The 262,500-nt window shown below is 40.5% G+C and overlaps 6 protein-coding genes and 1 long non-coding RNA gene across 22 annotated transcripts; 3 read left to right on the forward strand and 4 right to left on the reverse strand.

Annotated features, from left to right (window-relative positions):
- The first annotated feature begins 8,479 nt into the window (after positions 1-8,479).
- On the forward strand, positions 8,480-32,471 carry tmem161a (transmembrane protein 161A). 2 transcript variants are annotated; one of them, XM_061977828.1, is made up of 11 exons: positions 8,480-8,596; positions 18,321-18,424; positions 18,499-18,582; positions 21,754-21,845; positions 21,932-22,088; positions 24,329-24,544; positions 26,031-26,174; positions 26,244-26,357; positions 26,429-26,603; positions 26,676-26,772; positions 30,634-32,471. In XM_061977828.1, exons 2-11 carry the CDS (start codon positions 18,327-18,329, stop codon positions 30,933-30,935), a joined length of 1,479 nt encoding a protein of 492 aa, XP_061833812.1. In that variant the 5' UTR covers positions 8,480-8,596; positions 18,321-18,326; the 3' UTR covers positions 30,936-32,471. The 2 variants fall into 2 exon arrangements, with proteins under 2 accessions (XP_061833812.1, XP_061833811.1); XM_061977827.1 differs by lacking the exon at positions 8,480-8,596 and adding an exon at positions 15,369-15,524.
- On the reverse strand, positions 21,536-27,731 carry LOC133617691 (uncharacterized). Its single transcript, XR_009817055.1, has 3 exons — positions 26,416-27,731; positions 26,134-26,334; positions 21,536-22,093 (listed from the first exon to the last, which is right to left on the reverse strand). It is a non-coding gene; the product is annotated as an uncharacterized lncRNA (long non-coding RNA).
- Positions 31,456-70,468, reverse strand: mef2b (myocyte enhancer factor 2b). Of its 7 annotated transcripts, XM_061977822.1 has the most exons (11): positions 70,270-70,468; positions 67,260-67,332; positions 60,291-60,499; positions 46,683-46,755; positions 45,796-45,811; positions 45,608-45,716; positions 45,421-45,540; positions 39,571-39,733; positions 35,510-35,767; positions 35,334-35,445; positions 31,456-33,073 (listed from the first exon to the last, which is right to left on the reverse strand). In XM_061977822.1, the coding sequence occupies exons 1-11, from the start codon at positions 70,336-70,338 to the stop codon at positions 32,812-32,814; spliced, it is 1,464 nt and encodes a 487-aa protein (XP_061833806.1). In that variant the 5' UTR covers positions 70,339-70,468; the 3' UTR covers positions 31,456-32,811. The 7 variants fall into 7 exon arrangements, with proteins under 7 accessions (XP_061833806.1, XP_061833809.1, XP_061833810.1 ...); XM_061977825.1 differs by having other exon boundaries at positions 45,608-45,811; positions 60,274-60,499; positions 67,260-67,304; XM_061977826.1 differs by having other exon boundaries at positions 45,608-45,811; positions 60,291-60,531; positions 67,260-67,304.
- A 70-nt stretch (positions 70,469-70,538) lies between these two features.
- Positions 70,539-82,296, forward strand: tmem221 (transmembrane protein 221). Its single transcript, XM_061977829.1, has 3 exons — positions 70,539-70,831; positions 73,808-73,893; positions 81,553-82,296. Exons 1-3 carry the CDS (start codon positions 70,539-70,541, stop codon positions 82,092-82,094), a joined length of 921 nt encoding a protein of 306 aa, XP_061833813.1. The 3' UTR covers positions 82,095-82,296.
- Positions 73,268-97,746, reverse strand: borcs8 (BLOC-1 related complex subunit 8). 4 transcript variants are annotated; one of them, XM_061977836.1, is made up of 6 exons: positions 97,637-97,746; positions 91,406-91,518; positions 91,245-91,309; positions 91,064-91,171; positions 90,825-90,912; positions 73,268-74,254 (listed from the first exon to the last, which is right to left on the reverse strand). In XM_061977836.1, the coding sequence occupies exons 2-5, from the start codon at positions 91,493-91,495 to the stop codon at positions 90,843-90,845; spliced, it is 333 nt and encodes a 110-aa protein (XP_061833820.1). In that variant the 5' UTR covers positions 91,496-91,518; positions 97,637-97,746; the 3' UTR covers positions 73,268-74,254; positions 90,825-90,842. The 4 variants fall into 4 exon arrangements, with proteins under 4 accessions (XP_061833820.1, XP_061833818.1, XP_061833821.1 ...); XM_061977834.1 differs by having other exon boundaries at positions 97,553-97,746; XM_061977837.2 differs by lacking the exon at positions 97,637-97,746 and adding an exon at positions 95,964-96,102.
- A 9-nt stretch (positions 97,747-97,755) lies between these two features.
- rfxank (regulatory factor X-associated ankyrin-containing protein) lies at positions 97,756-113,645 on the forward strand. 4 transcript variants are annotated; one of them, XM_061977833.1, is made up of 9 exons: positions 97,775-97,941; positions 98,045-98,086; positions 104,276-104,371; positions 104,444-104,509; positions 108,247-108,347; positions 108,416-108,541; positions 113,129-113,195; positions 113,274-113,354; positions 113,428-113,645. In XM_061977833.1, the coding sequence occupies exons 2-9, from the start codon at positions 98,050-98,052 to the stop codon at positions 113,481-113,483; spliced, it is 630 nt and encodes a 209-aa protein (XP_061833817.1). In that variant the 5' UTR covers positions 97,775-97,941; positions 98,045-98,049; the 3' UTR covers positions 113,484-113,645. The 4 variants fall into 4 exon arrangements, with proteins under 4 accessions (XP_061833814.1, XP_061833816.1, XP_061833815.1 ...); XM_061977832.1 differs by having other exon boundaries at positions 97,764-97,941; positions 113,129-113,354; XM_061977831.1 differs by having other exon boundaries at positions 97,767-97,941; positions 113,274-113,645.
- On the reverse strand, positions 113,368-151,743 carry nr2c2ap (nuclear receptor 2C2-associated protein). Of its 3 annotated transcripts, XM_072915079.1 has the most exons (6): positions 151,638-151,743; positions 147,513-147,729; positions 119,156-119,246; positions 118,972-119,077; positions 117,502-117,606; positions 113,368-113,966 (listed from the first exon to the last, which is right to left on the reverse strand). In XM_072915079.1, the coding sequence occupies exons 1-6, from the start codon at positions 151,654-151,656 to the stop codon at positions 113,929-113,931; spliced, it is 576 nt and encodes a 191-aa protein (XP_072771180.1). In that variant the 5' UTR covers positions 151,657-151,743; the 3' UTR covers positions 113,368-113,928. The 3 variants fall into 3 exon arrangements, with proteins under 3 accessions (XP_072771180.1, XP_072771181.1, XP_072771182.1); XM_072915080.1 differs by lacking the exon at positions 117,502-117,606; XM_072915081.1 differs by lacking the exons at positions 147,513-147,729; positions 151,638-151,743 and adding an exon at positions 119,517-119,638.
- Positions 151,744-262,500: the final 110,757 nt, after the last annotated feature.

The following is a 262,500-nucleotide window of genomic DNA, read 5'->3' on the forward strand; positions in this document are numbered from 1 at the left end:
CTCTGCAGAATAAAAGGTATTTTTCTGCAGAACTGTTTGCATCGCCACTTTATTAAAGGTGGTTGATTTTAATAATTTAGTCAAAATCTGTAAAATTACGATATTTTTCCGCAAAACATTTCATGAAAATTTCTGTAAATATAACGTTTTTGATCATTATTTGGTTTACAATGTTTACTTTCATTTTATGGTTTTCGTTTGGCAGCCGTAGCTGCCAGTAGATGACCGTTTTTTTACAGAATTTTTTTTTTTACAGTGTAGCATATTGTAATAAGAGGGAAAAGTTTAAAGTAATATACAGTACAGGCCAAAAGTTTGGACACACCTTCTCATTCTCTCCGCATTTATCCATGTTTGGCGCATTTTAGCTGCTTGATATTTCTGATTAATTACAAAACTTTCAGGAGGTCGTCAAGCAAGTGAACAAGGTGCGAGTCGAACTTTAACACACTCCTAATATCCAATTATATTCATTATTAATTATACATCCATTATATAAAAATAATATGTACACATACAGTACAGGCCAAAAGTTTGGACACACCTTCTCATTCAATGCGTTTTCTTTATTTTCATGACTATTTACATTGTAGATTGTCACTGAAGGCATCAAAACTATGAATGAACACATGTGGAGTTATGTACTTAACAAAAAAAATGGTGAAATAACTGAAAACATGTTTTATATTCTAGTTTCTTCAAAATAGCCACCCTTTGCTCTGATTACTTTTTTGCGCACTCTTGGCATTCTCTCGATGAGCTTCAAGAGGTAGTCACCTGAAATGGTTTTCACTTCACAGGTGTGCTTGAAGCTCATCCAGAGAAAAAAAAATAGCAACTACTAACACTTTTATTCACTTCCTGTTCTCAATTTGAACACAATTTACTGCATCATTAACACAAATCTAAAAAAAAAATTAAATAACAAAAATTAAAAAATTGCATTTACTAGCACTTGTATTCACTTCCTGTTTTCAATTGGGACACACCTTCTCATTCAATGCATTTTCTTTAGTTTCATGACTATTTACCCTTGTCACTAAACTTAACTAAAAAAGTACTTAACTGAAAACATGTTCTATATTCTAGTTTCTTCAAAATAGCCACCCTTAGCTCTGATTACTTTTTTGCGCACTCTTGGCATTCTCTCGATGAGCTTCAAGAGGTAGTCACCTGAAATGGTTTTCACTTCACAGGTGTGCTTGAAGCTCATCCATAGAATGCCAAGAGTGTGCAAAGCAGTAATCAGAGCAAAGGGGTGGTTATTTTGAAGAAACTAGAATATGAAATATGTTTTCAGTTATTTCACCTTTTTATGTTAAGTACATAACTCCACATGTGTTCATTCGTAGTTTTGATGCCTTCAGTGACAATCTACAATCTACAAAATAAAGAAAACACATTGAATGAGAAGTAGTGTCCAAACTTTTGTCCTGTACTGTACATATTTGTTGAAGACACACAAGGTAAACAGAGAGTTGTTTGCAGCATGATGATAGTATGGGCAAAATTTAGTTTCACTTTCAAGGCCACATTTTGCAAAATAAATGTGCTTTAATTTTTTCACTTTCTGAGAAGTTTAGGTTAATATAACTACATTTAAGTTAAACTACTGACTTTGTAAGATTCTGTCGCTGTTTGTGCATACAGTCATACTGCATAATAGCGTTGTATAAGAAATGTTGTAATGAATATGTGGGGTGTGTGTAATACACTTGTATGCACGTTACACTTTTATATTTGCATTTTGTATGTCAACATTTAATTACTGAGCACGCAGACAGGTTGTAAGCTCCATTTGTTGTTCTGTGGTTGTCATAACACGTTACTACTTTTTTACCATAGTACATTTCTGTGGTATTACACAAAAAAAAAAACTCCACAATAAAGCCAAAGAACAATTAAAACACTTGGGGAGTTAATACTTTGGTTATCAACAGGTGAGGCTGCAGGAACCAGAATCCCCCCTTAATGACAAATTGGTTTCTATACACAGACATTTCAAAAATATATTTTTTAATAATGTTGGTGATAATAGTTCAAATCACATAAAATGCCCGAATCCTCATAAAGTTTGAAAAATTGCGATTTAAATTTATTTCAAACATGTGTACGGTTACAGCATGATACATCACGATTTCCAGGAGCTTATTTAATCCTACCCCTTTTCTATTTCATAGCAATTACTAGCACTTGTATTCACTTCCTGTTCTCAATTTGGACACAAATTACTCCATAAATAACACAAAACTAAAACGTCCTGTTCTCAATTTGGACACAATTACACAAATGGAAATTTTTTATTTATTTTTTATTAAAAAAAAAAAAAGCAATTACCAACACTTGTATTCACTTCCTGTTCTCAATTTGGACACAATTTACTCCATAAATAACACAAAACTAAAAAAATAAATAAAAATAAAAAAGCAATTACCAACACTTGTATTCACTTCTTGTTCTCAATTTGGACACAATTACACAAATCTAAAAAAAAATTTTTTTAAATAAAAAAAAAAAAATAGCAATTACCAACACTTGTATTCACTTCCTGTTCTCAATTTGGACACAATTTACTCCATAAATAACACAAAACTAAAAAAAAATAAAAGAATAAAAATAAAATAGCAATTACCAACACTTGTATTCACTTCCTGTTCTCAATTTGGACACAATTTACTCCATAAATAACACAAAACTAAAAAAAAAAAAAAAACTAAAAAAATAAATTAAAAAAAAGCAATTACCAACACTTGTATTCACTTCCTGTTCTCAATTTGGACACAATTTACTCCATAAATAACACAAAACTAAAAAAAATTAAAAAAAAAAAAAAAAAAAAATATATATATATATATATATAAAAAAAAATAGCAATTACCAACACTTATATTCACTTCTTGTTCTCAATTTGGACACAATTTACTCCATAAATAACACAAAACTAAAAATCCTGTTCTCAAGTTGGACACAATTTACTCCATAAATAACACAAAACTAAAACGTCCTGTTCTCAATTTGGACACAATTACACGTATCTAAAAAATTTTTTTCTTAAATAAAAATAAAAAATAGCAATTACCAACACTTGTATTCACTTCCTGTTCTCAATTTGGACACAATTTACTCCATAAATAACACAAAACTAAAAAAAAATAAAAGAATAAAAATAATATAGCAATTACCAACACTTGTATTCACTTCTTGTTCTCAATTTGGACACAATTTACTCCATAAATAACACAAAACTAAAACGTCCTGTTCTCAAGTTGGACACAATTTACTCCATAAATAACACAAAACTAAAACGTCCTGTTCTCAATTTGGACACAATTTACTCCATAAATAACACAAAACTAAAACGTCCTGTTCTCAATTTGGACACAATTACACAAATCTAAAAAAAAAATTTTTTTAAATAAAAAAAAAAATTAGCAATTACCAACACTTGTATTCACTTCCTGTTCTCAATTTGGACACAATTTACTCCATAAATAACACAAAACTAAAAAAAAATAAAAGAATAAAAATAAAATAGCAATTACCAACACTTGTATTCACTTCCTGTTCTCAATTTGGACACAATTTACTCCATAAATAACACAAAACTAAAAAAAAATAAAAGAATAAAAATAAAATAGCAATTACCAACACTTGTATTCACTTCCTGTTCTCAATTTGGACACAATTTACTCCATAAATAACACAAAACTAAAAAAAAAAAAAAAACTAAAAAAATAAATTAAAAAAAAGCAATTACCAACACTTGTATTCACTTCCTGTTCTCAATTTGGACACAATTTACTCCATAAATAACACAAAACTAAAAAAATAAAAAAAAAAATAAAAAAAAATATATATATATATATAAAAAAAAATAGCAATTACCAACACTTATATTCACTTCTTGTTCTCAATTTGGACACAATTTACTCCATAAATAACACAAAACTAAAAATCCTGTTCTCAAGTTGGACACAATTTACTCCATAAATAACACAAAACTAAAACGTCCTGTTCTCAATTTGGACACAATTACACGTATCTAAAAATTTTTTTTCTTAAATAAAAAAAAAAAATAGCAATTACCAACACTTGTATTCACTTCCTGTTCTCAATTTGGACACAATTTACTCCATAAATAACACAAAACTAAAAAAAAATAAAAGAATAAAAATAAAATAGCAATTACCAACACTTGTATTCACTTCTTGTTCTCAATTTGGACACAATTTACTCCATAAATAACACAAAACTAAAACGTCCTGTTCTCAAGTTGGACACAATTTACTCCATAAATAACACAAAACTAAAACGTCCTGTTCTCAATTTGGACACAATTTACTCCATAAATAACACAAAACTAAAACGTCCTGTTCTCAATTTGGACACAATTACACAAATCTAAAAAAAAAAATTTTTTAAATAATAAAAAAAAAAAAGCAATTACCAACACTTGTATTCACTTCCTGTTCTCAATTTGGACACAATTTACTCCATAAATAACACAAAACTAAAACGTCCTGTTCTCAATTTAGACACAATTTACTTCATAAATTACACAAATCTAAAAAAAAAAAGAAGTAAAAATAAAACAATAGCAATTACTAACACTTGTATTCACCTCCTGTTCTCAATTTGGACACAATTTACTCCATAAATAACACAAAACTAAAAAATAAGAAATAAAATAGCAATGACCAACACTTGTATTCACTTCTTGTTCTCAATTTGGACACAATTTACTCCATAAATAACACAAAACTAAAACTTCCTGTTCTCAATTTGGACACAATTTACTTCATAAATTACAAAAATCTACAAAAAATAAATAAAAAAATAAAAATAGCAATTACTAACACTTTCATTCACTTCCTGTTCTCAATTTGGACACAATTTACTCCATAAATAACACAAATCTAAAACACATTTATAAAAAAAATGGTAAGTTGTAATTTGCATAGTAAGATGAATAAGATCATCTCATTTTTACTACGTTCGAAATGCTTATCATGATTCTTTGTAAACATTTTTGGCCTGATTTACTAAGATGCAAATAAACAGCATGTGCAAAAAACTAAATAGCGTGTCGTATGAGTGGGCGTGTTTCGTGTGATCTACCAACACTGCGTGTGCAATAGAAAAATGGCGCAAAATAACGATTTTGCGTGCATACAGGGCTTTTACTGCAGAGACACTTAATCATGTTATCATGCTGTGTGTGATGTGTTGAACTGGGAGTACACATCTATATTCTTACACCTTTTCTGAATCGTAATCTACACAACAGAAACGTATGCTCGCTGACACTTCATTCTCTGCACACGGCTGTGGATGGCATCACCAGTGCATTCTTGCGTCTGGTGGAATGACTAAAACGCAAGAAAATCACAATGAAAGACGTAATTTCATGTTGGAGATACGATATAGTAACCCGCCTCCCTCGGGAGGGGGCACGTCCGACCGGTAGGAGGCCACGGGGAAGACCCAGGACACGTTGGGAAGACTATGTCTCCCGGCTGGCCTGGGAACGCCTTGGGATCCCCCGGGAGGAGCTGGACGAAGTGGCTGGGGAGAAGGAAGTCTGGGCTTCCCTGCTTAGGCTGCTGCCCCCGCGACCCGACCTCGGATAAGCGGAAGAAGATGGATGGATGGATGGATGGATGGACGGATGGACTTATTCACTATACACAAGGGTGTAAAAACATTTTCCACCCACAGCGCATAGAGAAAAATTGAAGGGCCACTTTGATACATTTTGGACCGTTAAGATCAGTAATAATCTACAAACCCCGTTTCCATATGAGTTGGGAAATTGTGTTAGATGTAAATATAAACGGAATACAATGATTTGCAAATCATTTTCAACCCATATTCAGTTGAATGCACTACAAAGACAACATATTTGATGTTCAAACTCATAAACTTTATTTTTTTTGCAAATAATAATTAACTTAGAATTTCATGGCTGCAACACGTGCCAAAGTAGTTGGGAAAGGGCATGTTCACCACTGTGTTACATGGCCTTTCCTTTTAACAACACTCAGTAAACGTTTGGGAACTGAGGAGACACATTTTTTAAGCTTCTCAGGTGGAATTCTTTCCCATTCTTGCTTGATGTACAGCTTAAGTTGTTCAACAGTCCGGGGGTCTCTGTTGTGGTATTTTAGGCTTCATAATGCGCCACACATTTTCAATGGGAGACAGGTCTCGACTACAGGCAGGCCAGTCTAGTACCCGCACTCTTTTACTATGAAGCCACGTTGATGTAACACGTGGCTTGGCATTGTCTTCCTGAAATAAGCAGGGGTGTCCATGGTAACGTTGCTTGGATGGCAACATATGTTGCTCCAAAACCTATATGTACCTTTCAGCATTAATGGCGCCTTCACAGATGTGTAAGTTACCCATGTCTTGGGCACTAATACACCCCCATACCATCACAGATGCTGGCTTTTCAACTTTGCGCCTATATTAGTCCGGATGGTTCTTTTCCTCTTTGGTCCGGAGGATACGACGTCCACAACTTCCAAAAACAATTTGAAATGTGGACTCGTCAGACCACAGAACACTTTTCCACTTTGTATCAGTCCATCTTAGATGAGCTCAGGCCCAGCGAAGCCGACGGCGTTTCTGGGTGTTGTTGATAAACGGTTTTCGCCTTGCATAGTAGAGTTTTAACTTGCACTTACAGATGTAGCGACCAACTGTAGTTACTGACAGTGGGTTTCTGAAGTGTTCCTGAGCCCATGTGGTGATATCCTTTACACACTGATGTCGCTTGTTGATGCAGTACAGCCTGAGGGATCGAAGGTCACGGGCTTAGCTGCTTACGTGCAGTGATTTCTCCAGATTCTCTGAACCCTTTGATGATATTACAAACCGTAGATGGTGAAATCCCTAAATTCTTTGCAATAGCTGGTTGAGAAAGGTTTTTTCTTAAACTGTTCAACAATTTGCTCACACATTTGTTGACAAAGTGGTGACCCTCGCCCCATCCTTGTTTGTGAATGACTGAGCATTTCATGGAATCTACTTTTATACCCAATCATGGCACCCACCTGTTCCCAATTTGCCTGTTCACCTGTGGGATGTTCCAAATAAGTGTTTGATGAGCATTCCTCAACTTTATCAGTATTTATTGCCACCTTTCCCAACTTCTTTGGCACGTGTTGCTGGCATCAAATTCTAAAGTTAATGATTATTTGCAAAAAAAATAAATATGTTTATCAGTTTGAACATCAAATATGTTGTCTTTGTAGCATATTCAACTGAATATGGGTTGAAAATGATTTGCAAATCATTGTATTCCGTTTATATTTACATCTAACACAATTTCCCAACTCATATGGAAACGGGGTTTGTATACCATTACCAATAAAGTTGTAGACAAAAACAAGCTACGGGCAGAAAACGCCACTGTGTCACATTTAGGACTATGTGCATCGTTACAAAGAATTGTAAAAAAAAATAAAAAATATGCCACCATATTTGACACTTTCCACATTTCAAGAAACATTTTCTCTGTCACTTTCACATGCTCTAATCTCATCATGTGTGTTAAATCCAACTCGGTGTGACGGTGAAGGCCCTTCATGGCTGGTTCCCACAGCTACCCTTGCATGCAGTTAAGTCTCGTCACAAAAAGGAGGCAGCAAAATGAAGGGAGGGTGTAAAACAACCGTGGTGGGAGTCGCCTTTGATGGCAAATATTTGCATATATTCAAATCAGCCATTAAAGAAAAAAAAGAAAAAAAAGAGAAGCATGAGGGCCAGACAAAGGAGAGCCAATGACAGCACCGCATCCCCGCCCGGGGCTTGATGGCGGGCGGCAGTATCCGAGCAGCACCCTGGGGGAGACGCAGGGAAGTGGTGTGGGAACCGAGGGGCCCTCCCAGCCGAAAAGAGGGTGTTGGGGGGCGGAGGAGGGCACTTGTAGCCCTGTGTAAATTTGCATTTTATTTGTGTCCATTCTTTATCCAGTAATTTGCGGCTGGCCGCTTCCTTGCCACAGATGGCTAGCACAGTGACAGGATTAGCATTTGTGTCTGCGTGATGAGAATGGAAGACGCTCCGCAGTGTGTGTGTGTGTGTGTGTGTGTGTGTGTGTCTTCTGCAGTATTGGGTTAGTTACTGAAAACCAGTAACTCGTTAGTTACTTTATTTCAAAAGTAACTCAGTTACTAACTCAGCTACTTACAGCAAAAAGTAATGCGTTACTGTGAAAAGTAACTATTTAGTTACTTCTTCTTTTTTTTAAAGCTCCCATTAATTGTCATGTCTGTGTGATCATGTTTTGGTTATGTTCGGTTTGGTTTTTGGACCCTTTGTGCACTCTTGTTTGTTTTGTTTCCATGACGACCCATTCGTTTTCGCCTGTGCTCATGTCACGCACCTGTCTCCCGTTTTGCACTCGCACACCTGTCACTAATCATGTCACTGTTATTTAAGCCTGTCTTTTTCTGTTGATCGTCCTGGTCCATGTCAGAAAACCAACACATTTAGCTGAACTTTCACCAGTTTTGTCATAAGGAGTGGTCAAAAATTCAAGCAGAAGCTTGTGGATGGCTACCAAAAGCGCCTTATTGCAGTGAGATCGGTAGGCTCTGCATTTGACTCATCCCCTTGTTCACCCCCTGGGAGGTGAGGGGAGCAGTGGGCAGCAGCGGTGGCCGCGCTCGGGAATCATTTTTGGTGATTTAACCCCCAATTCCAACCCTTGATGCTGAGTGCCAAGCAGGGAGGTAATGGGTCCCATTTTTATAGTCTTTGGTATGACTCGGCCGGGGTTTGACAATCATTGTGTCATGACTTGGTCCTGGGTGTTTGCTTTTCCGGAATGCAACGGAAAGTTGGCTCGGGCAAGACGGGAATGTGAGTACATGATTTATTTAATATACAAACGAAAAGCGCGCACAGTGGCGGAGAACAAACTATGAAACCAAAAGACTATAGCAAAAAAAAATACAAACGAAAAGCGCGCACAGTGGCGGAGAACAAACTATGAAACCAAAAGACTATAGCATTAATAAACAAAAACTTACTTGGCTTGGACAAAAGTAGCAGCATGTATGATGGACATGAAAACAAGTGTCAGGAATGTACAGAGCATAAATGTGAGATGTCACCAGAAAGACAAACTGAAAACAATGAACTTAAATACTACAGACATGATTAACGAAAACAGGTGCGTGACTCAAAACGTGAAACAGGTGCGTGACGTGACAGGTGAAAACTAATGGGTTGCTATGGTGACAAACAAGAGTGCACAATGAGTCCAAACGTGGAACAGGTGAAACTAATGGGTAATCATGGAAACAAGACAAGGGAGTGAAAAGCCAGAAACTAAAGAGTCCAATAACTAAACAAAACATGACTAAAACAAAACATGATTACACAGACATGACACATTGGTACTTTAACTTAAACTTAACTTGCCAAGGACATGTAACCAAATATTAACATTGCTGTATGTATACTTTTGGTCACATTTTCAGTAGACCCATAATAAATTCATAAAAGAACCAAACTTCATGAATGTTTTTTGTGACCAACAAGTATGTGCTCCAATCACTCTATCACAAATAAATAAGAGTTGTAGAAATTATTGGAAACTCAAGACAGCCATGACATTATGTCCTTTACAACAGTGTTTTTCAACCACTGTGCCGCGGGACACTAGTGTGCCGTGAGATATAGTCTGGTGTGCCGTAGGAGATTATCTAATTTCACCTATTTGGGTTAAAAATATTTTTTGCAAACCAGTAATTATAGTCTGCAAATTATGTGTTGTTGTTGAGTGTCGGTGCTGTCTAGAGCTCGGCAGAGTAACCGTGTAATACTCTTCCATATCAGTAGGTGGCAGCCGGTAGCTAATTGCTTTGTAGATGTCGGAAACAGCGGGAGGCAGTGTGCAGGTAAAAAGGTGTCTGATGCTTAAACCAAAAATAAACAAAAGGTGAGTGCCGCTAAGAAAAGGCATTGAAGCTTAGGGAAGGCTATGCAGAACGAAACTAAAACTGAACTGGCTACAAAGTAAACAAAAACAGAATGCTGGGCGACAGCAAAGACTTACTGTGGAGCAAAGACGGCGTCTACAATGTACATCCGAACATGACCCCACAAAGAAGGATAAAAACAACTGAAATATTCTTGATTGCTAAAACAAAGTAGATGCTGGAAACATAGCTCAAAGGAAGACATGAAACTGCTACAGGAAAATACCAAAAAAAGACAAAAAGCCACCAAAATAGGAGCGCAAGACAAGAACTAAAACACTACACACAGGAAAACAGCATAAAAGTCCAAATAAGTCACGGTGTGATGTGACAGGTGGTGACAGTACGGACTCGGGTGGGACGCGGCGGGACTTGTGGGACTCGAACCTGGGTGTGATTTTTGATCATTTTCGGGACTTTTGCCCACTTTTACAACTTTTCTTCCCCACTCACAGTGCGACTTTGCTGGGTGCGTTGTGGATATGTCAGGCACTCCCGGACTCTGGTGGAACGCGGCGGGACTTGTGGGACTCGAACCCACCTACTTTGAGACAAGAGCTATATTGATACATGCTTGGTTATGCTTTAAATTCGTATCCAACAATTGCGACAACGACTTTTTACTGTCAACTGAGATTCGTTTTTTAATGATTTCTGCTGGTGGTGTGCCTCCGCATTTTTTAAACGCAAAAAATGTGCCTTGGCTCCAAAAAGGTTGAAAAACACTGCTTTACAAGTGTATGTCAACTTTTGACCACGACTGTATTTTGATTGATGTTTCGGTTGATTATCAAATTATTATACTCCGTATTTTTCGGAGTATAAGTCGCTCCGGAGTATAAGTCGCACCTGCCGAAAATGCATAATAAAGAAGGGAAAAAACATATAAGTCGCATTTTTTGGGGAAATTTATTTGATAAAACCCAACACCAAGAATAGTCATTTGAAAGGCAATTCAAAAATTTAAGAATAGTGAACAGGCTGAATAAGTGTACGTTATATGAGGCATAAATAACCAACTGAGAACGTGCCTGGTATGTTAACGTAACATATTATGGTAAGAGTCATTCAAATAACTATAACATATAGAACATGCTATACGTTTACCAAACAATCTGTCACTCCTAATCGCTAAATCCCATGAAATCTTATACGTCTAGTCTCTTACGTGAATGAGCTAAATAATATTATTTGATATTTTACGGTAATGTGTTAATAATTTCACATATAATCATAAGTCGCACCCCCGGCCAGACTTATAGTCTGAAAAATACGGTATATAATGTGTTAAAAACGTTTACATTTAAATCAAATATTTAAAATACAGCCCAAGGCTAAATAAGCCCCAAGCTACTTAAAAGTTAAAAGTTGCATTTCTAATTAAAGCATACTTGCCAACCCTCCCGGATTTTCCGTGAGACTCCCGAAATTCAGCGCCTCTCCCGAAAACCTCCCGGGACACATTTTCTCCCAAAAATCTCCCGAAATTCAGGCGGACTCAGGTCCGCATGGACCTGAGTCCGCTTTCCCACAATATAAACAGCGTACCTGCCCAATCACGTTATAACTGTAGAATGATCGAGGGCGAGTTCTTGGTTTCTTATGTGGGTTTATTGTTAGACAGTTTCATTAACGTCCTCCCAGCGCGGCAACAACACACAACAACAGCAGTCACGTTTTCGTCTACCCTAAAGCAGTTCGTCTGCCGTAAACAGCAATGTTGTGACACTCTTAAACAGGACAATACTGCCATCTAGTGCATTTGATGAAAGTACTTTTGTGCGTGCCACACAGCAATGCATCATCAGAGAGGGTGTCCAGCATGGTTAGAAAAATAGTGACAGAGAATAGAACAAGGATGGACAATTCAACCCTTAACTCAACAATGAGTAGATGAGTGTTATGTGTGTGTATATGTGTAAATAAATGAAAACACTGAAATTCAAGTATTTATTCTATATATATATATATATATATATATATATAAAATAAAAATATATTTATAGCTAGAATTCACTAAAAGTCAAGTATTTCTTGTATATATATATATATATATATATATGTATATATATGAAATACTTGACTTAGTATTTCTTATATATATATATATATATATATATATATATATATATAAAATACTTGACTTGGTGAATTGTAGCTGTAAATATACTCCTCCCCTCTTAACCACACCCCCAATCACGCCCCCCAACCACGCCCCCGCCCCCTCCCGAAATTGGAGGTCTCAAGGTTGGCAAGTATGAATTAAAGCGTAAAGCGCTCCATTTCCCCCTCCTTGCTCTATAATTTGTCTTAGGGCCTTGCCTGCAGAAGCATCAACCAGGCACTTTATACCGCGTGGAAGTGTTCATTTCATGTAATTTATGTTTACAGACGCCTGCCCGCTGGTGCGTGGAAAGCCACCAGAGATGGTGCTGACGACGCTGCTACTGCTCTCATCAGCAAAGTCATGCTTAGGTGCTCAAATACATGGTGTGGGGAGCGGGGGGGCTGAAGGATCAGGCACAAGTAAGAGGAACGCCACCAATTAGTAGGAAAGTGGGGATTTAACATTAAATTGGGTAGACCACCCAGTTTAAAAAAAAAAAAAAAAAAAAGGAATGCGCGCGCTCGAACGCATATTTGAATAAGGTGAAAGGATTTGAGGAGAAGGTCCTCGGAGGCCACGCTGGTCCAAAGACTCTGCACTGTTGGACGCCTTCTTCGCATTAGTAGAGGCTGAGCTGACATTAAGATGCATGCACAGGCAGGTTTGTGTTTATGGCTGCACGGAACAATAACTACCAACAGTGGCAAAACTCCTATAAAGAGAAACACACCCTCATAACTTGGTAAATAGAGACATCGGCCTTGACTACAAGTATGACTATATTTGTTTTAAAACAGAAGACCGTGCGTGTTTTCATGACAAAATACAGCGCGGTGGAATGTATCCGAGCCTTTAAGCCTAACAATTTGCATAATGCGGTGTTTTTTTATGCGATGAAATTGGAAAACTACATGATGGAGGAAGAATGATATCAGGAGATTATCATCTGGACGACAAACAAAAGGAAATAAGACAAATCATTTTAGATTCAAATTAGAGGTGTGCCGCAATTTCCTTTTTTAAAAACACACATAATTAGCCCAGCAGGTACTAAGCAAAGTGCGGTCTGAAAACCAGTATTTGGATAGTAAACCTAGCAGTGGCGGGCCGTGCGTTTCCCACCTTGGCCTAATAAATAAATCAACTCAAGTTATGGAAAAAAAGTGTCAACATGGCACTGCCATATTTATTATTGAAGTCACAAAGTGCATTTTTTTTAAACATGCCTCAAAACAGCAGCTTGGAATTTGGGACATGCTCTCCCAGAGAGGGGGTTGTATATTGTAGCGTCCAGGAAGAGTTAGTGCTGCAAGGGATTCTGGGTATTTGTTCTGTTGCGTTTAATGTTGTGTTACGGTGCGGATGTTCTCCTGAAATGTGTTTGTCATTCTTGTTTGGTGTGGGTTCACAGTGTGGCGCATATTTGGGACAGTGTTAAAGTTGTTTATACGGCCACCCTCAGTGTGACCTGTATGGCTGTTGACCAAGTATGCGTGGCATTCACTCGTGTGTGTGAAAAGCCGTAGATATTATGTGATTGGACCGGCACGCAAAGGCAGTGCCTTTAAGGTTTATTGGCGCTCCTTACTTCTCCCTACGTCCGTGTACACAGCGGCGTTTTAAAAAGTCATAAATTTTACTTTTTGAAACCGATACCGATAATTTCCGATATTACATTTTAAAGCATTTATCGGCCGATAACATCGGCAGTCTGATGTTATCGGACATCTCTACAAAATACCATAATTGATGTCACCACTTAACCATTGCGGATCATCGTTGATTCTGAAGGCTTCTGGCAGATTTGGTACCGCATGGCAACATAAGCTAGCTGAATTCTGATTGGATACAAACTAAAAACTAAAGCACTGGACCAAGCATAATATGACATGAAAAGAATATGAATATTTTTTGATATTTAGGGAAAGTCAATTAAAAAAATACCTTTATCTTCACTTATCATCATGATTTCTGGTTATGTCAGGCCAGCAGAGATGGACCACCACTGAAACCTAGGAACATAGAAACTGTCACGATATTTAAATACGTGAGATTACTTGAATCTCGTAAAATAGACTACGAATCTCGTAAAATAGAGTACGAATCTCGTAAAATAGAGTACAAATCTAATCTACAGTACTGGCAAACCAGTGGCGGGCCGTGCGTGTCCCACCTAGGCCTTCAGTGATCTCCGACTTCAATGATTACCTCTCAAAATACCATCATTGATGTCACCACATGACCATTGCTGGAGAAATACTATACAGGAACACATTTACACACTACTGTGCATTGAATCACATCAACAGTGTACAAAACGGGTTATTTTCTGGCGCATTTAAAAATCAACTAAAACGCATCAGCAAATAGCACATATACCGTAAATTTCTCTGCTTGGCTTATGCAACTTCCGGTCAATAAAGTTTGATTCAAAGTACACACTTCTCAAATATATATGAACTGCCCTGACCACATGATGGCGACAAATACACATGTAACAATGTTAATTAAATGACAAGTATGTCACTTTAACAACAAGAGTTTACAACTTTTAGTTGTAACAGAACAGCGGCTGTCAACAACTTGCGATCTGATTGGCTATCGCAAATGTCTATCAACTGTATGTCCCCCGTTCACTTACAGTGCACAGACGCCCGCATTGTTGATTCTGAAGGCGTCTGGCAGATTTGGTACAGCATGGCAACAAAAGCTAGCTGAATTCTGATTGGATACAAACTAAAAACTAAAGGAAGGAGCATTATATGACTCTTTTTTTTTTTTTAGATATTTAGGGAAAATAAATTTAAAAAAAATAATTGTATCTTTAATTATGATAATGATTTCTAGTTATGTTAGGCCAGCAGAGACGGCCCACGTACCACTGAAACCTAGGAACATAGAAACTGTCACGACATTTAAATACCTGTAAAAAGTAAGATTACTTGAATCTCGTAAAACAGAGTACAAATCTAATCTACGGCACAGGCAAACTAACATTATTAAATTCCACATAATAAAACAGGCATTTGTAAATACCATCAATTTGAATGTAAAGTCACACACACATAAGAAAAACACTCAAAATAAGGCTGTCAGACTATTTTTTTTTTTACATCCACCAGCTACCAGTGTAGCAATAACGCAGGGCTCCTATCAGTACCAGAAATGACAAATCTTTCACAGAGCACTTGAACGCAACGATTGACCTCCCTCTTGCTGCATCCAAGGTGGGTCTGCGATTTCCCCGCCGTACGCTAGGAGGCAGCATCATGCAGCATCAATTAGGACGAGGCTGTCGCTTACGTCACCGGCGAAGACGAAGACGCCTCACATGTCCCGACAGCTGTTGTCAAGACTTCGCTGCTTGTAAAAGAAGCGGCGGCTCTTTGCCTGTACAAGCAAGCTATCCAGAAGAATAAATGGTAACCGGGTTTAATTTTCCACGCGTTTAAATTACACAGCAGTTGTCAAGTTTGTTCGCTAGTTCGCTTCGCCGCGGGAGCTAGCTTGCTAATGCTAAAGTGCTAGCGTCTCAATAAGGCATCACTGACAGGTGCTTGGCTAAATTTAGCACTTTGCCTCCTTCTTATATTCTCTCTCGGCGTTCTGTTGCACATTTAAAGGCAATATAACTGAATGACACATAAAATGGTGTACGACTTAATAATGCGGTGTGTTTGCGTGAAATAATTTACCAGTGGTTAGTTGGTGTTGCTCAAATTGTCTTCCCCTGAAACACTCACTTCAACGATTTGGTGCCGCCTTTCTCCTTTTATTGGTGAACCAGCGGAAGCGCTCTCATCTAATGCAGTGTTTTTCAACCTTTTTTGAGCCAAGGCACATTTTTTTCATTGAAAAAAATCCGTAGGCACACACCAGCAGAAATCATTAAAACATGAAACTCAGTAGACAATAAAAAAGTCGTCGTCGCAATTGTTGGATATGACTTTAAACCATAACCAACCATGCATCAATATAGCTCTTGTCTGAAAGTCTGTGTACTGTTTTTGTTTACTTATTAGCAAGTTCAGTTTTAGTTTTGTTTTGCATAGCTATCCCTAAGCTTTAATGCCTTTTCTTAGCGGCACTCGCCTTCTGTTATTTTTGGTTTAAGCATTAGATATCTTTTTACCTGCACCCTGCCTCCCGCTGTCGTCTTCATATTGTGATCATGACAAACCATGTTCCCGACATCTACAAAGCAATTAGCTACCTGCTGCCACCTGCTGATATAAAAGAGTATTACACGGTTACTCTGCCGATCTCTAGACAGCACAGACACTCAACAGCGGCACATTATTTGCAGATTATAATTACTGGTTTGCAAAAACATTTTTTAACCCAATTAGGTGAAATTACATAATCTCCCACGGCCATACTTGCCGACCTTGAGACCTCCGAATTCGGGAGATAGGGGAGGGGTTGGTGTTAGCGAGGTGTGTATATTGTAGCGTCCCGGAAAAGTTAGTGCTGCAGGGGTTCTGGGTATTTGTTCTGTTGTGTTACGGTGCGGATGTTCTCCCGAAATGTGTTTGTCATTCTTGTTTGGTGTGGGTTCACAGTGTGGCGCATATTTGTAACAGTGTTAAAGTTGTTTATACGGCCACCCTCAGTGTGACCTGTATGGCTGTTGATCAAGTATGTCTTGCATTCGCTTGTGTGTGTGTTTAAGCCGCATGTATTATGTGACAGGGCCGGCACGCTGGTTGTATGGAGGAAAAGCGGGCGTGACGACAGGTTGTAGAGGACGCTAAAGGCAGTGGCCTAGTGGTTAGAGTGTCCGCCCTGAGATCGGTAGGTTGTGAGTGCAAACCCCGGCCGAGTCATACCAAAGACTATAAAAATGGGACCCATTACGTCCCTGCTTGGCACTCAGCATCAAGGGTTGGAATTGGGGGTTAAATCACCAAAAATGATTCCCGGGCGCAGCACCGCTGCTGCCCACTGCTCCCCTCACCTCCCAGGGGGTGATCAAGGGGATGGGTCAAATGCAGAGGACAAATTTCACCACACCTAGTGTGTGTGTGACAATCATTGGGACTTTAACTTTAACTTTAACTTTGAGGCACGCCCCCAATATTGTTGTCCGGCTGGAAATCGGGAGAATGGGTGCCCCGGGAGATTTTCGGGAGGGGCACTAAAATTCGGGAGTCTCCCGGGAAAATCGTGAGGGTTGGCAAGCATGTCCACGGCACACCAGACTGTATCTCACGGCACAGTAGTGGTTGAAAAACACTGATCTAATACATTGTTTTTCAACCTTTTTGTGAGCCAAGGCACATTTTTTTAATTGAAAAAATCCAGAGGCACACCACCAGCAGAAATCATTAAAAAATGAAACTCAGTAGACAATAAAAAGTTGTCGCAATTGTTGCATATGAATACAAACCATAACCAGGCATGCACCACTATAGCTCTTGTCTCAAAGTAGGTGTACTGTCACGACCTGTCACATCACGCCGTGACTTATTTTGAGTTTTTTAGCGTTTTCCCCTGCATGGTGTTTTAGTTCTTGTCTTGCGCTCCTGTTCTGGTGGTATTTTCCCTGTTGCAGTTTCATGTCTTCCTTTTGAGCGCTATTCCCCGCACCTGCTTTGTTTTAGCAATCAAGAATATTTAAGTTGTTGCTATCTTTTTTTGTGGGGACATTGTTGATTTTCATGTCATGTACGGATGTACTTTGTGGACGCCGTCTCCGCTCCACACGCTGTAAGTCTCTGCTGTTGTCCAGCATTCTGTTTTTGTGTACTTTGTAGCCAGTTCAGTTTTAGTTTCGTTCTGCATAGCCATCCCTAAGCTTCAATGCCTTTTCTTAGCGGCACTCACCTTTTGTTTATTTTTGGTTTAAGCATTAGACACCTTTTTACCTGCACACTGCCTCCCGCTGTCGTCTGCATATTGTGATCACGACAAACCGCTGTCGTCTCACAAGACGTGTTCCCGACATCTACAAAGCAATTAGCTACCGGTTGCCACCTACTGATATGGAGTATTACACGGTTACTCTGCCGAGCTCTAGACAGCACCGACACTCAACAACGGCACATTATTTGCAGACTATAATTACTGGTTTGCAAAAAATATTTTTAACCCAAATAGGTGAAACTGCATAATCTCCCACGGCACACCAGACTGCACAGTGGTTGAAAAACACTGATATGTTTTTTTTTTTTAAATGTAGGTTTACTTTTAAGATGGCTTGTGTATTTTCCTGACAGGCGCTGATGGGGATTCAGCTTGTGGTCAGTTTGCTGACTGCTAGCATCATGCAGAGGATGGCGCCCCATTGCTCGTTTGCACGTTGGCTACTCTGCAATGGCAGGTTAGTCGCCATCAACCGCTACAATACACCGCCAGCAGTGTTGACCCACCTTTTTTTTTTTTTTTTTGTTGCAGTCTGTTCCGGTTCAAGCACCCATCCGAAGGAGAGCTGTGTGCCTTGGCTGGGAAACAGATGCCCAAAACCAACAGGAGAGACAGGTGGGAGACAGGGAGTGTCCCAACACATGCAGGCAGGAATTTGTTTGCCTTAATGTGGAACTGAACTTTATTGGGAATTTTTCCTATCGTTAACAATCATTATGAGAGATAAGAACACTTGTCTTTAAAAAAAAAATTTTTTTTTAAAGCTGATAAAAACAGCTTGAAAGATATACACGTTCATAACAATATGTAATATGTTCAATATTTACCGTATCTTTTAAAATTGTAACCATTTCCGGGACTGATTTCTTTCGCGTATTGATTTCTGTTTTCTGTAGCAGCGCTAGGGCTGGGCAATATATAGAGTTTGTAAGATATATCAATATATTTTTAAACAAGATATGAATTAAGAAAATATCGCAATATCGATATAATTTATTTCATGTTAAAATTACCATCTATCCATTTTCTACCGCTTATTCCCTTTGGGGCCGTGGGGGCGCTGGAGCCTATCTTAGCTACAATCGGGCGGAAGGCGGGGTACACCCTGGACAAGTCGCCACCTCATCGCAGGGCCAACACAGATAGGCAGACAACATTCACACTCACATTCACACACTAGGGCCAATTTAGTGTTGCCAATCAACCTATCCCCAGGTGCATGTCTTTGGAAGTGGGAGGAAGATTACCAAACGGCACTTATTTGTTGTGTTCCTTGTTCTACCCCGCTCGCCCTCCATGGGCTACTAAACCCCTCCCCTTCCTCCTTCCAAGACGTGCTTGCACTATAAGAACATCCATGATTGGTTGGTTGTTTACTATCATGAGTCACGATTGGTTAGGGACAGGCCAATCAGAGGCAAGATGGGGTGGGTCATCGAACCAGGAAGGGAAATCACAAAGTGCCTGCCTGCAAATGTATTTTTTTATCTGAGTTTGATACATTTTGTAATATTTGCACAGCTATGTTATTTATTTTTATTTAGAAATAATATTTGTCAATTTTATTTATGTTATGTAATTAAACAGTTTCTTTTCTGTGCTATTAATACCCGTCTTGACTAACTGGGTTAATAAAAGTGCCACTGACTGTTTACAGTACAGTTGTCATTCACTGAATCTCGCTCAAAAACGAACATTTTTATATGTATACTTTCACTGAAAAATATATCGAGATATATATCGAATATCGAGCTTAAATGAAAATATATGGAGATATACTTTTCCGTCCATATTGCCCATCCCTAAACAGCGCACGTCTGACTTCTGGCAACATGTGTGCTCTTACTTCCGAAGTCTGTGTTCTAATCATGGTAGATTTGGTAACAGACAACAAAGACGTCTATTTTTGGACAAATGAGGATTTACAACCTTATACTTTTGAAGCGAAATATGTGAGAGAGACGTTGGAGCAGACGGAAGCCGCGAGAGGGGGATGAAAACGATTTTGACGCTATAAATATGCAACTTGGAGCCAGGCTATTTCGACATAAATGGATTGCTTATCCAAAATCAACAGGAAACGTCCCCGGCCAGCTGTAGCAGACGAACAACTGTTCATCGAGTGAGTCACTTTAATATCGATCATGATAGACGCAGCACGTCATGCGTGTTGGTGCTGTCTGGCTCGCTCAACTGTGTACAAACAAAACATGAAATGTGGGCTAATACTTTACAGATACTGTAATATGATTGTTCATGTTTTTCAATCAGTACAGATTGATGTCATTTCGCAGTGTTGTGCATTACAAACTCAAAAAACTCAATTAGCTTTTACAGCTAATACTGTAGCACGCAGATGTGTTACTACGGTAGAAAAATAGTTCCTCAGTGTTCGCTCTTACAACAATGTCGCTACAGTTTGGTTATTATTTGGGTTACGGAATGTAAATTAAGTATTGTTGACGTTTTTTTTAATGCATGTTTTAAGTGATTTAAAGGTAGAATTGATTGCTCCCAGTAGCTGCATTGCTAGCCACCTAGAATGAGCCGATTTTTATATGTTAGAAAGCAAAAAAAAACTTTTGTCTTCTTGTCTCTCATAATGATTGTAAACGATAGGTAAATTGAAAGAAAAGTGCGGTTCCCCTTTAAAGTATCTGTAGAGTGGAAAAACAAGTTGACTTTATAAGGTTATTTGTTAATTGTATCCATTAAACCATATCCAATTGTATTTACAATTCTCAAAGTATGTGAAAATACCGTCTCAACATCACAAAATGCCAGCCATTTTGAATATTTCGCTCGAAATATCTTTGGGAGTTTCCGTAGATTCTACATCACGATATTAACGCTTCTGCACTCTGACCATATTATCAGATCAGTCATACTGGAAATGTGCAAACATTGGATGGAGATGTGCTGTTTATCATTCACAGTCTTTATGTAAGACAAGAACACGTATGCTTTGCTTTTTTTAGACATTCGAAATCGTAAATACAGTAAATAGCCAACAATTGAGTCAACAGATCAAGGGTTCTCTATTGTGCCTATTATACCCTTTCTAAAAGCATCCAGAAACCACCACCAACACTCCATTTAAATGTCGTGACCTGAAAATTAGCCAAATATGAGTGATATTGTTATTGTAAGCTCCAACACAGACAGCCTATTTTAGCGGCACATTGATAGAAGTGAGCTAATGCAAGCTTACACTGCTATTGTTGACACACTAACGCCCGCGTAGGCAACACCATCTTGTCCCCTACCCCTGCGTACCTTCCCGCAAGGCTTACATACACCTCCCAAAAATCCTATGTCGCAGAGTTGTGATTAGTCAGTTTTTGCCATGGAGGGTCCCTGAACACAGGCGAGCAGATTTTGTGCTTGAAATGCACAAATTATTGTTGAAAAAAACAAAACAAAAAACAGTAATTAAACATTTGCATGAAAACGGTATTACTGAAATACTAGTTTGATCATATCTATTTATTTGCAAACTTTGGAGCTCTTTTGGTGTCATAAATCAGATATTTATTATAATAGCTTCAAACTTGTTTTTCCACTCTACTGGTACTTTAGGAAAATTCCTAAATGTGCTTCCAATGTCAGGCCTATGTTCAGGAAAACCAGTATTTCTTTAAGTGGTAGGCTCATCTAGTTAGGTGGGTCAGAGGCTCTAAAGACATTACTGTTCAAAGAACATTATTAAAAAGTCACTTTTGCATAATATGGGACCTTTTTTTAAAAGCATATGGATCTTTTAAAAAGTCATGTTTTTTTCACCAGGAGACAAAATGGAGAAAACAAACCTCTCACTGTGCCAAAAGACATCGACCTCCACTTGGAAAAAGCACCAGTCAACGCCATCGATGCCCTCGGTTGGAATAACACTTGTTATTTACACCGTAGCCTATAATGTCACTTCAACAACACAAGTAAAATGTTTTCTTCTTATTTTCCTTAGTGTTGCGTTTCTTCCTGGAGTACCAGTGGCTGGTGGACTTTTCTGTTTACGCCATCGGCGTCTTCCTTTTCACAGAGTGTTACTGCAGTGTGGTGGACGCCAGCAAGGAGGTCAACATCGGCGCCATCTGGTGTGTCCTCACCGTTATCTTCGCACTGTATCCTTTCAAAGAAAAAATAACAATCAAATGACCACTGTCTCTGACTTGGTGTCAGTTAGGGTCGGGCGATATAGACGATGTACGTACGATATGAATTATTTCGATTTGGCCGACAATAAGAGTTTTTAAGACTATTGTTATATCGTGATAATGCATGTTGACACATTCTAGCCGTCTCTGCAAATTTGACAGCGATAAGCGAATAGACGCGTCCTCAACGCAATGTAGCAATTTTTGCTCGCGGCTAATATCCTTCCACAGTGCGAAACCACTTCTAAGGCAGTAATCCTCGCCTCCATGTTGGCAAACGAAGTAATTTTCTTACAAGTGTAATCCTCGGAGGAGGAGGAGATGTTAACTGCAAGCTACAGCACTGGGATGTAAGCAAAGGTGGGCGGATCGATACAAATACCGACATTAACAATAACAAATAAATGGTCAGTATTTGATCAATATTTTTTGTGTATTGTGAAGCTTTTTCTCTATAGACTTAAAGTGCTTTACATGGTGAAACCCATTATATATAATAAAAATAATAATGGATTAGATTTATATAGTGCTTTTTTTCAAACACTCAAGGTGGGGGAAATAATCGATTTTTGGATTAATCGCAATTCGGACATGGCCGATTATAAAACCAATTAGTAAATGTCAATATTCAATGTATTTATTGTAAATAATGTAACGCAGACCGTTTCTAAAATTTGGCTGACTGCAGCAAGCCACCTCACTAAGCGATCCGACCAGCTCCTTCATTCCGTTCCAGTTTTGCACATATTTAATATAATAAATGTAATAATAACTGTTTCTTATTACAAATGCACTGTTTTTAAATGTTGCAAGTGATAAACGCTTATTTTGTGAAACGAAAAGAAATGTCCATCCATCCATTTTCTACCGCTTGTCCCTTTTGGAGTCGCGGGGGGTGCTGGAGCCTATCTCAGCTGCATTCGGGCGGAAGGCTGGGTACACCCTGGACAACTCGCCACCTAATCGTCAATATATCCATATAGATAGATAAATTAATAATGATGCATTAATCGTTTTTTAATAGAATTGTAGCTCCTGAATCGAAATCGGAATCAAATCGTGAGTCGCCCAAAGATTCCCACCGCTTCACACAGAAGTGAGAACACATCATTCAGTTACTCAAGATTTCACACTTGATGGTGGTAAGCTACATTTGTAGCCACAGCTGCCCTGGGGTAGGCTGATGGAAGCATGGCTGCCAATTTGCGACTACGGCGCCTCCGACCACCACCAATCATTCATTCACTTTCTTACACCAGTGTGAGCAGCACTAGGAGCAAGGGTGAAGTGTCTTGTCCAAGGACACAATGGCACTGACTTGGATGGCAGAAGCAGGAATCAAATGTGGAGCCCTCAAGTTGCTGACACGGCTGCTTTACCCTCCGCGTCACGCCGTTCCCATTTACATTTAAAGCGGTAGAAAATGGATGGATGGCCCAGCTTAAGAACTTTCAGTTTTGGTTGATTTTGGCGGTGCCAGTGGAAGACCACTTTTCCCACGAGGACTTAAGAGTACAGTGTCAAACTGACACGATAATACCACAATGATTCAGTATTATGGATCTTTCCACAGTGGAAACCTACATATTTTACTCAAACTTTATACGTGCGGTTTGCAGTCATCAAATTGTTTTTCTTAATACAGTACTTTTGAGTTTGTTGCTTGGCTCCGCCATACTAGACTTAGACTTCCTTTTTATTGTCATTCAAATTTGAACTTTACAGCACAGATAAGAACGAAATTTCGTTACATAAGCTCATGGTAGTGCAGGATAAAAAAGCAATAAGGTGCATATATAAATAAATAAATATATATAAATATAAATAATATATAAATATATATATAAAATAAATATATATAAATAAATAAATAGATTACTCTAAAGATAAATATATTGCACTTTTTCCACATGCGTCCACGTTTATGGATGTATGTTATATTGTCTTTTTTATTCCAGCAAGTTAATCTATTTTGTTGGGAGTTGAGGGGATAATTTAATTATGATGCGGTCAAGTACTAGTCACTGCGGTTGTGTCTTTGGGCAAGACACTTCACCTAACTTGCTCCCATTGCTTCCCACACTGCTGTATCAATGTTTGTGTTTAAAAATAGATTCTTAATCTCAGTGAGACTTTCCTGGATAAATAAAGGTTGAAAACACTCATTCATGAAAAAGCAGCAGTTTCTTTAAACTTGCAACCTTCAGGAAAGCCCTCCACACGCTGATGAGACACTACTTTCGCTCCGAGGAGGGCGGAGAGCGTTCGGTGTGCCTTGCGTTCGGTTTCCTCTCCCTGCTTGTGGCCATGCTCGTGCTGGTGGTCCGAGAGGACTACCTGGAGTTCGGCTTGGAGTCGGGATTTGCCAGCCTCTTCGACAACATGGAGGTGTTTGCCAAACAGCAGGGCTATGCCGACTGGTCGTAAGTAACAAACACTTTGAAATTCAACATAGGGCTGGGCGATATGGCCTTTTTTTAATATCGCGATATTTTAAGGCCATATCGCGATACACGATATATATCTCGATATTTTGCCTTAGCCTTGAATGAACACTTGATGCATATAATCACAGCAGTATGAGGATTCTATGTGTCTACATTAAAACATTCTTCTTCATACTGCATTAATATATGCTACTTTAAGACTTTCATTCAGAGAAGAAAATCACAACTAAAAAAAATCACTATTTTTTTCATACGGTGTTGATCTGGAAATGTTTGCCTCGGCATTTTGATGGTGTGGGCGTGTTGCACCAAACAGAGATGTTGACATGCGGAGTAAGCACTCTTCATTCTCTAGCAGGTGACTTTTCAAATGATGCTACATATTAGCAGTAATGCTACTTTTTATAGCAACGCTTTTGACCCACACTTGACAAATTACGGTTGTCTGTTCGACATATTCCCACTTGAAGCCAAACCACCGCCAGACGATGGACCCCCCGCTGTTTTTTGGGGGAATTAATTATTCCTTCATTTGTTACCAGATTGGCACCTTCTCTCTCTCGTATTACCGCTAGCATCCCAGCTAATGTTACCCATGCTGCTACCTCTCTACTCAGCGAGGGCGTATACGTATGTGACGTATGACGTGACAGTATGTGACGTGTGTAAGAAGGTGCACTTGCTGTCTGTGAGAAGGAGACACAGGAAAGTTAGGAGAGCCTGTAGTGTAATGCCAGCAGCTAAAAGCAACTGCGTGAGAATGTATACTCGAATATCACGATATAGTCATTTTCTATATCGCACAGAGACAAACCCGCGATATATCGAGTATATCGATATATCGCCCAGCCCTAGTTGGTTGTTTACTATGATGAGTCACAGTTGGTTGAGATTAGGGCAAAACATTAGGGACAGGCCAATCAGAGGCAAGATATGACGGGTCATCGAACCAGGAAGGGAAATCACAACAGACATCCCAAATGACGACGAGAGAGTCGGAGAAGTGAAGATTTATATATTTAAAGTGGAAGATGACAGAGGGATTCTCTTTCTTCTTTTAGCGATGTAGACGACATCCAGGAAACCCACAATGGCACAACTTGGCCGCATTTGGACAAATGTATGCGTCTGAATAAAGTTGTTTACCATGTAAGCCCAAATCAAAACTGTTCTCGAGTTCATATTTCGCACGAGAAATGCTGCCAAAAATTAAGTTAAGTTAAAGTTAGAGTCCAATGATTGATGAATGACAAACCTGCGATATATCGCCCAGCCCTAATTAAACATGTGTAATAGTGGTAAAAAGCAAACTGCTCAGTCAGCATTAAAACTGCTTTTGACATTTTAAAGCGCATGCAAAGGAAGATAAAGCTGTTGGATTGTAACCACTCATGCTCCCACTGCCATTTTGTGGCATTTACTTCATAATGGTGTTAAAATTCTTCACTCTACATGTGTCAAGGGTGCCTGTGACCAAGCTAACCGTCAAGCTCGGCCTGGCCGCCATCTGCGCGTACATCGGCTCTTTAATGGCGTTCCCCGGGCTGCGTTTGGCTCAGACTCACCTGGATGCAGTGCAGATGAACTCGGAACGACCCCTCATCCAGTGCGTGGTTTAAAGCATTCCACAGCAGTAAGTCGAAAACCAGAGCATTAACTTGAACGCCTCCTGCAGGATTCTGCTGCACATGAGCTTCCTATCTCCGGTGGTGGTGGTGATCCTGTGGATCAAACCCATCGCCAGGGACTTCCTCGCTAACGCGCCGCTGGGGAAAACATCCATCACGCTGTGAGTGCTCACATCTCTGCTCTCAGCCGATCAAGGCTGAAGACTTGATATACATCACCTCACGCTCGCAGGGTATCCAGCGACGTCTTCGACAGCATGCGCTTGTGGATCATTGTGATGTTGTGCGTCCTGCGGCTCGCGCTCACACGCTACCACCTGCAGGCCTACCTCAACATTGCCCAAAAGTGGGTGGAGCAGATGAAGAAGGAGGCCGGTCGTATCGCCGCCATTGATATTCAGAGGAAGGTCAGATAATAGATTGATAGAATATACAGAAAAACAAATAATAAATATGTGTGTGTGTGTGTGTGTGTCCAGGTTACACGTGTGTTTTGCTACCTGACTGTAGTGACTCTCCAGTATTTGGTTCCGGTTCTGCTGATCCTCTTTTCCACGCTTGCTCTCAAAGCATTAGGTCAGTATTTGAACCACCAACACTCTCCCGCATCATGTGTTAAACCATCTTTTTTTGTTGGATAATAATATAATATAAAATAGTACAGTGGAACCTCTTTCAACCACAGGAATGAATGGACATAGAAATGATCTGTTCAATGGTCAAACTGTCACCATTATAAAGCCTCTAACAACTGCACAGGAAGTAACATTTTAACATTCCAAACTGTCACACAGGTCTAAAAATACTACAGAAAATACTAAAAATGACTTGACGCAATTTAAGGTACAAATGCCAACCACTGTAAAAAAAACAACTCCATCTTAACTTTGATAAGTTATCACAATCATTAAGTATACCGTATTTTTCGGACTATAAGTCACAGTTTTTTTCATAGTTTGGCCGTGGGTGCGACTTATACTCAGGAGGGACTTATGTGTGAAATTATTAACACATTACCGTAAAATATCCAATAATATTATTTAGCTCATTCACGTAAGAGACTAGACGTATAAGATTTCATGGGATTTAGCGATTTAGGAGTGACAGATTGTTTGGTAAACGTATAGCATGTTCTATATGTTATAGTTATTTGAATGACTCTTACCATAATATGTTACGTTAACATACCAGGCACGTTCTCAGTTGGTTATTTATGCCTCATATAACGTACACTTATTCAGCCTCTTGTTCACTATTCTTTATTTATTTTAAATTGCCTTTCAAATGTCTATTCTTGGTGTTGGGTTTTATCAAATACATTTCCCCAAAAAATGCGACTTATACTCCAGTGCGACTTATATGTTTTTTTCCTTCTTTATTATGCATTTTCGGCCGGTGCGACTTATACTCCGAAAAATACGGTACATTTAAAAAACCATCCATTTTCTACCGCTTGTCCCTTTTTTTGGGGTCGCGGAGGGTGCTGGAGCCTATCTCAGCTGCGTTCGGGCGGAAGGCGGGGTACACCCTGGACAAGTCGCCACCTCATCACAGGGCCAACACAGATAGACAGACAACATTCACATTCACACACTAGGGCCAATTTTAGTGTTGCCAATCAACCTATCCCCAGGTGCATGTTTTTGGAAAAACCAAGTAGAATAAATTAAAACGGCAGCTCTTAGAAACTACTTTTACTATTAAAACATTTGGAGGGTGGGCGTGGTTTTATACCGCCATAAACAAACATCATGCAGATATATACAGTACAGGCCAAGAGTTTGGACACACCTTCTCATTCAATGCGTTTTCTTTATTTTCATGACTATTTACATTGTAGATTGTCACTGAAGGCATCAAAACTCTGAATGAACATGTGGAGTTATGTACTTAACAAAAAAGGTGAAATAACTGAAAACATGTTTTATATTGTATTTTTTCAAAATAGCCACCCTTTGCTCTGATTACTGCTTTGCACACTCTTGGCATTCTCTCGATTTCAAGAGGTAGTCACCTAAAATGGTTTTCACTTCACAGGTGAGCTTAAAGTGAAGTAGGGCTGCATCTAACGATTATTTTGATAGTTGATTAGTCAATGACTATCTTAACGATTAGTCAACTAATCAGATAATAAAGCGAACGTATGTTTAATGGCTCTAATTTTTCCATCAACTTTTAAATGCAGCTTAAGTTATTTTAGGCAAGTGTTTACGCGCGACAAAGATAACTTTTATAAATATTTATTTATACTGTGCTGCTCATTTAGCTGTTACAAAAAATTTAATTATTAAAATGTTAACATTAAAAAGAAAGGAAAGGCAAAGTGCTAAAAAAAAAAAAAAAAAAAAAGCATTTTGGGTTGCCGACTCCTGCACTAGTTAAGAGGCCGAATGGTACCACAGTTTGAAAAACACTGCTTCAAATTGTTCCGCCTCTGAGTGGCCACCAGCAGAGTTTACCTCACTAATGAGAGACATAATAGAGCAGGGGTGTCAAACTCATTTTAGCTCAGGGGCCGCTTGGAGGAAAATCTGTGCACACGCGGGCAGGACTATTAAAATCATGGCATTAAAACTAAAAAAATAAAGACAATTTCAAATTGTTTTTTTTTTTTGTCTTACTTTGGCCAAAAATAGAACAAACACATTCTGAAAATATTACAATAAAAATATAGAAAAAAAAATACCGTCAGTGTTAAAGTTTAGATCCATGAAGGAAAGAAGAAAGTGAATGAATGTTTATAACTGAATACATATGCATAAAAATGGGTTTTCTTTTGTATTATTATTTTTTTTTAAATGAATTAACGTTTATGACAACGTTTTTCCAAAACGCAATATAGAATGTGAGACATAACAGGATAATGCATACATTTATCATTTGTTTTCAAAACGGTTACAAAAAGTGGGACCCCAAAAATTTACCGTGGGACCCAATTTTTATGATTTGATGGGGTCCCTGGAATCCCATTTTGAAAATTCTTATCACCAACACTGATGGAGTATTGGCGCGTGCAAAACAGCAGCAGGCGGCTGTGGCCTGCGGGCCGGTTCTAATACTAATCAAATATCATCCCGGTGGCAAAAGATAATTCATTCGCAGGCGTTGACTTTGACACATAGGTAATAGAGGTTAGGGTTAAAAAGTGAACTAAAAAGAACAAAAGCGACATTTGTCCTTTCTCAATGAAGCGACTACACATTACCGAGTATTGGAATTGTTGGGCCCACGTATCCTTCCGCCATGCACATGTAATCAATGTTCCCTCTAATTTTTCCTGTGTGTGAGCAAACGCACAAAGACCCTGAGCATTCAGTGAAATACAGACGTGCACACTGGTCATACCAGCAGCACATTTGTCTCAAACCTGACATAACAATTTAAATGTCTTATTATTATAATCAAGTGACTAGTCAATTTCAAGAGATTATTTTCTAATATATGTGATTTGGCCCACTTAGATATTGTTTTTTTTAATCAGCTATGCACTATAGTATTTTATGCCTGGGTGGGGGTCCTGCTTTGGAAAGATTGTGTACCCCTTTCAGAGATCACATTTAGTTCCCCTTAAAACATTCACATGTTGCATGAGATGAAGTGTTTATTAACTTTCTGTCTGTAACATAAATATTTTTATTAACAATTATGTAGTCCTGTAACATCATTTCATGATTAATATCCAAAAAATAACATTCTTAACAAATGACAGTAGAATAAGCACACTGATTGAGGAGTCATAGTAAAACGACCTGAAATGTACACTTTACGTGTAGTGTTGGAGTTGTCCAACTTTTTGTGTGGCCATAAACGCACCAGTGGCTAATTGCCATAGTGTATGTGTTGGTGCAGGTGAGAGAGAGAGAGCAAGCGGCTGCTGTTGATATAACAGATGACAAAGAGTTGCTTTTGGCTTGGTTTGTACGGTAGACAACGACCAGTTTTGCTAGATAAAAGTATTTTACACATTGTTTTGGTGTGGTTATAGCCAACAAACAATTTCGCTAAATAAAAGGGACCGATGGAATTCCTGTCCTCCTTTAAGTGTCTCCACAGACGTTACAATAATTTAAATGTTGACAAACATTGTTTTTATCTGTTGTGGCCGCCTTTCGTCACCTGTTACTCACAGTTGCATTGCAAAATCATACAAAACAAACGATTTGTTTATTTTGTTTAGAGTGGGATTTGATTTTTTGCGCGGCATAGATTTGCTGTGCGCAGAGGACGCGTGAGCAGTGCGCAATTGCGCATCTTAGAGGGAACGTTGCATGTAACCAGTTCTTTGTGTAGTATTTATTCATAGGAGTGTTTTTGGTACCATGAACATGTTATAATACGACAACCACCTGTACTCTGCTGTTTTCAAGAATCGTCTCTTGCATTTGATTTATTTTGTGTTGGTGCATATTTGTATTCGACTGACCTCTGACCTTCCAGGTGGATTCTCCTGGAGCGGTGCGGCCACATCCGACACCCTGGGAGTGACACCCGCCTTGCTGATGCCCACGGCAGCGCCCGCAATCAGTCTGGACGAGGACGAGGAGCCTTTAGAGGACATGGAGGAGGACATCCAGGCCACGGTGGCGCGACTGACTGAGATGTTGAGCACGCTGCGCACGGTCCTCACACCGCTCTTCTTCAGGGGCTTCTTTGCCTTTCTCACCTGGTGGGTGGCGGCCTGTCAGGTGATCAGCTCGCTTTTCGGCATCTATTTCCACCAGTACCTCATGCACAACTAGGACAGAAGCGCAGTGGACGTTGTCAACAAACCACCAGAGCAGGCTTCTGGTATGGAAACACAACACCTCATCTTCCACATGTTCATGCAACTTTTCTCACTTCTGTCCGCTGCTTTTAACGCATAGAAGACGACTCAGTCGCGCCCCCTTATGACACTGATGCTGCAGTCCAGAAAAGTGGACAAAGAGTATTGGAACACTGCTTATCATTTGTGTGCTAAAACTTAACATATAAGGTTTGTGACATAGTTGAAGTTAGCTTTGGTGTCAGCCATTTTTGTTTTGTTTTGTTTACATTTGATGGTCCCACTCTGAGATCAGATCTACTCAGTTCCAAATATATTCTGACTTCCAAGCAGTCAGGGATGAAACAAGCAATTTGAAGGTTGAATTACTTCACTTTTTAATGCTTTAGCGCTCCACCAATCATTTTCCTCCAGGACTCGTCAATCAAAGCTGGCTGGATGCTAAAGCGAGTGAGTGTTAAAGATTTGATGCATTTATCTCTTTCTTAGTAGTGTAAAAGCAATCCCATAAAGCAGGGGTGTCCAAAGTGTTGCTGACCCCGACCGAGTTCATATCTTAATTCCAAAAAAAGAGCAAAAATTTGAAATTTAATGACAAAATAATACTAATAATCATACCACAAAAGACGTGAAACATTTTTTAAGTGTAGTCTATATCTACATGGGTTTTAGTCTGTTTATGAAATTAAATGTTTAAGGATGGCTCCTGACTATTTCAGATGTTCAGTATGTTGGTGCCCCTGCCTTAAAGCGATGATTTTCAAACTTCTTTACAACCTAAAAAAAAAAAAAAAAGTGGTTCCTGAGTACTACTAGATGGAGCCTGTGTACCATCGGTGGTGCTTGGACCACAATTTGAGAATTATTTCCTGAGATGATGTCAATGCATGTGCTGCTCAGTCTGCATGGCAAGAGTTTTCTCTGTAAGGCAACATAGTTGTCTAACTTTCTATTTAGATACTTTTGGTAGCCATGAGGAGGTCAAAGGTCATATGCATGCGTGTTTTCTGTCACAACCTCACAGTTTCAAGCCATGGGGACTTTTTAGAGAGTGTGGTCCCTGTTAGTAAAGAACCGATTCAAGAGTGCTATTTATAAAGTTGTTTTTTTTAAGTTGTGGTTTTAACACTTTTAAATGTTCCTGCTCGAATTCCCAAGTGCCTGCAAACTCAGGGATTTTCAGTCAATGAAAGAAAGTGATTTACTCCATTTTTGGCAGTATTTTACATATTGAAGGCGATTAAGTCACGACTCCATGGCAACATTTTTACCTGGAGCACCTTAAATGTGTGTTTTTAATTTAGTGCTGACACTTGGACTTTTTTCATCCGACAGGGAACTTAAATTGAAAGTTGCTTGTTTGTATCTCGCTTGTGTTTTCTGAATGGAAATGCTCTGATCATCTTCAATGCTGTGAATTGCAATGTTTGCATGGTGTGTATTTTATTGTATAGATTTGGCTTTTATTTGTACTTTTGTCTGACTTAATAAACAAAAATATTTTCATTTATTTTCCTGTCACATGGGTTGTGCCACAAATAGAGATCCCTTTAATTGGTAATAAAATCATACTTTTTTTTTTTTAACTAGTCAAGTGCCAAACAAAACCAACTAAAACTAGATAAATACAAGAAAAAGGTGTGCATGTGAACAAACTAGTGGTGAGGTGTGTCCCATCACGCAGGAAGAGACCAGCTCTCACTTGAGACACTTGCCTGTGGGATGATGGGGACTGGACACTTCATTAGGTACACATGCACAATCTAAACTATTGTCAAAAATGCTGCATTTGTACTGGATGTATCAGACTGACCAGATGTACCTAATGAAGTGTCCACCCGTGTATGGAGCTATCTCTGCCACGCCTCGCACATCTCCTGCCTCAGCGACATCCCGCCTCCCTCTTCCTTTTGCAAGTAAGCGGCCTTGGCCTGGGGGTCTTCTGTGGGGGTGCGGCAAACCGGGATGGGCCCACTCATGGGAGAGGAAGCGGGCGAGGTCATGTGTTCAGGAGAGCTACGCTCTGATTTGATGTGGATGCTGAGGCTGGGATTGTGTGTCAAGGTGGAGGAGCAAGACTGAGAGGGGAAAGAGCAGCCTCCAGTGGACATCCTGGGAACAACAAGAAACAAAAAAGTATTATTCATCAGCATTCAGGGCAGATGTCAACTTTCAGCAACCCCAGTCCCCAATATTGGCTAAACGGAAGGTGGGCTGTGAGAACAGGGGGTTTCAAGCCAGGTGGGAGGCAAAGTACATGTTCATGCAATGCAAACCTGTGTGGAGAAAGTGTGGCTGTAATGAAAGAATATAATCTAAGAAGGCACTATGAAGCATCTTAAGAAACACAAAGACAAGAATATGGACACGGAACAAAGGCTACAGAAGGTGGAAGAATGATGATACATTTGAATGATGATGAATGAATGTGTTGTGGCAGTATGAGGATTTCACCAATGCGGCGGTTTGCGGAAACAGTCGGTTGCTTTTCCAAACATTTTTAATAAATTGCCAATGTTGGAATGCTCAACAGGATGTGCTTAAAGTTTAATGGCTTTGTAAAAACACTGAGACAAAGTCTAAGTTCATTGTGTTCTTCATGGCGTTTTTGAAACTGCACCAATTTTTTGGTGCAGGTGTTTTGCTAAGAGGATTATTTGTAGGGGTGTAACGGTACGTGTATTTGTATTGAACCGTTTCGGTACGGGGGTTTCGAATCGGTTCGGAGGTATACCGAACGAGTTTCCACACGAACATATTAAGTAGCCGCCTCCGCTTCCTTCTGCCTCTGTCTTTGTCAGTCCTCCACCCAGCATTGTCCCACCCACACAACCATCTGATTGGTTACAAACAGAGCGGTAACAGCCAATCAGCAGTGCGTATTCAGAGTGGTAACAGCCAAATTATAATAAACACCTCCCAGTCAACTACTAGTAACATCACTATGAGCCCGTTGACCTTCTAGAAATATAAAAGGCAGCTCAACTCGCTTGCAGTCCTGGCTTGAGGTGAAGACTAAGTTGCTTTTAGCGTAACGTTAGCTCATTTTGCGGTGTGTGTGTGTGTTACAGACAGCAAAGCCCTGTCTGTCTGTTATTTCACTTTACCTTTTTCTGTGTTGAAGCAGCAAAAAAGGACATTATGTTAAATGAAGAGTTACTGTCTCTGATAGTTGATATAATAATGTAACTGCATCATTAAGTCTACATGAACTCCATGGTGTTCAGGGATTAATAGTCTCTCCTATTGCTATTGTACTATTTTTTCAGCTATAGTTACATTAATCATTAGTAATGCAGCAGCCTAGTTTTGAATTGCAGAGTCCCTGCTATCACATGTTGATAAAAATTTAACATTTACATAATAAAAATCAACAACAGGCTTCCCAAATGCTGTAATAAATTAAGCATGATGAGTTGACTTGAAACTGTTTAATGTTGCACGTTTTATATGTAGAAGAAAAGTTTTGTCATATTTTTTAATCTGAGCAACAATTTGAGGCAGTTTAATGTTGATTAACGTGGGCAGAATTATTATAGTGTTCCCAATGTTAAAATGATTACGCCATTGTTTACAAATTTGGTAAATAAATCACCAAAAAATGTGTATTTTGTTGTTTTCTTACTGTACCGAAAATGAACCGAACCGTGACCTCTAAACCGAAGTACGTACCGAATCGAAATTTTTGTGTACTGTTACACCCCTAATTATTTGTAATATGTACATTTTCAGAATGTACTTGTTCTATTGTTGGCCAAAGTGAGACAAAGAAACGAATTTGACGTCTTTATTTTTAAATTATTATGCCATGATTTTACCAGTCCGGTCCACGTGGGAATAGATTTTCCTTCACGCGGCCCTTGAGCTAAAATGAGTTTGACACCCCTGATGTAATACATTTCATTATGGATTATAAATATATAAAAACGCAATAGTTCTACTTTTTACTGCTATAACTAAAGGCTGTTTCAATTATTAGCTGATAAACTGATATTAGGCATCAGAGTATAAAATGTACTGAAATGCACATTTAATATCTAATTTATAAACAAAATATAAAACAAGGTGTTTTTGTTCTTTTTATAAACAGTTCTCAATATTCTCAAAATATTAATATCAAACTAATAAATAAAATAATAAAATATATTCTAAAAAATAAAATTTAAATAAAATAAAATACAAAATGTTTTCTTTTAATATATTGTTAAAATCTAAATATAAGATATTACTGACTTAATAGCTCTCTTGACAGTGTCGATTACAAATTAGTATTATCTTTGTACATTTTTGATACAGTTCTTGTCATTAGATTGTGCATGTGTGCCTAATGTTGTGGCCAATAGGTGCACATGTAATGCATGGATATTCTCACCCTTGACTAACATGAGGTCCCTGGAGCTCGTGCGCAGGCTGTGATGCTTGCCAGGAGTTTACTGCTCCTCTTTGCAGACTAACAGAGCGATAAAAACTTGGTTGGCTGTAATCTGGAAAAGAAAAATACACAATTCTAAGAATAGGGGAAAAGCCAGAGAGTATGAATACTCCTACCAGAAACTCCAGGGGAGGCGAGGCCATAGCCTGCCAAGGCGTGGCCCAGCAGCCCAGCTTTGCCCATGGCCACCACTGAGCTGGCACCATGTAGGCCATGGTACAAGACCCCCCTGCTCATAGAGGGGGTTTGGGCCGCACGGGAACCCTGATAGGCAGCATCACCACCTGGCAGGGTCAAAGTGGGAGGGGGAGGAGGAAGAGGACTCTTCAGGTCCAGTCCTCGGCTCACGTGGGAGAAGACGGAGTAGCCGATACCTGCGGCAGGAAGTGAAAAGCAGATGTGAGCAAACTTTTCTTCTCAGTGAAACCATCTTGTTATACCTTCACACTTCTTCTTTCGCCTTTCTAACAGTGTGGGCTTTCATGCAAAAAAAAAGCTTGTTATCCGTTTAGTGCAAAAATTATTCCTGGACACATAAATGTTAAAGTAAACTTGAATTGGTGAATGAACACTTAAGTATCTTTTACGTATACAGTAAAAGAAACAAGCGGTAGAAAACGGATGGATTGATGGAGTAAATAGCACAAGAAAGTGGCAAATTACTGAGATACAAACTGTACATATACTTAAATATGATTACCGTATTTTTCGGACTATAAGTCACAGTTTTGCAACTTATATATGTTTTTTTCCTTCTTTATTATACATTTTCGGCAGGTGCGACTTATACTCCGGTGCGACTTATAATCCGAAAAATACGGTATTTATTTTTTATACAACTAAAAAAGAATGTCTACATTTTTAGAAAGTACATATTTTTAATAGATATTACCACTATAAATGTATACCGTATTTTTCGGACTATAAGTCGCAGTTTTTTTAATAGTTTGGGTGCGACTTATACGTGAAATTATTAACACATTACCGTAAAATATCAAATAATATTATTTAGCTCATTCACGTAAGAGACTAGACGTATAAGATTTCATGGGATTTAGCGATTAGGAGTGACAGATTGTTTGGTAAACGTATAGCATGTTCTATATGTTATAGTTATTTGAATGACTCTTACCATAATATGTTACGTTAACATACCAGGCACGTTCTCAGTTGGTTATTTATGCCTCATATAACGTACACTTAGTCAGCCTGTTGTTCACTATTCTTTATTTATTTTAAATTGCCTTTCAAATGTCTATTCTCGGTGTTGGGTTTTATCAAATAAATTTCCTCCAAAAAATGCGACTTATTGTTTTTTTCCTTCTTTATTATGCATTTTCGGCAGGTGCGACTTATACTCCGGTGCGATTTATACTCTGAAAAATACGGTACTTCTTTTAGCTGAAAATAACAGAAAGTGACACTAAGACATTATGTCAAGATATATTCAGGTAAAATTTTGAAAAAAACACTATTCATTTTGAAAACAATTTCCTTAAATTGTGACAAAAAGTTTTGTCTAAATTATTCATAAAGATTTTTAACACATATAAACTAAATAGATGTTTTGTAAACATGATAGAAATCGGCATATTTGGGCACCTCTTGATTCGATTCGAGACCCATTCTTGGAGTGACGATTCGATTTGGAATCGTACAATTCAACAATTTTCGCAAATATACTATTTGGTAAAAAAAATCATAACAAAACCTTTCCAAAACAGGTTATAAGTTACAAAAGCTCCTCTTGGCTGCTGACGTATGGCTTGTACATGCAGTGTTGGTATAAAAAAAAAATGTTTAAAAAAAAAAAAAATAATTGTTTAAAAAAAATAAATAAATTTTATAACAAAGAAAAATCACAATGTTAATCAATTTTGATAAAAAAATAAATAAAGCAACTCCAACTCCAACCCCAGCTTTACAATACTTAGCATACAAAGCAATTAAGACATACAAATACAACACATACTAGTAACAAGGGTAAACTAAAATGAATACAAGCAACAGCATCAATAATAATAATACTAATATCAATAATAGTCAAAAATAGATTCTTACATTTTTTTTTGTAAAAAATCTTGAACATTCTGAATAAAAAATGCGATTTAGCACACCTATAATATATATTTATCAGAAATATGAATGTATAAACATATATTAAGTATAAATGAATAAATAAATATAGATATTTTACATTTTTACAAAAATGTCCTTGTTTAATGCATACATTTTATGAATAAAGGCATAGCCATTATTTTCTCACAATGTTGTAGATTGTGATAGAAAAGATTGTTTAAAAAAAAAAAAAAAATTATGTTTTTTTTTTTTAATGTTAAAAAAACCAAACTGGGTTACTCAAATGGACCAGGGCTGGACTGTGAAAATTCTTACTCTTGTACAACTTAACAATTTTGCGGCACTTTCTTGAACTGCAAATTGACTTCCACACAAGATGTGACCAGAGTATGAATATGTTTACTCTTCATATCATATCACAGTAATGACAGATCATCAGTGTCACATGACTTGACGAGCAGGCAATGGCTGCAGTGTTTTACAAAAAGAGTACGTGAGGCGGGGTTTCCCTGAGTCTGCCAAAATACCCGTGGGGGCGGGGGGAGTGGTGGTTATGGGCATAATCACCGTGACATCATCCAGCAATTTGCTGTGATATTTTTTTCTTTAAAAAAAGCTCAAAAATGTATACACACATTTAAAAACAAATCTGTTAATATTAATTAGTACAAACATATTTTTTATCGTTTTGCCATATTTTCAATTGTTGCTGCTTTTTATACAATGTACTTTGTGGAGATTCTTTTTGTGGTGTAGAGACTTTTAATGAGTTGTTTAATTAAAACCAACTAGCAACAAATCTAGCATCTTCTGCTGGTGTTATTATAGAATGTACTCGTGTTTAGAGACCATTCGCAGGTATATCTGCAATATATATAAAATAGTGTCCACATCACAGACATGCTGACAACGCCCCAGACAATGGCGTGCGTTTTGTTTACCGTATTTTTCGGATTATAAGTCGCAGTCTTTTTCATAGTTTGGCCGGGGGTGCGATTTATACTCTGTAGCGACTTATGTGTGAAATTATTAACACATTACCGTAAAATATAGAAGAGAAAGCGGCGCATTGTCTACCTTTTAGAGTTGGCAGAGTTGTTTAGAAGTGACACCGAGGAAGAAGATTTCATGGGATTTAGCGATTAGGAGTGACAGATTGTTTGGTAAACGTATAGCATGTTCTATATGTTATAGTTATTTGAATGACTCTTACCATAATATGTTACGTTAACATACCAGGCACGTTCTTAGTTGGTTATTTATGCCTCATTGAACGTACACTTATTCAGCCTGTTGTTCACTATTCTTTATTTATTTTAAATTGCCTTTCAAATTTCTATTCTTGGTGTTGGATTTTGTCAAATAAATTTCCCCCAAAAAATGCGACTTATACTCCAGTGCGACTTATATATGTTTTTTCCCTTCTTTATTATGCATTTTCGGCCGGTGCGATTTATACTCCGGAGTGATTTATAATCCGAAAAATACGGTACATCCAGTTTCGATAGCGCGGTTTTCAGTCATCAAAGTCTTTTTTCGATGGTCAAGTTTTCGGGTACATCACTTGTCAATAGAGCGCAAATAATAGGCTATATATATCAATTCATACTGTAACGACCAGCTAATGTTAATGTTTTTCCCACGTTTGCAAACACACCACCCGCGCCTGTAAGGTGATTGGCAGTGTTGTTGTGTGTCCGGGAGAAGCGCAGACTCACCGAAACAAAAGTTTTCACGAGAGGTAAAACCTGTTGGGAGTGGTGGCGTTTGTTTTCATAAGATTGGTAATAAAAATGTAAAATAGCGTCGGACTTTGTGTGATTTATTTCGGGGGCTACTTACTTTAATTTGTTTTCAAGGTGTAGAAGTAATGAAAAACTGTGGAGACGCGCCACATTCAATCACATTAAGGGGAAACCCTGTGAGGACTTGTTCACACTTCCTGTGAGGTGACAGCCAGCTGCACACAGCAGGTTATTTTTTTACCAACACACCCTTATACTGCATTTCTGTCATTTTTGGCAGAGACAATATGGAAGTGCACCATCAGTGTCACAACATGGTCGTCAAATGATTCTGTCCGGAGGATACACTATACCTGAGTGGGGCTGCATGAAGGAGGTGTGAGGTGCTGCTGAACCTGGGCTGACACATTTAAAGCCTGCAGGGGGTCTGTGGGGGGCCATGCTGGGTCCGGAAGAGATGGGGAAGCTGGTTTCGGAAACCAGGAACTGAGCTTCTGGTGACCGTAGGGATGGAGCCTGGAAAGTCAAATATAAAATATACTGGTCACTCTATTAGGTACACCTGCACAATCTAATGAGAGCCAATACAACAGCTGGAAAAAAACGTTCTTCTTTACAAACTTTGTGTGAACTTTTCAAGGACCTTGTTACAATCCTTTGCTGTAAAAACGTGCTATTCGGACTCAATGCCATAAGATATATTTGCAATAACAACAGCGGTCTGAAGGCTGGACACTACTGGGCGAGGCCACAGGGGGCTGGTTGATGTCATATGGGCCGTCCAGGTCACCAGACGGCACCAGACCCTGGCCGGTGGACACGCATACTTAATTAGTTCAATTTTAACATTACGATAATAATATCATTACATACTGCCTATTGATACAATTACTTGCAGAAAAGAGAACATTCATATATATATATATATATATACTGTATATGTACACACATATACATATGTATACACAATATACTCATATATATATACACATATAAAAACATTAACACACACATATATATATATATATATATATATATATATATATATATATATATATATATATATATATATATATATATATATATATAATACACACACACGCACACCTACACATACATATATATACACACATGTATACATACATACAAACCCCGTTTCCATATGAGTTGGGAAATTGTGTTAGATGTAAATATAAACGGAATACAATGATTTGCAAATCATTTTCAACACATATTCAGTTGAATATGCTACAAAGACAACATATTTGATGTTCAAACTGATAAACATTTTTTTTTTTGCAAATAATCATTAACTTTAGAATTTGATACCAGCAACACGTGACAAAGAAATTGGGAAAGGTGGCAATAAATACTGATTAAGTTGAGGAATGCTCATCAAACACTTATTTGGAACATCCCACAGGTGAACAGGCAAAATGGGGACAGGTGGGTGCAATGATTGGGTATAAAAGCAGCTTCCATGAAATGCTCAGTCATTCACAAACAAGGATGGGCGAGGGTCACCACTTTGTCAACAAATGCGTGAGAAAATTGTTGAACAGTTTAAGAAAAACCTTTCTCAACCAGCTATTGCAAGGTATTTAGGGATTTCACCATCTACGGTCCGTAATATCATCAAAGGGTTCAGAGAATCTGGAGAAATCACTGCATGTAAGCAGCTAAGCCCGTGACCTTCGATCCCTCAGGCTGTACTGCATCAACAAGCGACATCAGTGTGTAACGGATATCACCACATGGGCTCAGGAACACTTCAGAAAACCACTGTCAGTAACTACAGTTCGTTGCTACATCTGTAAGGGCAAGTTAAAACTCTACTATGCAAAGCGAAAGCCATTTATCAACAACACCCAGAAACGCCACCAGATACGCTGGGCCCGAGCTCATCTAAGATGGACAAATGCAAAGTGGAAAAGTGTTTTGTGGTCTGATGAGTCCCCATTTCAAATTGTTTTTGGAAACTGTGGACGAAGAGGAAAAGAACCATCCGGATTGTTATAGGCGTAAAGTTGAAAAGCCAGCATCTGTGATGGTATGGGGGTGTATTAGTGCCCAAGGCATGAGTAACTTACACATCTGTGAAGGCACCATTAATGCTGAAAGGTACATACAGGTTTTGGAGCAACATATGTTGCCAACATCTTTTTCATGGACGCCCCTGCTTATTTCAGCAAGACAATGGCACATTCTGCACTTGTTACAACAGCGTGGCTTCATAGTAAAAGATTGCGGGTACTAGACTGGCCTGCAGTCCAGACCTGTCTCCCATTGAAAATGTGTGGCACATTACGAAGCGTAAAATACCACAAGGGAGACCCCGGACTGTTGAACAACTTAAGCTGTACATCAAGCAAGAATGGGAAATAATTCCACCTGAAAAGCTTCAAAAATTGGTCTCCTCAGTTCCCAAACGTTTACTGAGTGTTGTTAAAAGGAAAAGCCATGTAACACAGTGGTGAACATGCCCCTGAGCCAACTTTTTTGCAATCTATTTGCAAAAAAAACCCGAAGTTTCTCAGTTCGAACCTTAAATATCTTATCTTTGCAGTCTATTCAATTGAATATAAGTTGAAAAGGATTTGCAAATTATTGTTTTCTGTTTTTATTTACCATTTACACAACGTGCCAACTTCACTGGTTTTGGGTTTTGTAGTAAATAAACTTAAATAAGTCTGCTTACAGCGGGGCCAACAGGAGGTCCTCTATTCCGCCCATGAAACCCAATAAATAACCATCCAAAAAGCGCCAAGAATACTCCATTTACATTTTGTGACTTAAATATTAACCAAGTATTAGTGATATTGTTAATAAATGCTCTAATGCAGACAAACTATTTATAACATCACCGTGATCATGGATCAACTTATGAGCTGCTTCCTTGCTCGTCAATCTTTATTGTAGATCATTAAACATGCCTCTCACCTGGCTAGTAGAAAAGCAAGGACGTATTCCGACATGTTGGTACACCTTGGCGAGAACGACACGAAAAAACGCTTGGTACCACCCCCCTTTTCTTCATGAAGATTATGAGTCAAAAAGCGAAAGTCGAGATGAGTTTTTGAAATTAATGCGCCGTGTATGCTTAAAACGATCAAAATGGGTAAATATTAAATGTTATTATTATATACCAGTTACTACATTACATATATATATATATATACACCGTATTTTTCGGACTATAAGTCGCTCCGGAGTATAAGTCGCACCGGCCGAAAATGCATAATAAAAAAGGAAAAAAACATATATAAACCGCACTGGAGTATAAGTCGCATTTTTGGGGAAAATGTATTTGATAAAAGCCAACACCAAGAATAGACATTTGAAAGGCAATTTAAAATGAATAAAGAATAGTGAACAACAGGCTGAATAAGTATACGTTATATGAGGCATAAATAACCAACTGAGAACGTGCCTGGTATGTTAACGTAACATATTATGGTAAGAATCATTCAAATAACTATAACATATAGAACATGCTATACGTTTACCAAACAATCTGTCACTCCTAATCGCTAAATCCCATGAAATCTTCCTCCCCGGTGTCGCCTCTGGTATGTCCTTTCTTTCCGCTGCTCGATTGCCGTTCTCTGCTGCATATTTCACTACGTCCAGCTTGTAATCTGCAGTATATGATTTCCTTTTCGGTGCCATTTTAGTTCAGCCCTTCTCAGTTTTTATAAGTTACCGCCAATGTTGATGTGATCCACTTTAATAGCCACGGCAGTAGCATATAGCATATAGCAGTTAGCATCCCAGGACCCACAATGCACTTCTGCCATGACCCTCCCCAGCCGAATTCTTATTGGTTGACGTGTGTGTGACGATTGCTGACGTGTGTGTGTGTGATGATTGCTGACATTTGCTTCGCGAATGAGCTAAATAATATTATTTGATATTTTACGGTAATGTGTTAATAATTTCACACATAAGTCGCTCCTCAGTATAAGTCGCACCCACGGCCAAACTATGAAAAAAACTGCAATTTATAATCCGAAAAATACGGTACTTACGTATGTAAAACATTAATGGAGGTGTTTGGATGTTTTTTTTAAGGGCTTTTTTAGGCAGAATAGAGCAGCTCCCATAGGCTCTATTGTAAGCTGACTTTTGATCGCATTTATTTACTGCTTAGAATACATAAAAAAGAAAAACATATGTGTGCTTGTCTTACATAAGGATTGTGAATGATAGGCAAACTTCCACAAACTGTGCAGTTTCTCTTTGAAGGCCTACTGAAACCCACTACTACCAACCACGCAGTCTGATAGTTTATATATCAATGATGAAATCTTAACATTGCAACACATGCCAATACGGCCGGGTTAGCTTACTAAAGTGCAATTTAAAATTTTGCTCGAAATATCCTGCTGAAAACGTCTCGATATGATGACGCCTGCGCGTGACGTCACGGATTGTAGAGGACATTTTGGGACAGCATGGTGGCCAGCTATTAAGTCATCTGTTTTCATCGCAAAATTCCACAGTATTCTGGACATCTGTGTTGGTGAATCTTTTGCAATTTGTTCAATGAACAATGGAGACAGCAAAGAAGAAAGCTGCAGGTGGGAAGCGGTGTATTGCGGGCGGCTGAAGCAACACAAACACAGCCGGTGTTTCATTGTTTACACTCCCAAAAGATGACAGTCAAGCTTTACCATTGGCCTGTGGAGAACTGGGACAACAGAGACTCTTACCAGGAGGACTTTGAGTTGGATGCGCAGACACGGTACCGTGAGTACGCATGCAGCTGCGGCTTCCAAACATTTGAACGCTTACCCGTACGTGCGTGCCGCTATGTGCATGTCACGTACGTAACTTTGGGGACTTTGGGGAAATATATGTGCTTTATGAACTTTGGGGAGGTGAACGGTACTTTGGGCTGTGGGATTGAGTGTGTTGTGCAGGTGTTTGAGTTGTATTGGCGGGTTATATGGACGGGAGGGGTGAGGTGTTTCTTATGCGGGATTAATTTGTGGCATATTAAATATAAGCCTGGTTGTGTTGTGGCTATTGTGTTTATTTACTGTTTTAGTCATTCCCAGCTGAATATCAGGTCTCACCCGCCTCTCACAGCATCTTCCCTATCGGAATCGCTCCCACTGCCCTCTAGTCCTTCACTCTCACTTTTCTCATCCACGAATCTTTCATCCTCGCTCAAATTAATGGGGAAATCGCTGCTTTCTCGGTCCGAATCGCTCTCGCTGCTGGTGGCCATGATTGTAAACAATGTGCAGATGTGAAGAGCTCCACAACCTGTGACGTCACGCTACTCGTCTGCTACTTCCGGTACAGGCAAGGCTTTTTTATCAGCGACCAAAAGTTGCAAACTTTATCGTCGATGTTCTCTACTAAATCCTTTCAGCAAAAATATGGCAATATCGCGAAATGATCAAGTATGACACATAGAATGGACCTGCTATCCACGTTTAAATAAGAAAATCGCATTTCAGTAGGCCTTTAAGTTGAGGTACCACTGTATTTTCTAAATGTAGCTGTTTTGACCTTTGTAGCCATTAATAAAGTGGATGGAGTTCTGCTTTTGTCAATTGTGTTATTACCTACCAAGTGGGTCACACTAATGTATAATTGTTTTAATTCACTAAACCTAATACAAGTGACAGTTATTGGCTCAGAATGTTTGTTTTATTGACCTTCTGGTTTCTATTTAAAGTTATAAAGTTTTCAACCATACACTGTATTGACGTGAAAAATCAATCATGCACGTTCACATAGTTAGCCACCTACTCAGTGGCCAAGTGGTTAGAGTGTCCGCCCTGAGATCGGTAGGTTGTGAGTTCAAACCCCGGCCGAGTCATACCAAAGACTATAAAAATGGGACCCATTACCTCCTTGCTTGGCACTCAGCATCAAGGGTTGGAATTGGGGGTTAAATCACCAAAAATGATTCCCGGGTGCGGCACCGCTGCTGCTCACTGCTCCCTTCACCTCCCAGGGGGTGAACAAGGGGATGGGTCAAATGCAGAGGACACATTTCACTACACCTAGTGTTTGTGTGTGTGTGACAATCATTGGTACTTTAACTGAACTTTAACTTTAGTTTTGATATATGTGTGCCGAGCGAGAGTTGGTCAGGTGACCTAGTGAGTCATCTGTGAACTGGAAGCACACTGGATCTTTTTTGTAAAAAAAAAAAAAGTAATTCCTTAGTGTGTGTGTTTACTGACAGAGATGCGCTGGCGACCCACAGACAAGTCCATGCCGTCACCATTATGGGTGGTCACCTGCATGCTCTCCTCGCAGTCCACCTCAGAGCCGTCCAGATCCAGTCCTTTCCTCCTCAGTGTCTGACCCAAAGCACAGAAAGTAAGAATCCAAGGAAAGCGATATTTCACCTTTCAAGTGTTTTAATACCTCCAGTATGTCAGTGTTGGTGCGGCTCTCGTGCGGCTCGCTGTACTCCGTGTACTTGAGCAGCACCTTGTCCATGTCGGTGCTGGCGTACTGGAACAGACGATTGGTGCTGTTGAAGATGATCAGGGCAATCTCACAGTCACATAGCACGCTCAGCTCGTAGGCCTTCTTCATCAGGCCAAACTTACGCTTGGTGAATGTCACCTGCGATGCAAACAAGACGACATTAGAATTCTTGTGTATTAAATGTGTTAAATGTGGTATGCAAAGTTCAAAATAATAATAATAATAATCATACATTTTATTTCTAGGCGCCTTTCTAGACACTCAAGGACACCATACATTTGTTAAAAGCAGTGCAACACAAACAATAATAATAAAGTGGGAAATGGACAAATAAACAGATCAGGCTAAAATACAACAACAACAACAGTGCAAATGAGGTCAGAGGGAAAAAGCAGTCCTAAACAGATGGGTGTTCAGTTGGGATTTGAAGTGAGAGAGTGAGGTAGTGTTTCTGAGATCTAGTGGCAGGCTGTTCCAGAGACGGGGAACAGAGCGGCTGAATGCTCTGCTCCCCATGGTGGTGAGACGGGCAGGTGGAACAGTCAGGTGGATGGAGGAGGAGGATCTGAGAGTGCGGGAGGGTGTGGCAACGTGAAGGAGGTCAGACAGGTAGGGAGGGGCATAGTTGGGAATTGACTTAAATGTTAGGAGGAGGATTTTTAAGTCAATTTGAAATTGTATTGGGAGCCAGTGGAGCTGTTGTAGGACAGGGGTGATGTGGTGGATGAATGGGGTCCTTGTTCTGGACTAACTGGAGTTTATGGAGGGATTTGTCAGTGACACCGGAGAGAAGAGAATTGCAGTAATCGAGGCGAGAAGTGACGAGGCTATAAACAAGAATAGAAGTGGTATGGGGGTAAGGGAGGGGAGGAGGTGGTTGAAAGGCTCCATACAGCTAAAAATGTTCCAAATCACAACTCAGTTGTAACGGAGATCTGCACATTACCGTACATTAAATAGGAAAAAAACACATCTCTGGTTTAATTTAAATAATTTGTAGTTGTCTCACCTGTCGGTTTCGCTGGTCCAGAATGCGGGAAATCTGTATTTTCTTTCTTCCCATTTTGACTGTAGTCTGACACCTGGAATAAAAAATATAAATACTTTTGTCAGAGGAGGAAGTTTGCATTACAACATATTAGTGTTGTCCCGATACCAATATTTGGTACCGGTACCAAAATCATTTCAATACTTTTCGATACAGAAAATCTTAAGGTACATTAAACATACGTTTCTTATTGCAAGTTTGTCCTTAAATAAAAAAGTGAACATACAAGACAACTTGTCTTTTATTAGTAAGTAAGCAAACAAAGGCTCCTAATTTAGCTGCTGACATATGCAGTAACATAGTGTAATTTTCCCTTCTATTATTTAGTCAAAATTATTAAGGACAAGCGGTAGAAAATGAATTATTAATCTACTTGTTCATTTACTGTTAATATCTGCTTACTTTCTCTTTTAACATGTTCTATCTACACTTCTGTTAAAATGTAATAATCACTTATTCTTCTGTTGTTTGATACTTTACATTAGTTTTGGATGATACCACACATTTAGGTATCAATCCGATACCAAGTCGATACAGGATCATACATTGGTCATATTCAAAGTCCACATGTGTCCAGGGACATATTTCCTGAGTTTATAAACATGATATAAATTAAAAAAAAACGAAAGAAGATGTTGTGATGCCAACAAATTTAGACGGAATCATAGTAGTATCGACTAGATACGCTACTGTACTTGGTATCATTATAGTGGATGTTAGGTGTAGATCACCAATGGCGTTTGTTTACATTTTGACGCCGGTGAACTCCGGTGTGTAGTGAAACATGTTTAGCTATTCCTCGTCCTGCAGGGATGATACTTGAAACGTACTTTCCGAAGAACCGGTACTTTTCAGAGGCGGTATAGTACCGAATATGATTCATTAGTATCGCTGTACTATACTAATACCGGTATACCATACAACCCTACAACATGGGTGATAAAAATGATGTCCTGTTACAGGTATTGCACATCTGAGGATTCCATATTGACCCAAATATAAGACGTTAATAGGGGCCACGTGGCTGGGGGTTGGCGTTCCTGTCCGTCAACCCCAAAGCAGAGCGGTCTATAGAGAGAGCTCAGTCAACTCAGTTCCAGATCATCTCCTAAATGATTGGTCAAAAGCCCTCACGTGACTTTATGCCGCCATGTTGAGTACCAACTTTGAGCTAGTTGGGAAGCAATAAACGTCTTACATCAAGACTCGTCAAGCAAGCAGAAGATCTCCCAAAGTAACCTTCCCTCATGCCATGGACTTAAACACATGCTCCTGAGAACATTTTTCACAGCATGACTGCATTTCTTAACAAAAAAGCACAGAAAGATACTCAAGGACTGGTGAACTTGGCAGCAAAAGCATGGCTATGTGTGCAGCTTTGAAAAAGCTGAAATAGTGCAAATACACTGTATGGGTATAATCAATGGGTGAGATTAAAAAGGTACGAGATTACGAGCATCAATTGTTTGCCTGGTATTGTGAAGCAATACTTTTTTTAAGATGTCACAAAAAAAAAAATCACAATATTTTGTATTTGTGGAGGTTTTTCAAAATCCATGCATCAATTTTCTACCGCTGCGCTCGTGTGGAAGGCAGGGTATACCCTGGACAAGTCACCACCTCATCACAGGGCCAACACAGACAGACAACATTCACACTCACATTCACACACTGGGGACAATTTAGTGTTGCCAATCAACCTATCCCCAGGTGCATGTCTTTGGAGGTGGGGGGAAGCCGGGGTACCTGGAGAGAACCCACATAGTCGTGGGGAGAACATGCAAACTCTACACAGAAAGAGTCTGAGCCCGGAAATCAAACACATGACCTTCTCGCTTTGAGGCACGAGCAATAACCAATGCACCACAGGGTGCTGCCCGTTGTTCTAAATGGCTTTAGAAAATACTGAAATCTAATGATCTAAACTTTTCAGTACTGCACATACTCACATTTGGATCCCAATGATACAACTACCGTTTTTTTGGACTATAAGTCACAGTTTTTTTCATAGTTTGGCCGGGGGTGCGACTTATACTCAGGAGCGACTTATGTGTGAAATTATTAACACATTACCGTAAAATATCAAATAATATTATTTAGCTCATTCACGTAAGAGACTAGACGTATAAGATTTCATGGGATTTAGCGATTAGGAGTGACAGATTGTTTGGTAAACGTATAGCATGTTCTATATGTTATAGTTATTTGAATGACTCTTACCATAATATGTTACGTTAACATACCAGGCACGTTCTCAGTTGGTTATTTATGCCTCATATAACGTACTTATTCAGCCTGTTGTTCACTATTCTTTATTTATTTTAAATTGCCTTTCAAATGTCTGTTTTTGTTGTTGGGTTTTGTCAAATAAATTTCCCCAAAAAATGCGACTTATACTCCAGTGCGACTTATATATGTTTTTTTCTTTCTTTATTACGCATTTTCGACCGGTGCGACTTATACTCCGGAGCGACTTATACTCCGAAAAATACGGTACTACTACTACTACTACTAATAATGTTTATGATAATACAAATGCTATATTTGGTCAAAATTGATGACTGCATTACACCATCTTTTGACCTGTATGTGAGGATGTAAAATGATAGAGAGTATATTGTTTATAGTATTTTGTTCCTCCAAAACAAGACAGAAAATGTTTATTAAACTTTTACCTTAATTCATCCGGTTATACAAATTGTTGATTTATGACCTTCGAACATCTTCTTGACTCTAAACATGAGTGACATATGCTCTAGGCCAGGGGTCTGAAACCTTCAATATCAAAAGAGACGTTTTTCCGCCTCTTTTATTGAAGAAAAATAGTATAGAGCGGCAAAACATAACGCAGCTTATAAACTTTTAAGAGTTTTCAGCTTTTTTATTTGACAGGCAAAGCAATCGGTCCATGTAAAATTAAACTCTTTTTCCTTTTCTCTTTTGGAAAGTATTCATGGGTAAGCACACTTGAAAAGCTGAAGTGAACACAGAGGCTAAACTGAACGTACTTGCCCTCCTTGCGTCTCAGAACTCAGCCTGTACGCATTTACGGCCTCACAGACAGTCGGAAATTATAGAACTCTTTTTAAAAATGCAAACTTTTCTCACTTCAGGCATAAAAACTAATCTGGGGGAGCCACAAGAAGGAGGTAGAAGAGCTGTTCTCCAGAGCTGAGAGTTGCAGACCCCTGTTCTAGGCAGAAAAATAAACAATTTTCAAATACATTTTGGCATGAATGTAGGCCCAAAATTGCCCCAAAATTATACTTTGACGAAATAAAAGCATGTTTTATTGTTAAGTTTATGAGCTGGAGTATGTTTATAACTATATTTAGACTTAATATTTTGGTTTATTTCGTCAAGAAAACTAAAGTCAGAAAGACCGCAATTTCTATATCGCATTAAAACACTGCATGCTTCTGGGCACAGCCGCACACATCCTTGGTACAGTGGGTACCCAACATAGCACCTGTTGTTTAGCTCACCAAACTCTCTCTGTATACGGCGCTGCCCCAGGGTAGCTGTGGCTGCAAATGCAGCTTACCACCATCATAGTGTAAATGTGGAGTAAATTAATTATGGGTTCTCAGTGTCGTGCACTTTGAGTCACTAGAAAAAAAACCTGCTATGTAAATAGAATCCATTAAAGGCCTACTGAAACCCACTACTACCGACCACGTAGTCTGATAGTTTATACATCAATGATGAAATCTTAACATTGCAACACATGCCAATACGGCCGGGTTAGTTTACTAAAGCGCAATTTTAAATTTCGCGCAAAATATCCTGCTGAAAACGTCTTGGTATGATGACGTCAGCGCGTGACGTCACGGATTGTAGAGGACATTTTGGGACAGCATGGTGGCCGGCTATTAAGTCGTCTTTTTAATCGCAAAATTCCACATTATTCTGGACATCTGTGTTGGTGAATCTTTTGCAATTTGTTCAATGAACAATGGAGACAGCAAAGAAGAAAGCTGCAGGTGGGAAGCGGTGTATTGCGGCCGACTTCAGCAACACAAACACGGCCGGTGTTTCATTGTTTACATTCCCGAAAGATGACAGTCAATCTTTACCATTGGCCTGTGGAGAACTGGGACAACAGAGATTCTTACCAGGAGGACTTTGAGTTGGATACGCAGACACGGTACCGTGAGTACGCTTCCAAATATTTGATCACTTGCCCGTACGTGCGTGCCGCTTTGTGCATGTCACGTACGTCACTTTGGGGACTTTGGGGAAATATATGTGCTGTATGAACTTTGGGGAGGTGAATGGTGCTTTGCTCTGTGGGATTGAGTGTGTTGTGAAGGTGTTTGAGTTGTATTGGCGGGTTATATGGACGGGAAGGGGGAGGTGTTTGTTATGCGGGATTCATTTGTGGCATATTAAATATAAGCCTGGTTGTGTTGTGGCTAATAGAGTATATATATGACTTGTGTTTATTTACTGTTTTAGTCATTCCCAGCTGAATATCAGGTCCCACCCGCCTCTCACAGCATCTTCCCTATCTGAATCGCTCCCACTGCCCTCTAGTCCTTCACTCTCACTTTCCTCATCCACGAATCTTTCATCCTCGCTCAAATTAATGGGGAAATCATCGCTTTCTCGGTCCGAATCGCTCTCGCTGCTGGTGGGCATGATTGTAAACAATGTGCGAATGTGAGGAGCTCCACAACCTGTGACGTCACACTACTCATCTGCTACTTCCGGTACAGGTAAGGCTTTTTTATCAGCGACCAAAAGTTTCAAACTTTATCGTCGATGTTCTCTACTAAATCCTTTCAGCAAAAATATGGCAATATCGCGAAATGATCAAGTATGACACATAGAATGGACCTGCTATCCCCGTTTAAATAAGAAAATCGCATTTCAGTAGGCCTTTAATCAATTAATAGAGAAGGAAAAAATTCAGGTTGTCTTAGGTTTTGGTGTCAATGGGGCAGCACGGTGGAAGAGGGGTTAGTGCATCTGCCTCACAATACGAAGGTCCTGAGTAGTCCTGAGTTCAATCCCGGGCTCGGGATCTTTCTGTGTGGAGTTTGCATGTTCTCCCTGTGACTGCGTGGGTTCCCTCCGGGTACTCCGGCTTCCTCCCACCTCCAAAGACATGCACCTGGGGATAGGTTGATTGGCAACACTAAACTGGCCCTAGTGTGTGAATGTGAGTGTGAATGTTGTCTGTCTATTTGTGTTGGCCCTGCGATGAGGTGGCGACTTGTCCAGGGTGTACCCCGCCTTCCGCCCAATTGTAGCTGAGATAGGCTCCAGCGACCCCCCGCGACTCCAAAAGGGACAAGCGGTAGAAAATGGATGGATGGATTTATACATGAAAATCGACAAACGATTATAACCCACCAAAAAAAGTGTGGTTTTCAGCGAGTTGTCAAGCAACAGAGGGGGAGTTATGATGCTAATTTTTGGATAATGATGATCAATGAAGCAGCCAAGTAATATGATACACCAGCAACTTATTTTTTTCTAATTTACTAGTTGTTATTTAATTGACAATGAAATTGTCTCTTTAAACTTTTTTTTCTTCCAAAAACGGTTCTTTAGGCCTGGGAATCTCAGTGTACCTTATGATCTTTGGTTAACGATAATGATAACATCGCAATATGCAGTGATGGGCAGTAATGAGCTACATGTCACAAAGTTATGTAGCTTAACTACATTTCCCAGCTTCACTACTTTTTGAACGAGCAGCGATTCCTGTAGCTTAGCTATTTTAAAATCCATGCAGCGAGGTAGCTTCCATCAAAGCTCCAAGTTACAAAGACAGGAAATGGTCTGCGAATCCAGGCCAAAAAAATTACGGAAAAAATACAATGACCTGGATGAGTGAGAAGGTAGAGAACAATAAAACAACATTATAGGGGTGGGGTGCAGGTAGTTGTAGGGTGTCCCCAGCTAAATGACAGATAGTTAATATTAATGGACCCATTTTGGTTAAATGCATGTCATACTGGGGGTCATATATTGTATGTATGTGTATATATGTATATGTGTACAGCTCTGGTAATGGGTACATTCGCACCCACCTGCACAAATGTTCTTCAAAATGTAACAATCAAAATAAATATGACTTTTGTTTTTGTTTACTAGGGCATGCGTATATAATATGCATTAGTTTGACCATTTAAAATCAGCGATAATAAAAAGGAGATGCTTGGAAATAGCATAAAAATGCCCCAAAAACATGGAAAAACGCGATTCATAGCGTTACTTTTTGGTGTAACCATCATGAGCGTTCTGTTCAGGTATATTTATTTTATATTTTTGATAAATCATCATATTTATGTATTACTAAATTTAAATAGGTATTGATCAATCTTTAAGCTGTGTGTATTTGATTTCACTTTGCTTTTGACATTTAGAATTGTAGTTGAAACTTTTACATCCTTGTGTTGCGCTCATGATGGCGTAACCAAACTAGATTTCATTTAATGATCTTATCTTGAATATTTATTCCCTTTTGTACATTTAGTATATTTAAATATTCATTTATAAACATTGAATACATTTCAAATATCAATAAAATGCAATTGCCTTCATCTTATAGGGTAATGTTTAGTTACACCAAGTCATGAGCGTAACACTAAGCTTCATCACTTTGACTTGTAATATCTCTAATTCTGGTAATGTTTTATGCTTTTTTCTTTTTGGAACATGTATTATACATATAATACAATAAAGTCCCATATAAAAATATGTTTCTAGCAATACTTTAATTTTGCCTTTGAAAGTAACACTCCAATGTCCATTAGTGGAGCTGTACACATATATAAGTAGCTTTGATGTAGCAAGCTACCTTTGCCGTGTAGCTTGTTACAATTTTCTGGGGATGGCTTTCCCTGCAGCTTTGCTACATTTAATCGAAAGTAACTTGTAGCTTAGCTTACTACATTTTCCAAGTAGCTTGCCCTTCACATACGTCGGTGCTGCAAAACAAAACAATCTATTTCAAATCTTATATTTTGCAGGGCAAAAAATGACATCTCTTTCTTTAATTGTCATTTATTGAACTAAATTAAACCATTGGAATACTAACGCTCCCATGCATTTCTAGTTAACTAGAGCATGTAAGGCTGACAGTACACATTAATACACGTTGACTTGACTTTATATATTACTGATTGGAAAATATTGTGTATTTACCGAAAGTGTCTCATAAAGCCCCCATGGTAATAACATGGTGTATTTTTACCCCAATGAAACGATGTGGTCTAAAGTTAGCGTGGCCTCTAACTGCCTGCAGTCACTCCGCACACGGTCTGACACCCACGCCGTCTGGGTTACCGGGCCGGGCCGGCAACAGTGGCTGACTGCACCGTTTGTCCCCAAGAGACGGGGTTAAAAATATACCGGATGGCAGATTGTTTGGCCATTAGCTAGAAGCTGTAGGGATGGAAGGAAAACAGTGTTTGAGAGGGATGTTGTGAGCGTAAAAAGCCACCCACTCATCTCTCATGCGTGGCCTAAGTTGAGAACCTAGATGACCTAGGCATAATGACATGGATGGATGATGGTGTGCATGATGATGGCCATTAGTCCAAGCTACCATAACAGATTTGTTTTTTTTTGGGGGGGGGGGGGGGGGGGGGGGGTACAGAGTCTCAGGCTGACACTGTACAGACCTGCACTAAAATGCTACATTCCAGAAACATTGCAGTGCAGTAAATGGTAAATAAATGGTAAATGGGTTACACTTGTATAGCACTTTTCTACCTTCAAGGTACTCAAAGCGCTTTGACACTTATTTCCACATTCACACACACATTCACACACTGATGGCGGGAGCTGCCATGCAAGGCCCTAACCACGACCCATCAGGAGCAAGGGTGAAGTGTCTTGCTTAAGGACACAACGGACATGACGAGGTTGGTAGTAGGTGGGGATGGAACCAGAAAACCCTCAGGTTGCTGGCACGGCCACTCTCCCAACCGCGCCACGCCGTCCCCGTAATTTCTGTTATACTTATCTGATGTGCTTTTTTAAAAATCACTGCACACAATAAGAACAATACTTAATTTATTATAACAATTCACCACCTAAAAAAGAAATACTAGCTCAATAGGAATTTAAACCAATTGATTGCATTCTTTTTTCTGGTAACTTGTTGATAGGCAGAATTCATAAGCGTTACTGTTGCATGTGCCATTAAAATAAGAAATTAGGTTTATAGATCAGTTTATGCATAGGAGATTATTTTGCAATTCAATCTCTGCTCTGTATTAAATGCTTAGTAGGAGAATAATATAGTACAGATTGAGCGCATGGCTCATGGGCAGCGTTATTCTGCTCAATACCAATCTAGTATGGAAACAGGAGTTCAGAACATTTAGAAAGAGATTCCGTAATCAATAATTATTGGATACAATGAGGAAGTTCTTCATAGTAGATCAACAAATATAGTTTACTGGCAATTCCTAATCAAAATTAGATTGATTTACAAAGGTGAGTTAATATTTATTCTTCGGTAACAGTTACGAATGTTGGCAGGCGTATTGAATAGTGGTGAACAAATTGGAATATATCACTTTTGTCAATATTTAAATGTGTTTTAATGACAATGTTGGCGCTATTCCAAATCCATATTGCTGGACTTTGGTGGAGTTCTGCATTCTGCTGAGTACCACTCTGCTATCGACCTCTGGCCTATCTGTCTGGCCCAGTCCATAGAGAGTTTCAGTTGGTTTTCCCCCTCAATATTACACATGTATCAGATCTTTCTATTTATAGGACCCCTGTCCCTCCCGATGATGCCTTGGCGGATGCGGCGCAAGCGTTCTCACGACCCCTGAAGTGTGCTTGGTGCGCAGGCATCTTGGGCATTTAAGGAGGAAATGCCCCTAGTATTACCTTATAAAGTGTTTAGATCATCCAGTGTGCTGAAAGGAAACGACACCTCCGCACAGACCGTGGGCAAAAAGTCTACAAGGCGTGGACGCAGAGGAGAATCACTGAAGTTCTGGAGTTTTATGTGGACTAGAAACGACACAAAAGCCTGCTGATTCTTCATCGGATTTTTAGTGGGTACTAGTGAAGGTGAAAAGAAAGTCTGATGGTAATCATTGAACAGGAAATCGAAACATACTACGATCTAAAAAAAAAAAAAAGATTCTGGTTGCTCAGTACAGTATGAGCAATTCAATTGATTAATTATTGCTGATGCACACAAATAACAATTTATCAAGCAGGTGCTACTAGCATGTAGCTAGTATGGAGCTGAAAACACAATGCCAAGCAGGGAAATGAGGAGAGATGCGAACCAACAAACTACCGTATTTTTCGGAGTATAAGTCGCTCCGGAGTATAAGTCGCACCGGCCAAAAATGCATAATAAAGAAGGAAAAAAACATATATAAGTCACATTTTTGGGGGAAATTTATTTGATAAAACCCAACACCAAGAATAGACATTTGAAAGGCAATTTAAAATACATAAAGAATAGTGAACAACAGGCTGAATAAGTGTACATTATATGAGGCATAAATAACCAACTGAGAACGTGCCTGGTATGTAAACGTTACATATTATGGTAAGAGTCATTCAAATAACTATAACATATAGAACATGCTATACGTTTACCAAACAATCTGCCACTCCCAATCGCTAAATCCCATGAAATCTTATACGTCTAGTCTCTTATGTGAATGAGCTAAATAATATTATTTGATATTTTACGGTAATGTGTTAATAATTTCACACACAAGTCGGTCCTGAGTATAAGTCGCACCCCCGGCCAAACTATGAAGAAACCTGCGACTTATAGTCCAAAAAATACGGTATTTCCTGTTCCTTCTCCAACACGTGTTTTCATCGTCAAACGGTGAGGTTTAAAATTTATAGTGGCTAACTTTTATTTATACAGTAGTACCTCAACTTAAGAGTGTCACAGCTTAAAGGGGAACTCCACTTTTTTGGGGAAGTTTGCCTATAGTTCACAATCATTACGAAAGACATGACTATGAATGTTGTTTTTTTGCATTCTAAATATTAAATATATGCGATCAAAAGTTCGCTTACAATGGAGCCAACGGGAGCTGCGCAATCAAAAAGTTAAACTTAAAGTTAAAGTACCAATGATTGTCACACACACACTAAGTGTGGGGAAATGTGTCCTCTGCATTTGACCCATCCCCTTGTTCACCCCCTGGGAGGTGAGGGGAGCAGTGGGCAGCAGAGGTGGCCGCGCCCAGGAATCATTTTTGGTGATTCAACCCCCAATTCCAACCCTTGATACTGAGTGCCAAGCAGGGAGGTAATGGGTCCCATTTTTATAGTCTTTGGTATAAAGCCCTTTAAAAAACACCCAAACACCCCATTTGAGGTTTTCTCTGCATGATGTAAGTATATATGTAATGTAGTAACGGGCACATTTATAAAAACATAAATTTTGGCGCATTAATTTAAAAAATACATCAAAAAGTTTTAGTTTTTTTTCTTCATCACTGATTATCACCTACTGTACAAAGTCTTCTGGGATGTTCACATATTCCCATTTAGGTGAAGAATGACCCATAATAAGGGGGATAGCGGGGGGTAACACGCGTCTTTTCGTGTCATCTTCGTCAGTATATTATTCTGTACACACATTATGTATATATTCGTATATATGTTAGATTTTTTGTCGCTATTTTAGTCTATTTATACTTGCATTGTCCTTTCTATCCTTACACTTTCCATCATTGTAACTGAGCTACTGTGTTGAACAATTTCCCTTGTGGATCATTAAAGTTTTTCTAAGTCTAAGTCTAAGTTTCGGGTCTTATAATGGCTGTCAAAGTGTCCCAACTTGTCGGAATACCTACTCAGAGATCTCATGTCCAGGTGAGATGCATGATTTATGATCTAGAATAAACTTACAGGGAACAAGGAAGCGAGAAAGCAGTAGACCACTCAATGATGTAAACATAGGCAGACATGGGAGTGATCAAGGCGCCGCTATAAAAAGTTTGTCTGCGTTAGCGCTTATAATAAAAATATCATTAATACTTGGTTAATATTCCAATCATGAAATGTAAATGGAGTATTGTTGGCGGTTTTTGAATGGTTATTTATTGGATTTTATGGCCGATTTTATGGGCACCCATTGGCTCGGCTGAAAGCAACCTTTTATTTACAAGTTAGAATGCATTTTTTTTTAAATCCACCCATTGTCACATCTATCATAATGATTGTGAACTATAGGCAAAATTCCAGAAAAAGTGCAGTTCCTCTTTAAGGGTGTTTTGAGATAAGAACGGTCTCTCAGCAAATTGTTATACTTTAAGTTGCAAACACAAATTAGTTACGAGCAACTCCGCCATTGATTGGTGTAACTGTAGCGAATGCCACAGTGAACTCCGTAAGATCTACCGAAAACATCCAGTCTTACTCACCAGCTATAGCTTATAGCTATAGATAGACAAGAATTTGTTTTCCAACCATTGGAAGGAAGAATGTGAAGGACAGTACTGAGAAGAAGAACAGCCGTTGATTGGAGATACAATTGTTTTGATTTAACCAATTTTCCTCGAAAGTTGCGGTACTACTGTATTTAAAAAACAAAACAATAAATGAAGAGGCGCATTTAAGTAGGGGTTGCAAAGGGGCAAAGAATGTTAGGTTAATTTTCTAGAGCAGTGGTGTGCATTTGTTGGCCCACAGCATATTGTCAAAATAAAATCAAACTAAAACACAGTAAAGCTGTAAACACATGTCTTCATAGCAATAGCTACTAATAATATGCTTTGCAACCTCCAACACAAACTTGACACAACAAACAGCATCGCTCTGTCATATAAATAATCTTTGACTAGCTTTTTTGCTGTAGGTCATCAAAAACAGCCAATTCTCAGAAATGCCGAGTGAAGAAAGAAGTGCGGCCCTCAGTCCTTAACTCTGAAAATGTGGCCCCCAAAACAATTTAGTTGAATAAGCCTGATCTAGGGACTACAAATAGAGAGAATTCAAGGGTTTTAACAAGAGTTCATATTCGTTTTTGTGATAGCAAATTCTCATATGTTTTTGTCGTGAGCATGCAATCATATAAATTGTTTTTTCCAATATATGACAATTTTTTGCCTGTTCATTCTTTTCCACATATGACACTTAAATATAATTTAAATTGACTTTGCTGCAAAGATGTTTTCGTATAACTTCCCTTTGAAGACAAACCTGACATTTTTCCGACTGTTTTGTTTATTCCTCTCAATTTTGATGTGTTCCAGTAAATTCATCGCCATGTAAATGTGTCTCAATTTGCAATAAATGCTTTTACATTCACTTGACCAAAATCTATCATGGCATTTACGTACACATCACAAACCTAAAAACATCCAATACAAAAGATTTATAAAAAAACAACATAATTTACGTGAAAAATACTAATATGTTTGTTATTGTGGTTGCAGTAGTTTGCAGTGTGACATAGTGAAATTACACACCTCTGCACATTACAAGCATAATATAAACACAAACTCAAATTCTCACCGGCATTGAAAGTAAACAGGTTTTTAAAAAGAGAGTAATATTTTATCTGAGTCTTTACATTAGTTTGCTCGTTGATGATTTGTTTGGTTTTATATTGTGTAGTTATATTTATATGGTACCGCATTGTTCGAGGTATAAGTCGCACCGGAGTATAACTCGCACCTGCCGAAAATGCATAATAAAGAAGGAAAAAAACATATATAAGTCGCACTGGAGCCCGGCCAAACTATGAAAAAAACTGCGACTTATAGTCCGAAAAATACGGTAATTATTATTCTGTGACTGTAAATTGCTTGCTTGTTTTCTTATTGATGCTTTTATTTTATTTTTTTTCTGTATTGTGTAGTTATAATTATATGCTTTTACTTGTAATTGTATTGAATTGTGGACCCCAGGAAGACTAGTGGGTTGTTGAGGCAACCAGCTAATGGGGATCCTTAATAAAAATCAAATCAAATCAAACTGTGCATTATCGTCATAGCAAGTCTTGCATGGGATCTCATTGATGTGTAGGTCTACTGAAAGAAGTGCCCAGCGATTGATATATCTGTCAGTGTTATGGTCAAAAATATAATAGTTCTCTGCCAAGGTGGTAACAGGTGAATTTAAAGTATCTGTTTTGGTTCAAAGTTAAGTTTAGATAGAATAAACACCCATATGAACATACCGCACCATCTTAACATAGAAACGTTTGGTTGATGACTTCATTAAACGTGGGAGTGGGGGTTCAAGGCAGTTCACGTTGGGGCCATTGCCAAGAAATGTGCAGGAAATATTTTGTCTAATTTTAACAGGAGATAATTGAATTGCCTCGATATTTCTGATAGAGAAGACGTAGCAACAACACTATCTATAACATGATGCAATTTGAACAACTAAAAAAAGTGTAAACAAAAAGAGTGTTAATTACAAACTGCTGACAATGCTCACAAATGTGAGAATAGCTTGCCAGTCCACGCCTTAGTTGCCAAGCTATTTAAAAAAAATGAATTATATTCATGCATTTAATGACACAGCAACGGCATGCATAGCAACAATTCATTTGAATGGAAAAGTACATATAAAGCTCACCTACTTTGCCCGTCGGCTCACCTTTGAGATGCACCTTATTGTTGGCGGGAAGAGTTGCACATCAATGACGCACAGATAGAGACGTCTGATCCAGTGGAGAAGTGTGTGCGCTGATGTCATCAAGCTGATGAAGAAGGAGAGCGCTGCCCTCCAACAGCTGGCTGAGTCAACCCGCCCTCCTCCTCCTCCTCCTCCTGTCACCATGTATGCAGCGCCAATGCTCCTGTGCGCTTTAACACACATTTGAGCATCAATGGTTGACCTAATAGATAAACATACAGTTCACAAGATGAGTCGCATTAATGGCTGATCTAATAAAGAAACATACAATTTACAAGATGAGCATGAATTACTTGCAGTTTTTTCTACACAACAAAACAGGAGGTCGACAATTGTAAGAAAACAAGTTGACCCTTGTGTGTGAATGTGAGTGTGAATGTTGTCTATCTGTGTTGGCCCTGCGATGAGGTGGCGACGTGTACAGGGTGCACCCTGCCTTCCGCCCGAGTACAGCTGGGATTGGCTCCAGCTCCTGCGACCCGGCGGTAGAAAATGGATGGATGGAAGGGCACAGAAGCACCTCTAAACTAAAACAATGTTCATTTATATACAACTGTAACTATCAAAAAGCTTACTAACTTAATGTCTGTCATGCAAATTTAAAAATAAATGAACCTCTATTTGACCATTTTAACTAACTAAAATAAAGCAATACTCTGAAGACACCTGACAAACACATAATAGAGAATTGCAGACCAATTACCATCCTAATGACTGCGGACATTGCACAGTAAGTGATGTTTTATTATGTTTGTTGGCTCTCATGAAGTCTGCAGTGAGCAGTAATCAGTGATGTTAAAAAAAGCGAACGGTGTGATGCGTATTTTAAATTAATGTGAAGCATATGCTAAAATTTTGCTAAATACGTGAATATTAAATGTTATTATAATTGTGTCAAATACTACATATATGTACTTACAGCATGTACCGTATTTTTCGGAGTATAAGTCGCACCGGAGTATAAGTCGCACCTGCCTAAAATGCATAATAAAGAAGGAAAAAAACATATATAAATTGCACTGGAGCCCGGCCAAACTATGAAAAAAACTGCGACTTATAGTCCGAAAAATACGGTATATACAACCTTAATGGAGGTGTTTGGATGTTTTTAGGGGCTTTGTTGGTAAAATAGAGCGACTCCCGTAGGCTAAGGTGGTCACGGTATGATTTTTTTTTATTACGGTTATTGTGACCAAAATGATCATGGTTATCATTATTATCTGAGTATTTTTAAATGTGTTCAAAAATTTCACAAATATTTTAACCAAGTTGTATTTAAAAAAAAATCAACACAATCTAAATGTATGTATGTACCTCAAGTAGAAAATTCAATGTGCATATGACAGCAATACCAGTATAATAAAGTGACAGTTTTTGGTACTTTTGTGTGTGTTTTGGGTAAAAAACATTGTAATTGTTGAACATAAAAATCTCATTTTATTTTACAAATAACTAACTGTGCTGATCAGTTGTTATACATTGTTTTCTTACACTTCTGAGTCTCATTTGCAAGTATTGTATAGTAAACTTTACACGCAGTTGCAATTCCAAGATGATAGTTGACAGTAGTGTATAGACTATGGTGTGTTGCTGTAGCAAGGAAGTAGTCTTTGCCTGTAAGCTGAATGTGCCAGTCTTTTCCTTAGTTAAGATTTAAAAAGTGTTTATACTGTAAGTATTGCATTCATTGCACACCAGCAGTTTGATTCTACCGTGCATCTTTAGTTGTAGTTTTGATTACAAAATTTGGAGGTGTTGAATCCACATGTAACATCGCTAATGCTACCCAGTAGCATGTCTGTCATATCCAATGTAAATTAGCGACTGGTACGCTTCTACAGTGGCTTTACAAAAAAGTTAAAAGAAAAAAAAAAAAACACACTCAGAGAGAGCCTGAGTCATATCCAGACAATTGTTTGGGCATTTGACTTGATGTCTGAACTAAAAAAGTGATACTGACATCAGACAGTGGCATAAATAATTAAACATCCCCACAAAACCCAATACATGGGTGATATAACGCAAAAGTGCACTAATATACGGCCTGGGTGTAGCCAAGAAATTTGCATTTTGGGGCAGTCACCACAGCTTGCGATGCATTTACATTACAGTTCAATCATAGCACTGACATTTGAGAAAGAAATACAAAACAAAAGAGTAAAGGAAAGTACCGCTCATCTCACGGCTCATTTTTGGGAACATGTGTCCAGCCATATTATTGACTATTCTGGGAACGTGACACAATGCAACATGCTAAAAATATGAAAATTATTAAGACAGATAGCGCACATGCAGGACGAAAAAAATACACATGCATCATCCCTGGAGGTGTCTCAAAGAGTACACAGCTCTGATGCAATAGTTGGCAACAAACCTCCAGAGAATACTGCACTGTAACTCTCATTGCAGCAAGCTAATCACCAATAGCCAGGGGACATCATTGTTTCTCATTCAAGTGTTTGTGTGGCCTGCACGTGCGTCATTAGTGGTCTAAACACTGCAAGCTTCAATAACAATAAGGGCCTGATTTACTAAGATCTAAATACCACACGCTAAACAGCGTGTGTCATCTATAAAATAGCATGTGGGCGCGGGCTGGGCGATATGGCCTTTTTTTAATATCTCGATATTTTTAGGCCATATCGCGATACACGATATATATCTCGATATTTTGCCTAAGCCTTGAATGAACACTTGATGCATTTAATCACAGCAGTATGATGATTCTATGTGTCTACATTAAAACATTCTTCTTCATAATGCATTAATATATGCTCATTTTAAACTTTCAGGCAGAGAAGGAAATCATAACTAAGTCAATTGACCAAAACTGTATTTATTAAGCTGTTATTAAGCAGTGGCACAAACATTCATGTCATTTCCAAAACAGAAAGTGCAAGATTGTCAGAGACATTTTAAAACAAGCTATTAGTGCACTTTTTTGTGCATGATGTCACTAAGATGACTTATCAAAACAACACTAAATTAAAGTGCACTTTTTGTACAGAACGCCACTACAATAGTGTAAAAACATGATGTCACACAAGATATTTCAATAAGTGTTAAATAAAAATGAGCTGAATAATAGGAAATCAAATAGTGTTCGTCCTTCGCTATGTGGTAGGTTCCTGCGGACGTTATCTCCTTTTGTCGTGGACTCTTTTTTTCATACGGTGTTGATGTGGAAATGTTTGCCCCAGCATTTTGATGGTGTGGCACCGAACAGAGATGTTGACATGCGGAGTAAGCACCCTTCATTCTCGAGCGGGTGACTTTTCAAATGATGCTACGTATTATCGTGTATGCTACCTGTTTGCGTTTTAACATGTTAATGTTTTTTGCTAGCATTTAGCTAATTTTCTTGATATAGATCTATAAATCCTGGATTTTGTCGGTTTGCGCCATCTTGCAAGTATGCTAATGTTGGCATGCTAACAATACAGTTCAATGTAGTGCATTTTGTACCTTTAATCCTAAAAATAATGGATTTTAATCGGTATGCTACTTGTTCGCGTTTTGACATGTTAATGTTGTACGCGAGCATTTAGCTAATTTTCTTGATATAAATCGTGGCTTTTGTCGGTTGGCGCCATCTTGCAAGTATGCTAATGTTTGCCATTTTGGCATGTTAACAATATAGTTCAATGTAGCGCATTTTGTACGTTTAATCCTAAAAATAATGGATTTTGATCGGTATGCTACCTGTTCGCCACCTGCTGTTTTTCTTGGGAATTAATTCTTCCTTCATTTGTTACCAGATTCGCACCTTCTTTCTCTCGTATTACCACTCGCACCACAGCTAAATTTAGCCATGCTGCTACGTCTCTGCGCCGCGAGGGCCTATACATATGTGACGTACGTATGTCGTGACAGTATGTGACGTGTGTAAGAAGGTGCGCTTGCTGTCTGTGAGAAGGAGACACAAGAAAGAGTGAGAAGAGCCTGTCGTGTAATGCCAGCAGCTAAAAGCAACTGCGTGAGAACGTATACTCCGATATCACGATATAGTAATTTTCTATATCGCAGAGACAAACCCGCGATATATCGCGTGTATCAATATATCGCCCAGCCCTATGTGGGCGTGTTGTGTGCGATTTACAAACATTGGTTGTACAATTCTAAGGGGGTGCTGACTGCCTTATTTAAATGAGGGCATCACCACCGAGACACTTTTATTTACCAAAAATCCATGTTATCAATCTACATGTGGCATTTTGCTATGTTTTCAAACATGTAGGATGTAGAGTCGTGGTCATAATGTCATGGCTGTCTTGAGTTTTCAATCATTTCTACAACTCTTATTTTTTTTTGTGATAGAGTGATTGGAGCACATACTTGTTGGTCACAAAAAACATTCATGAAGTTTGGTTCTTTTATGAATTTATTATGGGTCTACTGAAAATGTGAGCAAATCTGCTGGGTCAAAAGTATACATACAGCAATGTTCATATATGGTTACATGTCCCTTGGCAAGTTTCACTGCAATAAGGCGCTTTTGGTAGCCATCCACAAGCTTCTGGGTGAATTTTTGATCACTCCTCTTGACAAAATTGGTGCAGTTCAGCTAAATTTGTTGGCTTCCTGACATGGGCTTGTTTCTTCAGCATTGTCCACACATTTAGGTCAAGACTTTGGGAAGGCCATTCTAAAACCTTAATTCTAGCCTGATTTAGCCATTCCTTTACCACTTTTGACGTGTGTTTGGGGTCATTGTCCTGTTGGAACACCCAACTGCACCCAAGACCCAACCTCCGTGCTGATGATTTTAGGTTGTCCTGAAGAATTTGGAGGTAATCCTCCTTTTTCATTGTCCCATTTACTCTCTGTAAAGCACCAGTTCCATTGGCATCTGACATCACATGGACAAAGATGAGACCTTCTGGAGGAAAGTTCTGTGGTCAGATGAAACAAAAATATGTTTGGAGGAGAAAAGGTGAGGCCTTTAATCCCAGGAACACCATTCCTACCGTCAAGCATGGTGGTGGTAGTATTGTGCTCTGGACCTGTTTTGTTGCCAATGGAACTGGTGCTTTACAGAGAGTAAATGGGACGATAATAATATATCTTCTATGTGAAAAAAATGAACGCCATTAAAGAACACTAGCAAAACGCATCAATTCAATTTGTTTTATTCAGCCCTTTAGCTCCTCAAGGAGCTATACAATTTAACACACACGTACAGGACAGAGGATTTTTGTCTGTCCATCGTCTGATCCTGCAGCCATGGGTGGAACTGTGTCAGTTTGCACATATTTCTCTTAGGTGCTAAATAAAAAGCAAAAAAGTGCTCGCAAAACGGTGAGGAGTGTGCTCATAATTATACCTGCATCTTCTCTTCCAATTATTTTCGCCTATTTGATGATCAGCATTAGAGATGCCCGATATTATCGGGCATCTCTAATGCTTTAAAATGTAATATCGGAAATTATCGGTATCGGTTTCAACCTCCCGATTTTCCCGGGAGACTCCCGAATTTCAGTGCCCCTCCCGAAAATCTCCCGGGGCAACCATTCTCCCGATTTCTACCCGGACAACATTATTGGGGGCGTGCCTTAAAGTCACTGCCTTTAGCGTCTTCTACAACCTGTCGTCACGTCCGCTTTTTCTCCATACAAACAGCGTGCCGGCCCAGTCACATAATATATGCGGCTTTTACACACACACAAGTGAATGCAAGGCAAACTTGATCAACAGCCGTACAGGTCACACTGAGGGTGGCCGTATAAACAACTTTAACACTGTTACAAATATGCACCACACTGTGAACCCACACCAAACAAGAATGACAAACACATTTCGGGAGAACATCCGCACCGCAACACAACATAATCACAACAGAACAAATACCCAGAACCCATTGCAGCACTAACTCTTCCGGGACGCTACAATATACCCCCCCGCCCCCCCACCACCACCAAACCCCGCACCCCCTCCCCCCATCTCCCGAATTCGGAGGTCTCAAGGTTGGCAAGTATGCTCTAGTATACTCTGGACTGAAGCTGTGTGTCTTCATTGTTTTTGTAGCTGTTGTTTTAAGGCATGTTTAAAAAAAAATTAAATAATGCACTTTGTGAAAGTCAAAGTATAGTATTTCCCATAGTTGTAGTGGGAATTAGGATTATCTCAGGGAGAGCATGTCCCAAATTCCAAGCTGCTGTTTTGAGGCATGTTAAAAAAAATAATGCACTTTGTGACTTCAAGAATAAATATGGCAGTGCCATGTTGGCACTTTTTTCCATAACTTGAGTTGAAGTTGTTCTCTTATTTCGGAAAACCTAGTTTTTGATTGATTGATTGAAACTTGTATTAGTAGATTGCACAGTGAAGTACATATTCCGTACAACTTACCACTAAATGGTAACACCCGAATAAGTTTTTCAACTTGTTTAAGTCGGGGTCCACGTTAATCAATTCATGGTAAAGTTACATTGTTTAATGCATCCAGTGGGGCATCACAACAAAATTAGGCATAATAATGTGTTAATTCCACGACTGTATATATCGGTATCGGTTGATATCGGAATCGGTAATCAAGAGTTGGACAATATCGGAATATCGGATATCGGTAAAAAAGCCATTATCGGACATCTCTAATCAGCATATATTTTGCATATTGTTGAAGACAGACGCAAAATGAACTGCACGCCTTATTCTGCTCACTTAAGAGACACATTACACTTAGCATACACAAAGCTGATCTACTAAACGTGTGCAATCAAGTTTGCGTGTGTTTTAGTGTACGCAAACCTTTAGTAAATCAGGCCCTAAAAGGGCATTAGACACCATGTAGAAATAATAGCGTATTTCTTTAAATAGTGACTGCAAAAGTGAAATAGATGACGTGCTCCAAAATAATTATGACAACCAATTGAATGAATACATTACACAGCTTAAATGATGTCACCCTAGAAAAAAAAAGTGGTGTCTTACCTTTAGACTTGGCATTATGGATATATTTCCCACAGCACACATCACCTGCATAGATAACAAGGCACCTGTAAAGCTGAAGATTATGGTGGAGGTTAAAGAAGAAGACCATTATCTATTGCATACAGGACAAACAACTAGTGATCTAGCCAACAATATGGAATAATATATAGTTTACTATATTACCCTTTCTAAAACGCATTATTCCCTGCAATTGAGTAAATGAATGCCATCCTCCACAGTGGGAATTAGTATGTCAATAAAATGCTTTAAAACACGTCAAAAAAAGCTGTAATTGTCATGATCCCGTAGTCTAGATCACGTTTTGTTTAGTTATGTTCTGTTTGTTTAAAACTCCATTAGTCCCTGTTTTTACGCTCCCTTGTTTGGTCACCATGACAACTGATTAGTTTCACCTGTCCTAATGTGACTCACGCACCTGTTTCAATCACGACATTATTATTTAAGCCTGTTTTGCCAGTGAGTTGTCCTGGCGACATTACTCTGTTCTTGCTCTTTTCAGGATAGTTCCATGCTAGTATTCTTGTTCACAGTTCATGCTGCTCTGCTCATGTCACAGTAAGTGTTGTTTGTTTTTCATAGTTTACGTCAAAGTGATAGTTTTGTTTCCTTAGCCAAGTTGTGCCTCCGCTGTGAGCGCTTTTTGTTTGTACCCTTTATAGAAAGATTAAATCATGTTTTTACCTGCAAGCCTTGTCCGGTCAAGTCTGTTTGCGTCTCGGGAAAACAATCCTCGCAGTAATTTGCGAAAAAGTCCACATCATGACAGTAATGTGCAATATAAATAAACTTAAGGTGCCTGATAGCCTTCTTAAAGAATTTCCTGTCACTTTTCTGAAAGTTTTCACTTCTGTTTTGAACAAGTTTAAAGGAGGGGTGTAAAACTTGTTTTAGCTCAGGTGCCGCATGGAGGAAAATCAAATGGTAAAATCATGGCATGATAACTTAAAAATAAAGACAACTCCAGGTTGTTTTCTTTGTTTTACTTTGGCCAAAAATAGAAAAAGCACATTATGAATTCCTACAAATCACAACTAATCCTCTGGACAAAACACTTCAAGTTTGTTGAAAATTCAGAGGAAATTGGTGCAGCTTCAAAAACACAATGAGCTTAGACTTCTTCAGTGTATCTACAAAGCCAGGATTAAACTTTAAGTCACAGTCTTTCTGGGATTGAACTAAAACACAACATGTAAACTCTTGGAGGTATCAAATACCTCCTTTGTCATGTCCACATATCAATCCAGTGCTAACTCAACAAACCGTAAGAAATGGAGGTAAAAACTATTCAAAAGGGTTAAGTTCACTTTTCTTGTGTTTGACAGAGACATTTTGGGGCAACAGGGGGTGCCAAAATGGTAAATGGGTTATACTTGTATAGCGCTTTTCTACCTTCAAGGCACTCAAAGCGCTTTGACACTATTTCCACATTCACACACACACACATTCACACACTGATGGCCGGAGCTGCCATGCAAGGTGCTAACCACGACCCATCAGGAGCAAGGGTGAAGTGTCTTGCTCAAGGACACAACGGAACGTGACTAGGTTGGCAGAAGCTGGGGATTGAACCAGGAACCCTCAGGTTGTTGGCACGGCCACAGTCCCAACCGCGCCACGTCGTCCCCAATCCTCCAAATGACGATGTGCAGAAGACATTAAACGGCAGGTCTTAAGTTTCATGTGGGTCGAGGAGGAGGAGCCACAGTCACCCTTTACTGTGTACCTCTTGCTTTGCCCCGGTATAAACCGTTTGCTTGCCTAACAGAATTGCTATTGTGACATCCAGTGGACACATTTAGAACAGCAGTTTCTTTCGTTAAAAAAAGCAGCTAATTTTTATACAAACTCATCACGCGGCCCTGAAGAAAACTGTTTGCCGTACGTTTGACACCCCTGAGTTAGAGCACGTTGTGAGGAAGTTGTCACATTCACAAATAGCCGGTAGGGTCCGTGCACTTGAGTAGTACCACAAAATGAACAACAACAGCAATGGACCATGTATTTACATTATGACAGTGTTTTTCAACCTTTTTTGAGCCAAGGCACAATTTTTGCGTTGACAAAAATCCGGAGGTACACCACCAGCAGAAATCATTAAAAAAGGAAACTCAGTTGACAGTAAAAAGTCATAAATTGTTGTATATGACTTTAAACTATAACCAAGCATGCATCAATATAGCTATTGTCTCAAAGTAGGTGTACTGTCACCACCTGTCACATCACCCCCTGACTTATTTGGACTTTTTTGCTGTTTTCCTGTGTGTAGTGTTTTAGTTCTTGTCTTGCGCTCCTATTTTGGTGGCTTTTTCTCTTTTTTTTTGTATTTTCCTGTAGCAGTTTCATGTCTTCCTTTGAGCAATATTCCCCGCATCTACTTTGTTTTAGCAATCAAGAATATTTCAGTTGTTTTCACCCTTCTTCGTGGGGACATTGTAGATTGTCATGTTCGGGTGTACATTGTGGACACCGTCTCTGCTCCGCAGTAAGTCTTTGCTGTCGTCCAGCATTCTGTTTTTGTTTACTTTGTAGCCAGTTCAGTTGAAGTTTCGTTCTGCATAGCCTTCCCTAACCTTCAATGCCTTTTCTTAGAGGCACTCACCTTTTGTTTAATTTTGGTTTAAGCATTAGACACCTTTTTACCTGCACGCAGCCTCCCGCTGTTTGCAACATCTACAAAGCAATTAGCTACCGGCTGCCACCTACTGGTATGGAAGAGTATTACACGGTTACTCTGCCGAGCTCAACAACAACACATCATTTGCAGACTATAATTACTGGTTTGCAAAAAAATATTTTTAACCCAAATAGGTGAAATTACATAATCTCCCACGGCACACCAGACCGTATCTCACGGCACACTATGCCGCGGCACAGTGGTTGAAAAACACTGCATTATGATGACTGTATTTCTGTGCAGGCAGTTTTAGATCTGTAACATAACAACAAATACTGTACAATCTATGTTTAAGCATCATTAAGCTATAATTACCATCTTTCTTTTATTGTGTTCCGTTGGAGCTACGCCTCTCCCTGAGGGTCCAAAGGAAGAAAAGTCCATTGTTGTTGTGAGGAAGTTTGTAATCTGGGGATTGTTAAAATCACATGGGCGAAAATAGGATGTTGAAGGGGGCGCCACAGTGACGTTCACGCACCCTGGGAAACGCCACACTTGTCATGCAGGCGCACTTTTTAATGAACACTTTAGGACTTCTGGGGAAGACTTTTTACTTTTAAAGCCGGACTAGGATTTTGGAGAGCATGGCGAGCTCCTACAGCCAGCGGTCTCTCATTGTTCTGTCTCTACTTGGAATTCTATCGGCCATTATGTCCGTTTTGTCGGTCATTCTAATCTTCCAGCTGCAGCCTCACCACGCCGCCGTAAAGGAGACCACCTCCTCGGTTATACCCGACGACGTCCGCGCCGTCCTGCCGCCGGTGTCCACGGTTCTGTCGGCTCTGTCTCTCACCCTTAACCTGAGCTCCGTGGTGGTTTGTCTCCTACACAGCTACTTTTCCACCGAAGTGTGCCGAGGAGAGCTTGACACAGAGAGGTATTTTAGCCTAAGTTTCACACAAACACCTGTTTGTAGTCCCAAGTATATATATGTATATGTATCATCATCCGCCATCTTGGACTTTCAACATTGTACACAAAAGTAGTTCCGGTCAGTTTTCACGAGCTGTGTCGAGATTGATGGTCAATTCCAAAACCCATGCGCAGCTGAATAAAGTAGAACAAGAAATCACGTCAACTATATTTAACATTAACATCATTTAAAAATAATAAGTCGTTTGTATACATATATACGTATGTACATATATATTTGTATGTATATATATATATATGTGTGTGTATATATATATACACACAAAGGTAAAAGCCAGTAAATTAGAATATTTTGAAAAACTTGATTTATTTCAGTAATTGCATTCAAAAGGTGTAACTTGTACATTATATTTATTCATTGCACACAGACTGATGCATTCAAATGTTTATTTCATTTAATTTTGATGATTTGAAGTGGCAACAAATGAAAATCCAAAATTCCGTGTGTCACAAAATTAGAATATTACTTAAGGCTAATACAAAAAAGGGATTTTTAGAAATGTTGGCCAACTGAAAAGTATGAAAATGAAAAATATGAGCATGTACAATACTCAATACTTGGTTGGAGCTCCTTTTGCCTCAATTACTGCGTTAATGCGGCGTGGCATGGAGTCGATGAGTTTCTGGCACTGCTCAGGTGTTATGAGAGCCCAGGTTGCTCTGATAGTGGCCTTCAACTCTTCTGCATTTTTGGGTCTGGCATTCTGCATCTTCCTTTTCACAATACCCCACAGATTTTCTATGGGGCTAAGGTCAGGGGAGTTGGCGGGCCAATTTAGAACAGAAATACCATGGTCCGTAAACCAGGCACGGGTAGATTTTGCGCTGTGTGCAGGCGCCAAGTCCTGTTGGAACTTGAAATCTCCATCTCCATAGAGCAGGTCAGCAGCAGGAAGCATGAAGTGCTCTAAAACTTGCTGGTAGACGGCTGCGTTGACCCTGGATCTCAGGAAACAGAGTGGACCGACACCAGCAGATGACATGGCACCCCAAACCATCACTGATGGTGGAAACTTTACACTAGACTTCAGGCAACGTGGATCCTGTGCCTCTCCTGTCTTCCTCCAGACTCTGGGACCTCGATTTCCAAAGGAAATGCAAAATTTGCATGGTTGGGTGATGGTTTGGGGTGCCATGTCATCTGCTGGTGTCGGTCCACTCTGTTTCCTGAGATCCAGGGTCAACGCAGCCGTCTACCAGCAAGTTTTAGAGCACTTCATGCTTCCTGCTGCTGACCTGCTCTATGGAGATGGAGATTTCAAGTTCCAACAGGACTTGGCGCCTGCACACAGCGCAAAATCAACCCGTGCCTGGTTTACGGACCATGGTATTTCTGTTCTAAATTGGCCCGCCAACTCCCCTGACCTTAGCCCCATAGAAAATCTGTGGGGTATTGTGAAAAGGAAGATGCAGAATGCCAGACCCAAAAACGCAGAAGAGTTGAAGGCCACTATCAGAGCAACCTGGGCTCTCATAACACCTGAGCAGTGCCAGAAACTCATCGACTCCATGCCACGCCGCATTAACGCAGTAATTGAGGCAAAAGGAGCTCCAACCAAGTATTGAGTATTGTACATGCTCATATTTTTCATTTTCATACTTTTCAGTTGGCCAACATTTCTAAAAATCCCTTTTTTGTATTAGCCTTAAGTAATATTCTAATTTTGTGACACACGGAATTTTGGATTTTCATTTGTTGCCACTTCAAATCATCAAAATTAAATGAAATAAACATTTGAATGCATCAGTCTGTGTGCAATGAATAAATATAATGTACAAGTTACACCTTTTGAATGCAATTACTGAAATAAATCAAGTTTTTCAAAATATTCTAATTTACTGGCTTTTACCTGTGTGTGTGTGTATATATATATATATATATATATATATATATATATATATATACACACACACATATATATATATATATATATATATATATATATATATATATATATATATACACACATATATATATATACACACATATATATATATATATATATATATATACACACACACATATATATACATATATATATATATATATATATATACACACATATATATATGTATATACATATATATATATATATATATATATATATATATAAATAAAACACACACACGTTATATACATTAGGTCAGGAAAAAACACACGAGGCTATATCATCCCTACAAGCCTGTTTCGCAGGTTTCCCTGCTCGTTAGGGGATTTTATTGCAAAATTATTATTATTATGAAATCCCCTGACGAGCAGGGAATCCTGCGAAACAGGCTTGTAGGGATTATATAGCCTCTTGTGTTTTTTCCTGACCTAATGTATATAACAGCAATCTAATACTAGAAGTATTTAAGAAAGGGAAACGTACAAAGATAGTTTCAGTTTTGTTTGAAGGAAACATTTATTGATTTTTAGTTACTATAATGACAAAAACAGAGTAGGTTGAGTGGAAAACACCACGACATTTGTTGGGGTGTAAGGGAGGCCCTAACTATTATAGTGTCCCGTGAGACTCCCTGTGCCACACTTTGATAATTTAGGTCCCTCTACCATTGGCCACATAGTTGCACAATCATGTGTTGGTAAACACACCCAATGCAATGTATTAAAAATGGGCTAACGTGGAATTTAAAAAATAAATAAAGTTGTGTGGTTGTGCAGTGGCTAACACTGAAATAATGCCACCTGATCCAATAAGCCTGTCTAAACAATAACCTTTTCATTACGTAGTCAGCACACAGCTTGTCGCTAGCTCTTTCCCACGTCGGCTTACAAATTCAACGGTTTGCCCCCCCGACCTCAGAACCTCTCTCCCCTGGAACAATGTGAATAGTAATGAGCTTTAGAATGCAAGTCTAACAAATGTAGGTGCAATGAAGCTCGTTTGTACAGTAAAGGCAATGTTTGTGTCCACAGAGCAGATTGGTTTCTTTTGGACAGCAGAGCCCTGCGACATGTGGCAGTCGGACTGTTCTGCCTCGGAGTGTGTGTCTACTTGGCAGGTATGGACCAAGACAGATACCTTTCAACTAAACATGGTGCATGCATTGCAACTGAATGTCCGGCGGAGAGAAAACAAGCAGTTCTGTTCTTGTCCAACAAGCCCCAAGAAAACAATGCGTCCTTTGAGTGGCGTCCATGACTTAAGTGTTTTTAATTCCGAACCTGGCAGCGCTGGGGCTTGCTGTTCCATTGGTAGCTTGTGCTTGAGGGGGTTGTAGGAGTTGTGATCTTTATGACCTTGTTTCAGCTGAAATCAAAAGGTAGCGGAGCCAAGGAGAAAAGCCCGGGAAGTGTTGTCACATTCCAGGGTTGAGCCTGTCTCCTGTGTCCCTTGGAATGGCTGGATCCACGGTCCTTTTTCTGCATATGAAACAAGACACTAGATGTATGACACTTTGATTTGACCTTTTTGTAAAGCATCTAAAAGCCCAACATAGGGCAGCGTTATGCACATGCAGACCGACAGGCCCGCCAAAGTGTGACATTAGAGTGTAACATATTCATACTGGACTTTTTTTTAAAGGGGAACTGCACTTTATTTGGAATGTTGCCTCTCGTTCACAATGGTTATGAAAGACATGATGTTTTAATAGTAAACAAAAATGCGATGAAAAGTCTACTTAAAACGGAGTCTATGAAAGCAGCTCTATTCTGCCTATACAGTTCTTAAAAAACATTTAAACACTTCCATTAAGGTTTTATATACAGAACATGCTGCAAGTATATATTGTGCGTAATGTGGCAACGGCCGTATTTATAATAGCATTTAATATTTACATATTTTGCTCATTTTAAGCATACACAACTTTTCCCCCCACTACATTACTGATTTCTACTCACTGCAGACTTTAAGAGCCAACATACATAATAAAACATCACTTACTGTACAATGTCTGCTGCCATTAGGATGCCAACTGTTAGGATGTTCATATATTCCTATTTAGATGAAGAATGACTAATAATCCTTGCGAAGAAAAGGGGGGTGGAACCAAGCGTTTTTTTGTGTCGTTCTTGCTATGCTAGGGTCTAAATTGGCTGTCTAAGTGCACCAACTTTTCGGATTATGTCCTCATCTTTCTACTTTCCAGGTGAGAGGAATTATTTATGATCTACACTAAAGTTTGACGAGCAAGGAAACGAGAAAGCAGCTGATCAGTCGATCATGTCAACATTGGCCCGCAAGCTCGTGATCATGGTGCTGCTATAAATAGTTTGTCTGCGTTAGCGCTTATAATAACAATATCACAAGTACTTGGTTAATATTCAAGTCACAAAATGTAAATGGAGTATTTTTGGCGGGTTTTGGATGTTTTTTTTAAAATTTATTACGTTTTATGGGGGGGAATATAGGACCTTCATTGGCTCCAATGTAAGCAGACTTTTATTTACGTTTATTTATGAGTTAGAATGCATTAAAAAATTACATCCGTCGTCATGTCTTTCATAAAGATTGTGAAGGATAGGCAAAATTACAAAAAAAAAGTGCAGTTCTCCTTTAAGCTCGCACAATTATTGGTTGCATGTATACAAGGCTAACTAGCTGCCATGTATTGAACGTGACAATAATCTCCACTAGAGATCGACCGATTATCTGTGCCACTATTTGGCATTTTGACGTATATCGGCCTCAAACTACATTAGCAGATACAAAGTATACATACTGTATATAATACCATCTTGAAATTAACCAGGTTTTACAACACTTATTTTTATCTAAAATGTAGCATCAATTAGATAATCTCAAAATGTGATCCGACCACTTTTTTAAAGTTCTGCCACAGTGCGCAGTGGCACTCATGCTGTTCACAACATGCTGCCATTACATCATCGTTCTCTCTTTGTTTGTATCCTCCAAATAAGATGTTTTTTCAGGCCTCCACCTCTTCGCTATGTGAAATTTCCTCTTTCATCGTCTCCTCACCAGCCATGATTTAGATTAAGAACAGTGAAAAAAAATAAAATAAAGTGTCCTTTGATATGGATGCCACAAATTAAGTCACTTTGCATTGTACTTCTATTGTGAAGTCAAGGCGTGAAAGGGAATTGCGTGAGGTAGGCCTATCCTGATAACAAATGTTGCTGGACGATAAATTGTCCCATAAATTATTTAAAAAAAACCAATATTATTGTCAATAATATTTTAAAACCAAATTAAGCACTAATGTAATCATAATATGTCAATCAATGCAATCAATCAATGTTTACTTATATAGCCCTAAATCACGAGTGTCTCAAAGGGCTGCACAAGCCACAACAACATCCTCAGCTCAGATCCCAAATCAGGGCAAGAAAAAACTCAACCCAATGGGATAACAATGTAATAATAATAATAATAATAATAAGGCAAGTAACCCTTTCAAATACAATAAACCTTTATCATTAGTTTAGTTCAGTTTTTTAAGGATCCACATTAGTCTACACTGCAGTGGAAACTATTCTTTCTGGGGTCCAGGCAAAAAACATAACAATCACAAAACAAAAGATTACAAAGCAGTACAACATGATCAATAATAAAATGTTGTAATACAAAAATAGCAACAACAAGAAACAAAAAAACAATAACTTGGAGTTTACATAATAATGTTCATACCAAAGATAAAAAAGAGCAATGTAAAAATAGATATATATTTTTTGCAAAAAAAAAACAAAGAACCAATGGCCTACAATATACACAGTGTACCAAAGACAAACAATATTCTAAGTGACGAAAAAGTACCATAATGAATAAAATATGACATAGAGCAGTGGTTCTCAACCTTTTTTCAGTGATGTACCCCCTGTGAATTTTTTTTAATTCAAGTACCCCCTAAAAGAGCAAAGCATTTTTTGTTGAAAAAAAGAGATAAAGAAGTAAAATACAGCACTAGGTCATCAGTTTCTGATTTATTAAATTGTATAACAGTACAACATATTGCTCATTTGTAGTGGTCTTTCTTGAACTATTTGGAAAAAAAGATAGGTTTTTAATTTATATTTATAAAGAATTTTTGAATTGTTGCTATTTTTAGAATATTTAAAAAAAAAAATCTCACATACCCCTTGGCATACCTTCAAGTACCCCCAGGGGTACGCGTACCCCCATTTGAGAACCACTGACATAGAGTACATACAAAATCACGATAATATCAATATAAAAACGATAACCAGAAACAAGAATTAATTTAAGCAAAAAATAAGATAAATGAACCAGTCATGACATTAGGTACGATCTAGAATCTCTTTACGCTATACTTCTCCTCTCAGTCTATTCTTAAAACCCACTATACTTGTGATTGATAAGTGATTGCCCTATACATACCGGTAAGTCTTTTTCAAAACATCAGTTTTGGGTTTAAGGTGGGTGAGAGCACCTCTCAGGGCGAGCCTGGTAACATAGTTGTGAATAGAGAAACTGGAAATTGTGATGTATCATGTTGTATGCATGCATGTTCGAAATAAACTCAAACTCAACTCAACTCAACTGTCACTAGCAAGCAACAGCTGAGAATACAGATAAGCAGGTTTGTGGTATGTATAGATCTTTTAAAAAAAATAGAATCAAACTACAAGCTAGTCTTTCACCAGCTCTACTCCATGACAATTCATTATGCATTATCTCAATGCCGGTCCTAAATGAGCAATGGAGAGCTAGTCTCACAGCTCTGTTTTGGTTAAGCTGGATTTTATTTAGTTCTTCTTTAGATGCATTAGACCAGTGTTTTTCAACCACTGTGTTTTCACCTAATTGGGTTAAAAATATTATTTGCAAACCAGTAATTATTTGTGATGTCAAGAGATCGGCAGAGTAACCGTGCAATACTCTTCCATATCAGTAGGTGGCAGCAGGTAGCTAATTGCTTTGTAGACGTCAGGAACATGATGTGTCGTGATCACAATATGCAGGCGACAGTGGGAGGCAGCGTGCAGGTAAAAAGGTGTCTAATGCTTAAACCAAAAATAAACAAAAGGCATTGAACCTTAGGGGTGGCTACGCAAAACGAAAATAAAACTGAACTGGCTGCAAAGTAAACAAAAACAGAATGCTGGACGACAGCAAAGACTTACAGCGTGTGGCGCAGCAGACGGCGTCCACAAATTACATCTCTACATGACATGACAATCAACAACAAAATAGGAGCGCCAGACAAGAACTAAAACACTACACACAGGAAAACACCAAAATACTCCAAATAAGTCACAGCGTGATGTGACAGGTGGTGACAGTACACCTACTTTGAGACAAGAGCTTCAGTGCATGGTTGGTTATGGTTAGAATTTTTATCCAACAATTGCGAGAACAACTTTTCACTGTCAATATCGGGTGCTGAGTTTAATTTTTTTATGTTTTTTGCTGGTGGTGTGCCTTGGGATTTTTTCAATGAAAAAAATGTGCCTCGGCTCAGAAAAGGTTGAAAAACACTGCATTAGACTATTTAGTAAGTAAACAAACTTAAAATAAAATTGTTTCTTAATCTCTGTTAAAAAAACCATTGCATTTAATAAGTGCAGTTTTTTACCCAGTTCGAAAAACTGGGTTGGGTGTGTTTTTCCCCTGTCAGCCACCATAAATTTGGTATACTGGCTAGTTTTTCCGTGTTGATAGCTTAATCTTGCTCTTTCAGTTAGAAACCGAAATATTTCTACTGTTTTGCAATCATCTTTAGTCTTCCTAATTTTTTGTTACTTTGTGGTGCCTCTCACTATAGCAACAAGTGAGGCTCTGCGAGCAGTCCCGCCTCCACTCACAGAGACAAAGATTATGGGTGACTGACAAGAGTGTTCAATCCCTTCATTTAATTCTGCAACTGAATAGACAGACTCAGGTGCCAAGCGATGCACAGAGTGAAACCTCTCGCAACCTGTTTGAAACCGAGATATGAAGAAAACAAACCCCCACATTAACATGGCAATTCATCACTGCTGGCTAATTTATAGAGTTAATTTTCATTTATCGTTTAACTCAGGGGTGTCAAACGTACGGCGCCCGCGAACAGGTTTTATCCGGCACGTGGGATGAGCCGAAATTTTTGAATGAAAGAAACAGCTGTTCTAAATGTGTCCACTAGATGTCGCAATAGCAATTATTTGTATCTTTGTAGATGCTACATATGTAAAAAAAATAAAAATAAATAATCCACATGATGTTAGTGCACCAGTCGAGGAAAATTAGCAAACTACATAAATAACATCCTGTAATTTGATTTTTATATAATTTTTTTTATCTTGATAGATTGAAAATGAACACCAATGAGTTGATTGATGAACATTATCACATAGTTTATTCAGAAAGTATGAATAATGACGAATAAAGATATAATACTGCAACATGTACCCTGCTCCCCTCACCTCCCAGGGGGTGATCAAGGGTGATGGGTCAAATGCAGAGAATAATTTCGCCACACCTCATGTGTGTGTGACAATCATTGGTACTTTAACTTTAAGTGTAAAAATTGAGACTTTTATTAGTAGGTTGCACAGTGAAGTACATATTCCGTACAATTGACCACTAAATGGTAACACCCGAATAAGTTTTTCAACTTGTTTAAGTCGGGGTCCACTTAAATTGATTCATGATACAGATGTATACTATCAGATATATACTATCATCATAATACAGTCATCACACAAGATAATCACATTGAACTATTTACAATCCGGGGTGTGGAGGGGGGCGGGTTAGGTTTGGTTGTTATCATCATCAGTCATCAACAATTGAGAACAGAGAAATGGATATTGGAACAGTGTAGGTCTGACTTGGTAGGATATGTACAGCAAGTAGTGGGGAGGGAGGGACAGAGAGAGAGAGAGAGAGAGAGAGAGAGAGAGAGAGAGAGAGAGAGAGAGAGAGAGAGAGAGAGAGAGAGATCAGAAGGCATAAGAAAAAGTATCTGCATTTGATTGTTTACATTTGATTATTAACAATCCGGGGAGGGTGTTAGTTTAGGGTTGTAGCTGCCTGGAGGTGAACTTTTATTGCGGTTATGATTTGTACATTTTCAGAACGTGCTTGTTCTATTTCTAAACAGAGAAAAGAAAACAATCTGAAGTTGTTTTTAACTTTAAGTTATCGTGCCGTGATTTTACCAGTCCGGCCCACTTTGTAGTAGATTTTTCTCCATGATCTAAAGTGAGTTTGACACCCTTGGTTCAACTAATTGGCTTATCGACCAATGCCTAACGTGAGGTGGGTTTACCTCCAACTGAGAACTATAAAACACAAAATTGTGTGAAAGTGTGCGTCCGCCAGGTTTTAAAAGTGTCAATATTTTTGTGCTTATGCAGACTTTTGGGGATTTTATCTGTGGAAACTGGAGCTGTACTGCTTGGTGGAAATGTGGCTTAAAGGGGAACATTATCACAATTTCAGAATTGTTAAAACCATTAAAAATCAGTTCCCAGTGGCTTATTATATTTTTCGAAGTTTTTTTCAAAATTTGACCCATCACGCAATATCCCTAAAAAAAGCTTCAAAGTGCCTGATTTTAACCACCCATTTTCCTGTGACGTCACATAGTGAAGCCAACACAAACAAACATGGCGGAAAGAACAGCAAGCTATAGCGACATTAGCTCGGATTCAGACTCGGATTTCAGCGGCTTAAGCGATTCAACAGATTACGAATGTATTGAAACGGATGGTTGTAGTGTGGAGGCAGGTAGCGAAAACGAAATTGAAGAAGAAACTGAAGCTATTGAGCCATATCGGTTTGAACCGTATGCAAGCGAAACCGATGAAAACGACACGACAGCCAGCGACACGGGAGAAAGCGAGGACGAATTCGGCGATCGCCTTCCAACCAACGATTGGTATGTGTTTGTTTGGCATTAAAGGAAACTAACAACTATGAACTAGGTTTACAGCATATGAAATACATTTGGCAACAACATGCACTTTGAGAGTGCAGACAGCCCAATTTTCATCAATTAATATATTCTGTAGACATACCCTCATGTCAGCAGGCCAGGCTAGGGTCGATATTCTTCTCTTGATCATCTTCGGGACGATGTGAGCCAAGACATCCAGGGGGGTTTAGCTCGCTCGTCTGCGGGAACAAACTGCCGCCATTGCTTGCCGTGCTACCGAGGTCCTTTGTCCCTGAATTGCTCACACACTCCGGCAGATTCAATGGGGGTCTGGCGGCAGATTTCTTTGACTTTATCGTTGGAAATGCATCTGCTTTGAGTGTCGCAGGATATCCACACATTCTTGCCATCTCTGTCGTAGCATAGCTTTCGTCGGTAAAGTGTGCGGAACAAACGTCCAATTTCTTGCCACTTTCGCATCTTTGGGCCACTGGTGCAACTTGAATCCGTCCCTGTTCGTGTTGTTACACCCTCCGACAACACACCGACGAGGCATGATGTCTCCAAGGTACAGAAAACAGTCGAAAAAACTGAAAATAACAGAGCTGATTTGACTCGGTGTTTGAGAAAATGGCGGATTGCTTCCTGATGTGACGTCGCTCCGAGAGCGAATATTAGAAAGGCGTTTAATTCGCCAAAATTCACCCATTTAGAGTTCGGAAATCGTTTAAAAAAAAAAAAAGGTATTTTTTCTGCAACATCAAGGTATATATTGACGCTTACATAGGTCTGGTGATAATGTTCCCCTTTAATACACAGTTATTCCCCACCTACCCCCAGAATGTAACTTCCTTCTCTTATCTCATTTCTTGGCAGCTATGTCCATCTTTATGCTCCTAACATTTGAGGTGGAGACAGGTATTGCCAGCGCATGCGTCCTGGCCTCTGGGATCTTGATCCTGCTAGTATTAGTGATCCACTCTCTGGTTAAGGTCTCTCAAATAGCTAAACGCAGCCGTGCCGACCACCTCGAAACCCTCTTCCGGAATGAGCACCGACGCAGCAACAGTCCCGTCTCTTGGCCCTGCGAGCTGAAAATCGGTGTGGACAAACTTCGAGGGCCCGGCAGGCAGTCTCAACTCCAGCATCACATCTCGCTCACTCCGTCAGGCAGTCCCAGACACCAGCACTATCAGCAAGAGTACTCCCCTGCTGCTAAAGAGTCACAAGGCCATCTTAGCAACGTGGACGGCTACAGCAGCGGAGGTGGCGGCTGTCCTCGCTCAAACAGGTCCTTGTCTACGGAGTCCGCTCTACTACAGGCCCAGGCTAAACCCTGGAACGGCGTCAACAATGAGATGAGGAGCGTCCTGGCACGCAAGTCCGGGATTACGGCAAAAGACTCTACCCTTGTGTAACTTAAAGAAGGATGAAATTCAGCATGTATATCTTTATACACTAAAGTACATTATTTGTAATATACATCATTGCCACTTCAGTGTCATTCAGTGGCTATTTGCCATACATTTCTGCACAATATGCCAATGTTTTTTATGTGTCTCAAAATGATTTCTCACCAATATTCATTAAAATAATTATATTCCTGTTTATACATACTTGAAACATTTTTTGTTTCTTTACATATACTGTATTTCAACAATTTAATACATTTGATAGTCTATTTGGGAGAACACAATTTCTGCCACACTAGTGATGTAACAATATGAACATTTTATATCAAGTTATCGTGACTAAAAGTATCAGTTATTATTATCACGGTATTCTTGAATGGACTCAAATAGTACTATATACGCTCTGAAATTTTTTGAACAATGTACTAAAAAACACAAAGAAAGAGACAAGAAGTTAGAAAACCTACTATTCTGCATGTTTTGTCTTTCTGATGGGTTTTCGTCTTAGTCATTCATCTGTTTTAATGGCTAAGCTTTTATTGTTTAAAATATTCATTTGAACTGTAGCAGTTTAAGATTTGTTTGAATGAAAAGTGCGTAACAAATTAAATCTATCAATATTATTTCCTTTTTCTGGCAGGCGTTGTGGCATCCTGCGCTGTTCAGCGGTCCTTGAACGCGCCATAATAAACACTTCCATATCGTATTTTTCTCAGTATAGAACTCAGCACATCTTGTAGAGTTATTGTGCAAAATTGAATACCTTAGTTCAGTGGTTCTCAAACGTTTTTCACCAAGTACTAACTCAGAAACGACCAACATTAAAATACAGTAGCGTAGAAAGCCAAAGGATTCATTCAAAACAAGGCAGAGGTTTTATTTAACAAATATATTTAATAATTTTGCCCACTGTAACATTACACACAGTTTACACAAGGCCTGGGCAATTATTTTGACTCTAGGGCAGTGGTTCTTAACCTTGTTGGAAGTACCGAACCCCACCAGTTTCATATGCGCATTCAACGAACCCTTCTTTAGTGGAAAAGAATATATATATTTTTTTCAAATTCAAGACAAAGTTATATGTTTTTGGTAACACTTTAGTATGGGGAACATATTCTAAGTAACAAATACTTAATTTAGAGTTATTTGGACACTAGGGGAACATATTCTAAGTAATAAAGACTTAATTTAGAGTTATTTGGTTAGGGTTAGGATCAGGGTTAGAGGGTTAGTGTTATAATAAGGCCATGCCGAATAAGGCATTAATTAGTACTTAATAATGACTAGTTAAGAGCCAATATGTTACTAATTTGCATGTTAATAAGCAAGTAATAAATGGTGAATATGTTCCCCATACTAAAGTGTTACCATGTTTTTTTACTGGTGCATAAAATGAACCATGCATGAACATCACCTTGTTCAAAGAACAAAACCAACACAGGGCATAAACTCACAACAAATTACACACCTGCAAATCAGTCTGACTTCTGCTGTTGCCGTATCCGTAATACGCCGATAGGGAGAAGTTTGTATTTACACGATGAGTCGGGTGTGTTTTGACCTCCGCTGAACCCCTGAGGCCGACTCACCGAACCCCTAGGGTTCGATCGAACCCAGGTTAAGAACCACTGCTCTAGGGGCCAAATTTAGAGGAAAAAAAATGTCTGGGGGCCGGTATACCTATTTTTAGGAACACTAATATAAAACCTCACAATAATGTCTGATTGAATGCTAAAAAAAGTTATGACAGACCGCCTTAAAAAACGGAATGGAATTTTTCATTTTTTTACTGAATGAGACACCCAGAATGTACATGAAAATACAGAATGTGGGATTTACAATATTAACTATGACCGATACAACACTGAATATTGACAACATATGAACGTCACACCCCCACTCGATCGACTTATTTCACAATCAAGCGAAATGCAACAAACACAGCGAAATATGAACGCGAAGGGTAAAAAAAAACACCTACAATCTGATACATCTGATATATCACTAAGCTTTAGAACTTTGTTGTAAAAATCTCCTTCCGAGTCTGTCCCTGACACGCGCATTTGAGGCTGGCTGCTCTGGAAACACTGTGGAAACGCTCCTCATCCACACTGCTTGGTGCCGCGTCCTACTGCAGATAGTTATTCTATACTGAACAAAAATATAAACGCAACACTTTTGTTTTTGTTCCCATTTTCAATGAGTTGAACTCAATGATCTAAAACGTTTACTATATACACACTAGAGATGCGCGGTTTGCGGACACAACCGCGGAGTCCGCGGATTATCCGCGGATCGGGCGGATGAAATTAAAAAAAATCAGATTTTATCCGCGCGCGGGTCGGGTCGGGCGGATTAATTAGATTTTTTTTTTTTTTTTTTTTTTTGCGGGTGGCAGTTAAACCAATTCGGAAATATATATACATAGTTAAATGTTGTTACCCACATACGAAAAACGAGCAGGCACCTGCTGCATATGCCACAACAGAAGAAAAAAAAAGAAAAGAGATGGACACTTTTACGGAGCGGAGAAGGGACGCCTCGCCGGGGTCCGGGACCGAGGCCCCTTCCCCCGAGAGGGCCCCACCGGGAGCCGTAGCTGAGGCGATCCGCGAGAAGGGCCCGACGCACGTCCAGGGTCACCACCGCGCCCACCGCACCGACACCCCGCCTCGTCCGCCTTCGCCGCGGCCGGCGTCACGCGCAGCAGGTAAGCAGCTTACCTGCCCGCCACCCCCGTGGCCGGGGGCTCGTAACATGGGTCACTCCGCGCGCTCCGCCCGCGCAGCTTACCTGCCCGCCACCCCTGTTGCCGGGGGCGCGTAACAGGGGTCACTCCGCGCGCAGTGCGCTCACGAAAGGGGTGGGGCTCACCCTGGTTGATATAGAGAGCAGGACGGTGGCCATGGAAGTCGGAACCCGCTAAGGAGTGTGTAACAACCCACCTGCCGAATCAACTAGCCCTGAAAATGGATGGCGCTGGAGCGTCAGGCCCATACCTGGCCGTCGCTGGCAGCGAGACGCGCTTGGAGGTGCGCTCAGCGCGGCTCCCATATGATTGCGCACTGGTGTGCGTCTGGGTCGTGACAGCGTGGCACGCGAAAGTCTGTGCTGCATTGGATCAGTCTCCTTTCTTTAACAGGCAAAAGCTTTATAACCTCACCATACCTGACAACTTTTGAAATCAGAAAAACCTAGTAGCCAGGGTCCAAGGGCCGCAGGCCCCGGTAGGTCCAGGACAAAGTCCTGGTGGAGGGTTCAGGGCTTCGCCCCCCGATGCAAAATGATTATTAGTATTCAGACAGGTTAAAATGTTGCTAAAACCATCACTTTTCTATCAGTCACAGTGACTTTTCAAAACAAAAATATTACAGCAAAAATCATATGGGTTAATTGGCATGTTTATTCTGTAAGCTAACTTCAATAGTTTGAAATTATTTTGACAGTTAATGCCAGTTATCCTGTCAACCTTTCACAAGACTTCAATTTGTTAATTGAAAGTATAAACAGTATAAACACTTTTTACAGTAAACAAATGGTAAAACAGTACTAAACAATTCCATTAAAAAAAAAATTGGTGTCATTATTAACTTTCTGTCCAAGCTTGTATAATCTACTGCCTTGTTCAATTGTAAAAAATATTCTGTGCCTAAAATTCACATTTCTATCACAATTATCATACTGTAAACATGGTAAGCTAACTTCATTAAAATTAATAGTCCTGTCAATAGCATGGAATTACAATTCAAATGTAGTTTTTTTGTAAGCCTTTCAAAAGAATTCAAAATATGAAAAATTAATGAAAATTAATTTAAGCCATCAAACACTTGAAAAGTGGCACATCACATCTCTAATGTAATCATTTGAACTTTTCAACAGAAATAGCACTGCAAAAATATTAAGGACATACTTCTGTATTTTGGTAGTTATGCTGTCAACATTTAACAAGATTTCTTCAACTTGGACTTGAAAGCATAAATAGTATAAACACTTTTAACAGTATGTCGTGCTGTGAAATACAGCCGACAGGATTGCGCACCAAACACGAAGCAAGGCCATGGTGCAGGAGAACAAAGGACTTCTTTCATTTAAGGTTTGTGATAAACCATCAAACTCATTCGTTAAAAGGACTCTATAGTAATATAAAGCGAATTTTTCTGGACATTATCATGCAAGAAAAGTTTATTTTTGGGATCGCGATCACCGCGTAATGATTTTTAAAGGTTGCATTACATTATTAACTGTCCCATGTGATCAGCCAGTGCGATTGGAAGTCCATGCTCAATTATTGCCTCCGTAAATAAAACTTCGGCATTTATCACATCCAAAGAATCTGTTTGGGCGACGAAAAACGTTGAAAGTTTTCCACTTGTATCGCTAGCAACGGCATTAGACTTGTGTTTTTTTGTCCCAACGTGGTCTTTTACATCGCTAATTCCTCCGTGTCCGATCGAAAAATCTTGTCTGCACAAGGTGCAATTCGCGTAGTTTTCACCCTTTTTTTTTTTTTTAATTAATATTAGATATATAACAACGGGCGGATGGCGGGCGGGTGCAGTTCTGATCAAACGTTACATCGGGTGGATGGCGGATGGTTGACGACTTTCTGACGCGGTTGCGGATGAAATAAATTGCCTATCCGCGCATCTCTAATACACACACAAAATACCTATTCCTCTCAAATATTGATCACAAATCTGACTACCGTATTTTTCGGAGTATAAGTCGCTCCGGAGTAGAAGTCGCACCGGCCAAAAATGCATAAGAAGGAAAAAAACATATATAAGTCGCACTGGAGTATAAGTCGCATTTTTGGGGGAAATGTATTTGATAAAAGCCAACACCAAGAATAGACATTTGAAAGGCAATTTAAAATAAATAAAGAATAGTGAACAACAGGCTGAATAAGTGTACGTTATATGAGGCATAAATAACCAACTGAGAACGTGCCTGGTATGTTAACGTAACATATTATGGTAAGAGTCTTTCAAATAACTATAACATATAGAACAGGGGTGGGCAATACATTTTTACCGGGGGCCGCATGAGCAACCCGAGCACTGCTGGAGGGCCACACCGACAATATTTCGATTAAATTTTGCTCAAATTATTTTTGAGATACCGTAAGATAAATAATAATAATAATAATAATATTTTCATTTAACCTAACTTATCTTTGTACAAAAGCAGATGGCTTTTGATGGTTTTATTTTTAACCCTTTCTTACACAACACTTCCTGATGTATATTACAATGCAAAAATGTCAATTTTTGTCACTTTATCCTGCATCCTCTTTGCTGTGAACGTATCACGCCTGTAAGGTGATTGGCGAAGAAGGAGGAAGCGTTGCTGTTGCAGAAATGAGGAGTGAGGATAGACGTGCGTGTGGAAAGAACGAGTTAAGTTGAGCTGTGTTAGTATAGGTTGCTCAATAAAAAATTAAAAAGAGCGTCAGACTTGGTGTGCACTTCTTCTGGACGCTACAATTGGTGTCAGAAGTGGGATGAAATGCCTCCCAGTTCGCCTTGCCATCAAACCTGGGAGTCTTCATTGAGGGCGGAATTCCTTCATGCCAAGCAGCGTGCGCTGCACCTGTGACGCTGCCTCTCTCCTTCCTCCCTCGCTCTCTCTCTCTTTGTGACGAGCTCCTCACGTCCGGGATTCACAGACATCTGCAGTCGCTGCCGGCACCTTAAGTCCCCACTCAATGTCCTTCCCCTCCCGTTCAATCTTGACAAAGTCGAAAGGAAACATCTTACCTCCCGATGACGTAGCAGGCTGAGCACACAAGCAGCGGCAGTATGCGCAAAGTTTTACTTCTGCCACCAATTGTAGCGTCCAGAAGAAGTGCACACCAAGTCTGACGCTCTTTTTAAACTTTTATTGAGCAACCTATACTAACACAGCTCAACTTATCTCCTTCCTTCCACACGCACGTCTATCCTCACTCCTCATTTCCGCAACTAAAGAACACAACATCAACTTCAGCAGGTCGTTACACTATATTCTTTAAACACAGCAACATGTGTACCACAAATTAAGCACACGGCTTTACCTTTAATTTCTGTAAAGAGATACTTGGCAGTCCATGTCTTGTTGAAAACACGGCATTCGTCATCAATTTTTCTTTTTTTTAGCATCTCGGGGATAACCGGGCATCACTTGTCGCTGTGCACCTTCACTCGCAGGTTACACACGGACATACGCCCATAAATAACACTTTTCAAAATAAAAGCAGCACAGTTGTATTGCACGCACGACATAGATGTTTTTTTAAATTTATTTTGTAATTTGTGATTGCCGCTGTTCACATTCACTCACAATCGCGCACGAGCATACGTCCACACGGAAGTAATACAAATAACGCTTTTCAAAACAAAAGCAGCACCGTTGTATTGCACACTCGAGATAGATACTTTTTTAAATTTATTTTGTAATTTATGATTGGCCTCACGCGGGCCTGACAGGGACGTACAAAGGGCCGGATGTGGCCCGCGGGCCGCAGAATGCCCAGGTCTGATATAGAACATGCTACACGTTTACCAAACAATCTGTCACACCTAATCGCTAAATCCCATGAAATCTTATACGTCTAGTCTCTTACGTGAATGAGCTAAATAATATTTGATATTTTACGGTAATGTGTTAATCATTTCACACATAAGTCGCTCCTGAATATAAGTCGCACCCCCGGCCAAACTATGAAAAAAACTGCGACTTATAGTCCGAAAAATACGGTAAATCTGTGTTAGCGAGCACTTCGTCTTTGCAAAGATAATCCATTCTAGTGCTGGGATCGGCAGTTCTTTTGACTGTACTGAATCACTAGAATCAGTTCCTTAAATTGATTCGTTCAAAAAATTCGTTCACCGAATCACTTCTGCAGCAGCAGTTCTGTGGGCAGGTCGGCGAATCATGAGTCAGTCAGTAACAGATTCCCCAGCGGCAGATCTCGGTGTGTGTCAGTTCGCGAACGACACAAGCCCTCAGCACCCAATGAACGACACGCAGTGACTGAACGAGATCCTCAATGTGACGTCCTCCTCCGCGACACAGTCAGTTCTCTGTGTCAGTAGGTTCGCGAGTCCTGTTGTTAAATATGTTTTATTGCACTGAAATGAAAATAAGAAATAAATAAAAGTGGGAAATAAAAAAAATAGTTATAGCCTACTAAAATGCTTGCAATCAACAGTTAAATAAATAGGCCTTGTTTGTTTAGTGCAAAAACAAATATTAAATTAAGAAACCCTTAACAAATGCCAACATAAAAACTAAATGTTCTGTAACAAAGAAAATGTAAACTTAAATATGCAAACAAAAAGAAAATAAATACCTTCAAAATAAAACAAATAAATTAAGAGCCAGAAATGCCAACATAAAAACTAAATGTTCTGTAGCCTACGTTTAAAAATATAACAAAGAAAATATTAACTTAAATGTGCAAACAAAAAGAAAATAAATAGGCTACCTTAAATAAAACAAAACAAATATTAAACCAAGTGCCAGAAAAGCCAACATTAAAACTAAAATTTCTGTAGCTTACATTTAAAAATATGAAAATGGAAATATCAACTTAAATATGCAATAAAAAAGAAAATAAATAGCTTAAATAATATAAAAATCAAGATAAATAATAGCCTATGTATATGTACATACATTAGTTATTATTTTTATTTTAAATTTTCTCAAACAGCCTGCCCTACACATTACCCCCCGCCCCTGCCCCTCGCGTCGCTGCTGCTCAGCCTTGCCCTGCACTGACTTTCTTTCTGTCTCCTCTACTCTCATAACTTTATGTGTTGAGATAATGGAGACGGGGCGCGTGTGTGTGTTTGTTTTCATGTGGCTTGAGTCAACAATAGCCGTTAGCTTGGAGAATGAATGGAGAACGGATGCCAATGGCATGAAACATATCCCCGCGACGGGAGGAGAATCACTCGCGGCATTGGGGCAAGCATAGCAGAGAGCGAGAGCGTTGTCGTTCACTGAGTGATTCATGTCGTTAATCCGCGGTGAACGAATCGTTCGCTCAGTCCCGCCCCCATGATGAGTAGCTGGCTGCGTCGTTCGCCGACGTCGAGGGTTCAGTGAGTCACAGAATGCGCCAGTTCTACTCATACCGGCATGGTCGCGGCGGAGCTCAACTGAACTGAGAAAGGAACGAATCAGTTCATGAAGTGATTCGGTTCAGTACGTTCACTCAAAAGATTTGTTCGTTCGAACGAATCGTTCGCGAACGACACAACATTAATCCATTCCACCTCACAGGCATGGCATGTCAGGATGCTGATGAAACAGCATGATTATTGCACAGGTGTGCCTTAGGCTGCCCACAATAAAAGGCCACTCTGAAATGATTTTGGATGATGACAATGACAATGGACTTACTCTGTTGAGGTAATTCCACTTTAGAATAAACGCACTCAGGTGCTGAAACTTATTGTATCTGGTTTGAAAGCCAGAGATGAAGAAAAAAACACACTGATATAGCAATTTATCAATGGCAGCAAATTAATCAAATGTTTATTTATCGTTCCATGAATTGTCTTATTGACTCTCGGTCCCGGCCTACAATTGCAAGATTTTTTAAGGCCTATGGACATCGAACAATGCCAGCTAAGGCCTTAATTTTCGCAAAATACATTCAATGACTTTTAATGCTTTTTAATGACAGCCTGCACTACACACGGTATGTTAGAATGTGACCGTGCGTCGTTTGATGCAATGACTGACCTTGGACAGACAGCTCCATCACGCGGAGGTGGATGATGCATGTGAGGCAGCGACATTGGGACTGGGTGAAGGTGTTGCGTCATGCAAACTTAATAAGCATGGAGCGGAAAAAACAAGCAGAAAAAACTCAGGACAACACAATAAAACATACATTGAAGAAGACGTGCGGCAGTAATGACAAGAAAAAATAAACAACTTCCCGAAGAATGAGTATGTAAAAGGAAGCTCCTCCTCTTTACCTGCGTCCCTGAGAGGCGCTGATCTGCTCCTTCATGCTGATCGCTTGTCGGAGGAGGCCGTCAATGTTTTTGAAATACGCGCTGCTGTTCGCCATGCTTCTCACCGCACTGCACGAACCAAATAACGAACCAATATAAAAAGGGACCAGTGGGAACCTTTGAGAACAACATCCTTACACACCTGCAGGCATATTCTACTGAGTAGATGGCTCCTTGACTTTGCTCCTCCCAGCACTGCATGTCTGTCTGTAGGACGGGAAATGACAAAAATATGACAACATGCTAAGTGATCGTTGCTATCTTTGCACGATGCATATTTGGTCCTATAAGATGTGGGCATACCTTATGTTGCACCAGTTCAGGAAGGGACCTCCTGACGTGCTCTTGCAGTCTGTACAGAGCCACGGACGGCTCATTGGCCAGGACGTACATGCTTTCAGTAAATTTGTCACTCACTGCAGAACAAACAGAATACATTGAAGCGCAAGTTGGTAATTGGGATGTGTTATATAAAAATATAATTAAATATAATATATCAGTATATATTATATACTGTCCCTCCCTCCGGTTCAAGGACGCATGCAAGAGAGATCTGAAGGCGTGTAAAATTCCTCTAGACAGCTGGGAGATACAGGCGGAGGACCGAAATGTCTGGCGTCAAGCGGTTCGACGGGGTATTGCAGAGGCTGATTTGGGGAGAGGCCAGCTCGCAGAGGAGAAGAGAGACAGGAGGAAACGCACTGCAACTACCATCGCACAGCAGGTCTCTCCACATGTTTGCATTAAGTACAACAGGGACTGTCACTCAAGAATTGGCTTGTACAGCCATGTTAGGCGTTGTCAACAAACATGAATGTACCGTATCAACAAAACATCAAGTTAAAATGTGACATTTATAATTAAACTAGATGAGGCAATTCCTGAAGGAATCGCGTGTGAATGCTCCAATGCTGAAGTTGAACTGCAATGCTGACAGAATGCAGTATGAATGTAAGAATTGTTTGAATGTTGAAAAGCTGACGCTGAACTGAAATGCTAATGGAATGTAGGATAAACGCTGAAATGGTTTGAATGTTGGAATGGTTTGAATGTTGAAGAGTTTCAATTTCCAGGAAAACCGGAATTTGGTTTGGAACTTTGGAAAGTGTTACCGGGTAGTTTGAATTTCGAGGATGAGTGGAATGTGTTGATGTTGAAATGGTTTGAATAGGTTGAAAAATGTGGGAATTGTGCAACTTGGAAAAATGTCCCATTCATTTCAATGGGAATTTTCTGGAATTTTGGGAAAAGCGGGTGTAGCAGTTGCCCTCTAGTGGGTTCCCCTGACCACCACACACTGGCACGAGAGTCAGGTATTCAGGTTGGATCAAGTCTTTTATTTTCATCCACCAGTATGATTTGCTTTTCGGCAGTATAAAGATAGGACTTTTCAGTCCGGCGTGTCTCTACTTTGCTCTCTAGTGTCTCTCTCTTGCTCCAACTCCAACACTCGTGTCTCGGAACGGCTGTTGCTAATAAGCATGGCAGGTGATTGGATGATCATCCCCAGCTGGGTAATCCAATCACCTGCCAGCTGTGCTTCGAGGCCGGTCCTTCCACAACCCGCTCCACGGCAGTCCCGCAGACCACGCCCCCCTCCACAGCGGGATTTTTAAAAAAGTGATGAGGAGCATGAATGTCCTGAATGAACTGAATTGGTTGGTGTTGGAATTGTTTAAATCGGTCAAGAAATGTTGCAGTAGTAACATGTTGAATTGAGAAATGGTAAAACGGAATTCCTGTAATTTCAGGAAAACCGGGAATTTTTCCAGTTCAAAAAACAACTTTGTTTTGACGGTGGAACGGTTGAAGTTGGTTGAAAAATGTGGGAGGAGTAGTCGCCAGAAAAAAGGGTGGAAATAGGGCTTTGGAAAACCAGGAATACTGGAAAGTCCTGGAATTTTTTTGAAATTGGAATAAGGGAAATTAGAATTTTCTGGATGGTGGAATGTGTTGAAGGTGGAATGGTTTGAATTGGTTGAAAACTGTGGAAATGGTGGAAGTTAGAAAAATGGCCAATTAATTTTGAATGGGAAAAATGTCCCGGAAAACCTGGAATTCTGAGAAATCTGGGAATTTGTCAAGGGATAGTCCGCGATTCCCGAATGGGCTGAACAGTTTGAAGTTGAAACGGTTTGAATCGGGTAAAAAATGTGGAAGGTAGAGCGCACCAAAATCTGGAGAGGAAGAAGAAGAAGTTGAATAATAAATAGATTAATTTTGGTGTAGAAAACCATATTTGTGAATGCCTTGGAGCATTCACACAATAAGTGTATTGTATAATTACAACACTCATTATAACTGAAAAGATATTACTAATAATTGACGAAAATAGGATGACAAAACTATTTAAATAAAAACAATAAACTATTAATACAAATTAATGTATTAAACTAATTAAAGTAAATAAATAAAATCGTAATAAGTGTCTGACACAAGAGCGTAAATTAGCATGGTCTTCCGTGACTAAGCTGCCAAAAAAGAAGATAATATGTAAATATTACATATATCCATCCATCCATCCATTTTCTACTGCTTGTCCCTTTTGGGGTCGCGGGCGGTGCTGGAGCCTATCTTAGCTAAAATATATGTTATATTTTATATTGCTACTAAAAAAAAATCCAAGATGGCGGCGCGCACAGACGCAGCGGCTTACGGCTCTCCATTTCAGTGCTCTTTCTTCCTTCTTTTCTTCATGTTTTTTTCCCTTTTGTGCACCACCTGTACTGCAAACACCCGGTACACCCGCCAGTCACTCTTGGATATCGGTAACTCGCACCAGATATCTGTTTCGAGCGACTTTCACCACGAGCACAACATCCCAGATGACATAGCGAGAGCACAGGGCTCTCCGTGGTTTGTTGTCGGGTCTGGGAGACGGCGCAGACGGAGGAGGGAGAGGAAGCAGAAGCGTGGCCGCAGGTCCGGCGTCTTGCTCAGGCTTAGGAAACAACCCCACAAGCCACCTCTACCGAGCCTGTTCCTCTCTAATGCCAGATCCCTTGTACAGAAGATAGACGACCTGGAGTTACAACTTGCTGGAAACCGCTATGTTCGGGACTGTTGTGCTATGATTATCACCGAAACCTGGCTTCACCCGGAAATACCCGATGCTAGCATGCAGCTAGCCGGACGCACTCTGCTCCGCCGGGACAGAACTAAGGACTCCGGTAAGAACAGAGGAGGGGGGCTCTGTATCTACGTGCATGAGAACTGGTGCAACAACGGGACAATCACTGAACAGCACTGTTGCCCGGACGTGGAGTACATGTCTGTTAGATGTCGGCCTTTTTTTCTCCCGAGAGAGCTGTCTGTTGTTATCATCACGGCTGTGTATATTCCACCGGACGCCAAAGTAAACACAGCGCTCTCTCTTCTGCTGAACACCGTCAACGAACAGCAGCGGGCCCACCCCGACGGTGTTCATATCATAGCAGGGGATTTTAATAAGGCCAATCTGAAGACTGTACTCCCTAAGTTCTACCAGCACGTGAAGTGTTCTACAAGGGGCAAGAACACCCTGGACCACGTGTATACCAACATAAAGCACGCGTACAGAGCTACACCCCTCCCCCAGCTTGGACAGTCAGACCATCTTTCCCTCCTGCTCTCTCCTACCTACACCCCCATCAGACGCCAGGCCAGGCCTATCACAAAGACTGTTATGACCTGGCCTGACGATGCACTCCCCAAACTTCAGGACTGCTTCCAACACACAGACTGGGACCTCTTCCAACAACAGGAGCTGGAGACAGCCACAGGAACGGTGCTGGACTACATAAAGTTCTGCATCGGGAATGTGACTGTGGAAAAAACCATCCGGGTTTACCCCAACAAGAAACCCTGGATGACCAGCCAGGTCCGCACACTCCTCAGGGCCCGCGACGCAGCCTTCAGGTCAGGGGACAGGGCACTGTACAGTGTTGCAAGAGCCGACCTGAAGAGAGGGATTAAAAAAGCAAAGGCGGACCACAGGAGGTGCATAGAGTCCCATCTGTCCAGCAAAAACTCACGGGAGGTGTGGCGGGGCATTCATGACATCACGAACTTCAGAGGCTGTAATATGACAACTGCGGATCAGAGTGCGACACTGGCAGAGGAGCTTAACTGTTTCTTTGCCCGTTTCGAAACCCCCGCCCCCACCGGGCTCCGGCGCCACTCCACTCACTGTACAGGAGCACAGTGTCAGACGAGTGCTCCTGGCTGTGAACCCCAGGAAGGCTACCGGACCAGACGGAGTACCTGGAAAGGTGCTCAGGACGTGCGCCCACCAGCTCGCTCCCCCCCTCACCAGGATCTTCAACCTCTCCCTGGCTCAGGCAGTCATCCCATCCTGCCTGAAGTCATCTACAATAATCCCGGTGCTGAAGAAGTCTCCCATCACCAGCCTGAATGATTACCGACCAGTGGCCCTCACTCCGGTAATCATGAAGTGCTTCGAGCGACTTGTTCTCCAGCACATCAAGGACCATATCCCTCCAGACTTCGACCCCCACCAGTTCGCATACCGGGCGAACAGGTCCACAGAGGACGCCATCGCTGTTGCTCTCCACTCTGCTCTGAACCACCTGGAGCAGCAGCAGAGCTACGTCCGGATGCTCTCTGTGGACTATAGCTCTGCCTTCAATACAATAATCCCGGACAGACTCTGCAATGAACTGGACACTCTTGGCCTCCCCCCTCTCACAAACGCCTGGATAAGGGACTTCCTAACGGACCGACCCCAGAATGTGAGACTTGGCCCGCACCTCTCATCCTCCCGCACGCTGAGCATCGGCTCCCCACAGGGCTGTGTGCTGAGCCCCCTCCTCTACTGCCTTTACACCCATGACTGCAGTCCGGCCCACAGTGACAACCTTACCGTCAAGTTCGCCGACGATACCACAGTGGTCGGGCTCATCTCCAGGGGTGACGAGGCTGCCTACAGAGAGGAGGTCCTGAAGCTGACGGCCTGGTCTTCGGAGAACAACCTCGCTCTCAACACCAGCAAGACCAGAGAGATCATCGTCGACTTCAGGAGGAGCAGCACCGACCCTGCCCCCCTCTACATCAACGGCGAGCGTGTAGAGAGGGTCCACACCTTCAGGTACCTTGGAGTCCACATCTCTAATGACTTCTCCTGGACAGTCAACACCACATCAATCATCAAGAAGGCTCAGCAGCGGCTACACTTCCTTAGAGTCCTCGGGAAGTACAACCTGAAGCCTGACCTGCTGCTGACCTTCTACCGCTCGTCCATCGAGAGCCTGCTGACCTACTGTATTACGGTATGGTACGGCAGCTGCACTGCAGCAGACAGGGAGAGGCTGCAAAGAGTGGTCAAGACGGCTCAGAAGATCATCGGCCGCCCTCTCCCCTCTCTGACGGACATCTGCACCTCCCGCTGCCTCAACAGAGCCAGTGCCATCATCAAGGACAGCACCCACCCTGGCTCTGACCTGTTCCACCTGCTGCCCTCTGGGAAGCGCTACAGGTGCATTAAAACCAAAACAAACAGGCTAAAGAACAGCTTCTTCCCCAGGGCCATAGCCATCCTGAACGGACTGCCCCATTGTCCCTCATAACTGCCTTCTCTTCGGTGCAATAACCCATTCCACCAACCACCCTGTTTTTTTTTTTTTTTTTCATGTATATATTCATTTCACACCATATTCATTGCACTTCTACATTTTTTATATTTTTATATATTTGCACATTGTTTTTCTAGCATGCACACATCGCACTGTATGGAATGGCCTCAATCTCGTTACCTTGCGTAATGACAATAAAGCTGATTCTGATTCTGATTCTACATTTTTAGTCTACTTTATACCTGGATTATTTTTTCCATCCTTTGAAACTGAGCTACTGTGTGGAAGTGGCCTTGTGGTTAGAGTGTCCGCCCTGAGATCGGTAGGTTGTGAGTTCAAACCGGCCGAGTCATACCAAAGATTATAAAAATGGGACCCATTACCTCCCTGCTTGACACTTTTTTTTGATTGATTGAAACTTTTATTAGTAGATTGCACAGTACAGTACATATTCCGTACAACTGACCACTAAATGGTAACACCCGAATACGTTTTTCAACTTGTTTAAGTCGGGGTCCACGTTTATCAATTCACGGAATCACTCAGCATCAAGGGATGGAATTGGGGGTTAAATCACCAAAAATGATTCCCGAGCGCGGCCACCGCTGCTGCTCACTGCTCCCCTCACCTCCCAAGGGGTGGAACAAGGGGATCGGTCATGCAGAGGGTAATTTCACCACACCTAGTGTGTGTGTGACTATCAGTGGTACTTTAACTTTAACTATTTCCCTTGTGGATCAATAAAGTTTCGCTAAGTTTAAGTTGAAATGGATGCTTTAATGTGGGAGTTCTGACGTTGTCTTAAGGAGCAAAAACGAGCTAGCCAGCCGGCTAACTTAACGTAAATGTAACAAAAAAAATTAAAATTGCACATACTCACCTCGTCGGACTTTGAGTTGCAACTCTTGGTCTTCCATGATGAAAGCTAAAAAAATATGCAACAAATAAATAATTGTGTATTTACCGCGGGCGACCAGCTTCTTCTGGGTTTGTGTTGCCGTGTGCACCAATAAACGGCTCCGGGTAGGAAACGCATCAAAAGACCAACTATAGGTCCGCTTTCGAAATGCATTTTAAGATGAATAACAAGTTATTCAACCCTGACGTTCTTTAGTTCGAGCCATTTTGATGATTATTTTTTTTAAAGAAGCTGATATTTGATGACAAAAATGCTTTTTTTTTTGGACCAATGTCGCAGTGTGTAAAATAATCTACTTTCACTTTTGCCACAAGGAAGTTGGCGCAAATTAAACAGCCAAACTGGATGTGGTGAGTAGGCAACGTCGCGAAGAGCTTCTAAAACAGACGTAATCACTTTTTTCTGCTCGTAATAAGCAACATATGTTATAGTAGTTCTTTCTTTTTATTGTAGTGATCATGGATATAGAAGAAGAGGATAGCAGTGACTCCAGAGGTGAGTAGGGTTGCCAACTCCCTTGTAAAACTAGGAGACACCTTGCATGGCTCGTCTCGTGGCCTACTGTGTTTGTGAGAAATGAGTTTTATTATGTCCACAAAGGTTGAATGAAGGCAACTAGACTCTTCTCGTGTGTTGAAGATGTTTCAGATATGCTTCCAGTCTACCTTTGTGGATTATTTGACCTGATGACTGGCAATCTGCACACACGTTTTTATACAAACCCCGTTTCCATTGGAGTTGGGAAATTGTGTTAGATGTAAATATAAACGGAATACAATGATTTGCAAATCCTTTTCAACCCATATTCAATTGAATGCACTACAAAGACAATATAGTTGATGTTCAAACTCATAAACTTTATTTATTTTTTGCAAATAATAATTAACTTAGAATTGCATGGCTGTAACACGTGCCAAAGTAGTTGGTAAAGGGCATGTTCACCACTGTGTTACATGGCCTTTCCTTTTAACAACACTCAGTAAACGTTTGGGAAATGAGGAGACACATTTTTTAAGCTTCTCAGGTGGAATTCTTTCCCATTCTTGCTTGATGTACAGCTTAAGTTGTTCAACAGTCCGGGGGTCTCCGTTGTGGTATTTTAGGCTTCATAATGTGCCACACATTTTCAATGGGAGACAGGTCTGGACTACAGGCAGGCCAGTCTAGTACCCGCACTCTTTTACTATGAAGCCACGTTGATGTAACACGTGGCTTGGCATTGTCTTGCTGAAATAAGCAGGGGCGTCCATGGTAACGTTGCTTGGATGGCAACATATGTTGCTCCAAAACCTGTATGTACCTTTCAGCATTAATGGCACCTTCACAGATGTGTAAGTTACCCATGTATTGGGCACTAATACACCCCCATACCATCACAGATGCTGGCTTTTCAACTTTGCGCCTATAACAATCCGGATGGTTCTTTTCCTCTTTGGTCCGGAGGACACAACGTCCACAGTTTCCAAAAACAATTTGAAATGTGGACTCGTCAGACCACAGAACACTTTTCCACTTTGTATCAGTCCATCTTAGATGAGCTCAGGCCCAGCGAAGCCGACAGCGTTTCTGGGGGTTGTTGATAAACGGTTTTCGCCTTGCATAGGAAAGTTTTAACTTGCACATGCAGATGTAGCGACCAACTGTAGTTACTGACAGTGGGTTTCTGAAGTGTTCCTGAGCCCATGTGGTGATATCCTTTACACACTGATGTCGCTTGTTGATGCAGTACAGCCTGAGGGATCGAAGGTCACGGGCTTAGCTGCTTACGTGCAGTGATTTCTCCAGATTCTCTGAACCCTTTGATGATATTACGGACCGTAGATGGTGAAATCCCTAAATTCCTTGCAATAGCTGGTTGAGAAAGGTTTTTCTTAAACTGTTCAACAATTTGCTCACACATTTGTTGACAAAGTGGTGACCCTCGCCCCATCCTTGTTTGTGAATGACTGAGCATTTCATGGAATCTACTTTTATACCCAATCATGGCACCCACCTGTTCCCAATTTGCCTGTTTGCCACCTTTCCCAACTTCTTTGCCACGTGTTGCTGGCATCAAATTCTAAAGTTAATGATTATTTACAAAAAAATAAATGTTTATCAGTTTGAACATCAAATATGTTGTCTTTGTAGCATATTCAACTGAATATGGGTTGAAAATGATTTGCAAATCATTGTATTCCGTTTTATATTTACATCTAACACAATTTCCCAACTCATATTGGACTACAGGCAGAATTTCATTAAATGCACACGTTTTGGCTTACCGGTAATACAAATGTATGGGAAACAAAATGTTCAATAATGTTTTTTTTGTGTGCAAAATAACAAAATTAACCGAATGCAATTTTTAAAAATGTCTTAAAGGAGAACTGCACTATTTGGCCGGTACATCTCAATCAATCAATCAAAGTTTATTTATACAGCCCTTAATCACGAGTGTCTCAAAGGGCTGCACACGCCACTACGACATCCTCGGCTCAGATCCCACATCAGGGCAAGAAAAAACTCAACCCAATGAGATACAATGAGAAACCTTGGAGCAGACCGCAGATGTGGGGACCCCACCCTGGCGACCTGTGCAATGGACGTCGAGTGGATCTAGTTCATAGTGTGAGAGTCCAGTCCATAGTGGGGCCAGCAGGGGATCATCTTGAGTCAGCAGCGCAGAGACGTCACCAACTGATGCACAGATGAGTGGTCCACCCTGGGTCCCGACTTTGAACAGCTAGCGCTTCATATTTGGTCACCTAATAACCTCTCCACGCAGGAGAGGGGGGCAGAGCAGAAAAGAGACGGCAGATCAACTGGTCTAAAAGGGGGGTCTATTTTTAGGAACACTAATAAAATAATGTCTGAATGCTAAAAAAGTTATGACAGACCACCTTAAAAACGGAATGGAATTAAAACATTTTTTTTACTGAATGAGACACCCAGAATGTACATGAAAATAAAGAATGCGGGATTTACAATATTAACTATGAACGATAAAACACTGAATATTGACAACATACGAACGTCACACCCCCTCTCCATCCACATATTTTACAATCAAGCGAAACACAACAAAAATGCAACAAACAGCGAAATATAAACGCGAAGGGTAAAAAAAACAACTAAAACTAAATTAACTCAATACAATTTAAAAAAATGTCTTAAAGGCGAACTGCACTATTTGGCCGGTATATCTATTTTTAGGAACACTAATGCAAAACCTCACAATAATGTCTGAATGCTAAAAATTTTATGACAGACCGCCTTAAAAACGGAATGGAATTAAAACATTTTTTTTACTGAATGAGACACCCAGAATGTACATGAAAATAAAGAATGTGGGATTTACGATATTAACTGTGCACGATAAAACACTGAATATTGACAACATATGAACGTCACACCCCCTCTCCATCGACATATTTTACAATCAAGCGAAACGCAACAAAAATGCAACAGACAGCGAAATATAAACGCGAAGGGTAAAAAAACAACAACCAAAACTAAATTAACTGAATACTATTTGAAAAAAAATGTCTTAAAGGCGAACTGCACTATTTGGCCGGTATATCTATTTTTAGGAACACTAATACAAAATCTCACAATAATGTCTGAATGCTAAAAATGTTATGACAGACCGCCTTAAAAACGGAATAGAATTAAAACATTTTTTTACTGAATGAGACACCCAGAATGTACATGAAAATAAAGAGTGCGGGATTTACAATATTAACTATGAACGATAAAACACTGAATATTGACAACATATGAACGTCACCCCCCCTCTCCATCGACATATTTTACAATCAAGCGAAACGCAACAAAAATGCAACAGACAGCGAAATATGAACGCAAAGGGTAAAAAAAACTCACCTAAAACTAAATTAACTGAATACAATTTAAAAAAATGTCTTACAGGGGAACTGCACTATTTGGCCGGTATATCTATTTTTAGGAGCACTCATACAAAACCTCACAATAATGTCTGATTGCTAAAAACGTTATGACACACCGCCTTAAAAACGGAGTGGAATTTTTAAAAATGTTTTTACTGAATGAGACACCCAGAATGTACATGAAAATAAAGAATGCAAGATTTACAATATTAACTATGAACGATAAAACACTGAATATTGACAACATGAACGTCACACCCCCTCTCCATCCACATATTTTACAATCAAGCGAAACGCAAAAAAAATGCAACAAACAGCGAAATATAAACGCGAAGGGTAAAAAAAAAACAACTAAAACTAAATTAACTGAATACAATTTAAAAAAATGTCTTAAAGGCGAACTGCACTATTTGGCTGGTATATCTATTTTTAGGAACACTAATGCAAAACCTCACAATAAATGTCTGAATGCTAAAAATGTTATTGACAGACCGCCTTAAAAACGGAATGGGATCAAAACATTTTTTTTACTGAATGAGACACCCAGAATGTACATGAATATAAAGAATGTGGGATTTACGATATTAACTGTGCACGATAAAACACTGAATATTGACAACATATGAATGTCACCCCCTCCCCTCCATCAACATATTTTACAATCAAGCGAAACGCAACAAAAATGCAACAAACAGCGAAATATGAACGCAAAGGGTAAAAAAGCCACCTAAAACTAAATTAACTGAATACAATTTAAAAAAATGTCTTACAGGGGAACTGCACTATTTGGCCGGTATATCTATTTTTAGGAGCACTCATACAAAACCTCACAATAATGTCTGATTGCTAAAAACGTTATGACAGACCGCCTTAAAAATGGAGTGGAATTTTTAAAAATGTTTTTACTGAATGAGACACCCAGAATGTACATGAAAATAAAGAATGCAAGATTTACAATATTAACTATGAACGATAAAACACTGAATATTGACAACATATGAACGTCACCACCCCCTCCATCAACTTATTTTACAATCAAGCGAAATGCAACAAAAATGCAACAAACACAGCGAAATATGAACGCGAAGGGTAAAAAAACACCTATTTTAAAAAATGTCTTAAAGGGGAACTGCACTATTTGGCCAGTATATCTATTTTTAGGAACACTCAAACAAAACCTCACAATGTCTGAATGCTAAAAACGTTATGACACACACCCTTAAAAACGGAATGGAATTAAAAAATGTTTTTTAACTCAATGAGACTCCCAGAATGTACATGAATATTACAATATTAACTATGAACGATAAAACACTGAATAATGACAACATATGAACATCACACCCCTTCTCCATCGACATATTTTACAATCAAGCGAAACGCAACAAACAGCGGAATATGAACGCGAAGGGTAAAAAAACCCACCTACAATCTGGGCCGGATAAAACCTGTTCGCGGGCCTGATCCGGCCCTCGGGCCGTACGTTTGACACCCCTGATCTAAGTAATTATATTTAATATAAAAACAAATAAACTCAATAAAAAAAAAAAAATTCAAATTGACACTTTAACCTACAAAACAAAAATGAATAAAACAATTTGTGGCGATTTTTTTTTTAATCAAAACAATGAAGTCAGGACTAATGGCTACAATTAGTTGTATTGCAGCCATTTGTAGGCCGCCCCCACCCCACTGTTTGAGAAGAACTCTATTACTTGAACGATGTTGTAGTTTCCATTGAACCAGTGTTTTTCAACCACTGTGCCGCGGCACACTAGTGTGCCGTGAGATAAAGTCTGGTGTGCCGTGGGAGATGATCTAATTTCACCTATTTGGGTTAAAAATATTTTTTGCAAAGCAGTAATTATAGTCTGCAAATTATGTGTTGTTGTTGAGTGTCGGTGCTGTCTAGAGCTCAGCAGTGTAATACTCTTCCATATCAGTAGGTGGCAGCAGGGAGCTAATTGCTTCGTAGATGTTGGAAACAGCGGGAGGCAGGGTTGCAGGTAAAAAGGTGTCTAATGCTTAAACCAAAAATAAACAAAAGGCGAGTGTCCCTAAGAAAAGGCATTGAAGCTTAGGGAAGGTTATGCAGAACGAAACTAAAACTGAACTGGCTACAAAGTAAACAAAAACAGAATGCTGGACGACAGCAAAGACTTACTGTGGAGCAAAGACGGCGTCCACAAAGTACATCCGGACATGACATGACAATCAACAATGTCCCCACAAAGAAGGATAAAAACAACTGAAATATTCTTGATTTCTAAAACAAAGCAGGTGTGGGGAATAGCGGTCAAGCAAGACATGAAACTGCTACAGGAAAATACCAAAAAAAGAGAAAAAGCCACCAAAATAGGAGCGCAAGACAAGAACTAAAACACTACACACAGGAAACAGCAAATAAGTCAGGATGTGATGTGACAGGTGGTGATGGTACACCTACTTTGAGACAAGAGCTATATTGATGCATGCTTGGTTATGCTTTAAAGTCATATCCAACAATTGCGACAACGACTTTTTACCGTCAATATCAGCTGCTGAGTTTCAGTTTTTAATGATTTCTGCTGGTGGTGTGCCTCCGCATTTTTTCTCTGAAAAAAATGTGCCTCGGCTCAAAAAAGGTTGAAAAACACTGATGTATAGAACCCATCAAACAGAGAGGTGTTACTATTCCCTCAAATAGCTAAATAAGGTAACCAACATATGGGGGAAAAAACAGAATGATGCACAATAGCACAGCATTGTAAACAAATTGTTAAATCTCTGGCAATGTGTGTGTTTCTTGTGTCTCCAGAGGATGGAGACAAGGAGAGTTTGTTGAACCATTCGGACACTCTCACTAACAGGCAGCGTGGGAATGAAATTACAGCACGCCCGGTGTCATTAGATGGTGTGTACCGCCAAATAAGTAAAGCATAAACATCTTGACTGCATTATACATGGCTTTCTTTCCAATTTCAAGGTCTGGCAATACATCAGCTTGCTGCTCAAGGCGAGCTGTCCCAATTGGAGGCACGGTTAAATAAAGGTAAGGTACAGTCGTGGTCAAAAGTTCACTTGTAAAGAACATAATGTCATGGCTGTCTTGCGTTTCTAATAATTTCTACAACTCTTATTTTTTTGTGATAGAGTGATTGGAGCACATACTACTTGTTGGTCACAAAAAATATTCATGAAGTTTGGTTCTTTTATGAATTTATTATGGGTCTACTGAAAATGTGACCAAATCTGCTGGGTCAAAAGTAAACATACAGCAAGTATTTCATGTCCCTTGGCAAGTTTCACTGCAATAAGGCGCTTTTGGTAGCCATCCACAAGCTTCTGGCAAGATTCCGGTTGAATTTTTGACCACTCCTCTTGACAAAATTGGTGCAGTTCAGCTAAATGTGTTGGTTTTCTGACATGGACTTTTTTCTTCAGCATTGTCCACATGTTCTCAATGGAGTTTAAGTCAGGACTTTGGGAAAACCTTAATTCTAGCCTGATTTAGCCATTCCTTTACCACTTTTGACGTGTGTTTAGGGTCATTGTCCTGTTGTAACACCCAACTGAGCCCAAGACCCAACCTCCGGGCTGATGATTTTATGTTGTCTTGCAGAATTTGGAGGTAATCCTCCTTTTTTATTGTCCCATCTCTGTAAAGCACCAGTTCCATTGGCAGCAAAACAGGCCCAGAGCATAATAGTGCCACCACCATGTTTGACGGTAGGAATGGTGTTCCTGGGATTAAAGGCCTCACCTTTTCTCCTCCAAACATATTGCTGGGCATTGTGGCCAAACAGCTCAATTGTTGTTTCATCTGACCACAGAACTTTCCTCCAGAAGCTTGTATCTTTGTCCATGTGATCAGCAGCAAACTTTAGACGAGCCTTAAAGGGGAACATTATCACAATTTTAGAATTGTTAAAACCATTAAAAATCAGTTCCCAGTGGCTTATTATATTTTTCGAAGTTTTTTTCAAAATTTTACCCATCATGCAGTATCCCTAAAAAAAGCTTCAAAGTGCCTGATTTTAACCATCGTTATATACACCCGTCCATTTTCCTGTGACGTCACATAGTGAAGCCAACACAAACATGGCGGAAAGAACAGCAAGCTATAGCGACATTAGCTCGGATTCAGACTCGGATTTCAGCGGCTTAAGCGATTCAACAGATTACGCATGTATTGAAACGGATGGTTGTAGTGTGGAGGCAGGTAGCGAAAACGAAACTGAAGAAGAAACTGAAGCTATTGAGCCATATCAGTTTGAACCGTATGCAAGTGAAACCGACGAAAACGACACGACAGCCAGCGACACGGGAGAAAGCGAGGACGAATTCGGCGATCGCCTTCTAACCAACGATTGGTATGTGTTTGTTTGGCATTAAAGGAAACTAACAACTACGAACTAGGTTTACAGCATATGAAATACATTTGGCAACAACATGCACTTTGAGAGTGCAGACAGCCCAGTTTTCATCAATTAATATATTCTGGAGACATACCCTCATGTCAGCAGGCCAGGGAAGCTAGGGTCGATATTCTTCTCTTGATCATCTTCGGGACGGTGTGAGCCAAGACATCCAGGGGGTTTAGCTCGCTCGTCTGCGGGAACAAACTGCCGCCATTGCTTGCCGTGCTACCGAGGTCCTTTGTCCCTGAATTGCTCACACACTCCGGCAGATTCAATGGGGGTCTGGTGGTAGATTTCTTTGACTTTATCGTTGGAAATGCATCTGCTTTGAGTGTCGCAGGATATCCACACATTCTTGCCATCTCTGTCGTAGCATAGCTTTCGTCGGTAAAGTGTGCGGAAGAAACGTCCAATTTCTTGCCACTTTCGCATCTTTGGGCCACTGGTGCAACTTGAATCCGTCCCTGTTCGTGTTGTTACACCCGCCGACAACACACCGACGAGGCATGATGTCTCCAAGGTACGGAAAACAGTCGAAAAAACGGAAAATAACAGAGCTGATTTGACTCGGTGTTTGAGAAAATGGCGGATTGCTTCCCGATGCGACGTCACATTGTGACGTCATCGCTCCGAGAGCGAATATTAGAAAGGCGTTTATTTCGCCAAAATTCACCCATTTAGAGTTCGGAAATCGGTTAAAAAATATATGGTCTTTTTTCTGCAACATCAAGGTATATATTGACGCTTACATAGGTCTGGTGATAATGTTCCCCTTTAAAGTGTCGCTTCTGGAGCAAGGGCTTCCTTCTTGCATGGTAGCCTCTCAGTCCATGGCGATGCAAAACACGCTTGACTGTGGACACTGACACCTGTGTTCCAGTAGCTTCCAATTCACCACAGACCTGGTTTTTGGTGGTTCTAGGTTGACTCTTGGTCACCCTGACCTATTTTCTCTCAGCAGCAGGTTATACTGTAGCCATTTTTGCCAACCCTCCCGATTTCCACCCGGACAACAATATTGAGGGGCGTGCCTTAAAGGCACTGCCTTTAGCATCCTCTCTCACCTGAAACCTTCACCCCTTAACAGCCGCATGCTGTCCAGGCGTTTGCTTTTCCTCCACATAAACAGCGTGCCGGCCCAGTCACATAATAATGTAGCGTTGGACAGGTTTAACAATGGTCTTTAAACGAAGATGTCAAGAAATGCTGACACATTGTTTGATCTTTTAACTGGTTTAATGATAACGTTAATTTCAAGCGCACACACACACACACACACACACACACACACACACAAGTGAATACAACGCATACTTGGTCAACAGCCATACATGTCACACTGACGGTGGCCGTATAAACAACTTTAACACTGTTACTAATATGCGCCACAATGTGAACCCACACCAAACAAGAATGACAAACACATTTCGGAAGAACATCCGCACCGTAACACAACATAAACACAACAGAACAAATACCCAGAACCCCTTGCAGCACTAACTCTTCCGGAACGCTACAATAACAGCTATGAATTTTGGAGCTCAGTGCACAACTGCACACACAACAAGAAGGAGACGAAGCAGAAGAACGAAGAAGAGACATAGCGACGACGAGCAAGAAGAAGAAATACGCTTGCAAGTTCTAAAATGATCGGAAAAAATAATTTAATTTCATCCAGGACAGCTCAAATTCGGAGGTCTCACGGTTGGTAAGTATGACTGTGGCTTGCGTTTTCTTCCTGATCGTGGCAGTGACAAAACTGTGCCATGCACTTTATACTTATGAACAATAGTCTGCACAGTTGCTCTTGGGACCTTAAGCTGCTTGGAAATGGCTCGAAGTGACTTTCCTGACTTGTTCAAGTCAATTATTCGTTTTTTCAGATCTGTGCTGAGTTCCTTTGACTTTCCCATTGTCGCGTTTGTAACCGAGTCTAATGACTGCATCACTTTGAGCCCTATTTAAATGGGCTCAGAGAAGTCAACAGGTGTCGTCAATCATAATCACTCACATGAAGTTAAGAGGCCATGCCTTGAAGCTAATTTGTTTTGATTGTAACTTTTCTACGTCACCAAAATTGATAATGTATGTGGCTGTATGTATACTCTTTACCCAGCAGATTTTGTCACATTTTCAGTAGACCCATAATCAATTCATAAAAGAACCAAACTTAATGAATGTTTTTTGTTACAAACAAGTATGTGCTCCAATCACTCTATCACAAAGAAATAACAGTTGTAGAAATGATTGGAAACTCAAGACAGCCATGACATTATATCCTTCACAAGTGTATGTAAACTTTTGACCACGACTGTATATTATGGATGTCACCATTGTTTACTTATATGGAGTGATATACATTTTACAGACAGCTCACTGCTGAACAAACAGGACGAATGTGGCTTGACTCCTCTGATGTGGGCAGCAACGTTTGGAGAGAGAGCAGTAGTGGACTTTCTTCTGCAAAAGGTCAGAGGGAAGCCTATGTTGTTGAAGAAGATGTTTATTAGGACAATAACTCACTCTTCGTATGTTAGGGAGCAGACCCCAGAATGATCGCGAGGAACAGAGAAAGTGCGCTGACGCTGGCCAGCTCTAGAGGCTATGTGGACATCATTGAGTCTTTACTCAGACGTGGAGTTGATGTCAACACCTACGACTGGGTACAGTGGTAATTAGCTGCTTGGTTCACATGACTTCGGCCAATATATTTTTTTCAGGTCCAATATCGATTAGTAGTCAAGGAGGCTGATAACCGATATTTGGAGCTTACAATTATTCCCAGTAAAAGTTGGCTCAACATGAGTAGAATACATCAGTAAACAACTGGACAAGGTTTTTTTAACAATGTTTTGTAGGAAATTTCAGACCAGTAGCATCATAATGTTGTGGTTAATTTAGCGTCAAAAATCATCAAGGGATTTCACAAATAATGCTGCGAGTCGGAGGAGCATCAACATTTGGAAGGAAAGAACAAGTACCGTATTTTTCGGACTATAAGTCGCAGTTTTTTTCATAGTTTAGCTCCAGTGCGACTTTAATATGTTTTTTTCGTTCTTTGTTTGCATTTTCGGCAGGTGCGACTTATACTCCGGTGCGACTTATACTCCGAAAAATACGGTACAACGAAATTAAATTTTCAGCACAAACCCGTTCAAGAGCAGCCATACATTGTACAGAGTGACCCAACAGAACGCTGATGGGTTTCCACTTACGGCGCCCTGTAAAAGATAGGAAAAGGTGGAAAAAAAAAATCTATCCCAGGCTAGGTTACTATAAGGGGAGGAAAGGCTCAGGAAAAAAAACAAAACTTGATAGCCACGATAAGCACATATGCATGTGTATATAGACATGAACATAGAAACCACAAGACTTGCAATAGGCGGGGAAGGCCGGGGGTCCTCCAGTGACGAAGCTGCGGCTCTTCTGGCACTGCTCCAGCCGTCCGTCGCACCTAAGGAGTTAAGCGGTGGCAAAGGCGTGGGGTGGGGGCATGTGTGCATATGTGCAGTCCACGGTCCATGATATGTTATGTCTATAAGCCTGTAGTCGCTCTGCAGGCACGGCAAATAGAGTTCAATTCCCCAGGTGTTGTTGAAGGAGGGAGGAATTCAGAGCAGCTACCACTGTGATGTCACGGTGTTTGCATTTCAAAATATGGGAAATCTCCTGGGAAAATTGGTAAAAATATGGGATTCCTCGACCTAGATAAACCAACAAAAATAAAATACAAATTTCTTTAAGCAAGAATTTAACTTACATACGTATTGAACATCTTAAACATAATTTTTTTTCCCCACTTGGAAAAACGAGGTCATACGTTGTCTTTTTGCATTCTTGCTCAATCGTCCGTGTTGGTGGGCTAATAATGCCTATCCGATTTGACGCTGAAATATTCCCACAACGGGACATTTGACCTTATCTTCAGTTTTTCCTCCTAATTTTTGTCACTTTGCAGCGAGTAGGATGGCTGTCTGTATGTGCTTCCTGTTTGTGTAAAGCTGGTGCGCCCCGCTCTACGCCCAAGATTGTGAATGACTGAAAAGACAGATCGCTGCGTTGAGTTAATTCTGTTAAAAAAAACACGCTCGGGTGCTGAGAGCGATGCAAAGAGTGAGACGTCTTAAGAGATGAACAAACGCCAGGCTCAACAAGTCTGATTGGCAAACATGTCTGTTAATCAAATACCGGTGACTGTGGAAAAAAATAAAAACTCAGCCTCCTGTGTTACGTAATCGCAATATTTAAAACATTGATGTGCCTCACAATACAAAGGTCCTGGGTTCGATCCTGGGCTCGGGATCTTTCTGTGTGGAGTTTGCATGTTCTCCGTGGGTTCCCTGCGGGTACTCCGGCTTCCTCCCACCTCCAAAGACATGCACCTGGGGATAGGTTGCTTGGCAACACTGAATTGGCCCTAGTGTGTGAATGTGAGTGTGTATGTTGTCTGTCTATCTGTGTTGGCCCTGTGATGAGGTGGCGACTTGTCCAGGGTGTACCCCGCTTTCCGCACAAATGCAGCTGAGATAGGCTCCAGCGACCCCCGCAACTCCGAAAGGGACAAGTGGTAGAAAATGCAGTAACATATTGTCATTTTCCATTCTATTATTTTGTCAAAATTATGAAGGACAAGCTGTAAAAATGAATTATTAATCCACTTGTTCATTTACTGTTAATATCTGGTTATTTTCCGTTTCAACATGTTCTATCTACACTTCTGTTAAAATGTAATAATCACTTATTCTTCTGTTGTTTGGATGCTTTACATTAGTTTTGGATGATACCACAAATTTAGGTATCGATCCGATACCAATTAGTTACAGTATCATACATTGGCCATATTCAAAGTCCTCATGTCTCCAGGGGCATATTTCCTGAGTTTATAAACATAATATGAAAAAGGAAAAAATATTTTGTGACGATAAAAAATATTGATGTAATCATAGTATCGACTCGATACGCTATTGTACTTGGTATCATTACAGTGGATGTCAGGTGTAGATCCACCCATGGCATTTGTTTACATTCAGACGCGCTAACTTTTGTTTAGCGGTGACGCCGGTGAGCTATTGTAGCCTCCTACAGTGTGTAGTGAAGCATGTTTAGCTATTCCTCGTCCTGCAGGGATGATACTTGTAAGAAACTTACTTTATTTGTCGCCATGAAGGCGAGGATCAGTCATTTAGAAGTAACTAAAACACTGCCGACTGCGAATGGATGTTCGCTGCTAGCTCGCCATGTCTTAAAGCACTTAGTGTTATAGCTTCACCTTTATCATCAGTTTTTAGGCCAAAATGCGTCCGTTCTCCCTTTTCTGTCTACACAATGTGTCTGCTTGTAAGTACTCCGTGATTGTGCGCTGCCGAACATGCTCCTCTGCTCGTAAAACCAGCAATGTCACGACATGACGTCATATCCGGGAACCGGTACTTTTCAAACAGAGTATAGTACCGTTTTTTTTATTCCTTAGTACCGCGATACTATACTAGTACCGGTGTACAGTACAACCCTAATACAAACCCTGTTTCCATATGAGTTGGGAAATTGTGTTAGATGTAAATATAAACGGAATACAATGATTTGCAAATCCTTTTCAACCCATATTCAATTGAATGCACTACAAAGACAAGATATTTGATGTTCAAACTCATAAACTTTATTTTTTTTGCAAATAATAATTAACTTAGAATTTCATGGCTGCAACACGTGCCAAAGTAGTTGGGAAAGGGCATGTTCACCACTGTGTTACATGGCCTTTCCTTTTAACAACACTCAGTAAACGTTTGGGAACTGAGGAGACACATTTTTTAAGCTTCTCAGGTGGAATTCTTTCCCATTCTTGCTTGATGTACAGCTTAAGTTGTTCAACAGTCCGGGGGTTTCCGTTGTGCTATTTTAGGCTTCATAATGCGCCACACATTTTCAATGGGAGACAGGTCTGGACTACAGGCAGGCCAGTCTAGTACCCGCACTCTTTTACTATGAAGCCACGTTGATGTAACACGTGGCTTGGCATTGTCTTGCTGAAATAAGCAGGGGCGTCCATGGTAACGTTGCTTGGATGGCAACATATGTTGCTCCAAAACCTGTATGTATCTTTCAGCATTAATGGTGCCTTCACAGATGTGTAAATTACCCATGTCTTGGGCACTAATACACCCCCATACCATCACACATGCTGGCTTTTCAACTTTGCGCCTATAACAATCTGGATGGTTCTTTTCCTCTTTGGTCCGGAGGACACGACGTCCACAGTTTCCAAAAACAATTTGAAATGTGGACTCGTCAGACCACAGAACACTTTTCCACTTTGTATCAGTCCATCTTAGATGAGCTCAGGCCCAGCGAAGCCGACGGCGTTTCTGGGTGTTGTTGATATACGGTTTTTGCCTTGCATAGGAGAGTTTTAACTTGCACTTACAGATGTAGCGACCAACTGTAGTTACTGACAGTGGGTTTCTGAAGTGTTCCTGAGAACATGTGGTGATATCCTTTACACACTGATGTCGCTTGTTGATGCAGTACAGCCTGAGGGATCGAAGGTCACAGGCTTAGCTGCTTACGTGCAGTGATTTCTCCAGATTCTCTGAACCCTTTGATGATATTACGGACCGTAGATGGTGAAATCCCTAAATTCTTTGCAATAGCTGGTTGAGAAAGGTTTTTCTTAAACTGTTCAACAATTTGCTCACGCATTTGTTGACAAAGTGGTGACCCTCGCCCCATCCTGGTTTGTGAATGACTGAGCATTTCATGGAATCTACTTTTATACCCAATCATGGCAGCCACCTGTTCCCAATTTGCCTGTTCACCTGTGGGATGTTCCAAATAAGTGTTTGATGAGCATTCATCAACTTTATCAGTATTTTTTGCCACCTTTCCCAACTTCTTTGTCACGTGTTGTTGGCATCAAATTCTAAAGCTAATGATTATTTGCAAAAAAAAAAAAAGTTTATCAGTTTGAACATATAATATGTTGTCTTTGTAGCATATTCAACTGAATATGGGTTGAAAATGATTTGCAAATCATTGTATTCTGTTTATATTTACATCTAACACAATTTCCCAACTCATATGGAAACGGGGTTTGTATATACATACACACACACACACACACACACACACACACACATTTATGCATACTATAGCATCCCTTTTATTTAGAGGTGTAACCAAATGGTTTAAGACAAAGCTCAAGTCTGACACTGAGACAAAGTTGTGATTGCTTGTTGACGATGTTTTGTTCCTAGAACGGTGGGACTCCTCTTCTGTATGCCGTTCGAGGAAACTACATTAAATGTGTCGAGGCACTTTTAGGTACATCAAAGTACATGTTGCACTTCTGCCAACTCTCTGACTTTCCTATTAAAATGTTCATTCTGTTTGTTTTTACAGCCAACGGAGCTGACATGACCACCGAGTCGGAGTCTGGCTACAGTGCGATGGCGTTGGCAGTTGCTCTTGGACACAAACGGAGTAAATATCATCATCATCTGAACCCTTTTTATTGCTGCGTTGCTCTTAAGCTTGTTCTTTTTGTGTGTCCCAGTTCAAAAGGTGTTAGAGGCCCACATCCTGAGACTCTACAAGCCAGCACGGCGCTAAAATAAACCACTATTGAAGGTATAAAACCAAGATGGCAACAAATGTACAAAATGTTTGTTTTACAAGGCAGCGTAAGAAAAATTATGTATACTTGGCAATTGTACAGCAATAGTGCTGTACACCAGCAGTGAAATGATTAAATAAATGTATTTTTATATGGAGTTTCCACTGGAATGATGATTATCCTCCACGATACTATTTGAGACTGAATCCACAGCACAGTGCCTCTGGTGGTTATAGCCAAGTAGTGCACTCCATCTTGACTCAAATTCCGTTCAGGAAGTGGAGGAACATAGTCACAGACATCCAATGTCCTGGATATTTCACAAAGGCTGCATTTTCTCTTCGGCTCACTCGAGAGCAGACAAACTATGGTCATGTGGCTTTCTCCCCCAGGATATCCAAAGAATAAATAATGATTCTTCCAAAAAAGTCGGCACTGTTCTCAAACAGTATTTTTACTCTGTCCACAGCGGGGGCCTCCTGTATGGGAAAGCAGTGGGTGTGGAGTTAAGTCAAGATAAACTTTGGGTTTTATTCTGTCCTTCTGCCATTAAACTCATTTAATCATCAGCGGTGACGAAATACATGCTCAAGATAATATTATTCAGTGCTAAAAATAAAAAGAGAAAGCAAAAATGTGCAGCTTTTAAAGTTACAAGTGCAAGTCACGTTACTATTTGACTACATTGTTCTGAGGGTCATATCTAAATAAAGGTAAGACTATATTAGCAATTTTAACCAAGTTACTATTATAGTTATTTGAAGTAATACATGTAAACAGAAGCAATATCTTTACGCTAGTCAAAGATTCTCTAAATAAAAAGGGCCTGCTGCTGTTCTTGAGGTCCTAAAACTACCGTATTTCCTTGAATTGCCGCCGGGTACGTAGTATGCGCATGCCTCGATTTACCGCCGGGTCAAACTCGTTTTGCAAAATAATTAGCGCATGCCTAGAATTACCGCCGGGTCAAACTCGTTCGCAAAATAATTAGCATATGCCTAGAATTACCGCCGGGTCAAACTCGTTTCGCAAAATAATTAGCGTATGACTCGAATTACCGCCGGGTAAGTCACGCACCTACTACGTTTTATATACCATATTTTTCGGACTATAAGTCGCAGTTTTTTTTCATAGTTTATGAAAGTTGCATAATGTTTTTTTCCTTCTTTATTATGCATTTTTGGCAGGTGCGACTTATACTCCGGTGCGACTTATACTCCGAAAAATACGGTAATTGCAATTCTTATTAATATTGTGTTAGTTTTTAGTGGTGGAGAGCTGACTTTTTGTTGTTGGATTTGCGTCTTTCAAAGCGCTTTATTTTGAAAAAATGTTTTATTAATATAGCTGCGTGTGTCAAATATCAGTCATTTTGATGCAGTTGTACGAGTAACATTTCAGAAACAAATCATGAGCTACGAAAACCTGCTAACAGGCGGTAATAATGTTATTTTAATTGTCTTTTCAGACCCAAACAAAAAGAACTCCCGGCATGATTCATTGTGCTTTAAATTTTATTGCGGCATTAAGCAATGTCATGATGGTATCCTTACATCACACTCAAATTTATAAGCGCATGCTTAAATTTACTGCATGCCTTTGGTAAGCGCCGGAGTGAGAAGAGGTTGTAAATTAATTAGCGCAGGCCTAAATTTACCGCATGCCTTTGGTAAGCGCCGGAGTGTGAAGGGGTTTTAAATTAATTACCGCCCCGGCGCTAATTCAAGGAAATACGGTAGTCATATACATATTTTTATGACAAATGCACTTAAACGTCAAGGATTCTTTAGTCCAGTGTTTTTCAACCATTGTGCCGCGGCACACTAGTGTGCTGTGAAATACAGTCTGGTGTGCCGTGGGAGATTATGTAATATCAGCTATTTGGGGTAAAAATATTTTTTGCAAACAAGGAATTATAGTCTGCAAATAATGTGCCGTTGTTGAGTGTCGGTGCTGTCTGGAGCTCGGCAGCGTAACCGTGTTATACTCTTCCATATCAGTAGGTGGCAGCCGGTAGCTATTTGCTTTGTAGATGTTGGGAACACGTCGTGTGAGACGACGAGGGTTTTTCGTCGTATCTAATGCTTAAACCAAAAATTAAAAAAAGGCGAGTGCCACTAAGAAAAGGCATTGAAGCTTAGGGAAGGCTATGCAGAACGAAACTAAAACTGAACTGGCTACAAAGTAAACAAAAACAGAATGCTGGACGGCAGCAAAGACTTGCTGTGGAGCAAAGACGCAGTCCACAAAGTACATCCGAACATGACATGACAATCAACAATGTCCCCACAAAGAAGGATAGCAACAACTTAAATAGTCTTGATTGCTACAACAAAGCAGATACGGGGAATAGCGTCTAAGGAAGACATGAAACTGCTACAGGAAAACACCAACATAACAGGAAAAGCCACCAAAATCAGAGCGCAAGACAAGAACTAAAGCACTACACACAGGAAAAGAGCAAAAAACTCAAAATAAGTCATGGTGTGATGTGACAGTACACCTACCGTATTTTTCAGACTATAAGTCACAGTTTTTTTCATAGTTTGGCCGGGGGTGCGACTTATACTCAGGAGCGACTTATGTGTGAAATTATTAACACGTTAATGTAAAATATCAAATAATATTATTTAGCTCATTCACGTAAGAGACTAGACGTATAAGATTTCATGGGATTTAGCGATTAGGAGTGACAGATTGTTTGGTAAACATATAGCATGTTCTATATGTTATAGTTATTTGAATGACTCTTACCATAATATGTTACGTTAACATACCAGGCACGTTCTCAGTTGGTTATTTATGCCTCATATAACGTACACTTATTCAGCCTGTTGTTCACTATTCTTTATTTATTTTAAATTGCCTTTAAATGTCTACTCTTGGTGTTGGGTTTTATCAAATAAATTTCCCCAAAAAATGCGACTTATACTCCAATGCAACTTATATATGTTTTTTCCCTTCTTTATTATGCATTTTCGGCCGGTGCGACTTATACTACGAAAAATACAGTACTTTGAGACAAGAGCTATAGTGATGCATGCTTAGTTATGCTTTAAAGTCATATCCAACAATTGCGACAACGACTTTTTACTGTCAACTGAGTTTCGTTTTTTAATGATTTCTGCTGGTGGTGTGCCTCCGCATTTTTTCAATGAATGAAATGTGCCCTGGCTCAAAAAAGGTTGAAAAACACTGCTCTAGTCAATATGATAGCAATGCAATGCTGTTTTTAGAAATACACACATATCGGTTGCTTCCCAGTTTTGGACTGAACTCACGGGTTTGCCTTGCAACTTATATTTAGGTATCATATAATAGGAAAAACTAAATTTAAGTTTTATTTTTGGATGAAAACATCTGAGCTTACTATTTACATTAGATAAAGCAGTGGTTCTTAACCTGGGTTCGATGGAACCCTAGGGGTTCGGTGAGTCGGGCTCAAGGTTTCGGCAGAGGTCAAGACACACCCGACTCATCGTGTAAATAAAAAATTCTCCCTATCGGCGTATTACGGATACGGTAACACCAGAAGTCAGACTGATTTGCAGGTGTGTAATTTGTTGTGAGTTTATGCACTGTGTTGGTTTTGTTGTTTGAACAAGGTGATGTTCATGCACGGTTCATTTTGTGCACCAGTAAAAAAACATGGTAACACTTTAGTATGGGGAACATATTCACCATTTATTACTTGCTTTAAGTACTTATTAATGCCTTATTTGGCATGGCCTTATTATAACTCTAACCCTCTAACCCTAACCCTAACCAAATAACTCTAAAGTAAGTCTTTGTTACTTAGTTCCCCTAGTATCCAAAAAACTCTAAAATTAGTCTTTGTTACTTAGAATATGTTCCCCTAGTGTCCAAAAAACTCTAAATTAAGTCTTTGTTACTTAGAATATGTTCCCCATACTAAAGTGTTACCAAAAACATAACTTTGTCTTGAATTTGATTTTTTTTTTCTCTAAAGAAGGGTTCGGTGAATGCGCACATGAAACCGGTGGGGTTCGGTACCTCCAACAATGTTAAGAACCACTGAGATAAAGGATATCTGAAGACAGTTGTTGTCTTCTGGGTAACAATGACTCATCACTGTAAACTCTCCACCTTTTAAACAACCTGCAGACAACGACAGGGTAGGAAAAACTCACATTTTAGAGAATAGAGCAGAAAATAATGATTTTAAAGGCCTACTGAAACCCACTACTACCGACCACGCAGTCTGATAGTTTATATATCAATGATGAAATCTTAACATTGCAACACATGCCAATACGGCCGGGTTAGCTTACTAAAGTGCAATTTAAAATTTTGCGCGAAATATCCTGCTGAAAATGTCTCGGTATGATGACGCCTGCGCGTGACGTCAGACATTTTGGGACAGCATGGTGGCCAGCTATTAAGTTGTCTGTTTTCATCGCAAAATTCCACAGTATTCTGGACATCTGTGTTGGTGAATCTTTTGCAATTTGTTCAATGAACAATGGAGACAGCAAATAAAAAAAGCTGTAGGTGGGAAGCGGTGTATTGCGGCAGGTGTTGTGCCGGATAACGCACCCCCGCCGTAGAATACACCCCCTGACTGTTGTGCCGGATAACACAGCCGGTGTTTCATTGTTTACATTCCCGAAAGATGACAGTCAAGCTTTACCATTGGCCTGTGGAGAACTGGGACAACAAAGACTCTTACCAGGAGGACTTTGAGTTGGATGCGCAGACGCGGTACCGTGAGTACGCATGCAGCTGCGGCTTCCAAACATGTGATCGCTTGCCCGTACGTGCGTGCCGCTATGTGCATGTCACGTACGTAACTTTGGGGAAATATATGTGCTGTATGAACTTTGGGGAGGTGAACGGTACTTTGGGCTGTGGGATTGAGTGTGTTGTGCAGGTGTTTGAGTTGTATTGGCGGGTTATATGGACGGGAGGGGGGAGGTGTTTGTTATGCGGGATTAATTTGTGGCATATTAAATATAAGCCTGGTTGTGTTGTGGCTAATAGAGTATATATATGTCTTGTGTTTATTTACTGTTTTAGTCATTCCCAGCTGAATATCAGGTCCTACCCGCCTCTCACAGCATCTTCCCTATCTGAATCGCTCCCACTGCCCTCTAGTCCTTCACTCTCACTTTCCTCATCCACAAATCTTTCATCCTCGCTCAAATTAATGGGGAAATCGTCGCTTTCTCGGTCCGAATCGCTCTCGCTGCTGGTGGCCATGATTGTAAACAATGTGCAGATGTGAGGAGCTCCAGAACCTGTGACGTCACGCTACTCGTCTGCTACTTCCGGTACAGGCAAGGCTTTTTTATCAGCGACCAAAAGTTGCGAACTTTATCGTCGATGGTCTCTACTAAATCCTTTCAGCAAAAATATGGCAAAATTGCGAAATGATCAAGTATGACACATAGAATGGACCTGCTATTTCCGTTTAAATAAGAAAATCGCATTTCAGTAGGCCTTTAAGCAGTCTGCAAATCTTACCTTCCAGTCTGCATGTTTTGGCTGAAAAGCCACCCTGAAACTGAACTTTTAACTCAGACACCATAATCGGCTGGGGGAAGTCCAAAACCAACCACTGACGTTCACCCTGGAAAAAAAATGAAAACATTAACGGCCATAAAATGACAGCACAGTATATTTGCTAGAAAAAAAATAAATGGCTTGCCTGGTCTGAATTCCAGCATGTCTCTTCATTGCTGTCAAACATGTACTTCTTCCCATACTGCTTTACGTCTCTGTTTAGGACTGAGCTCACCCTGTAAAGTATCAAAAAAAACATCTCATATTATACTTAAATACGTTTCTACATGACAATATATCCGTTTATCATGACAAATTGGCCCTAGTGTGTGGATGTGAGTGTGAATGTTGTCTGTCTATCTGTGTTGGCCCTGCGATGAGGTGGCGACTTGTCCAGGGTGTACCCCGCCTTCCGCCCGATTGTAGCTGAGATAGGCTCCAGCACCCCCCGCGACCCCAAAAAAAGGGAATAAGCGGTAGTAAATGGATGGATGGATGACAAATACCTGCATTGCGTCTCACGACACAACAGTGAGGCGGCCATGTTGCAGAGGCACACTCTGCCGTCAACTGGGACGGTGTTTTTTATTCAAATTTTACGACAGTGCCCCTTGCTTGCCGTTACAAGTCTACCCGCTAGATGGCGACCAGGTGCCGCCAATATAAGCAATTGCGTCTATCTCGCTTTGGAAATAGTTTGAATAAATGTGGACGACAATGAAAGATACAGCCGTACATTTGGCGCCGGACACGAGGCAAAAAAGGTAAAAGAAATATAAAGTGCAAACGTATACCTTTTAATACTAATCATATGACAGTGGGTTCTATGTTTTTCAATTGTACTTTTATGCTTTAATGTTCACACTTTTGACACACTGGGATCGATAAACAGGTTCTTATGTCAAGTAGTTAAGATGAAGCATTCGCTTTGATTTAAAGCAGCAGTAATATTTTTACTGCTTTGCAAAATGTGTGTGTGTGTGTGTGTGTGTGTGTGTGTGTGTGTGTGTGTGTGTGTGTGTGTTGTTGTATTTCTACCTTCTTGAGACACCAACAAGGAAAAGTACCATCCATATGAGGAGATGTGAACAAGTTAGGACATAAATCATGGTCCCAATACAGAAAACCGTTGCATCTAATAGAGAATGTCTTATTTGCACCCCTGGTGGTGAAATCTAAAAAGTGAGCCCTCCTCTGGTCAACATATGAAATAACAAGTGTGTGTGTAAGAAATTGAAATGCGCCCCCTTTGGCTAAAATTATTACTATTATTATTTTTTATATAGAGACACTGTAATAACTTGAAGTAAATAATGAAGATTAAAAACCAATAAAAAAAACAAAAACTAAAAACAGTCTTTTTCACAATGTGTCGACTTTTTTCTTATAAAATTCGGAACAATGTCTGATATTCTTTCTGTTTCTGTAATATTGCAATATTTTCTCGTAAAATTATAATTTTTTTAATGTAAAATTATATTTTTTTAATGTAAAATTATTTTTCTTATGTAAAATTATTACTTTTTAATGCAAAATTGTGACATTTGTCTTATAAAATACTGACTCATCACAATATTGCCGATTTTTTTGTTGTTCTTGTAAAATAGTGACATTTTTTGAGTAAAATTATGACTTTTGTTGTAATTATGACTGTTGTCATAATTTTGCCAAGTAAAATTCCGATAATTATTGTAATACTGCCAAAATTTTAAAGTTCCATCCATCCATCCATCTTCTTCCGCTTATCCGAGGTCGGGTCGCGGGGGCAGCAGCCTAAGCAGGGAAGCCCAGACTTCCCTCTCCCCAGCCACTTCGTCCAGCTCTTCCTGTGGGACCCCGAGGCGTTCCCAGGCCAGCCGGGAGACATAGTCTTATAAAATTGTGACTTTTGTCGAGTAAAATGTTAACTTTTCATAAAATTGCCAACATTTTAAGCTTTTCTTGTAAATTTGCGACTGTTATTGAGTAAAATTCCAACTTTTATCATAATATTGCACAAATGTTCAGTTTTGACTTGCGTTGAGTAAAATTACGACTTTTATAATAGTAGAGGTAGGCATTTTTCGGAGGTCTCAAGAAGGCATAAAATACAACGATGTGTGTGTGTGTGTGTGTGTGTGTGTGTGTGTGTGTGTGTTCTTGTATTTCTACCCTTCTTGAGACACCAACAAGGAAAAGTACCTTCCATATGAGGACCGGTGAACAAGTTATGACATAAAATCATGGTCCCAATACGGAAAACCATTGCATCTAATAAAGAATGTCTCATTTGCACCCCTGGTGGTGAAATATATCAAAATTAAGGTGGTCCCAAAAAGGAGGGACTGTGTGTTGTTTTAAAAGTGCGCCCCATCTGGTCAACATATGAAATAACAAGTGTGTGTAAGAAATTGAAATGCGCCCCCTTTGGCCAAAATTAATTTGAAAACATAAATAAATCATATAGAGACATACTGTAATAACTTGAAGTAAATAATGAAGATTAAAAACCAAAAACCGAAACAAACTAAAAGCAGTCTTTTTCTCACAATGTGTCGACTTTTTTCTTATAACATTGGGAACAATATCTCATATTCTTTCTGTTTCTGTAATATTGCAATATTTTCTCGTAAAATTATTTTTCTTATGTAAATATTTTTTTAATGTGAAATAAAAAAAAATTAATGTAAAATTATTATTTTTTTAATGTAAAATTATTATTTTTTTAATGTAAAATTATTACTTTTTAAAGCAAAATTGTGACATTTGTCTTATAAAATTTTTACTCATCACAATATTGCCATTTTTTGTAAAATAGTGACATTTTTTGAGTAAAATTATGACTTTTGTAATAATTATGACTGTTTTCATAATTTTGCCAAGTGAAATTCTGATAGTTATTTGTAATATTGCCAACATTTTAAAGTTGTCTTTTGTCGAGTAAAATGTTGACTCTTTTCATAAAATTGCCAAAATGTTAAGCTTTCCTTGTAAAATTACGACTGTTATTGAGGAAAATTCTAACTTTTATCATAATATTGCAGAAATGTTCAGTTTTAACTTGCGTTGAGTAAAATTACGACTTTTATAATACTAAAGGTAAGCATTTTTCGGAGGTCTCAAGAAGGAAACAAATACAAGAATGTGTATGTGTGTGTGTGTTCTTGTATTTCTACCCTTCTTGAGACACCAACAAGGAAAAGTACCTTCCATATGAGGACCGGTGAACAAGTTAGGACATAAAATCATGGTCCCAATACGGAAAACCATTGCATCTAATAGAGAATGTCTCATTTGCACACCTGGTGGTGAAATCTAAAAAGTGAGCCCCCCTCTGGTCGACATATGAAATAACAAGTGAGTGTAAGAAATTGAAATGCGCCCCCTTTGGCCAAAATTAATTAAAAATATATTTTTTTATATATAGAGACACTGTAATAACTTGAAGTAAATAATGAAGATTAAAAACCAATTAAAAAAAAACAAAAACTAGAAGCAGGCTTTTTCACAATGTGTCGACTTTTTTTCTTATAAAATTCGGAACAATATCTGATATTCTTTCTGTTTCTGTAATATTGCAATATTTTCTCGTAAAATTATTATTTTTTTAATGTAAAATTATTTTTTTAATGTAAAATTATTATTTTTCTTATGTAAAATTATTACTTTTAAATGCAAAATGGTGACATTTGTCTTATAAATTCGGACTTATCACAATATTGCCAATTTTTTTGTTGTTCTTGTAAAATAGTTAAATTTTTTGAGTAAAATTATGACTTTTGCTGTAATTATGACTGTTGTCATAATTTTGCCAAGTAAAATTCCGATAATTATTGTAATACTGCCAAAATTTTAAAGTTCCATCCATCCATCCATCCATCCATCTTCTTCCGCTTATCCGAGGTCGGGTCGCGGGGGCAGCAGCCTAAGCAGGGAAGCCCAGACTTCCCTCTCCCCAGCCACTTTGTCCAGCTCTTCCTGTGGGACCCCGAGGCGTTCCCAGGCCAGCCGGGAGACATAGTCTTATAAAATTGTGACTTTTGTCGAGTAAAATGTTAACTTTTCATAAAATTGCCAACATTTTAAGCTTTTCTTGTAAATTTTGCGACTGTTATTGAGTAAAATTCCAACTTTTATCATAATATTGCACAAATGTTCAGTTTTAACTTAACTTTAAATACGAGAGGTAGGCATTTTTCGGAGGTCTCAAGAAGGTAAAAAATACAAGAAAGTGTGTATGTGTGTGTGCGTGCGTGTGTGTTCTTGTACACCAACAAAGAAAAGTACCTTCCATATGAGGAGGTGTGAACAAGTTAGGACATAAATCATGGTCCCAATACGGAAAACCATTGCATCTAATAGATAATGTCTCATTTGCACCCCTGGTGGTGAAATATATCAAAATTAGGGTGGTCCCAAAAATGAGGGATTTTTCAAATTGAATGTGTGTTGTTTTAAAAGTGAGCCCCTCTGGTCAACATATGAAATAACAAGTGTGTGTAAGAAATTAAAATGCGCCCCCTTTGGCCAATATCATTTTTATTTTTTTATTTTTTTTTTATATAGAGTGAATGTTGTCTGTCTATCTGTGTTGGCCCTGCGATGAGGTGGCGACTTGTCCAGGGTGTACACCGCCTTCCGCCCGAATGCAGCTGAGATAGGCTCCAGCACCCCCCGGGTGCGGTAGCAAATGGATGGATGGATGGACATACTGTAATAACTTGAAGTAAATAATGAAGATTAAAAACCAATTAAAAAACAAACAAGCTAAAAGCAGTCTTTTATTCACAATGTGTCGAGTTTTTTGGGAACAATATCTCATTCTTTCTGTTTCTGTAATATTGCAATATTTTCTCATACATTTTTTTTTTTAATGCAAAATTATTATTTTTTTGTATGTAAAATTATTACTTTTTAAAGTAAAATTGTGACATTTATCTTATAAAATTGTGACTTATCACAATATTGCCAATTGTTTTGTTGTTCTTGTAAAATAGAGACATTTTTTGAGTAAAATTATGACTTTTTTTGTCATAATTATGACTGTTTTCATAATTTTGCCAAGTAAAATTCCGATAATTATTCTAATATTGCCAACATTTTAAAGTTGTCTTATAAAATTGTGACTTTTGTTGAGTAAAATTTTGACTGTTTTCATAAAATTGCCAAAATGTTAAGCTTTTCTTGTAAATTTGCGACTGTTAAGTTAAAGTTAAGTTAAAGTGCCAATGATTGTCACACACACACACCAGGTGAGGCGAAATTATTCTATGCATTTGACCCATCCCCTTGATCACCCCCTGGGAGGTGAGGGGAGCAGTGAGCAGCAGCGGGGGCCGCGCCTGGGAATCATTTTGGTGATTTAACCCCCAATTTCAACCCTTGATGCTGAGTGTCAAGCAGTGAGGTAATGGGTCCCATTTTTATAGTCTTTGGTATTGCACAAATGTTCAGTTTTAACTTGCGTTGAGATAAATTACGACTTTTATAATACTAGAGGTAGGCATTTTTCGGAGAAGGTAACAAATACAAGAATGTGTGTGCGTGTGCGTGTGTGTGTGTGTGTGTGTGTGTGTGTGTGTGTGTGTGTGTGTGTGTGTGTGTGTGTGTGATGCTGCCGCACTCATTAATTGAGCATGGCCTTATGATGAGCTTGCATTCATACACTCCATTGGCTTTGCTAAGGTCTTCTTGTGTGTTCAACAGTGTGGTCAATTAATGGCTCCAAGAGGAGGTGAATGTGCAGTCATCTCCATAAAGTCATTTTTCCCTTTATAAAAAGGCAACTCATGATCCAAATTCCAGAGAAGTTGCCAGGCAACAATTCCAGCTAAGAAAAAGCATGTATGGATAGATAAACGAGGCGTTGTAGACATACACCGGGGTAGTGTTGTCCCGATACCAATATTTTGGTACCGGTACCAAAATTATTTCGATACTTTTCAGTACTTTTCGATGCTTTCCTAAAAAAAGGGGACCAAAAAAAATTGCATTATTGGCTTTATTTTAACAAAAAATCTTAGGGTACATTAAACATATGTTTCTTATTGCAAGTTTGTCCTTAAATAAAATAGTGAACATACAAGACAACTTGTCTTTTAGTAGTAAGTGTCATGTCTTTTGATCATGTTTTTGTTTGGCCATGTGCTGTTTGGGTTTTGGACACTTAGTTCCTGCTTTTTCACTCCCTTGTTTTGTTTCCGTGACAACCATTAGTTTCACCTGTTGCACATTTGGACTCACGCACCTGTCACTAATCATGTCGGTATTATTTAAGCTTGCAGTTGCCAGGCAGTCTGTCTGGCGACATTACCTCTGCTCACTTCATGCCAAGATTACCCTCTATTACCCATTAGTGATGGGTTGATGAGGCGTCATGAAGCGTTTCGACACATTGCAAAACTGTATTGATACTGTGTTGATACTGTGTCACTAAATACTGACATCTGCTGGACATTAAAAATCCCTACAGGCAACCTATGGACCGACTCAACTGACACTGATTTTATGACCTAGTACAGTGGTTCTCAAATGGGGGTGCGCGTACCCCTGGGGGTACTTGAAGGTATGCCAAGGGGTACGTGAGATTTTTTTAAAATATTCTAAAAATAGCAAAAATTCAAAAATCCTTTATAAATATATTTATTGAATAATACTTCAACAAAATATGAATGTAAGTTCATAAACTCAGTGAAGCACAAGCTCAGGTTTGTCACTAAAATGTCTGTCAAAAAGAACTGTGAAAAGAAATGCAACAATGCAATATTCAGTGTTGACAGCTAGATTTTTGTGGACATGTTCCATAAATATTGATGTTAAAGATTTTTTTTGTGTGTGAAGAAATGTTTAGAATTAAGTTCATGAATCCAGATGGATCTCTAATACAATCCCCAAAGAGGGCACTTTAAGTTGATGATTACTTCTATGTGTATAAATCTTTATTTATAATTGAATCACTTGTTTATTTTTCAACAAGTTTTTAGTTATTTGTATATCTTTTTTTCCAAATAGTTCAAGAAAGACCACTACAAATGAGCAATATTTTGTACTGTTATACAATTTAATAAATCAGAAACTGATGACATAGTGCTGTATTTTACTTCTTTGTCTTTTTTTTTCAACCAAAAATGCTTTGCTCTGATTAGGGGGTACTTGAATTAAAAAAAAAATCACAGGGGGTACATTGCTGAAAAAAGGTTGAGAACCACTGACCTAGTATATACAATAATATAAACCAAGTCATTGTATTTCATTTAAGATTATTTCATAACTTCATTTAAATAAAAATATATTTTTTGTCTTTTTTAGATACAGTCAATAAATAATGTGAACATGTATCATAACATGGAAATCTAAGAGAACGTGTTGTGAATGAGGATGCTTGTGGACCTGGAAATTATTATTATTATTTTTTTACACATTTTTATTAAAAAAAAACAGTTTTTCCAACGTATTCAATTTTAGACGCTTTCTCTTCTTAGTTATTATTTCTCCGGCTGTAGAAAAGACCCGCTCACAGGGCACAGAGGAGGCGTCAGTGCGACACAGTTCGCGTATCGGTCACGTGACCAAAACAGCTCATGATCGGTCACGTGACTTTCTAAAAGCGGTACGCGCACCGACACAGGGTTTCGCTCTATGAGCTCGACGCATGCGCCGATGCATCGGTGTTGCCGGACCCATCACTACTACCCATGCTACCCATGTCACCATAGTTCCATGCCAAGTGAGTTTTGTCTATTGTTATGTCTCAGTAAGTGTTTTCGTTTTCATGTCCATAGCTTTTGCCTAAGTGCTAGTTTATTGTTTTCAAAGCCAAGTTTGTTCTTCCGCCTTGTGCGCACCTTTAGTTTGTTCCTTTTGTCAGTGTTAAAATAAATTATGTACTTACCTTCACGCCATGTCCACTCCAACTTTACTTGCATCTCGGGAAAACAAACACCCCATAGTCCCCGTTATGACAGTAAGTAAACAAAAAAAAGCTCCTAATTTAGTTTGCTGACATATGCAGTAACATATTCTGTCATTTTCTATTGTAGTATTTTGTCAAAATTATTAAGGACAAGTGGTAGAAAATTAATTATTAATCTACTTGTTCATTTACTGTTAATATCTGCTTACTTTCTCTTTTAACATGTTCTACCTACACTTCTGTTAAAATGTAATAATCACTTATTCTTCTGTTGTTTGGATGATTTACATTAGTTTTGGATGATACCACAAATTTAGGTATCAATCCGATACCAAGTCATTACAGAATCATACATTGGTCATATTCAAAGTCCTCAGGGATGTATTTCCTGAGTTTATAAACATAATATAAATAAATAAAAAATTAAAAAAGATTTTGTGATGCTAAAAAAATATCCATGTAATCATAGTAGTATCGACTAGATACACTCTTGTACTTGGTATCATTACAGTGGATGTCAGGTGTAGATCCACCCATGGTGTTGGTTTACATTGTGACGCCGGTGAGCTAGGGTGTGTAGTGAAGCATGTTTAGCTATTCCTCGTCCTGCAGGGATGATACTTGTAAGAAACTTACTTTATTTGTCGCAATGGATGCAAGGATTAGTGATTTAAAAGTAGCTAAAACACTGCAGACTGTGGCTGAACTTTAGCCGCTAACTAGCTAGCCATGTCTTAAAGCACCTCTTCCTGAGGGTGTTTCAGTGTTATAATTTCACCTTTATCTTTAGTTTTTAAGCCAAAATGCATCCGTTCTCCCTTTTCTGTCTACACACTGTGTCTGCTTGTAAGTACGTGACGACGACAGGGGCGCGGGGGGACCGGTATTTTTCAGAGGCCGTATAATACCGAATATGATTCATTAGTATCGCGGTCACTAATACCGTGCAACCCTACACTGGGGGTTTTTTTTTTTTGACAAGTCAGGTCATCTTTTTAACTTCTGTAATTATTTTTTATTGGAATGTTTTCCTAGATGCACGATACTTGGGTTACAAAGAAATTGCAGTCCGAGACAAGTTTTTGAGTAAGTCGTAACTTAGACCGAGGTCCAGTTCTAGACAGGCATATATGAGGGGGGCAGTCAGAAATGTGAAGGGGGCATCATGTGTACACGCTGCTCCATCATGCTCCAGCACTTTTTTTCTGTGCTAGTATACTAGTGCCTATGTGTCAAAGTCAAGAATGAATTATCTATGGCCCCCGGGATGATATTTGATTAGTATTAGAACCGGCCCGCAGGCCACAGCCGCCTGCTGCTGTTTTGTACGCACCAATACTCCATCAGTGTTGGCGCTAGGAATTTTCAAAACGGGGTCCCCATTTTTATGACTTGATGGGGTCCCTGGGACCCCATTTTGAAAATTCCTAGCGCCAACACTGATGAAGTATTGGTGCGTGCAAAACACAGTACATTTTTGGGGTCCCACTTTTTTGTAAACGTTTTGAAAACAAATGATAAATGTACCGTATTTTTCGGACTATAAGTCGCAGTTTTTTTCATAGTTTGGCCGACTTATACTAAGGAGCGACTTATGTGTGAAATTAGTAACACATTACCGTAAAATATCAAATAATATTATTTAGCTCATTCACGTAAGAGACTAGATTTCATGGGATTTAGCGATTAGGAGTGACAGATTGTTTGGTAAACGTATAGCATGTTCTATATGTTATAGTTATTTGAATGACTCTTACCATAATATGTTACGTTAACATACCAGGCACGTTCTCAGTTGGTTATTTATGCCTCATATAACGTACACTTATTCAGCCTGTTGTTCACTATTCTTTATTTATTTTAAATTTCCTTTCAAATGTCTATTCTTGGTGTTGGGTTTTATCAAATAAATTTCCCAAAAATGCGACTTATACTCCAGTGCGACTTATATGTTTTTTTTCCTTCTTTATAATGCATTTTCAGCCAGTGCGACTTATACTGCGGAGCGATTTATACTCCGAAAAATACGGTATGTATTATTCTGTTATATCTCACATTCTATATTGTGTTTTGGAAAAAGGTTCTCATAAACGTTACTTAATTCATAAAAAAAAAATTCCAAAAGAAAACACATTTTAATGCATATTTAAATGTATTCAGTTACAAACAATCATTCACTTTCTTCTTTCCTTCATGGATCTAAAGTTTTCCGATGCCGGTATTTCTTTCTATATTTTTATTGTAATATTTTCAGAATGTGTTTGTTCTATTTTTGGCCAAAGTAAGACAAAGAAAACAATCTGAAGTTGTATTTATTTTGTAGTTTTAATGCCATGATTTTAATAGTCTGGCCCGCGTGTGCACACATTTTCCTCCATGCGGCCCCTGAGCTAAAATGAGTTTGACACCCCTGTAACTAGTGACATTGCCTTATTCATTGAATTTGGTTGTTAGCTACAGAATGGGCCTGATTTACTCAGATCCAAATACCAAACACTAAACCAGTGGTTCTTAACCTGGGTTCGATCGAACCCTCGGGCTCAGGAGTTCGGCGGAGGTCAAGACACACCCGACTCATCGTGTAAATAAAAACTTCTCCCTATCGGCGTATTACGGATACGACAACAGCAGAAGTCAGACTGATTTGCAGTTGTTTAATTTGTTGTGAGTTTATGCACTGTGTTGGTTTTGTTCTTTGAACAAGGTAATGTTCATGCACGGTTCATTTTGTGCACCAGTAAAAAAACAAGGTAACACTTTAGTATGGGGAACATATTCACCATTAATTAGTTGCTTATTAACATGCAAATTAGTAACATATTGGCTCTTAACTAGTCATTATTAAGTACTTATTAATGCCTTATTCGGCATGGCCTTATTATAACCCTAACCCTCTAACTCTGGGCCTAAACCTCTAACCCAGGCCTGGGCAATTATTTTGACTCGGGGGCCACATTTAGAGAAAAAAATGTGTCTGGGGGCCGGTATATCTATTTTTAGGAACACTAATACAAAACATCACAATAATGTCTGATTGAATGCTAAAAACGTTATGACAGACCGCCTTAAAAAACGTAATGGAATTTTAAAATTTTCTATGAACGATAAAACCATACTTGCCAACCTTGAGACCTCCGATTTCGGGAGGTGGGGGGTGGGGGGATGGGGGGCGTGGTTGGGGGCGTGGCTAAGAGGGGAGGAGTATATTTACAGCTAGAATTCACCAAGTCAAGTATTTCATATATATATATATATATATATATATATATATATATATATATATATATATATATATATATATATACTGTATATACTGTATATATATATATATATATATATATATATATATATATAATAAAATAAATAAATATATATATATATATATATATATATATATATATATATAGCTAGAATTCACTGAAAGTGAAGTATTTTCTTATATATATACATATATATATATATATATATATATATATATATATATATATATATATATATATATATATATATATATCAAGAGGGACAGAGACAGCGCACAGTGCATGTGGATCACATGTTACCATGGCGATAAAACATGGAGAGACTGCCAGTTATCTAGTCTCCACCAGTTGCAGAAAATGTGCCATCAGTACAACTGGACAGTGCTGTTTCAGTTCCATCATCAGGACCATCAGTGAGTCAGACACAAACTAGTCTAATCATTGAACCAGATTCAAGGGCTGCTGAGTTGCCATCATCAGAACCCAGATCACCCACAACAAAAACCCCACCAGTGATCCGCAGGTACCCAGAAAGGTTTCGAGTACCACAAAAAAAACTGAATCTCTGAAGACAGTATACAAATCTGTGTTAAAGATGTACAAATATTGTTTGTATAATAAGCATGTTATTGTTTACAAATGAGGGTTAAGAGTTCAGTACTAAAAAAAAGAAGAATGTGGCTTAAGTACAGTTTTTTAATTGAGCTGCTGCATTTTTTGGTTGGGTTGTTTATTTCTGTGATCTATGTTTGTCTGTTGCCATCTCCTGGTGAATGTTGGCTATAGCGTACTGGGGTTACTTTTTGGTTGACGTCAAGTGTGTGAGTCTGTTCTGAAGTCTACAGTAAAGAGACTACTTCATCCCCTCGCCTGTTTATTGCCTCCAACTCAATATATTACAACAACATTGCCCCCTTCAGGTCCGCATGGAGCTGGAGGGGGCGTGGCCTCCAGATCCGCCTGAATTTCGGGAGATTTTCGGGAGAAAATTTGTCCCGGGAGGTTTTCGGGAGAGGCGCTGAATTTCGGGAGTCTCCCGGAAAATCCGGGAGGGTTGGCAAGTATGGATAAAACACTGAATATTGACAAAATATGAATGTCACACCCCCTTTCGATCGACATATTTTACAATCAAGTGAAATGCAACAAAAATGCAACAAACAGTGAAATATGAACGCGAAGGGTACAAAATAAACCCACCTACAATCTGATATATCTGATATTTGCTGAATACCCCCCAGGGATCAATAAAGTACTTTCTCTTCTATTCTATTCTATTCTGTATATCACTAAGCTTTAGAACTTTGTTGTGAAAATCTCCTTCCGCGTCTGTGGAAACACTTCCCGCCCACACTGCTTGGTGCCTCATCTGAGCTGCTGTGACGTAGTTGACCATAGTAACTAATTAGATGACCATAGTAACTAATTAGATTACCATAGTAACTAGTATATCATCCATAAGCGCAGATTCCAACCATTGAAATATTTAGTATAGTTCAAGACTTACGGTCATGAGAAAACATCACTGCACATCATAATGGCAGCTACATTTTCCATCTTAAACATCTAAAAATAATTATTTGGGAATGTCCGGCAAGCCAAATTGAAAATGTTAACGGGCCGCATGTGGCCCCCAGGCCTTAAATTGCCCAGGTCTGCTCTAACCCTAACCCTAACCCTAACCAAATAACTCTAAATTAAGTCTTTGTTACTTAGAATATGTTCCCCTAGTGTCCAAAAAACTCTAAATTAAGTATTTTTTACTTAGAATATGTTCCCCATACTAAAGTGTTACCAAAAACATAACTTTGTCTTGAATTTGAAAAAAAAAAAAAAATATATTTTTCACTAAAGAAGGGTTCGGTGAATGCGCATATGAAACTGCTGGGGTTCGGTACCTCCAACAAGGTTAAGAACCACTGCACTAAACATCATGAACAATCTATAAAATAGGGTGCACTATTAATAGGCATGTTGTGTTTGATTCACTAAGACTATGTGTACAATTGAAAAGTGGCGCAGACCGTGGTTGGGGGCGTGGCCAAAAGGGGAGGAGTATATTTACAGCTAGAATTCACCAAGTCAAGTATTTCATATATATATATATATAAGAAATACTTGACGTTCAGTGAATTCTAGCTATATATGTATATATATATATATATATATATATATATATATATATATATATAAAATAAATACTTGAATTTCAATTTTATTTACACATATACACACACATAACACTCATCTACTCATTGTTGAGTTAAGGGTTGAATTGTCCATCCTTGTTCTATTCTCTGTCACTATTTTTCTAACCATGCTGAACACCCTCTCTGATGATGCATTGATGTGTGGCACGCACAAAAGTGCTTTCATCAAATGCACTAGATGGCAGTATTGTCCTGTTTAAGAGTGTCACAACATTGCTGTTTACGGCAGACAAACTGCTTTACGGTATACAAAAAAGTGACTGCTGTTGTTGTGTGTTGTCGCCACGCTGGGAGGACGTTAATGAAACTGCCTAACAATAAACCCACATAAGAAATCAAGAACTCGCCCTCCATCGTTCTATAGTTATAACGTGATTGGGCAGGTAAGCTTTTTTATATTGTGGAGGACCTGAGTCCGCCTGAATTTCGAGAGATTTTCGGGAGAAAATTTGTCCCGGGAGGTTTTCGGGAGAGGCGCTGAATTTCGGGAGTCTCCCGGAAAATCCGGGAGGGTTGGCAAGTATGGTTCTTAGTGTTGCTGGGACGGGTTTGGTTTTGGAATTGGATTGCATTGTTGTGGTGTTGTTGTGTATTGTTTTGTTGATTGATGAATAAATTCATAATTTAAAAAAAATAAAATACAAATAAATTAATAAATTAATTAATTAATGACCGAAGCAAAACACTTTTTATACTTTTATACTGACATTAATACACCTACAACTTAATAAATACAAATATAGAAAAAAATACCGGCAGCGGTAAAGTTTAGATCCATGAAGGAAAGAAGAAAGTGAATTAATGTTTATAACTGAATACATTTCCATATGATTAAAAATTTGTTTTCTTCTGTATTGTTTTTTTTAATGAATTAAGTAACGTTTATGACAACCTTTTTCCAAAACACAATATAGAATGTGAGATATAACAGGATAATGCATACATTTATCATTTGTTTTCAAAACTTTTATAAAAAAGTGGGACCCCAAAAATTTACTGTGGGACCCCATTTTTATGATTTGATGGAGTCCCTGGGACCCCATTTTGAAAATTCCTAGCGCCAACACAGCGTTGTATGTCGGCCTGGATCAGGGCTCTCTCCAGTAGCTGCAGCGCTTGCAGAATTCTGGTTTTAGTTCAAAGACGAGCAGCAAACGACGTGAGCACATTACCCTTGTACTGGCTTCCCTTCATTGGCTCCCAGTTACTTTTAGAGTTCATTTTAACATTTTACTTACCGTTTTTAAATGCTTACACCAAGAAACCCCCGCCCTATCTTATTGATAGGGCCCAGCAGGACCCTGAGGACTTCAGACCAGCTCCTCCTGGCTGTCCCAGAAACTAGGCTAAACATCAGAGGAGATAGAGCCTTCTCAGTGGCAGGGCTCAGACTGTTCAGTTCAGTTCCAGTTCAGTTTCAGTTTATTTGGAACATGCATACGATACAATGTAATGCATCACACATTTCCAGTTGTTTCATTACAGCATGTCCGAAAAGGAATAGGAAGAAGCAGAGCTTATTTAATTCTACCCCTTTTCATACCATAGTAATTTTATCTAATTTCCTTGTGCACAAATAAATAAATAATATACCATAGTAAAATGGTAAATGGTTATACTTGTATAACACTTTTCTACCTTTTTTTTTTTTTAAGGAACTCAAAGCGCTTTGACACAGGGTGAAGTGTCTTGCTCAAGGACACAACGGACGTGACTAGGATGGTAGAAGGTGGGGATTGAACCAGTAACCCTCAGATTGCTGGCACGGCCACTCTCCCAACTTCGCCACGCCTAGTAAGCAAACACATATTAAATACATAAATAATATTTGTCTCAATACAAAAAAGAAAAGAAAAAAAAGGGTTGAAGATGTTCATCATAATTCTTGTTCTGTGTACTTTGTGAAAAACACTTGTAGTTTGAACGTTCTCTTAAACTGAATCATATTGGTTTGTTTGATTTCTTTGGTTAATCCATTCCATAATTTAATTCCACATACAGATAAGCTAAAGGTTTTAAGTGTTGTACGAGCATACAAACAACCTTCCATTATCTATTAGGTCTTCCCAGTCTCTGGGCCAATTTAAATCTGGGCTAAAAACATATTTTAACTCCCTGGCGTTCAAATCCAGTTAGACAGGATATCTTGGCTGTTTTTATTTATTGTTTTATCCTTTATTTATTTATTACATTTTAGTATTTTAGGTGATACATTCTGCACTTTTTTTTAAGGCAGGGGTCACCAACAGATGAGTAGCCCGCTGGCCTGTTCTAAAAATAGCTCAAATAGCAGCACTTACCAGTGAGCTGCCTCTATTTTTTAAATTTTATTTATTTACTAGCAAGCTGGTCTCGCTTTGCTTGACATTTTTAATTCTAAGAGAGACAAAACTCAAATAGAATTTGAAAATCCAAGAAAATATTTTAAAGACTTGGTCTTCACTTGTTTGAATAAATTCATTCATTTTTTTTTTACTTTGCTTCTTATAACTTTCAGAAAGACAATTTTAGAGAAAAAATACAACCTTAAAAATGATTTTAGGATTTTTAAACACATATACCTTTTTACCTTTTAAATTCCTTCCCCTTCTTTACTGACAATTTAAATCAATGTTCAAGTAAATGTATTTTTTTATTGTAAAGAATAATAAATACATTTGAATTTAATTCCTAATTTTAGCTTCTGTTTTTTCGACGAAGAATATTTGTGAAATATTTCTTCAAACTTATTATGATTAAAATTCAAAAAAACTATTCTGGCAAATCTAGAAAATCTGTAGAATGAAATTTAAATCTTATTTCAAAGTCTTTTTAATTTCTTTTAAAATAAATATAATTAATTATTAATAATAACAGAGTTAAAGGTAAATTGAGCAAATTGGCTATTTCTGGCAATTTATTTAAGTGTGTATCAAACTGGTAGCCCTTCGCATTAATCAGTACCCAAGAAGTAGCTCTTGGGTTCAAAAAGGTTGGTGACCCCTGTTTTAAGGTATATTTTACTACTGTATTTTATTCATCCTTTCGTTTTACCATGTAAATGTGACACTATGTGCCCCCTTTCGAATGTTTGTACAGCACTTTGGCCAACTAGAGTTGTTTTTAAATGTGCTATATAAATAAATAAACTGAACTGAACTCACTTAAGAGACACAATCCACTGTGCACACGTTCAGTAGATCAGCTTTGCGTATGCTATCAAGTTTGCATGTGTTTTAGTACAAACCCCGTTTCCATATGAGTTGGGAAATTGTGTTAGATGTAAATATAAATGGAATACAATGATTTGCAAATAATTTTCAACCCATATTCAGTTGAATATGCTACAAAGACAACATATTTGATGTTCAAACTGATCAACATTTTTTTTTGTGCAAATAATCATTAACTTTAGAATTTGATGCCAGCAACACGTGACAAAGAAGTTGGGAAAAGTGGCAATAAATACTGATAGAGTTGAGTAATGCTCATCAAACACTTATTTGGAACATCTCACAGGTGAACAGACAAATTGGGAACAGGTGGGTGCCATGATTGGGTATAAAAGTAGATTCCATGAAATTTTCAGTCATTCACAAACAAGGATGGGGCGAGGGTCACCACTTTTTCAACAAATGCGTGAGCAAATTGTTGAACACTTTAAGAAAAACCTTTCTCAACCAGCTATTGCAAGGAATTTAGGGATTCCACCATCTACGGTCCGTAATATCATCAAAGGGTTCAGAGAATCTGGAAAAATCACTGCACGTAAGCAGCTAAGCCTGTGACCTTCGATCCCTCAGGCTGTACCGCATCAACAAGCGACATCAGTGTGTAAAGGATATCACCACATGGGCTCAGGAACACTTCAGAAACCCACTGTCAGTAACTACAGTTGGTCGCTACATCTGTAAGTGCAAGTTAAAACTCTCCTATGCTAGGCGAAAACCGTTTATCAACAACACCCAGAAACACCGTCGGCTTCGCTGGGTCTGAGCTCATCTAAGATGGACTGATGCAAAGTAGAAAAGTGTTCTGTGATCTGACGAGTCCACATTTCAAATTGTTTTTGGAAACTGTGGACGTCGTGTCCTCCGGACCAAAGAGGAAAAGAACCATCCAGATTGTTATAGGCGCAAAGTTGAAAAGCCAGCATGTGTGATGGTATGGGGGTGTATTAGTGCCCAAGACATGGGTAACTTACACATCTATGAAGGCGCCATTAATGCTGAAAGGTACATACAGGTTTTGGAGCAACATATGTTGCCATCCAAGCAACGTTACCATGGACGCCCCTGCTTATTACAGCAAGACAATGCCAAGCCACGTGTTTCATCAATGTGGCTTCATAGTAAAAGAGTGTGGGTACTAGACTGGCCTGCCTGTGGTCCAGACCTGGCTCCCATTGAAAATGTGTGGTGCATTATGAAGCCTAAAATACCACAACGGAGACCCCCGGACTGTTGAACGACTTAAGCTGTACATCAAGCAAGAATGGGAAAGAATTCCACCTGAGAAGCTTAAAAATGTGTCTCCTCAGTTCCCAAACGTTTACTGAGTGTTGTTAAAAGGAAAGGCCATGTAACACAGTGGTGAACATGCCCTTTCCCAACTACTTTGGCGTGTGTTGCAGCCATGAAATTCTAAGTTAATTATTATTTGCAAAAAAAAAATAAAGTTTATGAGTTTGAACATCAAATATCTTGTCTTTGTAGTGCATTCAATTGAATATGGGTTGAAAAGGATTTGCAAATCATTGTATTCCGTTTATATTCACATCTAACACAATTTCCCAACTCATATGGAAACGGGGTTTGTAAATAAATAAACTGAACTGAACTCACTTAAGAGACACAATCCACTGTGCACACGTTCAGTAGATCAGCTTTGCGTGTGCTATCAAGTTTGCATGTGTTTTAGTACAAACCCTGTTTCCATATGAGTTGGGAAATTGTGTTAGATGTAAATATAAACGGAATACAATGATTTGCAAATAATTTTCAACCCATATTCAGTTGAATATGCTACAAAGACAACATATTTGATGTTCAAACTGATAAACATTTTTTTTTTTGCAAATAATCATTAACTTTAGAATTTGATGCCAACAACACGTGACAAAGAAGTTGGGAAAAGTGGCAATAAATACTGATAAAGTTGAGGAATGCTCATCAAACACTTATTTGGAACATCCCACAGGTGAACAGGCAAATGATTGGGTATAAAAGTAGATTCCATGAAATGCTCAGTCATTCACAAACAAGGATGGGGCGAGGGTCTCCACTTTGTCAACAAATGCGTGAGCAAATTGTTGAACAGTTTAAGAAAAACCTTTCTCAACCAGCTATTGCAAGGAATTTAGGGATTTCACCATCTACGCTTCGTAATATCATCAAAGGGTTCAAAGAATCTGGAGAAATCACTGCACGTAAGCAGCTAACCCTGTGACCTTCGATCCCTCAGGCTGTACTGCATCAACAAGCAACATCAGTGTGTAAAGGATATCACCACATGGGCTTAGGAACACTTCAGAAACCCACTGTCAGTAACTACAGTTGGTCGCTACATCTGTAAGTGCAAGTTAAAACTCTCCTATGCAAGGCGAAAATCGTTTATCAACAACACCCAGAAAGAGAGAGAACAATGGACTAGCAACAAGGACAGGGAGACACAAGAATATAAAGGGGAGTGATTAGGGGCCGAAACAAGGTGAAGACGCTAATCAATAAACAGAATGCAGGTGCAGCTAATCAGACACCTAGCAACAAGAAAACGTAACCAAGGGAGCAAACGGGCATTGAGATCATAACAGATCACTAAACCAAGGAGAATAATACTTAATACAAACACAGACTATAACCTGGTGTGACAAATCATAACATCCAACCTGGAGCAGAGGATTGGTCCTGTTATAGAGCTCTCAAGTCAACAGTTGTATCTCAAGTCAATGTCTCAAATAGTGCCACTCCAAAACGCCACTATTTTAACACTTGATATGTTTAAAAATAAAAATAAAACAACAACCTTTAAATAAGAAATATTGTATAAAAACAATACAATGTACTATAACCACTACAGTAGTTGTATGAAGTAATATGATATAATGTACAGCATTTACCTTGAAGAGTGAACTTATACTGTATCTCCTTCAAGCTGCTTCTCCATCAAACACACCATCAGCAGCGTCTCCATATGTTCATGGCTAAATGTCCGCCGTTTAGATATCATTTTTACATTCTTGGTTGTTGTTAATCTCATTTTGCTTCATTATGGTGCAGACCAGCAGTGCTGCGTTCCATTGTTTCGCCAAGTTGGCTACACGCTCAGTCATGTTTTTGATAATTTATTTCTTTAATTCAAAGAATATAATTTGCTTTTTATTCTCAGCACTGTCCTTCATTCTCACTTCCTTTTTCCCATGCTCGGAAAAACAAAGTTAAAAGGGACCTATAATGCAAAACCAACTTTTCTTACCTATCGGTGCCCGTTTTTGTGTATTTGACATCTGCATTCGTCCAGGAAATTTAAAGTCAAACCATAGAGGCATGGCGGAGATATTTATAAAACAATCTTGCTTTCCTTTATACAAACCCCGTTTCCATATGAGTTTGGAAATTGTGTTAGATGTAAATATAAACGGAATACAATGATTTGCAAATCCTTTTCAACCCATATTCAATTGAATGCACTACAAAGATATTTGATGTTCAAACTCATAAACTTTTTTTTTTTTTTTGCAAATAATAATTAACTTAGAATTTCATGGCTGCAGCACGTGCCAAAGTAGTTGGGAAAGGGCATGTTCACCACTGTGTTACATCACCTTTTCTTTTAACAACACTCAATAAACGATTGGGAACTGAGGAAATTTTTGTTGAAGCTTTGAAAGTGGAATTCTTTCCCATTCTTGTTTTATGTAGCGCTTCAGTCGTTCAAAAGTCCGGGGTCTCCGCTGTCGTATTTTATGCTTCATAATGCGCCACACATTTTCGATGGGAGACAGGTCTGGACTGCAGGTGGACCAGGAAAGTACCCGCACTCTTTTTTTTACGAAGCCACGCTGTTGTAACACGTGCTGAATGTGGCTTGGCATTGTCTTGCTGAAATAAGCAGGGGCGTCCATGATAAAGACGGCGCTTAGATGGCAGCATATGTTGTTCCAAAACCTGTATGTACCTTTCAGCATTAATGGCGCCTTCACAGATGTGTAAGTTACCCATGCCTTGGGCACTAATACACCCCCATACCATCACACATGCTGGCTTTAGAACTTTGCGTCGATAACAGTTTGGATGGTTCGCTTCCCCTTTGGTCCGGATGACACGATGTCGAATATTTCCAAAAACAATTTGAAATGTGGACTCGTCAGACCACAGAACACTTTTCCACATTGCATGAGTCCATCTTAGATGATCTCGGGCCCAGAGAAGCCGGCGGCGTTTCTGGATGTTGTTGATAAATGGCTTTCGCTTTGCATAGTAGAGCTTTAACTTGCACTTACAGATGTAGCGACCAACTGTATTTAGTGACAGTGGTTTTCTGAAGTGTTCCTGAGCCCATGTGGTGATATCCTTTAGAGATTGATGTCGGTTTTTGATACAGTGCCGTCTCAGGGATCGAAGGTCACGGTCATTCAATGTTGGTTTCCGGCCATGCAGTTTACGTGGAGTTATTTCTCTAGATTCTCTGAACCTTTTGATGATATTATGGACCGTAGATGTTGAAATCCCTAAATTTCTTGCCATTGCACTTTGAGAAACGTTGTTCTTAAACTGTTTGACTATTTGCTCACGCAGTTGTGGACAAAGGGGTGTACCACGCCCCATCCTTTCTTGTGAAAGACTGAGCTTTGGGAAGCTGTTTTTATACCCAATCATGGCACCCACCTGTTACCAATTAGCCTGCACACCTGTGGGATGTTCCAAATAAGTGTTTGATGAGCATTCCTCAACTTTATCAGTATTTATTGCCACCTTTCCCAACTTCTTTGTCACGTGTTGCTGGCATCCAATTCTAAAGTTAATGATTATTTGCAAAAAAAAAATGTTTATCAGTGTGAACATCAAATATGTTGTCTTTGTAGCATATTCAACTGAATATGGGTTGAAAATGATTTGCAAATCATTGTATTCCGTTTATATTTACATCCAACACAATTTCCCAACTCATATGGAAACGGGGTTTGTAGTTGGACATGTACCTTTTAAAAACACAGACAATCCAGAAGATGTCCCAGAAAGAGTCCTCACAGTCTATTCATACAGCAACACCACACAATCTTATTTAGCAGTTGCTTTATTAATATGTGATTCACAATTAATGTACTTTTCTAACCTTGTCAAATTGCTTGCATCATAGCCAGTAATAGTAAATATTTGGTGGGATATCAGTTGGGATAGCATAATATTATTGTTATCAAATAATTATTTGCAAAGAAGGCAGAGGAAATTCATCACGTTTCATCACGTGAGTTTATTACTTTATATAGGTTATAAAATATACTTTGTTTTTAAATGATCATCCAAACTAGTACTGTATTTTTCGGACTATAAGGCGCACTTAATAGCCTTTCATTTTCTCAAAAATCGACAGTGCGCGTAATGTACAAAGTAATTCTGGTTGTGGATACCGACCTCAAAGCTATTTTATTTGGTACATGGTGTAGTGATAAGTGTGACCAGTAGATGGCAGTCACACATAAGAGATACATGTAAACTGCAAGTTGACGCCAGTAAACAGCACTACAACTTTAAATGTTCCATTGAGAATATAGCCTAACATTACACACGTCGCTCAAATATCTGTCACAATGTTTTAGTACGACTTTGTGTATGAGGACCGCAACATGGCACCCATTAGCAGACATATTGTCTGCCGATTTGTTTTGCAGTATTATGCAAAACCAACTTTTCGTACCTTCTGGTACCTGCTGATGTGTATTTAGGATCTGCATAAGTCCTCAAAACTTGTACGCGTCAGCCATTGTAGTCTGTGCCGACGCCGTAGTCAACAAGTGTCTTCTTTTTCTCTATCTTCTTGTTATGGGATATTCATCATCCACTGTAGCCATTTTTAATATGAAGTAGCGTAAAGTTCTAACTTGTATCTCGCTATGGAAGCGCTAAAAACGACCCGTGTAGTGAGTTTACATTATTCACCCACGGAACATTAATTATTCGAGAGTTCGGGTCGGACGGTTTTACTAGTGAGCAACGTATGAGGAGATGATGCTATGTTATTGATTTAAGTAAAGTCTGAATGTGTCAAGACGTGGACTATGGGTTGTTTGTTTTCCCGAGTTGCAAGGAAAGTTGGACTGGACATGGCGTGACGGTAAAGACATTATTTATTTTTAACACTAACAAAAGGTACAAAACTAAAGGTGCGCACAAAGGCGGAGAACAAACTTGACTAATGAAACAAAAACTAGCACTTGGGCAAAAAACTATGAACATGAAACAAATAAACACTTACTGTGACAAGAATATAGACAGAACTCACTTGGCATGGAACTATGGTAGCATGGGTAACATGGGTAGCAGAAGACAAACAGAGTTAATGTCGCCAGGCCGATCAACAGAAAAAGACAGGCTTTAAATAACAGTGACATGATTGGTGACAGGTGTGTGAGTCCAAACGTGGAACAGGTGAAACTAATGGGTAACCATAGTAACAAGACAAGGGAGTGAAAAAGCAGGAACTAAAAAGAGTCCAAAAACCAAACAGAACATAACTTAGACAAAACATCATCCCAGACATAACAGAATGTCATTAAAACAGTTAGCTCCATCTTTTGACACTTCTTCCACTCCCGTCCTTGCACGCCACACCGCTACAACAAAGATGACGGGGAGAAAACGCTGCCGAAGGTGAGCTACGTAAATAAGACCACCCACAAAACGGCGCATCCGGAAGCGACTGTCAGAAAGGGACTTAAAGATGATCTATAAAACATAATCTATGCAGCATTTTGACCAAAGAACCACCATTACATGTTATGTAGACCACAAGGAAGTGTTTTAAATTCAGACAAAAATCATAAATATGACCCCTTTTATGTGCCTTTTAATCCGGTGCGCTTTTTGTATGAAAATAGACCTGAATAGACCCGCTCATCGGCAGTGCGCCTTTTAATCCGGTGCGCCCTATGGTCCGGAAAATACAGTATATACGGGTTTTGTGTAATTTCTTTTTGGTCTGTTGTTGCGTCTTCCTTGATTGTTCTGCACAACAACAAAAAAACTGAAAAGTTAAACACTAGATCACATTAATCATTTATAGAAGTAAACATTTTCAAATAACATTCAAATGTACACAAAAAACAGCAGTAACTAATATCAATGTATTGATGCACACATTTACAATACTCACACACTGGGGCCAATTTAGTGTTGCCAATCAGCCTATCCCCAAGCGGTAGAAAATGGATGGATGGATTTACGATACTTCACTATTCCGGCCACACATTAATACGACATAAATAAGTCGACCTATTGCGGTCTAAAAAAGCCATAATGCTTTACTTTCAAATGTTGAAAAAAGCTCCCGGCACGAAGCCGTCTGCAAAGGCCGGATATATAGCTCCCCCCGGGGTAAAGAGAAAAGCAAAGAGCATGGATGTCGCTTAACATTACGTTAGTCGAAGTCTCGTATTCTAACACAAATGTATATCATTACTGCCACCCCAGCTTGACATGTCCGCTTTTAAGTGTTTCAAATGAATAATTAAAGCTCTACTTACATTTTAAAGTCGCTCTGTCCACTCTGCACAGCCACCATGTTGAAAATAATTTTCAAAAAAGAGTGAGCAAAGGATCTTGGGTAGGGTTGTACGCAGTGACGTGCGGTCACTAGAGGCAGGTGAGGCGGGGCCTCACCTGCCATCATGGAAAGAAAAAAAAATGTAAAAAGAAAAAAAAAAAATTAAATTGTTATATGTATCCAGTGATTATACTATAAAGTTATTTTCCATTTAACTTCACCAGTTTTAGATTATTTTTATTCAAAATCGCTGAATTTTCACATTTGCCGTTCAAATACTGAGAAGAGACGGTGCGGTGAACAGCAGCCAGTTGAGGCACGTTACTCAGTGCCTCACCATGGATTGCGCAATGACTCGGCTAACTGTTGGCCTGCTGTGCAGTGAGACCGTATTGCTATATGAACTATATTATACATTTCCATAGTTTAGTTAGCCATCTCCGGGTTGGGGAGGAGATCTTTCCCCAAGTGGAGGAGTTCAAGTACCTCGGAGTCTTGTTCACGAGTGGGGGAAGAGTGGATCGTGAGATCGACAGGCGGATCGGTGCGGCGTCTTCAGTAATGCGGACGCTGTATCGATCCGTTGTGGTGAAGAAGGAGCTGAGCCGGAAGGCAAAGCTCTCGATTTACCGGTCGATCTACGTTCCCATCCTCACCTATGGTCATGAGCTTTGGGTCATGACCGAAAGGACAAGATCACGGGTACAAGCGGCCGAAATGAGTTTCCTCCGCCGAGTGGCGGGGCTCTCCCTTAGAGATAGGGTGAGAAGCTCTGTCATTCGGGGGGAGCTCAAAGTAAAGCCGCTGCTCCTCCACATCGAGAAGAGCCAGATGAGGTGGTTCGGGCATCTGGTCAGGATGCCACCCGAACGCCTCCCTAGGAAGGTGTTTCGGGCACGTCCGACCGGTAGGAGGCCACGGGGAAGACCCAGGACACGCTGGGAAGACTATCTCTCCCGGCTGGCCTGGGAACGCCTCGGGATCCCCCGGGAGGAGCTGGACGAAGTGGCTGGGGAGAGGGAAGTCTGGGCTTCCCTGCTTGGGCTGCTGCCCCCGCGACCCGACCTCGGATAAGCGGAAGAAGATGGATGGATGGATGGATGGAGTTAGCTGAGGTATATAATGTACAGTGTATTTTGTCAACAACTGTATGTGTGTAACGTATTTCTTGTGCTGAGCGATCATAAAACGGCTCGCAGTAATCCGCCTCCTGCACCCCCGCCGTAGAATTGTTGTATCAACTAAAGCCCACACTTAAACTTTCCACGTGCAAGATTGAATCTATTTAAAAAAGTTATTTCATAAGAAGCCAAAAAGTGCAAAAACAATAATGTTCGTGTTGGAGGAGTTGTGAATGACTGCAGTGCCACAACATTAGGTACACCTGCAGACTGCAGGTGTATCTAATTCACAACTCCTCCAACACGAACATTATTGTTTTTGCACTTTTTGGCTTCTTATTAAATAACTCTTGTAACCTATTTTCATGGGCTTTCCTCTTTGTGATGTTAAGTTCCTGTTATGCGCTGTTATACAGTATATGCCTTGAGCTCTTATTTTGAAGGCGCTAAGAGCGGAAGTGATGACACGGAGTGGAGCGTAGGTTTTTGAAAGAAGTAAATTAAGTGGTCCTCGTGTAAACTGGAGCCTCCGTGTTTGTTATTTTGTAGTTTCATACAGTATAGGCGACATTTATAAACCCTCGGTTATAATTTTTTAAATAGATTCAATCTTGCACGTGGTAAGTTTAAGTGAGGGCTTTAGTTGCGGCGCATGGACTTAATTTATAAGTAAACGTAAGACCATAATAACGTTTTTTTTTTATTAAATGTGCTTTTTTGTGTGCTACAGTTTGTATGTGTAAAGTTAAAGTTAAATTAAAGTACCAATGATTGTCACACACACACTAGGTGTAATGAAATTTGTCGTCTGCATTTGACCCATCCCCTTGTTCACCCCCTGGGAGGTGAGGGGAGCAGTGGGCAGCAGCGGCGCCGCGCCCGGGAATCATTTTTGGTGATTTAACCCCCAATTCCAACCCTCGATGCTGAGTGCCAAGCAGGGAAGAATGCTGGTATGAGCTTTTAAACATAACCCGTTAACTGCTGCCAATCAAATGGTGAATAAGATACTCTTTAGGGTTCATATGTTTGTAAATCTGACTGTGATGAAGTCAGTGCCTCACCAGCCATCAACCTCACCGCACGTCACTGGTTGTACGGTATACCGGTATTCGTACAGTACCGCAATACTAATGAATCATATTCGGTACTATACCGCCTCTAAAAAGTACCGGTCCCCCACCCCCAATCACGGAGTACTTACAAGCAGACACAGTGTGTAGGCAGAAAAGGGAGAACAGACGCATTTTGGCTTAAAAACTAACGATAAAGGTGAAGTTATAACACTGAAACGCCCTCAAGAAGAGGTGCTTTAAGACATGGCTAGCTAGCTAGCGGCTATTGTCCATCCGCAGTCGGCAGTGTTTTATCTACTTCTAAATCACTAATCCTCACCTCCATGGCGACAAATAAAGTACGTTTCTTACAAGTATCATCCCTGCAGGACGAGGAATAGCTAAACATGCTTCACTACACACCGTAGCTCACCGGTGTCAAAATGTAAACAAACGCCATTGGTGAATCTACCCATAGCATCCACTGTAATGATACTAAGTACATGAGTGTATCTAGTCAATACGATGTAATCAGTGTGATTACATCGATATTTTTTATAATCACAAATTATTTTTTCTTTTAAAATTCTGATTACATTCATAAACTCAGGAAATATGTCCCCGGACACATGAGGACTTTGAATATGACCAATGTCTGATTCTGTAACGATTTGGTATCGGATAGATACCTAAATTTGTGGTATCATCCAAAATTGATTTAAAGTATCAAACAACAGAAGAATAAGTGATTATTACATTTTAACATAAGTGTAGATAGAACATGTTTAGAGAGAATAAGCAGATATTAATAGTAATTGAACAAGTAGATTAATAATTCATTTTCTACCACTTGTCCTCAGTGTTACGGCGGGGGGGTCGCAGCTTACTGGGGATGCAGACGGACCACTCCGGACAAGGGGTGCAGGTAAGAACATGATTTAATCTTCAAAATTAAACACGTACCAAAAACACAAAACAAGCAGAAGGAAAAGCGTGCCGATTGCACGGGAAGCTAAGGCTACCACTTAGCACAGGAAGCATAGACTAGGAGACAAGAAATACTAACGTACCAGGTTGCGTGTAGCAAGCAATGAAGCCAGACTGAGCGTGGCGAGCAAGGTGAATAAATAGCTCTCTGATTAGCGGTTGACAGCAGCTGAGCGTGCCGACCACTAACCAGAGGCAGGTGAACCCAATTAATCCCCATGGAAACTAAAACAAACCCAGAGGTGCACAAACAGGAACTAAGGGAGTTCAAAACTAACAGAACATAACAAAACATTATCTGGACCACGGATCATGACAATCAATAATGTTGACAAAATAATAAAATGGAAAATTACACAATATATGTTACTGCATACGTCAACAGCTAAATTAGTAGCCTTTGTTTGCTTACTTATTACTAAAAGACAAGTGGTCTTGTATGTTCACTATTTTATTTAAGGACACATTTGCAATAAGAAACATATGTTTAATGTACCTTAAGATTTTTTGTTAAAATAAAGCCAATAATGCAATTTTTTGTGGTCCCTTTTATTTAGAAAAGTATCAAAAATCATCGAAATACATTTTGGCACCGGTCCCGGTACCAAAATATTGTTATCGGGACAACACTAATCTTGGGATATGAAAGGGTGTGAAGTGTACACGTGTGATGGACCCGAGTGGTAAAATATTAAAACCTAATAAAATTTTGCTAAAAACCAATATAAATATTAAGAACTCAATGTAGTGAGAGCAGCCGTCCAAAATAAGGGAAGATGATTATGCTTGTTCGCACTTTATTATAATCCAAATTACAGCCACGACAGGAGAAGTGAGTCAATGTCCTGGCTCCACCCACTTCCACGGCATCCTCCTGGCTCCTGCACACAGAATTAAAACGGAGGCAGGCCACGGGGATAAAATTTTCTAAAACCACGGAGACGCTATCCGGGCTGACGTCACACTTAAACGCAAGGTAAACCCTGCCTCTGCTGTAGTTCCGCGTCAAAGTATTGGGTACGCCCACTCTCCTCACCAGTCTCTTGTGGGACCTACGTGGCCGTACTAGTCCCGTCTCGCTCCGCCTCTTGGTCGCTCCCGGGGGGTCACCGCAGGTCTCTAAGCCCCGATCGCCCCTGTCCACAGAACCACACAGCCAGCGCACAACGCACGAGCCCGCAAGCCCACAGCCCAAGGCAGTTGGATTCCCCCACAGATCCACAATACACGACACTTACTTCGGAGGCATAGTTTCCTCTGCCCCTGCGTGTTTTGGGCTTCTTGGGGTTCGCTCCGGTAGCCTGCGGGGTCTGCTGTGTAGTCCGGGAGGTTCCTTCCCAGCCTGCGTGCGTTGACCCGGTCGCTCTTGGCAAAGCCTGTCGATCCTGTCCGGTCGCTTCCTCCTCCTGTCGCTTCCCTCCCTCGGTCGCTCTCCCTTCGGTCGCTCTTCCTTCCCTGAAGCATCCAACAGATGCACACTTGTTGAAAATGGGAGAAAAGGACAAATCCACCTACTCAGTGGCCTAGTGGTTAGAGTGTCCGCCCTGAGATGGGTAGGTTGTGAGTTCAAACCCTGGCCGAGTCATACCAAAGACTATAAAAATAGGACACATTTCCTCCCTGCTTGGCACTCAGCATCAAGGGTTGGAATTGGGGGTTATATCACCAAAAATGATTCCCGGGCGCGGCCACCGCTGCTGCCCACTGATCCCCTCACCTCCCAGGGGGTGATCAAGGGTGATGGGTCAAATGCAGAGAATAATTTCGCCACACCTAGTGTGTGTGTGACAATCATTGGCACTTTAACTTTAACTTAATTTGTCGGCCGGATTCCAAGGACACTTGGAGCTTTTTTTAATTGAGACAGCTTCCGCGCACCGCGATGACGTCAGCACCCCACAAATGTGCCCTGACAACGATGCAGCCGCCGAATTGAGACACAGCTTTTGAGTTCCTTCTTTTTCTTTATCCTCTTGTGGGGCAGACTGGCTCATACATGCACTGCTGCCCACTGCTCCCCTCACCTCCCAGGGGGTGAACAAGGGGATGGGTCAAATGCAGAGGACAAATTTCACCACACCTAGTGTGTGTGTGACTATCATTGGAACTTTACCTTTTTAACTTTAACTTTAACACATGCACCCGCCGCTGTTGCCATTTCCAATACAATGTATAGTAAATGGTAAATGGGTTGTACTTGTATAGCGCTTTTCTACCTTTATAAGGAACTCAAAGCGCTTTGACACTATTTTCCACATTCACCCATTGACACACACATTCACACATTCACACACTGATGGCGGGAGCTGCCATGCACGGCGCTAACCAGGACCATCAGGAGCAAGGGTGAAGTGTCTTGCTCAAGGACACAACGGACGTGACTAGGATGGTAGAAGGTGGGGATTGAACCAGTAACCCTCAGATTGCTGGCACGGCCACTCTCCCAACTTCGCCACGCCGTAGTGTGTAGTTCTAACTTGTATCTGTCAGTAGACTCAATATGGAAGCACCAAAAACTACAACATGGCTGACGGGGAGAAGACAGTTGCAGTTCTAGTGTGTGTGTGACAATCATTGGTACTTTAATTTTAACTTTAAATAAAACCACCCACAAAAAGGCGCATTCAAAAGAGATGGTCCGAAAGTATCTTGAAGATGATCCGTAAAATATAATCTATGCAAAAGTTTGACCCAAGAACGCCCATTACATCTTATGTAGACCAGAAAGTCTACAAAAAAAAAAATCCTAATATGACCCCTTTAAGTCAATCTCTGACTATGAGGTAATGCTAGCGAGTAAATCCAGATGTTTTTGTCGGATCTTACAGGGTTCAGTGAGACATTTGCTTGTAACTCAAAGTTTTGGTTGGTCTCAATTGCTCTGTTTATTGCTATTCTGAATGTTGCTGGGTCGTGTTTGGTTTTGGAATTGGATTGCATTATTATGGTATTGTTGTGTATTGTTTTGTTTGATTGATTAATAAATTCTAAAAAATAAAAAAAAGTTTTGGTTGCAATTCCAAAAAATAACATTTAGCCAATAAACAGCTCTTATTTAAAAACACTCTTAAATTGGGGCAGTCTTAAGTTGATGCACCACTGTACAAGATTAGCAGCATGTTCGTAACCACGAAACATCGGAACATGAAATGTAAACTGAGGACCACTTGTAATTTTATCTTGAACAAAAACTAATACAAATTCTTAAATAAACTTGTAGTCCCCACTTTTGAAATGTCCATGCATCTATACATCCATTTACTGATCTTTCTGTCTGTCATGTCTGTGTGATCATGTTTTGTTTTAGTCATGTTCGGTTTTGTTTTTGGACTTTTTGTGCACTTTTGTTTGTTTTGTCACCATAGCAACCATTAGTTTTCACCTGTCAAGTCACGCACCTGTTTCACGTTTTGAGTCACGCACCTATTTTCACTAATCATGTCTGTAGTATTTAAGTTCATTGTTTTCAGTTTGTCTTTCTGGCAACATCCGCATTCATACCCCTGACACACACCTGACACTCTACTTCATGTTCAATTCACGCTGCTTTCTTCATAGTCCATGCCAAGTAAGTTTTTTGTTTATTAATGCCACAGTTAGTGTTTTTGTTTCATTGTTCATAGTTTCAGCCGTTGTGCAAGTTTTGTGTTTATAGTCAAGTTTTGTACTTCCGCCCTTGTGCGCGCCTTTTGTTTGCTTCTTTTTTTGTAGTTGTAGTGTTAAAATAAATCATGTACTCCCCTTCACGCCACATCTGGTCCAAATCTTTTGCACCTCGGGAGAACAAACCACGCCACAGTCCCAGTTGTGACACTGTCCAGGTAAAGTTACGATACATGTCAGACCGACGTCCGACTTCCAACGCACCATTAGGAGACAAGCAATTATTTCATTTTGGTGTAACTCCTCATGTGGTAGAGTTTGCGGACACCGCACACCGCAATGCCCAATACGAGTCAGGGAATGCAAGTAATATGAGAAGCCACTTGATGAACCATTACTTCGAAAATATCCTCGATGTGAAACCAAGAAGCCAGTAAGGCCAAACATCAATTTGTTAGGTGTTTACTTAGGTGAAAGTTAAATTGTCAGTTAACCTCGGAAGAATTGGTATTCTCAAAACTAACACAAAATTGTCCATTGCAGAGGACACTAGTTGTCAGTAAGTTAAAAGTTGAAAGACACTAAACTGAACATTATTGATCGCCACTGCCATGCTTAACTGTAGACAAGTCAGGATTATTATTACCGTATTTTACCAGTCGCAGTTTTTTTCGTAGTTTGGCCGGGGGTGCGACTTATACTAAGGAGCGACTTATGTGTGAAATTATTAACACATTACCGTAAAATATCAAATAATATTATTTAACTCATTCCCGTAAGAGACTAGACGTATAAGATTTCATGGGATTTAGCGATTAGGAGTGACAGATTGTTTGGTAAACGTATAGCATGTTCTATATGTTATAGTTATTTGAATGACTCTTACCATAATATGTTACGTTAACATACCAGGCACGTTCTCAGTTGGTTATTTATGCCTCATATAACGTACACTTATTCAGCCTGTTGTTCACTATTCTTTATTTATTTTAAATTGCCTTTCAAATGTCTATTCTTGGTGTTGGCTTTTATCAAATAAATTTCCCCCAAAAATGCGACTTATACTCCAGTGCGACTTATATATGTTTTCTTCCTTCTTTATTCCGCATTTTCGGCTGGTGCGACTTATACTCCGGAGCGACTTATACTCCGAAAAATACGGTACTTATTTTTGTGGCCAGCCTTTTAAACAATAAGCTGTGTGTTGAGTAGTAAATCTATACTACACTGATTATGCCAAAGTTTCATTTCCATTGTCCTTTGGAGAATATATAGTAATATATTTCTTGCTGAAATGTAATGGTTGTACTCACTTTTGAGAGGCTATGTATGAGTCTTACTATTTCCTCTTTTGACTTGGGTTGCAGTACTCTCTGTTTTAGATGTATTCTTCTCAGGTTCCTTTCCATACGGCTAGTAAGCACCTTTTAGATGTAAATTAGATTAAATATGGATGTTCTTGACTTTCCAAAAATTACAATGCAATTACTTAACAAATTATGTCCTTGGCTGGTGGTGTTTTCATTCAGTATTGGATAGATTCTCACTGTCCTCTTTTGTCTCCATTGATTAGATCCAAAAGATACCAGACAAATAAACCAATGGTATTGTTCTGTTTAATGAGAAAGATTTCATTGGCTATTGTCCTTTTAGAACTCCACAAGATGCTGTGATTAGGTTGGTTCCATTGTGGAGAAAAAGAGGAAATTGGTGTCTCATGGTCAATGTTTTCACAATAAGAAGTCTCTAGCATTTCTTACCCTTGAGTCCACCCTCCATCTGCCTTTTTGGAGTCTGTCCTATCAGGCTGCGTGAATGGTTTGCAAAGTTGTTTTGGCCTTGGTCATTTTTTCATAGCATTTTTATCGCCGTGGAAACATGGTGGTTGCATATATTTGCTCGCCCAATCATCATCAACATCGAGAGACATTGGAGTTGTTGGAAGTTCAAACTTTAATTGTATCAGTTGTACCTTGAGTTTGGAAGAAATGTACTCAAAATTTGCCTGCACCGGAGAGAAGTGTCAACATTTATTATTGGACGTAAGCCTGGTTGGAATTACCTTTATCACCGCTTTGTGTTGAACGAAGAAAGATAGAGTTAAAAAGAGACACACCTGATTACATAAGAACCTTTAAAAGTTAAAAAGTGGTCCAATTTGGAATTCAGAAAACAACCTAAAAAATTCATACAAGATGTAAGCAGATATCATGAGACATCATCTAATACAGCAAATGCTTTATTTGCACTACAGGCAGGGACGTTAATTGTAAGCAGTTGATAATTGGGAAAAGGATGTTATTTCCAAAATTTGAAAACTCATTATTGGGCTGTTAACGTTAACAGCCCAACAGCAGCTGCATGTTATTAGTAAAAAGAAATTATCACGTTATCAAATATGAATGAAAATTAATCACATCCGGGTTGAAGTGGAACTGTACTTTTTTTTTAAGAATTTTTCCTATCGTTCACAGTCATTATGAAAGACAAGAAGACAGACACATTTTTAAAAAGCGCATTTACAGCGGAGCCAATGGGAGCTCCTCTATTCCGCCCAATAAATCCAATAGATAACCATTTAAAAAGCGCCAAGAATACTCCATTTACATTTTGTGACTATTCGTGAATGTTAACCAAGTATTACTGAAATTGCTAACATAAGCACTAACGCAGACAAACTATTTATAGCGTCGATGTGATCCCTACCGTGTGTCCCAATGTTTTTCCCAATGTCCGCTGCTTCCTCACTTCCCTGCTTCTTGGAAATGTATTGTAAATTAAAAATCATGTCTCTGACCTGGAAAGTAGATGGCTGAGGATGTAATCTGACAAGTTGATACACTTTGACAGTCATTTAGGACCTGGAATTGGCAAGAACAACACGAAAAGACGCTTGGTCCCCAGAGGTGGGTAGTAACGCGCTACATTTACTCCGTTACATCTACTTGAGTACATTTTGGGATGAATTGTACTTCTAAGAGTAGTTTTAATGCAACATACTTTTACTTTTACTTGAGTATATTTATAGAGAAGAAACGCTACTTTTACTCCGCTCCATTTATCAACATTCAGCTCGCTACTGATTTTTATCGATCTGTTAATGCACGCTTTGTTTGTTTAGGTTTGTCAGACAGACTTTCAAAGTAGGATCTATCGCATGCCTGCGTTTCACCAATCAAATACAGTCACTGGTGACGTTTGACTCCGTTTCACCAATCAAACAGAGCCAGGCGGTCACATGATTAACTGCACATAAAGTTTCAGTGGCAACAAGCTTAAAGCTTACATGAACTCAATGTCAAATTTGAGGAAGCACACCGCGGTAAGTAATGTTAGTAGATATTTTGGCTGTCACCGTAGGCTGATGTTAGCTTCCCTGCTATGAATCACTGTCAAATGTACATTGTTTGGGGACATTTATTAGCGCACTGCAGCCTCATAGAGAGACAGACAAAGACACACACACACACACACACACAAACACGCGCATGCATAGAAACACCAGTCAGAAGTGCACAGTGTCTTCCCAGATGCAGCCCACACCTATCAGTTTATGGTTTGCATAAAGGCTAACTTGTTATTTTCCTTTATATCAGTGGTTCTTAACCTTGTTGGAGGTACCGAACCCCACCACCGTGGACCCCGACTTAAACAAGTTGAAATGCGTATTCGGGTGTTACCATTTAGTGGTCAATTGTACGGAATATGTACTGTATACTGTGTAAACTGTACTGTTTCATATAATGTATTCTCTTCCTTTGCAATCTGCGAGTAAAAGTTTAAATCGATCAATCAAACAACCTGCAAATCAGATGGAAAATTAGGCGGAACATTGTTGGGTCCACAATACGCAGATAGGGAGAAGTTTTTATTTACACGATAAGTCGGATGTGTCTTTACCTCTGTGGCGGAGGCTCCGCCGAACCCCTGAGGCCGACTCACCGAACCCCTAGGGTTCGATCGAACCCAGGTTAACAACCACTGCTTTATAATCTCTGTTTACTGAGCCTATGGTGCTGTTAAGTTATTGTGGCTCAATTTGCCTTAATTTTTTTGATGTTAATGTATATTATTTAATATATATTATTGTTTTAGTTGCTAAAGAGATATTCCTGGCTCTGAATTTGCTCATTGCTATTTTTATGTTTTTGTGCATTATTTGTTGCCGTCTTCATTAAACAAACAGGTTACTCATCAGTTACTCAGTACTTGAGTAGTTTTTTCACAACATACTTTTTACTTTTACTCAAGTAAATATTTGGGTGACTACTCCTTACTTTTACTTGAGTAATACATCTCTAAAGTAACAGTACTCTTACTTGAGTACAATTTCTGGCTACTCTACCCACCTCTGTTGGTCCCCCACCCTGTTTCTTTGCAAGGATTATGAGGCATTGTTCATCTAAATGGGAATATATGAACATCCCAGCAGTCGGCATACTAATGACAGCCGACCTTGTACAGTAAGTGATTTTTTATCATCATGCATCAATTAGTGATGAAGAAAAAAAAGTAAATGTGATGTGTTTTTTAAATGAATGTGCCGTGTATGCTTAAAATGATCAAAATACGTAAATATTAAATGTTATTATAAATGTGCCCATCACTACAATTCATATATACTTACATCATGTATATAAAACCCTAATTGAGGTGTTTGGATGTTTTAAGGGCTTTATAGGCAGAATTTAACAAACTTTTGATCAAATTTATTTAATATCTAGAATGCATAAAAAAACAAAAAAACATCCGTCGTCATGTCTCTCATAATGATTGTGAACGATAGGAAAAATTCCCCCAAAACTGCAGTTCCCCTTTAAAGCTTAACCCGGTTACACGGTCTGTGATCGCGACTATGGCAGCCATTTCTGCTTCAAAACAGAACTTTTGCTAAAACTGAGATAACCTGTTGGTATCGCAGCAACAAACGTTCGTATTATCGGCGCACATCAAGTTTAAAGTACCATCTTAAAGCGAAACATGTACACGAGGATGGCGCCGACAGTGTTGCCAATCCTTTTGGCGACTTTTGTAAACAGCTGCTAGCGACAAATTTTGCAACTTTTCTCGGGTATATTGGAGACTTTTTTGTGTCTTGGCGACTCTGAGGTGAAAACAAGCAGCGGTCACTGTCTTCACCGAGCAGTGACGGGTGTTGCCGGTCGGTCAGTTGCTGCTCGCGCCGCTAGCTACATGCTAGCACGAATGCTAGCTGCATCGACAACAAGCAGGGCTGGCAAAGTTTATTGTGTCAATTGTCAGGTTCAAACGCTGATGACATCTATGAAACAAGACAAGAAGCAAGGAATTAAACAGAGACAGAATTAAATTTAGCTCAATGAGGAGAAACACGTAGACACTGTACCCTTGCACAGTGTCGTCCCACGCTCTGACGAAAGATTGTACGCCTCCTCTTTTATTTGGACTTTCCCTGATTACATGGCAACAGCTGTTTCTAAGGGAGGGGGGTCGTAAATAGCCGCTTCCTTGGGTTACAAAACAGTTCAAAGAAAAGGTCGTAAAACATTTCAAAGAAAAGGTACCTGGAGCTTGGTCCTGCTTCTTCTCCGCTTTGTAGATCTCGGGTTAAGAAAAAATCTTCCTGTGGATTACAATAGAAGAAAGAAACCAAAGCCTTCATGTCGCTTCCCATCGTACACAGTGGAGTTTTACAAGCCTTTTGCTTGGTAGGATCAAAGACAGCTTTTGTCTTCTCGCAGGGCGAGCTGAACTCAATGTAACACAACGTTTTGTGATAACTTAGACACAATTATTCTGACAGATTGAATTAAGTTAAACATATGCCTTTGCTAAACGGACAGCCACGGCATGAAGGACATCTAACATCTGTGAAGACCAAGTCCCTGCAAGAAGATGTCATTCATATCACCACAGCTGATCTGTCGTTCAATACCTTGGAGTGGCACTAATACATCAAGGATGAACCAACTGTACGACAAAAACAAAAGCACCAATTTGCAACTACAGACTGAATGTACATGTATTTTGCTTCATGGAAAACGTTGGACATCTGTAAGTAATCACATGAATTACATTTTAACAGAAGGTCTATTTATTTGCAAATAAATAAAAATCAGTGTGTGTATAAGAATCGTAATAGTTGGTCACAATAACAGTGATATAAAATGTTCATATCTTTACATCCCAAGCCACAACACAACAACACAAAGCCAAACACAAAACAACGAAAGTGACGGACACAATGGAAGTAACAGCGGACCAAGGTTTGTGAAAGTGACTGAGGCGGAAAATTGAAGAAGTTTTAAAGAACAAAATTGGAAAAGTAAGTGAAAGTAAGCCTTTGCGATTGTTGTCACTTTCTGGTCCGCTTGGTCTGCTGACACTTCTGTTGTCCACTTAATGTTGTTGTGTTGTGGGTTAAAGTTGTCGTGCTGAGGCGTTTGCATTTGTTGTGGCGTTTGAAATTGTTGTGACCTTTCTCGGCCACCGTAAAAAAACAAACCAGAGAATAAATAAAAACAAATTAATAAAATAAAACTACAAAAGACACAGAGGACAATGATCACACAACCACCTCATGTCAAGTTAAAAGCCAGAAAATGAAACTGTGTTTTAAGAAAGAATAATAACTGTGTTTGTGTTTGTTTGTTTTTTTACTTTAACAATGTTTTGGAGTGCATGTGAAAGTAGAAAGGAAACATTGCTCTCTTGATCACGTGCCCATTTATTAACAAGTATTCTATGATGCACAGAAACAGAACCAATGTTATAATAGCTTTAAAGTACCAGTATAATGGAAAAACAAGTTGCTTCTATATTGAAGTGATTATCATACTTGTCAACCTTGAGACCTCCGAATTTGGGAGATTGGGGGGCTGGGTGGGGGGGCAGGGTTAAGGGGGAGGAGTATATTTATAGCTAGAATTCACTGAAATTATAGTATTTATATATATATATATATATATATATATATATATATATATATATATATATATATATATATATATATATATATAAAGAAAGTGTTTTAGCGCTTTTCAAAGCACTCAAAGACGCTTTACAGGAGAAAAAATTAAAATATGAAATTGTTTAAAGTAATAATATAAAATACAGGAAATATAAAAGCATTACATTGTAAAATACATAATAATACAGGACAATTACAAAACAGGACATTACAAGACACAGAACACTAATCACTAATCACTGGTTAAAAGCAGATCTGAATAGGTGTGTTTTGAGAAGGCTTTTGAAGGTTACATATATAAAGGTTGTATATATATATATATATATATATAACATATATGTAACCTTCAAAAGCCTTCTCAAAACACACCTAAGGTTACATATATAAAGGTTATATATATATATATATATATATATATAACATATATGTAACCTTCAAAAGCCTTCTCAAAACACACACACACATATATATATATATATATATATATATATATATATATATATATATATATATATATATATATATATATATATATATATATATATATATAAACACACATTTATATATATATATATATATGTGTGTTTTGAGAAGGCTTTTGAAGGTTACATATATATATATATATATATATATATATATATATATATATATATATATATATATATATATATATATATATATAAAACCTTTATATATGTAACCTTAGGTGTGTTTTGAGAAGGCTTTTGAAGGTTACATATATGTTATATATATATATATATATATATATATATATATATATATATATATATATATGTAACCTTTATATATGTAACCTTCAAAAGCCTTCTCAAAACACACCTATTCAGATCTGCTTTTAACCAGTGATTAGTGATTAGTGTTCTGTGTCTTGTAATGTCCTGTCTTGTAATTGTCCTGAATTATTATGTATTTTACAATGTACTGCTTTTATATTTCCTGTATTTTATATTATTACTTTAAACAGTTTCATATTTTAATGTTTTCTCCTGTAAAGCGTCTTTGAGTGCTTTGAAAAGCGCTATACTAAATAAAATGTATTATTATTATTATAATTCAACCACACAACAGCTCCAATGTGTGTCTATCCCTTTTCCCGGCAAAACTCTAACTTCCCTATCTCTCCCGGAAGTCCCGCCCCCCAGCCAAAGTCATTGGCTAACACCCCGTAGCCAGCCGCTACAGTATTAACGTGCCGGCTGGAATCAACACACGCTGAGAAACAGCTCCGTGCCTGCCTACTTTATGGGTTATAGATAAACCTATGGATAACGGAGACATATATAATAGTCTTCTTTTCGGGTGAGAGACGACGCTAAAGGCAGTGCCTTTAAGGCACGCCCCCAATGCAGTTGTCCGGCTGGAAATCGGGAGATTTTCGGGAGAATGGTTGTCCTGGGAGATTTTCGGGAGAGGCACTGAAATTCGGGAGTCTCCCGGAAAATTTGGGAGGGTTGGCAAGTTTGTACTGTATATATCTGATTTATAACACCTAAAGACTTCCGAAGTTTGCGAGTAACTAGATATGACCAAAATACATCAATCTCAAAGATGTCCGCGATGTACCACAGATTCCTTTGCCAACAGCAATGGTAATCATGCAAACTTTGTGACAGCCAACAATGATTATTTTGGGAAAATTATGATCCAGAACCCTATGTTTTTGAGCCTGCAAGGAGGATGAGCAATGAGTTTTACAAGCTGTCTGCTAAACAGATCCAGCTTTAGTGAAATACCATAGCATCATGTAGCAGTATTGCTACGTGCTAAACAAGAAATACAAACTACCCACATAATATAACGGCCACTTACTGTACAATGTCTGCTCTCACCGGGATGCTGACTGATCAGATGTTTTTCTTTTCTGTTTAGACGAAGAATGAAAAATAATCCACACGAAGGGTTAAAAAGAGAAGACACTTGTCTCCGGTGTTGTCGTGTTCTCTCTCTCCATCTCTGGCTATAAATTGAATGTCACAGAGTAAGAAATTCTCCATTTATTGCTAAATCCTTCGATTTTGCATGTGAGAGGCATGATTTGTAATTTGGAATTAACTTTCACTAGCAGGACACTGACAGACTCAAGACCGCTTGTTATAATGCGCCTCTAAAAATTGTTTGCCTGCGTTAGCGCTTGTAATAACAATATCGCTAATACTTGGTTAATATTCAGGTCACAATGTGTAAATGGAGTATTGTTGGCAGGTTTTGCATGGTTATTTGGAGGGCTTCATGGTTCATGTCCATGTTCCTTTAGGAACACGATATACAATATAAATTATTTGAATTTATCAGGCAATAGAGACTTTATTTCTTGCGACTTGTCGTGATAATGCACGTTGATGATTCATCGATTCTGTCTGTGTCCCGCAAATTTGACAAGACTGCAATGAAAGCATCCTCAACGGAATGTAGTGTGAAGCCGCTTTTAAGTCATTAATTCTCGCCTCCGTGGTGGCAAATAAACTACGTTTCTTTCAAGTATTATCACTGGACGGGAAATAGCTAAACATGCTACACTATACACCGTAGGAGGATACAAAAAGTGAGCAAATCGTTATGGATATCGACAATAATGATACTGCATATAATGTAATATATGATCGATACTACATGATTTTTTTCGTTTTGTATTGATATTAGCCAGGAAGTGCAGTTTGTACCTGGACACCACAGGACTTTTAGGGCCTAAACTTAATAATTGAAATTAGTGCCAATAGAGGTTTTTGCATTGTTTAGTTATGTTGTGTACTATTGACTTTGTTTTGCTCAAAATATTGTAAAAGGCAATTAGGAAATAATTGTAATTCTTATTTTGGTATTGTTACACCGCCATTCTATGTTTTTGTCTGACTATATTGATCAAAAATGTAATCACTTAATAATCTAACATTGTAAAACCAATAATGGACAAAATAGATACCCAAATTTGGAACACATTTCCACATATTTAAGGTGGATTTAGATGATCTGTTTGATGATTAAACACAATCTCAGCTGCCTAAAGACACAGATGGCATTTGTTTTTAACAGTATGTGGGAGAATTAGAGGGATGTAATGCATCCTCATGCTTGTAAATGATCCAATTGAGGTGCGGGGAAAAAGTGGGGAAAAAACATGAGACACATCTGCCAAACCGCCACAGCAATTAAGACATACTTTTTTTTCCTTACGTCTCCTGGCAGAGATCCCCCTGTTCAGCTCGGTGGTGAAATTTTCCGCTCCAGTTTGAGTGTGGTTCTTTAATTAAATCATTAAAAAGCAGAGCATTTGCACAATATGCTCCATTGCCTTCATTACAATGCACATTCACTCCACTCAACATGAGGGAGGGATTTCATTTTTTTTGTGTCTGTAGCTTGCAGGGAGCTCACCTTCTAGTTGCCTTGTAAAGGTGGCAACACATGCTAGCACTGTTTTGAACGACAAAGAATGAGATATTACTCTGAATAATCTCGGCCTGAGCCGATAACAAATTTTGCTTGACGATATATTGACCTACAAATTATTGCTGATAAGCAATATTATTGCCATCATTTTTTGAGACCAAATTAACTAACCACTGATGAAATAATAATGCATAATAATAATGCAAGTATGCAATGCAAACTTTTAAATATCCACTGCTTAGATTACACGATAGATAACTACTTACACTCATTGTGGTCCTACATACAAAACATACCTCTTTATCAACGCTTTAGGCCATACTTGCCAACCCTCCCGATTTCTCCGGGAGACTCCCGAATTTCAGTGCCCCTCCCGGAAATCTCCCGGAGCAACCATTCTCCCGAATTTCTCCCGATTTTCAACCGGACAACAATATTAAGGGCGTGCCGGGATGGCACTGCCTTTAGCGTCCTCTACAACCAGTCGACTTGTCCGCTTTTTCACCATACAAACAGCGTGCCGGCACAGTCACATGTTGTATGCGGCTTCTGCAAACACATGAAAGTGACTGCAAGACATACTTGATCACCAGCCATACAGGTCACACTGAGGGTGGCCGTATAAACAACTTTAACACTGTTACAAATATGCGCCACACTGTGAACCCACACCAAACAAGAATGACAAACACATTTCGGGAGAACATCCGCACCGTAACACAACATAAACACAACATAAACACAACAGAACAAATACCCAGAATCTCTTGCATCCCTAACTCTTCCGGGCTACAATATACACCCCCGCTACCAACAAAACCCGTCCCCCCCAACCCTGCCCCCCCACACCTCAACCCCACCGCCCCCAATCTCCCGAATTCGAAGGTCTCAAGGTTGGCAAGTATACTTTAGGCACCGCCTAGAAAACCATTCTCATGAATTGGAAAAAAAAAAAAAATGTATGTATAAACCTTTACAAAAACATTGTATTAGATCGTATAGTTTTGGAAAGAATGTCTGCTGAATCCAAACAACAACTGACAGAATTCTGATCTCTCTGGGCACCTCTATTTATTTCCTGGCCTGACTTCTGTGGGGGTTGGGGGTGCGGCTCTGCTCCTAGGGGTCTCGCTCTGTGGGTGGGGGGCCGGGTGCTGCGGGGTTGGTTGGGCCTGCGGTGGGTGCTCTGGTTCGGGCCTGGCGGGCTGATCCATGGGTTGTCTAGCTGATGGGGGTGCCTGGGTAGGGTTTGGGGTGCGGGTGGGGCTGGGAGCGGTCGTCTTGGGGTCGGCGGTTTGCTGTTGATGGCTTGCCGATCTCAGGCTGATGCTGCTCCGTTGTTGATTTAAGTAAAGTCTAAATGTCATTAAAACAGTTAGCTCCATCTTTTGACACTTCTTCCATTCCCGTCCTTGCACGCTACACCGCGACAACAAAGATGACGGAGAAAAGACGCTGCCGAAGGTGAGCCACGTAAATAAGACCGCCCACAAAACGGCGCATCCTGAAGCGACTGTCAGAAAGCGGCTTGAAGATGATCTGTAAAACATAATCTATGCAACATTTTGACCAAAGAACCACCATTACATGTTATGTAGACCACAAGGACGTGTTTTACATTCAGAAAAAAAAAAGACCCCTTCAATGTGCCCTATAATCCGGTGCGCCTTTTGTATGAAACAAGACCTGAATAGACCATTCATCGGCAGTGTGCCCTATGGTCCGGAAAATATGGTACTAAAAATAATAAAATCTCATCACTAATCCTGGTATGGTGGAATTCCCATACACACAGGCCATGTTTCACCCCTGTTACGGTTCTATAGAGACTAGGGTTGTACGGCATACGGCATTGGTATAGAACCGCAATACTATTGAATCATATTCGGTACTATACCGTCTCTGAAGCGCACCAGTCCCCCACACCCCCATCCACCCGTCATCGTCACGTCGTGACATTGCTGGTTTACTAGCAGACGAGCATGTTCGGCAGCGCACAATCACAGAGTACTTACAAGCAGGTACAGTGTGTAGACAGAAAAGGGAGAACGGACGCATATTGGCTTAAAAACTAAAGATAAAGGTGAAGTTATAACACGGAAACACCCTCAGGAAGAAGTGCTTTAAGACATGCGCCTTTTGTATGAAAATAGACCTGACTAGACCCGCTCATCGGCAGTGCGCTTTATAATCCGGTGCGCCCTATGGTCCGGAAAATACGGTACTTTTTTAGTATTAAATTCCAAAAAGAACAGTCTGTGACTAAATGTTATACAGTTAAGAATCCAGTTTATCTTCTTCATATATTTAGAAACACCACTGTTTTGAAGGGTGATCATTAAAAGCACATAAATAAAGTTTCTGTTTGGGACAAAACATGAGGGTATATCATACTGTATATATATTTTCAAACTTCCTTTTAATTCTCTGGAAGGCCTGTAACTATGAATATTTTAGCAATTCCTTAGCTAAACCTAATATCAAAAATCTCCAGAAATGTACAGTAACAAACATTATACCTGTTGGCAATCCAAGACTACAATGAACAACAAAACATATGTCTCATGTCATATCAACAGCTCACTATTTTGGATAGTCTTCCCAGCAACTTTATTATTTTCACTCCGTATCATCAACCTGAGCAGCTGCAGCAGACAGCTGTTTACGGCATTAGCGACTAACTGGTGAACATAGTAAACATTTAACTGCTAAAGAGCCAGATGTTTCCTTGACGTGTCTGTGGAGATAAAGACTTGCAACAAAAACTAAATAGATGTACTCTAGCTTTATTTCACTCCTAATGAATCAGTGGTATCATGTTTTTGTGGGGTGGATAAACACATTCAAGGGGCACGATTGTGTTGGTCTTATAAGTCTGCTTAATAAACCATCAATAATGTTAGGTTTGAAATACGTTTAAAATAATTAAATACCTAACTTAGTTTAAGTGAATTGACCAAAAATACTAGACCGAGTGAAGAAAAACATACTCAACCATGAAATTGCATTTAAATCAGTCCACTAGTTTGTGTGTGGTGTTAAACAAATAGACATGGGAGGAAAACAAACTTCTCTCACTTTTATACTCAATATGAGCCAGCAGGAAGACACTTTGACAAGGCAAGGCATGTTGTTGGATAACAGTTTTCTAAGGCCCCCTCTACACTAAGGTTATCCGGGGTAAATCCCACCTAACACACACACAATGGTCGTGTAAGACCCCGTCCCTCCCCCTCCGTCCACCGGCACAACGGGAACTAATACGCATGCGCGGAAAATGCGCACGTCATAGTCACCTCCAGTGTTGCTTTGTGTGCAAGTTCTTAAATTAAATTTAACTTATCTGTAAAATATCCAGTGTTGTGGTCTTTCAACGAACTGGAATCCAGCGTGCTGTGGGGCCCTATTGTAGTGAATCACACCTGAGCCATCATAAATTAATCAAATCTCTATTGGACACGTGAAAGTAAACAATGTGATAAAGAACATTTTACATCAATCAATCTAGGGATCTAGATATCTGGTCAGGACACTCCTCACTCTTTCGCCTTCACCTTCATTGTCAATTCGTTTTTGGCGACTTTATATACTCTGGAACTAGACGCTGAGTCCGCGACATACATTGCGGACAATAACTGATACAGTCTGCTTTGCCAGTCCAAATGCATTCGATGTTTTCCGTAGTCTTCACTCGTCGGCCGGGTAATACAAAGCACACGCTACCTTTTTTTTTATCACATCCACGTTGTCTCCCCTTCGACAAATAGACAAAGTTTTTCGGTCAGTAGAATCACAGCTGACCTGGACATTCGAAAGTTCTCTTGCCGTCTGAGAAGTGTTGTATCCCAAATAGCTGCAATCGCTTTCTCTTAAGGCAGTGGTTCTTAACCTGGGTTTGATGGAACCCTAGGTGAGTCGGCCTCAGGGGTTCGGCGGAGGTCAAAACACACCCGACTCATATGTATATAAAAACTTCTTCCTATCGGCGTATTACGGATACGGCAACAGCAAAAGTCAGACTGATTTGCAGGTGTGTAATTTGTTGTGAGTTTATGCACTGTGTTGGTTTTGTTGTTTGAACAAGGTGATGTTCATGCACGGTTCATTTTGTGCACCAGTAAAAAAAACATGGTAACACTTTAGTATGGGGGACATATTCACCATTAATTAGTTGCTTATTAACATGCAAATTAGTAACATATTGGCTCTTAACTAATCATTATTATGTACTTATTAATGCCTTATTTGGCATGGCCTTATTATAACCCTAACCCTCTAACCCTGGCCCTAAACCTCTAACCCTAACCAAATAACTCTAAATTAAAGGGGAACATTATCACCAGACCTATGTAAGCGTCAATATATACCTTGATGTTGCAGAAAAAAGACCATATATTTTTTAACCGATTTCCGAACTCTAAATGGGTGAATTTTGGCGAATTAAACGCCTTTCTAATATTCGCTCTCGGAGCGATGACGTCACAACGTGGCGTCACATCGGGAAGCAATCCGCCATTTTCTCAAACACCGAGTCAAATCAGCTCTGTTATTTTCCGTTTTTTCGACTGTTTTCCGTACCCTGGAGACATCATGCCTTGTCGGTGTGTTGTTGGAGGGTGTAACAACACAAACAGGGACGGATTCAAGTTGCACCAGTGGCCCAAAGATGCGAAAGTGGCAAGAAATTGGACGTTTGTTCTGCACACTTTACCGACGAAAGCTATGCTACGACAGAGATGGCAAGAATGTGTGGATATCCTGCGACACTCAAAGCAGATGCATTTCCAACGATAAAGTCAAAGAAATCTGCCGCCAGACCCCCATTGAATCTGCCGGAGTGTGTGAGCTATTCAGGGACAAAGGACCTCGGTAGCACGGCAAGCAATGGCGGCAGTTTGTTCCCGCAGACGAGCGAGCTAAACCCCCTATCGACCCTAGCTTCCCTGGCCTGCTGACATCAACTCCAAAACTGGACAGATCAGCTTTCAGGAAAAGAGCGCGGATGAGGGTATGTCTACAGAACATATTATTGATGAAAATTGGGCTGTCTGCACTCTCAAAGTGCATGTTGTTGCCAAATGTATTTATATGCTGTAAACCTCGTTCATAGTTGTTAGTTCCCGTTAATGCCAAACAAACACATACCAATCGTTGGTTAGAAGGCGATCGCCGAATTCGTCCTCGCTTTCTCCCGTGTCGCTGGCTGTCGTGTCTTTTTCGTCGTTTTCGCTTGCATACGGTTCAAACCGATATGGCTCAATAGCTTCAGTTTCTTCTTCAATTTCGTTTTCGCTACCTGCCTCCACACTACAACCATCCGTTTCAATACATTCGTAATCTGTTGAATCCCTTAAACCGCTGAAATCCGAGTTTGAATCCGAGCTAATATCGCTATAGCTTGCTGTTATTTCCGCCATGTTTGTTTGTGTTGGCTTCACTATGTGACGTCACAGGAAAATGGACGGGTGTTTATAACGATGGTTAAAATAAGGTACTTTGAAGCTTTTTTTAGGGATATTGCGTGATGGGTAAAATTTTGAAAAAAACTTTGAAAAATAAAATAAGCCACTGGGAACTGATTTTTAATGGTTTTAACAATTCTGAAATTGTGATAATGTTCCCCTTTAAGTCTTTGTTACTTAGAATATGTTCCCCTCATGTCCAAAAAACTCTAAATTAAGTCTTTGTTTCTTAGAATATGTTCCCCATACTAAAGTGTTACCAAAAACATATAACTTTGTCTTGAATTTGAAAAAAAACAACATTTTATTTTTCACTAAAGAAGGGTTCGGTGAATGCGCATATGAAACTGGTGGGGTTCGGTACCTCCAACAAGGTTAAGAACCACTGTCTTAAGGTATTCATGTGTGATTTCCACAAGCGTCTGTACATGTAGAGGAAGGAGAAACACGGGCATGTCTGGATGTCTCGCCTCCATATTTCTAGTGTTTATCTCCGAGTGGAAGCGGGTTGTTATGAAGCTGGCTGTGGCGCGTTCTTTCTGACATCACTTCCTGTGTGGGGCGTGGTCTTTCTGGTGCCTCTTCCTCTCCGAACTCAGTTTGTAAACGATCAATTAGTCCATACAGAGCTAAGACCTGGAGATTCAAGAAATAAACGGCGCACTTACCCTTAAACAATGGTTAAGTGTGGCTGAAACAAGGCTTAGTAGACAGTAGCCTGAATACTGTATGACTGTAATTGTCTCCTGATGTACAAAAATGTATTTTGAAATGTGTTTGATAACTGTGAGCAGCATATTGCAGGGGTTAATCAAGAAATAGGCATTTTCACGGCTTTTTGTGGGTGTGTCTATTATTCGTAATTTTTCAACATTCATATAGGGGCCTTGAAATCTAAGATGTACTGTATTTGTACATTTAATACAAGGCCAAGGCATATTTCATTGTATTGGGATGATAATAGGTCAGTGAAATGTTAACAGTGTTGTATGCTGGCATGTTGTGGTGTTTGCGATTCCAATGATGTGGCCTCAGGCAGCGTGCAGGTAAGATGAGTTTTAATATCAATCACAAGGCAAGATACTGAAGTGAATTAATTAACTCATATTATGTTCTACATATGGTGAATGTTCATATTCATCTTGTTTAAGTAAACAGTGGTATTTCAGTTTGAGCACATACACTATCTTGCCAAAAGTATTTGGCCACCCATCCAAGTGATCAGAATCAGGTGTCCTAATCACTTGGCCCGGCCACAGGTGTATAAAATCAAGCACTTAGGCATGGAGAATGTTTCTACAAACATTTGTGGAAGAATGGGCCACTCTCAGGAGCTCAGTGATTTCCAGCGTGGAACTGTCATAGGATGCCACCTGTGCAACAAATCCTGTCGTGAAATTTCTTTGCTCCTAAATATTCCAAAGTCAACTGTCGGCTTTATTATAGTAAAATGAAAGAGTTTGGGAACAACAGCAACTCAGCCACCAAGTGGTAGGCCACCTAAACTGACAGAGAGGGGTCAGCGGATGCTGAAGCGCATAGTGCAAAGAGGTCGCCGATTTTCTGCACAGTCAGTTGCTACACAGCTCCAAACTTCATGTAGCCTTCCAATTAGCCCACATACAGTACGCAGAGAGCTTCATGGACTGGGTTTCCATGGCCGAGCAGCTGCATCCAAGCCATACATCACCAATTCCAATGCAAAGCGTTGGATGCAGTTGTTTAAAGCACGTTGCCACTGGACTCTAGAGCAGTGGAGACGCATTCTCTGGAGTGATGAATCACGCTTTTCCATCCGGCAATCTGATGGACAAGTCTGGGTTTGGAGGTTGCCAGGAGAACGGTACGTTTTGGACTGCATTGTGCCGAATGTGAAATTTGGTAGGAGGAATTATGGTGTGGTGTTGTTTTTCGGGAGTTGGGCTTGGCCCCTTAATTCCAGTAAAAGGAACTTCTAATGCTCCAGAATACCAAAACATTTTGGACAATTCCATGCTCCCAACCTTGTGGGAACAGTTTGGAGCGGGCCCCTTCCTCTTCCAACATGACTGTCCACCAAGGTCCATAAAGACATGGATGACAGAGTCTGGTATGGATGAATTTGACCTGCACAGAGTCCTGACCTGAACCCGATAGAACACCTTTGGGATTAATTAAAACGGAGACTGAGAGCCAGGCCTTCTCAACCAACATCAATGTATGACCTCACCAATGCGCTTTTGGAAGAATGGTGGAAAATTCCTATAAACACACTCCGCAACTTTGTGGACAGCCTTCCCAGAAGAGTTGAAGCTGTAATAGCTGCAAAAGGTGGACCCACATCATGTTGAACCCTATGAGTTAGGAAGGGGATGGCACTTCAAGTTCATATGTGAGTCAAGGCAGGTGGCCAAATACTTTTGGCAATATAGTGTACTAAGATAAGGCCACTTAGTTTGATATTCACAGGTGGATTGGATCACTTCTCGTAGGAAAGAGGCCCTAATTGGGACTTCGGAATGCAAAAGTGAGAGGAGACTACCTGTCTGGCTCAACGCCAACATTTAGGTTATGACTTAAGGCAGTTGAATTCCAGACACTTACACACGAACATCTCCTTTTATGGTCAGGATGTGCTCTTCGGACCCAGCGCACACACACACGTACAGGAGGTAGGAATATAAGACTGGTGGTTTGGCTTCTCCAGGTTAGGAGTCCTTCATTTTTTGACCTAGGCTTCTCCAGGGAACTGCAGACCTGTACAATGAAGCGCGCTTGTGATAAAGCAACTTTTGGTTCAGTAAAGCGTCTCCGACGTCTCTTTTGATCCGGCCGCACTGCCGTGACATCCTTCTGTCCGGACCAGACATACACTTCAATACAAAACAAACAGCATAAGTAATATTCATGTGATAAGCACGCGTGAAGCTCAAGTAATATTTATGTGGTAAACACACGTGAAGCTCAAGACAGAAAATGTGGCTCTTAGGATAGCATGAAGAAACTTAGTGGAAAACCGGGTGACACTCGCATATAAAGCTCTCTGATTAGTGACCAGAGGCAGGTGGGTCTTGTGCTCGCTAATGAGAAACACTTGGATACAACCCGGGCTCTTAGCAACCAAGCGTAACCAAGGAGCTCTGAAAACAGAAACTAAATCCCAAACATAGAACTAAATACTGACCTAAGGAATTAATACAACAAAAACGAGACAGTATGGCCAGTAGTGACAGACCATAACAAACAGCATATTATATTATCGGCCGATAAATGCGTTAAAATGTAATATCGGAAATTATCGGTATTTTTATTATCAGTATCGGTTTATTTTTATTTTTTTATTTACTTTATTTTTTTATTTTTATTAAATCAACATAAAAAACACAAGATTCACTTACAATTAGTGCACCAACCCAAAAAACCTCCCTCCCCCATTTACACTCATTCACACAAAAGGGTTGTTTCTTTCTGTTATTAATATTCTGGTTCCTACATTATATATCAATATATATCAATACAGTCTGCAAGGGATACAGTCCGTAAGCACACATGATTGTGCGTGCTGCTGGTCCACTAATAGTACTAACCTTTAACAGTTAATTTTACAAATTTTCATTAATTACTGGTTTCTATGTAACTGTTTTTATATTGTTTTACTTTCTTTTTTATTCAAGAAAATGTTTTTAATTTATTTTATTTTATCAATTTTTTTTAAAAGTACCTTATCTTCACCATACCTGGTTGTCCAAATTAGGCATAATAATGTGTTAATTCCACGACTGTATATATCGGTTGATATCATGATCGGTAATTAAAGAGTTGGACAATATCGGAATATCGGATATCGGCAAAAAGCCATTATCGGACATCCCTAATTATTACTATAAAATTTCCTTCTCCTCCTCCCCTCAAATGTCCTTGATTGTGGCTTCCACTCCGACAGATGCCGTGCTCCACTTAATCACTGAGTTTGGATTTGTTTATTTAGATAAATAGGTCCCCATACTTCAAACAGATACTTCCCCTTCAGAAAAAAAATAGATGGCCTTCATTATGACTTGGCATCCTGACATTTATTTACATTTAGTGCCAGAAAACAAACAGAACAAAATAATCAACTGTAGTCTGGTGTCAACAAAATATATAAGACAATAGCTGAGATAGGCTCCAGCACACCCCGCGACCTCGAAAGGGACAAGCAGTAGAAAACGGATGGATGGATATACAGTATGTAATGAGCTGTCATGTCAGATCTGACGTTATGTATTGTTGTTCCTATGGTGTTTGGTTCCTGCCCAGCACTCTTATTTTAGTTTCCACTTACTGTTCCGCTGAATGTCTGAGTGCTGTTTGTTTTTCCCTCTGATTAGTGATCAGGACAATCATCTGCCTACGATCACTAATCAGAGGGTTTTATACAGTATGCCAGCTTCACTTGTGAGTCGAGGCTGGATTATTGCTTTTCCTTGTGCTTATGCGTCCTGTGCATTTCCCTGTTGCACTATTCACTATTGGACGGCGTGGCGCAGCTGGGAGAGTGGCCGTGCCAGCAACCTGAGGGTTCCTGGTTCGATCTCCACCTTCCACCAACCTCGTCACGTCTGTTGTGTCCTTGAGCAAGACACTTCACCCTAGCTCCTGATGGGTCGTGGTTAGGGCCTTGCATGGTATCTCCCGCCATCAGTAATAATAATAATAATACATTTTATTTATAAGGCGCCTTTCTGGGCACTCAAGGACACCGTACAAAATCACAATAACAAAATCAAATTGGATTAAAAAACAACAACACACTTCCTGATACATAATAATATGTATCAGGAATACAATGCAAAAATGTTCATTTCGTTTTTAATCATATTTATTTTATATTGTTTTTTATATTTGTTTTATATGTAATTATTTTTGGTTTTTATTCAGTCATGGTGGAGCTGAGGATAATATTTTAATATTGTTTTTAATATTGTTGTGCAGCACTTTGGAAACATTTTGTTGTTTAAATGTGCTATATAAATAAAGTGTATTGGATTGGATTGTCACACCTTCCAGCTTGTCCCATTTCAGTCCTAACATATCCAAACACGCATTTACCTATCTGAACAAGTCATTACCTGTGGTTGTCTCTTTAATTGACTGCATGGCTGCCAGCTCCTTTGTGATTTGAAAGTCTGTAATTATCCCAAGTAAGAAGATGAGCAGCTGGGCGGTGTCACGTACATCACAGCTCTCATCCAAAGCCAGCGAAAAACAGTCAAAGTCTCCGGCATATCAGCGCAACAGAGTCTAATAAGCACTCCTTAATAAACTCTCAGTCAGAAAACGCCTTACTTTTTCTGGCGATTTTGTGAGAAATTACGAAACTTGTCCTGACAACTGCATCTCTGGGGGTGTGAAATTTGGCAAAAAGTCCTTGTTGGGTTTGCAGTTTTACCATCAACGCATCATCCTCCCTTGCGCGCGCTTCATCGGACAATATCCGGTATTTTTCCTCGTGCTTCGTCGTGTAGTGGCGATTCAAATTATATTCTTTAAACACAGCAAGCTGTGTACCACAAATTAAGCACACGGCTTTACCTTTAATTTCTGTAAAGAAATACTTGGCAGTCCATGTCTTGTTGAAAACACGGCATTCGTCATCAACTTTTCTCTTTTTAGCGTCTCATCACTTGTCGCTGTGCACCTTCACTCACATAAATAACACTTTTCAAAATAAAAGCAGCACAGTTGTATTGCACGCACGACATAGATGTTTTTTAAACTTTATTTTGTAATTTGTGATTGTCGCTGTTCACATTCACTCACAATCACACACACGCATACGTCCACACAAAAGTAATACAAATAACGCTTTTCAAAACAAAAGCAGCACCGTTGTATTGCACACTCGACATAGATACTTTTTAAAATGTATTTTGTAATTTATGATTGGCCTCACGCGGGCCGGACAGGGACGCACAAAGGGCCGGATGTGGCCCGCGGGCCGCAGAATGCCCAGGTCTGGTCTAGTCCATAGTGGATCTAACATAATAGTGAGAATCCAGTCCATACTGGGGCCAGCAGGAGACTATCCCGAGCAGAGACAGGTCAGCAGCGTAGAGACGTTCCCAACCGATGCACAGACAAGTGGTCCACCCTGGGTCCCGACCCTGGACAGCCAGCGCTTCATCCTTGGCCACCGAACCTGTGCCCCCCCCCTCCACGAAGGAGAGGGGGGCAGAGCAGAAAAGAAACGGCAGATCAACTGGTCTAAAGGGGGGTCTATTTAAAGGCTAGAGTATACAAATTAGTTTTAAGATGGGAGTTAAATGCTTCTACTGAGGTAGCATCTCTAACTGTTACCGGGAGGGCATTCCAGAGTACTGGAGCCCGAATAGAAAATGCTCGATAGCCAGCAGACTTTTTTTGGGCTCTGGGAATCACTAATAAGCCGGAGTTCTTTGAACGCAGATTTCTTGCCGGGACATATGGTACAATACAATCCACAAGATAGGATGGATCTAGACCGTGTAGTATTTTATACGTAAGTAGTAAAACCTTAAAGTCGCATCTTAAGTGCACAGGAAGCCAGTGCAGGTGAGCCAGTACTGGCGTAATATGATCAAACTTTCTTGTTCTTGTCAAAAGTCTAGCAGCCGCATTTTGTACCAACTGTCATCTTTTAATGCTAAACATAGGGAGACCCGAAAATAATACGTTACAGTAATCAAGACGAGACGTAACGAACGCATGAATAATGATCTCAGCGTCGCTAGAAATAAACAACTGAAATATCTTTCTCACACACACTACTGAAACACTCTAATACACACTACATTTCAGTAGTGTATAAGAGGTAATTCTGAATAATGTCCCTAACGGCCCCTCATACCTCTGTCATGGCTCTGATACTAGCTTCAAAGATGAAAAATTGCAGATTCAACTTCCATGTCGGCGCTGTTCACACAGGAATGCGCCACAGAGAGAGAGAGAGAGAGAAATGGACTATTAGATACGATGCGAAAGGATCTATGAACTGCTTTCCTCATTTTTGAAGGAGTTTAATATGGTAAATGTGTTTTTTAAAGCGCTGCGAGATTTATGAACCTGTTTTCACCCTGTGTAATCCGAGAGGCGCCGACTACCTTGGTTTGATTCACTAGCAATTAAAATGAGAGAGAAGCGTTTTGGTTGCCTCATGTTTGCCGCTGTGTCGTGCTGACAGATAGCGTGCATGCGGCTGATAGGGTCAAGTAGGGCTGATAGATGTGTGGATGTACTCGTGTGTCAGGTTAGTTGTTTCCTGTACAGTGGAGCTCAAACGTTGGTGATGGGGTTAGGTGCACTGCCTGCTTGCACAGCCCTGTGTGTGTTTGTGTTGAAGTGTTGAACTTCTGTCAGATAGGCTGTCTCTTTAATCTGTGCTGACAGCTTTGTAATTGGACCACTGCCTGAAGGGTGGGCTGTTGGATGTGGACCTGATAGCACAGCCACCACGATGGGGAAATAATGGAGCTGGAGGTTTGCGGGTTTTTTTGGAGACTGGAAGGGCCTGGCCGAGTCCTTCACTTAGCAACATCGCACTTTACCCCCCGAGTGTTGTCCACCCCTCAGTGTGGTTATTGGGTGTCTGTCTCAATGACAGCCATGAGAGCTTTCCGGATTTTCCATTTCAAACACATTTCACTTTCAATTCTTTCTCATTGTGCGGGCCTGTGTATTTTCAGAGCCAAGGTCTTCCTTTGAGAACACTGCACAAGAGATGAACTCACCAGACAGGTGCCGCGCCAGTCAGAATGACAATTTGCCTTTCGGAAATCAGCCTGAGGCTCCATTGTGTATTCTGCGATTGAGTTAGCCCAGCAACAGACACTCTGCAGCCCTTGCATGCGCACTACCTCTCCCATCATACTTACTTCACTGTCACCTTTTTGTAAAGCATGCACATTTGTCGTTTTGTACTTTGGTCCGGAACAATTATTCAAATACATACTTTGCATGATTCGCTTAGCGTTCACACTAGTATTTTTGCACTGGGACCAAAGGCTGTGCAGTAAAGAACGTGATTAGATGCTTGATTTGACAGCTTTTGTGAAGTATTACGTGAAGCCTATCTCAGCTGCACTCGGGCGCATACTTGCCAACCCTCTCGAATTTTCCAGGAAACTCCTGAAATTCAGCGCCTCTCCCGAAAACCTCCCAGGACAAATATTCTCCCGAAAATCTCCCGATTTTCAGCCGGAGCTGGAAGCCACGCCCCCTCCAGCTCCATGCGGACCTGAGTGAGGACAGCCTTTTTTCATGACGGGAGGACAACAGGGTGACAAGAACTAAATCATCCAGACTAGAGATAAATTGTATTATTATGTTTATCTTACCTAAAAATAAATATATTTATTAATTTAAAAAAAATAAAAAAATAAAAATTTTTACTATATTTTGCTAAAAACATCAAAATTAATTGTATTTTCTTTGTATTTTTTCCTGACTCCTTATTACATCCAGCCATAGAATTATACATTAGAATAAACATATTTTAAATAATTGATTTTAAATTATCATAATAATTCATTTAAAATGACCATATTTAATTATTAAAATAATTGCTTGTTTATCAACAACTTTAGCATTTTATTCATTACATTTTGAAACTCTCAGAAGCCAAGTTATGTTATATTCCTTAATATTTATTTATGCAAGTTTGAAGTATCAATTATCCAAACACAGTTTTGTTTGCATATTTTCAGGATGTAGATATCTATATATATATATATATATATATATATATATATATATATATATATATATATATATATATATATATATATATATATATATATATATATATTTATATATATATATATATATATATACATATATACAGTTTTGTTTGCACATTTTCAGGATGTAGATATCTATATATATATATATATATATATATATATATATATATATATATATATATATATATATATATATATATATATATATATACATATATATATCTACATCCTGAAAATATGCAAACAAAACTGTGTTTGGATAATTGATACTTCAAACTTGCATAAATAAATCTTAAGGAATATAACATTACTTGGCTTCTGAGAGTTTCAAAATGTAATGAATAAAATGCTAAAGTTGTTGATAAACAAGCAATTATTTTAATAATTAAATATGGTACGGGATGGCGTGGCGCAGTGGAAGAATCGCCGTGCGTGACCCGAGGGTCCCTGGTTCAATCCCCACCTAGTACCAACCTCGTCATGTCCGTTGTGTCCTGAGCAAGACACTTCACCCTTGCTCCTGATGGGTGCTGGTTAGCGCCTTGCATGGCAGCTCCCTCCATCAGTGTGTGAATGTGTGTGTGAATGGGTAAATGTGGAAGTAGTGTCAAAGCGCTTTGAGTACCTTGAAGGTAGAAAAGCGCTATACAAGTACAACCCATTTATCATTTATTTATTTATATATATATATATATATATACACATACATATATATATATATATATATATATGTATGAAATACTTGACTTGGTGAATTCTAGCTGTCAATATACTCCTCCCCTCTTAACCACGCCCCCAACCGCGCCCCGCCCCACCACCGACCACGCCCCCACCCCCCACCTCCCGAAATCGGAGGTCTCAAGGTTGGCAAGTATGCTCGGGCGGAAGGCGAAATACACCCTGGACTAGTTGCTACCTCATCGCAGGTCCAACACAGATAGACAACCATTCACACACTAAGGGGCAATTTAGTGTTTTGTATATTAAAAATAGTTTTACCTGCACTAGGGTTGTACGGTATACCGGTATTATAATAATAATAACTGGGATTTATATAGCGCTTTTCTAAGTACCCAAAGTCGCTTTACATGTAGAACCCATCAAACATTCACACCTGGTGGTGGTAAGCTACTTTCATAGCCACAGCTGCACTGGGGTAGACTGACGGAAGCGTGGCTGCAATTTGCGCCAACGGCCCCTCCAACCACCATCATTCATCATTCAATTCACCGGTGTGAGTGGCACCGGGGGAAAAGGGTGAAGTGTCCCGCCCAAGGACACAACGGCAGCGATTTTTGGATGGTAAGAGGCGGGGAGCGAACCTGCAACCCTCAGGTTTCTGGCACGGTTGCTCTACCCACTACGCCATGCCGCCCCTATATATATATGTATTATATACTAATGAATAATATTCGGTACGAATGTCATGACATTGCTGGTGTTCGACAGCGCACAATCACAGAGTACTTACAAGCAGACACAGTGTGTTGACAGAAAAAGGAGAACGGACGCTGTTGGAATAATTGTTTGTAAGTTATCACAAAAGAAACGTTGTATTATGAATGCTGTCTTTCGAGGCCTAACAAGAGGAAGAAGGCTCGTGAAACGCCACTGTGATTTCAACACGGACAGATGGCAGGATCTGCTCAACTTTCAGAGGAACTCTCTTTGAAGTGTTAAACGAACTCTCTCTGAAGTATTTCACAAACTCTCTTCCAACTATTTGGTAACCAAGGTCAACGCTATTTACGACCCGCTGCCCTCTTGAAGTTGCTGTGGTCAGGAGACGGGAGGGGTTATCCATTGTCCTCCAACACCTGCCCCAGCTGGATCCAGGAAGAGCCCAAGCCCGAGAAATCCTCTTCTTGGACTTCAATGAGACCGAAAACAATGACTGTTTTACATACTTCCCATTCCTGTTGTGACATGTGTTGGTGCGTGAACATTGAACATCTGAATAAATGAGGAGACGAAAACCTTCTTCGTCAGAGCGTGGTGCAGGACTGTACAGAGAGTGCAGTGGCCATGTCTCTCCTCAATATTAAGTCCAAATTGAATTCTGTCTCTGTTTGATTCCTTGCCTTTTGTCTTGTTTAATAGATGTCCTCAGTGTTTGAACGTGACAGACGCATTCTGGCTTAAAAACTGACGATAAAGGTGAGGTTATGTCGGGATGATGTTTGATAAGAAATCATCGAGTTCGAGCCTATTATCGAATACTCTTATCGAACCGATTCCTTATCGATTCTCTTATGGAGTCCAGATAGGTTGTTGTATATGGAAAAAAACACACAATATTTGGTTTAACAAATCACTTCACATTCTCTACTGCTCGCTACTATAGTATTACCATATCTGAGTTATTGTGCAGAAATGTGGGGAAATAACTACAAATGTGCGCTACATTCGTTAACCGTGTTACAAAAAAAATCAATTAGACTGATACATAATGTTGGATATAGAGAACAGACAAACACTTTATTTATTGAGTCAAAAATATTAAAGTTCGATGATTCGGTAAAAATGCAAACAGCTAAAATGATGTGGAATTAAATGATGGAATGGATTAAGTAAAGAAGTTCAACATTGTACCGATATGAAAGTACAAAGAAGAAGAATTATGAGAAATACTTTCAACCTTATTGAAAATAAGATATTCTTCATCTTAGTATAAGAATGACTGAATTAATTAATTAATTAATTACATATTACAAAACAGTTGTATATACTAATTCACAGATATTTTATTATAAAAAGGTCAGTAAATGTGAAGTGAAGTGATTTATATTTATATAGCACTTTTTCTCCAGTGACTCAAAGCGTTTTACATAGTGAAACCCAATATCTAAGTTACATTTAAACCAGTGTGGGTGGCACTGGGAGCAGGTGGGTAAAGTGTCTTGCCCAAGGACACAACGGCAGTGACGAGGATGGCAGAAGCGGGGATCGAACCTGCAACCCTCAAGTTGCTGGCACGGCCACTCTACCAACCGAGCTATACCGCCCAAATGATGTATATATTTGTTGGATCATGTTTTGTTTAGTTATGTTCTGTTAGTTTGGGACTTCCTTTGTTGTTTTGTGCACTTCGGGGGTTTGTTTTAGTCACCATGGTTACTTATGATTTTCACCTGCCTTGTACGTGCACCTGTTGCTCATCAGAGACTCTATTTAAGCCTGCCTTTTCCGGTCACTCTTCGTGGCTTCATTGTTTGCATTTGCAACAGTTACGTTGGCATTCTGGTTTTCGAGCTCATGATTCCTGTGCTAAAGTTACCTTAGCTTCTAGTATTCCTGTGCTAAGTTTTTGCTTTAGCTTCTCGTGCGAACGGCACGCTTTCCTTTTGTTTCGTTCCTGTCTGTTGTAATGTGTATGATTTATGAGAAATAAATCATCTCCTACCTGCACGCTTTCGTCCGGAAGCCGTCAGTTTTGCGTCCCGGGAACGAACCGCCGCACGCTGCACCCCACCGTGACAAATGACTGAGCTACGTGACGTCATTTCTTGTGATGTCTCACGGGGCATTTCTTGTCGGGACGGAAGTCGTTCCCAGGGATTCGAATAAAGAACCAACTCTTTTTCTTTACTATAGTGGTCTCGATAACGGGTACCGGTTCTCAAAAAGGGATTTGAGTCCGAGGACTCGGTTCTTTTCTTATCGGACAACCGGGAAAACCGGTTCCGAGCATCATCCCTAGCTATAACACTGAAACGCCCTCAGGAAGAGGTGCTTTAAGACATGGCAGGCAAGCTAGCGGCTAAAGTCCATCCGCAATCGGCAGTGTTTTAGCTACTTCTAAATCACTAATCCTCGCCTCCATGGCGACAAATAAAGTACGTTTCTTACAAGTATCATCCCTGCAGGACGAGGAATAGCTAAACATGCTTCACTACACACCGTAGCTCACCAGCGTCACCGCTAATGACGCTGTTCATGAATGTAAACAAATGCCATGGATGGATCTACACCTGACATCCACTGTAATGATACCAAGTACAAGAGCGTATCTAGTCGATACTACTATGATTACATCAATATTTTTTAGCATAACAAAATCTTCTTTCGTTTTTAAAAACATTTATATTATGTTTATAAACTCAGTAAATACGTCCCTGGACACATGAGGACTTAAATTATGACCAATGTATGATCCTGTAACTAGTTGGTATCGTATTGATACCAAAATTTGTGGTATCACCCAAAACTAATGTAAAGTATCAAACAACAGAAGAATAAGTAATTATTACATGTAAACAGAAGTGTAGATAGAACATGTTAAAAGAGAAAATAAGCAGATATTAACAGTAAATGAACAAGTAGATTAATAATTCATTTTCTACCACTTGTCCTCAATAATGTTGACAAAATAATAGAATGGAAAATGACACAATATGTTACTGCATATGTCAGCAGCTAAATTAGGAGCCTTTGTTTGCTTACTTACTAATAATTCAAAGGGTCCAAATTAGGTTAGAAGAGGATTTTGACAACATCCATCCATCCATTTTCTACCGCTTGTCCCTTTTGAGGTCGCGGGGGGTCGCTGGAGTCTATCTCAGCTGCATTAGGGCGGAAGGCGGTGTACACTCTGGACAAGTCGCCACCTCATCACAGGGCCAACACAGATAGACAGACAACATTCACACTCACATTCCCACACTAGGGCCAATTTAGCAAAAAAGGCAATTTTCTTGCTGGATTCTCAGAGGACATTTTTCTCTGTTGTTCTGGCGTTTCTAGGCTTGCTAGTAAATTCTCACAAGGCTTGTTTTATTTCATTTGACTAAGGAAAGTCTCAATCCGCAATTCAGATGTGTCGTTATCACATTGCATTATCTTAAATAAGCCTATCTAACCTTATTTCCAAGTCAAAATGAAATGATTGTATTATTCCGAGCGCGTTCCTCTTCTCAGATGTTCCTTCCAGTGTGCAGGTGTTATAGCGTCCAAACTCAATTACCGCAGAAGTGAACGGGAATGTTCTCCAGCAAAGTAATACATCAATGTCACACCGGGCCGAGATCTACTGGTGGAATATGATTTTCTCATGTTCTCCTGAAATAAGTTCCCAACTGGTAGAAATGAAAACAAACTGATATGTCTTGCCAACCACGGCCCATTTACTAGGTGGCGGATTGAAAAATTGATTTAAAAAAAAGATAGTAAAATAATGTGATGAAACGCTTACCTGCAGGAGCTAGAAAATAAATGCCAGAGAAGATTAAACCCAAGGATTTCTTATTCTATATTATTGACCACAGTACAATTCAAATGTAGTCATAATGATAATGACAATAAATATGGTTTTATTTAATTCAGACATGTGTAGTTCATCAAGTCTGAAAAGGATTAGAGAGAAGCATATAGCTTATTTAAATATTTTGTTTGTTGTATGTTCACTACCGGTGTTTAAAGGCCTACTGAAACCCACTACTACCGACCACGCAGTCTGATAGTTTATATATCAATGATGAAATCTTAACATTGCAACACATGCCAATACGGCCGGGTTAGCTTACTAAAGTGCAATTTTAAATTTTGCGCGAAATATCCTGCTGAAAACGTCTCGGTATGATGACGTCTGCGCATGATGTCACGGATTGTAGAGGACATTTTGGGACAGCATGGTGGCCAGCTATTAAGTCGTCTGTTTTCATCGCAAAATTCCACAGTATTCTGGACATCTGTGTTGGTGAATTTTTTGCAATTTGTTCAATGAACAATGGAGACAGCAAAGAAGAAAGCTGTAGGTGGGAAGCGGTGTATTGCGGGCGGCTGCAGCAACACAAACACAGCCGGTGTTTCATTGTTTACATTCCCGAAAGATGACAGTCAAGCTTTACCATTGGCCTGTGGAGAACTGGGACAACAGAGACTCTTACCAGGAGGACTTTGAGTTGGATACGCAGACACGGTACCGTGAGTACGCATGCAGCTGCGGCTTCCAAACATTTGATCGCTTGCCCGTACGTGCGGGCCGCTATGTGCATGTCACGTACGTAACTTTGGGGACTTTGGGGAAATATATGTGCTGTATGAACTTTGGGGAGGTGAACGGTACTTTGGGCTGTGGGATTGAGTGTGTTGTGCAGGTGTTTGAGTTGTATTGGCGGGTTATATGGACGGGAGGGGGGAGGTGTTTGTTATGCGGGATTAATTTGTGGCATATTAAATACAGTATAAGCCTGGTTGTGTTGTGGCTAATAGAGTATATATATGTCTTGTGTTTATTTACTGTTTTAGTCATTCCTAGCTGAATATCAGGTCCCACCCGCCTCTCACAGCATCTTCCCTATCTGAATCGCTCCCACTGCCCTCTAGTCCTTCACTCTCACTTTCCTCATCCACAAATCTTTCATCCTCGCTCAAATTAATGGGGAAATCGTCGCTGTCTCGGTCCGAATCGCTCTCGCTGCTGGTGGCCATGATTGTAAACAATGTGCAGATGTGAGGAGCTCCACAACCTGTGACGTCACGCTACTCGTCTGCTACTTCCGGTACAGGCAAGGCTTTTTTATCAGCGACCAAAAGTTGCGAACTTATCGTCGATGTTCTCTACTAAATCCTTTCAGCAAAAATATGGCAATATCGCGAAATGATCAAGTATGACACATAGAATGGAACTGCTATCCCCGTTTAAATAAGAAAATCGCATTTCAGTAGGCCTTTAAATTTGACCTTTTTCTGTTAGTGAGAAAAAATAATAAGTCAGACTGAGGCCAAGGCAAGAAGGCGAATGAAGCCCAAAATGCAGAGCCAAGACCAGAGTGGACTGAAGAAAAGTGTATTCATTACATTGTTCAGTGTACTATCAAAAACTACGATGCAAGTGGAACAAAAATCGAAGTAACTTGCACCGCAGAAAAAATGTAACAAAAATAAATGGAAGAAAAAAAACTAACCAGACAATAAGTAGCAAGTGAGCCGAACTGAAGGAAGAAGGAGCGAACGTGAGTGAATGGGACCGCGAACAGACAATAATCTCACAACCCTCCTGCTGCATCAGAGGGGTTGCTGATGAGAATCAACTGCAGCACCTCCTGTAGCTCCGCCCAGATCAGGGAGTGTCTGCTCCTAGGGAGAAAAAAGGGTAACGAAATAAGGGGAGCAAAGACCAGTGTCAGAGCAGTCTTTGACAGTACCCCCTCTTTTCCCCAACTCAGCGGACGCCATCCAGCGGACAACCTGGTTTGTAGAACTTAGTAAAGAGAGAACTTAGTAAAGAGAGCGTTAGGGACCGAGAAACCCAAGATTTGTCCTCTAGGGCAGTAACCCTCTCAGTCAATAAGGTACTAAAACCTCCTGGCATCAAGAATAGTTTAGGCTGTAAAGACTGGTTAGCCATTAATCAATCACGGAGGAGGAGGAGGCACTGGTAAAGGACTGAGGTCATATGAGGAGACTGGCTTCAGGCGGGAAACACTAAGGCCCCTTCTACACTAAGGTTATCCAGGGTAAATCCCACCTAACCTTATCCGTGTCCACACACACACAATGCCACCGTTTAAGACAACACAGAAAATGCGCACATCATAGTCACCTCCAGCGTTGCTTTGTGTGCAAGTTCTTAAATTAAATGTAACTTATCTGAACAATATCCAATGTTGTGGTATTTCAATTAACTGGAATACAGTGTGCTGTGGAGCCCTATGGTAGTGAATCACACCTTAGCCATCATAAATTAATCAATCTTTATTGGACACGTGGAAGTAAACAATGTGATAAAGAACATTTTACATCAATCACACTAGGGATGTAGATATCTGGTCAGGACACTCCTCACTCTTTTGACTTCACCTTCATTGTCCATTCGTTTTTGGTGACTTTATATACTCTGGACCTCGACGTTGAGTGCGTGACATACATGGCGGACAATAACTGATACAGTTTGCTTTGCCAGTCCAAATGCATTAAATGTTTTCCGTAGTCTTCCCTCAACGGCCAGGTAATACAAAGCACACGCCACCTTTTTTACCACATCCACTGGAGCCCGCATTCTCGTTGTCTCTTCTTCGACAAATGGATGAAGTTTTTCGGTAAGTAGAATCACAGCTGACCTGGACATTCGAAAGTTCTCTTGCCGTCTGAGATGTGTTGTATCCGAAATAGCTGCAATCATGCGTTTCCTTCACTTAAGGTATTCATGTGTGATTTCCACAAGTGTCTGTACATGTAGAAGAATGAGAAACACGGGTATGTCTGGATGACTCGCCTCCATCTCTCCAGTGGTTAGCTCAGGTTGTTTTGAAGCTGGCTGTGGCGCGTTCTTTCTGACGTCACTTCCTGTGTGGGGCGCGGTCTTTCTGACTTCACTTCCTCTCCGAACTCAGTTTGTAAACGATCAATGAGTCCTTGCAAAGCTAAGAGCCAGAGATTCAAGAAATGCATGGCGCACCTACCCATGTAAAAAATTCTCCAAGGAGGGTTACCTTAAATGAGGGTTTAGTGTGGCTGACACGATGCTTAGGCTAAATAATTATTCGTTTAAGGGGTTATCCGGCTTAGTGTAGAAATAGTCTAAAAAAAACGCTTAACTGCCACTGGGTTGACTCTTCGCTTCACCGGGAAAGGGCCAACAAATCTACGAGCATGCTTCTTTGATTCCACCGCGAGGGAGAGACCCCGAGACGATAACCACACCCTCTGACCAGTTTGATAGTCGGGAGTGGGTCTGCTGTGTCTGTTAGCCAGAATCTGGTTGCGGCTTGCAGTGCGGGACATTGCAGCTTGCGTGTTGTGGCAGACGCCGAGAGCGTGCCGTGCCGTGGGTGGGCAGCCATTGAGGGCACCAAGGACTCTGGCTCTGAGAACACCGGGGGATGGAAATCGTGGACTACGTCGGATGGAGTAATAGCAGACCGTGTTATGAGAGCATTCCATCCACCAAAGACATCAGGTCCATGAGGTGAGATGCTGGCAGCAAATGCATCGTAGGGTTGCCTCCAGGTCGTGGTTTGCCTGCTCTGTCTGGCCGTTGGTTATGGGATGATATCCAGATGTCAAGCTGACTGTCAACCCCAGAGTCATGCAAAATGCCGTCGAGGTAGCTGCGGCAAGCTGCTGACCCTTGGTCAGAGACAATGTCCACAGGGATACAATGAAGGTGGACTACATGCTGGACAATGAGCTTGGCGAATTCCAGGGCTGAAGGAAGCTTGCTTAGAGGAACACAGTGTGCACATTTGAAAAAATCGGTCAATAATGATGAGGATTACAGTCAAGCCTTTAGAAGCCGGTCAAAAAATCCCTGGTGATGTGCGACCATAGACAAGATGGAACGGGAAGCGCCAAAACAGACCTGCTGGCTTGATGAGAGACCTTGTTCCTGGCTCAGCCAGAGAAAGCACAAAACTCTTGATGTTTGCATGGAGGGTAGGCCACCCGAACCTCTGAGACAATAGGAAAGCAATACATCTGGCTCCCTGATGACAAGCTACCTTGAAACAGTGGGACAACGTCAGAACCGCAGAATTGAGGGGACAAAGCACAAACAGACAACCAGCAAGACAACAAGCAGGAGATGGTCTGACCACACTTCTCAACTTCCCACTGGATGGCACCAAGGTTCCGCGACTAAACCACCATCAATAAAACTTTTGTCAGCACAAAAAGAATGAGTCTCTCAAGGCCAAGAAACCGTACCTTCTACTTGTAGGCGTCCAAACAGTCACAGCAAAAGCAGGTGAAGATGAGTCTCGATTTCTCCGCAAGGGCTTCTTGCAGGAGATGGGGCAGCGACAGACCATGCACAGACCACCACAGTATAGAAAGGCTATGGGCTCTCGTTCCTTAACTGGCTGATCAAACACACTTTTAAATTTCTCAATAAAAAGGTGCAAGTTTGAGCACAGTTCTGGCTTGCTCTCGCGGACTGCCATGGCCCATCTAGCAGCGCGACCAGAGAGCAAGCCGAGCATGTACACCACTTTGGCCGAGTCAGTGGAATATGGATGGGGCAGCTGGGTGAAGATCAAGGAGCATTGATGAATAAACAATTTAAACAGTCCAAAGTCACCCTCATACTTTGCTGGGTGCAAGATGTTGGGTTCTCTGGGAGGAAGCTGGATGACATAACGTGAGCGGCCACTTCGGTTGGGGTTGTCGCAGTGGGGGTCGGAGAGATAATCCACGCATGCATATGCTGCATGAGTGTGGTTAAATTCTCCAGCTTCTGGTCATGTTGATTGATCTTCTGCTCTTGTGATCTCAGAGCCGAATTAAAATTTGCCTGCTCTGCAGGATCCATTATATAGTAGGATTATTCTGTCAGGCTGAAGCCAAGACAGGAGAGCAAATTAATCCCAAAATGCAGAGCCGAGACCAGAGTGGACTGGAAAAGGTGTATTTATATCACTGTTCAGGGTACTAAAACAAACTGGTGCATGTGAAACAAAAAGCAAACTAACTTGCACTGCGAAAAAACAATGTAACCAAAATAAATGGAAGAAAATATACAAACCAGGTAACTAGCAGGTGAGCCAAACGGGCTACTGAAACCGCAGAATGGAGCTCAAGGAAGCAGGAGCAAGCGTGAGTGCATGAGGCCACAAACAAACAATATTCTTACAATCCTACTGCTGCAGCAGAGGGGATTAAAAATGGGGCTTGATGATAATCACCTGCAGAACCTCCAGTAGCTCCGCCCAGTTCAGGAAGTGCGGTGCAAAGACCAGTGTCACAGCAGAGTGTGACAGAATGGGTAATGTTTAACAGTACTGTAGATTATGCAGTGTTGAATTAGAGGGAAACATTTTTTTATATAAATGAATAAATATATTAATAAGTAAATAATAAACTAGATACATAAATATGTAGAACATAATTCCAAAATAAATAAAAAGATTAAATATAAATGAACAAAAATATAGGAGCGAAACACAGATGGAAACATTGTATGAAGTATTGAAATTGTATATTACAGTAAATCATACTTGCCAACCTTGAGACCTCCGATTTCGGGAGGTGGGGGGTGGGGGGCGTGGTCGGGGTGGGGCGGGAGGCGTGGTTGGGGGCGTGGTTAAGATATATATATAAGAAATACTTGACTTTCAGTGAATTCTAGCTATATATATATATGTATGTGTGGGAAAGAAAATCCCAAGACTACTTCATCTCTACAGGCCTGTTTCATGAGGGGTTCCCTCAATCATCAGGAGATTACAGTGATTGAGGGAACCCCTCATGAAACAGGCCTGTAGAGATGAAGTAGTCTTGTGATTTTTTTTCCCCACACATACATATATTGCGCTCTACTACGGTATCGAGCACTATTTTTTGGATAACCTTATTAAGACATATATATATATATATATATATATATATATATATATATATATATATATATATATATATAAACAAAAGAAATACTTGAATTTCAGTGTTCATTTATTTACACATATACACACACAACACTCCTCTACTCATTGAGTTAAGGGTTGAATTGTCCATCCTTGTTCTATTCTCTGTCACTATTTCAGAACACACACATTATGCAAATATACATTATAAAATCAATAAGAAAACGGGAGCTCTAATTTGGGAGTCTGAATTAGGATCAGAAGTTCCTATATAAACATTGCGTACTCACGTCGCCATTTTGTATTGATTACTGCAGTTGTGCACTGGATTCATTCATAAATACAAACTACAACTCACAAACACTTTAGAGTTAGGCTCCACCATCAGAATGTGTACTTAAACTTATAAAGATCACATGGATATTATTCAGTGAGTTGATTCACCAAAACTAACCTGTTATACAGGAGGAAAAAGCACACAGGACGTTTCAATTGTTCACAGAATGGTCGCGCTCATCACACTTCCGGTCTGCAGGTGATAGCATTCAATTGGGAAGAAACGCCCTACTGCCCCCTACTGACCAATGTGAATACTGATAAATGTGTAATGACAGCTCCAAAAACGAATTCAAACCACAAAATAAAATAAATAAATCAACACAAAAATGTGACACATTATGGGTGGGTCACATATGCATGTACAGTAGATGGCAGTATTGTCCTGTTTAAAAGTGTCACAACATTGCTGTTTACGGCAGACGAACTGCTTTACAGTAGACGAAAACTTGACTGCTGTTGTTGTGTGTTGTTGCCACGCTGGGAGGGCGTTAATGAAACTGCCTAACAATAAACCCACATAAGAAACCAAGAACTCGCCCTCCATCATTAGCTGTTTATATTGTGGGAAAGCGGACGTGTGAACAGGCTGTCAACACGTCACTCAGGTCCGTATGGAGCTGGAGGGGGCGTGGCCTCCAGCTCCGCCTGAATTTCGGGAGATTTTCGGGAGAAAATTTGTCCCGGGAGGTTTTCGGGAGAGCCGCTGAATTTCGGGAGTCTCCCGGAAAATCCGGGAGGGTTGGCAAGTATGCAGTAAATAGAACAATAAAAAATGTTCAAGTAGGGAGTTACAATCATATGTTGGTTACCATGACATGACCAAAGATGGCCGTGTAATTGGAGGACACCTGAACTCTGTACCTGCGGGGAGTGTCATACATACTGCTGAATTATCAATACGGCGGGAAACATCTGAATCTCTTTGGAATGACTCTGTTTTGTACCAATGAGGTTAACCTCATGAGTTTTTCTACTATTGAGTTTGAAGAGGTTGTGTGCTAATGGAAATGTTATTGATTCTCCGTTTGAATTAACAATATAATATTGGTTATAATATGATAATACATTATAATTAATCTTATTAATTAATCTTGTCATCGTCATGTTTGGATTTTATCACTGATTTGTTATTGGTACAGGTGTCCCAATGCAACTTCCGATATGGTACCAATATTGGTGTCATGACCTTCATGACAGGTTGTGGACTTGTTTTTCCCCCTGTCTTGCCTCTGGGCGCTGACTCCCTCATCTGTTCAGGATCGTTATTTCCTGTAAGTCAGTGTTCCCTGAAGTTTTTATTCTTTGTTTCTGTGCACTCCCTCGCTGCACTAGCCCGATTTTGTAATTAAATATACTTTTACCGGCAGTCCCTCTGCTATGTTCTGCATTCTTGAAGGTCACACCTCAAGCACCCCTTCCCAATTGTTACAGAATGTTCCAGCCAGTCAGTGACCCCGTGGAGAGTTTGACCTACCATCTGGTAGAGGAGCTGGTCACCCAGGAGAGGGCCCGTTTTTTAACGTGTGCCACCATTTTGGACAATCTCTTTAGCTTGATGGCCACATAGCCAGACTCCCCTGTTTCTCCTCAATCTCCCTCCCACCCATCTCTGTCATTGGGTGGCCTCTATGGGGACGTCTGGAATCAGTCCCTTGAGTAACTAGGAAGTAGCTGTGGTAACATCATCCACGATGCCGCTCCCAGCACTTCTTCCTGCTCTGTTGAGGTTGTCCACAATGCCACCATCATGCCTCCAATGATCTTATCCGAGAGGCTGCTGCCGGCGCTCCTTCGTGCTTGCGTTAGATTGTCCACGTTGCGGCGGCCAAGGCCTCCGGCTCCCATGGCTTTGTCGCCGCTTCTACCGAAGCGTGCCTCCCGCGCTCACCTTTCTCGTCAGCGGCAGTGGCGCGCTCGCCTTTCTTGCGGCCTGTGCAGCAAATCACACGCCTGCCTGCATTTCCCTTTACCAGCTACGGCAATTTTTCTTTCGCAGTTGGCAACTGACTCTTCCTTGCTGGCTTCGGGGACTCATGGCCGTTCTTCAGGCCCTTAGGGGTGTGGGTGCTGTTACCTCCACTCTCCCTTGATTTGTTATTTTTTCTCTTTCTGTTACGTTTGGTACAAACTAGGGATGTCCGATAATGGCTTTTTGCCGTATCCGATATTCCGATATTGTCCAACTCTTTAATTACCGATACCGATATCAACCGATACCGATATCAAATGATATATACAGTCGTGGAATTATCACATTATTATGCCTAATTTGGACAACCAGGTATGGTGAAGATAAGGTACTTTTAAAAAATGTTTATAAAATAAAATACGATAAATAAATTAAAAACATTTTCTTGAATAAAAAAGAAAGTAAAACAATATAAAAACAGTTACATAGAAACTCGTAATGAATGAAAATGAGTAAAATTAACTGTTAAAGGTTAGTACTATTAGTGGACCAGCAGCACGCACAATCATGTGTGCTTACGGACTGTATCCCTTGCAGACTGTATTGATATATATTGATATATATTGTAGGAACCAGAATATTAATAACAGAAAGAAACAACCCTTTTGTGTGAATGAGTGTAAATGGGGGAGGGAGGTTTATTGGGTTGGTGTATCTTGTGTTTTTTATGTTGATTTAATAAAAAAACAACAAAAAAAAACAAAAAACAAAACAAACGATACCGATAATAAAAAAACGATACCGATAATTTCCGATATTACATTTTAACGCATTTATCGGCCGATAATATCGGCAGGCCGATATTATCGGACATCTCTAGTACAAACTTAATGACACAATCACTCAGGGCCTGATATACTACAGGTTTGTGTGTACTAAAACACGTGCAAACCTGATAGCACACACAAAGCTGATCTAGTAAACGCCTGCAAAGTGGATTGCGTCTGTTAAGTGAGCATAATAAGGCGTGCAATCCATTTTGCGTCGATGTCTGTATTAATATGCAAAATACATGCTGGTCATCAAAACACCCACAATACTGCGAGGAGAAAATGCAAATATAAGATTATATTATTAAAATATTTCTTATATGAAAAAAAATAAAATCTTAAAGTATGCATTTTTTTGCGTCTTGAGCCGGAGCAAGCGCAGCCTCTCACCAATGAATGGCCGTTCGTGGTGTCAATGTGGATGCACATTGGACCGCCTCTAAAACGCCCATAAAAAGTATGTTTGAAAACAAAGTAAAACGCCGCAGGTAGGAGCATGATAACATGAATGTGCGGTAAATGAGTGTCTCTGTGGTGTTGCTCCGTATATTAAACGCTAGTGTTGTTCCGATACCAAAATGTTTGTACCAAAATGTAAATCCATACTTTTCAGTACTTTTTGATGCTTTCTTAATAAAGGGGACTACAAAAAATGTAATTATTGGCTTTATTTTAACAAAAAATCTTACGGTACATTAAACATATGTTTCTTATTGCAGTTAAGTTCTTAAATAAAATAGTGAACATACTAGACAATTTGTCTTTTAGTAATAAATAAGCATCCTAATTTAGTCTGCTGACATATGCAGTAACATATTGTGTCATTTTCCATTCTATTATTTTGTCAACATTATTAAGGACAAGTGGTAGAAAATGAATTATTAATCTACTTGTTCATTTACTGTTAATATCTGCTTACTTTCTCTTTTAACAGGCACACAGCTCGATCACGGGGAACAGGAAGGACACTGCGGGGAGCACAAAGGACATGAGACACGGGAACAAGAAAGTAACAGAAAGAGCAAGTACGCGGGAGGGAAGCCAGAGACGAGATGCTTACGACTGAGGGTGAACTACGTTCCGGCGTAGGCTCCTCGGGTCTGCTGGTCTTTATACTGCTTGTCATGACCAGTCCCAGGTGCGCTGATTGTACATTGCTTGCAGCTTTGCCGGAGCGTGGGCGTGATGCGCCCAGCGCGAGCAGGGGCGTGTCCTGGAGTGCTGCCAATGGAGGTGCTGGCAGAACTGGCTGCCGATGAAAAACGGGTTCGAGCCGGCACCGTAACAGAATGGGCGGCAAAGGCAACCAACGGCCAGGGCGGAGATGTCTCGAGAAGACTCAAAACCTAAGTGAACGGACCGAGGGGGATCAGTTATGCACGTGAGGGGTGGAAGGAGACGACACCACGAGGAAGATCAGGTTACCAGGTTTATTGCAACCTTTGATGAATGTGTGGGAGGTGTATGCTACTCTAAGTGTTTGTTACAGGACTATGTGTGATATTAACCATGTGCATATTATCAAGGGATGTTGTAAGTGCGTGTTGGATGAATCTTTCAGCAGTCCAGAAGGGCGAGGCAAAGAGGGGGTCCATAGGGAGGGGGTCAACTGAGCAAGATTTGAGAGTGAGGAAGGCACTTGCATGGAGGGCCCTGAACGGCATGACCAGTGTATGGAACTCCAACCTCCCCCACCAAATCAAACTCAGCTTCTTCTACGCGACAGTTGAGTCCGTTCTCTATGGCAGCGAATGCTGGACCCTGAAGCCAATCCTGGAGAAGTCTCTGAATGGTTGCTACACGAGGATGCTGCGTGCAGCGCTTAACATCAACAAGAGTGCGCACGTAACCAACAGAATCCTCTACAAGGGAATACCAAGGGTGAGCGAGAAGATTGCTGTAAGGAGAATGAGACTAGCAGGACACTGCCAAAGGCATCAGAAGATGCCAGCCAGCAAATTGGTGCTGTGGAAACCAACACATGGGCATCGGTCAAGAGGACGTCCCACACTAACATACGTGGACATACTCAAGAAGGATGCAGGAGCTCAGAGTACCAAGGAACTGGCCAAATGTATGGAGAATCGGGATGACTGGAAGCAACGATGGAAGGCTCGTCTGAGGACGACCTAGAGAGATAGGCAGGCAGGTGGTCGGGGGCAGGAGAGAGGCGACAAAGTATGTGTCCAAGCGGGGGTCGAGGATCGAAGGAGGCAGTCCAAAGTCCGGAGGTAGGTCGAGGTACAGAGCTCGAGCACACGGAACAGGATGCATACTGCGGGAAGAACAAGGGACATGAGACGAGGGAACAAGGAGGACGAGAAGAGAGCGAGAACACAGGAGGGAAGTTAACGACGTTCCGGCGTAGGCTCCAAGGGTCCACTGGTCTTTATGCTGCAGTCTTGATTACCTCCAGGTGCGTTAATTGCTGATAGTCTGCGGCTTCGTCTTTGCGTGGGCGTGAAGTGACTGGCCCGTGTCCTGGCGTGCTGCCAACATGAGTGTTGCGGGAGAATTGCGGGGTCGAGACCGCGCCGTGACAAGATCCACGTTAAAATTGTGGTCTTCGGCTAGAAGTCTGGAGCTTGTAGAGCAGTGGTCCCCAACAACCGGGCCGCGGATTGATTGGTACCGGGACGCACAAGAAAAAATAAATAAATAAAAAATAAAAATAAAAATAATAATAATATTTTTTATTAAATCAACATAAAAAACAAAAGATACACTTACAATTAGTGCACCAACCCAAAAAGCCTCCCTCCCCCATTTACACTCATTCACACTCATTCGCACAAAAGGGTTGTTTCTTTCTGTTAATAATATTTCTGGTTCCTACATTATATATCAATACAGTCTGCAGGGATACAGTCCGTAAGCACACGTGGTTGTATTTTTTTATGACAAAAAAAATATACAAAAAAAATAAAAATACCATACACCCCGGTCTGTGGGACACATTTTCAAGCGTCGACCGGTCCGCAGTTACAAAAAGGTTGGGGACCACTGTTGTAGAGGAAATGGGCGCCGTCAAGCTTATAAGCCCACTGAAAGGATAATGAAGATGAAACATTTTATGGTATGGTATTTTTAGGTGTCTGCAACGGAATCATTAGATGTACATCATTTCTTATGGAAAGAATTGTTTTGGTTTTTGTAAGATTTTGTCTTCGTTGGAATATAAACTGCACCTGTATGTGTATTACGGAACAAAAACCGAGGCACCACAGTATTAGAATGTTGTTTGGCAGTAGAACTTGCATTATATGCTTCATGCTTGATGTGCAATCCGAAAAAGACAATCATAATCAAATTTTCAGGGGTTTGCAGCAGGATATTTTAGGAGTTTGGTAATTGCGGCTGTTTGTGAAGATGGGACATGAGGGAGGAGTGCACGATGTTGGTTTTCAGCGGGGACGTATTACATGTACGATATTAATTAACTGTACAACCCTAATCCATTCTCAACCTAATCCCCAGTGTTACCAATCAGCCGCCGTACTAACTCCCTAAATAATAAATGAGACAAGAAGCGATACTTGCCTACAGACACGTTTCCCCGCCTAAAAAAAAGGGGAGTTATTTTGATTGGCTCGTGAGACTAATGGACGTCTGGCAGACCTTACAGTGTAGCGGCTGTCAGGGTGTGTAAATGTATGGTAATGATAGGAAGCGGGGCCACTCTAATGAGATTTTAGCCCCACCTTGTGCCACCTTAGCTGATTAATTGGCTCCCATGAAAAAGCACCTGACAACCAAAATGCCTATTAAATAGTGATACACTCTCAGCCTTCATGATGTTTTTTTGTTTCTTAAAGTCCTACTGAAACCCACTACTACCGACCACGCAGTCTGATAGTTTATATATCAATGATGAAATCTTAACATTGCAACACATGCCAATATGGCCGGGTTAGCTTACTAAAGTGCAATTTTAAACTTTGCGCGAAATATCCTGCTGAAAACGTCTCGGTATGATGACGTCTGCGCGTGACGTCACGGATTGTAGAGGACATTTTGGGACAGCATGGTGGCCAGCTATTAAGTCGTCTGTTTTCATCCAAAATTCCACAGTATTCTGGACATCTGTGTTGGTGAATCTTTTGCAATTTGTTCAACGAACAATGGAGACCGCAAAGAAGAAAGCTGTAGGTGGGAAGCGGCTGCAGCAACACAAACACAGCCGGTGTTTCATTGTTTACATTCCCGAAAGATGACAGTCAAGCTTTACCATTGGCCTGTGGAGAACTGGGACAACAGAGACTCTTACCAGGAGGACTTTGAGTTGGATACGCAGACACGGTACCATGAGTACGCATGCAGCTGCGACTTCCAAACATTTGATCGCTTGCCCGTACGGGTGTGCGGCTATGTGCATGTCACGTATGTAACTTTGGGGACTTTGGGGAAATATATGTGCTGTATGATTATTGGGGAGGTGAACGGTACTTTGGTCTGTGGGATTGAGTGTGTTGTGCAGGTGTTTGAGTTGTATTGGCGGGTTATATGGACGAGAGGGGGGATTGATTGATTGATTTCGGAGGTGTTTGTTATGCGGGATTAATTTGTGGCATATTAAATATAAGCCTGGTTGTGTTGTGGCTAATAGAGTATATATGTCTTGTGTTTATTTACTGTTTTAGTCATTCCCAGCTGAATATCAGGTCCCACCCGCCTCTCACAGCATCTTCCCTATCTGAATCGCTCCCACTGCCCTCTAGTCCTTCACTCTCACTTTCCTGATCCACAAATCTTTCATCCTCGCTCAAATTAATGGGGAAATCGTCGCTTTTTCGGTCCGAATCGCTCTCGCTGCTGGTGGCCATGATTGTAAACAATGTGCAGATGTGAGGAGCTCCACAACCTGTGACGTCACGCGCATATCATCTGCTACTTCCGGTACAGGCAAGGCTTTTTTATCAGCGACCAAAAGTTGCAAACTTTATCGTCGATGTTCTCTACTAAATCCTTTCAGCAAAAATATGGCAATATCGCGAAATGATCAAGTATGACACGTAGAATGGAACTGCTATCCCCGTTTAAATAAGAAAATCGTATTTCAGTAGGCCTTTAAAATCAACTTTTCTTTCACGGCAAAAGCAGATATCGGCTATTAAGTACGGTTGGCTTAATTCAGAGCTATTTGCTACCTCCGTAGCGGTAAACCTGCTATTCCGAGCTCCTCAGAGCCACAAATGCGCACGTTCATGTCCTTAAATGAGCCGGCAAATATAAAAAGCGTGAAGCGTGGACAACATATTCTTTGGCTCATTTTAAATGCACCCAGGCAAACGTCTCACGCCAGGCCGTCCATGCAAAACAACAAAAAAAAAAAAATCAAATCTAAATGGGGCGAAACACGCTGTGAAGAGAGGACTCGTGTGCATACCCGATTAAAACAATGTTGATTTGACATAAAGTGCCGGGAGGTTGTCTGCAGTTAACAAGGCGGCACATTCTCACACACACACACACACACACACACACACACACACACACACACACACACACACACACACACACACACACACACACACACACACACACACACACACACACACACACATACACACACACACACACACACACACACACACACACACTCTCACTCTTACACGCACACACACAGTTTCTCCACTATACTGGACTACAAAGAACAGTGCTGGTCCCGTGTGAATTGTGGATTTTTTTCCGCCAACTTTGTATGGTTCTTTGTCTTTCACCTCTTGCTCGACTCCCCCCAAATCCCCTGCGATGTACTTTGTTGGTCTCTCTCTCTTTTTTTTTATTTTTTACATTTGAGCTAGTCAGTCTTCCTCTGGCTTTGTCTCACCTCTTTATCACATCTGTCTTCTTATACTGGATTCTATTTATGATCCGGGGTTCTTAACCTTTTTAACCTCGGGCCCAACTTTTCCTCTACACTAAAATATTAACATTATTTCTACATACAAAAAAATGTTGGGTTAAAAAATAACCCAATTTTAACCCAACTGCTGGTTCAGAAAAGGACGAACCCCTTATTAGTGTTATTTTAAGTCAACATTTTGGGTTCATTTTTTCAACCCAACTTTTGCGTTTAATTTTTTAACCAGTTAGTGTTATGGGTCACACTCGTGCTGCCTCTCATCTTGCTGTGCGCTCTGCTGAGCGTTCGGATGCTCCCTCTCGGATGCGATCAGCAATCAACACACCTGCCCTTGATGAGCAACCAGCTCATCACGTCTTGAGATCCAGTGCCAGAACGTAGCTTCTCGTAGCCGTACAGTAAGCCAACACATCTCCAGCCTTCACGCATGTGCTACCTCTTCCCTGTGTTCCCTCCCCGTCGTGTTCTCTGTCTCTCGTGCTGTGTTGTCCTCCAGCTTCCCGTCGTCGAGCTGTGTGTCTCGTCTTCCTGGACCCCCTCTGGATCTCCTCTTGCCTCTCTGGATTTCGACCTCACGCCTGCCCACTTACCACGGCGCTTCGCTCCTGTCCTCGATCCCAACACACACCCTCTGGTAACCACGCTCATATAATTACTACACATAGTCATACTACATTGTCAGGTTCAAATACTGATGACATCTATTAAACCAGTGGTTCTTAACCTGGGTTCAATCGAACCCTACGGGTTCGGTGAGTCGGCCTCAGGTGTTCGGCAGAGTCTCCGCCACAGAGGTAAAGACACATCCGACTTATCGTGTAAATAAAAACTTCTCCCTATCGGCGTATTATGGATACCCCCAAACAATGTTCCCTTTAATTTTCCATCTGATTTGCAGGTTGTTTGATTGATCGATTGAAACTTTTACTAGCAGATTGCAAAGGAAGAGAATACATTATATGAAACAGTACAGTTTACACAGTACAGTACATATTCCGTACCATTGACCACTAAATGGTAACACCCGAATACGTTTTTCAACTTGTTGAAGTCGGGGTCCACGTTAATCAATTCATGGTAATGTATGTAAGGTGTGTAATTTGTTGTGAGTTTATGCACTGTGTTGGTTTTGTTCTTTGAACAAGGTGATGTTCATGCACGGTTCATTTTGTGCACCAGTAAAAAAACATATAATATTTTCTTGAATTTGAAAAAAAAAAAAAACATTTTATTTTTCACTAAAGAAGGGTTCGGTGAATGCGCATATGAAACTGGTGGGGTTCGGTACCTCCAACAAGGTAAAGAACCACTGTATTAAACAGACGAGAAGCAAGGAATCATGCAGAGACAGAGTTTAATTTTGCTCAATTGAGGAGAGAAGTTATTTGGGCTGTACTCTAGTTACAGATCTAAACTACGTTCTAAAGTCCAGCCCACGTGCTTCCTCTATTTATTTGTGAGGTCCCTGGTTACATCACTGAAGCTGTCGCCGAGGGAAGGGGATAATCTCGACAGCTTCAGTTAGACACAATATATGATTATTAATGAAATGCAAATGTGTTGATATTCGTGATATGGCCCTGTCTCTGCTCTGTCTGCGTCACGGCACTCGATGTTCGGCCTTGGCAGTCAGCAGGCCGATTCTGGAAACAAACACTGATACGAGACTAACTTTGCACGGATAGAAAAATAACAACTTCAGCACAATTGATAATAACTGGACCCCAGGAAGACTAGCAGTCGCCTTGGCGTCAGCTAATGGGGATCCATTCAATAAACAATAAACAATAACTATAGCAACGGCCCTTAAGCATAAGAGTTGTGTGATAATATATACATAATTATTCTAACATACATATATTTGGATTAAACACACACCTCACACACATAACTTGCTGTCAATAAAGACACTGACAGCTCACGACGTCACTGCCTCACTGCCGTCTTCTTCTCCCGCTGCACCGTCACAATAAGTTGAGTTTTGATAACTTAATGTTGGGTTATTCCCAGCCAAACTATTGGGTTGAATTATTTAACCCAAAAGTTGAGTTATGCTAACTCAATGTTGGGTTAATCCCAACCAAACTATTGGGTTGAATTATTTAACCCAAAAGTTGAGTTATGATAACCTAATGTTGGGTTATTCCCAACCAAACTATTGGGTTGAATTATTTAACCCAAAAGTTGCGTTATGCTAACTCAATGTTGGGTTAATCCCAACCAAACTATTGGGTTTAATTATTTAACCCAAAAGTTGAGTTATGATAACCTAATATTGGGTTATTCCCAACCAAACTATTAGGTTTAATTATTTAAGCCAAAAGTTGAGTTATGCTAACTCAATGTTGGGTTAATCCCAACCAAACTATTGGGTTGAATTATTTAACCCAAAAGTTGAGTTATGATAACCTAATGTTGGGTTATTCCTAACCAAAGTATTGGGTTGAATTGTTTAACCCAAAAGTTGAGTTATGCTAACTCAATGTTGGGTTAATCCCAACCAAACTATTGGGTTGAATTATTTAACCCAAAAGTTGAGTTATGATAACCTAATGTTGGGTTATTCCCAACCAAACTATTGGGTTGAATTATTTAACCCAAAAGTAGAGTAATGCTAACTCAATGTTGGGTTAATCCCAACCAAACTATTGGGTTGAATTATTTAACCCAAAAGTTGAGTTATGCTAACTCAATGTTGGGTTATTCCCAACCAAACTATTGGGTTGAATTATTTAACCCAAAAGTTGAGTTATGATAACCTATTGTTGGGTTATTCCTAACCAAACTATTGGGTTGAATTATTTAAACCAAACGTTGAGTTATGCTAACTCAATGTTGGTTGATTCATAAGCCAACTATTTGGTTTCATTTATTTAACACAAATGCTGAGTTGTGCTCACTACAATGTTGGGTTATTCCCAACTCATCTATTGGGTTGCGCAATTTAGTTTATTCCATCAAAATATACTCAAAAGCAAGATATGAATTACTTTTTTTTTTTTACAAGAATTGCTGCGTATGTTCGTAGTCGTTCTATACAGCATGCTCAAATATGTTAATGTACATAAGATGTGTGATTGTAAATAATGTTAATGAGATTAATCCTTAATAAAATTCCCTTTAAGAAAAAAGTACCTTTTTAGTAAAAAAAAAAAAGCCTTTTACCCCAAAATACGTTACTCATTGAAAAACATAGTTTTGAAAACCCAGAAATTGAGTTCAAATAATACCCTTATAACCCGAAAAATTGATTGCTCTTCATAAAAATAACTCCAAAATTTAACCAACACTCGCAACTCATAAATTGGGTTATCAAAATAACCCAGCATTTTTTAGTGTGTACTTACAGTTTAACTGAATAAATGCTTGTCAAATGATATGAAAAAATGTGTCAATCACAAATATTTTTATTTTTAGCTCCACGCTCGCTAGCGTCCTCAGTTTTGTATTTTTGTCCTGCGTTTATTTATTAAAAAACGTAATCTTACCTGCACACTACTCCTGCTTGTCTCCTGCATTGGAAAGAACGCTACCAGCACAGCAATGCGCCCCAAAAGACGTAATACAAAGGCTCTTGATTAGTCTGCTGACATATGCAGTAACATATTTTGTCATTTATCATTCTATTATTTTGTCAGAATTATTAAGGACAAGTGGTAGAAAATGAATTATTAATCTATTTGTTCATTTACTGTTAATATCTGCTTACTTTCTCTTTTAACATGTTCTATCTACACTTCTACTCTATATGATTCATTAGTATCGCGGTACTATACTAGTACAGGTATACCGCACAACCTTAACACACGCACACACACACACACACACACACACACACACACACACACACACACACACACACACACACACACACACACACACACACACACACACACATACACACACACACACACAACACACACACACACTCCAGACACATTTTCACTGACTAATGTGGCAACCGAGTCAAAATAATTGACCATGTTTGCTGTACAGTATATGTACAGTATATGCTCATAATGATTTCCATGTGGCGTGTCATAATGGATGTGTGCAGACTAGAGATGCGCGGTTTGCGGGCACAACCGCGGAGTCCGCGGATTATCCGCGGATCGGGCGGATGAAAAAAAAAAAAAAAAAGATTTTATCCGCGGGTCGGGTCGGGTCGGGTCGGGCGATTGAAATAAAAAAAAATTAGATTTTAAATAGATTCAGGCGGGTGGCAGTTAAACCAATTCGGAAATATATATACATAGTTAAATGTTGTTACCCACATACGAAAAACGAGCAGGCACCTGCTGCATATGCCACAACAGAAGAAAAAAAAAGAAAAGAGATGGACACTTTTACGGAGCGGAGAAGGGACGCCTCGCCGGGGTCCGGGACCGAGGCCCCTTCCCCCGAGAGGGCCCCACCGGGAGCCGTAGCTGAGGCGATCCGCGAGAAGGGCCCGACGCACGTCCAGGGTCACTACCGCGCCCACCGCACCGACACCCCGCCTCGTCCGCCTTCGCCGCGGCCGCGTCACGCGCAGCAGGTAAGCAGCTTACCTGCCCGCCACCCCCGTGGCCGGGGGCTTGTAACATGGGTCACTCCGCGCGCTCCGCCCGCGCAGCTTACCTGCCCGCCACCCCTGTTGCCGGGGGCGCGTAACAGGGGTCACTCCGCGCGCAGTGCGCTCACGAAAGGGGTGGGGCTCACCCTGGTTGATATAGAGAGCAGGACGGTGGCCATGGAAGTCGGAACCCGCTAAGGAGTGTGTAACAACCCACCTGCCGAATCAACTAGCCCTGAAAATGGATGGCGCTGGAGCGTCGGGCCCATACCCGGCCGTCGCCGGCAGCGAGACGCGCTTGGAGGTGCGCTCAGCGCGGCTCCCATATGATTGCGCACTGGTGTGCGTCTGGGTCGTGACAGCGTGGCACGCGAAAGTCTGTGCTGCATTGGATCAGTCTCATTTCTTTAACAGGCAAAAGCTTTATAACCTCACCATACCTGCCAACTTTTGAAATCAGAAAAACCTAGTAGCCAGGGTCCAAGGGCCGCAGGCCCCGGTAGGTCCAGGACAAATTCCTGGTGGAGGGTTCAGGGCTTCGCCCCCCGACGCAAAATGATTATTAGCATTCAGACAGGTTAAAATGTTGCTAAAACCATCACTTTTCTATCAGTCACAGTGACTTTTCAAAACAAAAATATTACAGCAAAAATCATATGGGTTGATTGGCATGTTTATTCTGTAAGCTAACTTCAATAGTTTGAAATTATTTTGACAGTTAATGCCAGTTATCCTGTCAACCTTTCACAAGACTTCAATTTGTTAATTGAAAGTATAAACAGTATAAACACTTTTTACAGTAAACAAATGGTAAAACAGTACTAAACAATTCCATTAAAAAAAAAATTGGTGTCATTATTAACTTTCTGTCCAAGCTTGTATAATCTACTGCCTTGTTCAATTGTAAAAAATATTCTGTGCCTAAAATTCACATTTCTATCACAATTATCATACTGTAAACATGGTAAGCTAACTTCATTAAAATTAATAGTCCTGTCAATAGCATGGAATTACCATTCAAATGTAGTTTTTTTGTAAGCCATTCAAAAGAATTCAAAATATGAAAAATTAATGAAAATTAATTTAAGCCATCAGACACTTGAAAAGTGGCACATCACATCTCTAATGTAATCATTTGAACTTTTCAACAGAAATAGCACTGCAAAAATATTAAGGACATACTTCTGTATTTTGGTAGTTATGCTGTCAACATTTAACAAGATTTCTTCAACTTGGACTTGAAAGCATAAATAGTATAAACACTTTTAACAGTATGTCGTGCTGTGAAATACAGCCGACAGGATTGCGCACCAAACACGAAGCAAGGCCAAATCGCATGCATGGTGCAGGAGAACAAAGGACTTCTTTCATTTAAGGTTTGTGATAAACCATCAAACTCATTCGTTAAAAGGACTCTATAGTAATATAAAGCTAATTTTTCTGGACATTATCATGCAAGAAAAGTTTATTTTTGGGACCGCGATCACCGCGTAATGATTTTTAAAGGTTGCATTACAAACATTTAACTGTCCCATGTGATCAGCCAGTGCGATTGGAAGTCCATGCTCAATTATTGCCTCCGTAAATAAAACTTCGGCATTTATCACATCCAAAGAATCTGTTTGGGCGACAAAAAACGTTGAAAGTTTTCCACTTGTATCGCTAGCAACGGCATTAGACTTGTGTTTTTTTGTCCCAACGTGGTCTTTTACATCGCTAATTCCTCCGTGTCCGATCGAAAAATCTTGTCTGCACAAGGTGCAATTCGCGTAGTTTTCACCCTTTTTTTTTTTTAAATGAATGAAAAACCGTATTTTTTATCACTGCAACCGTAACCCGGAATAGGTTGATGAAAACCGTACGAATTACGGGAAAACCGGAGTAGTTGGCAGGTATGCCTCACTAATGCCTTGCATCGTCTATATTAGATATATAACAACGGGCGGGTGCGGGCGGATGGCGGGCGGGTGCAGTTCTGATCAAACGTTACATCGGGTGGATGGCGGATGGTTGACGACTTTCTGATGCGGTTGCGGATGAAATAATTGCCTATCCGCGCATCTCTAGTGCAGACATTTTTTGCAAAATATGGTCATTTTTCGAGTATGCAAAAAATGTTTTAGTTGGTGGACTAATACATTTAGTAAATAATAGCAGTCCTAAGAATAAATTAAATATCTCAAGGTGGTTAGATTGGGTATTATACCAGTTTGCTTTGTTACCTATAACACTAAAGCCTTTGTTCTGATAGCTTAGCACAGGGGTGTCCAAACAAGTTCAACCAAGGGCCGCGTACTGAAAATGAAGTAAAATAAAATAAATAAAAAAAATAAAAAATAAACGCTAAAAACTTACGCTGTACATATTTAACAATAAAACTTTGTGTCAGCTTTGTATTACAGGTTAATAGTTATTAGTATCAACAGTTAATTTTTTGCTAATCATGTCAGGTTCAAACACTGATGACATCTATTAAACAAGACAAGAAGCAAGGAATCAAACAGAGACATAATTAACTTTGGCTCAGTACACCACGCTCTGACGAAAGATTGTACGCCTCCTCTTTTATTTGAACTTTCCCTGATTACATGGCAACAGCTGTTTCTAAGGGAGGCGGGGTCATAAACAGCCATCGCCTTTGATTACAGAACAGTTAAAAAAAAAGGTTGGTTCAAAGAAAAGGTCGTAAACAGTTCAAAGAAAAGGTTGTAAAACTGTTCAAAGAAGAGGTGCCTGGAGCTTGGGCAGGTCCTGCTTTCTCTACGCTTTGTAGTTCTCGGGTCAAGACAAAAACCTTCCTGTGGATTACAACACGTCAAAGAAACAGAACGCCTTCATGTTGCTTCCCATCCTATACTTCTTCTTGGTAGGATCAAAGACAGCTTTTGTCTTCTCGTCGGAAACTCATGGCAACACAAAGTTTTGTGATAACTTAGATACAATTATTCTGACAAATTACATTAGTGTTTTTTTCCCCCTCTTACATTTTTAAAATACATTAGTGTTTTTTTTCCCCCTCTTATATTTCTACTAATTTTCAATTTTTATTTGTTTTTGACAATCTGCGGCGGGCCAACAAAACCGGAGTTACGGGCCGAAAATGGCCCACGGGACGCGCTTTGGACACCACTGGCTTAGCATGTAGGCTATTGATTGACCTACTTTGTGCTGGCTTCAGTTTCTTCAATGCACAGAAGGTATCGCTGGAAAAAGTTTGGACACGGGTTGATAATTGCCCTCATTTCCAAAGCAGGAAATGCATTGCTTCCCTCCTTGCTCTGACGCGTTTACCCCAAAAGTATCACTGTTGTTATACGCACGCAATGCTGCTGGGAGAAGCTGCTCAAAACTCCCCAAAGAAAGTAGAAAGGCTCTGTGAGACTCTTCCCCTGCGAGTCCTGACATTTATTCTCCAATGACATCATTAGAGAGGGAAAAGCTGCAGGCAACCATATGGACTCGACGGCTGCTCGGCTCAGTCCATTATTTAAATAAACCACTCGGCGTGTTGGCATGTGCACAGTGTGTGTGTGTGTGTGTGTGTGTGTGTGTACTGGACAGTACATGACAGTGCCGTGATGGCCATAAAGCGTGACCGATATTACATCCCTTTTTGACCCTGTGTCAAGTCTAGGCAATTTTCTTGCAGGACTTGGATGTTGTCTGACATGCAGTAGCAGTAGCAAGTCTAAGAAGTAAAACAACATCCATTTCGTGGGTCTGAGATGCTTTCTTGTTTTAAAGGCCTACTGAAACCCACTACTACCGACCACGCAGTCTGATAGTTTATATATCAATGATGAAATCTTAACATTGCAACACATGCCAATATGGCCGGGTTAGCTTACTAAAGTGCAATTTTAAATTTCGCGCAAAATATCCTGCTGAAAACGTCTCGGTATGATGATGCCTGCGCGTGACATCACGGATTGTAGAGGACATTTTGGGACAGCATGGTGGCCAGCTATTAAGTCGTCTGTTTTCATCGCAAAATTCCACAGTATTCTGGACATCTGTGTTGGTGAATCTTTTGCAATTTGTTCAATGAACAATGGAGACAGCAAAGAAGAAAGCTGTAGGTGGGAAGCGGTGTATTGCGGCAGGTGTTGTGCCGGATAACGCACCCCCGCCGTAGAATGCACCCCCTGACTGTTGTGCCGGATAACACAGCCGGTGTTTCATTGTTTACATTCCCGAAAGATGACAGTCAAGCTTTACCATTGGCCTGTGGAGAACTGGGACAACAGAGACTCTTACCAGGAGGACTTTGAGTTGGATACGCAGACACGGTACCGTGAGTACGCATGCAGCTGTGGCTTCCAAACATTTGATCGCTTGCCCGTACGTGCGTGCCGCTATGTGCATGTCACGTACGTAACTTTGGGGACTTTGGTATATGAACTGTATGAACTTTGGGGAGGTGAACGGTACTTTGGGCTGTGGGATTGAGTGTGTTGTGCAGGTGTTTGAGTTGTATTGGTGGGTTATATGGACGGGAGGAGGGAGGTGTTTGTTATGCAGGATTCATTTGTGGCATATTAAATATGCTCTCTGAGCTGCCACCTTACCGTGGTAGAGGAGTTTGCGTGTCCCAATGATCCTAGGAGCTATGTTGTCCGGGGGCTTCCATGCCCCCTGGTAGGGTCTCCCAAGACAAACAGGTCCTAGGTGAGGGATCGGACAAAGAGCAGCTCAAAGACTTCTATGGAAATGCAAGAACCGAGACTAAGATTTCCCTCGCCCGGACGCGGGTCACCGGGGCCCCCCTCCGGAGCCAGGCCCGGAGTTGGGGCACGATGGCGAGCGCCTGGTGGCCGGGCCTGTCCCCATGGGGCCCGGCCGGGCACAGCCCGAAGAGGCAACGTGGGTCCCCCCTCCAATGGGCTCACCACCCATAGCAGGGGCCATAGAGGTCGGCTGCAATGTGAGCTGGGCGGAAGCCGAAGGCAGGGCACTTGGCGGTCCGATCCTCGGCTACAGAAGCTAGCTCTTGGGACGTGGAACGTCACCTCGCTGGGGGGGAAGGAGCCTGAGCTAGTGCGCGAGGTAGAGAAGTTCCGGTTGGATATAGTCGGACTCACCTCGACGCACAGCAAGGGCTCTGGAACCAGTTCTCTCGAGAGGGGCTGGACTCTCTTCTACTCTGGCGTTGCCAGCAGTGAGAGGCGACGGGCTGGGGTGGCAATTCTTGTTGCCCCCCGGCTCAGAGCCTGCATGTTGGAGTTCAACCCGGTGGACGAGAGGGTAGCTTCCCTCTGCCTTCGGGTGGGGGGACGGGTCCTGACTGTTGTTTGCGCTTACGCGCCAAACAGCAGCTCAGAGTACCCACCCTTTTTGGATTCACTCGAGGGAGTACTTGAGAGTGCTCCCCCGGGTGATTCCCTCGTTCTACTGGGGGACTTCAATGCTCATATTGGCAACGACAGTGAAACCTGGAGAGGCGTGATTGGGAAGAATGGCCGCCCGGATCTGAACCCAAGTGGTGTTTTGTTATTGGACTTTTGTGCCCGTCACGGATTGTCCATAACGAACACCATGTTCAATCATAAGGGTGTCCATATGTGCACTTGGCACCAGGACACACTAGGCCGCAGTTCTATGATCGACTTTGTAGTTGTGTCATCGGATTTGCGGCCTCATGTTTTGGACACTCGGGTGAAGAGAGGGGCGGAGCTTTCTACCGATCACCACCTGGTGGTGAGTTGGCTGCGATGGTGGGGGAGGATGCCGGACAGACCTGGCAGGCCCAAACGCATTGTGAGGGTTTGCTGGGAACGTCTGGCAGAGTCTCCTGTCAGAGAGAGTTTCAATTCCCACCTCCGGAAGAACTTTGAACATGTCACGAGGGAGGTGCTGGACATTGAGTCCGAGTGGACCATGTTCCGCACCTCTATTGTCGAGGCGGCTGATTGGAGCTGTGGCCGCAAGGTAGTTGGTGCCTGTCGTGGCGGTAATCCTAGACCCCGTTGGTGGACACCGGCAGTGAGGGATGCCGTCAAGCTGAAGAAGGAGTCCTATCGGGTTCTTTTGGCTCATGGGACTCCTGAGGCAGCGGACAGGTACCAACAGGCCAAGCGGTGTGCGGCTTCAGCGGTCGCGGAGGCAAAAACTCGGACATGGGAGGAGTTCGGGGAAGCCATGGAAAACGACTTCCGGACGGCTTCGAAGCGATTCTGGACCACCATCTGCCGCCTCAGGAAGGGGAAGCAGTGCACTACCACCACCGTGTATGGTGCGGATGGTGTTCTGCTGACCTCGACTGCGGAGGTTGTAGATCGGTGGAGAGAATACTTCGAAGACCTCCTCAATCCCACCAACACGTCTTCCTATGAGGAAGCAGTGCCTGGGGAATCTGTGGTGGGCTCTCCTATTTCTGGGGCTGAGGTTGCTGAGGTAGTTAAAAAGCTCCTCGGTGGCAAGGCCCCGGGGGTGGATGAGATCCGCCCGGAGTTCCTTAAGGCTCTGGATGCTGTGGGGCTGTCTTGGTTGACAAGACTCTGCAGCATCGCGTGGACATCAGGGGCAGTACCTCTAGATTGGCAGACCGGGGTGGTGGTTCCTCTCTTTAAAAAGGGGAACCGGAGGGTGTGTTCTAACTATCGTGGGATCACACTCCTCAGCCTTCCCGGTAAGGTCTATTCAGGTGTACTGGAGAGGAGGCTACGCCGGATAGTCGAACCTCGGATTCAGGAGGAACAGTGTGGTTTTCGTCCTGGTCGTGGAACTGTGGACCAGCTCTATACTCTCGGCAGGGTCCTTGAGGGTGCATGGGAGTTTGCCCAACCAGTCTACATGTGCTTTGTAGATTTGGAGAAGGCATTCGACCGTGTCCCTCGGGAAGTCCTGTGGGGAGTGCTCAGAGAGTATGGGGTTTCGGACTGTCTGATTGTGGCGGTCCGCTCCCTGTATGATCAGTGTCAGAGCTTGGTTCGCATTGCCGGCAGTAAGTCGGACACGTTTCCGGTGAGGGTTGGACTCCGCCAAGGCTGCCCTTTGTCACCGATTCTGTTCATAACTTTTATGGACAGAATTTCTAGGCGCAGTCAAGGCGTTGAGGGGATCCGGTTTGGTGACTGCAGGATTAGGTCTCTGCTTTTTGCAGATGATGTGGTCCTGATGGCTTCATCTGGCCAGGATCTTCAGCTCTCACTGGATCGGTTCGCAGCTGAGTGTGAAGCGATTGGGATGAGAATCAGCACCTCCAAGTCCGAGTCCATAGTTCTCGCCTGGAAAAGGGTGGAGTGCCATCTCCGGGATGGGGAGGAGATCTTTCCCCAAGTGGAGGAGTTCAAGTACCTCGGAGTCTTGTTCACGAGTGAGGGAAGAGTGGATCGTGAGATCGACAGGCGGATCGGTGCGGCGTCTTCAGTAATGCGGACGTTGTATCCAGGCACGTGCACACATAGGGCTCTATGGGTGCTTGAGCCCCTGCCCTTTTTTTCCTCGTCTTAAAAAGTGCCCTCTGCCTGTGTGTGTGGTTTTTTTCTTTTTTTTTCTTTAAATAACATTAATAAATTCCTGTCAGGGATGTAAAAAAAACAGCGGTACAAAAACTCAACGTTTTCTTGTAATACCGGGTTGTTTGAGCCTGCCGCTTCCGCCAGAGAGAGAGAGAGGGCGAGTGAGTGAGTAAGTGAGAGGAGAGAGAGCCAACTGCGCCCCTGAGGAGACGTCACGTGACAGTGGAGCAACTTGAACCTGTGAGTTATGGTCTAGTCGCCGTCCACTTATTCAGCATCTAATATGGGTAATATTTTAGAAAAACGCTGTATTATTCTATTATTCAATGTGTCAGTTTCTGTTTTTGCCGGACGTCGGAGCACGGCGCATCAATTGAGCACGGCACATCAATTTCGTACAGAGCAGAGCGGATCGTGCGGGACAGGAAGTAGTGTACAAAATACAAAATAAAACACCAGGTTAATTTTCAAAATAAAATGCACGGCGCATCACATTTCTCTCACAGTAGAGGTTTAGATATAAAGTTTATTGTGACTTTGCTATTACTGTGTGGGTTAACAAAATAATAATAATAATAATAATGATAATAATAACAATAATAATAATAAGAAGAATGATAATGATAATAATAATAATAATAATTATTATTATTATTATTAATAATAATAATAATTTCAGCATTCTGGGGATATAAGATGTAGGTTATCTGTTAGGAATATTACCATCTGTATTTAAACTTGATTCATGTTGATTATGCCTGCAGCACAATGCCAAAAAAAGAAAGGATACAGAAAAGGAAGGAGAAGGAGCGCCAGGAAGCAGCTAAGGGTAGCAGACCTCTTAATGCATGGCTAAAACCAAGTACTAGCATCATGGAAGCCCTGAATTTACATTGAGGAGCATATTTGGGTATGGGTGGCTTCCATCCTACAGCCCTCTACTGGCCCCTGGTCCATATTTTTGGCCCTGTATTGCGTTTCAGTTGTTTAGTCTGAGCATTAAGTGAGAAAGACCATAAGTTACAACTTGATGGTGTTTTCATCAAGTTAAGGGAAGAAGGACAGATTTTCTCATTGAAGTTTTTTCCATTTGAGTATTTATTTTTGTATTTTTTTTCAAAGTTCATGTTGCACTGTTCAACGTTCAATATTAAAGTGCTTATCTTTAACAATAAATAGCCTAATAATAAACCAGTGTTTTGTTGCTTTTCATGTCTTCCAAGCCTATGATAATGTGAATTAACTCATTATGACAATAATTTGTTGACACAAAAGAAATGGCAATCACTTTTACCTACAAAGGACACACAGCTAAGTAGTTAGCTTCCTATTAGCAAATTTAATTTTACATTAATTTCCATATTGTGCAAAGGACCAAAAAAAAATGTCCTGCCCTTTTCTGACTTTGAGCCCCTGCCCCTCTATAATCATGTGCACGTCCCTGGTTGTATCGATCCGTTGTGGTGAAGAAGGAGCTGAGCCGGAAGGCAAAGCTCTTTAATTTACCGGTCGATCTACGTTCCCATCCTCACCTATGGTCATGAGCTTTGGGTTATGACCGAAAGGACAAGATCACGGGTACAAGTGGCCGGAATGAGTTTCCTCCGCCGGGTGGCGGCGCTCTCCCTTAGAGATAGGGTGAGAAGCTCTGTCATCCGGGGGGGCTCAAAGTAAAGCCGCTGCTCCTCCACATCGAGAGGAGCCAGATGAGGTGGTTCGGGCATCTGGTCAGGATGCCACCCGAGCGCCTCCCTAGGAAGGTGTTTAGGGCACGTCCGACTGGTAGGAGGCCACGAGGAAGACCCAGGACACGTTGGGAAGACTATGTCTCCCGGCTGGCCTGGGAACGCCTCGGGATCCCCCGGGAGGAGCTGGACGAAGTGGCTGGGGAGAGGGAAGTCTGGGCTTCCCTGCTTAGGCTGCTGCCCCCGCGACCCGACCTCGGATAAGCGGAAGAAGATGGATGGATGATGGATGGATGGATAAATATAAGCCTGGTTGTGTTGTGGCTAATAGAGTATATATATGTCTTGTGTTTATTTACTGTTTTAGTCATTCCCAGCTGAATATCAGGTCCCACCCGCCTCTCACAGCATCTTCCCTATCTGAATCACTCCCACTGCCCTCTAGTCCTTCACTCTCACTTTCCTCATCCACGAATCTTTCATCCTCGCTCAAATTAATGGGGAAATCGTCGCTTTCTCGGTCCGAATTGCTCTCGCTGCTGGTGGCCATGATTGTAAACAATGTGCAGATGTGAGGAGCTCCACAACCTGTGACGTCACGCGCATATCGTCTGCTACTTCCGGTACAGGCAAGGCTTTTTTATCAGCGACCAAAAGTTGCGAGCTTTATCGTCGATGTTCTCTCCTAAATCTTTCAGCAAAAATATGGCAATATTGAGAAATGATCAAGTATGACACAGAATGGACCTGCTATCCCCGTTTAAATAAGTAAATCGCATTTTAGTAGGCCTTTAAAGTATAAATTTTTGGCCAATTTATAGCTTTGTATTGTCCGATGTTACAATGACGATGTTACAATACTACCTGAATTGACCAATGGAGATGCAGCAATAGCAAATCGAGCTGTTTGGGACTAAGCTTACATATTCTGCAGTCAATTAGCACAGGAGTTAGGTGCACAGGTGCCCTCCGAGTTTAGCAGCAATCACCCGCACCCATCATGTATTCCTCTCTCCTCAGCAACTCATTATTGGCAATCAGCGCAGTATGTGACTTTCGGTAGAAACGGCGAGCGCCAGAGCAGAGAGCGTGTAGCTTAGTGCTCACCCGCAAACCTGCCAATGAGCGGGAGCGGCCTGGGAGCACTAAAGTGATGAGAGATGGAGGCATTACGAGTGTGCTCAGCATGTGTTATTGAACTTAATGCAATACAAGAGGCAGAAATAGACATTGATGAATAATACCAATGAAATGAAACCGAAGTCCTCGGTTACATTCAAAAACCACTATTTTTCCTCATAGTTCTGAGCTCAGTCTATACTATTGGGATGCTTTTTTTTTTTTTTTTTTTTTTTTTTTTTTAAGATCACCCAGTCAAAAAGGGAAGCAGTCCTGTCAGTGATGGCAGGATGGCACACACACACACACAACACACACAACACACAACAAACACACACCCCTGCAGTGATCTGTCTGGTGGAGCGCCTCAAAACGCCTCGCTCAGTCTGCCACTCGGCAAAGCGAGAGCCGCAAAAACGCAGCGTGTCTTCTCCAGTCTGAGGTTTATCACGCAGGCACAAATACAATTTACACAAACAGATGCCGCCCAAAAATAAGGGAAAAAATGCACTGTAAAATATTTCTTATTGTAAGCCCGAACCGCAAGGATGTAACACTTTAACACAAAAGCTGCCATTGTTGTGCCTTTTTCTCCCCATGTTGTGCTTCTGTATTCGACAGCGACGTGCACTAAAAAGGACGAATGTTGACCGAGCAATTTTTCTGCCTTCGTTTCTGCCTTCAGAGGTGCTCTCTATTAGTGTTGTCCGTAGGGGTGTGGGAAAAAATTGATTCAAATTCGAATCGCGATTCTCACGTTGTGCGATTCAGAATCGATTCTCATTTTTAAAAAATCGATTTTTTTTTTTTATTAATTTTTTTTTTAAATACATTTTTTTATTTTTTTTATTTTTTTATTAATCAATCCAACAAAATAATACACAGCAATACAATGCAATCCAATTCCAAAACCAAACCCGACCCAGCAACACTCAGAACTGCAATAAACAGAGCAATTGAGAGGAGACACAAACACGACACAGAACAAACCAAAAGTAGTGAAACAAAAACAAATATTGTCAACAACAGTATCAATATTAGTTACAATTTCAACATAGCAGTGATTAAAAATCCTTCATTGACATTATCATTAGACATTTATAAAAAAAATAATAAAAAAGAACATTAGTGTCACAGTGGCTTACACTTGCATCGCATCTCATAAGCTTGACAACACACTGTGTCCAATATTTTCACAAAGATAAAATAAGTAATATTTTTGGTTCATTTAATAGTTAAAAATAAATTTACATTATTGCAATCTGTTGATAAAACATTGTCCTTTACAATTATAAAAGCTTTTTACAAAAATCTACTACTCTGCTTGCATGTCAGCAGACTGGGGTAGATCCTGCTGAAATCCTATGTATTGAATGAATAGAGAATCGTTTCGAATCGGGAAAAAATTGTTTTTGAATCGAGAATCGTGTTGAATTGAAAAAAAAAAAGATTTTGAATCGAATCGTGACCCCAAGAATCGATATTGAATCGAATCGTGGGACACCCAAAGATTCACAGCCCTAGTTGTCCGATACCGGTATCAAAATGTATTTCGATACTTTTTGGTACTTTTCTAAATAAAGGGGACCACAAAAAAGGTCATTATTGGCTTTATTTTAACAAAAAAATCAATGAAATCATAGTAGTATCGACTAGATACGCTTCTGTATCTTGGTATCATTACAGTGGATGTTAGGTGTAGATCCACCAATGGCGTTTGTTTACATTGTAGCGTCCCCGGAAGAGTTGGTGCTGCAGGGAATTCTGGGAATTTGTTGTGTAGTGTTTATGTTGTGTTGCGGTGTAAATATTCTCCCAAAATGTGTTTGTCGTTGTTGTTTAGTGTGGTTTCACTATATGGCACATGTTTATGACAGTGTTGGCGTTGTTCATACTGCCACCTTTAGTGTGACATGTATGGCTGTTGAGTAAGTATGCCCTTCCATTTACTTTTGTGTAGTGAGTGTTACGTCAATATAGTAAATGGTGAATTATCGGACATAGTGATATCTTGTCTTGCCTTTGTCGACTATAAATCATATTTTAACACATCCAATACTGTCTCTCTGGTGTACTGCGGTATCTAGTGAGGCATACGTAGTTTTCGCTCGTTCTACGGGGATGATGCTTGAATCAAATGTACTATATGTGTTGCCATGGGGACAAAGATTAGTGATTTAGAAGTAGCTGCAACACTGCGAATAGACATAGCTAGTTAGCCATGTCTTAAAGCACCTCTTCCTGAGGGCATTTCAGTGTTATAACTTCACCTTTATTGTTAGTTTTTAAGCCAAAATGTGTCCGTTCTCCCTTACTGTGTACATTTGTAAGTACTCCGTGATTGTGCGCTGCTGCAAACATGCTCGCTGCATGACACGACGACGACGATGGGTGGGGGACCGGTACTTTTTAGAGGCGGTATAGTACCGAATATGATTCATTAGTATGGCGGTACTATACTAATACCGGTATACCGTACAACTCTAGACCTGGCCATTGTAGAAGGAAACTGCAGACATAATCATCAACAGGCCCAGAAAGGCCGGACTGCCACGCTCCTAAAAGTACGACTTCAACAGTTTCAGTGCACAGTAGGAGGAGAAGGACAAATGCTGCACTCATTTAACTATTTGGTAGATTGCACAGTCATTTGTTGTTTATCCCTTTTTAAATGATTTCGCACATGACAATAAGGAGTGAATTTCTGCGAAGTAGGAATCACTTAATTATAAATGTAATATTTTCATTGCTAGCACATCATCAAACCTGTTTACTACCTTCTAAATACAGTTTTCAACATTATAAGCTCCCTCTACACATGAAATAACACCCTTTAGTCACCTTGAGACTCTTCTAATTCAATATACCATATTTTCCGGACTATAAGGCGCACTTAACCTCAAAACTTGACAGTGCGCCTTATAACCCAGTGCACCTAATGTAAGGAATAAGTTTGGTTGAGCTTACTCACCCCAAAGCTATTTTATTTGGTACATGGTGTAATGATAAGTGTGAGCAGTAGATGGCAGTCATACATAAGAGATAAGTGTAGACATCACTATGTTTGCAATATGACTCAAGTAAACCACACCAACATTTTAAATATTCCATTGAAAATATGGAACATTACACACGGCCCTCAAAAATATATAAAAATGTTTTAGTACGACTTTGGTAAGCTATGAAGTTGCACCGCTTCAAGGATTGTCGGCGCATTAAACATACGACTAATATTATGGTGTGTGTATAAGGTAAGACATATTATCTGGCAATTTGTTTCGCAGTATTATGCAAAAGCAACTTTTCTTTCCTTCTAGTACCTGCTGATCTGCATTTGGGATCTGCATAAGTCCTGAAAAATTGCGTCCGTTCGCGAGTTGATAAGCTTCTTCTTTATTAACCGGTATAGCTCGGTTGGTAGAGTGGCCGTGCCAGCAACTTGAGGGTTCCAGGTTCGATCTCCGCTTCCGCCATCCTAGTCACTTCCGTCGTGTCTTTGGGCAAGACACTTTACCCACCTGCTCTCAGTGCCACCCACACTGGTTTAAATGTAACTTAAATATTGGGTTTCACTATGTAAAAGCGCTTTGAGTCACTAGAGAAAAGCACTATATAAATATAATTCACTTCACTTTTCCTCTATCTTCTTATTATGGGACATTCATCCTCCACTGTTGCAATTTGTAATATAAAGTAGTGTAAAGTTCTTACTTATATCTGTCAGTAAACTCGCCACGAAAGTTCACCCAATGAACTTTAGTTATTAAAGTTCCGGTTGGACGGTTTTTCACGGGACTTATTTCCGGCGGATGAGAAGATGCTGCTCCGTTATTGATTGAAGTAAAGTCTGAATGTCATTAAAACAGTTAGCTCCATCTTTTGACACTTCTTCCACTCCCGTCCTTGCACGCTACACCGCTACAACAAAGATGACGGGGAGAAGACGCTGTCGAAGGTGAGCCACGTAAATAAGACCGCCCACAAAACGGCGCATCCTGAAGCGACTATCAGAAAGCGACTTGAAGATGATCTGTAAAACATAATCTATGCAACATTTTGACCAAAGAACCACCATTACATGTTATGTAGACCACAAGGAAGTGTTTTAGAAAAAAATAATGACAATATGACTCCTTTAATGCGCCCTATAACCCGGTGCGCCTAATATATGAAAAAAGATTTAAAAAATAGACCATTCATCGGCAGTGCGCCTTATAATCTGGCACCCTATGGTCCGGAAAATACCGTAGTAATGCTGCCTGAGGCTGAGCCAATCGCTGGTCAAAAAACTGAATTTGATTGGTTTTGTCATGACTTGGTCCTTGGGGTTGGTTTTTCCGGAAGGCAACGGAAAGTTGGCTCGGGCGAGACGAGAATGTAAGTACATGATTTATTACTATCAAAAAAGTACAAACGAAAAGCGCGCACAGTGGCGGAGAACAAACTATGAAACCAAAAAGACTAGCACAAAGGCAGAAACTGTGAACAATGAAACAAAAACTTACTTGGCATGGGACTGTGAACATGGCATTATGCAGAGTGACGATAAAGAGTGTGTCAGGGGTATGATGTCGCCAGGGAGACTTCCTGGCAACAATCGGTTTAAATAATAGTGACATGATTAAAGACAGGTGCGTGAGTCGTGAGGGCAGGTGAAAACTAATGGGTTGCTATGGTGACAAACAAGAGTGCACAATAAGTCCAAACGTGAAACAGGTGAAACTAATGGATTGCTATGGAAACAAAACAAGGGAGTGAACAACCAGAAACTAAAGAGTCCAATAACTAAACAAAACAAAACATGACCAAAACAAAAACATGATCAACACAGACGTGACAGGTTTGGTCTCATCCAGTCGTCAATACTACTGTACTGTTGATATTTTTAGTTAATTCAGACATTTTTTTGCTTGAAAATGCTTAATTTAGGGCAGAAATGCTGTGGAATATGCTTAGGAAAATATATAAAAACATAAATTTGTGAACGACCACAAGCGTCTGTGTTTCCATATGTGAAGTGAATTATATTTATATAGCGCTTTTCTCTAGTGACTCAAAGCACTTTTACGTAGTGAAACCCAATATCTAAGTTACATTTAGCCCAGTGTGAGTGGCACTGGGAGCAGGTGGGGAAAGTATCTTGCCCAAGGACACAACAGCAGTGACTAGGATAGCGGAAGCGGGGATCGAACCTGGAACCCTCAGTGAAATTTCTATATTTTGTATCAAATTGCTACAATTTGTGTTTTATCTTTAACAAATGTGTGTTTTACCTGCTACATGACTTATCTGTAGTATCCATAGTTTTGTAGTACCTACTAATAATTGTAGTACCTACTAATAATTGTATTTTTCTTTGAAGCACAGACCAGGAGTGGCAACCATAAATCATGAAGCATTTAATATAATGTCAGTAAAGCTTTTTATTATATTCTAACCTAATCCTTGATTATGGCAGACTACATGTAACATGATAAATTGTATATTGTTCTTTGAGTGTAACAAGAAAAAACCAATGTGTTTAATGCCTTTTAATTTACATTTTGTTGTTACACCTGTCCTGCTGTTCGGCTCCGGTGCAGACCGTAGTAGAGGAGCACAGGGCAGACGTTCCCTTCAGAGTCGATGTTCTCGTCGGGTTAACACACCTCGGTTTTAGACAGACTTGGGTTTTATCAAATAAATTTCCCCCAAAAATGCGACTTATTTGTTTTTTTCTTTCTTTATTATGCATTTTTGGCTTGTGCGACTTATACTCCGGAGCGACTTATACTCCGAAAAATACGGTATATATGTTTTTTTTCCCCCTTCTTTATTATGCATTTTCGGCCGGTGCGACTTATACTCCGGAGCGACTTATAGTCCGAAAAGTACAGTACTTTGTAGCCAGTTCCGTTTTACTTTTGTTTTGCTTAGCCATCCCTATGCTTCAGTGCCTTTTTCCTAGCAGGACTCGCCTTTTGTTCATTTTTGGTTTAAGCGTTACATACTTTTTACATACCAAAAAAGGTTGAAAAACACTGCACTAGACAACGGCACATTATTATAATTATTGATTTGCAGAAAATATTTTTTGGACCAATTAGGTGAAGTTGCATAATTTCCCACGGCACACCAGTCAATATCTCACGGCACACTAGTGTGCCGCGGCACAGTGGTTGAAAAACACAAGTTGCTGGCACGGCCACTCTACCAACCGAGCTGTACCTGCGGCTAACAGGCCAAAATAACATTGGTCAACAAATGAAGTGGTTGGAATGATGTAGTATCATATCCCGCAGTCTCATCTTGACTGCAGGGCGCCGTTTTGTTGCTGCCCTCAGTCTCCTTTTGGATAAAGTTTGTCTCCTCACTGTGTCGTGCCAGGCGATCTCGCTCCTTTCGGTACTTGTCCTATTTCTACTCTGTTGTTTTGTTTGTGAGTCGGTTGCCTTTTATGTCACGTCCCAGCGTTCCACGTACTCCATTTACTCGTTTGCTTGCCTGACCTTTCACCCAGACTACTGCCACACTTGTTTGAATACCTGATTTCCTGTGTGCTGACCCTCTTTTGGCTATTAAACATACCTGTCTTGTACCTGCCAACTCTTCCTTTGACTACTTTCCCCCAATGTCAAGTCCTTGACACTGACTAACATCCACATGGAGACTCTCGTTCTCCTTTATTGTTGTTGTTCCATTGTGTGTCTTCTTTTGAGCGATGTGTTCATTGCAATGCGGTTTCACAGTTTCCTTTGTAGTCGATCTGACTGGAAAACCCACCTACTCGAGCTGAATCAAGCTGGCCAGTGGAGTGTAATACCAATGTTTTTGTGCATGCAGAATTTATTTTATTCACTGCAATTACACCAGTATTATAACCATCTTCGTGTATTACTGCCACCTACAGGACCTGACTAGAACATTATCAGCAATATTAGAATTGTAGTTTTTCCAGTTACACAGTACAGGCCAAAATTTTGGACACACCTTCTCATTCAATGTGTTTTTTCTTTATTTTCATGACTATTTACATTGTAGATTGTCACTGAAGGCATCAAAACTAGGAATGAACACATGCGGGGTTATGTTCTTAACGAAAAGAAGGTGAAATAAGTGAAAACATGTTTTATTTGCATCCTCGCTCATCCATGCGGACTGGACGCTGGCCGAGAGTTGGTGGGCGGCCGAGGTTGGAGTCGGCTACCTTGGTTGCTTTGTTGGGTCTGCCCCTGTCTCTGGCCACCACAGTGTATGTGGATGTTGAAATGATGTTTTTGTTTGGTTGCTTGTCTATGCATGGTGCAATCGTGTGTGCGAAATGTATATAATTGGTTAATCATTTTTTTATTTACATTTTTAATTTTCTTTGTTTTTTTTTGTTTCACTTTTGTGACTGTGTGTAGAAGTGGCACTGCTCGAGTGGCAGCTGGTTGCATCAGCTCTGCTCTTTTAATGTCTTTAATGCATACTTGCCAACCCTCCCGAATTTTCCGGGGGAGACTCCCGAATTTCAGTGCCTCTCCCGAAAATCTCCCGGGACAACCGTTCTCCCGAATTTCTCCCGATTTCCAGCCGGACTTAAGGCGCGGACCTGAGTGAGGACAGCCTGTCGTCACGTCCGCTTTTCCTCCCAGTCACGTTGTAACATCTACGGCTTTTGGAGAGTGCACAACTGCACATACAACAAGACGAAGACGAAGCAAAAGAACGAAGAAGAGGCAGTCATGGCGACGACAAGTGACAGAGAATAGAACGAGGATGGACAATTCAACCCTAAACTCACTCCTTTCCTGCAAATTACATTTCACAGATGCTGCCCATACCCATACTTGCCAACCCTCCCGGATTTTCCGGGAGACTCCCGAAATTCAGCGCCTCTCCCGAAAACCTCCCGGGACAAAATTTCTCCCGAAAATCTCCCGAAATTCATGCGGACCTGAGTGACGTGTGGACAGCCTGTTTTCACGTCCGCTTTCCCACAATATAAACAGCGTGCCTGCCCAATGACGTTATAACTGTAGAATGATCGAGGGCGAGTTCTTGGTTTCTTATGTGGGTTTATTGTTAGGCAGTTTCATTAACGTCCTCCCAGCGCAGCAACACACAACAACAGCAGTCACGTTTTCGTCTACCGTAAAGCAGTTTGTCTGCCGTAAACAGCAATGTTGTGACACTCTTAAACAGGACAATACTGCCATCTACTGTACATGCATATGTGACAGTAACATCTATGGCTTTTAGAGAGTGCAGTGCACAACTGCGCACACAACAGGGAGACGAAGCAGAATGCATCATCAGAGAGGGTGTTCAGCATGGTTAGAAAAATAGTGACAGAGAATAGAACAAGGATGGACAATTCAACCCTTAACTCAACAATGAGTAGATGAGTGTTATGTGTGTGTATATGTGTAAATAAATGAACACTGAAATTCAAGTATTTCTCTTATATATATACATATATATATATATATATATATATATATGTATATATATATATATATATATATATATATATATATATATATATATATATATATATATATATATATATAGCTAGAATTCACTAAAAGTCAAGTATTACTTATATATATATGAAATACTTGACTTGGTGAATTCTAGCTGTAAATATACCCCCCCCCTCCCCCCCTCCCGAAATCGGAGGTCTCAAGGTTGGCAAGTATGCCCATACCTATGCTCCTTCAAAGGCTGTGCTACTGGCTGTAAAGCATTGCACTTTCAAATACAACAATGAGTAGAGAGGAGTGTTATGTGTGTGTATACGTGTAAATAAATGAACACTGAAATTCAAGTATTAATTTTATATATATATATATATATATATATATATATATATATATATATATATATATATATATATATATATATATATATATATACATATATATATATATATAAATAATAAAATACACACATACATATAGCTAGAATTCACTGAAAGTCAAGTATTTAGTTTATTTATATACATATATATATATATATATATAAGAAATACTTGAATTTCAGTGAATTCTAGCTATAAATATACTCCTCCCCCCTTAACACCCCCCCCGCCCCCTCCCCCAAATCTCCCGAATTCGGAGGTTTCAAGGTTGGCAAGTATGCTTTAATGTCCTTCGTGTTCTTTGATGTTTCCCTCTTACACACATGTTTATGTGTGCTATGGCTATGAGTTCCCCCCCCCTTGGGCCTAGGCTTAGACTGATTCCCCCCCCCCACCCCAGTGTTTACCTGTTTCTCACCTTTTTTGTAAGGGGCACAGGAAGTTGGCAGACTCGTCAGCAATCCTGTTCTGCCTCCCTGTAATGTTTGTCTGCTCTTGAATAGGATTGTGCTGAAAATCTTAAATTTCCCCTCGGGGATTGATAAAGTACTTCTGATTCTGATTATATTCTAGTTTCTTCAAAATAGCCACCGATTGAAGCTCATCTCTGGATGAGCTTCAACAGGTAGTCACCTGAAATGGTTTTCATTTCACTTCACAGGTGTGCTTGAAGCTCGTAAAGAGAATGCCAAGAGTGTGCAAGCAGTAATCAGAGCAAAAGGTGGCTGTTTTGAGGAAACTAGAATATAAAACCTGTTTTCAGTTATTTCACATTTTTTTGTTAAGTACATAACTCCACATGTGTTCATTCATAGTTGTGATACCTTCAGTGCCAATCTACAAGGTAAATAGTCATGAAAATAGAGAAAACTCATTGAATGAGGAGAAAGTGTGTCCATACTTTTGGCCTGTATTGTACATATAATAATGATAATACTTTCATAGCACATTTCTTGGTACTCAAAATAACATTTACAGTGCACTTACACTTTTTCTATTTTCCTTATATGTTGTATGTATTAGATCCGCTAGCAGTTGGCAATAAACAGTGTTGGGTTAGTTACTGAAAACCAGTAACTAGTTACTTTATTTCAAAAGTAACTCAGTTATTAACTCAGTTACTTACACCAAAAAGTAATGCGTTACTGTGAAAAGTAACTATTTAGTTACTTCTTTTTAAAAACTATTTTTAAGGCTCCCATTAATGCCCTTTTAGCCTTCATTTCAGTACTGTTATTGCACTGGAGAATAATACAATCTGTTGATCAACTTGACATGCATTTGCATCACTGAACTCAGAAAGCAATGTGGTCTACATACAACACACAAAGACAAAGATATGTTTCAAAGGGCCAATATATATTGGGCCAGAACAAATTGACAAAACTATTTTAAATAGCTGCAACATAACATACATAAGTAACAAACAGCATAATAACAACATAGCTGTAAACCTGGCTTCACCCAAGGAAGGCACACATGACATGATACTGCTATACACACGCCTAACAAGGTGTTTTTTTCTCTCAAGGAATTGTGAAATAAAATCATGTCTTCATGAGATCAACACTGTACTGAAGCCTCTACGCATTTCCCTAGTTTTAGTTTCGAGAAAGGGAAAGATTGGCCTGGCCCACTAGGATCCCTCTTTATGTTTGTGAACTTTATAGTCTATACATTTAGAGTGATGTGATAATCAAACACTCTAGAAGTCTAGAATGAGTATATAAGAGAATTGACAGAGTGTGTGTACCTTCAGTGCTGAATGATGAGCAGAGGCAGCGTTCGGAGTGTTTTCTTTAGCTTGCTTTCCATTTTTATGTACTCACTGTCCACTGTGTCCAGCTGCCTGAAATCGGGTGACTACACTGTAGAAATAGCCTGCATGTCTTCGAGCACATACGCTGCAATGACTCTATCAATGTTGTCCTGGCTAGCAGTCCCTCCGTTAAAATCCAGCCGCTGTGTGTCTCTCTTTACTAGCTTCGTCGAAGCATGTTGCTTTTGCAGCTGTTTCAGCAGATTTGAATTGCTGTTTTGGGCAGTAGATAAGATCTTTGAACCAAGACACAACTTACATTTATGCTCTTTTCTTTGTGCTCGACAAAAGAAAAGTAGTGAGAATATCTCCATGTTAAGAAACACGGCTTCGGCCCTGCCATGATGTTTTGTTAGAAAACACAGACACGCCCCCTCGCCCCACACACACACACACACACACACACACACACACACACACACACACACACACACACACACACACACACACACACACACACACACACACACACAGCGCGCGGCACGCCTCTTCCTTGTGACACAGGAACATTCAGAAGGACGACACCGCAGCAATAAAACACACTCAGATCTTCTCAGTTTCTAGCCAATACTATATAAAAAATAACGTAAATAGTAACGCATACTGTTGTAACGGTAACTGAGCTACTGAATGTAAAAAATAATGTGTTAGACTACTAGTTACCGCCGAAAATAACGCATTAGACCCAACACTGGCAATAAACCACTGTCCTGCATTGGTTTTATGCACTCAGCAGAGGGTCTTTTCTCTTTAAATGATGACTATCGTCAGGTGTTGAAGCTATATTAATAAAGTTAAAGGTAGCTTTGTCTCACACTGGGAAGTTATTTTCTCATCTTGGTTTTATATTTGCTTATAAATCTACATCCGAAAAGTTAAATGCTGAACCATTAAAGGTCATTGCCAGTTAGGTTTGTTTTAGCTCGTTAACTCTAAAGGATACATAAGTCACATTAGTGCTGGCCATCTTCCAAACCATACGGTTTCATTCAATGATTTCCCCATCATCTGTCGCTCTGGCCCATATTCTCTAAATGAGACACTTGCTCAACACCATCCATCACTAAGATCTGGCTAATTTGTTCCTTTGTTTTATCAGGAAATGACGAGTGGAACATTGAACGGTTTAAAACATTATGATATGCCAATGAATGTTAATTGAAATAATCAGTCTCGCTACAGTGTATTTAAATGGACTGTCGGTGATAGAGAGAGGACCCACAAAGGCATATTTCTCTTTTTGCACGGCAACCATCAAGGTGGCGAATGCCATTAAGCCTTATTAACGTTTCATTGCGGTGATAAAAGCAAATGACAGCTTTTCCCAAAAGTGAGGCCATGTGAGAAGACTACGCGTTATCTGTTTCCAAGGGAATGGCAGTTGAATGTGTTGTGAGGTTTAAAAAAATATAGTTATTTGATCACACTGGTTGGTCGTTATCTGAGGCAGAAGAGAGGGGTTTGGGGCTGTCAAAGCTGCCAGTACAAACACATGCAGAGGAATGTCACCGTTTGTGCCAACACAACAACAATGGACAATATTAACCACTTGTCTACCTAAACTTAAAGGGGACCTATGATGATTTTAATCTACATAATCTACAGGTGTAAATTTTGCATGTATTATGCTTCGCAGTCACATTCATAACCAGTTCTGAGTCGGCCGGCAAGCTATTAGTGTGTGGAGGCGTTCCCAGATTGCAAATGAAACCACGCCCTATCCTCTCCAAAAGTATCAGAATGTACAAACCCCGTTTCCATATGAGTTGGGAAATTGATGTAAATATAAACGGACTACAATGATTTGCAGATCCTTTTCAACCCATATTCAATTGAATGCACTACAAAGACAAGATATTTGATGTTCAAACTCATAAACTTTATTTTTATTTTTTGCAAATAATAATTAACTTAGAATTTCATGGCTGCAACACGTGCCAAAGTAGTTGGGAAAGGGCATGTTCACCACTGTGTTACATGGCCTTTCCTTTTAACAACACTCAGTAAACGTTTGGGAACTGAGGAGACACATTTTTTAAGCTTCTCAGGTGGAATTCTTTCCCATTCTTGCTTGATGTACAGCTTAAGTTGTTCAACAGTCCGGGGGTCTCGGTTGTGGTATTTTAGGCTTCATAATGCGCACCACATTTTCAATGGGAGACAGGTCTGGACTACAGGCAGGCCAGTCTAGTACCCGCACTCTTTTACTATGAAGCCACGTTGATGTAACACGTGGCTTGGCATTGTCTTGCTGAAATAAGCAGGGGCGTCCATGGTAACGTTGCTTGGATGGCAACATTTGTTGCTCTAAAACCTGTATGTACCTTTCAGCATTAATGGTGCCTTCACAGATGTGTAAGTTACCCATGTCTTGGGCACTAATACACCCCCATACCATCATAGATGCTGGCTTTTCAACTTTGCGCCGATAAAAATCCGGATGGTTCTTTTCCTCTTTGGTCCGGACAACACAACGTCCACAGTTTCCAAAAACAATTTAAAATGTGGACTCGTCAGACCACAGAACACTTTTCCACTTTGTATCAGTCCATCTTAGATGAGCTCAGGCCCAGCGAAGCCGACGGCTTTTCTGGGTGTTGTTGATAAACGGTTTTCGCCTTGCATCGGAGAGTTTTAACTTGCACTTACAGATGTAGCGACCAACTGTAGTTACTGACAGTGGGTTTCTGAAGTGTTCCTGAGCCCATGTGGTGATATCCTTTACACACTGATGTCGCTTGTTGATGCAGTACAGCCTGAGGGATCGAAGGTCACGGGCTTAGCTGCTTACGTGCAGTGACTTCTCCAGATTCTCTGAACCCGTTGATGATATTACGGACCGTAGATGGTGAAATCCCTAAATTCCTTGCAATAGCTGGTTGATAAAGTTTTTTTTTAAACTGTTCAACAATTTGCTCACGCAAGTGGTGACCCTCGCCCCATCCTTGTTTGTGAATGACTGAGCATTTCATGGAATCAATCAATCAATCAATCAATCTTTATTTATATAGCCCTAAATCACAAGTGTCTCAAAGGGCTGCACAAGCCACAACGACATCCTCGGTACAAAGCCCACGAATCTACTTTTATACCCAATCATGGCACCCACCTGTTCCCAATTTGCCAGTTCACCTGTGGGATGTTCCAAATAAGTGTTTGATGAGCATTCCTCAACTTTATCAGTATTTATTGCCACCTTTCCCAACTTCTTTGTCACGTGTTGCTAAAGTTAATGATTATTTGCAAAAAAAAAAAGTTTATCAGTTTGAACATAAAATATGTTGTCTTTGTAGCATATTCAACTGAATATGGGTTGAAAGGGATTTGCAAATCATTGTATTCCTTTTATATTTACATCTAACACAATTTCCCAACTCATATGGAAACGGGGTTTGTACACTACATTGCCAAAAGTATTTGGCCACCTGCCTTGACTCCCATATGAACTTGAAGTGCCATCCCATTCCTAACCCATAGGGTTCAATATGATGTCAGTCCACCTTTTGCAGCTATTACAGCTTCAACTATTCTGGGAAGGCTGTCCACAAGGTTGCGGAGTGTGTTTATAAGATTTTTCCACCATTCCTCCAAAAGCGGATTGGTGAGGTCACACATTGATGTTGGTGGAGAAAGCCTGGCTCTCAGTCTCCGTTCTAATTTATCCCAAAGGTGTTCTATCGGTTTCAGGTCAGTCAAGTTCATCCACACCAGATTCTGTCATCCATGTCTTTATGGACCTTGCTTTGTGCACTGCTGCACAGTCATGTTGGAAGAGGAAGGGACCCGCTCCAAACTGTTCCCACAAGGTTGGGAGCATGGAATTGTCCAAAATGTTTTGGTATTCTGGAGCATTCAAAGTTCCTTTCACTGGAACTAACGGGCCAAGCCCAACTCCTGAAAACAACCCCACACCATAATTCCTCCTGCACCAAATTTCACACTCGGCACAATGCAGTCGGAATTGTAGCGTTCTCCTGGCAACCTTCAAAACCAGACTCGTCCATCAGATTGCCAGATGGAAAAGCGCGATTCATCACTCCAGAGAACGCGTCTCCACTGCTCTAGAGTCCAGTGGCGACATGCTTTACACCACTGCATCCCACGCTTTGCCTTGGACTTGGTGATGTATGGCTTAGATGCAGCTGCCCGGCCTTGGAACCCCATTCCATGAAGCTCTCTGCGTACTGTACGTGGGCTAATTGGAAGGTCACATGAAGTTTGGAGCTCTGTAGCAACTGACTGTGCAGAAAGTCGGCGACCTCTTTGCACTATGCCCTTCAGAATCTGCTGACCCCTCTATGTCAGTTTACGTGGCCTACCACTTGGTGGCTGAGTTGCTGTTGTTCCCAAACTCTTCCATTTTCTTATTATGAAGCCGACAGTTGACTGTGGAATATTTAGGAGCGAGGAAATTTTCCGACTGGATTTATTGCACAGGTGGCATCCTATGACAGTTCCACGCTGGAAATCACTGAGAGCGGCCCATTCTTTCACAAATGTTTGTAGAAACAGTCACCGTGCCTAAGTGCTTGATTGTACACACCTGTGGCCGTGATTCTCATCATTTGGATGGGTGGCCAAATACTTTTGGCAATATAGTGTATCTTTTAAAAATTTACATTGTTTAAATTTTCTATCTCTACTGCTATTTTTGTTTCAGACACAGTCAAAAATAAACTTATTACACAGTATATGGCTTTACCCAGTCACTACATTAGGTATAAAGAATCCGCATGTCACTCATCGATTGTTTTATCGGCATGCCAAGATTAGATGAAAATAATACATGATCCCAAGTGTTTCCTCACACTTTGAAGGTGAGGAGCTCCTCCCTCGCCACCGGAGAGCTTTAGGCTATGTCATGTCCAAACAAGTGACCTCACTGTGATGCAGGGCTGCACAATTAATCACATTTTAATCTTGATCCTGACTTCGGCAGCTACTATTAAAAGAGGGTGATCGTCGGACATATTAGCATTTGAAAAAAAAAAAAAGACTCCAAGCACATTCATAACCAACAGTCAGGCAACCACCAGGGGGGGACTGATGGACAGCGGAATCATGTGAGAGTGAATAAGAGTGAGTGGCAACAGAGGTAAGATCAGACTGTAGCTCCTGGAAATATTAGGGAAGATAAATGCTTTATTACAAAACCCAAAACCAGTGAAGTTGGCACGTTGTGTAAATCGTAAATAAAAACAGAATACAATGATCTGCAAATCCTTTTCAACCTATATTCAATTGAATAGACTGCAAAGACAAGATACTTAACGTTCGAACCGGTAAACTTTGTTATCTTTTGCAAATATTAGCTCTTTTGGAATTTGATGCCTGCAACATGTTTCCAAAAAGCTGGCACACGTGCCAAAAAAGACTGAGAATGCTCATCAAACACTTATTTGGAACATCCCACAGGTGAACAGGCTAATTGGGAACAGGTGGGTGCCATGGTTGGGTATAAAAGCAGCTTTCATGAAATGCTCAGTCATTCACAAACAAGGATGGGGCGAGGGTCACCACTTTGTCAACAAATACGTGAGCAAATTGTTTAAAGGGGAACATTATCACCAGACCTATGTAAGCGTCAATATATAACTTGATGTTGCAGAAAAAAAGACCATTTATTTTTTTAACCGATTTCCGAACTCTAAATGGGTGAATTTTGGCGAATTAAACGCCTTTCTATTATTCGCTCTCGGAGCGATGACGTCACAACGGGAAGCAATCCGGCATTTTCTCAAACACATTACAAACACTGAGTCAAATCAGCTGTTATTTTCCGTTTTTTCGACTGTTTTCCGTACCTTGGAGACATCATGCCTCGCCGGTGTGTTGTCGGAGGGTGTAACAACACGAACAGGGACGGATTCAAGTTGCACCAGTGGCCCAAAGATGCGAAAGTGGCAAGAAATTGGACGTTTGTTCCGCACACTTTACCGGCGAAAGCTATGCTACGACAGGAGATGGCAAGAATGTGTGGATATCCTGCGACACTCAAAGCAGATGCATTTCCAACTGGACTGGACAGATCAGCTTTCAGGAGAAGAGAGCGGATGAGGGTATGTCTACAAAATATATTAATTGATGAAAACTGGGCTGTCTGCACTCTCAAAGTGCATGTTGTTGCCAAATGTATTTCATATGCTGTAAACCTAGTTCATAGTTGTTAGTTTCCTTTAATGCCAAACAAACACATACCATTCGTTGGTTAGAAGGCGATCGCCAAATTCGTCCTCGCTTTCTCCGTGTCGCTGGCTGTCGTGTCGTTTTCGTCGGTTTCGCTTGCATACGGTTCAAACCGATATGGCTCAATAGCTTCAGTTTCTTCTTCAATTTCGTTTTCGCTACCTGCCTCCACACTACAACCATCCATTTCAATACATGCGTAATCTGTTGAATCGCTTAAGCCGCTGAAATCCGAGTCTGAATCCGAGCTAATGTCGCTATACCTTGCCGTTTGTGTTGGCATCACTATGTGACGTCACAGGAAAATGGACGGGTGTATATAACGATGGTTAAAGTCAGGCACTTTGAAGCTTTTTTTTAGGGATATTGCGTGATGGGTAAAATTAAAAAAAAAACTTCGAAAAATAAAATAAGCCACTGGGAACTGATTTTTAATGGTTTTAACCCTTCTGAAATTGTGATAATGTTCCCCTTTAAGGACAACATTTCTCTGTCATGTCTGTGATCATGTTTTGTTTAAGTCATGTTCTGTTTGGTTTTTGGACACCTAGTTCCTGCTTTTTCACTCTCTTGTTTTGTCACCATAGCAACCATTAGTTTCACCTGTTTCACATTTTGAGTCACACACCTGTTTTCACTAATCATGTCACTATTATTTAAACCGATAGTTGCCAGGAAGTCAGCCTGGCAACATTACCTCTGCTTACTTCATGCCATGCTACTCCTGATACTCATGCCTGTTCATAGTTATGCTTCTTGCCATAAGTTTTGTTTTTTCATGTCACAGTTAACGAGTTTTGCTTCATGTTCATAGTTTCTGCCTTTGTGCAAGTTTTTGTTTCATTAGCCAAGTTTTTGTACTTGTGCGCACCTTTTGTTCCTTTTTTATAGTAATAATAAAATATGTCCTTACCGTCACGCCTTGCCCGCGCCAACTTTCCTTTGCATTCTGGGAAAACAAAACACCCCATAGTCCACGGTTTGACATTTTCAACCAGCTATTGCAAGGAATTGAGGGATTTCACCATCGACGGTCCGTAATATCATCAAAAGGTTCAGAGAATCTGGAGAAATCACTGCACGTAAGCAGCAAGGCTAAAAACCAACAATGAATGGCATCAAAAACCGACATCATTGTGTAAAGGATATCACCACATGGGCTCAGGAACACTTCAGAAAACCACTGTCAGTAACGACAGTTTGTCGCTACTTCTGTAATTCTGTAAGTGCAAGTTAAAACTCTACTATTCAAAGCAAAAGCCATTTTTCAACAACACCCAGAGCTCACTAAATGTCCCAAATGTACATCTCCCAAATCTGTAGCTCACTGATGGATAGTCAGCAGAGCGTCTCACTTCATTTTAACATGTGTAGCAAAGCCTTTCCCCCCCTGTTTTGTCCTCCATTAAATGGTGGGCGTAAACACAAAAGGACTCATCTGGCTCGGGAGGAGGTTTCTTTCTTTCTTTCTTTCTTTCTTTCTTTCTTTCTTTCTTTCTTTCTTTTTTTACAGACAGACATAGTTTTGTATTTCATGATTGTTTCTTTTGTTAATATCAGAGTTCTGCAAAAAGGTCATCCCTAGAAGCACACAGCTTATGGACAGGGACCCACAGTTAAAATATACATCATCATGTAATATGGGCATCTACATCAACAATATGATTTTCCTGAGAATCTGAACAGGAAAAAAAAAAAAATATATATAATATACAAAATACAGTACTATACAATACATTTCAAAATCTACCCACTAAATACCCATTTACAATATCATTTATAAATAAAAAAGGAGTCTTTAAATCCACCAAATAAGTCTCAATATCCTATTATTCAAATTTGATTAAAAGGTTGCATCTTGAAGATCCGCGATAATCTCATCATACATACAGAGGTCAAGACCAAAAATAAACAAAAGGTGACTGCCCCTAAGAAAAGGCATTGAAGCTTAGGGAAGGCTATGCAGAAAGAAACTAAAACTGAACTGGCTACAAAGTAAACAAAAACAGAATGCTGGACAACAGCAAAGACTTACTGTGGAGCAAAGACGGCGTCCACAATGTACAACCGAACATGACATGACAATCAACAATGTGCCCACAAAGAAGGATAAAAATAATTATAATATTCTTGATTGCTAAAACAAAGTAGATGCGGGAAATATCGCTCAAAGGAAGACATGAAACTGCTACAGGAAAATACCAAAAAAAGAGAAAAAGCCACCAAAATAGGAGCGCAAGACAAGAACTAAAACACTACACACAGGAAAACACCAAAAAATTCCAAATAAGTCAGGGCGTGATGTGACAGGTGGTGACAGTACACCTACTTTGAGACAAGAGCTATATTGATGCATGCTTGGTTATGATTTAAATTCATATCCAACAACTGCGACAACGACTTTTTACTGTCAACCGAGTTTCGTTTTTTAATGATTTCTGCTGGTGGTGTGCCTTTGGGATTTTTTCAACGCAAAAAATGTGCCTTGGCTCAAAAAAGGTTGAAAAACACTGACGTAAACGACCACATAAAAAGATCGGACTTGACAAAAAAAATCCGAATGGGACATCCGACCGACCCTGCAGTGTGAACGTAACCTCAGTGACTTATTTGCTCCAAAATGCAACCAATCAACAATGACACACAAAATAATTTAAATACATTGATTAATCGGCCATAATGGATCAATCCCACTGTAACGAACATACTTTGTTGTAGTGTTACCATAAGGGGTGTGCTAAATGTACTAAGCATAACGTTGCAATAAATTTAGCTTAAAACGCTTTTTAAAAATGTTTAAAGAATGTGATTCTTTTATAGAGCTATCAATCTAAATTTCTAAAAGCTTGTATACTTTAGGTGACAATTTTCCCCTCTTAATAAAGGTTTACTTCTAGTGTTTTTCGTCATAACATTACAAAAAAAGATGTACTTCAAAAGTGACTGTTCAAGCACATTTTCTCTCAGAAACCGCATGAACAAGTGAGTGGGATGATAGATCATTATTTTTTTCAAATTGGTGACCATGAACAGGCTTTTTGGACACATTACTGGTATAGATCATTAAAAAGCCACAGATGATGATGCAACTCATTTACACACACATAGCCATGTTATGTTTTTTTTGGAAGAAAATAGGCTGAAAGCCTTTAATGCACATCCCTACTTGGTATTGTGCTCATATCCTTTTATAACTTTTCTAAATAAAGGGGACCACAAAAAATGGCATGATTGGCTTTATTTTAACAAAAAATCTTACGGTACATTAAACATATGTTTCGTATTGCAAGTTTGTCCTTAAATAAAATAGTGAACAAACAAGACAACTTGTCTTTTAGTAGTAAGTAAACCATACTTGCCAACCCTACCGGATTTTCCAGGAGACTCCCGAAATTCAGCGCCTCTCCCGAAAACCTCCCGGGACAAATTATCTCCCGAAAATCTCCCGAAAATCTCCCGAAATTCAGGCGGAGCTGGAGGCCACGCCCCCTCCAGCTCCATGCGGACCTGAGTGACGTGTCGACAGCAGCCAGCCTGTTCTCACGTCCGCTTTCCCACAATATAAACAGCGTGCCTGCCCAATCACGTTATAACTGTAGAATGATCGAGAGCGAGTTCTTGGTTTCTTATGTGGGTTTATTGTTAGGCAGTTTCATTAACCTCCTCCCAGCGTGGCAACAACACACAACAACAGCAGTCACGTTTTCGTCTACCGCAAAGCAGTTCATCTGCCGTAAACAGCAATGTTGTGACACTCTTAAAGAGGACAATACTGCCATCTACTGTACATGCATATGTGACAATAACATCTAGGGCTTTTAGAGAGTGCAGTGCACAACTGCTATACTACATATATATATATATATATATATATGAAATACTTGACTTGGTGAATTCTAGCTGTAAATATACTCCTCCCCTCCTAACCACGCCCCCAACCACGTCACGCCCCCAACCACGCCCCCTCCCCACCCCCCACCTCCCGAAATCGGAGGTCTCAAGGTTGGCAAGTATGAAGTAAACAAACAAAGGCTCCTAATTAGTCTGCTGACATATGCAGTAACATATTGTGTCATTTATCATTCTATTATTTTGTCAACATTATTAAGGACAAGTGGTAGAAAATGAATTATTAATGTTCTTGTTCATTTACTGTTAATATCTGCTTATGTTTTCTTAACATGTTCTATCTACACTTCTGTTAAAATGTAATAATCACTTATTCTTCTGTTGTTTGATACTTAACATTAGTTTTGGATGATAGCACATATTCGGGTATCAATCCGATACCAAGTCGTTACAGGATCATACATTGGTCATATTCAAAGTCCTCATGTGTCCAGGGACGTATTTCCTGAATTTATAAACATAATGTACATTTAAAAAAACCGAAAAGATGTTGTGATGCCAAAAAATATTGACGTAATCATAGTAGTATTGAATAGATACACTACTGTACTTGGTATCATTATAGTTAGGGATGATACTCGAAACCGGTTTTCCCGGTTGTTCGATAAGAAAAGAACCGAGTCCTCGGACTCAAATCCCTTTTTGAGAACCGGTACCTGTTATCGAGACCACTTTAGTAAAGAGAAAAGAGTTGGTTCTTTATTCTAATCCCTGGGACCAATCCCGTTCCGACCAGAAATGCCCCGTGAGACATCACACGAAATGACATCACGTAGCTCAGTCATTAGGCGCAGATAGGGAAAGCAGGAAAAACAATGGACCGGAAAAAGCGCTCCAAGGTGTAATAAAGTTCAAAACAAAAGGTATAATCCAATGAATAACTTTACTGAGAGATTTGAGCAGGGTACAAACCATGACCAACACGTTTACGACCAACCGGAAACATAGCAACCAGGCTAGCAACGCACCTCCTTTACGGCAGCTGTCGCAACGTTCTTAAAGCAACCGCAGCACATACATATATATATATATATACAACATATATCTCCCTTTTTTAACTTTTGTTTTTCTTTCCTTGTAAACAAAACAAAATCACACTGTATATGTGTTGTCTGTCTAATTATAAATAATGCAGACGAGGCGTGTCGGCTGAGTTCTTGACGTTTACTTTCACAGCGTGCTCATAATCTCATTCTTAGCTGCCGGGTGACGACATGCAACAACACTTTTCGGGGCTACCGCGCATGCTCGTCACTCCCGTTGCATGCTGGGTAGTGTAGTTGTTATATTCCCTAGCTCACTGTTTTTCAACCTTTTTTGAGCTAAGGCACATTTTTTGCTTTGAAAAAATGCGGAGGCACACCACCAGCAGAAATTAAAAAACAAACTCAGTTGACAGTAAAAAGTAATTGTCGCAATTGTTGGATATGACTTTAAAGCATAACCAAGCATGCATCAATATAGCTCTTGTCTCAAAGTAGGTGTACTGTCACCACCTGTCACATCACGCCCTGACTTATTTGGAGTTTTTTTCTGTTTTCCTGCGTGTAGTGTTTTAGTTCTTGTCTTGCGCTCCTATTTTGGTGGCTTTTTCTCTTTTGTTGGTATTTTCCTGCAGCAGTTTCATGTCTTCCTTTGAGCGACATTTCCCGCATCTACTTTGTTTTAGCAATCAAAAATGTTTCAGTTGTTTTTATCCTTCTTTGTGGGCACATTGTTGATTGTCATGTCATGTTCGGATGTACATTGTGGACGCCGTCTTTGCTCCACAGTAAGTCTTTGCTGTCGTCCAACAATTCTGTTTTCGTTTACTTTGTAGCCAGTTCAGTTTTAGTGTCGTTCTGCATAGCCTTCCCTAAGCTTCAATACCTTTTCTTAGAGGCACTCACCTTTTGTTTATTTTTGGTTTAAGCATTAGACACCTTTTTACCTGCACGCTGCCTCCCGCTGTTTCCGACATCTACAAAGCAATTATCTACCTGCTGCCACCTACTGAGTGCCGAGTTCTAGACAGCACCAACACTCATCAACAACACATAATTTGCAGACTATATTTACTGGTTTGCAAAAAAATATTTTTAACCCAAATAGGTGAAACTAGATAATCTCCCACGGCACACCAGACTGTATCTCACGGCACACTAGTTTGCCGCGGCACAGTGGTTGAAAAACACTGCCCTAGCTCATAACATCACATCTTTCCCCCTATAAAGAAATAATGTTAACTCAATAAAGTGTATTTCTTTTTTTGGCTTTAACTTTTCATTTTTTTTAGCATTGCATCCACATTTGCAAACAACTTTTCTCTTCATAGAATTTTCTTTCAATAAAGAAATAAAGTGCAAAAATGTCAAAGCATCATAACAAACAGTTGTGTCAAATAGCAGCAGAAGTGCACTTTTTGGAGAGCTGTATTATTTTCAGTTTTGTGCCCAAGGGACTGATTTTATTTAACACTATATTATTATTTATACACCTATAGTGATCACAGAGACAGGTTGTTTTTGTGTTACTGTATATATTTGTTTTTCTGAAAAATCCCACTTAATATACTTTGGGTAACAACAGTCAATATCTATTTATTTTATTTTATTTTTTTAGGGGGGTAACAATCAATATTTATTTATTTATTATATTTCATTTTTTTCTTATATAATAAAAGGTAGCTTTTGTTAAACCAAATATTGTGTTTTCTTTTCCATATACAACAACCTATTGTCTGTGTAATCATGTTTTGTCTTAGTCATGTTTTGTTTAGTTATTGGACTTTTTAGTTTCTGGCTTTTCACTCCCTTGTCTTGTTTCCATGATTACCCATTAGTTTCACCTGTTCCACGTTTGGACTCGTTGTGCACTCTTGTTTGTCACCATAGCAACCCATTAGTTTTCACCTGTCACGTCACACACCTGTTTCACGTTTTGAGTCACGCACCTGTTTTCGTTAATCATGTCTGTAGTATTTAAGTTCATTGTTTTTCAGTTTGTCTTTCTGGTGACATCCCCACATTTATGCTCTGCACATTTCTGACTCTTTTTTCATGTCCATCGTTCACGCTGCTCCTTTTTGTCCATGCCAAGTAAGTTTTGTTTATTATTGCCACAGTTAGTGTTTTTTGTTGTTCATAGTTTTTGCCTTTGTGCAAGTATTTGGTTTCATAGTTTGTTCTCCGCCATTGTGCGCACCTTTTGTTTACTTCCTTGTTTTGTATTTATAGTGTTTAAATAAAAATGTACCTTCATTCCCGTCTCGCCCGAGCCAACTTTCCGTTGCCTTCGAGAAAAACTAAACCCCAGGACCAAGTCATGACACCTATCTGGACTCGATAAGAGAATCGATAAGGAATCGGTTCGATAAGAGGATTCGATAATAGGCTCGAACTCGATAATTTCTTATCAAACATCATCCCTAATTATAGTGGATGTTAGGTGTATAGAGGCGGACCGGTACTTTTCAGAGACGTGATATGATTCATTAGTATCGGGGTACTATACTAATACCGGTATACTTTACAACCCTAGTCCAGTTAGAGATCCTCCAGCTGGTTTTGTGTTTATCAGAGATAGAGCAAAAAAAGCCCCCCTGTCTCCAACCCCCCACATCTGCTTCATTCATTATAGATCACCAACGACGCCCCACCACCCCAACCCGCACGGCTTCATTACGGCCTCATTTCCAGCCTCTGTCGTCCACCAAAGCTTCTGGGTTATGCCCTCCACCCCCAACCGGAGCTCTCGTTTTCACCATTAGGTAATTCAACCCTTCAATAAGGCGCTGATGATAAACGACCGAGTGCGGTTTGGTGATTGCCTTTTAGTGCTTGTGTCCATCGTTTTTGGGTCACCGAGCTGTGGAGTCATTATCACCACCACCCCCTTCCTGCATACACCGCGTCTAACCTCAAGAACCCCTAGCCATCATCATTTATACTTAATCCCTCCCGTACCTCCCCCTTTGCGGTTGCTCAGTGGCGTTCCTACCCACAAGCCTCCCCGAGGAAGCCAATTTAATAAAATATGCCTTCAATTAACCAAGCCGGTATCCTTTTTCTGTCCGGTTTCTAAGTGTCCAATTAGCCTGCTGTACCCGCACCTGGGGCTATCGTCTTGCAATGACAATTACATTCTTATTGACCTGTAGACTTATATGATAATTGATTTGAATGACATTTCCTAACCAAGTGTGCCTCGCTGAGTTTTATCAGCCAGCATAGCCCCAGCCTGCTTTTCTCCTTGTTCAAGGTTGAGTTGATTTTACTGCTTTTTAATTGACCTTGTTATGTATATAGACAATCCATGCGGAGACAAATACAAACACTTCAGTCCGCCCATGAATGCAACACAGTGCTCCTCTGTTTTCATACGGTTTTCCATCAGGCCTTTCAAAAGATAAGCCAGTTCTTGTGCGTGGCATATAAAAACGCCTCTGGCAATGAGAATTAATTTCTTCCTTGAATATCCTCTGGCCTGTGAATGGAATATTGGCTCTAGGACCGTGCTGCTTGGTCCTCAACTAAAATCTCTCAATATGCAGTATTATGGATGGAATGCCATTAACCCTTGTTTAAAGGCCTACTGAAACCCACTACTACCGACCACGCAGTCTGATAGTTTATACATCAATGATGAAATCTTAACATTGCAACACATGCCAATACGGCCGGGTTAGCTTACTAAAGTGCAATTTTAAATTTCGCGCGAAATATCCTGCTGAAAACGTCTCGGTATGATGACGTCAGCGCGTGACGTCACGGATTGTAGAGGACATTTTGGGACAGCATGGTGGCCAGCTATTAAGTCGTCTGTTTTCATCGCAAAATTCCACAGTATTTTGGACATCTGTGTTAGTGAATCTTTTGCAATTTGTTCAATGAACAATGGAGACAGCAAAGAAGAAAGCTGTAGGTGGGAAGCGGTGTATTGCGGCAGGTGTTGTGCTGGATAACGCACCCCCGCCGTAGAATGCACCCCCTGACTGTTGTGCCGGATAACACAGCCGGTGTTTCATTGTTTACATTCCCGAAAGATGACAGTCAAGTTTTACCATTGGCCTGTGGCGAACTGGGACAACAGAGACTCTTACCAGGAAGACTTTGAGTTGGATACGCAGACGCGGTACCGTGAGTACGCATGCAGCTGCGGCTTCCAAACATTTGATCGCTTGCCCGTACGTGCGTGCCGCTATGTGCATGTCACGTACGTAACTTTGGGGACTTTGGGGAAATATATGTGCTGTATGAACTTTGGGGAGGTGAACGATACTTTGGGCTGTGGGATTGAGTGTGTTGTGCAGGTGTTTGAGTTGTATTGGCGGGTTATATGGACGGGAGGGGGGAGGTGTTTGTTATGCGGGATTAATTTGTGGCATATTAAATATAAGCCTGGTTGTGTTGTGGCTAATAGAGTATATATATGTCTTGTGTTTATTTACTGTTTTAGTCATTCCCAGCTGAATATCAGGTCCCACCCGCCTCTCACAGCATCTTCCCTATCTGAATCGCTCCCACTGCCCTCTAGTCCTTCACTCTCACTTTCCTCATCCACAAATCTTTCATCCTCGCTCAAATTAATGGGGAAATCGTCGCTTTCTCGTTCTGAATCGCTCTCGCTGCTGGTGGCCATGATTGTAAACAATGTGCGGATGTGAGGAGCTCCACAACCTGTGACGTCACGCTACTCGTCTGCTACTTCCGGTACAGGCAAGGCTTTTTTATCAGCGACCAATAGTTGCGAACTTTATCGTCAATGTTCTCTACTAAATCCTTTCAGCAAAAATATGGCAATATAGCGAAAGATCAAGTATGACACAGAATGGACCTGCTATCCCCGTTTAAATAAGAAAATCGCATTTCAGTAGGCCTTTAAGTTATTGTGGTGACCACTTTTAACTTTTAATGTTGTTTAGGGGTCAACCCTTCTTAAACTGCTGTCTGGTGGCATTCTTAATATGTCAAAACTTACAGCCCATACAAAAACAGTGTTACCCGTTGACCCCTAAACAACATTAAAAGTTAAAAGTGGTCACCACTATAACTTAAAGGCCTACTGAAATGCGAGCAAGCAGAAGCCCCATACAACGTGTTGCTGGGCCGGCACGCTGGTTTTAGTGGGCATTAAATGCTGTACCACCACGGCACGTTCGAGGGAATGGTTGCCCTGAATTTCGTAGTCTGCAGGAAAAAATCGGGAGGGATGACAAGCATGACGCTGTCAAGCGCCATTCATATAAAACTCGCGGGCCAAACTAACGTTCAAATTACATATTAAGGCCCTTGGTTTATACATAGCACAAAGCAAAAAAAACTTTGTATGCAGTGTTATTTCATTTTAAATTTCAAAAGATTTTTGTGGCTCCCATTGTTTTCTTTAATTTGTGAAACTGGTCAAAATGGCTCTTTGACTAGTAAAGGTTGCCGACCCCTGGGTTAGACAAAAAGAAGATGGCTCATTTGGTAGAGCGGCAGTGCCAGCAACTTCAGGGTTCCAGGTTCGATCCACGCTTCCGCTATCTTTGTCACTGCCGTTGTGTCCTTGAGCAAGACACTTTACCCACCTGCTCCCAGTGCCACCCACACTGGTTCAAATATAGCTTAAAGATGTAGAGAATGGGGTGCACAATACGTCGATCGCGGTCGACCGGTCGATCGCGAAGGAAGTGTGAGTAGATCGCATGGCATTAAGAAAAAAAAATATTTCAGCATCTGCCCTGACTACGCCAAATGTGGCAAAACTATCAAGCGAGCTAGCCAGTTGCAAAGCTAGCCTCCATTTTAAAGCCTTTGTTTCTTTCTCTAAACTTAAGAACAGAGGTGGGTAGAGTAGCCAGAAATTGTACTCAAGTAAGAGTACTGTTACTTTAGAGATTTATTACTCAAGTAAAAGTAAGGAGTAGTCACCCAAATATTTACTTGAGTAAAAGTAAAAAGTATGTTGTGAAAAAACTACTCAAGTACTGAGTAACTGATTAGTAACCTGTTCGTATATATATATATATATATATATATATATATATATATATATATATATATATATATATAGATAGATAGTACTTTATTGATTCCTTCAGGAGAGTTCCCTCAGGAAAATTTTAAATATATATGTATATATGTATATATACATACATTTAAATATACAGTATATAATTTATATTTATTTATTTTGCCGTTTTTGTTCACATGTTAAAAGTGTTTTAATGATAATACATGCATGTTTAACATATAGATTCCTTACTTTCATGAAGACAAGAATATAAGTTGGTGTATTACCTGATTCTGATGACTTGCATTGATTGTAATCAGACAGTAGTGCTGATAACGTCCACGTTTTCAAATGGAGGAGAAAAAAAGTTCCTCCTTTCTGTGGTTGGTTTTTGGCATCTTATTTGTCCAGCTTCCATATTCGTTTTTATACACTTTACAAGAAATACATTGGCGGCAAACTCCGTAGCTTGCTAGCTTGTTTGCGCTGGCTTTCGGAGACTCTTATTTTGTTAGCGCAAGCGCGATGGAGCGGCACTTTTATTGTGAAGACAGGAACTGTGCGGTCAGTCCTTAAGCTTTTGAGAGAGGTACGGTTGGAATAAAAAAGTGTCTTTTTTCCTTCACACTTTTGATTGATTGATTGAAACTGTTATTAGTAGATTGCACAGTACAGTACATATTCCGTACAATTGACCACTAAATGGTAACACTCCAATAAGTTTTTCAACTTGTTTAAGTGTGACGTGTGACGTGTGATGGTCATGTGACCGCCTGGCTCTGTTTGATTGGTCCAACGTCACAAGTGACTGCATCTGATTGGTGAAACGCAGGCATGCAATAGATCCTACTTTGAAGGTCTGTCTGACAGACCAAAACAAACAAAGCGTGCATTAACAGATCGATAAAAATCAGTTGCGAGTAGCGAGCTGAATGTAGATACATGGAGCGGAGTAAAAGTAGCGTTTCTTCTCTATAAATATACTCAAGTAAAAGTAAAAGTTTGTTGCATTAAAACTACTCTTAGAAGTACAATTTATCCCAAAAGTTACTCAAGTAGATGTAACGGAGTAAATGTAGCGCGTTACTACCCACCTCTGCTTGAGAAAGGGTATACAAATTAGTGGAGGTGGACCAAGCAAAAAGCCAAAAACGTATCACTTTTATACGGAATGGGAGGACTATTTTTTCCACTATGTCATTTTCGAAGGGCATATGCCTCATCATCTGTCAAGACTATTGTTGCACTACCAAAGAAGGGAAATGTGTAGCGGCATTTTCGGACTGTTCATAAAAAACTACGACACCGACTTCCCGCCGACAATCGAGCTGAGGAGGAGAAAAGTGAAGGAACTAAAATGCCAGTTGTCCGGGCAGCAGTCATTTTTCTCACAGCTAACTTCCAAAGTGAAAGCCGCCAGCGAAGCATCGTTGCGCGTGAGTCATTTCATCGTTAAAAAACAGAAGTTCTTCCAAGACGGAGAGACGGTAAAAGAGGCATTCGTTGAAGCAGCTGACTCATTGTTTCGAGACTTTTAAAATAAGGCAGAAATATTAACTCCGATCAAAGCTATCCAGCTGTCAAGGATTACCGTTGCAAGGCGCAGCGTAGCCATGGCCGAGGATTTGACCAGGAAACTTTGGAAGGACATAGCAGATTGTGAATGTTCCTCACTCCAGTTGGACGAATACAGACGTGAGTGACACGGCCAGGGTGTGCAATATTATTCGAATGGTGTTTACTAGAGATGTCCGATAAATGCGTTAAAATGTAATATCGGAAATTATCGGTATCGTTTTTTTTATTATTGGTATCGGATTTTTTTTAAATTTTTTTTAATTTGTATTAAATCAACATAAAAAACACAAGATACACTTACAATTAGCGCACCAACCCAAAAAACCTCCCTCCCCCATTTACACTCATTCACACAAAAGGGTTGTTTCTTTCTGTTATTAATATTCTGGTTCCTACATTATATATCAATATATATCAATACAGTCTGCAAGGGATACAGTCCGTAAGCACACATGATTGTGCGTGCTGCTGGTCCACTAATAGTACTAACCATTAACAGTTAATTTTACTAATTTTCAATAATTACTAGTTTCTATGTAACTGTTTTTATATTGTTTTAGTTTCTTTTTGTCAAAACGTGGACTTTGGGGTTTGTTTTCCCGGAATGCAAAGGAAAGTTGGCGCGGGCAAGGCGTGAATGTAAGTACGTCTTTTATTTTAAACACTAACAGACTACAAAAAAGGAAGCAAACAAAAGGCGCGCACAATGGCGGAGAACAAACTAGACTAATGAAACAAAACTTGCACAAAGGCAAAAACTATGAACAATAAACAAAAACTTACTTGGCATGGAACTATGGAAGCATGAAGACAAACAGAGGTAGTAGGGGTGTCAGAAGTAGCATGTTATGAAAGGATAGATAATGTCACCAGGACGAACAACAGAAACAGACAGGCTTAAATAGTAGTGACATGATCAGTGAAAACAGGTGCGTGACTCAAAACGTGAGACAGGTGCGTGACATGACAGGTGAAAACTAATGGGTTGCTATGGTGACAAAACAAACAAAAGTGCACAAAGAGTCCAAAAACAAAACCGAACGTGACTAAAACAAAACATGATCACACAGACATGACATTTTTTTATTCAAGAAAATGTTTTTAATTTATTTATCTTATTTTATTTTATTTTATTTTTTTAAATAATGACCTTATCTTCACCATACCTGGTTGTCCAAATTAGGCATAATAATGTGTCAATTCCACAACAGTATATATCGGTATCGGTTGATATCGGTATCGGTAATTAAGAGTTGGACAATATCGGAATATCGGATATCGACAAAAAAGCCATTATCGGACATCTCTAGTGTTTACTGATATGACTGCAGTTTTGGAACTTACTCACAGTGGAAAAGTACCCCAAGATGAGGAAATGTGCCACCTCCTTGACTGCATTTTTCGGCTGCACTCATTCATGTGAGTCAGCCCACATGAAGATCATTAAATCCAAGTATCGTTCCACCATGACTGATGAACATTTGGTAGTGTGCTTGAGGCTGGCTCTCAGCAGCTACTGTCCGAACTATGCATCCCTGACTGATTCCATCCAGTGCAAGTCATCAGAGTAAGGTAATGAGAAAAAAGTGACATAGTTAATTATGTTGTGCAATATGGACTCATTCGGTTTTGCAAGGTGTTCATATAAAGGATTCTGAAACTATTCATAAATAATTATATGTTTTGTATTTTTGTAGTAGGTACATCATTTTGGCTTGGTCATTTTATAAGTACCTCGCATGGTGAACAAGTGTGTGCACCCCTGATGTACAAACCCCGTTTCCATATGAGTTGGGAAATTGTGTTAGATGTAAATATAAACGGAATACAATGATTTGCAAATCCTTTTCAACCCATATTCAGTTGAATATGCTACAAAGACAACATATTTGATGTTCAAACTCATAAACTTTATTTTTTATTTTTTGCAAATAATAATTAACTTAGAATTTCATGGCTGCAATACGTGCCAAAGTAGTTGGGAAAGGGCATGTTCACCACTGTGTTACATGGCCTTTCCTTTTAACAACACTCAGTAAACGTTTGGGAACTGAAGAGACACATTTTTTAAGCTTGTCAGGAGGAATTATTTCCCGTTCTTGCTTGATGTTCAACAGTCCGGGGGTCTCCGTTGTGGTATTTTAGGCTTCATAATGCGCTACACATTTTCAATGGGAGACAGGTCTGGACGACAGGTAGGCCAGTCTAGTACCCACACTCTTTTACTATGAAGCCACGTTGATGTAACACGTGGCTTGGCATTGTCTTGCTGAAATAAGCAGGGGCGTCCATGGTAACGTTGCTTGGATGGCAACATATGTTGCTCCAAAACCTGTATGTACCTTTCAGCATTAATGGCGCCTTCACAGATGTGTAAGTTACCCATGTCTTGGTCACTAATACACCCCCATACCATCACAGATGATGGCTTTTCAACTTTGCGCCTATAACAATCCGGACGGTTCTTTTCCTCTTTGGTCCGGAGGACACGACGTCCACAGTTTCCAAAAACAATTTGAAATGTGGACTCGTCAGACCACAGAACACTTTTCCACTTTGTATCAGTCCATCTTAGATGAGCTCAGGCCCAGCGAAGCCGACGGCGTTTCTGGGTGTTGTTGATATACGGTTTTTGCCTTGCATAGGAGAGTTTTAACTTGCACTTACAGATGTAGCGACCAACTGTAGTTTTTGACAGTGGGTTTCTGAAGTGTTCCTGAGCCCATGTGGTGATATCCTTTACACACTGATGTCGCTTGTTGATGCAGTACAGCCTGAGGGACCGAAGGTCACGGGCTTAGCTGCTTCCGTGCAGTGATTTCTCCAGATTCTCTGAACTCTTTGATGATATTACGGACCGTAGATGGTGAAATCCCTAAATTCCTTGCAATAGCTGGTTGAGAAAGTTTTTTTTTTAAACTGTTCAACAATTTGCTCACGCATTTGTTGACAAAGTGGTGACCCTCGCCCCATCCTTGTTTGTGAATGACTGAGCATTTGATGGAATCTACTTTTATACCCAATCATGGCACCCACCTGTTCCCAATTTGCCTGTTCACCTGTGGGATGTTCCAAATAAGTGTTTGATGAGCATTCCTCAACTTTATCAGTATTTATTGCCACCTTTCCCAACTTCTTTGTCACGTTTTGCTGGCATCAAATTCTAAAGTTAATGATTATTTGCAAAAAAAAAAATTGTTTATCAGTTTGAACATTAAATATGTTGTCTTTGTAGCTGAATATGGGTTGAAAATGATTTGCAAATCATTGTATTCCGTTTATATTTACATCTAACACAATTTCCCAACTCATATGGAAACAGGGTTTGTAGATAAAGGGTTTCATTAGCGCCATATAAATATAATTTACATCACTTCACTTCACTTCACATTACAAAACACACAGCAGTACATTTCCATGTCTCCTGATGACACAAGACAATACCTATTGATAGTCTTTGTGAATTCATTTTAGATTTTAAATCCTGGCTGGCAGATAACTGAGAGAGAAACACACTTCCAAACTCCAAGCAATGTGTTTCAATGCATCAATAAATCAGTCAAATTGTATTTGTATAGCCCAGGGGTCGGCAACCCGCGGCTCTAGAGCCGCATCTTCAGCGCCGCCCTAGTGGCTCTCTGGAGCTTTTTAAAATGTATGAAAATTGGAAAAAGATAAGGGGAAAAAAATATATTTTTTGCTTTAATATGGTTTCTGTAGGAGGACAAACATGACACACACCTCCCTAATTGTTATAAAGCACACTGTTTATATTAAACGTGCTTCACTGATTCGAGTATTTGGCGAGCGCCGTTTTGTCCTACTAATTTTGGCGGTCCTTGAACTCACAGTAGTTTGTTTACATGTATAGTTTTCTCAGACTTTCTAGGACGTGTTTTATGCCACTTCTTTTGTCCACCAATTTTTTAATGTTGTGCGTGAATGCACAAAGGTGGCTCAACCTGACTAGATGCCCGAACCACCTCATCTGGCTCCTCTCAATGTGGAGAAACAGCAACTTTAGTCTGAGCTCTTAAAAATAGGAAGTCATTTTGAGACTGTGAGAGGAGTAGTTTTAGACTGGCTAAGAAGTTATTTAGATAATAGACAAGAGTATGTGGAGTTTGTGGGTAATACATCTGAACAAATGAGGATTGAATGTGGAATTCCACAAGGTTCGGTTTTGGGACCAAAATTGTTTATTTTATATATTAATGGTATATGTGAGATATAAAAGTTATTGAAATGTGTATTATATGCGGACGACACTGTCAGAACGGGGACTTTGGCGTGGTTTGTTTTCCCATGGTGCAAAGGAAAGTTGGCGCGGACAAGGCGTGAATGTGAGTACATGTTTAATTTACACTAACAAAAAGAACAAACGAAAAGCGCGCACAAGGGCGGAAGTACAAAAAAACTTGGCTTTGAAAACAAAAGACTAGCACAAAGGCAAATAACTAAGAACACGAAACAAAAACACTTACTGTGGCATGGCATGAAGTATGAATAACAAGGGTGGACATGAATATCATGAATGGATGGATAGATAATGTCACCAGGCCGACTGCCTGGCAACAACAAGCTTAAATACTGGTGACATGATTCGTGAAAACAGGTGCGTGACTCAAAATGAGAAAACGTGAGACAGGTGCGTGACATGAGGATGTGAACCAGGTGAAACTAATGGTTACTATGGTGACAAAACAAGGGAGTGAAGACAAGAACTAAAAAGTATCCAAAAACCTAGTAAAACATAACTAAACAAAACACGATCACAGACATGACAGACAACAACTTTTATAGTTCGGGACATGACTTAAAAGCGTTATCAAACATTATTGAACAGGAAATGATTAAACTTAAGAGATGGTTTGATGTCAATAAATTATCGTTAAATGTGAAAAAAAACAAAGTTTATGATTCTTTGTAAGAGGAAAAGGGAGGAAACAATCAAACCGTCAATAGATGGAATTGATATTGAAAGGGTTTCTGAACTTAGATTTTTTGGAGTGATACTGGATGACGGTCTGACGTGGAAATCTCATATTGCACATGTACGGAAAAAGACGTCTAAGAGTATTTTTATATTAAATAAGGTCAAATATGTGTTAGATTATAGGGCAATGCGTATATTGTATTGTGCACTTATATTGCCATATATCAGCTACTGTGGGGGAACACATATAAGAGTAACACAAAGGCATTGTGTCAACTACAGAAAAGAGCTATAAGGATTATTCATAAAGTAGATTACTTAGAACACACTAACATATTATTTATTAAATCGGGTTTATTGAAATTACAGGAGCGAGTAAAGTTATGGACATTATGTGTCATGTTTAAGGCTAAAAGTAAAACATTACCAGCAAATTTACAAAAAATGTTTGTCATCACTTCTGAGAATGAAGAGCGTAGAAGAAAAGGTCATTTCCAACATCAGTATTCAAGGACAACTTTAAAACAAATGTGCATATCAGTGGTGTTGGTTAAACTATGGAATTCTCTTTACAATGAGATAAAAGACTGTAAAAATATATTCCAATTGAAAAAAATATATAAAGACAGAACAATAAGATCATATGGACAGACATAAGTGTTTACATTTTGCTTTATATTTATTATTTTACTTATTTTTTTGCCTGGTTTTGTATTTGTTTTGTATCATCTCGTGAGGTGTATATTACTTTTTTTTTGTTCGGTTTGTACTTCATGAAGTTTTGTTTTTTTGTGTGTTTTTAGGGACCTCAATGTCCCTTTGGGACAGAGGACCCTATTGTATTTTGTGCGTTTTATTCTTTATTATTATACCGCCGCCTCTTTGAGCTGTAATTTGACCCCTTTAACATGCTTCAAAACTCACCATATTTGACACACACATCAGGACTGGCAAAAATTGCCATGTAATTAAAAAACCAAACCCCAAAACTCAAAATTGCGCTCTAGCGCCCCCTAGGAAATAACACAGACAAAACTGCTTGCAACTTCCGGTAGGAATGTCATAGAGACATGAAACGAAAACCTCTATGTAGGTCTGACTTAGACCTAGATGTCATACATTAACATCCTTCAGCAAAAATCATCAGGAAGTTAGCAATTCCCCCTTCAAAACATAAGTTTACTAAAAACAGTCACTTTTGCCTCTTTGAGCTGTAATTTGACCCCCTTAACATGCTTCAAAACTCACCAAACTGGACACACACATCAGGACTGGCGAAAAGTGCGATCTAATAAAAAACCCAACCCCAAAACTCAAAATTGCGCTCTAGCGCCCCCTAGGAAGAAAACACAGAAACAACTGCTCCTAGGAAGAAAACTCAGACAAAACTGCCTGTAACTTCCAGTAGGAATGTCTTAGAGACATGAAACAGACCTACATTTCATATATTGACAACCCCCAGCATAAATCAACAGGAAGTTTGCAATTCCCCCTTCAAAACAAAAGTTTTGTAAAAACCTTTTTTCAAACATTATCTCCTCTGAGCGCGTTTGTCGTGTCGGCTTCAAACTAGCACAGGAGACAGATTGAACTCTTCTGATTAAAATTTGACCAAAGAGTTTTAATTACTGCTCCGGTTTGGATTTTATGTGCCGTCAAAGTCAGTCCCGTCCATCGCTGCTTGCAGCTTTAATTGTGTTTGTTTTCATTATATTTGGATGTAATTGTTGGTTTTTATGATATCCATTAAGTAAGATTACGTATTATGTTGAAGGGGGCAGGAAAAGATAAGATTTTTCTTCATCCTGCTCCTTCTCAGGCATTGGTGTGTAAATGTATAATTGAATAATTGAGGTATAATTGTCTTATCGATCAAAGATGCACATCAATGAAGGAGATAAATAAAAATGAAATGAAATGAAATTTTCCATGGCTTCCCCAAGCTCACTCCATTTCCGTGTTGTTGTTTCTGCACACAGTTTGGCCTGTCGGTACCTGTGCGCTGCCTCTGGAGTCCCATGAGCCACTCCTTCTTCAGCTTGATAGCATCCCTCACCACTGGTATGCACCAGCAGGTTCTGGCATTACCACCACGATAGTCACCAACCACGTTTCGGCCACAGTTCCGATCGGCAGCCTCGGCAAAAGAGGCACGGAACACAATCAACTCAAACTCAATGTCCAGAGCCTCCCTCCTGACATGTTCAAAGTTCTTCGGAAGGTAGGAATTTAAACTCTTTCTTATGGGAGACTCTATTAGTTATGCCTGCCATTTCTGACCAGGCATCCTCCCCCAGCCCCCACTATCAGAGCCAACTCACCACCAAGTGGTGATTATGTAAAACGCGCTTCCCCTCTCTTCACGTGAGTGTCCAAAACATGAGACCGCAAATCTGATGATACGACTACAAAGTTGGTCAACAAATTGGAGCCTAGGGTCTCCTGGTGTCAATTGCAAATATAGACACCCTTACGTTTGAACATGGTGAACACTACGGACAATCTGTGATGAGCACAAAGTTCCAATAACAAAACACCACTAGCGCTCAATCACGCATCTCTGGGTTTCACTGTCGTCGCCAATGTGAGCATTAAAGTCGTCCAGCAAAACAAGGGTATCAACATGGGGAATCAAAAAGGCCAATGTTCCCTCTAATTTTTCATGTGTGTGAGCAAATGCAAAAACTCCCTGAGCATTCAGTGGAGCCCATGTGAGCAACGTCAGACGTGCACACTGTGGCTACACCAGCAGCACACCTGTCCCAATCCTGACTAAATAACAAGTTCAATCTCCATCCATCCATCCATTTTCTACCGCTTGTCCCTTTCGGGGTCGCTGGAGCCTATCTCAGCTGCATTCGGGCGGAAGGCGGGGTACACCCTGGACAAGTCCCCACCTCATCGCAGGGCCAACACAGATAGACAGACAACATTCTCTTATTATTATAATCAAATGACAGCAGTCATTTCCATTTCTAATATAAGTGTTTAGGCCCACAATGACAATAACAAAAAATATTGTTTTTCATGAACTGTGTACTTGTATTGTTTGTCTGGGTGGAGGTCCTGCTTTGGAAATAATTTTTACCCCTTTCAGACATTGCATTTAGTTCCCATTAAAACATTCACATGTTGCACAATGAGATGTAAGCAAGGGATCATGTGTACATTCCTGCAACTTCCTGTTTGTAAAAAAATATATTTTTATTAGTATTTATTTAATATACTAACAGCATTTCATGATTAATATTTATAAATTAAGATTCCTAATAAATGACACTGGAATAAGCACACGTTTAATTGGTAAATCATAGTGTAACGACCTGGAATGACACTTTATGTGTAGTATTGGAGTTGTCCGACTTTTTGTGTGGCTATAAACACATCACTGGCTAAGTGCCATATGTGCATTTGTTGGCGCAAGTGAGAAAGAGCGAGCGGTTGCTGTTGATATAACAAAGTTGCTTTTGGTCTGATTTGTACTGCAGAAAATGACCAGTTTTGCTAGATATCATTTTTTTACTAATGTTTTGGTGATGTGTTTATGGCCGACAATAAAGAGTTTTGCTCAGTTAAGTAATCGATGGAATTCATGTCCTCAAAGCGTCTCGACAGACGTTACAATATTTGAACAATGATGATGAAAACTGTTTTCTCTGTCGTGTCCGTGTGTCGAAAATTGTTATGCGCTTATTTTTTTATTGATTTTGTGCGTGGCATAGATTTGCCGTGCGCAGAGGACGCTTGAGCAGTGCGCAATTGCACATGCGCGCACCTTAGAGGGAACGTTGGTGGGTGCTCTGATCTGCTTTTTGGTGCGTAGTCAGGACTTGTGCCCCCCACTCGGAGGCAGAGGGAAGCTACGCTCCTGTCTACTGGGTTATACTCTAATGTACAGTTTGTGAGCCGCGGTGCAACAACTATTGCCACCACCGCCCGTCGCCTAAAACTGCTTGCAACGCCGGAATATAAGATAGATCAGAGGGGACTTGTTCCAGAGCCTTTGCTGTGTGTCGAAGTGAGACTGACTAGATCCAGCCGGAACTTCTCCACCTTGCACAGCAGCTCAGGCTCCTTACCCCCAGTGAGGAGATGTTCTACGTCCCAAAAGCTAGCTTCTGTGGCCGAGGATCAGACCACCAAGGGCCCTGCCTTCGGCTCACATTGCAGCCAACCTCTACAGCCTGTCCTATGAGTGGTGAGCCCATTGGAACGGGGCCCATTTTATCATGGTTGAATATTTTAGTTTTTTGACAACCCTAATTATCTATATTATATATTGACCAGGGGTCCCCACCAGCGTCCAAAATCAGGCCCGCGGGAAGTCCCAAGTTAAAGAAAAAATAAATTAAAATAATACATATATATCGTTTTTTAATATTTATTTTTTTAATCTGTTCTGTCTAATCAATTTTCTACCGCTTGAGACTCTTTGTGTCTCCTAGCCGCTCAGGCAAATCATATTGTCTAAAAATGCATTTTCCCATCGATAATGTGACATCATCGGCCAATTTTGTTTAACCCAATGCGGGCCCCGAGTCAAAAATTTTGGGGACCCTTGGTATAGACTACTGTAATGCCCTGTTTTCTGGTCTTCCGGGGAAAAAAAGTAACATACCATTACAACTACTTCAAAATTCAACTGCACAAAGACCTGAAGGCGGGCCCACATTACATCCATTTTAAAATCACTTTTGGGGCTCCCCATGTGTTCCAAGATCAAGTTGGAAGTTCTTGTTATGGTTTATAAATGCCATTCATCCTTTTTTGGGCTGAAGCCTATCCCAGTTGCGCTCGAGCAGAAGACAGGGTACACCCTGGACAAGTGTGGTTTATAACGTATTTTTATGGTATTGGGACTTCTTATCTTTTAGATTGGCTTTTATCCTCTGAACCTTCGCGGACCCTGAGATCTTCCAGCATGCATCTCCCAGCTATTACAAAAGTCAGGACAATCACTTAAGGGCTGGTATCTTTCTGTTATTATGGCCCCCGTCTATACTGTTACCATGTCTAATAAAAAGTAGCATTTAATTCTTGAACTTACAACCGTCAGTAGACTCGATATGAAACCACAACATGACTGTTTGGAAGAATATTAATTTGAAGGACCCTGCAATAAGGTGGCGACTAGTCCAGGGTGTACCCCGCCTTCCACCCGAATGCAGCTGAGATAGGCTCCAGCACCCCCCACGACCCCGATAGGGACAAACAGTAGAACATGGGTGGATGGATGAATTCAAAGGGGCTTGGCCTGGAAGAGGATTTTGACATGCAAATAAGTTCGCCCCAAAACCGTGCATTCTGAAGAGACAATCTGAGCAGCTGTAAGATGGTCTGTAAAACAAACAAAATCTATGGAACATTTGGACCAAAGAACCACCATTACATGTTGAGTAGACCACAATAAATTTTTGGAATGTAGAAAAAAAGCATAATATGACCCCTTTGAGACCCACATTTTGATGTGGCTATTTTTTAATACATATTAATTTTATTGAAGTTATTCATACGTTACTTTTTATTATATTATCTATGCTCAATCTTATTTCGTTCTATCCATGTATTACATACTTACTATAAATATACACCACATACTCCATCCATCCATCTTCTTCAGCTTATCCGAGGTCAGGTCGCGGGGGCAGCAGTCTAAGCAGGGAAGCCCAGACTTCCCTCTCCCCAGCCACTTCGTCCAGCTCCTCCCGGGGGATCCCGAGGCGTTCCCAGGCCAGCTGGGAGACATAGTCTTCCCAACGTGTCCTGGGTCTTCCCCGTGGCCTCCTACCGGTCGGACGTGCCCGAAACACCTGCCGAGGGAGGCGTTCGGGTGGCATCCTGACCAGATGCCCGAACCACCTCATCTGGCTCCTCTCGATGTGGAGGAGCAGCGGCTTTACTTTGAGCTCCCCCCGGATGACAGAGCTTCTCACCCTATCTCTAAGGGAGAGCCCCGCCACCCGGCGGAGGAAACTCATTTCGGCCGCTTGTACCTTTGATCTTGTCCTTTCGGTCATGACCCAAAGCTCATGACCATAGGTGAGGATGGGAACGTAGATCGACCGGTAAATCGAGAGCTTTGCCTTCTGGCTCAGCTCCTTCTTCACAACAACGGATCGATACAGCGTCCGCATTACTGAAGATGCCGCACCGATCCGCCTGTCGATCTCACGATCCACTCTTCCCTCACTCGTGAACAAGACTCCGAGGTACTTGAACTCCTCCACTTGGGGAAAGATCTCCTCCCCAACCCGGAGATGGCACTCCACCCTTTTCCGGGCGAGAACCATGGACTCGGATTTGGAGGTGCTGATTCCCATCTCAGTCGCTTCACACTCGGCTGCGAACCGATCCAGTGAGAGCTGAAGATCTTGGCCAGATGAAGCCATCAGGACCACATCATCTGCAAAAAGCAGAGACCTAATCCTGCAGCCACCAAACCAGATACCCTCAACGCCCTGACTGCGCCTAGAAATTCTGTCCATAAAGGTTATGAACAGAATCGGTGACAAAGGGCAGCCCTGGCGGAGTCCAACCCTCACTGGAAACGGGTCCGACTTACTGCCGGCAATGCGGACCAAGCTCTGACACTGATTATACAGGGAGCGAACCGCCACAATAAGACAGTCCGTTACCCCATACTCTCTGAGCACTCCCCACAGGACTTCCTGGGGTACACGGTCGAATGCCTTCTCCAAGTCCACAAAGCACATGTAGACTGGTTGGGCAAACTCCCATGCACCCTCAAGGACCCTGCCGAGAGTATAGAGCTGGTCCACAGTTCCACGACCAGGACGAAAACCACACTGTTCCTCCTGAATCCGAGGTTAGACTATCCGGCGTAGCCTCCTCTCCAGTACACCTGAATAGACCTTACCGGGAAGGCTGAGGAGTGTGATCCCACGATAGTTGGAACACACCCTCCGGTTCCCCTTCTTAAAGAGAGGAACCACCACCCCGGTCTGCCAATCCAGAGGTACTGCCCCCGATGTCCACGCGATGTTAAGGAACTCCGGGCGGATCTCATCCACCCCCGGGGCCTTGCCACCGAGGAGCTTTTTAACTACCTCGGCAACCTCAGCCCCAGAAATAGGAGAGCCCACCACAGATTCCCCAGGCCCTGCTTCCTCATAGGAAGACGTGCTGGTAGGATTGAGGAGGTCTTCGAAGTATTCCCTCCACCGATCCACAACATCCGCAGTCGAGGTCAGCAGAACACCATCCTCACCATACACGGTGTTGACATTGCACTGCTTCCCCGTCCTGAGGCGGCAGATGGTGGTCCAGAATCGCTTCGAAGCCGTCCGGAAGTCATTTTCCATGGCTTCCCCAAACTCCTCCCATGTCCGAGTTTTTGCCTCCGCGATCGCTGAAGCCGCACATCGCTTGGCCTGTCGGTACCTGTCTGCTGCCTCCGGAGTCCTATGAGCCAAAAGAGCCCGATAGGACTCTTTCTTCAGCTTGACGGCATCCCTTACCGCTGGTGTCCACCAGCGGGTTCTAGGATTACCGCCACGACAGGCACCAACCACCTTGCGGCCACAGCTCCAATCGCCCGCCTCGACAATAGAGGCACGGAACATCGTCCACTCGGACTCAATGTCTAGTGCCTCCCTCGTGACATGTTCAAAGTTCTTCCGGAGGTGGGAATTAAAACTTTCTCTGACAGGAGACTCTGCCAGGCGTTCCCAGCAAACCCTCACAATGCGTTTGGGCCTGCCAGGTCTGTCCGGCATCCTCCCCCACCATCGCAGCCAACTCACCACCAGGTGGTGATCGGTAGAAAGCTCCGCCCCTCTCTTCACCCGAGTGTCCAAAACATGAGACCGCAAATCCGATGACACAACTACAAAGTCGATCATGGAACTGTGGCCTAGGGTGTCCTGGTGCCAAGTGCACATATGGACACCCTTATGTTTGAACATGGTGTTTGTTATTGACAATCTGTGACGGGCACAAAAGTCCAATAACAAAACACCACTCGGGTTCAGATCCGGGCGGCCATTCTTCCCAATCACGCCTCTCCAGGTTTCACTGTCGTTGCCAACATGAGCGTTGAAGTCCCCCAGTAGAACGAGGGAATCACCCGGGGGAGCACTCTCCAGTACTCCCTCGAGTGAATCCAAAAAGGGTGGGTAATCTGAGCTGCCGTTTGGCGCGTAAGCGCAAACAACAGTCAGGACCCGTTCCCCCACCCGAAGGCGGAGGGAGGCTACCCTCTCGTCCACCGGGTTGAACTCCAACGTGCAGGCTTTGAGCCGGGGGGCAACAAGAATTGCCACCCCAGCCCGTCGCCTCTCACTGCCGGCAACGCCAGAGTGGAAGAGAGTCTAGCCCCTCTCAAGAGAACTGGTTCCAGAGCCTTTGCTGTGCGTCGAAGTGAGTCCGACTATATCTAGCCGGAACTTCTCCACCTCACGCACTAGCTCAGGCTCCTTCCCCCCCAGCGAGGTGACGTTCCACGTCCCAAGAGCTAGCTTATGTAGCCGAGGATCGGACCGCCAAGTGCCCTGCCTTCGGCTTCCGCCCAGCTCACACTGCACCCGACCTATATGGCCCCTGCTATGGGTGGTGAGCCCATTGGAGGGTGCATAGTCAGCCATACATGCATTTGTCTGTCTGTGTCTGGTCGGATTAATGTTGTCATGACGTGGACTATGGCGGGGTTGTTTTCCCAAGATGCAAGGAAATTGGAGTGGACATGGCGTGAACGTAAGGACATAATTTAATTTTACACTAACAAAAAAACAAACAAAAGGTGCGCACAAGGCGGAGAACAAACGTGGCTATGAAAACAATACTGACACATGGACAGAAACTATGGACATAAAACAAAACTCGCTAACTGTGACATTGAAAAACAAAACTTACTTGGCATGGCATGAAGCATAAACTATGGTAGCAAGCGTAGCATGGGTAACAGAGTTAGCAGACGTAAAAGAGGTAATGTCGCCAGGCCGACTGCCTGGCAATTGCAAGCTTAAATAATGGTGACATGATTAGTGACAACAGGTGCGGGACTCAAAATGTGAAACAGGTGAAACTAATGGTTGCTATGGTGACAAAACAATGAAGTGAAAACAGGAACCAAAAAGAGTCCAAAAACCAAACAGGACATAACTAAAACAAAACATGATCAAAAGACATGACAAATGTAGGTGGATCTTAGGGGCATTGTTTTAAGTCTGTAAAGCACTTCATAAAATGCAACATAAAGTTTAACTTGATTTAATTGAAAAACACCAATAACAGCTGCTTGGAAAACGTGTATTGGGGAGATATGAGTGAGAAGAACATGAACAACTAGAAAGGTACTTTACTATCTCCCAATAGTAAAGAATGCTTTAGAACAGGGGAGTCGAACTGTTTTTTACTGAGGGCCACATCGCAGTTGTAGCTGGCCTCAGAGGGCCGCTTGTAATCGTGAATAATTTATGGATACAAACATATGATGATTCACCTCAAGGTATTATTACACAATTGCCTATGCATTTGAATATATATATATCCCCAGGTGCATGTCCAAAGACATGCACCTGGGGATAGGTTGATTGGCAACACTAAATTGGCCCTAGTGTGTGAATGTGAGTGTGAATGTTGTCTGTCTATCTGTGTTGGCCCTGCGATGAGGTGGCGACTTGTCCAGGGTGTACCCCGCCTTCCGCCCGATTGTAGCTGAGATAGGCTCCAGCGCCCCCCGCGACCCCAAAAGGGAATAAGCGGTAGAAAATGGATGGATGGATGGATATATATATATATATATATATATATATATATATATATATATATATACATTTATTATATATATATATATATATATATATATATATATATATATATATATATATATATATATATATATTACACATTTATATATATTATCTTTTTATTTATTTATTTATTTTTATACTTTAGATTTTGCAGTAAGAAAAACTGGCAGCTCAGTCGCTACAGTTTTACTGTAAAATGTATGGTGGTTTTTACAGCATATTACTGTAAATGGAAAAAGGGTACTATAATTTTTGTATGACAAAATCCTAGCAACTGAGCTGCCAGATTTTTACTGTATATTCTACAGTATTGTTATTTTTACAGTGTACAGTTGGATGGAAAACCTGCTTTGAAATCCAAGGCCAAGCACATATTTGTCATTAATATTTTTATTTTAACAAAAAAAAGTTTGGAATGTATGATAGTATTATATTTGTTGCATTATTAGCTAATATTACATTTGAAAAGATATGCAATTGCATGCAATACGTGTATTTTTTTTCTGTCAAAACGGAAAGAACGAATACATTTTGTAAAGTACTTCATTGACGCATATTATTTTAAAGCTTTTGCGGGCCACATTAAATAATGTGGTTAGAGTGTCTGCCCTGAGATCGGTAGGTTGTGAGTTCAAACCCAGGCCGAGTCATACCAAAGACTATAAAAATGGGACCCATTACCTCCCTGCTTGGCAATCAGCATCAAAGGTTGGAATTGGGGGTTAAATCACCAAAATGATTCCCGAGCGCGGCCACTGCTGCTGCTCACTACTCCCCTCACCTCCCAGGGGATGAGTTAAATGTAGAGAGTAATTTAACCACACCTAGTGTGTGTGTAGCTATCAGTGGTACTTAAACTTTAACTAATAATGTGGCGAGTAATTTATTATTATTATTATTATTTTTTTTTCAATCTGTCCTTTCTAATCCATTTTCTACCGCTTGTTACTCTGGATGTCAAATCATCCATCCATCCATCCATTTTCTACCATCATATTGTCTAAAAATGCATTTTCCCATCAACAACGTGACATCATCGTGCTCTGATATGATCTCTCTCTCTCTCTCTCTCTCTCTCTCTCTCTCTCTCTCTCTCTCTCTCTCTCTCTCTCTCTCTCTCTCTCTCTCTCTCTCTCTCCAGCCATAACTTTTCTATAGCGGAATTAAATAAATAGAGTGAGCCCTCTTGTCAGTCATCCACTCTCTTTGTCTCTGTGGGTGGAGGCTGAGCCGTTTGCGCACTACACACACCCACACACACACACACACACACACACACACACACACACACACACACACACACACGCACACACGCACGCACCCTCCCTCTCTTTCTCTCTCTCTCTCTCTCTCTCTCTCTTTATATATATATATATATATATATATATATATATATACATATGAGAGATAATTTTTTTGACTCGGAGGGCCGCATTGGGTTAAAAATATTTGGCCGGGGGCCAGGCTGTATATATAGATATGTATATATCTATATATATATATATATATATATATATATATATATATATATATATATCTATATATCTATATATATATCTATATATATACATACATACACACATATATATATATATATATATATATATATATATATATGGGGGCCAGGCTGTATATATATATATATATATATATATATATATATATATATATATATATATATATATATATATATATATATATATATATATATATATATATATATATATATACAGCCTGGCCCCCGGCCAAATATTTTTAACCCAATGCGGCCCCCCGAGTCAAAAAAGTTTGGGGACCCCTGGTTTAAGAGAAGTCAGGAACAACAACAAGGTGTGGTGTTAAAATTGATATGAGGAAATAAACCTCAATGAGGCTAGCAAATCAGGACGGACTGCACACGGGAGAAAAAAAGGGAAAATTTAGCAGCTTGACAAAAAAACAAACAAAAAAACAACACATTTTTGGTATCCATCGCATAGTCAGCCCATAATTCAAGCTTGAATGAGCAAAAAAGTGTGTTTTTTGTATTTAATTTAATAAAAAAAAAAATGTTACGCCTTTTTTGTGAATTGCAACAACAAATTAATGGACCTTTATTATATCTGTGTTAAGCAGCATAAATACAAGGCATATATGTACAGTAAAACAGAAAAAAAACTACATTATATGCATTTTCCCATCAACAACGTGACATTTACATTTATTATTCTATATAAGAATAGGCCTATTTTATGTTTCCTAAAAATGAACGACTTTGTCTTGTCGTTAATTCCAGATGTTCCTGATGTGTTTCCTGAAATATTTTGAGTAAGATGTCTATTATTGTTCTATTTCTGTCACTTCATTTCTAGGTTGTGTTTCCTTGGTTTGGTGTTTGTTTCCTGGTCAGCACTCTTATTTTTGTTCCCCTTCCTGCATGTCTCCCTGAGCTTGTTTCCCCTCACCTGTCCCTGATTGGCATAAATAGCAGCCTGATTGGCAACTGCAACCAGGTGTGCCAGGCTGCCAATCAGGGACAGGTGAGGGGAAACGAGCACTCAGGGAGACATGCAGGAGGGGGAGCAAAAATAAGAGCGCCGACAGGAAACAAACACCGACCAAGGAAACACAACCGAAGTGAAGTGACAGATCGTCACAAGCTGATTTCTTCTGACTTCAAGGTATTGTTTTTTGTGGGAAAAAAAAAAAAGAATAATCTGCCATCGCTGACTTAAAGCTTGGAGTAAACTTCCAAATTCTCTCAGGGAACATATGTTTTGCTTTTCTCTAATTATAATAGCCCTGGGATTCAGGGGTGGCTGGACAGTATTTTAAGAAGCCTGTTCCCCAGGGATTAATTTCCCTCTCACTGTTTGCCTAATGAAGGCATTAAGAAAATGTAATAAACTCCAGCCAAGATGCTTCCAAGCGATGCATTGCTGAAATCTGTAGCCGCCGCATCAAATATGCATTTAATCCATGTGTGATGTCGACACCAAAGCTTTTTTAGTAATTGCTTTGTTTTACATTTTAGTTTGGTTCTCTTCTGGTCAATCCGAGAAGAGAAAGATAAGAGCAGAGTAGTCAGAAAAACACGGTGCCAAAAAAACATGTTTACTTGGCAGCACTCATCACAATTTTAGCTTTCAGGCTCATTATCACGAGAGCTTTTGGCCTTCTGCCGCTAATGTGCTTTTAAGTAATGACATGTGCCACCTAATCAAAAGATTTCCATGTCATTATATTGAAAAACACACCCTGCACATATCCGTGAATATACAGTATCCTGTATGTGTGGACTATTGGGTCAGCACCATGGACAGCTCCTGGTTCTTGAATTCTTATACTGCAACATAGCCTACACACGTGGTCCTCGTTTTAATACATTAAAGTTAAAGTACCAATGATTGTCACACACACACTAGGTGTGGTGAAATGTATCCTCTGCATTTGACCCTTCCCCTTGTTCACCCCCTGGGAGGTGAGGGGAGCAGTGAGTAGCAGCGGTGGCCGCGCCCGCATACCGTGATAGTATGGAGAATAATTTGTGACTTGATCTTTTTTTTTCTTTTCTTTTTTTTTTTTACACTAAATCTGTCACAGAATTTTTGGCCTCTGAATTTTGTGCATTTTGTGCACTGAATTAGCAACCTGGGCATAATACAACATAATTAACATTTCAGTGTGGCCCGGTGAATATTTTCAAACTATAGAAATTACTCCAATGCTTATATATATATATATATATATATGCTTTGCTACACACACACACACACACACACACACACACACACACACACACACACACACACACACACACACACACACACACACACACACACACATATACAGTATGTGTGTGTGTGTGTGTGTGGGCAGCACGGTGAAAGAGGGGTTAGTCATGAGTTCAATCCTGGGCTCGGGATCTTTCTGTGTGGAGTTTGCATGTTCTCCCCGTGACTGTGTGGGTTCCCTCCGGGAACTGCGGCTTCCTCCCACTTCCAAAGACATGCACCTGGGGATAGGTTGATTGGCAACACTAAATTGGCCCTAGTGTGTGAATGTGAGTGTGAATGTTGTCTGTCTATCTGTGTTGGCTCTGCCGACCCCGAAGGGAATAAGCGGTAGAAAATGGATGGATGGTGTGTGTATTACTTAAAAGCACACACATATATATATATATATATATATATATATATATATATATATATATATGTATATATTTTGTATATATATATATATATATATATGTGTGTGTGCGGTTTGCGGGCACAACCGCGGAGTCCGCGGATTATCCGCGGATCGGGCGGATGAAATAAAAAAAAATTAGATTTTATCCGCGGGTCGGGTCGGGTCGGGTCGGGCGATTGAAATTAAAACAAATTAGATTTTAAATAGATTCAGGCGGGTGGCAGTTAAACCAATTCGGAAATATATATACATAGTTAAATGTTGTTACCCACATACGAAAAACGAGCAGGCACCTGCTGCATATGCCACAACAGAAGAAAAAAAAAGAAAAGAGATGGACACTTTTACGGAGCGGAGAAGGGACGCCTCGCCGGGGTCCGGGACCAAGGCCCCTTCCCCCGAGAGGGCCCCACCGGGAGCCGTAGCTGAGGCGATCCGCGAGAAGGGCCCGACGCACGTCCAGGGTCACCACCGCGCCCACCGCACCGACACCCCGCCTCGTCCGCCTTCGCCGCGGCCGGCGTCACGCGCAGCAGGTAAGCAGCTTACCTGCCCGCCACCCCCGTGGCCGGGGGCTCGTAACAGGGGTCACTCCGCGCGCTCCGCCCGCGCAGCTTACCTGCCCGCCACCCCTGTTGCCGGGGGCGCGTAACAGGGGTCACTCCGCGCGCAGTGCGCTCACGAAAGGGGTGGGGCTCACCCTGGTTGATATAGACAGCAGGACGGTGGCCATGGAAGTTGGAACCCGCTAAGGAGTGTGTAACAACCCACCTGCCGAATCAACTAGCCCTGAAAATGGATGGCGCTGGAGCGTCGGGCCCATACCCGGCCGTCGCCGGCAGCGAGACGCGCTTGGAGGTGCGCTCAGCGCGGCTCCCATATGATTGCGCACTGGTGTGCGTCTGGGTCGTGACAGCGTGGCACGCGAATGTCTGTGCTGCATTGGATCAGTCTCCTTTCTTTAACAGGCAAAAGCTTTATAACCTCACTAATGCCTTGCATCGTCTATATTAGATATATAACAACGGGCGGGTGCGGGCGGGTGCGGTTCTGATCAAATGTTAGTTCGGGTGGATGGCGGATGGTTGACGACTTTCTGATGCGGTTGCGGATGAAATAATTGCCTATCCGCGCATCTCTAATATATATATATATATATATATATATATATATATATATACATGCTTTGCTACACACACATACATATACAGTGTGTGTGTGTGTGGGCAGCACGGTGGAGGAGGGGTTAGTCATGAGTTCAATCCTGGGCTCGGGATCTCTCCGTGTGGAGTTTGCATGTTCTCCCCTTGACTGCGTGGGTTCCCTCCGGGTACTCCGGCTTCCTCCCACCTCCAAAGACATGCACCTGGGGATAGGTTGATTGGCAACACTAAATTGGCCCTAGTGTGTGAATGTGAGTGTGAATATTGTCTGTCTATCTGTGTTGGCCCTGCCGACCCCGAAGGGAATAAGCGGTAGACAATGGATGGATGGATGGTGTGTGTGTGTGTATTACTTAAAAGCACACACACACACATATATATATATACAGGTAAAAGCCAGTAAATTAGAATATTTTGAAAAACTTGATTTATTTCAGTAATTGCATTCAAAAGGTGTAACTTGTACATTATATTTATTCATTGCACACAGACTGATGCATTCAAATGTTTATTTCATTTTATTTTGATGATTTGAAGTGGCAACAAATGAAAATCCAAAATTCCGTGTGTCACAAAATTAGAATATTACTTAAGGCTAATACAAAAAAGGGATTTTTAGAAATGTTGGCCGACTGAAAAGTATGAAAATGAAAAATATGAGCATGTACAATACTCAATACTTGGTTGGAGCTCCTTTTGCCTCAATTACTGCGTTAATGCGGCGTGGCATGGAGTCGATGAGTTTCTGGCACTGCTCGGGTGTTATGAGAGCCCAGGTTGCTCTGATAGTGGCCTTCAACTCTTCTGCGTTTTTGGGTCTGGCATTCTGCATCTTCCTTTTCACAATACCCCACAGATTTTCTATGGGGCTAAGGTCAGGGGAGTTGGCGGGCCAATTTAGAACAGAAATACCATGGTCCGTAAACCAGGCACGGGTAGATTTTGCGCTGTGTGCAGGCGCCAAGTCCTGTTGGAACTTGAAATCTCCATCTCCATAGAGCAGGTCAGCAGCAGGAAGCATGAAGTGCTCTAAAACTTGCTGGTAGACGGCTGCGTTGACCCTGGATCTCGGGAAACAGAGTGGACCGACACCAGCAGATGACATGGCACCCCAAACCATCACCCAACCATGCAAATTTTGCATTTCCTTTGGAAATCGAGGTCCCAGAGTCTGGAGGAAGACAGGAGAGGCACAGGATCCACGTTGCCTGAAGTCTAGTGTAAAGTTTCCACCATCAGTGATGGTTTGGGGTGCCATGTCATCTGCTGGTGTCGGTCCACTCTGTTTCCTGAGATCCAGGGTCAACGCAGCCGTCTACCAGCAAGTTTTAGAGCACTTCATGCTTCCTGCTGCTGACCTGCTCTATGGAGATGGAGATTTCAAGTTCCAACAGGACTTGGCGCCTGCACACAGCGCAACATCTACCCGTGCCTGGTTTACGGACCATGGTATTTCTGTTCTAAATTGGCCCGCCAACTCCCCTGACCTTAGCCCATAGAAAATCTGTGGGGTATTGTGAAAAGGAAGATGCAGAATGCCAGACCCAAAAACGCAGAAGAGTTGAAGGCCACTATCAGAGCAACCTGGGCTCTCATAACACCTGAGCAGTGCCAGAAACTCATCGACTCCATGCCACGCCGCATTAACGCAGTAATTGAGGCAAAAGGAGCTCCAACCAAGTATTGAGTATTGTACATGCTCATATTTTTCATTTTCATACTTTTCAGTTGGCCAACATTTCTAAAAATCCCTTTTTTGTATTAGCCTTAAGTAATATTCTAATTTTGTGACACACGGAATTTTGGATTTTCATTTGTTGCCACTTCAAATCATCAAAATTAAATGAAATAAACATTTGAATGCATCAGTCTGTGTGCAATGAATAAATATAATGTACACGTTACACCTTTTGAATGCAATTACTGAAATAAATTAAGTTTTTCAAAATATTCTAATTTACTGGCTTTTACCTGTGTGTGTGTGTGTGTGTATATATATATATATATATATATATATATATATGTGTATGTATGTGTGTGTATATATGTATATATACATATACTCTGTATTTATATTTGTATGTATATATTATATATATATATATATATATGCGTGTGTGTGTGTATATCAATCAATCAATCAATCTTTATTTATATAGCCCTAAATCACAAGTGTCTCAAAGGGCTGCACAAGCCACAACGACATCCTCGGTACAAAGCCCACATACGGGCAAGGAAAAACTCACCCCAGTGGGACGTCGATGTGAATGACTATGAGAAACCTTGGAGAGGACCGCATATGTGGGTAACCCCCCCCCCCTCTAGGGGAGACCGAAAGCAATGGATGTCGAGTGGGTCTGACATAATATTGTGAGAGTCCAGTCCATAGTGGATCCAACATAATAGTAAGAGTCCAGTCCATAGTGGGGCCAGCAGGACACCATCCCGAGCGGAGACGGGTCAGCAGCGCAGAGATGTTCCCAGCCGATGCACAGGCGAGCGGTCCACCCCGGGTCCCGACTCTGGACAGCCAGCACTTCATCCATGGCCACCGGACCTGTGCCCCCCCCCCTCAAGGAAAAGTGGAGCAGAGGAGAAAAGAAAAGAAACGGCAGATCAACTGGTCTAACAGGGGGGCTATTTAAAGGCTAGAGTATACAAATGAGTTTTAAGATGGGACTTAAATGCTTCTACTGAGGTAGCATCTCTAATTGTTACCGGGAGGGCATTCCATAGTACTGGAGCCCGAATAGAAAACGCTCTATAGCCCGCAGACTTTTTTTGGGCTCTGGGAATCACTAATAAGCCGGAGTTCTTTGAACGCAGATTTCTTGCCGGGACATATGGTACAATGCAATCGACAAGATAGGACGGAGCTAGACCGTGTAGTATTTTATACGTAAGTAGTAAAAGCTTAAAGTCACATCTTAAGTGCACAGGAAGCCAGTGCAGGTGAGCCAGTATAGGCGTAATATGATCAAACTTTCTTGTGCTTGTCAAAAGTCTAGCAGCCGCATTTTGTACCAACTGTAATTTTTTAATGCTAGACATAGGGAGACCCGAAAATAATACGTTACAGTAGTCGAGACGAGACGTAACGAACGCATGAATAATGATCTCAGCGTCGCTAGTGGATAAAATAGAACTAATTTTAGCGATATTACGGAGATGAAAGAAGGCCGTTTTAGTAACACTCTTAATGTGTGATTCAAACGAGAGAGTTGGGTCGAAGATAATACCCAGATTCTTTACTGATTCGCCTTGTGTAATTGTTTGGTTGTCAAATGTTAAGGTGGTATTATTAAATAAATGTCGGTGTTTAGCAGGACCGATAATCAGCATTTCCGTTTTCTTGGCGTTGAGTTGCAAGAAGTTAGCGGACATCCATTGTTTAATTTCATTAAGACACGCCTCCAGCTGACTACAATCCGGCGTGTTGGTCAGCTTTAGGGGCATGTAGAGTTGGGTGTCATCAGCATAACAGTGAAAGCTAACACCATATTTGCGTATGATGTCGCCTAGCGGCAGCATGTAAATACTAAAGAGTGCAGGGCCAAGAACCGAACCCTGAGGAACTCCGCACGTTACCTTAACATAGTCCGAGGTCACATTATTATGGGAGACGCATTGCATCCTGTCAGTAAGATACGAGTTAAACCACGACAAAGCTAAG

This window comes from Nerophis lumbriciformis, linkage group LG18 (assembly GCF_033978685.3).
Source record: "Nerophis lumbriciformis linkage group LG18, RoL_Nlum_v2.1, whole genome shotgun sequence".
Taxonomy (NCBI): Eukaryota; Metazoa; Chordata; class Actinopteri; order Syngnathiformes; family Syngnathidae; genus Nerophis; species Nerophis lumbriciformis.

Bases quoted from the DNA above. Each gene is read 5' to 3' on its own strand.
- tmem161a (XM_061977827.1), top strand. The intron at 18,425-18,498 runs GTTAGTCGCCAT...TTTTTGTTGCAG, and splicing joins TGGCTACTCTGCAATGGCAG to TCTGTTCCGGTTCAAGCACC. The intron at 26,773-30,633 runs GTCAGTATTTGA...CTGACCTTCCAG, and splicing joins GCTTGCTCTCAAAGCATTAG to GTGGATTCTCCTGGAGCGGT.
- mef2b (XM_061977820.1), bottom strand. From the start codon at position 70,338: ATGGACTTTTCTTCCTTTGGACCCTCAGGGAGAGGCGTAGCTCCAACG. The intron at 67,333-70,269 runs GTAATTATAGCT...CATAATCTTCAG, and splicing joins AACACAATAAAAGAAAGATG to CTTTACAGGTGCCTTGTTAT. The intron at 45,812-46,682 runs GTGAGACAACTA...TTTGCATCGCAG, and splicing joins TGGACCAGCGAAACCGACAG to GTGACATTCACCAAGCGTAA.
- tmem221 (XM_061977829.1), top strand. From the start codon at position 70,539: ATGGCGAGCTCCTACAGCCAGCGGTCTCTCATTGTTCTGTCTCTACTT. The intron at 70,832-73,807 runs GTATTTTAGCCT...TTGTGTCCACAG, and splicing joins GGAGAGCTTGACACAGAGAG to AGCAGATTGGTTTCTTTTGG. The intron at 73,894-81,552 runs GTATGGACCAAG...ATTTCTTGGCAG, and splicing joins AGTGTGTGTCTACTTGGCAG to CTATGTCCATCTTTATGCTC.
- borcs8 (XM_061977834.1), bottom strand. From the start codon at position 97,589: ATGGAAGACCAAGAGTTGCAACTCAAAGTCCGACGAG. The intron at 91,519-97,552 runs GTGAGTATGTGC...TTTGTTCTGCAG, and splicing joins GCAACTCAAAGTCCGACGAG to TGAGTGACAAATTTACTGAA. The intron at 91,172-91,244 runs GTGTGTAAGGAT...TGGTTCGTGCAG, and splicing joins TCAGTAGAATATGCCTGCAG to TGCGGTGAGAAGCATGGCGA.
- rfxank (XM_061977830.1), top strand. From the start codon at position 98,050: ATGGATATAGAAGAAGAGGATAGCAGTGACTCCAGAG. The intron at 104,510-108,246 runs GTAAGGTACAGT...TACATTTTACAG, and splicing joins GGAGGCACGGTTAAATAAAG to ACAGCTCACTGCTGAACAAA. The intron at 108,348-108,415 runs GTCAGAGGGAAG...TTCGTATGTTAG, and splicing joins TGGACTTTCTTCTGCAAAAG to GGAGCAGACCCCAGAATGAT.
- nr2c2ap (XM_072915079.1), bottom strand. The intron at 119,247-147,512 runs GTAAGTGTCGTG...GATACTTTACAG, and splicing joins GAGGAAACTATGCCTCCGAA to GGTGAGCTCAGTCCTAAACA. The intron at 117,607-118,971 runs GTAAGATTTGCA...CGTTGTCTGCAG, and splicing joins CAAAACATGCAGACTGGAAG to GTTGTTTAAAAGGTGGAGAG.